Below are 288358 nucleotides of genomic sequence, written 5' to 3' on the forward strand. Positions count from 1 at the left end.
CAATGTGAAAAGCATCCTCGTCCTTATCATATTGCATGGTTTAAGAAAGGAAATGAATTAACAAGTGATAAAAGATGTTTAGTTTGATTTACCATAGGAAAACCTTACAAGGATGAAATATGGTGTGATGTTATCCCTATGGATTCTTACCATATGTTTTTGGGAAGACCATGATAGTATGATAGGAAAGTCATACATGATGGGGAGGAAAATACTTACACATTTTGGAAGGATGGGTCTAAAGTGATTCTATTGCCACTTTAGGATGAAAAGAAGAATGAAACCATGTTATCTGCAAAAGAATTTGTCAAACAAATGAAAGTAACAAGTTTGTTGTTATGCACTACTAATAAAAAGAGGAGAAGAACAAGAAAACGTGGTCCCACCTAATGCAATGAAGGTGCTGGAGGAGTTTGTTGATGTTGCTCCTAATGAACTACCTGATGGTCTCCCACCCAAAAGAGATATTCAACATCATATTGATCTTATTCCTAGAGAAACTCTACCTAATCAAGCAACCCATAGGTTGAATCCAACATAACATGCAAAGTTGAATAAACAAGTGATATAACTGATTCAAAAGGGTCTGGTCAAGGAAAGCATGAGTCTTTGTGGAGTACCCATAGTGTTGACTCCAAAGAAGGATGACACATGGAGGATGTGCATTGACAAAAAAGAAATCAATATTATTACCATTAAGTACTTGTTTCCTATTCCTCGTATATAAGACATGATGGATAAATTAGTGGGGACTAAGTACTTCAGAAAGATTGATCTCTAAAGTGGCTACCACTAGATCCATAATTGAGAGGGAGATGAATTGAAGACAAGAGATGGTTTGTACAAATGGATGGTTATGCCTTTTGGGCTTTCGAACACACCTAGCACATTTATGCAGTTGATGAATACAATGTTGTGCCCTTACATTGGTAAGTTTGTTGTAGTTTACTTTGATGATATTTTGATCTATGGTAAAAGCAAGAAAGAACACTTACAACACTTGATGGTCATCTTGAATGTCTTAAGAAAGGAGAAACTCTTTGCAAACTTGTAGAAGTGTAGATTCATGCAAACTAGATTAAACTTTATAGGCTTTGTCATTTCTCAAGCTAGTGTTCAAATGGATCTAGAGAAAGGTAAAAGCAATCCTAGAATGGTCCAATCCTTCTAGTATAACAAGGGTACAAATTTTTCATGGGTTGGCAGCTTTCTATTGAAAGTTTATCCAAAATTTTAGCAGTAACATATTGTACCAAAGGAAGAGAGTTCACATCGACAACAAATGTTGAAGAGAGTTTTAAATTCTTGAAGAAAAAGGTAACTGAAGCTCCTATATTGACACTTCCAAGTTTTGACAAAGTTTTTGAAGTAGAGTGTGATGCTTTACATGTTGGGATAGGCATAGTTCTTAGCCAAGTAGGTAAACCTATAGCCTTCTTTAACAAGAAATTGAATGAAGTAAGAAAGAATTATTCTACCTATGATCTAGAGTTTTATACAATTGTTCAAGGTTTAAATTCTCATTGTTGATCTCAAACCAATGATCATGATTAAAAGATAACAATGCTCTTTTATTTTTTCCTCATGGCTTCTTGTTATTCATACGATATCTTCTTTCGATGTGACAATGCAATCGATTGATTTTCATTATTTCATTGCCACATTGGAGGCACTATTTGGTCCCACATGATTTTGTTCTATTTATTGATCATATTGCTCTAAAATATCTCAACATAGAAAAGAAGTTGAATAGTCAACATGCCAACTGGGTATCTTTCTTACATGGATATACGTTTGTTCTAAAATATAAGTCTGGAAACAAAATTAGGTTGTTGATGCCTTGAGGAGGTGCACCACACTATGAACCACAATGGAAACTAAGGTCACTAATTTTGATGCTATTAAGACGTTGTATGAAACTAATGATGATTTCTTGGAAACTATAGAACAACTAAATTCTTCATCTTTTGGTAAGTTGGAACATGTGAAAGGTGACTATTTTATGTGGGATGGTTACCTCTTTAAGGGTAAACAATATCTATACTAGGTGGATCCATGAGGGAAACCATTATCAACCAATTTCATAGTGTTGGACTAGCTAGACACTTAGAAAGGAAAAAACAATAAACTTGGTTGAAGATAAGTATTATTGGCCCAAGATAAAGAGGGACATCAGTAAATATGTGACAAGGTGCAAAATCTATCAAGTGGCTAAAGGACATTTATAGAATACATGATTATACATGCCTTTACCAATACCCACCGAACCATGGATTGACTTGAGTATGGGTTTTGTAGTGGGTCTCTTACAAGGTAATGATTATATTTTTGTGGTTGTTGATCAATTTTTAAAAATGGTCCACTTTATTTCTTGTAAAAAGACCAATAATGCAACTAGAATAGTAGAACTATTCTTCTCAAAAGTTGTTCATTTAAATGGCCTTCCAAAGACCGTTACCTCTGATAGAGACACTAAGTTCTTCAGTCTTTTTTGGAGAACTTTTTGGAGAAAACAAGGAACAACTTTACAGTTTAGTAGTGCCTATCATCCTCAAACTAATGGACAAACATAGGTAGTCAATCGGAGTTTGGGACATTTATTATGCTAAATTGAGGGTGAGAAGCCTAAATAGTGGGACTTGGAGTTGCCCCAGGTAGAATTTACCTATAATAGTTTTGTTAATAGATCTACCAAAAAATCTCCATTTCAAATTTACTAGGGTCAAAACCTTAAAGGTGTTCTAGATCTTGTGTCGCTTCCCTTAGGAGACTGCATTAGTGATGATGGAGTTGCCTTTGTTGAACACCTTCACCAACTCCAACAAGATGTTAGACAAAAGTTACAGGATAGTAATGCGAGTTACAAGATTGCTGGAGATGCTACTCAAAGACAAAAAAATATTTTTTTTAGGTGACTTAGTGATGGTTTATTGGAGGTATGAAAAATTTCCTACAGGAATGTATCATAAATTGAAGTATAAAAAGATTGGGCCTTGAATAATCATCAAAAAGATTAATGATAATGCTTATGAGGTTAGCATACCAGCAAATCTTGACATCTGCCTTGTTTTTAATGTTTTTGATTTATACACATTCCATGGAGATGTTCCAAATGTAGATGATGTCTAGGGAGTGGATTGGCAACATCACCTTCCCAATAAGAAGAAGGAAAAGATTGCCCAAATTCTTTGACAAGCAGACTACCTCCACAAGGCATGACCAACATTATAGATATCTAATATAGTAGGATGGGTTACCTGAAATAGAGAGTACATGGTTATCTAAGTGGTTATTGATGTAGTTAGATCCAATAAAATTGCAGCAAGTCATAGGCAGCCACTTGCAGGAATTGCATTTCTTGCAAGAAGGGGAGAATGATGCATCAACTTTTGTGAGTCATAACTTTTGACTCCGATGTGGGTTTTGGCAGAAATGTTACCAACAATTGCATGAGGAGGGGCTATTTGGATTGCCGATAGAGCTTAGCTTGATTGATGACCATTTTGACATTTTTTTGGAAGCCTAAAATATCATCTTGACCTCCGAAATTGAATTTTTGTGTTCTTTTCTAGTTTTTTAGAAAGTTGTTTTTGTAATAAATCTGAAATCATATTCTTGATTTTGTAGGTTAGTTGGCAATTCATCTTGCCTTAGTAGAGAGATTTTCTTGGGAAAAATTAGGATTCCTAGGATGGTTTTGAAAATTACCAGAAATGCAAAAAAATATTTTCCTAAAAAAATTTCAAATATGGTAATTTTCAAAATTGTAATAATTAGTTATTTTTCTTTCAATGTAGGGGCATAGTAGTGTTGGAGAAGTTTAATGAAGAATCTGACATTCTTAACTTCTATGTTGTGTAATTTTCTAAGTTATTGTTTTGAAGGGTTTGGGCTACATCATTTGGTATCAGAGCGGGAAGATGGCTGGGAGAGGAAGAGGAAGAGGAAGAGGAGGTGTCACTCCAATGCAAAGATTTATGTTGGATATGAAGAGGCAGATTGAATGGTTGAATGAGTGAATAGATAATCAAGGAATACAAGTAGTATAAGGAGAGAACAAATAAAATGAAGAGGGAAATCGAAAAGGTGCTAATCAAAATAAAGATAATGAAGAAGAACACTTGGAAGAGTTGAGGTATGAAGATAGAGTGCTTCAAGCTTTAGAATGTAAAAATGAAGGGATCAAGTTCAAAGTTTCAAACTATGCTAGTAGTCTTAAGCCAAAAGAGTTGATAGACTGGCTAAATGAGATGGGGAATTTTTTTGAATGGAAGCCTATGACGGAGGAAAACAAGATGAATTTTTCATGCATAAAATTAAAAGGATATGCAATGATATGGTGGGATCACCTCTAGAAGGAAAAAAAATAGAAACTAAAAGGAAAAGTTCAAAACATGGAGTAAGATGGAGAAAAAAATTAGGGAAAAGTTCTTACCCATGGATTACACACAAACCTTGTTTCATAAGTTCTAGAATTTGAAGCAGAATTTGTTCCCTATACAAGAGTACACAAATGAGTTCTATAAGTTATCCATGAGAGTAGAGCATCAAGAAGATGATGAGCAAATGGCTGCTAGGTACATAAATGGTTTAAGATTTTATATCCAAGATGAGTTGAGCATGCATTATATTAGAAGTATGGAAGAGGCCTACCAATTGGCTCTAAAGGTTGAAGAAACATAATCAACAGTATAATCAGAGGAATAGAGGAGGAAGAAGGGAACCCTGAACACCATTTCAAGGAGGTTCTAATTAGGTCGAGGAGAATCCTCCTAAGGATTCAAAAGAAATACAAATTCTAGACAAGATCTTGCAAAATAGGAAAGAGGAAGGGGATTTCGGTGAGGACAAGGTTATGGTAGTGGAAGAGGATGGGAAAACCAACAGAGGCCCTTTACCTATTTCACATGTGGAGAAGAACATAGAGACTTTGAATGCTCAAATTATAGCATACCATAAATATGTCAAGGAAGAAAGCCTAGGGTGAACCTACTTCAACCAGAAGAGGAGGAGCAAGAAATTTCACCAGATGTGGGAAAAACCCTCATGATGAGGAGATCAATGATCATTCCAAAAAAAAAGATGAAATTCTTGCAAAGAACTCTGATGATACATGGCTCTGGACCAACATTTTCAAAATTAGATACACTTTTGGTGGAAATGTATGTCAAGTTATTATTGATGGGGGTAGTTGTGGGAATATTGTATCTAGAGAAATGGTAGAGAAATTAAATTTACAATATGAAAAGCATCCTCATCCTTATTATATTGCATGGTTTAAGAAAGGAAATGAAGTAACGGTTGATAAAAGATGTTTAGTCAGATTTACCATAGGAAAAATTTACAAGGATGAAATATGGTGTGATGTTATCCCTATGGATGCTTTCCATATGTTGTTGGGAAGACCATGGTAGTGTAATAGGAAAATCATACATGATGGGGAGAAAAATACTTACACATTTTGGAAGGATGGCTCTAAAGTGGTTCTATTGCCGCTTAAGGATGAAAAGAAGTGATGCGGACACAACCCAGACAACAGAATGGACACAATAGAAAGGGGGAATTATATTAACTGAGAAAATAAGCTAGTACAAACAGTTCAGAGAAAATAAACTTCAAAACATGCCCTATGGGCTTACAATAGCATAAATTTGGAGAATATTTCTCCTTTTAGCACCTCCTCTCAAGCTCCAATCCGAACTACCTTTTACAATGCCAAAAATCTCCTTAAATAGACCTCGAAGGGTTAAGGACTAGGAGTACATTCTAGAAAGTGCTAGTAGGCATCCACCGACAAAATAGAAGGTTCCAGAAGCCACGTTAGAAGTCGGTGCAAATCTAGAAGAATCCAGAAACGGTAGCCGAACTTCCGGGGGGCATAACTTTTGAACTGTAGCTCCGATTGACGAACCATTTACATTTTTGGAAAGATCTCGAAGTGCTCTATAGCCCTATGGACCAGCTTTGCTTGTCCCCCATTTTTGACCCTTTTCGAGGTCATTTAATGCCCCAAACCTGACTTTGAAGCATTCTTAGGAGGTCTCCAAAACTCGAAAAACTGCAATAACTTTCAAACCGTGGGGCCTTTTGACCTGATTCTTTTTCTAGAATGCTCTAAATCTCAATTACATTCATCTGGCCAAGTCACACCTTCTAGGTTACGAAAATGATGGCCAAATTGGATGCTCCTATTTTTTCGAGATTTTCAAATGCACTGATAGTTGAACTATGAGAGTTGGAACCTTTGTTTGAGCCAAATGGGTATCCAAAAATGTAAAGACATGAAACAGAAACTAAGTCTAAGTACATTGTTTTGGGTGACACAGGATTGCCCTTATACCTCTGGATGCTCCTGCATCAAGAAGAATGAAACCATGTTGTCTGTAAAAGAAGTTGTCGAAGAAATGAAAGTAAAAAGTATGTTGTTATGCACTAGTACTAACAAGAGGAGAAGAACTAGAAAACTTGGTGCCACCCGAGGTAATGAAGGTACTGGAGGAGTTTGTTGAGGTTTCTCCTAATGGCCTCCCACCCAAAAGAGATATTCAACATCTTATTGATCTTATTCCTGGAAACTAGTTTAACCTTTCTAGGCTTTGTCATTTCTCAAGCTAGTGTTCAAATGGATCCAAAAAAGGTAAAAGCAATCCTAGAATGGCTTAGTCTTTCTAGTATAATAGGAGTATGAAGTTTTCATGGGTTGAAAACTCTCTATTTAAAGTTTATCCAAAAATTTAGCAATATTGTAGCACCCATAACATATTGTACCAAAGGGAGTTCACATGGACAACAGATGCTGAAGTGAGTTTTAAATTCTTGAAGAAAAAGGTAACTGAAGCTCCTATATTGACACTTCCAAATTTTGACAAAGTTTTTGAAGTAGAGTGTGATGCTTCATATGTTGGGATAGGCATTGTTCTTAGCCAAATAGGTAAACCTATAGCCTTCTTTAGCGAGAAATTGAATGAAGTAAGAAAGACTTTGTCTACCTATGATCTGGAGTTTTATGAAATTGTTCAAGCATTAAGACATTGGAGGCACTATATGGTCCCACATGAGTTTGTGCTATTTATTGATCATATTGCTTTGAAATATCTCAACACACAAAAGAAGTTGAATAGTCAACATGCCAAGTGGGTATCTTTCTTACAGGGATATACCTTTGTTCTAAAACATAAGTCTGGAAAACAAAATTAGGTTGTTGATGCCTTGAGCAGGCACACTGCACTATTAACCACAATGGAAATAGACGTCACTAGTTTTGATGCTATTAAAGCCTTGTATGAAATTGATGATGATTTTTGGGAAATTGTAGAATAACTAAAGGCTTCATCTTTTGGTAAGTTGGATCATGTGAAAGGTGACTATTTTATGTAGGATGATTACCTATTTAAGGGTAAATACTATGTATACTAGGTGGGTTCATGCAGGAAAACATTATTAGGGAATTTCACAGTGTTGGACTAGATAGACACTTTGGAAAGGACAAAGAAATAAACTAGGTTAAAGATAAGTATTATTGGTCCAAGATAAAGAGGGACATCACTAAATATGTGGCAAGGTGTAGAATCTATCAAGTGGCTAAAGGACATTCACAAAATACAAGATTATACATGCCTTTACAAGTACCCACCGAACCATGGACTGACTTGAGTATGGATTTTGTAGTGGGTCTCCCACACACTCAATGAGGTAATGATTCTATTTTTGTGGTTGATGATTGATTTTAAAAAATGGTCCACTTTATTGCTTGTGAAAAGACCAACAATGCAACTAGAGTAGTATAACTATTCTTCTTAGAAGTTGTTTATTTATATGGCCTTCCAAAGACAATTACCTCTGATAGAGACACTAAGTTCTTGAGTCATTTTTGGAGGTCTCTCTAGAGGAAATTAGGAACAAAGTTATAGTTTAGTAGTGCCTATCATCATCAAACTGAGGTAATCTATTGGAGTTTGGGAAATCTATTACACTACATTGTGGGTGAGAAGCCTAAACAGTGGGACTTGGCGTTGCCCTAGGCAGAATTTGCCGATAATAGTTTTGTTAACAGATCCACTAGAAAATCTCCATTTCAAATTGTCTATGGTCAAAACCATCAAGGTGTTCTAGATCTTGTTTCACTTCTCATGGGAAACAAAATTAGTGATGATGGAGTTTCCTTTGTTGAACACCTTCACTAGCTCCAACAAGATGTTAGAGAAAAGTTATAGGATAGTAATGCGAGTTACAAGATTGTTGTAGATGCTACTCAAAGACAACAAATATTTGTTGCAGGTGACTTGGTGATGGTTTACTTGAGGTGTGAACAATTTCCTACAAGAATGTATCATAAATTGAATTATAAAAAGATTGGGCCTTGCAAAATCATCAAAAAGATTTATGATAATGCTTATAAGGTTAGCTTACCAACAAATCTTGACATCTTCCTTGTTTTTAATGTTTCTAATTTATACACATTCCATGGAGATGTTCCAAGTGCAGATGACGTCCAAGGAGTTGATTGGCAACATCACCTTCCCAATAAGGAGGAAAAGATTGCCCAAATTCTTTCACAATCAGACTACCTCCACATAAGGCATGACCAACATTATAAATAGGTGATATAGTAGGACGGATTACCTGAAACAGAGAGTACATGGTTATCTGAGTGGGCAGTAATGTACTTTGATCCAATAAAATTACAGCAATTCACAGACAGTCAGTTGTAGGAGTGGCAAATTTTTTAATAGTTTAGACAATTTTTATAAAATAATGGCAATTATAATTTTTTTTTAAAAAAAATTACTAATATTGATGGCGAATTATGTTTTGAAATGTAATTATGTTAAATGTATTATTTGAGAACTCAAACCGTTTGATGATCCAAAATCAATGGTTGAGGTTTAATTTCGGCCAACATTTCTTGAAGGAAGAAGAATTGTCGAGGTAGTCACCGAAATGTTGACACGTATCAAAGTAAGTTGTCTGTGGAGTACAATGTCCCTCATTAAAAAAAAAAATCACATAGAAAAATGGAAATTTGGAAAATGATGATCGTCAAAAGAGACACTCAATTAATTCCATGGCGAATAAGAGTAAATATTAAAAAGAAATATGGGCAAAGAACTCGACTACCAAACTGAAATTACATAATAATAGTGGCGAACATTCTGACCACTATATGAGTATTTTATAAAATCTGGGTGAACCGGTCAACTAGTATACGATGTTTTTTTAAGCCAATTTCTATAGCCCAATCGGGACGTATTAGCCAATTGGTGAATAATAGCCACTAAAAAAATCCTTGGAGGTGTGTTTCTTTCAAGAAGGGGAGAATGATGCATCAATTTCTGGGAGTCATAACTTTTGACTTGGATGTGGGTTTTGGCTGAAATTTTACAGGCAGTTGCAAGAGGAGGAGCTGTTTGGATTGTCAATAGAGCTCAGCTCAATTACTGGTTGTTTTGACTTTTTTTGGGAGTTTGAAATATCATCTTGGCCTCCAAAATTGGATTTATGTGTTTTTTCCAATGTTTTAGAAAGTTGTTTTTGTAAAAGATCCAAAATGATTTTCTTGATTTCATACATTAGTTGGCAATTTGTCTTGTCTTAGTTGGGGGCTTTTATTGGGAAAAATCAAGATTAATTCATAGGACGGGTTTTGAATATTATCAACAATGGAAAAATCCATTTTCCTCGAAAATTTACCAAATATGGTCATTTTCAAAATTGCAATAAGTAGTTTTTCTTTCATTGTAGGGGCAGACTAGAGTTGGAGAAGTTTAATGAAGAATCTGACATTCTGAACTTCTGGGTTTTGTAATTTTTTGAGTTATTATTTTGAAGGGTTTGGGCTACATCATTGTGTCCCTACAGGTAGGGGGTGGCCATCAGATCTTTTCTAAAATCAAAATCACCTTACTCCACATAGGGTGTATTTGTACATCCTATTTTTTTAAGGAACTTTATCCATTTGATCAATATTCCACAAAGTTAAGTTTTTCTATTCATAATTTGATTAAAATCAACTCATTTCTACATGTTGGTAGTTTAGCTTAAGGCCTCATTATAATTAATAATGATTGGTATGAAGATGGAACCAGCCTAGGGCCATCATTGTAAGCATTGTTCAAAGGTATTCCTACATAGAGGGAATTAACCGTGCTCCATAACAACCTCTTGTCCTTTGCTCAGTAATTTCTCTAGACCAATTTTTAAATAGGTCTCCTAATAATCTTGCATAGTGTTTTACTTTGAACCATTAATCTTACTAGCTCAAAATCAAAATGTGTGGAGTGACCGATACAAGATCTCAATGGTTAAAGTATCCTTACTTGAGACCATTCAATACTCTTCAATATTCTTTTACTGGCCCAAAAAAATAAAAATTAATAAATAAATGCTTACTACTGTTACACACAATAATAATATAGAGATGGCAAAGACTTACCCCATTAGTTGTGGTCTATGGATACAACATTCAGGATACATTGTATTACTTCACATCTGTGAAAGAAGACACTAACATAAACAGAACAAATACAAACTTTACCAAAAAAGTTAATTATTCGATTGTGATATGTAATCTTGGATCTCTCTTCAAAAATCTTATTTTAGTGAAACAAATTTGATCTTGGATAGTGTCGGTACAAGAACCTCCCAATATCATTAGAGATCATATTGCACCTGAAAGAACTCTAATAAAAAGGAGCAGGACATCGACCTAATTTAGCACACCTATTTAAAGCTTAAGTGTTGTTCAATTCCCCTTTCGAATTAGGTACATATAAGAAAAGGGGAAAAAAAAGTATTGTTGTACCTTGACTTTGGGAAGCAGCCTGCATGATTGTTGAATGGAATTCTAGAGCAGTAGACAGGAGGCAATCGTTGTGAAGTCCATAGGATTACATCTCTTTGAGACATTCTATCGAACACTTGGTGTGCTTCCAATCTAAAATAACATTTAGTATACATATAAACAAGAGCACTACTCAGAGAAATATCTGAATCTTACAAGTTTTAGAATCCATTCTCAAAAGATTTATTTATAAATTATAAAATTCAAAATAGAAACTCCATTCACTCGAATTGGAACATGTATAAACCTATGTAAGGAAATCCATAAGCCATTACATCTGACTTCAGACCTTTGCGATCACATTTATTTTTTGAAAACAATTCATGGAAGTTAATATGTATATGCAAAAACACAAACTTTGTATTCTAGCCTCCACAGTCAATCAACCATTTAAAAAACCAAACCTCAGCACAAATTGTGGATTCATTCTCCCTTAGAGAGTGAATCTATATCATACAATATTCAATAGCCTCCAGTATTTGTATCTGATAAGATCAAAATGGTACCCTTGTTAATTCATTAATTTTGTGTGGCTTTTGGTGAAGATATCTCAAATGGGTATGACAATTTTGATCATACAACATTCATCTATGGCTTTTAAGAGTCAATAAACAATAATATACAACTTCAATCATACAACTCTCCTCCATAGCTTTTAAGAGCCAATTAATAATAATACAATTCTACGTATCTATCACATCTTTTTGTACTAGCCAAACCATCATTTGAAGTAATATATTGTGTCATCAAGCATCTTTCCCATGTTTGCATTTGACCAACCTTCAACAATAACATCTTTCTCAACTGGTCAACCATAATAGTTAAACTATTATCAGATACATTTCCTCATTTTTTAATGTGTCAGCATTTGATGTTCCTTCATCGTTTTCAACTATCCAAGCATCATAGTCATAAAATGTATCATCAGTTATCTTTCCCCATTCTTCAATGTGTGTCATCCAATAGTCTTGATCTTGCTTCAACAATAAATTGTTTGAGATCATCTCTTCTGTTTTGCACCTACGTAGCAACAATGTTAGCAATTGAAGATACTGACTTTTTAAGTGTTTAGGAAAACTACTTTATTTCTACCATTACAAATAAGCAAGAGAACTTGAGAAGAAATGGCAAACAACAAACAATTTGTCAGTAAAATATCATGACAACATAATTAGTAGGATCAACACTGAAACAAAAGTAGAATCTGAAAGTAGTTAAAATTATGAAAGATCAATTCAAATAGGCTTATAAACTCAATTAATGTTAGTCATATTTTATGGAAGTAAAGGAGACTATCAAGAACATGCAATGTTGTCTTCACCTTTACATCAGCTTGTCATTCCCTTCAAGAATTTTTCTAGACTCGGCTTAGATTTTCTTTGAGAGAAGATGTTATCTCATCCAAATTTTCTAAAATGTTATGGCCAAGCTCAAGTTTTAGCTGGATCAATTGTTTTGTGGCCTCCTCCTCATTTGAATGTGGTACAGTGTTCATGTCCTCGAGAAAATTTTCAAAAATCCTACAACCTAACTCAAGTTGTATTTCAGTCAAATTTCTTCTAGCCTCCTCTTCAGGTGTTGTAAAAATTGATGTAGAGGGGCCCTCTGAACAAGATACAGAGCTCAAATTATCTGCCAAACAAACAAGAAGCAAAATTGAGTATGATATAAATAAACACACATAAATTGAATCCAAAAATAGTACAAAGATTTACTATGGATTGTAAAACAATTATTTATGATATACAAAAAACAAAGACCCTAATGAAACTCGAAGATCATTGTTCAAGTTTAATCGAGGTAGAGATTTTTCCTTAGAAAGTGGCTGAGGTTTGATTTACTTTCATGTAATGATAAAAAAAATCATTGAATTGAATTGACAGAGGTGTATTGTCAACTGATTCAATAAAATAGACTTAAATTACCCCATGTGGTGTAAGAAAAATGGGGTTGGATCAAGCATATCAAATGTGGAAGCCCGAGTATGCTAAGATAGGACCTAACCAAACATCTGATTATGAGTGAGTAAAATTTAGGATGGTACAATATTTGATATATTTTGGGGGAAAAATTCATTAAGCCTGATAATTATAATAACATATAAAAAGTTAAATAAATAAAGATAGGATCTTATCAGCCAGTCTTCCAAATTCCTACCACCAAAATATGCAAATTGCAACCAGTTTTCTGATTTACACTTAAAGCATAACCAAATTGGCACCAAAATACTATAGAAAGAACAACTCCTAAATACAAATAGGACTTAAACTACAATTTCAAAATTGAAAACCCAAATATGGAGAAATAAAAATTGTGTGTTCAAAAGGATAATACTATGTAAAGTTAAACCAGTGAACAAATGATAAAAAAGAAGAAGAAGGATATCATCCTTCTATTTTCTCCTTTGGTAGTTGTTGCACATATTCCACATCTTTTCTTGAAGTGCATTTTTATGCACACTTCCTATATTATAAACATCCTCCTAAGCAACAATATCATTTAAAGATGGAATAGTAATTTATATTAGCTAGCATGTAATCATGTTGAACGAGTTGGCCATTATGTTATAAATATACATATTCCATTTTCCATTGTCTATAAATAATTATTAGCCATATATAATGTAAATAATGTATCTAGTTTATTGTAAGTATGCATAGGTCATTTGTAGTTACATCATAAACATGTGTTTGCTCTATACAATAAATGATATATCTACTATGAGTAATATGTCGTTGTTGAACACTATTAATTGCTAGGAGTTGGAGGGCTGAATCAACATGTATTATAAAAATTTAATCATTATTATTTGTTAATTTAATCAGTTTAAATCTAAGTCATTAGTTCTCGGGTTCAAGGAGGATTTTGGTTCATGAGTTCAGGCAATTTTTTTTCCATTAGATTTTGCAGGTGCATCAATGAGTCTCTCTCTCTCTCTGTCTCTCGCTATATATATATATATATATATATATATATATATATATATATATATATATATATATATATATATATATATATATATATATATATATATATATATATATATATATATATGAGAAACCTTTGGGTCCTCTTGGGTTTATTGTGGGTCCTCCTGGGTTTGTCACATGTCTATCTAAGCTTGCTCAGGTTCGCTACAGGTCTGAGAAGTGTCCTTATTTTGGACTGTAGATCCACACGAGTCACCATTGTGGGTTTGGGAAGGCTCCCTATTTTGGATTGTGGGTCTAGCCATGGATCCACAGTCCAAAATAAGGACCCTGCCCATGAACCCAAGTGAACCCATAGTCCAAAATAAGGACCTGTCCTGGACCCACAATGAACCCAAGTGTGAATTTGGACCTCCATGAACTCAAACCCAGATTTGGACAGCAAGGTCCAAACCTAATAACCCATGTCTAAATGCATTTCTAAGTAACTAAAAATAGAAATACCACAAGACATGACACCATTTTTTTTGTGGAAAATCCTAAATGAAAAAAACCATAATGAGAACAATACTTAGTATTTTCTATAACTATTGACAAGCCTTAGACTAGGTGCCAAAGAACTGATTATCCCTAATTAAATAAAGGCTTTGTTGGGACTCAAAATTGCAAGTGGATTTTGAGTAACATATTAAGAAACTTTGCTAAATGAACCCTTATAAATGCTTTTTGTGTATTTGTGTTGGGTTGCCATTTTGAGCCATAGGATATGTTTCAAGTGATTATTGCCTTTTATTTAGCATGTTTATACACCTTAATTCATTGGTTGGATGTTTTGATTCATTTGGTGAGGTGTCATTTTGAGTACTTGAGAAATCTGCAATTTTGTCGAAGTGTCAAATATTGGTTGGAAGCCTAGTTTGTATTTGAATATCTTGCACTTGATTAAGTGTCATGACTCACCACTTTGGAAGTGATATGTGTGCATATCAAAGAGCTTATGTTTCATATTTCAAGTCATGTTGACATGATTTGATAGGGTTTTGAGTTTCTCAAAGTTGGTTGTTCGTTATTGTCCTATTGTTGCATTTTACCCCAAAAACTAGGAAGCCCCATTTGACTATTTATAACTTTGATCCTATTGAGGAAATTACTTATTTTTTGTATTCTAGGGGTCATAGAAATGCTATGTTCCATATTTGAGCTTATGAAAAATTCGTTTGATCAGTTCAAAAAGGTGATTTCAAATGCGATTTCAAAATTTTTGAATGCTAATCCGATGTGTAGATTAATTGGTAGCCTTGGTCGTGATGTTATAAATTTGAATCCATGCCAGATGAACTTGAACCAATCATACCCCTATATTTTACTCTAAAAATACTTTTTGAATGCTAGTTTTTAAGTTTTTACGAATCTATTTGTACACTTTCCTAGGGCCATTCCATATGTAAAAAGTTACTATTTTGACAAGTTGCCTAGTTCTACATTTCTCAGTATCCAATTTTGCATACTTGCCAATTGTACCCAGATTATTTTCATGAGCTGAAAATGCACCCTCATATTCTCCATATGAAAATATGCATGTACTCTAGTTTTCAGTTATCCAAGCGTCCTTTTGACTTGTTTTTAGAGCCAAATCTAGATATACTTTTCTATTTCTAACAAGTGTGAATGCATGAAAAATTTAAAAGAGCAATTTCAGAAATCAATATCTTTTGACCTAAATGTTGTCATGAGGCAATATTTTGTAGGCGAGATGTATCAGGAACAATGAACAGATGTATCAAGTGCTAGCTCTTGATCAAGTATTTTGGTCAGTTTTAGAGGCTGTTGACACAAAAGTGACAGTGTTTAGAAAGGTAAAAAATGATTTTCAATAAATGAAGCAATGATTGAGCTTGAATCCAATCAGTGAAATGAGCCTTGTTAGATCATTTTAAGGGATCATGTGTTTGAGTTCAATTCTTTTTTAGCCTAAGCCACTTTGGGGTATGACTAATTCCTTTAGATTTGTGAGAATTAATGAGAATTAAAGACATTTAAAATGCTTATAATATCATGTGATCATTGAATTTGTGATCAAGTAAGAATCCTCTTTCATGTCATTTTGACCAAATGGGTGTGTGATTTATATACATAGTGAACAATAAAAGAGAAGAGTGAGCATTCTAGATAGGTTCAAAGGTTCACACTTTTAAAACCCATATTTAAAACTTTTCTCCTAAGATAATGTGCTACGAACCCTTCATTATTAGAGAAAAACCCAAATCACAAGGATGTCAAGGATTGACAAAATTTTATGGCAAATTAGAAGACCCTACCTATGGTGTAGCTTGTGAATTTAAAAGATAGACATTGTATTTTCTAAGTCAAAACTATGAACGATGCCTATTTGGGAAAGATACTAGCAGATTTTGTTTAGAAGAAAGCAGTTGGTCATTTATTTTTCTTTGAAGTAAGTAGGTAACAAAGGGTGACAAGTAATGATATGCATCAATTACATATCAAAATTTATATGTAAAATTTTATTACTTGTGTCAAAATATTACATAGATATGAAATTAAAAGGAGCATTAATATACAAATGATTAAAGATTGTGAATGAACATAGTAATCAAAGAAGTCCATCATATCATCATTTACAATTAAATACAGGGACAAAGTTCCACATAATAGAATCATTCTTTAGATCGGGAGTGAAAGTAGTGTAGGACTGTATGCATTGAGACAAATGGATGTGTCGACCATCCTCCACTATATGAGGTGAAATATATAGCTTGATTGATCAAATTCCCACTTTGTTGTTCATGAAATCTATTCTAGAATGTGTCAAGTGTTAGAACTAACTGTAGAGATCATTTAATTCAAGGAGAGGATTAGGTAAGATATCTAATGAAAAAAATTCATGAGAAGTTTCTAGAAAAGGAGTTGAGCGTATATAATGAATCTATTAGACTAGACCAAAAACTCTAAGACCTATGGTGATTATGGAAAATGATAAAGGATTGGAATTACCTATTTAAGGAGGCACAAAGATGAACTATATAGAGCACAAAAGAGAATGAAAGAGAGATATGTGAAGAAGAAGAACAAAGCATAGAAGTTGTACATATTTTTAAGATTTCTAGTAAGATGGAATAAAATTGTTGAGGTTGATAAGCAAATCTAAGGAGAAGGCTTAAGTTTATTGTGAAGAGAAGGGTGATTGTTTGAAGGGTTGTCAATAAAATCAAGGATGAAGGTGACAAGGGAGGCTTATCAGGGAATGAACACATGAATTGAATAGATATCTCAAACTACAAAGTGAGTTGTAATCATACAAATCAAACCCTGTTGTTTTCTTTCTAATCATTTTAAACAATTTGTATTGAAATCCTTTTAATCAAAGGTTGACCTAACAGTCATTAAGGACTTAATAGTTTGTGTAAATCCTTTAATAGGGTGACATTCTAATGGAATGTTCTAAAGTCCTCTGACAAGGCCACTTCTAATAGGGTGATTAAATCCTATAACCAAGTCACATTTAATAGTATGCATTTTAACCTTTAATATGGTTGGCTCCTAGCAAGGCTCACTTTAGAAGAGTGAAAAAATGGTGATATGGTGCTGGTGGTTTTGTCCAAATCAGGTTTCCATGTTAAATCCTAGTGTCAAAGTTGTGTTGAATGTATTATGGTACTTTACATTTCAAATTTTTGCGTTCAACAAGTATGTTATATTAGGACAATGAACTACTAGTTAATATTGTTATTCAGATCTTAGTAGAGACCAAGTTACAATATCATAAGCAAGACAAAAAAGTGTTTGTTTGTTTGATTGTTCAATTGGTACTAATGGACCTTGAGTAGATGATTCAACACCTCCCCCCCTCTCATTTATTCTAAACATTCTAACAAGAAGTTGTTCACATAGGTGTGTATATCTTAAACAAGGTTCAAATCAAAGTAAGAACTACTATACTCCTTATGAACTATGGAATGGTAAAAATACAAATGTTAAAATATTTGGTTGTAAATATTTTATTAAAAAGAATAATGATTCCTTGGAGAGTTTCAATTCAAGATTTGATGAAGGTATCTTCTTAGGATATTCTACACATAGGAAAGCTTTAAAATGTTACATTTAAAGGGTAAATAAAATCTTAGAAGCCATAAATATTGTATTTGACGCAAGTTATTTGATGAATAAAAATAATGAAAAAGTTATTGAAGAAGATTTCCTTCAAAGCATTGAACACATTTATGATGATCAAGAATCTGATATTGCTAATTCAAAAATGCTTGACTCAAATGAACAAGAAAAACATTCAACCCCTAACATGATCAATATTAATCTAAAAAATTCTTCTAGAATCATTTCCAAGAGACATCCTAAGTCTCTAGTTATTGGAGATAAAGAGGATAGACTCTTAACTAGAAGAAAAGCCAAAAGTGATATACATGCTCATATTGCAGAACATTTCTATCTAATATTATAATTTGAACCTAAAAATGTGATTGAGTCACTTGTGGATCCTTGTTGGCTAAATGTTATACAAGATAAAATCAATCAAATTGAGAAAAAAAAACATGGGAACTTGTTCCTAGACCTAATGACAAAAAAATCATAGGAGCAAAATGGGTGTTGTGAAATAAACTAAATGAAGATGGAGAAGTTGTGAGAAATAAAGCTAGGTTTGTGTGTAAAGGTGTTTATTTTGGAAAAACATTTCCACTAGATGAAAGAATGGAGTCAATTAGAATATTTCTTGTTAGATGGATCTAAAAAAAAAAAATTCAAATAGATATCTTAAGCTAGAGGTTTATATGGAACATCCAAAAGGCGTTGAATCTTCTAAAAAAAATTTTTTTGTATATTGTCTTCAAAAGACATTATATGGCTTGAAATAAGCCCCTAGGGCTTGGTATTCCAGGTTGGATAAACATCTTATTACTAATGGCTTTACCTGTGGTGGTGTAGATTGCACATCATACACAAAAGTTGTAAATGATGATATTTAATTAGTTGAGATTAATATCAATGATATCATTTTTGGATCCACTAATGATGATTGCAAAAATAGTTTTCTAACATTATGGAATCCAAGTTTGAAATGTCCCTTTTGGGTTAGCTTACATTTTTTCTTGGCTTACAAGTATCACAACTTGAACATGGCTTATTTTTTTCACAAACAAAGTATGCTAAAAAAATGTTAAAGAAATTTGATATGGCCGATTGCAAACCAGTTAGCACCCCTATGGAAACTAGTTGCAGGTTGGTTACAAATGATGATTCTCCTATAGTTAATAAAATAAAATATAGATCCATGATTGATAGTTGGTTATATCTAATAGCTTATAGACCTAATTGTATGCAAGTTGTATGTTTATTATCTCAGTTTCAATCTACTTCAAAATACTCTCATCTTTATGTAGTTAATAGAATATTCAAGTACATTTAAGGTACACTTAATTTTGGTCTATGGTATCAACACAGTAATGATTTTACCTTGATTGGTTATACAAATGTAGATTGGGGTGGTTTTGAGTACAAAAAGAGCACTAGTAGTATTGCATTCTTCCTTGGTGACCGTTTGGTTGCCCAACATAGTAAAAAGCAAGATTGTATAACTTTATCTACTTGTGAATCTGAACATTTTGTTACCACAACATGTTGTACACAACTAATTTGGATGGATTATCAAATATTAAATTTTGGTATACAGGTATCAAAGCCTATTTCCATTATGTATGACAATATGAGTGCTATTTTGTTAAGTAGAAATCTAGTTCTGCACTTTAGAACTATGCATGTCATTGTTAAGATTCATTTTATTCAAGATAAGGTACTTTAAAATGAATTTCAATTGGTATATGTCCCTACTCAAAGACAAGTTGATATTTTCACTAAACCTATACATTGAGACTCTTTTGAGAAGTTTTGAATGAGATTGGTAGTTCCCTCAATCCTTATTGCAATATTTTTTTTCAAATGAGGAGTCTTTTGTATCTTTCTACTCCTACTTATAAACATCTATGTTTCATAAAAGGAGATTTATTGGTATCCTTGATGAAAAATGGGGAGGTTTAATATTTATGATAATTGGCTCATTTTTTATCAGTGCTCTAATATCTTTTTTCAGTGGTATTGATATTGGTAAGCTTTCTTGACAATTATTAGTTTGATGTTGATATTGACAGTTGACTTCAGAGTGTGATCCTCATGTAATATGGATGAGTATATATGTTATGTTCTTCATGACACTTCATTTGATGTGTTTTATATATCATAATCAAATTTTCTCAAATGTATGTGAATGATATCATATATACAAGTATGTATATTCAACTCTTTCTAAATATACTTATTTTTGTATATGAATTGATTTTAAAACATTCATTTACATTTTCCTATATATATTATGATGTATGGAATGAAACAAATGATTTTACCTCAAGGACAAATGAGGGAGTTTGTTAGACATGTGTTTGCCCTTGATGCAAAACTGTGAAGTGAAAAGGTGGCATTGAAATTTAGAGATTTTTTTGGATTTAAATTAATTCCATGCAGCCATTCTTGAATAAAGATTAAAGACACAATAAGATCATAAAATAGAAGGTAATTTGATCACATATGTAACATAGATCAATTACATAACTACAAAGGAAAAAAAATTAAAAATTAGCTAAATCAAATGAGTCAGTCGAGTCACCTAGTCGAGTCAGCCAAGTCACCCAATTGAGTCAGCTGAGTTAGTCGAGTTAGTTGAGTCAGCCAAGTTGACCCACTGAGCTAGGGTCACAGGTCAGTTTGACCTGACTGAAATGACTTGACTCGCTAACTTGGACAACTCACTCGACTCACGGTGAGTCTCGTTACTATGCTCTTGAGTAAGATATTTGACTTGGGTTAAACCCATGAAATGTGGTGGTTGGCTATCATTGAAGCCACATGTTAAAATTGTATGGTGGATCTCAAATAAAATTTAATTTTGTTTGGGAAAGTGTTATGCATTCGTAAAAGATGCAAAAACAATGTTTGGATTGCTTATTCAGGAAAACATTATGTAGAGTTCACTGCCATGTTTCACTGATTTTTGAAGCTCTTTCTGGGGATTATGTTTTGGATTTTTCAATATATGTTTTAGTTTATTTTGGCAGTCAAAATGATGGTCTTCTTGAGTGTATGCATTCAGATTCATATGGTAAATATAATGGTTTTTCTTCCATAAGTAATAGCTTGGAATACAATGATGATTTATTCAATATGATTTGATTATCTTATGTTTTAAGGTTCTAATATAGCTTTTATTACCTCTTCTTTATTTTCATTTGAGTTAAAAATGATAAGTAGAAAATGGTTTCAATAGTGGTGAAATCATTTATCAAGATGCAAAGAAAGGTAACAAAATGAGTATATTTAGCTACAGGTATGAGAACTCAACTTGCAAATGCATTTATTCTAAAATATTATTTATAATAGTTTTATTAGTTTGGTAAAAAAAATTTTACATAGGGTTTGACAAAATCTAGAAATGATATCAATGCATAACTTTTTCTTTCATTTCAATTTGATATTGAAATTGTTAATGAATGTGAAATTCAGTCATTGTGTCAGCATGTAAAGAAGAAAGGCATAATGTTTTGGTTGTTGCTTTCTCTATTTTGAATAGAACATCAATCTTTGTGTGGTCTTTATTTTGGGAAAAGAAATATATGGTTCAAAAGAGGAATACTTTTATCTTTTTTATGGTTATTTTGAAACAATTTTAGCATTTTGACATATGGAAAATAAATGAAAGTTTCATTTGAGAAGTTGTATAACAAATTTGGTTAAGAAATGAGTTTTCTTTTGGTTGATGTATTTTTTTCTTAAGGAAAGCCTTGTGCTCAAAAGTTAGTTGATAATTTTTCCTTTAAGACCTAAAATAGGGTAGTGCAAATCAGTTGCATGTGGTTATAGTTCAACTTTTAAACCAGAAACATGGTTTCATCTCTGACATTTTTTTGATTTACAACCATTGCATGGATTCTCTCTTGAAGACAAATGACAATTTTATTTTAACCCTGATCCTAATAGTTGCATCTAATGTAACTAATATTGTAAATGAATGTAAAATAATTTTAGTATTTCCATATATAAGGAAGTATGGTTGTGTGTTAGAGTAATAAATTAAGGAGGAGACACACAATCATGTTGTCTTATATGTGGAGCGTTCTTGACGTGTATTGAATGATACACACACATGCACGCACGCATGCACGTGCGTGCGCATGCACACACACACACACACACACACACACACACATACACACACACACACACACACACACACACACACACACACACACAAACACACACACACACACACACATACACACAGAGGTGTGTGTAGTCAAAAGCTTACAGTTGTATATTCAATTTATGAATAAACATTGAAAAGGGAAAGAAAAAGGGTTGATGCCCTAGAAGTTATAGCTTCTATTGTAATGAAGAGTTGTTGCTCAATAAAAATGATAAGTTCCAATGGAATGGTTTTTTCCTATGAGAAAACTAAAAGGTTTTGAGGATTTCCCACTTAGCACACAAATCTTGTGTCTCTCTTTTGTGAGTTGTCTAATTTTTTCTAATATCTTCCACCTTCATTTTCATGTTTAGTTTATGTAAACAATTGTTTTAATAAGCTCCTTAAATTATGTAACATAAGTTTTGTTTTTTCTATTCTTTACAAGTAAAAATTATGGGCCTCACAAATATGTTCTTTCCTCCATGAACCCTTCTTGAACCTGAAAAAAAAAATGTATAAATATAAAAATATAACTATAAATGTTACAATTTTTCTTTAAAATAATAATACGGGCCTCAAAAAGATGTTTTCACTAAATGTTGGCATTCAAAACTAGAAGAGTATTGCATTCCTTCATGTATAATCATTCATTTTCAATTATTTTTATAATATGAAAAAACATCAATTTCAAATCATGTATTGTAACATGGTTTCCTTGTTAGAGAAATGTAGTGTAAATGGTTTTTCTGATTATGTATGTAAACAGATCTATAATCACATCTGACCAAGCTAAGGTAAAGAAAATTAATTTCAAAGTTGTGATATTTCATCTTTGTATATTGTGAAATTGTCCTTAAATTGTTTTGAATGGAAATCATAATTTATAGATATTTAAATTTCCAAAGTAATGAAGAGGTATGATTTTTAAAGTGGTGAAGTGAGATGATTTTTAAAAGAATTTAAGAATATTGTATATTTTGTATTAATAAACATATCCAACTTTGTGAAAACAAAATAAAAATTGCGTAGACCTTAAGATTTATAATTGCATATACTAGGTGCAAGGTTCGTAGGAGGTCTATAATATGCCTTGGTAAGGAGGTCTATAATAAGTACATGTGTAATATCTACTTAAATTGGAAACTAAACAAATTCCTAAATTATTTTTTTATATAAAAGAAACTATATTATAATAAACTATATTTATTGACATATCTAGTTTCAGATTTCATTTCAATCATAGTAATACTAGACCTTGCATCAGGACATGGTGCAAGTGTATAGTAGAAGTGTGGTGGATTGCAAAGTAGCTTTCAGATTATGGAACTAGCTACATAATGTTTACAACTTATTTAATGTGATAAGCATATTTATAAGCTCTCCAAATTTGATAATTCAATTTTGGTTCACTCCGTGTTTTTCTTTTTCTATCTTAACCAATGTAAATTGCATCTCAAGATTTTTTCTATTTTGGTTCACTTCATATTTCTATTTTTCTATCTTAACTGATGTAAATTGCATGCATTTTATTTTATGTATCAACTGAAAAGTGATGTTGTGACCAGAAATAGATTGTTAACAATGATTCTGATGGATTCCAAAGCTACAATTTGTTGTTTAGAAATCTAAATTTTCATGGTGTTTCTAATGGGGAGTAATGTCTAATTGTTATAAAGGAACAAATACATAATCTCTAAAAAATTCATAGTAAAATCATTGAAACCACTTTAAATTGTATTAACAAACAATTAATGAAAAATTAGCCTAGTTCGATAACCTCTAGAATTGATAGAATCTTCATCTTTTTCTCTTTATTATTTTTGGAAGGTTCTACTCAAAATCCATTGATTGATTCTGGTCCATTGCCTTTATTTCTTCAATCTCATGATCACCACCTTCACCTTCACTTTGTTGCATGTTAATTGATTTGTTGCTGCTAGAAATTAAAGATAGTTTATTGTCAGAATCTATTATTATCTCTTCAAGGCTTTATTGAAACTCAATTGTTTTATTGTGCTTGGTTGTTTCTCTTTCTTCAACATTATCACCACCTTCACTTTTTTCATACATTGTGAAGGATTACATAGAAGTTCCTTGTTAATGGGAAGCAATCGTTTCATTTCAAATGCTCTAATAATTCACAATATAATTTTTTAAATATTGATATTAAGAAAAAAAATGTTGTTATAAAATGCTCTTAGGGTTTTCGGACTTTGTCTTTATTTTGGTTGGTTGTATATTCATCTTTCAACTTTGTGATAACTGAATCTAAGGGTTTGTAAGCTTTTCTTTTGGAAGTATATAGTCATGCTTATACACATTTCTTTAATCAGTATTGTTGAGAACAATTGACTAATTATGTATTGTCTTTGATGTTACACAAAATATCATATCATTGCTAGTCAATGTATGCTGAGCTCACTCAGGTATGAAGACAATTTCCTGTGTCTGTCAAGCATTCCAAAGTTTGCCTAGTTCAGAAGACAGTGTCAACCAAGTTCACTTGGTCTGTCAAAGGGAAGTTTGTAGAAGTTGAGTTTTAACCGAGCTCACTTTGTTAATGAAGAAAATGTTAGATGGAACCAGTGTTAACTGAGCTCACTTAGTTACCAAAGGGATTTTGTAAATATGCAATATTAATCGAGTTCACTTAGATAACATAGGAAAATCATTTCTAAGTTAGTGTCTACCGAGCATGGTCGGCTAATGAAGGATTTTCTTATTTTGGCATATTCAGTTCAATTGATTTAGTTGTTGGTTCTACCCGACTGAGGAGTTGAAATTAAGTATTCTAATTTGTATTCAAGTTGACTTGACAACATGAGTAAGATATAAATATAAGGTCAAGTTGAGGATTAAATGTGTGGAAAAATAAAAGATTTGATGATGCTCATAAGAAGCAAATTAGAAGGATAAGCATAATATCCTTGTTGAGTTGTAAAGATACATTCGACTAGGAAGGATCAAGTATACAAGCCAGAGTTGAGATCTATAATCAACAATTAAGTTGCATCAAAAATCAGTTCATCTCATTGTTACTCTCTAACCATTGTAGTAGTGATCTAAATTTTTTAACCGAGTTGGCTTAATAGCTATTTGTAAATCCTCTAACAAGGTAGCATTTCTATTTGAAGTGTTTAAAGACCTCTAACAAGGCCACTCCTAAGAGGGCAATTAAATCCTCTGATAGGGTCACACCTAACAGCGTATTTGGTAACCTTTAATAGGGTTGGCTCCTAAGAGGGCTCACTTTAGAATAGTGAAAACTAGTAACTAGTTGCAATTGGTGGGTTTTCCCAAATTGGGTTCCCATTTTTTGGTGTCACTTATGTTCATGCTATTTCTTTTATGTGTATGCAACTAAGTTAATCTTAAGTCGAGTCACATAAAAAAAATTCTTATGTTTTGCACTTGCCGAGTTATTATTGTTATTTTAGTTATTGCCAAGTTTCAATATTTGCTAGAGTAAACTGAGTGCATGTGTGTTTGCTGAGTTACAACCGAATACAGTTTAATCAAAGTGTTGATTTGTATTGACATCTAAGGGATCTGGGATATATTTTTTTAGTAACTGATTCATCCCTCCCCTCTCAGTTACTCCTCTTATATTTCCATCAAGTATCTACATTTTCAAGAATTAAAATTGTAACATTATTTAAAATGAATATTGCTTGGGATCCATAAAGGAACTTTTGTAAAATCCTCTTAATAAGGTCAATGTTGCAAGAACCATCTTCCAGTCATCCAACAACATGATTTTGTTCATATGCATACATGCATATGTACATACAAGAAGGGTTGTGTGATGCATCAACTTTTGGGAGTCATAACTTTTGACTTGGATGTGGGTTTTGGTTGAAATTTTACAGGCAATTGCCTGAGGAGAAGCTATTGAGATTATTGATAGAGATGATCTCAATTGGTGGCCATTTTGACTTTTTTTTGGGAGCCTAAAATATCATCTTGGCCTCCAAAATTGGATTTTTGTGTTTTTTCCAATTTTTTAGAAAGTTGTTTTTGTAATAAATCCATAATCATATTCTTGATTTCATAGATCAGTTCGCAGTTCATCTTGTCTTAGTTGGGGGATTTTCTTGAGAAAAATCAAGATTCATAGGATGGGTTTCAAAAATTACCAAAAATGGAAAAAATTATTTTTCCTAAAAAATATTCCAAATACGGTAATTTTCAAAATTGTAATAAGTAGCAAAAGAATTTGTCAAAGAAATGAAAGTAACAAGTTTTTTGCTATGCACTACTACTAAAAAGAGGAGAAGAACAAGAAAACTTGGTGCCACCCAAGGTAATGAAGGTGCTGGAGGAGTTTGTTGATGTTGCTCCTGATGAACTACCTGATGGTCTCCCACCCAAAAGAGATATTCAACATCATATTGATCTTATTCCTAGAGAAACTCTACCTAATCAAGCAACCCTTTGGTTGAATCCAACATAACATGAAAAGTTGAATAAACAAGTGATATAACTGATTCAAAAAGGTCTGGTTAGGGAAAGCATGAGTCTATGTGGAGCACCCATAGTGTTGACTCCAAAGAAGGATGACACATGGAGGATGTGCATTGACAAAAAAGAAATCAATAATATTATCATTAAGTACTTGTTTCCTATTCCTCGTATATAAGACATGATGGATAAATTAGTGGGGGCTAAGTACTTCAGCAAGATTGATCTCTAAAGTGGCTACCACCAAATCCATATTTGAGAGGGAGATGAATTAAAGACAAAATTTAAGACAAGAGATGGTTTGTACAAATGGATGATTATGCCTTTTGGGCTTTCGAACACACCTAGCACATTTATGTAGTTGATGAATACAATGTTGTGGCCTTACATTGGTAAGTTTGTTGTAGTTTACTTTGATGATATTTTGATCTATAGTAAAAGCAAAAAAGAACACTTACAACACTTGATGATCATCTTGAATGTCTTAGGAAAGGAGAAACTCTTTACAAACTTGCAGAACTGTAGATTCATGCAAACTAGATTAAACTTTATAGGCTTTGTCATTTCTCAAGCTAGTGTTCAAATGGATCCAGAAAAAGGTAAAAGTAATCCTAGAATGGCCGAATCCTTCTAGTATAACAAGGGTACAAAGTTTTCATGGGTTGGAAACTTTCTATTGAAAGTTTATCCAAAATTTTAGCAGTAACATACTATACCAAAGGAAGAGAGTTCACAAGGACAACAAATGTTGAAGAGAGTTTTAAATTCTTGAAGAAAAAGGTAACTGAAGCTCCTATATTGACACTTCCAAGTTTTGACAAGGTTTTTGAAGTAGAGTGTGATGCTTCACATGTTGGGATAGGCATAGTTCTTAGCCAAGTAGGTAAAAATTGAATGAAGTAAGAAACAATTATTCTACCTATGATCTGGAGTTTTATGCAATTGTTCAAGGCTCTTTTATTTTTTCCTCATGGCTTCTTGTTATTCATACGATATCTTCTTTCGATGTGACAATGCAATCAGTTGATTTTCATTATTTCATTGCCACATTGGAGGCACTATCTGGTCCCACATGATTTTGTGCTATTTATTAATCATATTGCTCTGAAATATCTCAACACAGAAAATAAGTTGAATAGTCAACATACCAATTGGGTATCTTTCTTACATGGATATACCTTTGTTCTAAAACATAAGTCTCGAAAAAAAATTAGGTTGTTGATGCCTTGATCAGGCGCACCCCACTATTAACCACAATGGAAACTAAGGTCACTAATTTTGATGCTATTAAGACCTTGTATGAAATTGATGATGATTTCTTGGAAATTGTAGACCAACTAAAGGCTTCATCTTTTGGTAAGTTGGAACATGTGAAAGGTGACTATTTTATGCGGGATGGTTACCTCTTTAAGGGTAAACAATATGTATACCAGGCGGATCCATGAGGGAAACCATTATCAACCAATTTCATAGTGTTGGACTAGCTGGACACTTAGAAAGGAAAAAACAATAAACTTGGTTGAAGATAATTATTATTGGCCCAAGATAAAGAGGGACATCAGTAAATATGTGGCAAGGTGCAAAATCTATCAAGTGGCTAAAGGACATTCATAGAATACATGATTATACATGCCTTTACCAGTACCCACTGAACCATGGATTGACTTGAGTATGGGTTTTGTAGTGGGTCTCTCGTAAGGTAATGATTATATTTTTGTAAAAAGACCAAAAATGCAAATAGAATAGCAGAACTATTCTTCTCAGAAGTTGTTCATTTACATGGCCTTCCAAAGACCATTACCTCTGATAGAGACACTAAGTTCTTAAGTCTTTTTTGGAGAACTTTTTGGAGAAAACTAGGAACAACTTTGCAGTTTAGTAGTGCCTATCATCCTCAAACTGATGGACAAACATAGGTAGTCAATCGAAGTTTGGGAAATCTATTACGCTAAATTTAGGGTGAGAAGCCTAAATAGTGGGACTTGGAGTTGCCCCAGGTAGAATTTACCTATAATAGTTTTGTTAATAGATCTACCAGAAAATCTCCATTTCAAATTTACTAGGGTAAAAACCCTAAAGGTGTTCTAGATCTTGGGTCACTTCCCTTAGGAGACAGAATTAGTGATGATGGAGTTTCCTTTGTTTAACACCTTCACTAACTCCAACAAGATGTCAGACAAAAGTTACAGGATAGTAATTCGAGTTACAAGATTACTGGAGATGCTACTCAAAGACAAAAAAATATTTGTTTTAGGTGACTTAGTGATGGTTTATTGGTGGTGTGAACAATTTCCTACAGGAATGTATCATAAATTGAAGTATAAAAAGATTGGGCCTTGCATAATCATCAAAAAGATTAATGATAATGCTTATGAGGTTAGCTTACCAGAAAATCTTGACATCTACCTTGTTTTTAATGTTTTTGATTTATACACATTCCATGGAGATGTTCCAAGTGTGGATGATGTCTAGGGAGTGGATTGGCAACATCACCTTCCCAATAAGAAGAAGGAAAAGATTGCCCAAATTCTTTGACAAGCAGACAACCTCCACAAGGCATGGCCAACATTATAGATACCTAATATAGTAGGATGGGTTACCTAAAATAGAGAGTGCATGGTTATATAAGTGGTTTTAATGTAGTTAGATCCAATAAAATTGCAGCAAGTCATAGGCAGCCACTTGCAGGAGTTGCATTTCTTCCAAGAAGGGGAGAATGATGCATCAACTTTTGGGAGTCATAACTTTTGACTCGGATGTGGATTTTGGCTGAAATGTTACCAACAATTGTGTGAGGAGGGTCTATTTGGATTGTTGATAGAGCTTAGCTTGATTGGTGACCATTTTGACATTTTTTTGGAAGCCTAAAACATCATCTTGACCTCTGAAATTGGATTTTTGTGTTTTTTTCTAGTTTTTTAGAAAGTTGTTTTTGTAATAAATCCGAAATCATATTCTTGATTTTTTAGGTTAGTTGGCAATTCATCTTGCCTTAGTAGAGAGATTTTCTTGGGAAAAATTAGGATTCATAGGATGGTTTTGAAAATTACCAGAAATGCAAAAAATTATTTTCCCAAAAAAATTTCAAATATGGTAATTTTCAAAATTGTAATAATTAGTTATTTTTCTTTCATTGTAGGGGCATAGTAGAGTTGGAGAATTTTAATGAAGAATCTGACATTCTTAACTTTTGTGTTGTGTAATTTTATAAGTTATTGCTTTGAAGGGTTTGGGCTACATTATTTGGTATCAGAGTAGGAAGATGGCTGGGAGAGGAAGAGGAAGAGGAAGAGGAGGTGTCACTCCAATGCAAAGATTTATGTTGGATATGCAGAGGTAGATTGAATGGTTGAATGAGTGAATGGATAATCAAGGAATACAAGTAGTATAAAGAGAGAACGAATTAGATGAAGAGGGAAATCGAAAAGGTGCTAATCAAAATGAAGAAAATGAAGAAGAACACTTGGAAGAGTTGACGTATGAAGATAGAGTTCTTCGGGCTTTAGAATTTAAAAATAAAGGGATCAAGTTCAAAGTTTCAAACTATGCTGGTAGTCTTAAGCCAAAAGAGTTGATAGACTAGCTAAATGAGATGGGGAAATTTTTTGAATGGAAGCCTATGACGGAGGAAAACAAGATGAATTTTGCATGCATAAAATTAAAAGGATATGCAATGATATGGTGGGATCACCTCTAGAAGGAAAAAAACTAGAAACTAAAAGGAAAAGACCAAAACATGGAGCAAGATGGAGAAAAAAATTAGGGAAAAGTTACCCTTGGATTACACACAAACCTTGTTTCATAAGTTCTAGAATTTGAAGCAGAATTTTTTCCCTATACAAGAGTGCACAAATGAGTTCTATAAGTTATCCATGAGAGTAGAGCATCAAGAAGATGATGAGCAGATGGCTGCTAGGTACATAAATGGTTTAAAATTTTCCATCCAAGATGAGTTGAGCATGCATTGTATTAGTAGTATGGAAGAGGCCTACCAATTGGCTCTAAAGGCTGAAGAAACATAATCAACAGTATAATTAGAGGCATAGAGGAGGAAGAAGGGAACCCTGAACACCATTTCAAGGAGGTTCTAATTAGGTCAAGGAGAATCCTCCTAAGGATTCAAAAGAAATACAAATTCTAGACAAGATCTTGCAAAACAAGGAGGAAGGGGATTTTGGCGAGGACAAGGTCATGGTAGTGGAAGAGGATGGGAAAACCAATAGAGCCCCTTTACCTATTTCACATGTGGAGAAGTACATAGAGACTTTGAATGCTCAAATTATAGCATACCATAAATATGTCAAGGAAGATAGCCTAGGGTGAACCTGCTTCAACCAGAAGAGGAGGAGCAATAAATTTCACCAAATGTGGGAAAAACCCTCATGATGAGGAGATCAATGATCATTCCAAAAAAAAAGATGAAATTCTTGCAAAGAACTTTGATGATACATGGCTCTGGACCAACATTTTCAGAATTAGATGCACTTTTAGTGGAAATGTATGTCAAGTTATTATTGATGGGGGTAGTTGTGAGAATATGGTATCTAGAGAAATGGTAGAGAAATTAAATTTACAATATGAAAAGCATCCTCATCCTTATCATATTGCATGGTTTAAGAAAGGAAATGAAGTAACGGTTGATAAAAGATGTTTAGTCAGATTTACCATAGGAAAAAATTACAAGGATGAAATATGGTGTGATGTTATCCCTATTGATGCTTTCCATATGTTGTTGGGAAGACCATGGTAGTGTAATAGGAAAATCATACATGATGGGGAGAAAAATACTTACACATTTTGGAAGGATGGCTCTAAAGTGGTTCTATTGCCGCTTAAGGATGAAAAGAAGAATGAAACCATGTTGTTTGAAAAAGAAGTTGTCAAAGAAATGAAAGTAACAAGTTTGTTGTTATGCACTAGTACTAACAAGAGGAGAAGAACAAGAAAACTTGGTGCCACCCGAGGCAATGAAGGTACTGGAGGAGTTTGTTGAGGTTTCTCCTAATGGCCTCCCACCCATAAGAGATATTCAACATCGTATTGATCTTATTCCTGGAAACTAGTTTAACCCTTCCAGGCTTTGTCATTTCTCAAGCTAGTGTTCAAATGGATCCACAAAAAGGTAAAAGCAATCCTAGAATGGCTCAATCTTTCTAGTATAACAAGAGTATGAAGTTTTCATGGGTTGGAAACTCTCTATTGAAAGTTTATCCAAAATTTTATCAATATTGTAGCACCCATAACATATTGTACCAAAGGGAGTTCACATGGACAACAAATGCTGAAGTGAGTTTTAAATTCTTGAAGAAAAAGGTAACTGAAGCTCCTATATTGACACTTCCAAATTTTGACAAAGTTTTTGAAGTAGAGTGTGATGCTTCACATGTTGCGATAGGCATTGTTCTTAGCCAAACAGGTAAACCTATAGCCTTCTTTATCAAGAAATTGAATGAAGTAAGAAAGAATTATTCTACCTATGATCTGGAGTTTTATGAAATTGTTCAAGGATTAAGACATTGGAGGCACTATATGGTCCCACATGAGTTTGTGCTATTTATTGATCATATTGCTTTGAAATATCTGAACACACAAAAGAAGTTGAATAGTCGACATGCCAAGTGGGTATCTTTCTTACAAGGATATACCTTTGTTCTAAAACATAAGTCTAAAAAATAAAATTAGGTTGTTGATGCCTTGAGCAGGAACACTGCACTATTAACCACAATGGAAATAGACGTCACTAGTTTTGATGCTATTAAAGCCTTGTATAAAATTGATGATGATTTTTGGGAAATTGTAGAATAAATAAAGGCTTCATCTTTTGGTAAGTTGGATCATGTGAAAGGTGACTATTTTATGTAGGATGGTTACCTCTTTAAGGGTAAACACTATGTATACTAGGTGGATTTATGCGGGAAAACATTATTAGGGAATTTCACAGTGTTGGACTAGATGGACACTTTGGAAAGGACAAAACAATAAACTTGGTTAAAGATAAGTATTATTGGTCCAAGATAAAGAGGGAAATCACTAAATATGTGGCAAGGTGTAGAATCTATCAGGTGGCTAAAGGACATTCACAAAATACAAGATTATACATACCTTTACTAGTACCCACTGAACCATGGACTGACTTGAGTATGGATTTTGTAGTGGGTCTCCCACACACTCAATGAGGTAACGATTCTATTTTTGTGGTTGATGATTGATTTTTAAAAATGGTCCACTTTATTTCTTGTGAAAAAACCAACAATGCAACTAGAGTAGCATAACTATTCTTCTTAGAAGTTGTTTATTTATATGGCCTTCCAAAGACAATTACCTCTGATAGAGACACTAAGTTCTTGGGTCATTTTTGGAGATCTCTCTAGAGCAAATTAGGAACAAAGTTATAGTTTAGTAGTGCCTATCATCATCAAATTGAGGTAGTCAATTGGAGTTTGGGAAATCTATTACACTACATTGTAGGTGAGAAGCCAAAACAGTGGGACTTGGCATTGGCCTAGGCAGAATTTGTCTATAATAGTTTTGTTAACAGATCCACTAGAAAATCTCCATTTCAAATTGTCTATGGTCAAAACCATCAAGGTGTTCTAGATCTTGTCTCACTTCTCATGGGAAAAAAAATTAGTGATGACAAAAAATATTTGTTGCAGGTGACTTGGTGATGGTTTACTTGAGGTGTGAATAGTTTCCTACAAGAATGTATCATAAATTGAAGTATAAAAAGATTAGGCCTTGCAAAATCATCAAAAAGATTTATGATAATGCTTATGAGGTTAGCTTACCAACAAATCTTGACATCTACCTTGTTTTTTATGTTTCTAATTTATACACATTCCATGGAGATGTTCCAAGTGCAAATGACGTCCAAGGAGTGGATTAGCAACATCACCTTCCCAATAAGAAGGAGGAAAAGATTGCCCAAATTCTTTGACAATCAGACTACCTCCACAAGGCATGACCAACATTATAGATACTTGATATAGTAGGACGGATTACCTGAAATAGAGAGTACATGGTTATTTGAGTGGGCAGTAATGTAGTTTGATCCAATAGAATTACAACAATTCACAGACAGTCACTTGTAGGAGCTGCGCAGGGATAACTTTAAGGAACACCCCCCCTCCCAAAATTTTTAAAATTGTGGCAAATCACATGTCATTTGGGTGAAAAAATTTTAATAGTGTTGGCAAATTATGCATCAATTGATGGATATTTGGTGGCAAATTTTTTAATAGTTTAGACAATTTTTATAAAATAATGGCGATTATAATTTTTAAAAAAATAAAATTATTAATATTGATGGCGAATTATGTTTTGAAATGTAATTATGTTAAATGTATTATTTGAGAACTCAGACCATCTGATGATCCAAGATCAATGGTTGAGGTTTAATTTTGGCCAACATTTCTTGAAGGAAGAAGAATTGTCGAGGTAGTTACCGGAATGTTGACACGTATCAAGGTAAGTTGTTTTTGGAGTACAATGTCACTCACTCAATTAATTTCGTGGTGAATAAGAGTAAACATTAAAGAGAAATATGGGTGAAGAACCCAACTACCAAATTGAAATTATGTAATAATAGTGGAGAATCTTCTTACCACTATATGAGTATTTTATAAAATATGGGTGAACCAGTCAACTAGTATACAATGTTTTTTTTAGCCAATTTCTATAGCCCAATCAGGACATATTAGCCAATTGGTGAATAATAGCCACTAAAAAAATCCCTGGAGGTGTGTTTCTTTCAAGAAGGGGAGAATGATGCATCAATTTCTGGGAGTCATAACTTTTGACTTGGATGTGGGTTTTGGCTGAAATTTTACAAGCAGTTGCAAGAGGAGGAGCTGTTTGAATTGTCAATAGAGCTTAGCTCAATTAGTGGTTGTTTTGACTTTTTTTGGGAGTTTGAAATATCATCTTGGCCTACAAAATTTGATTTATGTATTTTTTCTAATGTTTTAGAAAGTTGTTTTTGTAATAGATCCAAAATGATTTTCTTGATTTCTTACATTAGTTGGCAATTTGTCTTGTCTTAGTTGGGGGCTTTTATTGGAAAAAATCAAGATTACTTCATAAGATGGGTTTCAAAAATTAACAACAATGGAAAAATCCATTTTCCCCAAAAATTTGCCAAAAAATGGTCATTTTCAAAATTGCAATAAGTAGTTTTTGTTTCATTGTAGGGGTAGACTAGAGTTGGAGAAGTTTAATGAAGAATCTGACATTCTGAACTTCTGGGTTTTGTAATTTTTTGAGTTATTATTTTGAAGGGTTTGGGCTACATAATTGTGTCCCTACAGGTAGCGGGTGGGCATCAGATCTTTTCTAAAATCAAAATCACCTTACTCCACATAAGGTGTATTTGTACATCCTATTTTTTTAAGGAACTTTATCCATTTGATCATTATTCCACAAAGTTAAGTTTTTCTATTCATAATTTGATTAAAATCAACTCATTTCTACATGTTGGTAGGTTAGCTTAAGGCCTCATTATAATTAATAATGATTGGTATGAAGATAGAACCAGCCTAGGGCCACCATTGTAAGCATTGTTTAAAGGTATTCCTACATAGAGGGAATTAACCGTGCTCCATAACCAACTCTTGTCCTTTTCTCAATAATTTCTCTAGACCAATTTTTAAATAGGTCTCCTAATAAGCTTGCATAGTGTTTTACTTTGAACCATTAATCTTACTAGCTCAAAATCAAAATGTGTGGAGTGACTGATACAAGATCTCAATGGTTAAAGTATCTTTACCCGAGACGATACCATACTCTTCAATATTCTTTTACTGGCCAAAAATTAAAAATTAAAATAAAAAATGCTTACTACTATTACACACTATAATAATATAGAGATGGCAAAGACTTATCGCATTAGTTGTGGTCTATGGATACAACATTCAGGATACATAGTATTACTTCACATCTGTGAAAGAAGACACTAACATAAATAGAACAAATTAAAACTTTACTAAAAAGGTTAATTATTCGATTGTGATATGAAATGTTGGATCTCTCTTCAGAAATCTTATTGCAATGAAAGGAATTTGATCTTGGACTGTGTCAGTACAAGCACCTCCAAATATCATTAGAGATCATATTGCACTTGAAAGAACTCTAATGAAAAGGAGCAGGACATCGACCTAATTTCCCACACTTATTTAAAGCTTAAGTGTTGTTCATTTCCCCTTTTGAATTAGGTACATATAAGAAAAGGGGAAAAAAAAGTATTGTTATACCTTGACTTTGGGAAGCAGCCTGCATGATTCCATGTGACAAATGCATTCACATAGAGGCTATTGATTATTGAATGGAATTCTAGAGTAGTAGACATGAAGTAATTGCTGTGAAGTCCATAGGATTACATCTCTTTCAGACATTCTATCGAACACTTGGTGTGCTTCCAATCTAAAAAAACATTTAGTATACATATAAACAAGAGCACTACTCAGAGAAATATCTGAATCTTACAAGTTTTAGAATCCATCCTCAAAAGATTTATTTATAAATTATAAAATTTAAAATAGAAACTCCATTCACTTGAATTGGAACATGTATAAACCTATGTAAGAAAATCCATAGGCCATTACATCTGACTTCAAACCTTTGCGATCACATTTATTTTTTGAAAACAATTCATGGAAGTTAATATGTATATGCAAAAACACAAACTTTGTATTCTAGCCTCCACAGTCAATCAACCATTTTAAAAACCAAACCTCATACAATATTCAATAGCCTCCAGTATTCATATCTGATAAGATCAAAATGGTACCATTGTTAATTCATTAATTTTGTGTGGCTTTTGGTGAAGATATCTCAAATGGGTATGACAATTTTGATCATACAACATTCATCTATGGCTTTTAAGAGTCAATAAACAATAATATACAACTTTGATCATACAAATCTCCTGCATAGCTTTTAAGAGCCAATTAATAATAATACAATTCTACGTATCTGTCACACCTTTTTGAACTGGCCAAACCATCATTTGAAGTCATATATTGTGTCATCAAGCATCTTTCCCATGTTTGCATTTGACCAACCTTCAACAATAACATCTTTCTCAACTGGCCAACTATAATAGTTATACTATTATCAGATACATTTCCTCATTTTTAATGTGTGTCAGCATTAGATGTCCCTTCATCATTTTCAATTGTCCAAGCATCACAGTCATAAAATGTATCATCAGTTATCTTTCCCCTTTCTTTAATGTGTGTCATCCAATAGTCTTGATCTTGCTTCAACAATAAATTGTTTGAGATCATCTCCTGTTTTGCACTTGTGTAGCAACAATATTAGCAATTGAAGATAATGACCCTTTAAGTGTTTAGGAAAACTACTTTATTTCTACCATTACAAATAAGCAAGAGAAATTGAGAAGAAATGGCAAACAACAAACAATTTGTCATTAAAATATCATGACAACATAATTAGTATGATCAACACTGAAACAAAAGTAGAATCTGAAAGTAGTTAAAATTATGAAAGATCAATTCAAACAGGCTTATAAACTCAATTAATGTTAGTCATCTTTTATGGAAGTAAAGGAGACTATCAAGAACATGCAATGTTGTGTTCACCTTTGCATCAGCTTGTCATTCCCTTCAAGAATTTTTCTAAACCCAGCTTCGATTTTCTTTGATAGAAGATGTTATCTCATCCAGATTTTCTAAAATGTTATGACCAAGCTCAAGTTTTAGCTAGACCAATTGTTTTATGGTCTGCTCCTCATTTGAACGTGGTACAATGTTCATGTCCTCAAGAAAATTTTCTAAAATCCTACAACCTAACTCAAGTTGCATTCCAGTCAAACATCTTCTTCAGAAGTTGTAGTTGCAGGTATTGTAAGAATTGATAAAGAGGGGCCCTTTGAACTAGATATAGGGCTCAAGTTATCTGCCAAACAAACAAGAAGCAAAATTGAGTATAATATTTGAGTATGATCTCTTGATATAAATGAGCATACATAAATTGAATTTAGAAACAATTAAGAAATAGATTATAGATTGCAAATAACTACTATATGTAAATGCCAAACAATCGTGCATTTATTTTTGACAAAAGTTGTAGCGCCAATAAAATAAATAAATAAATATAGACATCAACCAATACGAGAAGAAATAGAGATTAGATAACAAAATTTTGATCATCGAGCAGAGAAAAATAGAAATTGGATAATAAATAAAGTATAATTTGTCCAAATGCAGGTAAAACAATAAAAAAAAAAGTTTTTAAAGTTCATTGATAATTATTTACAAAAGGGAATTGAACCTACCTTTAGCTACAGGTTCAGAAGAGCCTGATGAAACTTGAAGATCATTGTTCAACTTTAATCGAGTTGAATATTTTTCTTTAGAAACTGACTGAAACTCTTCCACATGCTCTAAATTTTTTAGAGCTGTTTCTTTGACCTGTTGGGGCACTTAAATTCAACTGTCGACAAAACATTCTGCTTCTCTACTTCAATTAAAGTTTCTTCTCAACTGCAATCGGTTTGCATTTCATCTAAATTAAGATTTACTTGCATTTAATGATTAAAAACTTCATTGAATTGAATTGAAAAAGATTTATTGTCAACTGGTTGAATAAAATCCCCAAGAAATTGAACTAGTAAACCTTGCAATAGATTGGGATTCTAAAGAGGAAGATAATATTCTTTAAAAAACAAAAAATGTGATTAAAAGACAAAGGCTTGGTTGAAAATTGAAAAAGACACACATGCTAATGTCTAGGTTGATCCTATTTCTAATGTTGGTCTTACAATTGCAGGTAGCAGAAGGTCATCAAGGATTTCTAAGAAAAGGATTCATATGTTGGAAATATTCAAGATATGACAAGTTACTGAGAGGGGAGGGGTGGATCAGTAACTTCTAAAATTTCAAACAATAAAACTGTATACTGATATATTCATCATTCATCCAAGTAACCTATTGTAAGCATGAAACAAAATCATTTGCAACACTTGAATGCACAGATTTGGTGACCCAGAAACCTTCCAAATAGAAAGTAAAATTGGGGTGGGGATGAAACCCACAAGCTTCATTACTGCAGTATGAAGTTGGTTGGTTAAGGCTTACAATGACCACTTCTGGTGATCTGCCCTGTTAGGAGCACAAAGGATTGCTAGATCCACCTTGTTAGAGGATTTCCAAACATACAATAAAGTATGCACTCTGTTAAGAGATTTACAAAATACTGTTAAGTCTACCTTGTTAAAGGATTTGCAAAAACTGATTCACCTGTTAGAATGAAACAGTGGATCTAATTACAACTGATTGCTGATAAGATCCGCTATGCTCTGATTCACCTTGATGTGATAGATAAAACTTTTCTGCTTCAAAACTAGACTTGCTGAATATCTTCACAATTCAGCCCACATACTTTCGCACGCATGTATTTCTTTCGCACTTTCACACATTCACACTTTCACATTTCCACTCATTACCATTGCCATAACTATTTTTTGAATGATACAATACATTGCATATATATACTATCCATATAAATAATACATGCAAGGTCGGCTAAACAATACATGCAAGGTCGGCTAAAACAACAAGTGCAAATCTCTATACAAAGTCGGCCCAAGGTAAAAACTCGGGTTCACTGAACTGACTCGGTGTCCTTCTGATACTCGGCGTCCACTGCATTACTCGGCATCGTCAGCACTCGGTAGAAGTGAAGGCATGGTTCATACTAAACACTTCGAATAGTTCTGAACTCGGTAACCACTGGAGACTCGATAGAAGAGATGTCACTCGGTGAATACTTCTATCTGAACTGTTGCTCGGTGATCAAAGGAAATACTTGATAGAACCTTGTGACTTGGTGATAGTTAGTTTCCTTGATATCCGTCTGAGCTCGGTAAAAATTAATTTCCTTGATAACCTCAGGAGCTTGGTTATCATGAAGTTCTCAGTTACATCTTAGTACATCTTTACTCGGTCAAAACTGATTCCTTTCTTTATCTTGAACACTCGGTAAACACTGATTGCTTTGTTCACCTTGATCACTCGGTAAACACTGATTGCTTTGTTCACCTTGATCACTTGGTAAACACTGACTTCTTTGTTCACCTTGATTACTCGGTAAACACTGACTTCTTTGTTCACCTTGATTACTCGATAAACATTGAGAACTAGGTAAAGCTTGGTTTCCAGTGTGAGCTCCGTAAGCATTCAGAATCCAATAAGTGTTGTAACTAATGACAAAAATGTATCATAATGCCAACAATCTCCCCCTTTGGCATTAGTGACAAAAACACTTATGAGACAAAATTTATCTGACATGCTGATGACTGATTCTAAATATACATAACTTCATTATATACAACTCCCCCATAGAATAGCTTTGTTATATACAACTCCCCCATAGAATGTACATACATTATTTACATGAGCTGTATATCTCTTCCTTTGTAAAATTTTTTGAAAACACTTATTCACCCATAGAAAACACTTATTCACCCATAGTATACATATCCAACAATAATCTCCCCCTTTTTGACAATAATGCCAAAGAATAAAGAATATATATACTTATATGGAAACACCAAAATGAGAGATGAACTCTGAATGTACCTGGAGAATAAGCTGGAGAGTCTTATCCCAATTCTCTTGCAAAATTTTGCAGGTAGAAAGAGCTATTTGAATTTCAGCCGAAAGTTCAATCACATGATCTGCAATGGAGAAGTTATTATCATGGATTAATGTCTTTGAATGTGCAATATGCTTCTGCATTGAATCCATGATGGGAAGGATCATGTTTTGGATATCTATCAATGTAGATCAGATCCTTGCCTCTTCCCTCAATAGCTCTGCCTGCTTCTCTGACAAAAATTTGATTCTGAGGTGATGAGATGAGCTTGAACTGGGGTCAAGCTTCAAGTTCTGTGCGCTTACCTTCAGATCTTCATCAATTTTATTTAGTTTTTCTCTTATTCCTTTAGTGTATTCGGTAACATCACAAAGTTTAGCAAAAAGAGATGTTACATTATTAAAAGAATTTTCCATATCTGCCAAAACTGAGGTTAATGCAACCTGATTTATTGCAATGTTCTGGGAAATGTGCCCTAATACCTTATTATCAAATTTCTTTTCTGCACGCTCAATTAGCTTTTCTTGTCCGGAGGCATCTTCATTGAATTTATTAACTGCCTCTTCTAGTTGAATCAAAATGTGTTGAGAAGTATCAACATCAACACCTATAGCCTCAGTAATTATTTTCTGGGCTTCCTCAATTATCCTATATTCCTTATCCCTTTCTGATCTTAACTGCATCTGAGTAGCCTTTTTCTCAATAAGTTGACTAGCATACCTTATTTCTTCAATGGTAGCATTATCAAAGTCAATCTTTGGAATTACTATCTCTGTGTCCAAGTCAATATCTTGAGGAATTTCCTTTCCAGTGATCATAAGTCTTAATGGTTGCTTTTGTTTGACTTCTGGGATGACTGGTTTGACCTTTGGAATAGACACAACAGTAGAGATAGAAGGACTAGCAGTAAAAACTGGGATGTTTAAGGTTTGAGTGCCAATAGAAGTATGTACAGGGTCAAAAATTTGAGTGCTGGCCAAAAATGGTGATACACTCGGTAATATAGTATCTGAGCTCATTGTGCCTGAAGTAGATGGCAACAAAATTGTAGAACAAATTTGAGTTGTCAAAATTTGAGAACTTACAGCAATGCCAACTGATGATGATGGAGTCGAGGAGGCTAACTCGGTAGATGAAAAGGGGTGCAGCTCGGTAGACGAAGAGGGATGCAGCTCGGTAGATGAAGTGGTAGTCACTTCCACTGATGATACCTGGAGCTGAGATATGGCAGGTGTAGATGGTAAAACTGGTGTAGATGAACCTGCTGAAGCTGACTCCAACCTTGATGATGTCATAGGTTTGTCTGGGGAGTGAGGAAGGGATGCAATAACTGCTGCTGCAATTTTTACCGTATCATCCTCCTTATCTTCCTCTTCAGCTTCTTCCTCTTTGTCTTCTTCCTCCTTTTCTTCCATCATTGCATGCAACTCTCCTGGTGTAACTGTGATGGATGGAGTGCTATCTGATTCATCACTGCTATTGCTGCTGTCATCATCCTTTATTTCTACTGGGTCTACACTGGGCTTATGTAGATGATAGATGTTTTTCCACATGTTTGTAGCATCATTTACAACATGCTCTATATCTTTTATCAAAACTAAACAAGTGTGGAATCTGATCATCATTTTACCTTCATAGGTTTTCAATTCAGATTTTACCTCTACTCCAGTGAGACTAGGCCGAAGATTCTTCAGGGATTGCTCATATATATCTTTTACCATCTTGGTGGCTAACTCCCATCTTGGCTGTACTCTCTCCAGTAGTTCTTTAGAGATATGAGGAGCAATCTGGTCCGGGGAGTATTTCCATTTTCCCATTTTGTTAAGTACCAGTTCCTCAATTTGCATTTTCTCTACATCAGTCCTTGTCTCAAATCTCAATGCCTTGAAATTTGCAATGCCAGCTCCTTCTTCCAATGTTTTGAGCCTTTTCTCGAATGTAGGTGCAGGTTTGACCAATACAGGTTCCTGAATACCTTTTCTCGTTCTTCGAGTGAATACTGCAGTAGGCTGCTTCTTGGGCTTGGTAATGATTACCTTGCCTTTCTTCTTTGCCGGTTGCTCTTTTTCTGATTCTTTTTCTCCTTCTTTTTCTTCTTCACTTTCTTTATCTTCACCTTTTCCCTCGGTGACCATAAGAGAACTCATTTCAGTTTTTAGTTTGGCCATTTTCCTTTTACCTTTGCTGATGGTCTGTGGAATTTTGATTTCTAGTTCAATTCTGGCCTTTGCTTCATCATAAGTACCAAAAATTCGTTGCCTTGGGTATACTGGCTCATTTATCAGTGCTTCAATGATATCCCTAGTTTCATCAATATTTACCTCATATGGAAGAGGTTTCACCCATGCAACTCAGGGTCTAACTGCCTGTATGTATACCTTGTCACAGTCAACCATGAAACAGACATCATCCTTATACTCTTCAACAATTTTTGGAGGTATTCTGAATCTGTTGTTCATCCTTTCCTTGAAATCTTCAAAATAATTGTTCATTACTTTGTCAAAATTCATACCCATATCTACTATGAATTCATTTATTTGATACAAAATTGGAGTATCTTTCCTCCATACAACTGTACCTTTGGATGGAAAGAATTTCTGTACATAGAAGAATAAACAAACTAGAAAAGAACCAAATTTACAAGGGTTTGTCTTTGCAGTCCTTATGCTTTCCATGTTTTTATTGAATTGTTTTAATAATACATCAGCTAGGTCAAACTCCATATTTTTCTTTACAATTTTATATGCCAAATCTACAGCCTCGCAAGGTACACTATTCAGCCTGCTGGAACTATACAGTTTGTATGCAATAACATAAATACCAAATTTCAATTCTATATCTAAAACATTGTTGAGTTTTAAACCTCTGCCATCTCATTCGGCTTGGGTTTTCTTCTGTAACTCATCCCGTCCTAGGGTTTTGGTGGTTTTGGCTTTGTTGAGCATTGGGAGACCCGTGATTTTGTGAATCATCTTCTTGGTTATCAAAACTGGTTGTTCCAACCACAACTGACCATTATGTACTCGGCTCAAGATATACCTCACCCATTTCACTTGGAAACTTCTTGGCAGATGCGGGATATGGGTTAAGCCTTTGGTTTCCAAATGTTTGAACTCAGGTTTTAGGGTTCCATCCATGCATAACTCGGCTAGGGTGCTATCCATATCTAGTGTCCCTATTTCTTGCACAGTACACTTGAAATGAGTACGAATATCATTGATTAGAAGTACCTTTGGAGGAATCTGTGATTGAGCTCCATGCGGGTCGAGTGATTCAGCGATGGCAGGAACAAGCTTGAACGTCGGTGCCTTCCATTTTGTTCCCTGCACAAGCATTTCAGATCCTTTCTTCGCCTTGCTGCTGCTGGTGCTTGCGAAAGCCATTGCTGCTCGGTGAGTAAGAAGATTTCGTAAGAATACTTCGCTGGAAAATTTCTTCAACTCACTTGAATTTTCTTGAAAGCCCTCTTTTGTAAATCTCGAATTCGCGATGAAAAAATGAGGTTGAAATCTGCCCTTTTGATGAAAAATTCATCATTAATGTTCAGCACGGAGGTAGCTGCGATTGACAGGCTGTCATCCACTAGCTCGGCTTAAACTTCGCAACTCAGTGACCAAAAGAAAATAGGTTAATCCGCCCTTAACTCGGTAAGAGAAGAACCAACCATGCTCAGTAAGTGCAATTTGGTGAAAGAAGCCTTATTGCACCCGACTGAGCTCGGTAAGGTCATGTACCGACCATGATCTTGATGTATCTGAAATACTGATTTGATCATATTTTCATTCTAGGACTGCTTAGGATATTGCTTGTGGATACAGTCCTGGTCTTATCCTGATGAGTCTTAATTGGAAATGGGAGAGTCACTCACCTCTTGAGTGATCATTCCATTACTTGAATTATCTGGCTCGGTAGACTTTGGAATCCATTGCTGCTTCATTTGTTTCCGAATATTGTCTACTTTGATTTTCTTCTCATCCTCGACTTTCTTTATGTTCATGCAGTTTTTAGATATATGACCAAGTTCTGTACATGTATAACATCTTACAGTGGTATCCCTTTTTCTTAGGTGATGCCTTGCACAGTTTATGCCAGTATGACCATATTCTCCACAATAATGACATCTGCACCAAGTGTTGTAGTCCCAACCAAATATTGCTTTGACAAGTTGTTCAGCTGGATTAAAAGATTTGAATTTGCATTGTGATGCCTTATGACCTTGATTTTGGCATTTGTGACATTTACCTTCAAATTTCGGTTTCTTTTTGCATTCATTGGCTTTGTGTCTATGCTGATTGCAATTGTAGCATTTTCCATTAAATTTTCCTTTTCCATTGCTCCAACATCTGTTAGATGTATGACCTAACTTACCACAGTGGCTGCAAGTAGGTTTTTGATTCTTTTGAGTACCTTGTTTGGAGGATTCACCTTCTTCCTTGTATCCAAAGCCTGCTTTACCATTTTGTTTATGAAAGTTTTCTTCATTTTGCAGATTCAATTGATCCATGTCTTTTTGAGATTTTACCATTCTCTCATTGACTTGTTTTTCAGAGATTAGATCACTTTGTAAGCTTGCATTGATTTGTCTTTCAGTAATTAAGTCATTTCTCAAAATCTCATTCTCAGATCTTAGATTCATAATTTCTTCATTTGCATTAGATAACTGAGTTACAAGATTTTCAAGCTGAGAGGATTGATTATTCCTTACCTCTAAGTCTTCAGCTGCCTTGTTCCTTTGCTCCAAGATTTCGCATAGCCTGATGGACTGGATTCCTTGTTCCCTTTTGAGCTTTCTTACTTCTTCCTGCAGAGATCCATTCTTTTCTAAGAGTTCTTTGATTGCTTTGTCAGCTTCATCTGAACTATTTGATGGTGAGAGATCTTCAATCTTTTCTTCAACATACTGATGGTCATTCATTTGCTTTGCAAGTTCTTTTCTTCTTTTCAAGGATTGTAAAAGATGCTCTTTTGCTTCATTGAGTTGAGCCATAGCCATTTTGAGATCTAGCTTTTCATTCTCAATAGTTTTGTCAAGTTTGAATATCTCCATTGTCCTTGATCTTTGCTCAAGCTGTGAAGCTTTTATCTTGAGAACCTTATAGCTCTGATACCAATTGTTGGAAATATTCAAGATATGACAAGTTACTAAGAGGGGAGGGGTGAATCAGTAACTTCTAAAATTTCAAACAATAAAACTGTATACTGATATATTCATCATTCATCCAAGTAACCTATTGTAAGCATGAAACAAAATCATTTGCAACACTTGAACACACAGATTTGGTGACCCAGAAACCTTCCAAATAGAAAGTAAAACTGGGGTGGGGATGAAACCCACAAGCTTCGTTACTGCAGTATGAAGTTGGCCGATTAAGGCTTACAATGACCACTTTTGGTGATTTGCCCTATTAGGAGCACAAAGGATTTCTAGATCCACCTTGTTAGAGGATTTCCAAACATACAATAAAGTATGCACTCTGTTAGGAGATTTACAAAAGACTGTTAAGTCTACCTTGTTAAAGGATTTGCAAAAACTGATTCACCTGTTAGAATGAAACAGTGGATCTGATTACAACTGATTGCTAATAAGATCTGCTATGCTCTGATTCACCTTGATGTGATAGATAAAACTTTTCTGCTTCAAAACTAGACCTGCTGAATATCTTCACAATTCAGCCCACATACTTTCGCACGCATGTATTTCTTTCGCACTTTCACACATTCACACTTTCACATTTCCACTCATTACCATTGCCATAACTATTTTTTGAATGATACAATATATTGCATATATATACTATCCATATAAAGAATACATGCAAGGTCGGCTAAAACAACAAGTGCAAATCTCTATACAAAGTTGGCCCAAGGTAAAAACTCGGGTTCACTGAACTGACTCGGTGTCCTTCTGATACTCGGCATCCACTGTGTTACTCGGCATCATCATGCACTTGGTAGAAGTGAAGGCACGGTTCATACTAAACACTTCGAATAGTTCTGAACTTGGTAACCACTGGAGACTCGGTAGAAGAGATGTCACTCGGTGAATACTTCTATCTGAACTGTTGCTCGGTGATCAAAGGAAATACTTGATAGAACCTTGTGACTCGGTGATAGTTAGTTTCCTTGATATCCATCTGAGCTCGGTAAAAATTAATTTCCTTGATAACCTCAGGAGCTCGGTTATCATGAAGTTCTCGATTACATCTTAGTACATCTTTACTCGGTCAAAACTGATTCCTTTCTTTATCTTGAACACTCGGTAAACACTGATTTCTTTGTTCACCTTGATCACTCGGTAAACACTGATTGCTTTGTTCACCTTGATCACTCGGTAAACACTGACTTCTTTGTTCACCTTGATTACTCGGTAAACACTGACTTCTTTTTTCACCTTGATTACTCGATAAACACTGAGAACTAGGTAAAGCTTGGTTTCTGGTGTGAGCTCGGTAAGTATTCAGAATCCAATAAGTGTTGTAACTAATGACAAAAATGTATCATAATGCCAACATCATAATCCCCCTCTTGTGCAGAAAACTCGTTCCAGTAAGAAGACTAAAATGTCAGTGCTAGTAAGTCTTGACCAGGTTATTCAGGTTGATGGCAAATAGGACAAAGACCAAGGCAGAGAGCTCATTGATAATAGCCAAAGAGTTCAAATGACCATGGGTTCATCTCCTCTAAGGATGCAAACTGTAGCTAACCCAGGAAAATTTACTGAATCACAATGGGATGCTATCACTCCTAATTGGCTTGTGGCCTCGGTGAATAGGAAAGGGAGTCTGGTTCCAATTTCCTTCCCCGTCGATGATATTGTCAGTAAATATACTACCAAGGCTTCCAAACCCAAAAGGACCAAAAGCACAACCAGGATAACTTTTGACAATGCGACTAGGAGAAGCATAGTCTAGTAGCCACCTATAACCAAAAAAGAGGAGCTGACAAGTTGGACTTGAGAAACTTTGAAATTATGCACACAGGTTTAGGGGTAATGAACTATGAGACAAAAGAGCACTTGGTAGAGACGTCTACAAAGAAAATTGTGCTACAATCAAAAAAAGATGAAATTGAGAAGAAAAAGATAAAAGCTGAAAACAATGCAATGGCTAAGTATATAAATTCATTGAAAGGACAAAGCTCAGTTTCTGGTAATCAATCAAAAATTGCCTTTGATTCCATTGCCCCTAAAAATCCGCAATTGTTAGAAGATTTAAAAAAAAGGAAAAACGATGACATCTGCAATGTCCAATTGAATTGACCTGGTAATGAGCCAAATCACTGAGCTCATGTGGAATTTGCATGGGATTGTTTCTCTAGCCAGGATTGCACTTGATGAATCTCATGTTCAATCTGGGACTTGGAAAATGGAAGTCAAGAAACTATCAACCATGGTGTCTCAGTTAGTGGAAGTAGAAGATTTTGGACTAGAAAAATTTCTTGAAGAGAACATATTGCAACATGTAGATGCAAGGCTAATTCAAGTTCTGAGAAAAAATATAGCTTGGAGGGTATCCAATTATACTTTTGTTATCTCAAGGATGTAATCATGCAAGAAATATTTTAAAACATTACTAGAGCAGATAGGTAGGGACTTTCACTCCATTGACTCAGCTTTCCCTAGCCCTCTTAAAGAAGGAGATTTTGATGTAGAGATCATGGTCAAACAACACGGGGAATGCATTAAGTCTGTAAAAGACTAATTTGATCTCACATTGTTTGACTTCTCCAAGGTGGCTAAAAGTGAAGTGATGTTAGGAATCTATACTATAAGGAAGAAAAGGTGTGTGAAATCGCTTCCTACGCTAATCTTTGAGAGGAGAATTATTGAAATTCAACTAACTATTGTAGAGATCTCAAGAAATGCATAATAACATAATCAAAATAACAAAGAACACATAACACAGTGATTATCATGGGGAAACCCTTTCGGGAGAAAAACCCCACCCTCCAAAACTTGCACAATATATTATCAAACCAAGATGATTACAATATACTTGCAATGCAAGTTCTTACAAGAGTGCATCACCCCAACTCAAACTCAGAGAGACTCCTTCTAGCACCGATCTTGCAAACTGAACTCAATTACTCAAACACCTAGCCCTCCTTTTATAGTGATTTAACAACCTGAAAACCACTTGTGATTTTACAAAACCATTGGCAAAACTACCATGCCACATGTTACTCATTTTTGACATTTACATTTCCAATATGAAAGACAACCAGGTTAAAATAGTAATCCCGTCCACAATTTTGTCTCTTAGTCTAGACCCCCATAAAAGTCACAAAATGAGTCATCAAGGCTCTAAAAATGACCTACCTATATCCTACTATGGACAAGACTCATTTTTGACAACTCATTAACCAATTTCCAATTTATAAACAAGTGGAAAACTTTCACAAACAAATTTTGGAATTTTTCAAAAGAAGATTGCAAGGTTGAGACACATGTTCTCAACATGTACTCTATGACTTCCCAATTACCTGAACTATGTACAACATGAAGCTAGACAAGGAAATCTAGAAAAATTGTTTGTAGAACATCAAGAACCCAAATACAACCGCCATGACTAAATTCATGAATGTGTTTAGAACATGGAAGCTAGCACATGGTCAAGGTGATGCTAAAGATGAGGAACCACTTGACCAATCAGTGGATGACTAGTGTTGTTCTGTTTATTTTCTTTCAAGACTTCTTAGTTTTTGGTTTTAAAAGGTTAAACTCTATGTCTATGCACCCTTTTTCATGTTGGTTTTCATAACTACCTCTAACTATCCAAGAATCGGGTTTTCAGTGAGATTCTTGGATAGCTTTCTATCTAAGAATCGGGTTTCCAAGGAGACTCTCGAATAGCTTTCTATTTAAGTTTGAAACTCAATAGTGCTAAGGGTTGGCAATTTTTGATGTTTATCATGTTGTGACCATTTTATCTGAATTTTATAGTTGTGCAAGTTTTCTAATTTTTCCAGGATTATATCTGAACAGTATTGTTCTTTTTGAATGGAAATGGTTGAATGTTCGAAGATGTATGCTTTGAATATGCTCACTATTAATTTAGTATTGAATTATTGAAATTCCTTTGATGATGGATATTTCTTTTTATGGTGAATATGTATCAAATTTGATTGTTATTCGGAATGGGATTGATAGAGAAACTATGTGTTCTCTCCTTTGTATGCATTTGTGTTTATTTAATTGTTGTTATTTAGATTATTCCCTCTATCCAAGAATAGATGGGAAGCCTTATTACTTTCTGGTTAAAAGTAATTCTTACTTGGAAAGCAGTTGCGATTGAAAATCTAATAAGGGAGCTTAACCTTACTAAAATTCATAGAGGAATTGAAGAGGTGGAAATTCCTTAACTATTAGAAAATTGTATTTGTCTTGTGAGATTTGGGCATAGAATCTTTTATTTATTTCTTTTATTTAAAGACAAATTTGTTCGCCAACAATGGTATATGTGTTCAATCTTAGGTTGATCGGTAGCCCCTAAATGTATCAGGTTGCTCATTAATTATTATTCCATGTAATATGATAAGAGGTTATTTAAAAGATGGATAAAAAGAGATTGCATTTGTGTTTCTCAACAATAAATCATGAGTGTTCTTTTCATACACAATGGAAAAAGTTTTCTTCTATATCAAGATGTAGCATACGAGTTCTTTAAATTGTGTAACATAAGTGTTTTTTTTGGCTAAAAGTTATGAGCTTCACAAAGATGGTTTTACTAAATGTTTGGCATTTGAAACAAAATGGCTTAAACATCACACACTAAGGCTTGATTTCTAGGCTAAAAGTGTTAAATAGTCAAAATTGATTTATTTTTCTAGGCTTAATTTATTCCTTAGTGTGTGATGTTTAAGGGTGGTCATTTAAAACTAAGAATATCCATTCATGAATACTCATTCATTTCCAATTATTTTTATAATATGAAAAAATATCAATTTCAAATCATGGATTGTAACATGGTCTTCTTGTTAGAGAAATGTAATGTAAATGGTTTTGTAGTGAGCGTATGTCAAAATCAGATTATGTATGTAATAATGAATGTGACATGGTCTCCTTTTTAGAGAAATGCCACTAACCAAAGTCAAGTGTAAACAGATCTATATTCAGATCTGACCAAGCTTAGATAGAGAAAATTAATTATAAAGATGTGATATTTGTATATTGGGAAATTGTTCCAATTTTTTGAATGGACCTCACATAAGTGAGATGATTTTTAAAAGAAATTAAGAATATTGCATATTTTGTATTGAAAAAACATATCCAACTTCACCAAAATAAAAATTGAGTAGACACAAAGATTTATAACTGCATGCAACAGATGCCAGCAATTGAAAGGTTCGTAGGAGCTCTATAATAAGTAGAAGTGTACTATCCATTTAGATGACTCTGCATTTATGTTTATGTTTTTTTTGTAGAGAAAAAAGGATAATCTTGGCAGCCAATAGCTTATACAGAAGTCAAAGCAGACACAACAATAGTTTATACCCAATCTATTGTTTTCTATTGTAGAATAGCTATTGCAGTTCAATTAGGGATATTTGTGAAGGAAAACAATGAGAGGCTCGTACAATGTGATCATCGATTAAACTTGGAAAACAAGGAAATTGTCCACTATATTCAGATGCATTATTTTCTTATGCACAAGCATGTCCCCTATATTGGGGAACTGCCCTGCAAGCATTAGGCAGAAATATAGTTGTAATGCAACCTTATATTTTCATAACCAAAAGATATAAAATAGGTTCACATAAAAGAACATTAGCATTTTGATATACGAAAATATAAATATTTTAAACATAGACTAAACATTATATGGATCATCAACAAATCATCATTTGCCACTAATAACATATTAACTTGCTTAAAAGTGAAGGGAAAAATGGATAAATGAGATTGTCAATAAGATCACACATGCGAATGACATATTTATTATTATATTGAGAATAGGAATGGATATTGGGAATAGGAATGGCTATAAAGTGGGAATATGTATTCCTATTTCATATTATAATTGACGAACCAAGGAAAAAATAGAAAGGAATGTTAGATCTGTAAGAAAGGGGGAATGTTAGATTTGTTACATTAATTAGGTTAGTTTCTAAATTAATTAGTTAGATATATAGTTGCTCGAAAGTTATTCCCGTAAGTAATTTTTATAAGGGAAAATAAGGTTATATAAAGTTGTTCACATATCAATGTGAAATAATTTAGTATCAATTTTGTATGCATCAGAATGTATCTATAAAATCTAAATCAATAATATCAGCATTTTATACGTTAGCTCTTTCATTTGGTATCAGAGCCAGGTACACAAGCAATGGAGAATTAACTGTGAGATGAAAATGTGTTGTGCCTAGCAATGACGACAATGTTTGTATGCAATAGTGAAGTTTTCAAATAGTACTCAAGGGCATTGCATTCATTATAGATGCAAGAGGAATAATTCTGTTTGATAGAAAGAATATATGTTTCTAACAGTCTGAGGAGTCGAAGAAGACAAATTCCCTATCAGCGCATTCAAAAAAATGGATTGAGGAATGGAATCATTGCCAAAGAACACTATTTGTTAACATCAGATTACTATGTGAAAGTGAAGGGAGAAGCATCATTAAATTTAGTTATTTTTCTCTTTCACAATAAGATCATAAGCAATCCTATCATATGTCTATCTAGTATTCTGTGAGATCGTCAATTTGGAGAGTACGCGATGTTTCTATGACAAAGATTTTTCTTGGCCTTTCATAATTTGCAAATTGCTTTGATTCATATGCTAATCAACTCGAAGAACCATTTCCTGCAGTGTTGGATAAAGAGTGTTCACTTTTCTATTGTACATTTTATTTAAGTTGCTTGATTTTCTTTCAAAGCAATCAAGAGGAAAATGAGTAAAATGTCTACTATTGCTAAGTTTGAAGGCTTTGAATTTTACACATGGAAGATTAAGATACAATTTCTTTTGATTGAAAAAAAATCTATGGGATATTGTATGTGGGTTGGTGAAAAAGCTACAAGATTTTTGCTTTAAAGAATAGAAGTAAATAGGAGGCTAGAGGCAATGGAGGTTGAAGGATTTTTATCATCTCGAGCTAGCTTCTCGCTTAGAAATGATTATTGCATGGGAATCAAATATTTGTGCCCTTGTAAAGTCAAGGCTTGATAGATTTGTGTCCCTGAAGAAAAGAGGGGGCTTGGCTATGTGATTGTCCTTCTGTGACAATAATATCTTTTTGAATTAGGAGTCAGAAACTATCTTCAGATATGTTTCCTCATTTTTTAATGTGAGTAACTAGCAAGTAAAAAAATCATAAACTGCACATCATCAGGTATCTTTCCTCTTATAACCATAAACTGACCATCATAAAGTCAAAATTAAGAGCTGACCATCAATACAAATAATATAACCAATTATAACCACAAATTCATCAAACTCCTATTTTCTAATATAAAGAACCCCTTCCAATTATCCAAAGACAAGATCAAACCAACCTTTCCAATTACAACCGTAATCCAATCGAAAAGAGTTCTAAAGTTCACTAGAATTCAGGGATACAATAAGACACTAATAACGCTACATGGATTACCTCCACTATGTATTCTTCATTACTCAGAAATATAATGTCCTACGTGGGAAGGTCATAATTGCTAATGGCTATAGAAAGACCAAAATGCACCCCATTGCACAATTAATTTGTATTTACTTATTTTATTAAATTCGAAAAACATTAGTTTAAAATTTTTAAATAATTAATCTATTATTTTATATATTTTGTTGAAATTTTCAGCATTTGTTCTTCATGATTTATATGTTTGGAAACTAGCAAAAATTTTGAAAAAAAATCAATGTTAAAAAAAAAAATTGACTTTTAATACATTCTATCTCGAGAATCACCCATCAGCCTGAAAATCAGTCATCACAACTATTTATTGGTATAAAGAGAAGAGCTTAATATGTAATTGGTGTTAGAGTAATTAGTTTTTCGCACTTATTAATTAAATCACTTTGGTTTAATTAATTAAGTTTCCTATCACTCTTGTTTTCTTAAGCTATCTTGTAGGTGCATATAATTAATATTTTATTAATTATATTGTGCAACCTAGTTTTTTTAGGATTTAGTTTCCCTTTTCGGGTTTCGTGATTCCTTTATAAGGATTCACCTCTTTGTATTTTATTCATTCACTTATTGGATTATATGAGATATTGCTCTTTGCATGTCCATAAGATGGATCTGGCTTTTTGGCCTCCATAATTTTTTCTTGCTTTTGTTCTTTGCTTCATCCATGTGACAGGGTTATGCATGCAGGTGTTCTTGGGAGATTAGTTTTTCACCTAATCTAACATGGTATCAGAGCAAGCTTACTGCTCGCTGTTCGTGGTTTGTTGTAGCATTTTAAAAGCTGCATTTTTCAAGGGTTTTAGAAGCTTTTTATGTGGATTTAGGGGGGACCTTATTTTTCTGGTCACTTTGGGCTCAAACGGACATCACCGTTGCGCTCAGAGCACCCAAAAACCCCAAAATCCATATAAAATTTCTCCATTTTGGACACCGTTGGTCTGGGAGGCAAAAAAAATTTGTCCGACAGGGCCGTATGGCCCCCTGCATGTTTTTTGAGGTGACAAAAATTTTTTAAAATTTTTTTTTTAAAATCGTCACAGTTTAAGAAAACCGTCGGTGGTCACTGCAACCGCTTGCGGTTGGTGGTAACCGCCTGTGGGAAATCGCTGGCAGTCCCGCCGACTGCAGCGGCCCCCTGGTGGCCAGCCAGTGATGTCTGTCGTGGCTCCACTGCAGTGGCTCCACCCTGGGGCGGCGTCAGACCTCCCACCACCCCAGCTGCCGGTCCGCCGACAGTGCAGGGGTGGTGAAGTTTTTTTGTTTTTTTTTAATTAAAAAATAAAAAAAAAATTCTTGCATCTGGAGGCTCTGGAGGTTTTTTCTCCGTAACTTGAGCATACAGACGTATTTTTTTGATCCAAAAAATGTGCTAGAAAGCTGGTTCTAAGGTGAAGATGATGGTATAGGTATTTTTAGTTTTTGGTGTAGTTTGGTTGCCTATTTTGGTAGTCAAAGCTAGATGTTCTATTTTGCCTTCCGGGAGCCATATCTCGCTCATTCAGACTCTTTTCTGGGCTCGCCAGATATCGTTGGAAAGATGGTTCTGTGAGTTATTTAGTTGTAGAGGTCTTTTATCTAGATTATGCTCCAGGTTCTTTCTCCTCTAAGTTTTGCACTTTCGCACTCTGGCGAATTACTTGGATTCTACAGGTCTTGGAATCTCTTCTTCTATTCTTTTGGCTCACTCTTCTTTCTGACTTCCGAGCATTGTATGCTTCTATTCTATTGCATTCTTTTTTCTGTAAATGCACTGAGATAAAGTGTCTGCTTTTGCATATCTGGGATCTTGTACACCTTGTGTTTGTTTGTACTTGCACTCAGTTATAAAGTGCCATGGGGGGTCATGATGTTTTTCCATTTTTTGCTCATCCACCTTGGTTAAGTGAATTTTTCTTCCATGACATTAGCCCATGCAGTGTGTCAGTGACACCGCCCTTTATCCTGTGCTTGTACTTCTATTGCACTATTGGTGTTCCTGATTCTTCTTCTTGCAGATGTTTTTGGCATTGTATTTCAGTGTTCTTGTCACCGCTCTCCCTGTTTAGCATTATGAGGGGGGGGGGGGGGGGGGGGGGGTTCACCTATTGGCTCTATTGCTTCCTTAGTTCAGTTGAGTGATCTACGTATTCAGTTTTTGTTCCTATGTACTAGGCGGATGCAGTGGCTAGGCACCTATGCATTTCGGTGAGATGTTTCATCTACTATATAGACACTCATTCATTCCTACTTTTGGAGGTCACCTCTTCGATTGATCAGCTCTTCAGACTTTGTCTTCTCTACCTGGTCATGCACTATTTCAGTGGGGGTTCTAGCAGTTTCTTCTGACAGTGTTTGCAGCTTCATGCTTCAGAGATGCTTCATGCTCTTTCTTGTTCCTTTCTTTGGGACATTTCCTAGATTGGAGGCTTAGTTTCCTTCATCTAGTTCTTTTTCTTGTATTTGGGTACCTAATCAGGCCTTGTTGTCGGGACCCATCTTTTCCTACTTTCTTAGTTCTGCTAGGTTAGCTTACCTCCTGAGCTTCGCTTAAGGGGGGGTGTTAGAGTAATTAGTTGTTCACACTTATTAATTAAATCACTTTGGTTTAATTAATTAAGTTTCCTATTACTCTTGTTTTCTTAAGGTATCTTGTAGGTGCATATAATTAATATTTTATTAATTATATTGTGCAACCTAGTTTTTTTAGGATTTAGTTTCCCTTTTTTAGTTTCATGATTCCTTTATAAGGATTCACCTCTTTGTATTTTATTCATTCACTTATTGGATTATATGAGATATTTCTCTTTGCATGTCCATAAGATGGCTCTGGCTTTTTGGCCTCCATAATTTTTTCTTGCTTCTATTCTTTGCTTCATCCATGTGACAGTATTATGCATGCAAGTGTTCTTGGGAGATTAGTTTTTCACCTAATCTAACAATTGGCATAGCTGAGTTGCAAAAGCATTTATTGGGGTTTATTGGGAACATCAAATGAGAATCCCATTTTATTTTTATTATTTATATTGGAGCAACACTTGTCGATTTAAATGGGGGAGGAAAGAGGGAAGGAAAGAGTTCAGTCTGTAAGTACAGAGTCTTAGAATGGTCAACAAGATTTATCACAAGCAAGAATCAAAAGAATAGAGAAAGCTACATATCTTTTAAGGAAATGGTTCAAATGATTGAGAGTGCACCTGATCCTTAATATCTTGAGCTGATAACCATTTCATGCTAAAAGATTGCAGATTTATTACGCACTTTAAGCAAAAATGAATAAATAGAAAAGCTTAAAATAGCTAATATTCAATTTGAACAGGAGGAATTTTAGGTAATGATCAAGAGTGTTGTAGACAAATTCTCCAATGCTAACTGAAATTAATGAGTACAAATTGAAATGAAAGCAGAAAAGAAAAAAAAACCTTTACCCCAAGTGAATTGGGGTATATGCTTGTATAATACCTACTACAACATGCCAAGCAATTCACAGAGAGAGTAATGAAGTGCATAGTAGATATGGTGACTACATTTCCATTTGTAATTTTCTAAATATAGCCACATGGAAATCTGGGCTTTCAACAATGAGATAAGATCCGATACAACTAAGAGCTGACCATGATATGTTTGTATTGTTTGTTATAAAATGCACATCATAAACTGCCATTGCTCTTGATTTGCTCTTGATCTTATTTTAGCATCAAATTGTTTGATATCATTTCTTTTGTTTTGCCAACATTTTAAGTGTTTCCTAGCATGAACAACTACTTCATTTCTACCATTCCAAATAAGCCAGAGAACTTAAAGATGAAATGACAAACCATAAACATCTTGTGACATAAAATATAATTAGTAGGATTAATTCAGTGTCGTGTCTACCTTAACATAACTTACATCAGAATGGTGATGCCTATATCCTCAATTCCATAGGATATAGTTGCTTCTTGAGCATTTGTTAAGGGAAGATTGACATTCCCTTCAAGTACTTATCTAAACTCAAAGATTTTTTTCAGGAGAAGATGTTATCTCATCCAAATTTTCTAAAATTTTACAACCAAGCTCAAGTTTTAGCTGGATCAACTCCTCATTTGAACTTGGTACAATGTTCAATTTTTCAAGCAATTTTTCCAAAATCCTACTACCTAACTCAAGTTGTATTTCAGTCAAATTTCTTCTGGCCTCCTCTCCAGGTGTTGTAAGAATTGATGTAGAGGTGCCCTATAAACAAGATACAAAGCTTAAGTTATTTGCCAAACAAACAAGAAGCAAAATTTAGTATGATCTGTTGATATAAATAAACACACATAAATTGAATCTAGAAACAGTACAAAGATTTACTATGGATTGCAAAAAACTATTATATGTAGACACAAAACAATTATTTACTATATACAAAAAGGAAATGCACCTAATTTTAGCTAAAGGTTCAGAAGAACCTAATGAAACTTGAAGATCATCATTCAAGTTTAATTGAGTTGGAGGTTTTTGATTAGAAAGTGGCTGAGCATGCTCCACATGCTCAGGAATTTTTAGAGCCGTTTCTTTGGATTGTTGCGGCACTCGAAATTCAAGTGCTGACAAAACACTCTACTTCTCCACTTCAATTGGTTTCTTATTAACTGCAATCAGTTTCCATTTCATCTAGATTAAGATTTACTTACATGTGATGATAAAAAAAATCATTGAATTGAATTGACAGAGGGGTATTGTCAACTGATTCAATAAAATGGACTTAAATTACCCCATGTGGTGTAAGAGGTCATCCTTTGTCAAGTCCTTCTCATGGGGTCTCCAAGTTCAATGATTCTCCTCTCTTTTAAAACCTACAGAGAAAATCATAACCAAATGTTAATTTCTAAAACCGAAATCAAAGAGAATCAAGAAATGATCTTTAAAACCCAAACCAAAGAGAATCATGAATGTCTAATCTCTAAAACCCAGATAAAAAAGATGATCGTGAATATTTAATTTCTAAAACAGAAAAAAAAAATCATGAATGTTTAATCTCTAAAACCCAAATCAAAGAGAATCAATCATGCATGTTCAATCTCTAAAACCCAAATCAAAGAAAAACATGAATGTTTAATCTCTAAAACCCAAATAAAAAAGAATGATGAAAAACTTGAAAAACATGTTTGTGAAACTTGGATTTTCACCTGCTTTTCATTTGCAGTGGGAGATTGCAGGGGTGCCCTCTGCTCCTCACTAATTGTAAATAAACTTGTGCGATGCTTGAGGAGTTGGGGTCTGTTTCGAAGCCTATTAGATAACTTCTTTAGAAAACACCGACGAGACAGGGAACTCATAAAATCTCTAGCAATTTTTGCAAGACTAGAGGTAGCCTCGTCTATTCCTTTAGAAAAAGTGAGACTTTTTTGTGTATTGAAGCTTCTCCTCTGTTCTGGTTCTACATGCCCTAAAACAAAGGTGACATTTTTATCTAAATCAAAGGTCACATGTTTTCCTGTTCTTGCCTTTTTCCTCTATTTTGGCTCTACATTTTGTACACCTTCCTCCACAGTTGCTTCAAATGTGTGCTTCTTGGAAACATAGTTGAAGGACCATTTAATTAGATACTTGGCTGGATCCACAACTTTTCTCACTATCTCACCAATCGCCATTCTCCTCTTTAAAACCTGTTGTTCTTTTTCTTTTTCTTTTTTCGATGTGATGGGATTCTACAGCAAAGGCTTCATATATAAATTTTGTGTGGATGATTGTTTCGTAGTGAGGTATGTTTCCATTTTTTGTTCATGGCAAGTTTACTTGTTATAATTTCACTTCTCTGTTGTTGCAGCATTGAAATTGTTAAATAAATTAGCGAGGTTATGCATCGTATCTGAAATAGATTTGAAGATGAATCAAAAGAAATCTTGAGTGAATCAAGCTTCTATGTTGGTATGGTAAAGCTTCTGTTGTTTCTATGTGCGTACAAGCTATTTTTGTCTATTTTAAATTTTGACAATTGTGAGTTTTATCTTCTTGCAAATTATTTTATCATAGCGGATGTTCATACGGTGTAAAACAACAAAATGTGATTTGTGAACTCAGTTCGAGAGAATGGATTAAGTTTCTAAATTTACAAATTCATATTAGAAATTAGTTTAAACATCTATTTTAATAAAAATCTCAAGCTAAAAATTATATCTCTACAAGAAAATTTGAGTTAATTTATTTTTAAATTATTAAAAGACATATTATAAATGAGAATATTATATCATATTTATTTGTAATAAAAATATTTAAGACTAGGTATAATATAAAATGTCATATGACTTTAACAAAATATCATTTGTCAATTTATATGGTCTAATTTATTTTAAAATTGTAAAATGTGGTTAAATACTGAAAATTTATAAAAATACTCATTCAATTGTAGTCTCACTAGTTCTATGGCCAACAACTACTCCATTGCAACTAAAAATCTCAAGAATAGAAGATATTATCAATTAATTCATCAAAAAAGAAAGATTTTTTATATTGTGTTATTTATTTTATTGCAATTATTTTTATTTAATCATTTTTATGTGAGTAACCCAAACTTACATCCTCTTTTTGTTTTTTTATGAATCCAATTGCGTCTCTTTCAACATTTGCAATCTGGTTGAAATTTTCAGAGTTTGCTTGAGTGTATGCCTCTATTAGGAGTTTCTTGACATTACAAAATGTTGAAGCAAAGACAAAATAAATAATAGTAAAAATAAATGGTTAATATTTTACAATCAATCAATTCAACTATACCCTAGTTAAAACCATGGGATAGCATTTGACTATTTGACTCCTAATCCCACAACTTCAATTGCTATCTACTCGAAGTTGCATATAATTTACAATTTAATTTAAATCAAAATCAAAGCAAGCCAACTCATTCCTCATGTGTCCTATTTGTTGTGAATTATTCTCATGCAAACACTATGAGATCTCTTTTGATCAGAAAACCATTATTGTTATAAGGAAGAAAATAGAAAATATAAGAGGCCTTTGTATGTCTCCCATTGACTCCTGCTTGCTAGCAAATAGTGAATGGTAAAAGATGCCAGTGTGTTGATTGGAAATTTGATTGTAAAAAGATTAAGTGATTCAAGTTCCTCCCAAGTTTTATCATTATTAAACACTATCATGTTCATAGAAGTAGTTGTTAGAAAATAGAGGCACATATTATCAAACTAAATGAGTAAACTATAAAGAGGGATCGATGTAGTATGGCTATATGACTATCATCACTTCCAAAATTTATCATAAATAATTATTCATCTCTTTGAGGTACAATTGCTAAAATCTAAGGTGGAGAATTTGGACAAAGAGCTTATAGAGAGTAGGAGGGAGGACAAGAGAATAAAAGAATATAGAGATAAAAGTGTCAACAACTTAATTGACATTTACTAGGTCATAGATTGTGTTTCATCATTGGCCATTTTGTATATATTTTTGATTGTTATAAAATCTTAAGAGGTGAATTTATCAACCATATTAAGGCAAGGATAATTTAAATGCTTTGTTGATAGTCAATTCTAATTCCTCTTCTATATCAAGCAATTTGTACCCTTAATCTGAATATTTTGAATCACTTGTGAAAATGTTAAAAAATACCTCTCCAACATATTTAATATATTTTTCTAGATCATTTGTCTTAGTCTTTGAAATTGGAAACCAATTCAAGATCATTATGCTTCATTATACTTTATAGATCCACGAAATTCATCCACTCCTTGATGCTAGAAATAGAAGGTTGAGGAATGATGTCAATGCAAAATGCATATTACTTAATGTCTTTATCTTGAGTCCTTGTCTCTCAAGTTTAAGAATTTCAATCTTACTAATGGTTATTACTTATAAGGATACTCTACCAAATAGTTGACACTAAGAGATATAAAAGAAGTGGATGCAAAATGAGGTGGATGGTTATTTATCCAATTGCTACAATTTCTACTTGTACACAGCTTTCGTAGCTTATCTTATTTTGAAGTGTTAGATTTAATCACTTATATTCTAATTAGAAACAATTTTCAAAAATTACATGGTTTATGCACTTATTCAAAATTGTGGGTAAAACAAATAATGTTTTGAAATTTATGTGAACAAAACACGCAATATTTTAGCAACATTTGTGGAAAAAAAAATATATGTTCAATAAAACCATTGATTTGTTTTGTAAGTTGTGTTTATTAAAAATCATATCAAAATACAAAACTTATCATATTTTGACAACATTTGTGTGCCAAACAAAATATGTTTAAAGACAACATATGAATCAAAACAATCATGCCCAAAACAAATAATGTTTGCAAAATACATTTGCACAAAACAAACAATGTTTTGACAATATTTGTTAGAAAATAAAAATGCATTTAATAACACCATGCACATAAAAAAAAATAATAATATTATGTGGGCCTGTTAATGGGCCTACAAGGGTTGATCCTAAAAAAAGAAGGGAAAAGTGTTGTTGGCAACCACTAGAGGAAGGATCGATAAAAATAAATTTTAACAGGGTTTCTTGAGGAAACCTTGGTATATCTAGTTGCAGATGTATAGCAAGATACCACAAGGGAAACTCCTTAGCATTTTTGGAAAAATGATTAAGGGATGGAACAAACAATGTGGCAGAATGTGAAGTTGCTAAGGAGGCCTTAGTTTTAGAAGTTGAACTAGGTATTCATCAAGTGCATCTAGAAGGAGATTCATAGATTATTATTAATGCAATCAAGAAAGGGATGATGGAATCTTGGCATCTTGATAAGCACATAAGCCAAATCAAGTACCTGTTATGAAGTTTGAGGACTTAGGGATATGCCACATTTACAGGGAGGCAAATAAGGTGGCAAATAAGTTGGCCAACTTGGGAGAGAATACTTCTTTTGGGAACCAAAATGAAATTTTTGAAGACTTCAGCCTTCTCAATTTGGATTAACAATGAAGGGTGATGAAGTGGCTTCTATGTGTGTTTAAGCCTCCCTTTTGTGGGCGTACCTCTCAATTATGAATTTGAACTCCTAGTATGATGGACACTCATGAAGAAGTAACCCCCCACCTGTAATAGAGGATTCATAATTATTAAATATCACCTCTCAAAGTGTGGGCTTCTAGATCATTTGAGGGTTTGATTTTAAGAAGGGTGGGGATTGTCTTCAGTAGGGAAATTTATAGAGAAATCAGAGAGATGTTTGAAGAACATTTTTTTGTTTGATGAGCATGGATTTATATGTGGCATCTAGGAGATGTTTGGTCTAGAATATCTAGAAACCTACTAGAGGAGAAGGTCCAATTTGGACATAGAATCTCCCATTGTGGCTCTGGCTCTAGCTCTACATCTCCACAAGGGGTTCATTTTTGAAAAGCTGTAGAAGGTTGGAGGAAGGTGATCAATTTCTTGCAAGAGATGATCAAGTTCATGGACGATGAGAGGAGAGGTTTTATGAAGATGATGTCATGGAAGAGTATGAGGTTTCTTGGGGAACCGTAAGTGCAACTGGGAGGAAGTGTCTTCACAGAGCAGGGAGCACTAACATGCTACGATCAGTGGAGGCTGACCAAACTATCCCAAACTTTACAAAGGAGGATGCAGTGAAATGGTTCAAGCACTGAGTATTTGAAGGTTTTTTTTGGGTTCTTGTTTGAATGACTTCTTATTTCCCCCATGGCATTTGAATACTAATTTATTTTTGAGTTGGGCTTTGTTGATGGGTGTTAATGCCCTTTGTATATATTGACTTTTAATGTCAATGGGGGAGGGTATTTGGGAGGACTTTTGAGACATTGACCACTTTATACTATGGCATACCTATGCAAGCACTATCTTTATTTAAATCAATACAAAAAACTTGTTACCTATTCAAAAACCTAATAATATTATGTGAGTCAAAGCATATGTCATCTTAATATTCTAAATTTTTAGAATCAGAATCACATGCAAAAATTTTCAAAAAATACCATGCAACATCTTTAATAGAATTATTTGATCATTTGCAACAATCTTTGAAATTAGTCACCAGTTCAAGCATGAAATTTAGCCAATCCTTGATGTCATCAATAGAAAATTGAAGAATGATGGTACGTATTGCTTGAATTATTTTACATACTAACGATATCAAATTCCTTTTTCCCAAGTCTTACTCTCTCAAGTTTAATAATCTCAATCTTACAAATGGTTATTACTAAGGAAGGTACTTCCACCAACTCTACCAAATAGCTGACAATAGATTTTGACAGCTCTTCTATATTAGGCAAATCATACCCTTGATCTAACTATTTTGAATTACATTAAAAAAATTCAAAAATTACCATCCACCATCTTTAATAGATTTATTTGGATAATTTGTAATAGTCTTCAAACTTGGCCACTAGTTCAAGTTCATTATGCTTTCAATTCAACTGCTCCTTAATGGCATCGGGAAAAGATTAAGGAATTACATCAATTTAGAGTTCACATTTCTTGAAGTCATTGAAAATAATAGCCATATCAAATTTCTTTTTCCTGTGTCCTACTCTCTCAAGGTTAGAAATCTCAATCTTACTAATGGTTATTACTTAGGAAGGTACTTTCACCAAATCTACTAAATAGTTAGCAATATGAGCAATAAAAACAAGGATTTGAAAGGAAGTCCATGGTCATTTATCCAATTTCTCCTCTTTATCCTTGCAAACAACTTGGTAGTTTATCCTCTTTAAAAGAGTTGGATTTAATCACTTATTCCAATTAGAAACACATTTGTAAATTATATGGTTTAAGTACTTATTGGAAAGTGTGGCCAAAACAAATAACGGTGTGAAAATATTTGTGAACAAAACAAGTAATTTTTTGATAACCTTTGTGGGGAAAAATTGTTGGCATTAAGTTATTATTGCCATTAGTGACAACACTTATCTATATTAGTGTAGCTACCAAGATCAACACTTAGTTTTCTACACTCACCAAGCATTCTAATGTTCACCAAGCTTTAAACTGTTCAAAAGTTTTCACCGAGCAGAACAGTGGCTACCGAGTGAATACAGGCAATGTGAAGACTAGTAGTTTCTACCGAGCTTCATAGTGTCTATCGAGTAGTAAGTTTGTGTCATGGAAATTCAGTGTAAATTGAGCATTGGAAGAGGTAGTGTTTACTAAGTGAAGCAAGGTAAACTCAACATGAAGTATCTACCAAGTGACACTACATCTACCGAGTCACTGGTGGTCACCGAGTTCAGAACTACATTGAGTGATCAATATGGACTGAGCCTTCACTTCTATTGAGTGCATGACAATGCCGTGTAATGTAGTGGAAATTGAGTATCAGAAGGTCACTGATTCAATTCAGTGAATCTGAGTTATTTACTATTGGGTTGACTTTGTAATGTGTTGTTCACTTGTATTTTGGCCAACCTTGTAGTTTTCTAAATAGGAAAGGTATATATGTAAGATGCATTGTAAGATATCATTGTATTGAAGTACTATGAATTTTTTTTGAGAAGTGCATGTGAAGGATTATCAACAACAGTTTAAGGAATGCAACAAGGTCAATATAGGAGCAAAAAAGTCATATCTAATACATAAGGTGATCAGCGCATAAAGGATCTTATCAGCAATCAGTTGTAACTAGATCCACTACTTCATCCTAATAGGTGAATTAGTTTCTAAATGCTTTAACAAGGTAGACTTAATAGTCTTTTTATAAATCTCTTAACTGAGTGCATACTTCATTGTATGTTTGTAAATCCTATTGGTGTAAATAAGTATTTACTTATTACACTTACTTAAGTTTTACTTAGGTTAATGCATTATTTAATTATTTTGCATTATTTTATTATTATTTTAGGTGAGACACTTAGGAGTTTGTGAACTCTCATTGAGTTATGCAACTCTAATTATGCACATGGTGTCTACAACACAGGAGTATGCATGATTCACTGAGTTGTCATGATGACAACACAGTTATCCGCACTCCTCATTTAGCACATGTTGTCTACTCCACTGATTTGCGTGCTACACCATTGTAGGCTTATCCTCACATCATCACACTTAATCCCGTACTTCATGGAGGATAACCCATATTTGGTGGACATGTGCATAGTTGTATGACATATCATGATGCTAACTTCTATGCATTCTAGAAGCTCTCCCGAGGCCTTTATATTTAGGAACTCCTAATGTACTTTGAATCAAGTTATTGAATGAATATCGTCATTCTAATCATACTCTTTCTATTTTGGTCTACTGTGTGCTTGTGTTGAGTTCTTTAGTTCTTGGGTGAATTTTGGCCTAAGCCAAATTCTTACATGGTATCAGAGCTAAGGAGGGTTCTCATCATGTAGCCATTCGAGACTATACATGCTTCAGCACCTCGACTCAAATTCAAAGGATCTCCAAAAATTGGGAGCATCTAGAGCCAGATCTGACCTCACCATTGTGCCCAGAGTGTCGATTCGATGAAGATCGACTATAAATTCACCTATATTGGGTGAAAGTTGATTGTGAGGCAAATTTTTTTTGCAAACTGGCACCCGAAGGCACCAATTTGCAATTGGATATGGTCGTTTTATTTGATTTGATTTATTATTGTTCAAATTTGCATTTAATTTTTTCTCTACAATTATCATTATTTTTAGAATTTTTTAGAATTATTTTTTTCTTAGTTCTACAGGTAGAGAAATTTTTTTGGCCGAACCGAGTAATGACATCTCGGCTCAGCTTTATTATTTTAGTGTTGGATTAATATATTTCGCAAGGATTTTTATTTAATTTTTGGCTTAAATAAGTTTGGGGCCGTACACTTGCAAATTTTTGCATTCATTCTACATACAATAGTGTGGCCCACCTAAGTCCGACGACCTCTTCACAAAACCTGGCCAAAATCCAAACACTGACAAGGCTTTTTTTGTTGTAAACTGGTGGCACTTTTCTTATAAAAAGCACTTGACATGCCTGTCCCGCGCATGTGGCATATTTCCCATAATAATTCTTAACATTGACAAAAATCATTTTGGCATCACTTTTTGGAGTTCTCGGCAATGCTGTAACAGTTTCGAAATGCGCCCAGATAGTTCCATGCGGTGCCCTCCTGTTCATTCCATGCGGACCCATACGCTCTGCGATACATGTCGCCACCTTAGTGAACACGTAGATAGTGATGTAGCCAGTCATTGCTAACATAGTAGCCCCCTGTGCATGTCAGTATCTACCACCTAAGTAGCTGAGTCAGCAATTGTACCTTGCCACGTGGATTCTGTACAATTCTATATAGTATAGAAACCTAGTCAGTTGCCACATCATTCGAGGCCCCAAAAATTTGCTGACATCATCAATCTCTTATCTCAAATTTGACGCCCATATAGATGTCATTCTAGGGCAACATAGAACTACTACGATGGTCATATGCCCGTCAAATTTAACCCCATGATTCTCTGATGCAACCCTTCACCAAATTGATTTTGGTTTTGCAGTCTGACTTCAAGAGGCCATAACTCAAACATCCGGACTCCAATTCAGGTGCAATTTTTTTTTAAATTGGGTACAATTTTCTAATTTTTTTAGTGGTGCTGTTATTTTCTAGTTTTGGTGCATGCATTTTTTAGAAATTACATTTTTTGGTGACTGTACCTAGATAATCCTGCATTTTGCAACTTCAAATGCTCTATACAGGCACATCTGCAGTCAAAAATAGGTTTTGTTTTTTTTGAAAGTCAAAAATAGGTTCTATTTTTTTTTAAAGTGCATTATTTTTTGTCTTCTTTTTAGATATGCTATCAAATTATAGTGTTGTGTGGAAAAAAGTGTTACTTTTAGCAATAGGGCCTTTCTTTTCTTTGTAATGCTTCAGAATTGCAGCACTTTTTAAAGTTTTAGATTTGTACTCCTTAAGAGGTTGTAACAAGAAAAATTAGAAGTCCATGAAGGCCAAAATTGGCAAGTGGCCCATTGTAATCGCACTACTAATAAAGTGCCCAAAGCATCTATTTTGGGGGGCTTTTCTGATTTAGTGAAAAGGGGGGGTGTTCTTGGTGTTTTATTCTCTCTTTTCTAAAATTTTCTTTCATTTTCTGCATTATGGGCAACTTTAAGTTTCCTAAATTAACTCATAACTATGCTTCGTGGCCAATCAAAATATTGTATCACTTAATGCATAATGGAGTTTCACAATATGTAGATGGTACTCTTTCTAAACCAGCAGGTGATAATGTATCAACAAGTGAAATTTCAAATTGGGTAGCCATGGATAGGAAAGCCCGAGGTGATATATGTTTGGGGGTAGATGATAAAATCATGTATCAAATCAAGAAATGTACTACATCCAAGGAAGCTTGGGATACCCTCGAAAGCCTTTATGGTAAAGTGTCTGAAGAGGATGTGTTCAAGATTGAAGATGAGTTTGTTTCCTTAGATCCTAAGTCACATGACTCAATACAGGACTTCATCATTAAGGTGAATGAATTAAGGATGAAGCTTACAGATTGTGGGAGTTCTATCAAAGATGACAGACTGATCTATCTCATCCATAATGATCTTCCATCAGAATATTCCACATTTGTATCTTCTTTTAACAACTCAAAGACTACCTTAGGGTCTACCTACAAGAAAGTCACTTTTGATGAATATCCTAAACTATTGGATGATGAATAAAAGAAGTTGAAATCAATGGGGATTCTCAAATCACCTCAGTCCAAAGCATTGGTGACCAATGAGGGTTCTCAACATTCAGCTGGACAATCTTCAAATAAAGGAAAGGGTAAGAAGAAATGGAAGAGCAAATTTAAGGATGCAGAGAAGACAACACCTCAATCGAATCAATAAGGCAAGTCCTTGAACTCCAACAAGAAAGGGGACAATAATAAGGAGAGGAAGAAGTGTGCTTATTGCAAGAAAATGGGTCATGAAGAGCATGAGTGTTATCTTAAAAAGATTGATGAATTGACCAACATCATGAAGAAACATAATGTTCCATTGCCTAATGCTTATAAGGATAAAGGATCATCTTTAGATTCAAAGGGAAAAGGGCAAGCACTCATGGCTAATTTGAACTCTTCAAAGGAATGGATATTTGACTCAGGTGCCTCATATCATATGGGTTCTTCAAAGAATGATTTTTCTTCATTGAATCACTCACAAGTACTGCACATCTTCATGGGGAATGATAGCAAAATGGAAGTTGGAGGAAAATGAAATGTGGAGATGGAAAATGGAGAGTTTCAAGAGGTTCTCTATGTTCCAAACCTAAGTTTGAATCTCCTATCAATCTACCTAATCACTCACCTTGGAGATGGAAATAGAGTTGAGTTCCTTCTAGACTCAGTAAAAATGCACAGTCTTAAAGATGATTCCTTGGTTGCGGTTGGGAAAGTGAATGATCACAAGATGTTGTACTCTTTCTCGCATTTTGTGCCCAAGTCTCCTTCAAAGGCCTTGTTATCTCAATCCTATTCAAACATGCAATTATGGCATGAGCGATATGGTCATCTTGACAACCGCTATCTTCAAAAACTTTGCACATACCACATGGTCAAAGGTCTTCCTCAAATCAACTTTTCTAAGGGTGAGTGTTCAATAGATTTAGTGGATATGCATCTAGAGGGGAAGTTACAGAGAGGGAAGTCTTCTAGAGTAACAAGTTTTCTTCAGATGGTTCACATGGTATTAGCAGGTCCTTTTGCATTTAGATAGGGTCGCTACATACTCACCTTAGTTGATGACTTTTCAAGGTTCACTTGGGTCTACTTTCTGCATAACAAGAATGAAGTTTTGGACAAGTTTCTAGCCTTCAAGGCTCACGTTGAATGGAAATCTAGAAAGGCCATCAAAGTACTCTGCATGGATAATGGAAGCATGGATGTGAACAAAAGACTTAAGGGCTTTTGCAGACATGAGGGAATTGATCTTCAGACTCCGACAACATTCAGTCTACATAAGATAGATGTTTTAGCTTTGAGGATACGAACTCTTAAGTCTATGACAAGTTGCATGATTCATGCCAAGTCTCTAGATCTATCATTAGAAGTTGAAGCAATCTCTACTACCACTCACATTCTTAATCGTTCTCCTCATCCAACCTTAGATGGAAAAACTCCTTTTGAGGCATGGTGTGGCAGAAAACCTATTGTGACACACTTTAGAGTCTTTGGTTGTCCTGTATGGGCAAAGGGATCTTCCAGGGGATGCAAGGCACAGACATCTCAGCCTTGTACTTTTATTGGTTATGAAGATTTGTGTGAAGGGATACAGACTTCTAGATCTAGAGACGCATCAGATTTTTGTGGAGAAGGATGTACATTTTGAGGAAAATTCACTAAGCTTGTCCTCTACTCCTCTTTGCACATCATACAGTGTGGATACTGATAGTGATTCCAGCGATAGTGCTTCAACAACTTTAGATACGTGGAGTTCTATCGATAGATACAGTGAGAGGTCACTTCATCAGTTCAGTCTACATGCATACATCGCCACAGTGATAGGTCCAAAATAGTAGGGTACATCTAGTCTTCTAGATATAGGTTCAGTGACAGATTTGGGGAATAGTATTCATGATTTGCCTCTTCTTCTTGATGCAGAAGTACCTTCTTCAATTGTCACGAGGGTTCTAGACTCTCTTGTTCATTATCTACATGATCGATCCTCACAGGTTGAAGTGATTGTGGATACTTATGATCAATAGTTGCAGCAGGATTCTTCATCAGTTGCAGATACAGACAATTCTTTGGGACAAGTTCTTCAGTGAGTTGAGTAAGTTTCAGAGACATCACTTATCCATGGGATTATTTCCACACATAGCGGAAGTGTCTCATTTGTACCCTTGGCATTGTTTCTTCCTAAGGGGAGGAACACCATTCTGTAGTCTTGGATCAGCTTCTTCATCAGAGTAGTCACTGTTTGACATTCTTCTTTAGGGGGGGGAGCCTATCTTGTCTGTCTTCCTCTTCTCATTATTCTCTTATGTATATACTGGATGTATATCATAATGGGGGGGTCTTGATTACTCCATGCATCCTCTTTTATCTCTCTTTTTGGGGGAGGGTTTTTCCCATGAGGTTTTCCCTCTTTCCCTACTTTATGGGAGACTACATATCATTATGTACATGGGTACCTAGCATGGCCTAGTAATCAGAACCCATCTTGCATATCATCCTAGATTTTGTAAGCTTAAGGGCATTCCCCTAAGTTGCACTTAAGAGAGGGTGTTGGTGTAAATAAGTATTTACTTATTACACTTACTTAAGTTTTACTTAGATTAATGCATTATTTAATTATTTTGCATTATTTTAATATTATTTTAGGTGAGACATTTAGGAGTTTGTGAACTCTCATTGAGTTACGCAACTCTAATTATGCACATGGTGTCTACAACACAGAAGTGTGCATCATTCACTCAGTTGTCATGATGACAACATAGTTATCTGCACTCTTCATTTAGCACATGTTGTCCACTCCATTGATTTGCGTGCTACACCATTGTAGGCTTATCCTCACACCATCGCACTAATCCTATGCTTAATGGAGGATAACTCATATCTAATGGACATGTGCTTGGTTGTATGACATATCATGATGCTAACTTCTATGCATTCTAGAAGCTCTTCTGAGGCCTTTATATCTAAGCACTCCTAGTGTACTCTGAATCAAGTTATTGAATGAATATCATCATTCTAATCATACTCTATCTATTTTGGTCTAGTGTGTGCTTGTGTTGAATTCTTTAGTTCTTGGGTGAATTCTGGCCTAAGCCAAATTCTTACAAATCTTCTAACAAGGTGGACCTAGCAGTCATTTGTGCTCCTAATAGGGTAGATCACTAGAAGTGGTCAATGTAAGCCTTAACAGGCCAACTTTGTGCTACAGTAGTGAAGCTTTGTGGGTACCATCCCCACCCCAGTTTTACTTTCTATTTGGAAGGTTTTTGGGTCACCAAAACATTGTGTTCTTTTATATGATGAATGTTTTGTCTTTTAGTACTAATGTATGTAGTAGTATAGATGGATTTGTGGTGAATTTAAAGAAAAGTTTTTAAGTTACTGATTCACCCCTCCCCTCTCAGTAACTTATCAAATCTTGAATATTTCCAACAAAAATAACATATGATGTACACAATCCAATAGTATTTTGACATTTCTAGAAAAATGAAATATGTTGAATAAAACCATGCAATTTAAAAATAATAATACTATGCAAATAAAAACATATGTAATTAGTCAATGGGCCCTTGGTCTATTGGTTAAGTTGAATGACTTAGAACACTAGAAAATTTGGACCTATTTTTTGACAAGTGTTGGTCACTATTTTGATGACCAATGGTTTAAAATTAGTGTTGCACATAATCTAGGGCTGTTGATATATCGATGGAAAACCCTGTCAAAAATGGTTGCAAACTCTATCATGGGGTGATGTTAGACCACTAGTAGGAAATGTTGAAAGTTTGACAATTACAAAATTTTTATCGAAGATAGTACTCGTTGAAATATCAAAATTTAGGAAATTGTTATCAACAAGGTTGTCATGCCCTTAATGATGGGCCTCATCAAAATATCCACAATGAGGAGATTGTTATTGACAAGTTTTTCATGACATCAATAGTAGGCATTGTTGAAATAAAAACTAGTAATCGTCAAAATTTTGACAACAACCATAGTTTTTTATTTAAAAAAATTAATGAAAAACTTTTAAAGTAGGACCTCTTTTGGTGCCTCTCTCTGAGGACATTCTTATCAAACTCCACCACAACCCTTGATTTTTTGGGCCTTTATGACAAAGCATGCTCTAGCAATTTCTTCCAGCTTGGCCCTTATTAAGACTCGTGTGACCATTCCCACAAGGAGAAGACCTTGGAAACTATTGGAGCTGCCAACACACCCCCAATACCCTTAAGGCTTCATTCCATGAAGAGAGAGATAGAGAGATCTAATGGAATTTATGAAGTGAGATACTAAGTTGGATGTTAAGGGGTTGAATCAAGATACAAAACATTTACCACATAAGCCAATTTGGGTTGATTTTCATGGTTCATGTCATTGTGTTATTTTGTTTCCTAAATGTAGCTAGATACTTGGTAGTTGATAACCAAATAGTACAATATGTTATTTTTTAATTACACTTGATAAATTATACAAAATGGAACTTTATTATTAGTAAGAAAGTATCTATTCATCCTATGATTTTTTAAAAATTCCCCACATACTACAAGCTAATTTCTTTTACAAAAGAAAACTAAGATTGCTATGAAAGAGTAAGTGTAACAAACATTCTAAGAAGCAACACATGAATCACCACACATTCTTCAATATATTGATTAAAGACATGATTATGTGCAATGATGGTACTTTCAACATTTTTATGGGGAGAGTGATCTATCCCTGTCATTTTACAAAAGCAATCCAACCATGTTGGAGACTTCAAAGTTGGAGCATCCTCATCTACAATAATGAAAATAATGCCTATGAGAGACAATAATGATAGGATACAAAAATAAGTTATAACTAAAATGCTTTTAATAGGGAAATTAAAACCACTAATGTTTTAACCATATCATAAATTTAAAAAAGGGATTGTTAGTGCCATAACAAACCTCAAGTAACAATATTGTCAAACTCGAGCACTCTAGATTAAGTTTATCAGTTATATTGCTTGGTACCCTACAACCAAATACAATGCAATCATGATCAAATTAGTGTTATAACAACAAATTTAAGAAGACTAAGATCAACATGTTACCAATATTGTTGCAATTAGTAGAGATCAGTTTTAGTAAATGAAGGCATGACACATTTCAATAAAGGAAACAAAACATTACTTTTAATAACATCAAAATGTAGAATGTAGCAATAGTCAAGAAAAGGAACTCGGTGGTAGATTGTAAATAGCAAAGAGTCATTGTTTGTAGCCACTTAAGCATCCATATGTCTTTGGTTTCTCTCCCTCCCATCTAAATTAAGATTCAACCACTTTGAATTGAGAATGTGCATGCAATAATGTTCCATATGCATGGACAATAGGTAGAGCTAGGAAAATGCAACATGTTTACATTAATGACCTTCATAAAAAATGCAAACATGCTGCATTTTTCAGCTCAACCTGATGTCCTATGCATATCAATTGAGATTGCATATTGAACTAAGACCTCCTTTTGCATTTCCTAAAAGAAAGACAAATGAAAAAAATTAATCCAAAATACATATTTATGGAACACGTGATATGTAATAATGACCCAAATTGTAAAACCATTGGCCTAAGTTTCATATATAAGCCACCATGGTCAAACTCTTCAAGGGGGTAAGGGTAGAATTTGGTGTTCTTAGGCATTGGGAAAATTTTCAAGTCATATTGCACCTATTGTACGAGGTCTGAAATGGTTTGGGTGTAATTTGTTGCAAAATGCAAAAAGTTTTCAATGTTGCTTGACAACATTGTCAACATCTAAATGCAATCTCCTTAAAAATGTAATTAGGTCTAAGAAGTAACACATGACTCACCACACATTCTTTGATATATCAATTAAACACAAGATTACATCAAATGATGTTGCTTTCAACATTTTTATGGGGAGAGTGATCGATCCTTGTCATTTTACAAAAGTGATCCAAAGTAACCATGGCCATTAGATCCATTTGAATGAAGTTTGAATAAAAAATATGTCAAAATGTTCAAGGTTACCAATATGGGCAAATAGGCCTAACAAGGGCTAATAGATGGGTTCAAGGATAGCTTTAGAGTTTAGTTGGTGTTTGAGTCTAAAGGGGTAATAAGAGGCTATTTGATGTAAGTAATAGAATATGAAATACATATTAAATTTTAAAAAATGGTGTAAGTTGTCAAATTCACAACATAAGGAATTAAGAAACAAAACCGGTCTATTATGTTTATAGGGTAGTTACAAAGGTGGAGGTTGGTTTTAGTAGATTGTATTGGTCTATAAAAGATGTCAAAGCCTGATGAAAAGTGTAATGGTTGAATGAGTTTTGAGCATCAATTAAGGGAAAGTTTCAACATATTTATATGTTTTGACTGATATAACAACGCTTTAAAAATGGTTCTTTCATGGTTGATCTATTAGTACCTAAATCATATTTTTTTGTGGATGAAAGCATGATGAATACCCCTAAATGATATTTTTTTGTAGAGAAAAATTTGTCAAGGGTTCTAGAGTCCTAGTCTATGGAATTAGGACACATTTGAAGGATGAAGTTGTGATAAGAAGAAAGAGATGGAAATCAACAAATTATTATGTGATTGATACTTAGGCATGATTGAAGATTGATGGAAAACCAATATGTGGAGTATGGTGGTTGGGAAAAGTTGTTTGTGATAGGCTCTAACCATTAATAGGTCTTGTTGTCACAAAATCTTGCACCCTTGTCCAAAGTTTTTACCTAAGGACAACATTGTGAAACATGGAAACAACCTCCAAGCTAGGGGACTTGAACTATGAGGTTGATTCTCCAAAGAAGGCCAACTTTCTTTATTATTAGGATACACCTAACTACCCTTGGAGAGGAAAAGGGAGAAGGAATACATGAAAGCAACTACCTAATATATTCTAAGGAGGTGATGCACCAAAATAGAGTGTTCAAACCAATCTCTGCCCATACATGCACACTTGAACTATTATGACATCAAAGATATATAGATTCATACTTGTTTAAACCCAATAGTCACATGCAAATCAGACAACCAAAATGAATAACACAAGGAAGAAGAGAATTCACTTATATATTATTCATAGGTCAAAAGAGATACAATCATGCAAATTGCAAATAGCCATAAAACATGAAGAGAGGAAAATCAACCTTGCAAAGTCATCAATGGCTAAAGGAGATAAGGTAGAATGTCATTAGGTCCAATGGAAAAGGATATTTATAGTGAACTTGCTGAGCAATTTCAAAGAAAATAGAGAAGAGTCGACCATAAAAAAGGATTATAGATTTTCTTTTACAGTTCAAGAATAACTAAGATATTTCTCACTACAAATTACTCCACAACCACTATCATTAAGTTATCAGAGAATAATCAAGGTGACTGAAGAAAAAGATTCGATCTAATACATTTGCAGAGACATGAAAATCATGAAAACCCTAATTGGAGCAACTCTGAAGTGATAGAAATGGTGCCAATCAATGCTATAATTCCTCAAAATGGACAATCAGGCAGTAGAAGGGATGCCTTTACATAATTTTTAGCACATAAATAACTCTAGAGTAGGTGGGATCGATTAGAAAGATTAGACTGCACAAGAAACGTTATCTTTCTCCTTCCTAGCTCAACAAATCAACAAGGTTTGCATTCAACCTAGGTCAAGCGACAAGAATAAGACATGTGGACCAACCATGTTATTTCTTTTTGCTATGTCAAGAAGTCTTCATGTGTTTGACTACTTTAGTCAACTAATGATGCCACCCTTTAAAACTTGACCACAATGGCCTACAACAATGTTAACCTTAACCATGATGTCAACTGCCTTAATTGGGCCCATTGTGTCTATGTGTTAGCCTATCTCTTTGTCACATGAGTTAAAGATCATTCAAATCTACATGGTGACAAAGTGACGACTGTGGATCTACCTCCGTCTAATAGCTCCAAAAAAATACACCAAACCTGTTAGTGCATCGACCAATAGAAACATGGTCCCACACTAGCTTTTCTAACACCTTGTCCACTTCACTTGTGACCCCTAAAAGGAAAAAGGACCCACCTACCACATGTCACATGCTCACTTTATCGCATTGTTAAAAAAACCTCACAACTCCAAAATGTGAAAAAGTGACAACCCTTAGATGGTTTTGATCTGATGGTAGAGAAGTTGAACCAACTCATGACTATGCTGACCAAGGAAATGGGCCCATGGAGATACATGGAAAAATGTCACTTTTTCACTATGACAAAAGGGACTGCATTTTTTGACAGTGACAAAGTGACAAGCCTCAATCCTTTTGCATTCAATGGTGGACAAACACAGGACCACAAAGAAATTAAATTTTGCATCACTTAGGAAAACTTAAAAAACCCCAAGGTTTTAAAAGATTTATTTTGTGTGCCCTAATTTGAATATTCAAATACATGTGACCATTATACTATTTAAATTCAAATATCTCAATTTTTTGGGAGGGTGAAAATACCAAATAGGTCTTAATAGAAACATTAAGTGATTGGATGATTAGTTAAGGAACTTGGTGTTGATTCAATAAGTTATGTGGTTTAAGAGGATATTTTTGATGTGAGAAGTTGTACCTCACTAGAATAATTAAATAATTTTTCCTTGTACATGAGACAAATGTGTTGAACCACTATGATTTTCATCATGGTGGTATCGGAGCAAGGGATTAGATCCTTGTAAGTTGGTGAAGGTTAAGAGGAAGTCTAGGAAAGGCAAAGATGAGTTTGATAAAACTAGAAATAAATATGCTTGAAGCATACAAAGCATTAAAGGGATCATTGAGTTGGAAAGAAGACAAGAGATCAAGATGAGAAGAGGAAAAATTTGGGTAAGGAATGGAGGTAGAGATACTACAGAGAAAGAGATAGATAATGAGGCTTGATGACATGGAGAGGAGGATGGTGTTGAAGTAGCAAAAGGATGAACAACTTGAAAATGAGATGGTTCAAGATGTTTAAGTAATGATGGATAATAAATAAGATGAAGAAGCTAGAACTAAAGAGATTCAAGGTGTTGAAGAAGATGTAGAAGACAAAGCTACTAGTGAGGACAACAAGGAAGAAAGTCCTATGGGGCTTGAGTATGATGAGTTAGTAATGTTTAGGATATTGATGAGTCCTTTGAGTGAGGAGAAGGGTATGGAGGCTAATGAGGTAATTTGATAGTGAATGAAGACTTAAAATGCCAAAAGGAATGGCATGAGGTAAGTGAAAATTTGGTAGAAGAAATGATCTCAACAAAAATGATGCAGTGGTGTTGGTGATGGGTCATGAGAAGATCATGGAGGCTTTTTATTCTCCAAGAATGAAGATTGGATATGTTGTTGTTACCAAGACAAAAGGGTGTCTTTGGGTGGCATACTTGGTGAGTTTACATATGTATGCAACTAGGATGATGAAAATTAAGATATATAACTAGATGAAGAGCAATGAGTAGGATGGAGTGTTCACAATGCCAAGGAAGAATCTTCCCAAGCCATGTTCCCCCTAAAATGCCTTTGCATATGTAAAATCTCACAATAGTATATTATCTTCAAGTAGTGAGATTGGCTATTTTTATAAAGTTGAGAAAAGCGTGTTAGGTGGAGTTTGGTTATGAACAAAGGAGTCAATTAGACATGTCTACATCAATATGGAAGAAATTATAGTCTCCTATCATTCCATTAAGTTTAATGAGATGAACCCTAAGATTGGATGGAAATGGCTTTTAAGTTATTTTGAGTCCTTGTGTAGAAAAGACATTATCATACTATCTTGACCATGACACTGATAGTCATAGTAATATATTGATTCATTAAAGGTCAAATCTACATGGTTGGGAGAAAAACACTATCATTGACCTTGAAATGCATTGAGGTTATTTATTTGGTTTGAAGTGTGTGTTGGGAAGGTTTGGATCCTTTCACATGTCACTATTATGCCATAGTTATAGTATGACATTCAAATCGGATTGTGATGGAAATGTCGAAGCTTCCATTGGGAGTTTGTTCATAAAGCCTTTGTAATCAAAAAATGAGTTTGATCCATCTAATCCTATTTAGAAGGTGTTATGATGATTTAGTGAAGGTTTATTTTAGTGTCAATTTGGTAAGGCATTTGGGAAGAATTGATGGGACCATATATTAATGTTTAGTTTTGATAGGTTTAGTTTGAGCTTCACTTATTTTCGAGAATCCTTTCATATTCTCTACTTAACAAGGCAAACCATGTGAAGGTGGAAGCTCATTTGGTCTCTCCCCTCCACCCCTCATAATCACTCTAAATTCCCCATTAACAACTAAGTAAACATTTCATTCATTCATTTTAGAAGTATATCATTGAATCATTATAATCATATAATATTCATTAACACAGCATACAATTAATTAATATGTATAAACATTTATCAATAATTCATGAACAAATCAATCATTATATTCACATAACATTCATTAACATGACATATAAGTCATTAATACGTATAAACATTTATCACTAATTTGTGGACATGCCAATCATTATAATTACATAACAATATTCAATAACATGACATAAAATTCAATTATAAGAAACATTCATAAAATAATCATCAACACATTCATCATGAAACAAGGTTTTTAACATTCATTTATTCTTTTCTTTTTTCTTTTTTTGAAGATAAAGGCTAACAGGCACATTGTGACTATTTTGGCATTCTCCTATTGCTCTTGTGGTTTTGATCTTATGACATGAGGCTTCCTCTTCTTTTTTCAAGGACAAGGCTGATGTGCCCCGGCAATAAGAAATAAATAAGTTTAATTCTAATTTTTTTTTTAATGTTATAAGTATTTCATTAATCTAAAGAACATAACAAGACTTTTTATTTACTTGATAGTGCCACATCATCTACTATCACATTCTATTCAGCCACAACCTAGACATGCTCAACACTAACATCACACTCTATATACTAAAAAATTATAACATAAAGGTTACAACAATTGCAATTTAAGTTGTTAAATTTTATTAATAACTACATAATCACTTTTCAATAGAAGTTGAATATGTACCTGTATCATTGTGATGCACACCAAGGCCTTTTTCATGTGTAGGATCTATGCTAGGAGTAGAAAGTTGCGGTGAAATGTCATGCACATTGTTATCATTGTTTGAAATTAACATCAAATAGATTATTTCTCATGAATTTTTCAATTTCTATTATTATTCATTAAGCCTATTTACCTATGTGTGAATCGATGCACCAAAATCTTCTAAATTTCTTTGGCCACTAGAATTTGTGTAGTGGTGGGAAACCTCTTCTTTATAGCCCTACTTGAAGCCAATTTGTTTGTCCTCTTTTGTGGGTGCTAGATTAAATTCAATTCCCTACATTTTTTGCATAGTATCATCAATATTGAATGTATTTCTTATTTCAAATTTAATATAAAATAATTGATATAAAATTTCATTTACTACTACATACAAGGTGCGAGTTAATTTTTATATATCCATCAGAGCCAAGATGGTGTTGACAAACCTTCTCTTTCCTATCTTGTGTAGCCTTTGATGTGTCTCGCAGCCTATTTATGTAAAGTTTGAAATATGTTAGATTATATAAATACAAAAATTATTAATTTTTGCATAATTAAGTTAATACTACCACATACCTATTTTTCTCGGGTGGTGGGTTAATCCCTTTATCTCTTAGTCTTATCTCTTTTGCATCTTCAATGAGTTCATTTCACTCCATCTTTGGAACTATAGGAGGGTGCTCATACTTTGGGTTGAGGTTTAGAGCCCTTCTATATTGGTCCCTCATATTCTTTTGATGTTTGCAAGTTTTTAAGAATTTGGACTATGCTCAAAATATTTTGACCAAAGAGCTCCTCCATAGTTTTTATGAGCTGATCTTTTAATTCAAAGCCTTGCTCATTCCACCTTTTAACAAAAACCAAAAGTGTTAGATAAAAAAATTAGTCCAAGCTATGTAACTTGAATATATTACAATAAATGGATGAACATAAAAATGTAGCAACCAATTATATCAAGCTATGTACATTTTATGTAATGTGGGCCCAAATATCTTCAATATTAAACCATAAAAAGTTTCATATTAAAAAAGATTGTTTCCTACTAAATCATCACATGATCATTAGTCAAAAATGAGTTATGAATAACTAAACCAAAATTACACTCTAAATAACTACAATTTTAAAGCACCCAAAAGATTAAGAAATTTTAAGGGAATCATATCTTTCTTGGCCATCAACAATGATGCCTCCAATGATCCAGTAGAAGTAACACGGGCTACTCCAGGAAAGGCTAGTAAATTATCACTATTACTAGCATCTGTTCTATCATCATGAGAAGGTGTACCTATGCCTACAAAAAGTTAATCAATGTCATTCTATGATCAAATGAACATGAAAGTATAGATCAAATCATACTTAACACATAGCAAAAAGTAGCAAAACAAAGATTTATCAACTCTAGTTGTAGTAGGTGTGGATGTTTGCATGCTCCTTATTGTTGATCCTACTATTGGAAATATAAGAGGAGTAACTAAGAGAGGAGGGGTGAATTAGTTACTAAAAAAATAAATCCAAGATCCCTTAGATGTTAGCACAAAATAAACCCTGAAAACTAATTATAACTGATGCTCAACAAACATACATAAAATGTTATAACTCAATAAATATTGAATATTAAAACTTTAGATGTTATCTTTTATTACCATTACTTTAAATTAATTGAAAATATATAAAATAAAATAGCATGAACACATTTGACACCAGGATTTAACGTGGAAACCCAATTTGGAAAAATCACCAATTGCAACTAGTTACTATTTTTCACTCTTCTGAAGTGAACCCTATTAAGAGCCAACCTTGTTAAAGGTTACAAAAAACACTATTAGGTGTAACCCTATTAGAGGATTTAATCACCCTATTAGGAGTGTCCTTTTTAGAGGTCTTTAGACAATTCAATAGAAATGTCGCCTTGTTAAAGGATTTACAAATATCTATTAAGCCAACTCTGTTAAGAGATCTAGATCACTACTATAATGGTTAGAGAGCAACAATGACATTACCTAATTTAAATTCAATTGAATTTCTAATTACAAATCTCTATTATGGCTTGTATACTTGATTCTTCTTGATCAAATATATTTTTTCAGCTCCACAAGGATATTCTGCTTATCCTTCTGATTTGCTTCTTTTGTCCATCATTAAATCTTTAAAAATACATTCACAATTTCATACATTTTAACTCACAACTTGACCTTATATTTATATCATTCACATTATCAAGTTGGCTAAAATATGACTTAGAATAACTCATATTCATCTTCTCTTCCAACTAGAACTGATAGATAAATCAATTAAGCTTAACATGCCAAAACAAGAAAATCCTTTTTTAGTCGACCCTACTTGGTAGACACTAATTTAGAAATAATTTTCTTGTGTTAACCAAGTAAACTTGGTTAACACTACATATTTAAAAAGTTCCTTTAGTAACTGAGTGAGCTCAGTTAACACTGGTTCCATCCAACTTTTCTTCTTTAACTAAGTGAGCTTGATTAACACTGCCATCTAAGCTAGGAAAACATAGGAATGCTCGATAGACATAGGAAAACTATCTTCACTTTCCAACTGAGCTCGACATGCACTAACTAATAATAATAGGACATTTGTGTATCATCAAAGACAATACATAATTAATCAATTGTATCCAACAATCTCCCTCTTTGGCATTGATGGAAACACATCATGTCATAACACAATGAAATTTTGGAACAAGAATAAAGTAAGGAAAATATCCTTAGTTTTATTCTAATTTACATCCATGAGAACTCCATTTGTCAGTGCGAACTCTTTCTGCCTTTAGTTTCTCCTTCTATCAGAAAACTTTTATTTGCAACAACTTCTTTTGATAGCAAACTTCTCCCTCTTACAAAAAACTTCCCTTTACAACTAAACTTTCTATGAGATATGAAAATAACCTTCTCTATCTTAGACAACACATTCCAAAGACAATAATCTTATTAATATCAATGTACCTAAAGTATTGATTCATTTGCAATATGCCCTTGTTAATAATGCACCAACTGATTCATTTTCAACATGCTTTGGTTGATGCATCACTAAACTTCATTTAATGAGCTTTAGATAGGGGAATGACCCCTAGCTTACCTCTTAGATACATAAATGCATCCTTAGGTAATGGCTTGGTGAATATATCTGCAATTTTATCTTTTACATTAACATATAACTATCTGACTTCTTTGTCTTGCACCAATTCTCTTAAGAAGAGATATTTTATAGCAATATGCTTTGTTTTGGTATGCATCATTGGGTTCTTTGATATATTGATTGCACTGGTGGTATCATATTATATGACTACTAGATCCTTGATTTCTATCTTCATTCGTGACATGCGTTGTTTGAACTAAACAATGTTCAAACAATTGACTATTGTTGTCACATATTCTACCTCTGATGTGGACTAAGAGATACAATTTTATTTCTTGCCTCTTTTTCCAAAGAAGAATGCTCCACCACTAGTGCTTTTTCTGTCATGAAGACTTCCTGCCCAATCAACATCAGTGAATACCTTTAAGTCCAAATTGCCTCCAAGTTTGTACCATAAGCCATAGTCTTCAGTACCTTTCAGTTATCTCATAATTCTCATGATTGCCATTGTGTGATTTTCTATAGGATTTGCTGAGAATATTGCCACCATACCAATTGCTAATGCAATATCAGGCCTTGTATGCACTACATACTGCAATTTTCCAATCATTGATATGTATTTGGTTTAATCTACCTCTTTGGAATCATCATTTTTTGAAAGCTTATGTCAAATAGACATAGGGGTACCAACTGGTCTTGAATCTTCCATTCCAAATTTATTTAGTATCTCCTTGATGTACTTAGATTGAGTAATGTAGATGGTAAAAATCTTAACACAATAGAATCCAGAAACATACCAGTACAATGTAGATACCTTTTTTATTTTTCTAAATCTACAATCCAACAAAGAATTTTATCTCTCTAAACATGGACATTTCAAATTCTTTACTCATTTCTTCTGAAAATGCTTTGCACAAGTCATCATTTCTTGTGAATAAGGTATCATCAACAAATATTTCTACCAATACAATCTTCTTATCTAGTCCTTCTTTGATATATAGACTATCATTGTCATTTATTCTTTGAAAGACAATCTATACCAAATAGTTATGAATTCTTTCATACCAAGCTTTAGGAGCTTACTTGAGACTATACAATTCCTTATGCAACTTGCAAACCATGTATCTTTTGCAAAGATTTACAAAATCTATTGGTTGTTCAATGTAGACTTCCTCATCCAGAATTCCATTCAAGAATGTAGATTTAACATCCATTTGATATACTTTAAATCCTATATGTATTGTATATGCTAGTAATGTTATAACACCTTCTAATCTTGCAAGAGGAGCAAAAGATTTACCATACTCAATACCTTCTTCTTAAGAATATCCTTTACATACCAATCTTGCCTTGCTTCTAGAAAAATTCTATCTTCATTTAGCTTATTTCTAAACACCCACTTTGTGCCAATTACTTTTTTATCCTTGGGTCTAGGAGCAAGAGTCCAATTTGTGTTCTTCATTATATGTTCTATCTCTTCATTCATTTCTTCAATCCAACTTTCATTATCCAATGTATCTTTAACTTTTCTAGGTTCAAATTTAGCAAGTAAACATGTACCTTTCAATTTGTTTCATGTCGTTATTCCATGAAATTTGTCTCCAATGATTTGATCTGGTGAATGATGCCTTTTGACATATCTTACTAACATAGGTTCTTTAGAATTGGAATGAGTTTCATTGATTTCCTCATGAACTTTAGTATCAAGCTTGAGTTCCACTGTCTATGACTCAGGTCCTTCAGAATTGATTTGAACTAGCTTAGTAGCCTCTAACTACAACTCAGGTCCTTCAGACTATGACTCGAGTTGTACTATTCACAACTCGGTAGCTATTGGAGATTTTTGGGACTCAGGAGGTGAAGCCTCATTTCTTTCAGATAGATTTGGCAAGGTATTAGGTTCATAGTAAACAAATCTTCTATAATCCTCTAGTTCTTTGTTGCTCTCTTCTTCACTCTTTTCTGCAAACTCATCAATTCTCACATGTGTACTTTCTATGATCTTATGAGTAGTCAAATTCAAACATTTGTATGCTTTACTTCTGTAGGAGTATCCTAGAAATATGTCTTCATCACCTTTGACATCAAATTCATATTTTCTAGATTCTTTTAAGATATAACATTTGCTACCAAATACTTTCAAGTAACTTAAATTAGGTTTGTAGCCATACCATAGTTCATAACAAGTTTGATTTGAATCTTTCCTTAGATGTACTTTGTTCATGGTATGAACTACAGTGTTGATAGCTTCCTTCCAATATTTGATTGCAACATTCTTTTCAAACATTAATGTTCTTTCACAATCCATGATGGATCTATTCCTTCTTTTAGCTATATCATTCTGCTGAGGTGTACTAGGGGCTAATACTTGTCTTTTAATTAATCTTTTAATGTAGAAATCATTGAATTCATTGGAGATAAATTCACCACCTTTGTTTGATCTTAAACATTTCAATCTCTTTCTAGTTTCTTTTTCTACTCTTGCCAGATACCATTTGAACTTTTGAAAAGGCTTTTGAATTTTCTTTTAGATACATTAAAATCATCATTCTAGAATAGTCATCAACAAAAAGAATGAAAAAAATTTCTCCACTATAACTCTCTATTACAATAGGTCCACATAAGTCTGTGTGCACAAGCTCTAAGAATTATTCTAACTGATAGTTCTTTCTTTTGAAACTATTCTTTCCCATCTTTCCAATTTGGCAATTTTTGCATCAACCCATATCAGGCTTCTTCAGACTAGGAATATCTCTTACTCTTCTATGTTTTCTAATCTTAACTAGATTATCAAAGTTTACATGACATAGTATTTTGTGCCATAACCAACTTTCTTCTACTTGAGTAATAAAACATGAACATTCACTGAGATCAAGATAAAATAGATTACCTTTTGTTTTTTTCCTAGATTCAACTAGATTTTGTTTTCCATCTAGTAGTTTTGCCTTTCCATTCATGAATTCTACCTTGAATCCAATGTTATTCAACTTTGCAACACTCATTAGATTATTCTTTAATCCTTTAACCCAATAAGCATTGTCACATACAAGTTCTTTAGTGAGAGAAATGCATCCTTTTCCTTTTATGTTATAGGGTTCATTGTTTCCAAATCTTACACTACCACCATCATAGTATTCCATGTGCTCAAATGTGGTTTTATCTCCAGCCATATGATGTGAATAGCCATTTTCAATAATCCATGTATCATTTTTGCTAACATGAGAGATAAGTGCCATTTTATCCCCTTCATCATCAGATTCATCTTTTACTACAATATATACCATTTCATCCTCACAGTTATCAGAATCTTTAGCCATAAAACCAGATTTCTTACCTTTGTCCTTGTAGATCTTGTAGTTCTTGAAATCCTTGTTTCCTTTTTCCTTATTGCTTTTCTTTTCATCTTTGTTTTCTCTATTTGGACACGTTGCAACAATGTGACCAACTTCTTCACAAGAAAAATAGATTAGAGGAACTTTGCCTTTGTACTTTCCTCTACCTTTGGAATACTTTCTTGCAAGTAGGGCTTCAACAACTTCAAGATCACTATCTGAGCTCTCTTTTGATTCTTCTTCTTCACTTCCTGATTGACTGGACTTTGATTTCTTACTCTTTTTCTTGAGTGAAACTTTAGCTTCAAATGTTGACTCAATAGCTTTGGAACTAGAAACATAGTTATCAAAGTTATCTAATTCAAAAGCTGTCAATCTTCCAACTAGAACATCCAAGGTTATTTTATTATTTGGATGACATCTCATCTCTTGAATGAAAGATACTCTAATTGCATAAATAGGAAGAAGAGTTCTAAGTACCTTGCTTACAAATGTTTTATTATGCTAAGAAATATTCTATACAATCACAACACAAATACCCAGCACGAGAATATGCCAAAAAAGATTCTCTATCAATAAAAAAGAACTGGGAGTGATTACAATCTTCTAAATTAAATATTAAAAAAGAATTCTTGAAATAATAACTGGCCAAAATAATAGGAAGCCAAATGGAGGCTGAAATAATAGGCTCGAAATAATAGGGCCCGAAAAAATAGGGAACAAAAAATAGGGCCCAAAAAAATGGGGGTGAAATAATTTCAATATGATTTTATTTTTTGTTAAATATAATTTTCCATGCTTGTTCATGCTTATTTTTTGTGGGGAGTGGGGGAATTTGAAACAAATTCATGGAATGTGAAAAGATGTCTCTTGGGGGATATGAGGAGCCTCTCATAAGTTATAAAACCAAGGCTCTTCATTTCATTTTCATTTTATATTTTTGCAAGAAGGAAGAGGTGGAGGTTATTGGAGGATTAGATTGGAGTTTTTGAATAGGAATAGATTGAAGTTTTGGAGTAACTTTTTTGTAGGTGAGATTTCTATTTTTTATTTACATTTTCATTTAGATTTAGATGTAGATGTAAATTGAAATTCAAAATTAGTTATAATATTCTACTTTGATTTAAATTTAAATTTTAATTAATTTCATTTAGATTTAGAATTCTATTCATAACTATTTAGGCTTGCATTTAATATTTTAGTCTTGCATGTTTGATTTAGATTTAGATTTGTATTCAAAATCTATTTGATTTATATATTTTATAATACTTTTCATTTACATATTTTAAAAGTGCATGCTTCAAATTAGTTCTATATTTGCATGATTCATATTAGTTTTAGATTTGCATATTTTAAAATAGTTTTGGTTTGCATGTTTCTAAGTATTTATATTTTCATGTTTCAAAGTATAATTTTATCATTAATCTGGATGAGAATGCCACCATATCAATACAATTTGTATTTTATTAAAGTTAATGATTTATTTAAAGCAGATGAAGCATATATTTAGTATATATTTTATCATTATTAAATTATAAAATAAAATATTTTTTTTGAAATAATAGCTGGCCAAAATAATATTAAGCCAAATGGATGCCAAAATAATAGGGCCCAAAAAGAGCGGCCAAAAAATAGGACCCGAAAAAATAAGGCCAAAAAAATAGAACCCAAGAAAATAGGGTTGAAATAACTTAATTAAAATTTTAAATATAAAACATTTTCTTTTTGTTAAATATATTTTTGCATGCACATTCATGCTTTTTTTTGTGAGGAGTGGGGGAATTTGAAACAAATTCGTGGAATGTCAAGAGACATCTATTGGAGGATATGAGGGTTCTCTCATAAATTATAAAACAAATGCTCCTAATTTCATTTTCATTTTGTGTTTTTATAGGGAGGAAGAGATGTAGATTATTGGAGCAAATTAGAGTTTTTGAAGAGGAGTAGATTAAAGTTTCATATAGTTTAGCCTTGTATGTTTGATTTAGATTTAGGATTCAAAAACTATTTGATTTAGATATTTGATAATACATTTATTTTGCAGATTTTTAATGTGCATGTTTCAATTTAGTGTTACATTTCCATGTTTTACATTAGTTTAGATTTGTATATTTCAAAATACTTTTGGTTTCCATGTTTTAGATTTGAATGTTTCATAATAGTTTTATATTTGTATGTTTCAAAATATTTATATTTTTAATGTTTCATAATTAAATTTAATCATTGATGTGGACAGCAAGGTCACCTTATCAATAAAATTTGTATTTCATTAAAGTTAATGATTAATTTAAAATAAACGAATCATATATTTAGTTTATATTTTTTCATTATTTAATTAGGTTATATATGTGTTTTATTTAAATATTTTTCATATTATATATAGATTTTTATTAATATTTATGTTTGTAATGTTTGAAAAGTGGAAGAGAATGCCACCATATTTCAAACATTACAATCTAACTATTTCATTTGAAACAGTTTTGATTTTTATTTATGTTATTTTGAACATTATTCATTTGAAAGAATTTATGTTAACTATTAATACTTTTTCATTCTGATTATTTCCATATGTTGATTTTTGTTTATAAGTTTGCAAGTTACTATTTGAGTTATCGATACCTCGAATAGAGAATCAAACATCATTGGATACTAGAGCCTGACTACTTCAATGATCTCAAATGATTTCTTCAAGATTGAGTTTGACAAATGTCTACAAATAATTAAAGAGGTGCACATAACTATAATTAAAGTTGCAGAGAAGCAATATTTCCAATTGACTATGTTGAGGAAATGGAAGAAATGCAGATGGAAGATGCATAAAAATTTCTATGTGACACATCTACAAAAGTGGATGGGTTTCCCCCAATGATGAAATAAGTATTTCACAATCAATGTTCAAATAAAGGTCACAAAAGAATCCTAATCATTGAAGAATGTGACATGTATTTACACCATCATAGATATATTTTTATATAGTTCATTCTTGTCTCCGGTTTCTAATTTTTACTATTAATTAGTTGTATTGGCAGTTTTATTTCCCCATTGTTCAATGTAACTTTCATGGAGAAGAGAACAAGACAAAATAAATTTATTGTTGTACAAAAAAATTCTTCAATGGATGTGACTACTAAATGTGTTAATTAAGAAAGAAAATCATAAGTCTAAATAGATTCCTTAATGGTAGGGAGATTTATCGATTACAATTCTTAATCATTGCAATAAATATTGCATTACCATTATTAAAAATTCAACAATATATAATGTTCTCACATCATCATGGAGAAATAATTTTCATAAAATTGACTCTTATATATTCTTTCACACTTTTAACATCATCTAAATTGTTATGTTGGGACTTAGAACTTCCCTTTCATGAATTAATTTTTCCACTATTCGAGTGATTTGTATAACATATATCCCAAATTTGACCATAGTTGTACTCTAGATATTCCAACACTATACCTGAATCTCGTACTTCCCTTAAGCCACATAAGCCAAATTGGCTTGATTTTCATGGTTCATGTCATTGTGTTATTTTTTTCCCTAAATACAGCTAGATACTTGGTAGTTGATAACCAAATAGTTCAATATGTTATTTTTTAATTACACTTGATAAATTATACAAAATGAAACTTTATTATTAGTAAGAAAGTATCTATTCATCCTATAATTTTTGAAAAATTCCCCACATACTACAAGCTAATTTCTTTTACAAAAGAAAACTAAGATTGCTATGAAAGAGTAAGTGGAACAAACATTCTAAGAAGCAACACATGAATCACCACACACTCTTCAATATATTGATTAAAGACATGATTATGTGCAATGGTGGTACTTTCAACATTTTTATGGGGAGAGTGATCCATCCCTGTCATTTTACAAAAGCAATCCAACCATGTTGGAGACTTCAAAGTTCAAGCATCCTCATCTACAATAATGAAAATAATGCCTATGAGAGACAATAATGATAGGATACAAAAATAAGTTATAACTAAAATGCTTTTAATAGGGAAATTAAAACCACTAATGTTTTAACCAAATCATAAATTTAAAAAATGGATTGTTAGTGCCATAACAAACCTCAAGTAACAATATTGTCAAACTCGAGCACTCTAGATTAAGTTTATCAGTTATATTGCTTGGTACCCTACAACCAAATACAATGCAATCATGATCAAATTAGTGTTATAAAAACAAATTTAAGAAGACTAAGATCAACATGTTACCAATATTGTTGTAATTAGTAGAGATCAATTTTAGTGAATGAAGGCATGACACATTTCAATAAAGGAAACAAAACATTACTTTTAATAACATCAAAATGTAGAATGTAGCAATAGTCAAAAAAAGGAACTCGGTGGTAGATTGTAAATAGAAAAGAGTCATTGTTTGTAGCCACTTAAGCATCCATATGTCTTTGGTTTCTCTCCCTCCCATCTAAATTAAGATTCAACCACTTTGAATTGAGAATGTGCATGCAATAATGTTCCATATGCATGGACAATAGGCAGAGTTGGGAAAATGCAACATGTTTACATTAATGACCTTCATAAAAAATACAAACATGTTGCATTTTTCAGCTCAACCTGATGTCCTATGCATATCAATTGAGATTGCATATTGAACTAAGACCTCCTTTTGCATTTCCTAAAAGAAAGACAAATGAAAAAAATTAATCCAAAAAATATATTTATGGAACACGTGATATGTAATAATGACCCAAATTGTAAAACCATTGGCCTAAGTTTCATATATAAGCCACCATGGTCAAACTCTTCAAGGGGGTGTTCTTAGGCGTTGGGAACATTTTCAAGTCATATTGCACCTATTGTATGAGGTCTGAAATGGTTTGGGTGTAATTTGTTGTAAAATGCAAAAAGTTTTCAATGTTGCTTGACAACATTGTCAACATCTAAATGCAATCTCTTTAAAAATGCAATTGGGTCTAAGAAGCAACACATGGCTCACAACACATTCTTCGATATATAGATTAAACACAAGATTACATGAAATGATGTTGCTTTCAAAATTTTTATGGGGAGAGTGATCGATCCTTGTCATTTTACAAAAGTGATCCAAAGTAACCATGGCCATTAGATCCATTTGAATGAAGTTTGAATAAAAAATATGTCAAAATGTTCAAGGTTACCAATATGGGAAAATAGGCCTAATAAGGCCTAATAGATGGGTTCAAGGATAGCTTTAGAGTTTAGTTGGTTTTTAAGTCTAAAGGGGTAATAAGAGGCTATTTGATGTAAGTAATAGAATATGAAATACATGTTAAATTTTCAAAAATGGTGTAAGTTGTCAAATTCACAACATAAGGGATTAAGAAACAAAACTGGTCTATTATGTTTATAGGGTAGTTACAAAGGTGGAGGTTGGTTTTAGTAGATTGTATTGGTCTATAAAAGATGTCAAAGCCTAATGAAAAGTGTAATGGTTGAATGAGTTTTGAGTATCAATTAAGGTAAAGTTTCAACATATTTATATGTTTTGACTGATATAACAATGCTTTAAAAATGGTTCTTTCATGGTTTATCTATTAGTACCTAAATCATATTTGTTTGTGGATGAAAGCATGATGAATGCCCCTAAATGATATTTTTTTGTAGAGAAAAATTGTTAAGGGTTCTAGAGTCCTAGTCTATGGAATTAGGACACATTTGAAGAATGAAGTTGTGATAAGAAGAAAGAGATGACAATCAGTAAATTGTTATGTGATTGATACTTAGGTGTGATTGAAGATTGATGGAAAACCAATATGTTGAGTATGGTGGTTGGGAAAATTTGTTTGTGCTAGGCTCTAACCATTAATAGGTCTTGTTGTCACAAAATCTTGCACCCTTGTCCAAAGTTTTTACCTAAGGACAATGTTGTGAAACATGGAAACAACCTCCAAGCTAGTGGACTTGAACTATGATATTGAGTCTCTAGAGAAGGTCGACTTCCTTTATTATTAGGATACACCTAACTACCCTTGGAGAGGAAAAGGGAGAAGGAATACATGAAAGAAACTACCTAATATATTCTAAGGAGGTGATGCACCAAAATAGAGTGTTCAAACAAATCTTTGCCCATACATGCACACTTGAACTATTATGACATCAAAGATATACAGATTCATACTTGTTTAAACCTGATAATCACATGCAAATCAAACAACCAAAATGAATAACACAAGGAAGAAGAGAATTCACTTATATATTATTCATAGGTCAAAAGAGATACAATCATGCAAATTGCAGATAGCCATAAAACATGAAGAGAGGTAAATCGACCTTGCAAAGTCATCAATGGCTAAAGGAGATAAGGTAGAATGTCATTAGGTCCAAAGGCAAAGGAAATTTACAGTGAACTTGCTGAGCAATATAAAAGAAAACAGAGAAGAGTCAACCATAAAAAAGGATTACAAATTTGCTTTTATAGCTCAAGCATAACTAAGATATTTCTCACTAAAAATTACTCCACAACCACTATCATTAAGTTATCATAGAATAATCAAGGTGATCTAAGAAAAAGATTTGATCCAATACATTTGCAGAGACATGAAAATCATGAAAACCCTAACTGGAGCAACCTTGAAGTGATAGAAATGGTGCCAATCAATGCAAAAATTCCTCAAAATGGATAATCAGGCAGTGGAAGGGATGCCTTTACATCATTTTTAGTACATAAATAACTCTTGAGTAGGTGGGATCGATTAGAAAGATTAGATCGCACAAGAAACCTTATCTTTCTCCTTCCTGGCTCAACAAATCAACAAGGTCCACATTCAACATAGGTCAAGTGATAGGAATAAGCCATGTGGACCAACCATGTTATTTCTTTTTGCTATGTCATGAAGTCTTCATGTGTTTGACCGCTTTAGTCAACTAATGATGCCACCCTTTAAAACTTGACCACAATGGCCTACAACAATGTTAACCTTAACCGTAATGTCAACTGCCTTAATTGGGCCCATTGTGTATATGTGTCAACCCATGTCATTGCCACATGAGTTAAAGATTATTCAAATCTACATGGTAACAAAGTGACAACTGTGGATCTACCTCTGTCTAATAGCTCCAAAAAAATACACCAAACCTATTAGTGCATCGACCAATAGAAACATGGTCCCACACTAGCTTTTCTAACACCTTGTCCACTTCACCTATGAACCCTAAAAGGAAAAAGGACCCACCTACCACATTTCACATGCTCACTTTCTCACATTGTTAAAAAACCTCACAAATACAAAATGCAAAAGAGTGACAACCCTTAGATGATTTTGATCTGACAGTAGAGAAGTTGAACCAACTCATGACTATGCTGACCAAGGAAATGGGCCCACGGAGATACATTGAAAAATGTCACTTTGTTGCTATGACAAAAGGGACTGCATTTTTTGACAGCGACAAAGTGACAACCCTCAATCCTTTTGCATTCAATGGTGGACAAACACAGGACCACAAAGAAATTAAATTTTGGATCACTTAGGAAAAATAAAAAAACCCCAAGGTTTTAAAAGATTTATTTTGTGTGCCCTAATTTGAATATTCAAATACATGTGACCATTATACTATTAAAATTCAAATATCTCCATTTGGTGGGAGGGTGAAAATACCTAATAGGTCTTAATAGAATCATTAAGTGATTGGATGATTAGTTAAGGAACTTGGTGTTGATTCAATAAGTTATGTGGTTTAAGAGGATTTTTTTATTTGAGAACTTGTACCTCACTAGAATAATTAAAGAATTTGTCCTTGTACATGAGACAAATGTGTTGAACCACTATGATTTTCATCATGGTGGTATTGGAGCAAGGGATTAGATCCTTGTAAGTTGGTGAAGGTTACGAGGAAGTCTAGGAAAGACAAATATGAGTTTGATAAAATTAGAAATAAATATGCTTGAAGCATAAAAAGCATTAAAGGGATCATTGAGTAATGGAAAGAAGACAAGAGAGCAAGATGAGAAGAGAAAAAATTTGTGTCAGGAAAGGAGGTAGAGATAATACAGAGAAAGAGATAGATAATGAGGCTTGATGACATGGAGAGGAGGATGGGGTTGAAGTAGCAAAAGGATGAACAACTTGAAAATGAGATGGTTCAAGATGTTTAAGTAATGATGCATAATAAATAAGATGAAGAAGCTAGCACTGAAGAGATTCAAGGTGTTGAAGAAGATGTAGAAGACAAAGGTGCTAGTGAGGACAACAAGGAAGACAGTCCTATGGGGCTTGAGTATGATGAGTTAGTGATGTTTAGGATAATTAGGAGTCCTTTGAGTGAGGAGAAGGGTATGGAGGCTAATGAGGTAATTTGATAGTGAATGAAGACTTAAAATGCCAAAAGGAATGACATGAGGTAAGTGACAATTTGGTGGAAGAAATGATCTCAACGAAAATGATGCAGTGGTGTTGGTAATGGGTCATGAGAAGATCATGGAGGCTTTTTATTCTCCAAGAATGACGATTGGATATGTTGTTGTTACCAAGACAAAAAGGTGTCTTTGGGTGGCATACATGGTGAGTTTACATATGTATGCAACTAGGATGATGAAAATGAAGATATATAACTAGATGAAGAGCAATGAGTAGGATGGAGTGTTCACAATGCCAAGGAAGAATATTCCCAAGACATGTTCCCCCTAAAATGCCTTTGCATATGTAAAATCTTACAATAGTATATTATCTTCAAGTAGTGAGATTGGCTATTTTTATAAAGTTGAGAAAAGTGTGTTAGGTGGAGTTTGGTTATGACCAAAGGAGTCAATTAGATGTGTCTACATCAGTATGGAAGAAATTATAGTCTCCTATCATTCCATGAAGTTTAATGAGATGAACCCTCAGATTGGATGGAAATGGCTTTTAAGTTAGTTTGAGTCCTTGTGTAGAAATGACATTATCATATTGTCTTGACCATGACACTGATAGTCATAGTAATATATTGATTCATTAAAGGTCAAATCTGTATGGTTGAGAACAAAACACTGTCATTGACCTTGAAGTGCATTGAGGTTATTTATTTGGTTTGAAGTGTGTGTTGGGAAGGTTTGGATCCTTTCACGTGTCATTATTATGCCATAGTTATAGTATGACATTCAAATCAGATTGTGATGGAAATGTCAAAGCTTCCATTGGGAGTATGTTCATAAAGCCTTTGTAATCAACAAATGAGTTTGATCCATCTAATCCTATTTAGAAGGTGTTATGATGATTTAGTGAAGGTTTATTTGAGTGTCAATTTGGTAAGGCATTCGGGAAGAATTGATGGGACCATTTATTAATGTTTAGTTTTGATAGGTTTAGTTTGAGCTTCACTTGTTTTCAAGAGTCCTTTCATATTCTCTACTTAGCAAGGCCAACCATGTGAAGGTGGAAGCTCATTTGGTCTCTCCCCTCCAACCCCCATAATCACTCTAAATTCCCCATTAAAAACTATGTAAACATTTCATTCATTCATTTTAGAAGTATATCATTGAATCATTATAATCATATAATATTCATTAACACGACATACAATTAATTAATATGTATAAACATTTATCAATAATTCGTGAAAAAATAAAACATTATATTCACATAACATTCATTAACATGATATATAATTCATTAATACATATAAACATTTATCAATAATTTGTGGACATGCCAATCATTATAATTACATAACAATATTCAATAACATGGCATAAAATTCAATTATAAGAAACATTCATAAAATAATCATCAACACATTCATCATGAAACAAGGTTTTTAACATTCATTTCTTCTTTTCTTTTTTCTTTTTTTGAAGATAAAGGCTAATAGGCACATTGTGACTATTTTGGCATTCTCCTATTGCTCTTGTGGTTTTGATCTTATGACATGAGGCTTCCTCTTCTTTTTTCAAGGACAAGGCTGATGTGCCCCTGCAATAAGAAATAAATAGGTTTAATTCTAAAAATTTGTTTTAATGTTATAATTATTTAATTAATCTAAAGAAAATAACAAGAATTTTTCTTTACTTGATAGTGCCACATCATCTACTATCACATTCTATTCAGCCACAACCTAGACATGCTCAACACTAACATCACACTCTATATACTAAAAAATTATAACATAAAGGTTACAACAATTGCAATTTAAGTTGTTAAATTTTATTAATAGCTACATAATCAATTTTCAATAGAAATTGAATATGTACCTTTATCATTGTGATGCACACCAAGGCCTTTTTCATGTGTAGGATCTATGCTAGGAGTACAAAGCTGCGGTGAAATGTCATGCACATTGTTATCATTGTCTAAAATTAACATCAAATAGATTATTTCTCATGAAGTTTTCAATTTCTGTTATTATTCATTAGGCCTATTTACCTATGTGTGAACCAATGCACCAAAATCTTCTACATTTCTTTGGCCACTAGAATTTGTGCAGTGGTGGGAAACCTCTTCTTTATAGCCTTACTTGAAGCCAATTTTTTTATCCTCTTTTGTGGGTGCTAGATTAAATTCAATGCCCTACATTTTTTGCATAGTATCGTCAATATTGAATGTATTTCTTATTTCAAATTTAATATAAAAGAATTGATATAAAATTTCATTTACTACTACTTACAAGGTGTGATTGAATTTTTATATATCCACCAGAGCCAAGATGGTGTTGACAAACCTTCTCTTTCCTAGCTTGTGTAGCCTTTGATGTGTCCTGCAGCCTGTATATGTAAACTTTGAAATATGTTAGATTATATAAATACAAAAATTATTAATTTTTGCATAATTAAGTTAATACTACCACATACCTATATTTCTCGGGTGGTGGGTTAATCCCTTTATCTCTTAGTCTGATCTCTTTTGCATCTTCAATGAGTTCATTTCACTCCATCTTTGGAACCATAGGAGGGCACTCATACTTTGGGTTGAGGTTTAGAACCCTTCTATATTGGTCCCTCATAGTCTTTTGATGTTTGCAAGTTTTTAAGAATTTGGACTATGCTCAAAATATTTTGACCAAAGAGCTCCTCCATAGTTTTTATGAGCTGATCTTTTAATTCAGAGCCTTCCTCATTCCACCTTTTAACAAAAACCAAAAGTGTTAGATAAAAAAATTAGTCCAAGCTATGTAACTTGAATATATTACAGTAAATGGATGAACAGAAAAATGTAGCAACCAATTATATCAAGCTATGTACATTTTATGTATTATGGGCCCAAATATCTTCAATATTAAACCATAAAAAGTTTCATATTAAAAAAGATTGTTTCCTACTAAATCATCACATGATCATTAGTCAAAGATGAGTTATGAATAACTAAACCAAAATTACACTCTAAATAACTACAATTTTAAAGCACCCAAAAGATTAAGAAATTTTAAGGCTATCATTTCTTTCTCGGCCATCAACAATGATGCCTCCAATGATCTAGTAGAAGTAACATGTGCTACTCTAGGAAAGGCTGGTAAATTATCACTATTACTAGCATCTATTCTATCATCATGAGAAGGTGTACCTATGCCTACACAAAGTGTTAGAATTCTTTAGAATAACTGAGAGGCAAGGGGGGGGGGGAGGGTGAATTAGTTATTCAAGGTCCAAATTTCCTAATAATACTTTTTCACTACTTTTAATGAATCTATGCGCTTTTCATCCATCCAAACTTAAATCAACCATATTAGCAAGTTATAGTAAATCAACATGTAGATATAAAACATGCAAGATCAGCACATGACACAATGATTTACGTGGAAATCCAATTTGGGAAAAACCACCAGTAACATGCTACTTGATTTTCACTCTTCTAAAGTGATGCCCTATTAAAGGTTTACAACACACTGTTAAATGTGACCTTGTTAGAGGATTTCACCAAACTATTAGGAATGGGCCTGGTTAAAGGACTTTAGAACATTCACTTGGAATGTCACCCTATTAAAGGATTTATCTCATGGCTATTAAACCAACCTAAGTCCATAGGATTCAAACTAACTGTTACAATTGCTAGAAAGTAATGATAATGACTTTTTGATCTGACACAACTTACAACATACTTTGCAGATTTCAGATCACACTTCAGTTCTATCCTTTTGCTTGGCTTTAATCACTTCAACTCTGACTGCTTGTCTTCCTCTCAAGCTTTGTCTCCTTAAGTCTTCTTACTCATCATACCAATGCATCCATATCTAAGGTCTTCTTATTGAAATAGAGTAACTATGCTCTCTTTCCTCCTTAGCATCTCCTTCAGCATTTTATGCTTTCATGCTTGACTACCTCTCTCTATCTTCTTCATGAACTTATGACTCCTTAAATAGAAATCTAATTTTCCTTTTCCACTCGATTCTCCCTCTCAAATTTTAGGGTTTCAAATAGATTAGGTAGGATACAATGTATCTACCCCATATCTTGTTCTTATTAAAAAAAAACTTTGTCTAGGCTCCAGTTGTAACTTCAAAAATGTTCTACATGGTGTTCTGTGCCACCAGCTCATCATTCTTATCTTCCATTTAATTCATAGACTTCTAGATAACAACCTTGTTGGCTTAGATATGGCGGATCTTCAATTTTCAAAATAATGCAGCAACTCGGCACTATTGGTTTACTAATACTCGGCATCTCTGTGTTACTTGGCACTATTGGTTTTCTGATGCTCGGCATCTGTTTCTTGGATAGATTGGCACCTAAATAAAACTGTATCACTTGGCACCTAAAGTTCACTCGGCACTATTGGAATATTCAAATATGGAAAGAGTACTTATGAGAGGGAGGGGGGGGGGGGTGTGAATCATAAGTATCACACTTTAGCCAATAAAACTTTTAACTACAAGTAAATTGTATGTATGCAAATACATCAAACAAATATGAAACTAAACACATGCATCAACAAATCATAACACTAGAATTTGGTAACCTAGAAACCCTCCAGAATAAGAAGGTAAAACTGGGGAGGGGATGGTACCCACAAAAATTACTGCAGCAATATTGTTCAACCACTTCTAATGGTCTGCCCTGTTAAAGGCTTGTCCTGTTAAAGGCTTTACACTGTATCAATAGTGACTTGGTTAAAGGCTTTACAAACACTTAACATGAAGTGTCACCTTGTTAAAGGATTTTAATCACCTAATTAAAGGATCTACAAAATAGCTATTAAGCTAACCTATCACCATAGGATTTTCATTCTAATACAATTGCTAGAAAGTATTAGGTATAATGAACTTGATAGATTACAATCCTTAATTGCTGAGTGCAGGCACCTTTTTTGCTTTCTCTGATCTTGATCCTTTTGTGATCTGATAACCCTCGCTTCTAAAAATAGATTTTCTTGTGCACCCTTGTATGTCCACTCTTTTTTTTTTTACAGTGAAATTTCATCTTCCTTATAAAGACTTCAAAGACTTAGGGTTAGGTATAGATCTACGATCCACATTGAATCTCAATTTCTCGCTCAATACTTGTCTTTTACTAATTGGTTGCATGCCTTTATCATTTTTTCTTATTGGCTGCATGTAGATTGCATAGGAAAGATAAAAAATTTGATCTCATGATTAAATCCTTCGAGATTTTCCTTATGTCGACTGCAAAAACTATTTGCATCATAGTTTGTGCAATTACAAACTCTTATGTTGATATTTTGAGTTACTCGACTCCTGAAGCATTGCTGATGCTCGGCACATGTTGTTTCCTGGATAGCTCAACACCTAAACAAAATTGTATCACTCGACACTTAATGTTACTCGGCACTTGTTAACACTCGGCACCTATTGACACTCGGCACTTGATATAGCTCGGCACTTCATATTACTCAGCACCTACTCTTTGTTATGCATTGTTTAGTGGAAAAATGGTTAAGTGTATTGACACTCAGTTCTCAAATTTATTCTTTAAGCTAACAATCTCCCCCTTTGACATGAGTGGCAAAAACACTTAACTAAGATCCTTAAGACTCCTTATTAGTTGATCCTGTATGTACACTCACTGAGTTTTGTCCTGTTTCTACATTTTGACTGATCAAAATTTGCTATCTCCCCCTTTTATCATACTTATCATTTCATTCCTGTACTTAACTCCCCCATACTTAATCTCTTCTTATCACTCCCCCATACTTATTCTCCCCATTTTTGACACTTATGTCAAGGGTCTTACAAGGAAATGCCATACTTGGCAAAAATGTACTATTTACTTCAAGGAGTACCTTCAGAGCTGCATCCCAATTTGCTAGTGCAACATCCAATGTCTTATGTTGGATGGCAATCTCTGCTACTAGGTGTACAAGTCCATCAGATGAAGAGAGATTGGGGTCTTTTTTGAGGACTTTCTCTACATTTATCTGCTCCTTGTGAAGTATTTCCAAATGAGGAGTTATTGATGATTGAATTTGCATCAATTTATCTTTTTTGGTTGCCTCCTCTACTGCTAAGATAGCTAACTCTTTTTGTGTGTGAAGTGATTAGGAAAAATGCTTCTCACTCTGAGATGGATTTGTGGGGAGTTGCATGCTAGAAATCTTCAGATTGTTTTCCAAGCTCAGTATTTTTTGGCTAGTGTCTTGTGTGAATGTGGAAAAATCACACAACTTTTTGTACAGGGAAAAGATGTTTCCTAGTATAGTTTTAACTTTTCAAATTTTCTTAGCCAGTTTTTCTTGTGACAGTGCTATATCACTGGATATTTTACTATTTGCCTTGCCTTGGAACTTCCTTTCTGACCATTCAAGTAATCTGGTGTTTGTTTCCTGGTCTTCACTAGTCACCTAGTCAACTATATTAGATAGTTGCTCTATAATTGGTCTTGACTCATCTGGAGACTGTAAGCAGAAAGCTTCTATGAATATGTCTTTGATTTCATTCAAGGTAAGCTTATGCTTGTGTTCTTTTCTTAGTGCTTCTTGTCTCCTTCTTCTATCCAATGCACCTTGAATTTCATTGATCTTTTCTTCAGTAAGAGTGCTAGATTCATAATATGGGATCTTTATTTCTTCATCTAGCTCAGGAACTCCATAGTGAAGTTTCCTGGCTGCCTTTGATGAGCTCAAGCCTGGTGTCCTGATTTGTAGCTGTAACCCATCTGTGCTCGGCTGCTGAAGAGTCTGAGTTGGAGTACCATATTTTGGTAATGCAACCAATGTTTGTATTTCAGTCTCCTCCTTCTTTGTCTCATCTTTTTCTTCAGCTTGAGTATCCCTTTTATGATCGCTAGGTGGGGTTGAACTTGTTGGTTGTTCAGATGTTTCTTTTATTTCCCTTGCTGCTGTACTCAGCATTTGAAGTGTATAAGTGACTACACTTAGTGGAGTCGGTGGTGGAACAAATAGAATACCAGTAGTTTGTATGGTCAAAGGTGGAACTTGTGCTTTTACCTTGACTATCTTTGTTTTAACTTCTGGATTTTGTAATTCATCAACACTGACCAATATAGGATTTGAACTTAATTTTGCTACTAGTGGTGATTGGTCAAGGATTTCTAAATCCCCTGTAGTTAATGGATTGATGTTTGGATTTGAAGTGTCTATAACATCTTTTATTTTTATAATATCTGCAGGTGTGATGGTGGCATGAGGAGGACTAGGAGGAGATACCTGTGTGTCTTGCATACTTTGATCTTGTGGCTCAGATGTGTCTTTCTCTTCCTCTTTCTCCTCTGTATGTGCCTTTTCTTCCTTTTCTTCTTTACTCTTCTTCTCCACTTGTTCCTTCTCTTTTTCTTTGGTTCCTAACACCTTCTTTTCCCTTGTCTTGGCCCTTGCCTCTGCCTTATATTCTTCATTATACACATCTTCTATTTTCTTCTAAACTATTTTCCACAATCTTGTGGATTTTGTACTACCTCTTCAATTTTATTCTGTAATATGCTGAATGCTCTATGCTTGGGAGTGAATCTATTATTATGCCTTCGTACTGCATTTTTTACTTGATCTTTAGTCAAATTAGGCAACAATCTAGCTAATGTTGAATCCCTTATCTCCTTTTCCATTTGTAAACAAAAATGCCATTTATCCTCTACAATTTTATACAATTCTTTTGGCATATATTCATCTAATTCTAGAGGTGTGTGCTTATATTCAGCTATCATAGCATACACAAATTCCTCTAATTTATTTTTCTCTTCTTTGGTGAGCTTAGTAAAATTCAAGTTCTTTAAACCTTTCAAATCATCATTCCTAATTTTTTAACATAATTTATCAATAGTAGTCTGAGGTTTGTGTCTTACCACTTGAAATTGACTGTTGTCCTCTAACTTTGTCTTCTCCTCATTTGTTTCAAGCTGGGGAATAAATTTTCTTTTCTTAGACTCAGCAGTAGTCTTCTTTGAGTCTTTCTTCTTTCCTTTTGCCTCCTCTTGGGCTTTTTGTGCTACAGCCCTTGTGGTAGGTCTCTTTGGTGCAGGAGCAGCTACTTTCTTCCCCTTGGATTGAGGAGCAAGAGGAGTTGTGGATTTTCTTTTAACTGGTGCTTCCTCAACTTCTTCTTCCTTGGCTCTTTCCTCTTTATCTTCTTCTAACCCTTGAGTCAGACCTTGAGGTTTATCTCCCTCTTCTTCAATGTCTTCTCCTTCCTCTTCTGTTGTTTCTTCTTCTTTAACGCCAAATTTTCTCTTGATTTGTCTCACCATTTTTTGTTTCTTCTTTACTGCAGAAGTAGTCTTCAAATTTGTTCTCACCCTTGATTTAACAACATCATAGGTTCCAAAAGTTTTTGCATTTTTATCAGCTTCTTTTGCAAGTAAGGCTGTTATTGCTGCAAAAGCTTGATCAATATCAAGTTCATAACCTAGTGGCCCAAGCCATCTTACTCTAGGTATAACTGCTTGTATATAGGTATAATCTATATCTACAAGAAAAAAAATGTCCTTTTCATATTTCTCAATCAATGAGATTGGAATCCTCATTCTTTGTTTCATGGACTTTTTGAAGTCCTCAAAGTAACTAGTCATTTGGGCATCAAAATTTTCACCCATCTGTTCAATGTATCCATTGATTTGTTCAACAATTGTTTTGTCTGGACTCCATCTTACCTTACCCATAGAAGGGAATTCTTTCATCAGATAGAAAAATATGCACATCAAAACTGATCCAAATTTGCACTGAGCTCCCTTGCTCTTCCTTATAGCTCCCAAATTTTCATTAATCTGTGGAAACATGAGCTCCACTAGATCATAAGTGTGATCCTTTTTTATTATCTTGTATGCAACATCAACTGCTATACAAGGTACACTGTTTAACCTGCTTGATTGATAGAATTTGTGTGAAATGATTCTCACAGAAAAATCTAGTAGGGGATCTGTAATTGTGTTGATAGTCATTCCTCTATTGTTCCATTTTGCACCTGTGTTTTTCTCTATTACTTTCCTTTTGTCACTTCACAAGGTCTTTGGCCAATCTATGGTTGGAATACCCGTAACCCTATGAACAATTTTCTTAGTGAATTTTACTGGCCCTGACTCTATCCAAAAAGCTCCATCATGTATTCTGCTCAAAACTATCTGTACCCATTCAATTTTGAAAACAATAAAAAATTCTAGGGTTTTGGTTAATCCTTTTCTTTCTATTATTCAGAACTCATCTTTCAGTCTTTTGTTCTCACATAGTTTGTCATATGCATTATAGGTTTCTAAATCTCCTATGGCTCCAATTTTTTAGCTATAACATCTGCAAAAATCTTGGACCATAACAACTTTATTCAGAATAACTGATAATGCACCTTCAGGATCATTCTTGTATGCTACTTTTGGAATGGGCTTAAATTCAGGTTGTTTAACTTCATTGCTGACCAGCTGTATCTCATGACTTTCTCTACCCTTAGTGGTTCCTGACCCAGATGCCATTGTTTTCCAAAATTGGGTTTACAATTTAAACAAGTTTATAAATTCTAGGTACCTCAGCACTTAAGTAAAATACCTCAAATCGATGAAACTTGTCCTGAATCACTGTTGAAATCTTCACAAATGGCTTCTTAGCTGATCTTGATCTTCTCTGCTCTTTTTGACTTTGCTTCTTGTTTGAATGGTGGGAAAATGATCTAAAATCAAATTTATGTACCCTTCAAAATAGAGTAATTAATGCTTAGTACATTGCCAACTATCTACTCAGCACCTGAAGGGTTTCAATCATGACTTGGCACCCATTATGTTTCACTTTGCTCGGCTCCTATGGATATTTCATAGCTTGACATCATCTATCAACTTGGTCATTGTTAGCAACTCGGCACCTGAAGACAACTTTGACATATCTTGCAAAGTTCTCAATTTTGACTTAGCATCTTTGCTTATGTTGATTTCTTCTTTGCAGTTTTTCTATGTCTTGGGACTAATTTATCATGTAACTTGGTTTATCAATCCCACACACTTATTCTTACTTAATTTGATGAAGTGTGGTCACTTGACCTATTAGGTGAAGTGATCTCTACACTTGATGTGCTGTACTCATCTTTCTTCTTCCATGTCTTATTCATTTCACTTCTGATATGTCCAACATCTATCTTTGCCTTTCCATTGCTAAACTTAGAACTTGATGCCTTTGACCTTGTTGGGAAATTCCTGCTGACATGACCAATTTTCAAGCAACTGAAACATGTAGTTTGACTCAACCATCTTTTGTAGTTCCCTCTGAAATGTGTTCTTATGTAGTTTTGTGGTATATGTCCATATTCTTGACAATAGTGACAACTATACCTGGTGTTGTAATCCCAAAATTCATGGTTTGAGGTCTTTGCTGGTTGATTTAATGTCCACATAGGCTTTGATCTACATTCAAAAGCTCTATGTCCATACTTTTTGCAATTATAACAATGTCCATCAAATCTTGATGTCTTAGTAGTTTTAGTTCTGCATTCATATGCTTGATGACCTTGCTTCTTGCATCTATGACAATGGTTTATACTTTTAGGTTTATCATGCTGATGGGCATTCTTGCTTCTACATTCATTAGATGTATATCCTTTCTTTCCACAGAAATGACATGTAGGTTTAACATCTTTACCTTTATCACTTCTTTGTTCTGCACTCTTTGATGATTCTCCAACTTCAGTGCTGTTGTATCCAAGTCCTGATGTATCATGGGTTGATCTTGGGGATTTCAGTAATTGCTCAAAATATTTGATGGCTTCACTTGACTTATTGAGATTCTCTGCCACCTCTCTTTCTCTATTCAATTCATTCTACATTTTTTCATTTTGTATCTTCAAAGTAGAGATCTCAATATCTTTCACATTGAGTTCATGATGAAGGTTCATCATTTGGGCAAGTGTATCCATCTGCATGTTTGAGATCCTTGTCAATTCAATACATTTTTCTTCAAGTCTATTTGCAAGATTTCTTTTATCATTTTCCATCATGACCTTATCATCAATTGCTCTTTTCTTTTGTTTAGTAATTTCACATATCATTATGACCTATGATTCATGTTCCATCTTGAGAGATCTTATCTCCTCTGTTTGAGCTTTGTTTTTCTCCATCAGTTCTGCTATTGCTGCATCAAACTCTTTAGTGTCTCTGTTGGAAAATATGTTGGTGGTATCAATTTCTTTGTAGTTTATCTCATTTTTGGCTATGGCTAGATCCTTCCTTTTTTTTAATGAATTTTTGAACTTGTTTCTAAATTCCTCCAAGCTATGTAGAGCAAGTTGCACATCTATCACCTGATTTTCAATGATCTTTCCAAGTTTGAAAGCTTCCATCTTTAGATCTTTTCCTCAAAGCTGTTAGGCTTTTCCTTGTGAGAACCTGGATTGAGCTCTGATACCAATTATTGGAATATTCAAATATGGAAAGAGTACTTATGAGAGGGTGGGGGTGAATCATAAGTATCACAATTTAGCCAATAAAACTTTTAACTGCAAGTAAATTGCATGCATGTAAATATATCAAACAAATATGAAAATAAACACATGCATCAACAACTCATAACACTAGAATTTGGTAACCCAGAAACCCTCCAGGAATAAGAAGGTAAAACTAGGGTGGGGATGGTACCCACAAATTTTTTTGCAGCAATATTGTTCAACCACTTCTGATGGTCTGCCCTATTAAAGGATTTTAATCACCTAATTAAAGGATCGACAAAATAGCTATTAAGCTAACCTATCACCATAGAATTTTCATTTTAATACAATTGCTAGAAATTATTAGGTATAATGAACTTGATACATTACAATCCTTAATTGCTGAATGCAGGCACCTTTTCTGCTTTCTCTGATCTTGATCCTTTTGTGATCTGATAACCCTCGCTTCTGAAAATAGATTTTCTTGTGCACCCTTGTATGTCCACTCATATTTTTTTTTACAATGAAATTTAAATCTTCCTTATAAAGACTTCAAAGACTTAGGGTTAGATATAGATCTATGATCCACATTGAATCTCAATTTCTTGCTCAATACTTGTCTTTTACTGATTGGTTGCATGCCTTTATCATTTTTCTTATTGGCTGCATTTATATTGCATAGGAAAGATAAAAAATTTGATCTCATCATTAAATCCTTCGAGATTTTCCTTATGTCGGCTGCAAAAACTATTTGCATCATAGTTTGTGCAATTACAAACTCTTATGCTGATATTCTGAGTTACTCGGCTCCTGAAGCATTGCTGATGCTCGGTACATGTTGTTTCCTGAATAGCTCGATACCTAAACAAAACTATATCACTCGGCACTTACTGTTACTCGGCACTTTTTAACACTCAGCACTTGTTAACACTCAGTACCTATTGACACTCGGCACTTGATATAGCTTGGCACTTCATATTACTCGGCACCTACTCTTTATTTGGCATTGTTTAGTGGAAAAATGGTTAAGTATATTGACACTTAGTTGTCAAATTTATTCTTTAAGCTAACGGGCACTTGATAAACTCTGTATCACTCGGCATCTGAAGTTCACTCGGCACTTGATAAATTTTGTATCACTTGGCATCTGAAGTTTACTCGGCATCTGAAGTTCACTCGACATATGAAGTTGAACTTGCTCGGCATCAACTAGGAATCTATTCGGCACCTACTAGCTTGCTCAACTCCTTCTCTCTAATGAACTTTAGTTAGGCTTTACAAATGTCTTAGCTAAAACCTTATATCGTTGATATGTTTTAGTGTGCCTATTCTATGTCTTAGAGTATGTCATCAGTACATTATTTCATCAATGGCTTGACTGATCCTTCTACTTCATTCCAACATCATAACTTCAACCTTTCTCTAGGTGTTCTAGTTACATCTTATTGATTTCCTCCTCCTTGTTAATCAACTAATTGATAGTATTTGGATCACTAAAGCAATTGTCATTCCTGCAAGTAGCAAGTTTGACATCAATGACAAAACAGTGATTGAGAACATTCTTTATCGGTTTCATATGATCATTCCAACAACTTTCCTCATGATCTTTTCAATCATTTCCAACATAAAGTTAATCAATGTTATACTATGATCAAATGAACATGAAAGTATAGATCAAATCATATTTAACACATAGCAAAAAGTAGCAAAACAAAGATTTATCAAATCTAGTTGTAGTAGGTGTGGATGTTTGCATGCTCCTTATTATTGATCCTACTATTGGAAATATAAGAGGAGTAACTGAGAGAGGAGGGGTGAATTAGTTACTACAAAAATAAATCCAAGATCCCTTAGATGTTAGCACAAAATAAACCCCGAAAACTGATTACAACTGATGCTCAACAAACATACATAAAATGTTATAACTCAGTAAATACTGAATATGCAAACTTTAGATGTTATCTTTGATTACCATTACTTTAAATTAATTGAAAATATATAAAATAAAATAGCATGAACACATTTGACACTAGGATTTAACATGGAAACCCAATTTGGGAAAATCACCAATTGCAACTAGTTACTATTTTTCACTCTTCTGAAGTGAGCCCTGTTAAGAGCCAACCTTGTTAAAGGTTACCAAAAACACTATTAGGTGTGACCGCATTATAGGATTTAATCACCCTATTATGCGTGGCCTTGTCAGAGGTCTTTAGAAAATTCAATAGAAATGCCACCTTGTTAAAGGATTTACAAATATCTATTAAGCCAACTCTGTTAAGAGATCTAGATCACTACTATAATGGTTAGAGAGCAACAATGACATGACCTAATTTAAATGCAATTGAATTTCTAATTACAAATCTCTATTCTGGCTTGTATACTTGATTCTTCCTTATCAAATATATCTTTTCAGCTCCACAAGGATATTCTACTTATCCTTCTAATTTGCTTCTTTTGTCCATCATTAAATCTTCAAAAATACATTCACAATTTCATAATTTTTAACTCACAACTTGACTTTATATTTATATCATTCACATTATCAAGTTGGCTAAAATATGACTTAGAATAACTCATATTCATCTTCTCTGCCAACTAGAACTGATAGATAAATCAATTAAGCTTAATATGCCAAAACAAGAAAATCCTTTTTTAACTGACGCTGCTTGGTAGACACTAATTTAGAAATGATTTTCTTGTGTTAACCTAGTAAACTTGGTTAACACTACATATTTAAAAAGTTCCTTTAGTAACTGAGTGAGCTCGGTTAACACTAGTTCCATCCAACTTTTCTTCTTTAACCGAGTGAGCTCGATTAACACTCATCTTTTGCAAACTTTTCTTTGATGCCTGAGTGAACTTGGTAGGCACTGCCATCTAAACTAGGCAAATATAGGAATGCTCGGTAGATACAGGAAAATTGTCTTCACTTTCCAACTGAGCTTGACATGCACTAACTGATAATAATATGACATTTGTGTAACATCAAAGGCAATACATAATTAATCAATTGTATCCAACAATCTCCCTCTTTGGCATTGATGGCAACACAACATTTCATAACATAATGAAATTTTGGAACAAGAATAAAGTAAGGAAAATATCCTTAGTTTTATTCTAATTCACATCCATGAGAACTCCATCTGTCAGTGTGAACTCTTTCTGCCTTCAGTTTCTCGTTCTATCAGAAAACTTTTATTTGCAACAACTTCTTCTGATAGCAAACTTCTCCCTCTTACAAAAAACTTCCCTTTACAACTAAAATTTCTATGAGATGTGACAATAACCTTCCTATATTTGACAACACATGCCAAAGACAATAATCCTATTAATATCAATGTACCTAAAGTATTGATTCATTTGCAATATGCCCTTGTTAATAATGCACCAACTAATTGATTTTCAACATGCTTTGGTTGATACATCACTAAACTTCATTTAATGACTTTCAGATAGGGGAATGACCCCTAGCTTACCTCTTAGATACATAAATGCATCCTTAGGTAATGGCTTGGTGAATATATCTACAATTTTCTCTTTTGTATTAACATATTCCTATCTAACTTCTTTGTCTTGCACCAATTCTCTTAAGAAGAGATATTTTATAGCAATATGCTTTGTTTTGGTATGCATCATTGGGTTCTTTGATATATTGATTGCACTGGTGGTATCATATTATATGACTACTAGATCCTTGATTTCTATCTTCATTCTTGACATGCGTTGTTTGAACCAAACAATGTTCAAACAATTGACTATTGTTGTCACATATTCTACCTCTGATGTGGACTAAGAGATACAATTTTATTTCTTGCCTATCCAAGACACTAGTCTTTTTCCAAAGAAGAATGCTCCACCACTAGTGCTTTTTCTATCATCAAGACTTCCTGCCCAATCAACATCAGTGAATACCTTTAAGTCCAAATTACCTCCAAGTTTGTACCATAAGCCATAGTCTTTAGTACCTTTTAGTTATCTCATAATTCTCTTGATTGCCATTGTGTGATTTTCTCTAGGATTTTCTGAGAATCTTGCCACCATACGAATTGCTAATGCGATATCAAGCCTTGTATGCATTACATATTGCAATTTTCCAATCATTGATTTGTATGTGATCTAATCTACCTCTTTGGAATCATCATTTTTGGAAAGCTTATGATCAATAGACATAGGGGTACCAACTAGTCTTGAATCTTCCATTCCAAATTTATTTAGTATCTCCTTGATGTACTTAGATTGAGTAATGTAGATACCTTTTTTTTTTTTTTTCTAAATCTACAATCCAACAAAGAATTTTATCTCTCCAAATATGGACATTTCAAATTCTTTACTCATTTTTTCTAAAAATGCTTTGCATAAGTCATCATTTCTTGTGAATAAGGTATCATCAAAAAATATTTCTACCAATACAATCTTCTTATCTAGTCCTTCTTTGATATATAGACTATCATTGTCATTTATTCTTTGAAAGACAATCTATACCAAATAGTTATGAAGTCTTTCATACCAAGCTTTAGGAGCTTACTTGAGACTATACAATTCCTTATGCAAGTTGTAAACCATGTCTCTTTTGCAAAGATTTACAAAATCTATTGGTTGTTCAATGTAGACTTCTTCATCAAGAATTCTATTCAAGAATGTAGATTTAACATCCATTTGATATACTTTAAATCCTCTATGTACTACATATGCTAGTAATGTTATAACACCTTCTAATCTTGCAAGAGGAGCAAAAGATTTACCATACTCAATACCTTCTTCTTAATAATATCCTTCACATACCAATCTTGCCTTATTTCTAGAAAAATTTCTATCTTCATTTAGCTTATTTCTAAACACCCACTTTGTGCCAATTACTTTTTTATCCTTGGGTCTAGGAACAAGAGTCCAATTTTTGTTCTTCATTATCTGTTCTATCTCTTCATTCATTGCTTCAATCCAACTTTCATTATCCAATGTATCTTTAACATTTCTAGGTTCAAATTCAGCAAGTAAACATGTACCTTTCAATTTGTTTCATGTCGTTATTCCATCAGATTTGTCTCCAATGATTTGATCTAGTGAATGATGCCTTTTGATATATCTTGCTAACATAGGTTCTTTAGAATTGGAATGAGTTTCATTGATTTCCTCATGAACTTTAGTATCAAGCTTGAGTTCCACTGTCTATGACTTAGGTCATTTAGACTTGATTTGAACTAGCTTAGTAGCCTCTGACTACAACACAGGTCCTTCAGACTATGACTCAAGTTGCACTATTCACAACTCGGTAGCTATTGGAGATTTTTGGGACTCAGGAGGTGAAGCCTCATTTCTTTCAGATAGATTTGGCAGGGTATTAGGTTCATAGTAAACAAAATCTTCTATAATCTTCTAGTTCTTTGTTGCTCTCTTCTTCACTCTTTTCTGTAAACTCATCAATTCTCACATGTGCACTTTCTATGATCTTATGAGTAGTCAAATTCAAACATTTATATGCTTTACTTTTGTAGGAGTATCCTAGAAATATGTCTTCATCACCTTTGACATCAAATTCATCTTTTCTAGATTCTTTTAAGATATAACATTTGCTACCAAATACTTTCAAGTAACTTACATTAGGTTTGTAGCCATACCATAGTTCATAACGAGTTTGATTTGAATCTTTTTTCAGATGTACTTTGTTCAAGGTATGAACTACAGTGCTGATAGCTTCCTTCCAATTTTTGATTGCAACATTCTTTTCTAATATTAATGTTCTTTCACAATCCATGATGGATCTATTCCTTCTTTTAGCTATATCATTCTACTGAGGTGTACCATAGGCTAATACTTGTCTTTTAATTCCTCTTTTAATGTAGAAATCATTGAATTCATTGGAGATGAATTCACCACCTTTGTCTGATCTTAAACATTCCAATCTCTTTCTAGTTTCTTTTTCTACTCTTGCCAGATACCACTTGAACTTTTGAAAAGCTTTTGAATTTTCTTTTAGATACATTACAATCATCATTCTAGAATAGTCATCAAGAAAAAGAATGAAAAAAATCTCTCCACTATAATTCTCTATTCCAATAGGTCCACATAAGTCTATGTGTACAAGCTCTAAGAACTCTTCTGACTGATAGTTCTTTCTTTTGAAATTATTCTTTCCCATCTTTTCAATTTGGAAATTTTTGCATAAACCCATATTAGGCTTCTTCAGACTAGGAATATCTCTTACTCTTCTATGTTTTCTAATCTTAACTAGATTATCAAAGTTTACATGACATAGTATTTTGTTCCATAACCAACTTTCTTCTACTTGAGTAATAAAACATGAACATTCACTGAGATCAAGATAAAATAGATTACCTTTTATTTTTTTCCCAGATTCAACCATTTTTTTTTTCCATCCAGTAGTTTGGCCTTTCCATTCATGAATTCTACTTTGAATCCAATGTTATTCAACTTTGCGACACTCGTTAGATTATTATTTAATCCTTTAACCCAATAAGCATTATCACATACAAGTTATTTAGTGAGAGAAATGCATCCTTTTCCTTTTATGTTACAGGGTTCATTGTTTCCAAATCTTACACTACCACCATCATAGTATTCCATGTGCTCAAATGTTGTTTTATCTCCAGTCATATGATGTGAATAGCCATTGTCAATAATCCATGTATCATTTTTGCTAACATGAGAGATAAGTGCCATTTTATCCCCTTCATCATCAAATTCATCTTTTACTACAATATATACCATTTCATCCTCACAGTAATCAGAATCTTTAGCCATAAAACCAAATTTTTTACCTTTGTCCTTGTAGATCTTGTAGTTCTTGAAATCCTTGTTTCCTTTGTGCTTATTGCTTTTCTTTTCATCTTTGTTTTCTCTATTTTGACACGTTGCAACAATGTGACCAAATTCTTCACAAGAAAAATAGATCAGAGGAACTTTGCCTTTGTACTTTCCTCTACCTTTGGAATAATTTCTTGCAAGTAGGGCTTCAACAACTTCAAGATCACTATCTGAGCTCTCTTTTGATTCTTATTCTTCACTTCCTGATTGACTAGACTTTGATTTCTTACTCTTTTTCTTGAGTGAAACTTTAGCTTCAAATGTAGACTCAATAGCTTTGGAACTAGAAACATAGTTATCAAAGTTATCTAATTCAAAAGCTGTCAATCTTCCAACTAGAACATCCAAGGTTATTTTATTATTTGGATGACATCTCATCTCTTGAATGAAAGATAATCTAACTGCATAAATAGGAAGAAGAGTTCTAAGTATCTAACTTACAAATGTTTTATTACGCTAAGAAGCATTCTATACAATCACAACACAAATACCCAGTACGAGAATATGCCAAAAAAGATTCTCTGTCAATAAAAAAGAACTGGGAGCGGTTACAAACTTCTAAATTAAATATTAAAAAAGAATTCCTAAAATAATAGCTGGCCAAAATAATAGGAAACCAAATGGAGGACGAAATAATAGGCTTGAAATAATAGGGCCCAAAAAAAGTAGGGCCCGAAAAAGTAGGGCCCAAAAAAATAGGGCCCGAAAAAATTGGGGTGAAATAATTTCAATATGATTTTTTTTTTGTTAAATATAATTTTGCATGCCTGTTCATGCTTATTTTTTGTGGAGAGTGGGGGAATTTGAAACAAATTCATGGAATGTGAAGAGATGTCTATTAGGGGATATGACGAGCCTCTCATAAGTTATAAAACCAAGGCTCTTCATTTCATTTTCATTTTATGTTTTTGCAAGAAGGAAGAGGTGGAGGTTATTGGAGGATTAGATTGGAGTTTTTGAATAGGAATAGATTGAAGTTTTGGAGTAACTTTTTTGTAGGTGAGATTTCTATTTTTTATTTACATTTTCATTTAGATTTAGATGTAGATGTAAATTGAAATTCAAAATTAGTTATAATATTTTACTTTGATTTAGATTTCAATTTTAATTAATTTCATTTAGATTTAGAATTCTATTCATAACTATTTAGGCTTGCATTTAATATTTTAGTCTTGCATGTTTGATTTAGATTTAGGTTTGTATTCAAAATCTATTTGATTTATATATTTTATAATACTTTTCATTTACATATTTTAAAAGTGCATGTTTCAAATTAGTTCTATATTTGCATGATTCATATTAGTTTTAGATTTGCATATTTTAAAATAGTTTTGGTTTGCATGTTTTAGATTTGAATGTTTCATAATAGTTTTACATTTGCATGTTTCTAAGTATTTATATTTTCTTGTTTCAAAGTATAATTTTATCATTAATCTAGATGAGAATGCCACCATATCAATACAATTTGTATTTTATTAAAGTTAATGATTTATTTAAAGTAGATGAATCATATATTTAGTATATATTTTATCATTATTAAATTATAAAATAAAATAATTTTTTTGAAATAATAGCTGGCCAAAATAATATTAAGCCAAATGGATGGCAAAATAATAGAGGCCGAAAAGAGGGGCCAAAAAATAGGACCCGAAAAAATAAGGCCAAAAAAATAGGGTTGAAATAACTTAATTAAAATTTCAAATATAAAACATTTTCTTTTTGTTAAATATATTTTTGCATGCACATTCATGCTTTTTTTTTGTGAGGAGCGGGGGAATTTGAAACAAATTCGTGGAATGTCAAGAGACATCTATTGGGGGATATGAGGGTTCTCTCATAAATTATAAAACAAATGCTCCTCATTTCATTTTCATTTTGTGTTTTTATAGGGAGGAAGAGATGGAGATTATTGGAGCAAATTAGAGTTTTTGAAGAGGAGTAGATTAAAGTTTCATATAGTTTAGCCTTGTATCTTTGATTTAGATTTAGGATTCAAAAACTATTTGATTTAGATATTTGATAATACATTTATTTTGCAGATTTTTAATGTGCATGTTTCAATTTAGTGTTACATTTCCATGTTTTACATTAGTTTAGATTTGCATATTTCAAAGTACTTTTGGTTTCCATGTTTTAGATTTGAATGTTTCATAATAGTTTTATATTTGTATGTTTCAAAATATTTATATTTTTAATGTTTCATAATTAAATTTAATCATTGATGTGGACAACAAGGTCACTTTATCAATAAAATTTGGATTTCATTAAAGTTAATGATTAATTTAAAATAAACGAATCATATATTTAGTTTATATTTTTTCATTATTTAATTAGATTATATATGTGTTTTATTTAAATATTTTTCATATTATATATAGATTTTTATTAATATTTATGTTTGTAATGTTTGAAAAGTGGAAGACAATGCCACCATATTTCAAACATTACAATCTAACTATTTCATTTGAAATTGTTTTGATTTTTATTTATGTTATTTTGAACATTATTCATTTGAAAGAATTTATATTAACTATTAATACTTTTTCATTCTGATTATTTCCATATGTTGATTTTTGTTTATAAGTTTGCAAGTTACTATTTGAGTTATGGATACCTCGAATAGAGAATCAAACATCTTTGGATACTAGAGCCTGACTACTTCAATGATCTCAAATGATTTCTTCGAGATTGAGTTTGACAAATGCCTACAAATAATTAAAGAGGTGCGCATAACTGTAATTAAAGTTGTAGAGAAGCAATATTTCCAATTGACTATGTTGAAGAAATGGAAGAAATGCATATGGAAGATGCATAAAAATTTATATGTGACACATCTACAAAAGTGGATGGGTTTCCCTCAATGATGAAAGAAGTATTTCACAATCATTGTTCAAATAAAGGTCACAAAAGAATCCTAATCATTGAAGAATGTGACATGTATTTACACTATCATAGATATATTTGTATATAGTTCATTCTTGTCTGTGGTTTTTGATTTTTACTTTTAATTAGTTGTATTGGCAGTTTTATTTCCCCGTTTTTCAATGTAACTTTCATGGAGAAGAGAACAAGACAACATAAATTTATTGTTGTACAATTTTTTTTTTCAATGGATGTGACTACTAAATGTGTTAATTAAGAAAGAAAATCATAAGTGTAAATAGATTCCTTAAAGGTAGGGAGATTTATAGATTACAATTCTTAATCATTGCAATAAATATTGCATTACCATTATTAAAAATTCAAAAATATATAATGTTCTCACATCATCATGGAGAAATAATTTTTATAAAATTGACTCTTATATATTCTTTCACACTTTTAACATCATCTAAATTGTTGTGTTGGGACTTAGAACTTCCCTTTCATGAATTAATTTTTCCACTATTCGAGTGATTTGTATAACATATATCCCAAATTTGACCATAGTTGTACTCTAGATATTCCAACACTATACCTGAATATCATACTTCCCTTAACTGTATCCCTTATTTTAGCATAACATTTAACCACTTATTAACCCTAACCATAACACCGAGTGTCATATAAATGAAATTGTAAACCTTGGATCCTAACTTTAACTCTTACTCTATATATGATTGTACTAATCATTTAGTAAATTATATACCTTAGCCTAACCCTATATGGACAAGTAACTAGAAATAATATTATATTTTTTTATAAGTGAGAATATGTATATACATACATGCACATGCGCGCGTGCACAGAGAGAGAGAGAGAGAGAGAGAGAGAGAGAGAGAGAGAGAGAGAGAGAGAGAGAGAGAGGAGCTCATATTATGTTTCTTATAGAGGAATTTTTTATGTAGAGAGAGAGAGAGGTGTATCTAGAGAGAAAGTAGAGAGAGAGAGAGAGAAAGAGAGAGATTAGGGGTGTATCTAGAGAGCATAAAGGGAGAGAAAGATTAGGAGTGGTATCTAGAAAGTAGGGTGAGAGAGATAAGTGGGTGTATCTAGAGATTAGAGAGATAGATTAGGGGGCATATCTAGAGACTAGAGAGAGAGAGGGTATATTTAGATAGTGGGGGGAGATATTAATGGGTGTATTTAGAGAGAGAGGGTGAGAGAGAGGGGAGAGAGAGAGGGGGGGATGGATTACATTATTAAAAAGGTCAATAACTTGTATCACAATAGCACTAATCATGGACACTATAATAGAACTAACCCAAATTAAAATTTAACCTGTCAATTATCCTAACACCATGGTAAAGTGTAATAATAGCACTAACATCAACTATAATATGATTAGTAACCCAAAAATTATCTTAACTATAATAATAACACAAACCCTAATGCTAATGCTAACTCTAACTCTGACTCTAACTAGATAAATCTAATTTTAACCCTAACCCTAACCCTAACCCTAACCCTGGCTCTAACTCTAACTTTAACTCTAAGTCTATCTCTAACTTTAATTCTCCCCGCTAACCCTAACCTTAACCATTTATAATCCTAAATCTAACACTAATTCTAACCCTATCCCTAATTCTAGCCCTAACCCTAACCCTTACTATAACTCTAATCTTAACTCTAATTCTAACTCTAACACTAATTCTAATCCTAATTTTAACCCATATTCTAACTCTAACCCTAACTATAACTATAACTCTAACTCTAATTGTAACCCTAACACTAATCCTAACTCAAAACCTAACTCAAACCCTAATCCTACCCATAATCCTAATCCTAACACTATATATAATGCTAATCCTAACCCTAGCACTATATGTAACTCTAACTCTAATCCTAACCCTAATTCTAATCATAAACCCAATCCTAATTCTAACCCTAACTTTAAAGCTAAATCTAACTCTAAATCTAACCCCAACTCCAGCCCTAACCCTAAATCTAACCCTAACCCCAACTCTATATCCAACTTTAACTCTAACTTGATCCCTAACTGTAACTCTAATTCTAACCCTAACCCTAACCCTAGCCTCAATTTTAGCTCAAATTCTAACCCTAACACTAACACTAACACTAACACTAAAACTAACACTAATTATAACCTTAACCCTAATGCTAACCCTAACTCTAATCATAACCCTTATGCTAATCATAATCCTAGCCCTAATTCTAACCCTGCCTCTAACTCTAACTCTTGTTCTAATTCTAATTCTAGCTCTAACTCTAGCTCAAATCCTACCTCTAAATCTAACCCTAACCCTAACCCTAATTCTAACCCTAACTTTATTTGTAACCCTAATTCTAGCCCTAACCCTAATTCTTATCCTTACCCTAACTCTATCTCTAACTCAATCTATAACCCTAATTATATATGTAACCCTATTTCTAACCCTAACCCTAATTCTAACTCTAACTCTAATTGTAACTCTAATTCTACCCCTAATCCTAAACCTAACCCATATAACCCTAACTCCAACCCTAATTCTAACCCTAACCCCAATTCTAGCTCTAACCCTAACCTAATTCTAACCTTAACTATAACTCTGATCCTAACTCTAACCCTAACTATAACTCTAACTCTAATTCTTACCCTAACCCTAACCCTAACCCTAACTCTAATGCTAATTCTAATCCTAATCCTAATTCTAACTCTAATTCTTACCCTAAATCTAACTCTAATTCTAACTCTAACCCTAACTCCAACTCTAACTTTATCTCTAATTCTAACCCTACCCCTAATTCTAACCTTAACTCTAACTCTGACTCTTTTTGAAACCCTAACCTCAATATTAACCCTAACCCTAATCTAACCCTGACCACAACTCTATCTCTAACTTTAAATCTAACTCTAACTTGAACCCTAACTCTAACTCTAATTCTAATGATAACCCTAACCCTAATTCTATCCCCAATTCTAACCCTAACTCTAACTCTAATTCTAACTCTAACTCTTATACTAACACTAACACTAACACTACCTCTAATTTTAACTCTAACTCTAATTGTAACCCTAAACCTAATGCCAAGCCTAACCATAGCCCTAACACTAACCCTAACCCTAACTCTAACACTAATTTTAATCCTAACCTTCATTCTAACCCTAAATATAACCCTAACTCTAACTCTAACTCTAACTCCAACCCTTATTCTAACTCTAATTCTAACTCTATCTCTAACCCTAACCCTAACTCTTATTCTAACCCTGACACTAACCCCAACTGTATTTGTAACCCTAATTCTTACCCTCACCCTAATTCTTACCCTTACACTAACCCTAACTCTAACTCTAATCCTAACTATATTTGTAACCCTAATTCTAACCCTAACCCTAATCCCAACTTTAACTCTAATTTTAAATCTAACCCTAAGCCTAACCTTAACTCTAACCCTAACCCTAATGCTAGCTCTAATTGTAAACCTAACCCTAACAAGAACCCTAACTCTAATTCAAACCCTATCCCTTACCCTAATTTTCATCCTAATGCTAACCCTAACTCTAACTCTAACCCTAACCCTAACCTTAACCCTAACCTTAACACTAACCCTAACCTTAATTCTAACCTTAACCCTAACCTTAACTCTAACTCTAATCCTAACCCTAACCTTAACACTAACCTTAACCATAAACATTAATTTGTCCTTAATTCTAACCCTTAATCTAACTCTACCATAATTGGACTCTAACCATAACCCTAACCCTAACTTTGATCCTAGCTCAAATCTTAACACTAACTATAATTCTAGAACCTTAACCCTTACTCAAGCCCTAACCCTAACCCTAACCATAACCATAAGTCTAACCCTAACCTTAACCATGAGCATAACTCTAACCCTAAACTTAACCATAAACATAACTCTATCCCTAACACTAACCCTAAATCTAGCTCTACCATAATTAGACTCTAACCCTAACCCTAACCCTAACTTTAATCCTAACTAAAACCCTAACCCTAATCCTAAATGTAACCTTAACCCTAACTCAAACCCTAACCCTACCCATACAATAACCCTAACTTGAGCCCTATAATAACCCTAACCCTAACCATAACCATAACCATAATTCTAACCCTAACCTTAACCATGAGCATAACTCTAACCCTTAACTCTAACCCTAAATCTAACTCTACCATAATTGGACTCTAACCCTAACTCTAACCCTAACTTTAATCCTAACTCAAACCCTAACCTTGACTCTAACCTTAACCCTGACTCAAACCCTAACCCTAGCCTTAATATGACACTAACCCTAGCCATAACCATAACTCTAACCCTAACCTTAACCATGACCATAACTCTAACCCTGACCTTAACCATAAACATAACTCTAATCTGAACCTTAACTGCAACTCTAACAATAACCATAACCATAAACATAACTCTAATCCGAACCTTAACCATAACTCTAACAATAACTATAGCCATAACTGTAACCCTAACCTTAACCATAACTCAAACCCTAACCCTAACTCTAGCCCTAACCCTAATGCTAACACTAACCCTTATTCTATCCCTAAGGTTAACATTAACTATAATGGTAACTTTGTCCCTAACCATATATCTATGTTTGACTATAACATTTTACATTACAATTTTCCAAAAATAAAATTACTATTTTTAAATCTAAATTAAACTCCATAAATTAAATAAAAATAAAAATAAAAATTTGAAGCATAATTTTATAGTAACTTTATAAAATTAATTAACAATTTTCTAATAACCTTATCAAAATATAAATTAAAAAAAAATGTTTTCCCTATTGTGCGGCGACTGCCACTAGCTTATATATACCTATATATATATTACGTCGAGAGTAATCGTTCTTGAGGCATGTATTTTTTTTCATAAATCCCAATTTTGATTAAAATAACCTTGAGATTAAATAAAAATAAGCACCTCGAGAATTATTACTCATATATATATATATATACATATATACATATATATACATATATACATATATGTATATATATATATACATACATATATATACATATGTATATATATACATATATACATATATACATATGTATGTATACATATGTATATATACATATGTATACATATGTATACATACATATGTATATATGTATACATATGTATACATGTATATGTATACATATGTATACATGTATATGTATATATATGTATATGTATATGTATGTATACATATGTATATATACATATGTATACATATGTATACATACATATATATGTACGTATACATATGTATATATACATATGTGTATATATATATATATATATATATATATAAGCTAGTCTTTAATGTCTCCTCTAGATTTTTTGATTGTGCTCACACTTGCTTTGATTCTTTCCACATGTTTTGCAATGCTTTCATATTCTCTCATTTTCATCTGATCAAATTGACCCCTAAGACTTTCAGCCTTAGCTCTTCTTACATTGCCATCTTCTCCATAAATGTCTTTCAATTTGGTCCACATTTCATGAGCATTTTTGCAATCTTTTACTTCATCAAATTCAACATAACTGAGAGTAGATACAATATTGATCATCATGATGTTATGTTTCTTCTTTTCAACATTATCTCCAATTGATAATGTTCCAATGGGTGTCTTGTATTCAACATCAAGATATTTACACCAAAAATTGTTGATGGTACCCAGATGTAGCCTCATAAGTCCTTGCCATGCTGCAAAATTGTCTATGTTCAACTTGGGAATCTCTCTTCTATAAGACATCTTGATCTTTAGCTTAGATCCTTCATACCTTCTCTACAAGCACCAAAATCTCTTATACCAATTTTTGGAAATATAAGAGGAGTAACTAAAAGGGGAGGGGTGAATCAGTTACTACAAAAATAAATCCCAGATCCCTTAAATGTCAGTACAAAATAAACTCTAAAAACTAATTATAGTTGATGCTCAACAAACATACATAAAATTTTGCAACTCAATAAATATTGAATATGCAAACTTTAGATGTTATATTTGATTAGCATTACTTTAATGTAGTTGCAAAAATATAAAAGAAAATAACATGAACACATTTGGCACCAAGATTTAACATGGAAACCCAATTTGGGAAAAGCCACCAATTGCAACTAGTTACTATTTTTCACTCTTCTGAAGTGAGCTTTGTTAGGAGCCAACCTTGTTAAAGGTTACAAAACACATAGTTAGGTGTGACCCTATTAGAGTATTTGATCACCCTATTAGGAGTGGCCTTATTAGAGGTCTTTAGAAAATTTAGTAGAAATGCCACCTTGTTAGAGGATTTACAAATAGTTGTTAAGCCAACTCTGTTAAGAGATTTAGGTTATTGCTACAAAGGTTAGAAAGCAATAAATGAAATGACATGATTTGAATGCAATTGAATTTCTGATTACAGATCTCTGTTCTGGCTTGTCTACTTGTTCCTTCCTGATCAAATATATCTTTTCACCTCCACAAGGACATTTTCCTTATCCTTCTAATTCTCTTCTTTTGTCCATCATTAAATCTTCAAAAATACATTCACAACTTCATACTTTTTAACTCACAACTTGACTTTATATTTATATCATTCACATTGTCAAGTTGGCCAAAATACAACTTAGAATAATTCATATTCATCTTCTTAGTCATCTAGAACTAATAGATAAATCAATTAAGCTTAATATGCCAAAAAAAAAAAAATCCTTCGTTACTTGACCCTGCTTGGTAGACACTAACTTAGAAATGATTTTTTTTGTATTAACCAAGTGAACTCAGTTAACATTGCATATTCACAAAGTTTCTTAGGTAACGAGTGAGCTCGATTAACACTGGTTCCATCCAAGTTTTCTTCATTGACCGAGTGAGCTCAGTTAAGACTCATCTTCTGCAGACTTTCCTTTGATGTTTGAGTGAACTTGATAGACACTACCATCTAAACTAGGCAAACATAAAAACACTCAGTAGACATAGAAAAATGTCTTCACTACTTGTGTGAGTTTAGCATGCACTGACTGATAATGATATGATATTTGTGTAACATCAAAGATAATACACAATTAATCAATTGTATCCAACACCTATAGTTGGAAATCTTAGAGTGTTGGCTGACCTCATTGAAGGAGGTGTATGCACATCATCAACACCCAAAAAATAATCAAATATGTGTGTGTGTTTGTGTGGGTATGTATAGATATGATGTATTGTATTTTTAAAATATATATTGCAAAAACATGACAATAGTAATATAAAACTGTCAATAACAATCATAAAGAAAATAATGTCCCTTCTGATGATTAATAATTAAAATCACATACCTATAGGAGCTACACTAGTATCCTTATCAAGTGGAACAACTCGGCAAGGTCTCAAAATTGATGTAACAAAACATACACATTTTGGTTCATGATCCATATATTAGTATAAAACATAAAGATTTATTGAACTATTGTCCTAGAAAAATATTCATCGTTTCTTACTTCTAGATAGTGTGCTCTATGACATGATTCATTTCTTGTGGCATCTTTCTCTTTTGTTAGATTTGGATCCATCACAAGCCCAAGAATTTGTAGATTGATGCTCTTAAGGCTCTTTTTACACATGCTTATAGGGTCACTGGTATATGCAATGTCGTCATTGCATAATATTGTGGCCACTATATAAGCAACTATTTCCTCTTGTGTAATATGTTCTTTTGCCTTTCCCCAAGCATCAAATTGTGACAAAAACATCAGTAAAATTACCAAAGCAAGTCCAAAACCTTAAGGAAAATAATATAATAATATGAAATTTTGTAAAATTATAATTACAAAATTTTTTATATAAAAGGTTTACCTATGCTAGAGAATGGGTGGGAGCAACATCCCTACCTCAGTCATTTGATGGATTAGTCATGTCACCCCGTGACAAAGAATATATATAAAAACATCAATATAATGAAAGGAATAGTCAACTTAGAAAAAAAATTATTAATATAATGGTATATTATATATTGGAATCTAATTGGACATAATTAGTTTAAATATTACATATATAGTACTTACAAGTCCCATGATAGTAACTTTCTTTGTACCTATGCGATTCAAATTGTAATGTATTAGCAACTCTTGCCTTGAAGTTATTGATTTTATCCCACATACAAAAATATGATTTCCCTCACCCACCTCAAAAATGCAATTAGGTCGCTTATTAGTTAACCTAGGATGCATACTATTTATAAAACCTACAATGTTCCCTATTTCTTTTGGCCTTCCATCAATGTACACATCAAGTCTTCTAATTCGATCATTTTCTTTCCATTGTAGATAATTTGTTGACAGTGAATACCTATGCATACTTTTTTTATATTGAACTATCCCATCCAATTATTGTAATTGTAACAAGATTCTACATACTCCATCAATTCAACAACTTTTTTATAACTGACCTTTATGCCATCCATGGAAAATAGGCCCAAACCATGTAATGATTATGGAGCTATGCAATATATTCTCTCATTAACACAAAAAATAGTGTTAATTGGATAGGGTATGTGTTCTTTCTCAAGATGTGTGTACCTCAAAAAAAACCTTGATGTCACCCTTTGTCTCATCATCATAAGAATATGACCCTTCTTGAGCAAGGAAAAATTGCATGTGTTTATTGAATTTTCTTCTAATCTTTTGACCTCTAGTTTGTGTCTCCTTCATATACCTACTACATGTCTTAGTATTCTCTTCTATTCTCACATTTCCCTCACTCAAGGAAGACAAATATGACAAATACTTATTTGGTGGTACCTATAGCCCATCAAATGGGAGATATAGTTTAAGGAGAGAAATATTTTTCTATAAAATGAAGCTAATATTGATGAAGTTTTCCTGAAGTTAATGTTGAAGGTAAAGAGAAAGCAAGCATGGAATAAACTTATACCTCCCTATCCATGTCACTATGTATGATCCTCATCAAAGGGGTATAGTTTCCTATATATGTAAATCATTTGTCTTAAGTTAGTTACAAATTATATGATACTTATGCTAAAAATTATATAGAACATAACATGAGCAATATGCATACATCAAAATTATTGTATACTTTTTAATTTGTTACCTCTACGAAAAACATATTATAAGTAATCAGCACCAAGAATTGAGTATCATAACAAATATTTCAACCTAATCAACAACTAATACTTTTAAATTAATCATGGAATTGATCATCTTCTTCATCCATCTCATCATCATGAACATCATCATTATTGCCATCATCATCCAAATTGTAAGAACTACCATTGTCATGATCATGATCATCACTATGACCATCATAATCATTGTCATTGTCATCATCATCATTACTATCACCACCACCATCATCATTCACACTACCATCATCATCATCATCATCATCATCATCAATTCTTGTACCATCATCATGAACATCTTTTCCATCAGCAACATCATCTTATGTAGTGCAAGGTAGGAGAATCCCCAAAGGAGATGTCCTAGTCCCTAGTGATATAACCACACAGTGGAAACACAATAGCAAGAAGCAAAAATGCAAGATTTGAAACCAAATTATAATATTTTGTTCATAGATATAATTGATTACATGCAATGTGCCTAGCTATAAGGCCTTCCGAGTTAGGGCCAAATACAAACAACAATTACTAAACAATTAGTTCTGCAAGATCTCTCAAAATCTAACCCAAATACTAATCCTAGCTAGTCCAGATATGTAACATAACAACAATATGGAAGAAACCACCTAGGAAATCTAAACTTGTGCTCACAAGCCCACTAAGCAATCTCCTTGTTTTGTAAGCTTTAGCTACTAGCTCTGTTAGAATTCTTTAGAATAACTAAGAGGGGGGGGGGGGGGGGGGGGGGGGGGTGGGGTGGTGGGGGGTGAATTAGTTATCCAAGGTACGAATGCCCTAATAATACTTTTTCACAAATAATAGTGAATCCATAAAATTTCCATCCATCCAAGCTTAAATCAATCATCCTAGCAAATTATATATATTAAATCAATATGCAGAGATAAAACATGCAAGATCAACACATGACACAATGATTTACGAAGAAACCCAATTTGGGAAAAACCACTAGTAACATGCTACTTGATTTTCACTCTTCTAAAGTGATGCCCTGTTAAAAGCCTACCTTATTAAAGGCTTACAACACACTATTACATGTGACCTTGTTAGAGGATTTCACCATACTATTAGGAATGGGTCTGATCAAAGGACTTTAGAACATTAACTTGGAATGTCACCCTATTAAAGGATTTACAACATGGCTATTAAACCAACCTAAGTCCATAGGATTTAAATTGTCTATTACAATTGCTAGAAAGTAACAATAATGGCTTTTTGATTTGATACAACTTACAACATATCTTGCAGATTTTAGATCACACTTAAGCTCAATCCTTTTCTTGGCTTTAATCACTTCAGCTCTAATAGCTTGTCATCTCAAGCTTCACCTCCTTGAGTCTTCTTACTCATCATACCAATGCAATCATATCTTTGGTCATCTGTTGAAGTAGAGTAACTGTGCTTTCTTACTCCTTAGCACCTCTTTCAGTACTTTATGCTTTCATGCTTGACCTCCTCTCTCTTTGCTTCATGACCTTGTTATTCTTTAAATAGAAATCTAGATTGTCTTTGCCGCTCGATTCTCCCTCTCCAACTTTAGGATTTCAAATGGATTAGGTAGGATACAATTTATCTACCCCATATCTTGCTCTTATCTAGAAACTTCATCTAGATTCCATTTTTATTCTCTAAAAATGTTCTACATGGTATTCTGTGCCACCAACTCATCACTCTTATCTTCTATTTAATTCATAGAATTCAAGATAACAACCTTGTCGGCTCAGATCTGATGAATCCTCAAATTTTGAAATAATGCAGCAACTTAGCACTATTGGTTTACTAATGTTTGGCATCTTTGTGTTACTCAACACTTGTATTTGCTTGGCACTTGTATTTTCTTGGCACTTGTATTTGCTCAACACTTGTATCTGCTCGGCACTTGTTTTTGCTTGGCACTTGTTTCTGCTCGGCATCTGAAGTTCACTTGACACTTACTGAAGTTGAGCTTGCTCAGCTTCAAATAGGAATCTGTTCGGCACTTACTAGCTTGCTCGACTCTCTCTCTCTCTCTAATGAACTTAGTTAGGCTTTTCAAATGACTTAGCTAAAACCTTACATCTTTGATATGTTTCAGTGTGCCCATTCTCTGTGTCTTAGAGTATGTCATCAATACACTTTTTCATCAATGGCTTAGCTGATCCATGTACTTCATTACAACATCATAACTTCAACCTTTCTCTAGGTGTTCTAGTTACATCTTATTGATTTCCTCCTCCTTGTTGATCAATCAATTGATAGTATTTGGATCACTAAAAAAATTGTCATTCCTGCAAGCAACAAGTTTGACATCAATGACAAAACAATGATTGAGAACATTCTTTACCAGTTTCATTACATTTTATTTATGATCTCTTCAGTCATTTCCAACAATCTCCCTCATGAGATTTTCAATCATTTCCAACAATCTCCCTCTTTGGCATTGATGGCAAACCAAACTGATCAATTGATCAACTTAGTTACCACTAAGATTGTATACATTGTCTGCTACTTTCTTGATTGTTGCATCCTTACTACTGATCTCATATATCTCCCTCTTTCTTATATATCTCCCTCTTGCTTTGTATTGATCAATTTTTTGCATATTTCTCCTTCTTTGACATAAATTCCAAAGATGGAGCACAATATAAGATTTGGCTATGATGTCTTCTCCCTTTGTCACCATGCATGTGACTGATTTGGAGTTTTTGCTCTTGCTGTCATCCTCAACATCATTCTTTAGATATTTCAATGATTTATTCCTATTGATGTAGGGCAGCTTCCTTGTTGTTTTATACTGCTTGAGTTAGTGACATTACCCCCAACTTGCCCCTAAGATATTCATAAGCATCCTTGGGCAATGGTTTGGTGAAGATATCTGTAGTTTGTTCCTTTGTATGAATGTACTCCAACTTCACTTGTTTGTCTTCTACCAATTCTCTGACATAGTGATACTTGATTGCAATATGCTTGGTTTTTGCATGCATTACTGGGTTTTTGGATATGTTTATAGCACTTGTATTATCACAATACAATATCACAGGTTTAGTTACCTCTTCTTTCATTCCTTTCAATAGATGTGTGAGCCACACAATGTTTGTGCAATTGACTGTTGTTGCCACATATTCTGATTCTACAGTGGACTGGGATGTGCATTTTTGTTTCTTGCTGGTCCAAGTAACTAGCCTTTTAATAAAAAAATAATGCACCACCACTTGTTCTTTATCTGTCATCAATTTTGCCTCCCCAATCTACATCTATATATGCATTGAGTTCAAACTTCTCATTCTTTTTGTAATATAGACCAAAGTTATCAGTTCCTTTGAGATACCTCATTATTCTTTTTACTACTATGAGATGATTTTCTTTGGGATTTGCAGAGAATCTAGCCACTATTCCAACTGCTAATGCTATGTCTAGTCTGCTATGTAAAACATATTGTAGTTTTCCAATCATGGATTTGTACATTGTTTGATTGACTTCAGCTGATACATCATTTTTGGATAGCTTATTTCCTATTGCCATTGGTGTGCTAATTGGTTTGGACTCCTCCATTCCAAACATTTTAAGTATCTCTTTGATGTATTTTGATTGTGTCACAAATATACCATGTTTTAGTTGATGTACTTGTAATCCAACAAAAAATTTGATCTCTCCAAACATAGACATTTCAAACTCATGTTTCATTTTGTCAGCAAAGCCTTTGCAAAGCACTTCCTTTCCTCCAAAAATTATGTCATCCACAAAAATTTCAGATACAATAATATCCTTACCTTCTTCTGATTTTATGTACATGTTGCTATTATCATCAGTTCTTTCAAATCTTATTTGCACTAGATACTTGTGAAGTCTCTCATACCATGCTCTGGGTGCTTGTTTCAGACCATAGAGTGCTTTATGTAATTTACAAACCATATCCTTGTTGTTCTCATCAACAAATCCCTCTGGTTGTTCAATATAGATTTCTTCTTCTAGTATACCATTTTAAAAAGTAGACTTTACATCCATCTAATAGACTTTAAAAATTTTATATGCAACATATGCAAGTAAAGTTCTTGCTCCTTCCATTCTAGCAATAGGAGCGAATATTTTCCCATAGTATAATCCTTCTTCTTGAGCATAACCCTTGCATACTAGTCTAGCTTTATTTCTAGTAATCTCACCATTCTCATCTAGCTTGTTTCTGAATACCCACTTGGTGCCAATCACATTCTTGTCAACTGGTCTCGGAACCAAACTCCAGGTTTTGTTCTTCTTTATTTGATCAATCTCTTCTTTCATAGCTTTATACTAGTCATCATATTGTAATGCACCATATACTGTCTTAGGTTTAGATTTGCTAATCAGACATGATTCATGTCTTAGTCTGTTCCTAGTCATTGGTCTTCCATCTTTGTCACCAATTATATGTTCAGCAGGGTGATGTCTTTTTACATATTTGGATAATCTTGGTTCTATCCTTGTTTGCATGTTTGATCTTTCAAATTCAGGTTCACTATGCACTTCGTTGTCAGGTTGTTCTTCATCTATTTCATGTGTACTGACTTCAGGATCAGATTGTGCATTTTCTTCATTTTGTAACTCGGCTTCTGAATGTAACTCAACATTCACTAGTTGTGACTCGGCTGAAATTGAAATTTGTTGTTGAGTTTCAATTTGATTGATAGCATCCTTGTCAATAGGCATTCCTTTATAAGAATACACAAAGGTTCTATATTCATTCATTCTCTTTGGTTCTTTAGCTTGGACTTCTGTATGCTCATCAAAGGTTACATTTGCACTTTCCACAATTTTGTTAGTGTTAGTATTCAAACACTTGTATGCTTTACTTCTAGTGGAGTAACCAAGGAATAAACCTTCATCACTTTTTACATCAAATTTTCCATTTCTAGTATCTTTAAGGATAAAGCATTTGCAACTAAATACTTTGAAATGTTTTACATTGGGTGAGTGACCATACCATAATTCAAAACATGTTGTATTAGTACCTTTCTTGACTTGTACTTGGTTCAGTGTATGAACAACTGCACTTATAGCTTCTCTCCAGTATTTTAGAGCAACAGTCTTTTCCATCATTAATGTTCTGGCATAGTCAATCACAGATCTATTTCTTCTCTTAGCAATTCCATTCTGTGGGGGAGTTCTAGGAGCTAACGTTTGTCTTTTGATTCCTTTGTCATTACAAAATATCTCGAATTCGTTTGATGTGAATTCACCACCTCTATCTGATCTCAAGCATTTCAAACTTTTTCCTGTTTCCTTTTCAACTCTAGCCACATACCACTTAAACATTTGAAAAGCATCAAATTTTTGCTTTAAGAACATAACAGTCATCATCCTAGAATAGTCATCAACAAACAACATTATGTATTTATCTCCTTTATAGCTTTGTATTTCCATTGGACCACATAAGTCAGTATGAACTAACTCAAGTACTTCTTTAGATGTATAGTTTTTTCTTTTGAAACTTGACTTTGTCATCTTTCCTAGCTGACATTGTTTGCACATGATATTATCATGTTTCTTCAATTTTGGTAAACCTCTGACTTTCTTCATTTTACTGATATTGACCAAATTGTCAAAGTTGACATGACATAGCCTTTTATGCCATAACCATTCATCATCAAATTTTGAAACAAATCAAGAAACATCATCCATATCAAGATAAAATAGATTACTTCTTGTTTGATCTCCTTTTCCTATCAATTTGCCATCAGTACCATAGAGTTTTGCAGTTTTGTTTCCAAATTCTACTTTGCATCCTACATTGCCTAACTGTGAGACACTCAGCAAATTGTAGTTTAATCCTTCAACATAGTATGCATTATCACATGAAATTTTTTCTATGAGCTTAATGGAGCCTTTTCTTTTTATTTGACATGGAGCATTATTACCAAATCTAACACTATTTCCATCATACTGAGTAAAGTTAATGAACTTATTTTTGTCTCCTATCATGTGATGTGAGCATCCACTATCTATGATCCACCTGTCATTTTTGTTCATACATGTTACCAATGTTGTTGGTTCTTCTTCATCAGACTGGTCCTTCATGGCTACATAAACAACTTCATCATCATTATCATCAGAATTCTCTTCAGCAATATAACACTTCTTACCTTTGTCTTTGTAACCTTTCTTATCATCTTCTCTTCTATATTTGTACTTGTTGCCTTCCTTGTAATCCTTTTTTTGTGTACACCTTGCAGCAATATGTCCTAATTCATTGCAATTGAAACAAATGATAGGCATCTTACCTTTGAATTTTCCTTTGCCTCTATGAAATCTTCTAGCTAGCAATGCTTCCAATTGTTCCACATCTTCCTCATCAGTGCTACTGTCACTAGATACATATTTCATTTTTCTTCCTTTCTTTGATTTCACCTATTCAACATCTTTCAGTGATAGCTTGGCCTTGAAAGCAGATTCAACATTCTCAGGTCTGTAGTTATCAAAGTTGGATAACTCAAATGCAATCAATCTTCCCACTATAACTTCGTTAATAGTATCTTCATCCAATTGACCACTCAAACATCTTATTGTACTTACCACTTCCTTTATTCTTGCGCTATACTGAGCAGCATTCTCACTTTCCTCCATTTTTATATCATCAAACTTTCCTCTGAGGCTTTCTCTTTTTGCTCTTTGGACATTCTAATCTCCTCCATAGATGTCTGATAGGGCTTTCCACATTTTGAATGCAGTTTCACATCCTTTGATATCATCAAATTCAGCAAAGTTGAGTGCAGAAGCAATCTACAGCATTGTGTGATTGTGTTCCTGTTTGTTTTTCAAATCTTCTAAAGTAAGAGTACCAGTTGGATCAACATGTTCAGTAACAATTGAATTTTGGGCATAATCTCCTATGGATCCAAGATGTAGCTTCATCAAACTTTTCCATGCAACAAAGTTGTCTTTGTTGAGCTTGGGGACTTCTCTCTTAGGCATTCTAATCTTTTCTGCTTCTAGTCCCTTTAAACTGAATCAGGATTTTGGCTTTGATAGCAATTGTTAGAATTCTTTAGAATAACTAAGGGGGGGGGGGGGGTGGTGGGGGTGAATAAGTTATCCAAGGTACGAATGCCCTAATAATACTTTTTCATAAATTATAGTGAATCCATAAACTTTTCATCCATCCAAGCTTAAATCAATCATCCTAGAAAATTACAGTAAATCAATAAGTAGAGATAAAACATGCAAGATCAACACATGACACAATGATTTACGTGGAAACCCAATTTGGGAAAAACCACCAGTAACATGCTACTTAATTTTCACTCTTCTAAAGTGATGCCCTGTTAAAAGCCTATCCTATTAAAGGCTTACAACACACTATTAAATGTGACCTTGTTAGAGGATGCCCTTTTATTTTCATGAAAGGAAAATCTCATGAAAATAGAAATACCTGAATCTGTGGTGGCTACAAACAACTTTGATGCTGGAAACAACAACAAATTTAGATGCATTCTACAATTTTGTATCTCTTTACAACTAAACACCACATAGTTCCTTCAACCATTGCCAAGAACCATAGATAAAATCTTTCAAAATTCTTTCCAGTAGCTATATCTTTCAATCACACCATGAATCTCAAATTGCACTAGTTCAGAGATTTGACTTCAAGTCACCACTCACTTAGTGAGAGAATACATCAACTTGCACAAAATTACAAGCCAATCCAAAATTTATAACAACTATGTGAAAATACTAATCAGCAAGATGGAATGCCAAATACTTTACAAGTTGGAGCAAACAATATAACTCTGTGATCTAACAACAACTTGGTAAAATTCCACGTGACTTTGATACTACAATTTCTTCAATTTAGTCAAACTACTACTATCAATGAACAAGGATTTTGGGTGCATGATATTTTGTAAGAAAACTGGAAAACACATCAGAGAACTTACTCCTGCAATCTTTTCCATGCACGTCTTCCACTGTATTGAATATACTTATTTTGAATTCTCAAGGTTTGTCTACCATTCAGATTCAATACAATCCTTAGTAGAGTCACCATTTTGTTGGCTCCTGATTTAATAGAGTTTGAATAACCAAGTATGCAAGGCAAGAATGTATCTATAGGAAGCTATCTCCAATAATGGAGACAATTTACCAAGAACCTGGGCCAACTATAAGGCTACATTTCTTCACTTTAGGCTCTGCAAAACCTAGGTGGGTGAACCTCTTAAGATCTGATTATGTGACCTATGCAATGAGCATAATCAGGATCTAGAATAATAGATGAAACCGCTAGATCTTCTATACTTAACCAATAAATCACAAGCATTAAATAGCTAATAGCATGACTCATGAAACTGGTAAGCTAAGTGAGGGTTAGACCTTGAATAACTTTCAAAATAAAAGAGAAAAGATGATTTAATATGTTGCTATTAGCAATACCTAGGTATGAGCAACAAAATTGAATGATCCTATAGCTTATCAATTCCTTATCCATTAGGCAAGTACATGAATTACAACCATACATCTTTCAGAAATCTTTGACATAACTCCTACATCAAGATCCCTGATCTATCTTTCACCTTGTGAATAGACATCAGCATCAAAATGAATCTCATACTTCGAAATATTTTGAGCAAAAATATGCCTGTGGTGACCATTTGAAAATTGCGCTCCCAACCATGGCTTTGCATAACATTATTTTACAAATTTGACCTTTTTTTAAAGTTTCAAACTATAGAATAATGTAAATTTTATTTAACAAGGAACCTACATGTGGTTTTGAGGAAATTTTAATAAAATTTTAAAATTTTAAATCTTTTCAAAATTTCCCACCATTCTCCTCTAGGTCAAACTTGTTACCAACCCTTTCCACATGTTGACATGTGATTGGCTGAATGCTACTTTGTCATCTGACCCCTACCACCTAGATGCCACATGGCATCATTTGACATAGTGACCATGCAAAACATGTCACTCTCTACCATGTTAGCACCTTAGGAAGCGTGCCATGTCTAAAGCCTCCACCACATGTTGATTCTTGACTCGTCCACCTCACTGCCAGCTCTCTGCCACATATCAACTTTTTGTTGGGTCACTATGTTAACCTCCTTGCAACTTTCCTTTGGTGACATAATGATAGCCATCAGATGTGCCACGCATTACAATCTGGTGCATTAGAGATACCTACTCACCACATAGTGCCATTTGTCATTATACAATTGGTCAAAATTCTACATCATTGTTGAGTCACTGCACACATTTCTCGACTGCCTCTTGTCTTCCTCTAGTTTTTTATTAGACTACCACTTGTCATTATTTGATTTTCCACATCACCCAGATGGGACCCATGACCTTCTTGCCAGATTTCAAGGTTTTTTAACAGGTCACTATGTTGCTACTAGAAAACCTTGCCATTTTTTAGTGCTGACATAGCACCTTGGCAGATTTTTCAACTTTTTCAATATCTCTCCATGTCATCTCCTTGGTTTGCATTTTCAGTCAAAATTTAGTGAACTCCTCGCCAGCTAGCCGGCCAAGTGGGCCCTTTCATATGAGCTTTTTCTTTTAAAAGGTAGTGTCTTATTTGGCACTAACAATGCATATATGTGTTTCTATTTAAACATCTCAGGAAAGTGCAACCCACTCAATGTGGGACTAAACTTTTAAACTATTTTCCCTTTGCATCACACAGCTCACAAATTTCTCCATTCCTTCCAGTGCCTTATCTATTGTCATGGAGACCCCTATTCGGTGGCTTCCATTTCTACCTCCACGCCTCCATTGATGTGGACTTCCTCCAAATGCCATATCGCTTGGCTACTGTTCTCTTGATTATGCCCTTCAAACTACATACTCATTCCATTTGAACACTTGTTCAACCTTCCCAAGTTGTCTTCCCTTCCACTTACCCTGTTTGGAGTACCATAGTTTGAATTCCCACCATTTTGGACACTGTAACCAATTCCACCCCCTCCAACAATGGGGCTATTGGTATGTCCAATGAAAATTCAATTCCACCACTCCCACTATCTTGAACTCAAAAATCCATTCTCATGCTTCCATTGCCCAAAGGAGTGGTGCCACTAATACCATTGTGCTCAGAACCCTGCTTCTCTTCATATTCCATTTCACTTTGAATCCAAAAGCCTGAAGCATTGTAACTAGATTCTTTGATTTTGACATTTCATCCTCCTTGCCACAAATTTTTTCTTACTCGCCTTGGCTTCTGGCATCTTAGTGCATGAATCTTATATGATCCAAACTATAGGAAAGATTGAGCTACATGGAAAACAATAACTCCCGATCCTTTTTTTGGGTTACCATCATAAAACATATTGTGAGTCACATTTTTGCTTGTATTTACAAGAAAAAGCATGAGTTGTTGGAATACCAAGAGCATCCATGGATTCATTGCATAGAAATTCACAAATACTGCTACAAAGAACTGCAAGGCCATCAACAAAGTGACTATAAGGAATTTTACCAGCCCCTTTCAATTGAAGTTCCCATTGCTCCCCTTAGTTATTCAAAACTTCTCCAAGTATTATGGCTCGATCATTACCAAGTTGGCCAGCCCACATTCCAAACTGATGACCCCCATAACACTATACATAAGGAACACTTCCCTTCAAATTGAAATCCTTGAAAATGTCAGAGGAAAATTTGATCTTTCAAACTCTTTGGGGTCTAGGTTAATCAATTTTGCAACTGAGTTTCACTAGACAACAAGTTGTGGATTATCAACAAGAACTGAAGGAGAAACCTTTGTATAGCAAGCATGCAAAACCTAAATGAGAAGATTGAGATTTTGCATTCTTTGTTGGACCCAAATAACAAATATTGCAAGGTCGAGGTCCAAATGCACCATATTCATCACTTGCACTTGCAAACATTGATGACTGAAATCCTTGAGCCATAGGCAATCCTATCGCACAAACTATTCCACTTGAGTTCTTCAATGGTATGTCAAAATCAAGGGGTAACTCATCCATTGTCCATGTTTCTTTCTTTAGGACCCTAAGAATGTCCTTGCAACATTTCCTCTGAATTGCAATATCCTCTTGCTCTTGTAAAAGTTCTTCAAAATTCTTTTCACTATATAGCCTCAGGATAAAGATATGTGCATTTCTCACTTTTTTTCTTGTACCATAAAGTGCATGATAGCTTTAGGTACAACATCCTTTATATTTTTTATAACAACATTTTAATATGACCTCACAAGTAATTTTTTTATAGCCATTTCAACAACCTTATCATCTATTTGTGCTTTGGTAGATCTCAATATGGCAAGTGGTTCTTTCAATTGAATTTTGGGAAACATGGGATCTATACTATGAATAGGATCATTATATGTCGTGTGCACTAAGTTCTCTCTAGTGGGAGTACGAGACTCACTAGTTCCAAAATTTGAAGAAATACCCCAACTTCCACTAGATGCATTTCCTGACTCTAGTTGGAAACAAATCTGTATCATTATTTAACCTTTAAAACTCATTTTGCCTCTTTTGACAACTTATCAATTTCATGCTAGGATGTCCTTTGACAGGCTTGAAAAATTGATCCAAACCTCTGATTAGGCCCTAAAATCAAATATAATGATTCTCTGTTCCACATACTTGCACCCTGTTGAATCTCATCTCATGAAAAATTATCAATCAAAAGATATTGACTGTCAAAGTTTCCTGCATAGAACTGTTTGGAAGAAAACATGTCAGAAAATCATAAAATTGCATTCAGATTTAGCTCTGAGAACAAGGAAAATTGATACTTGGGGAAGAAAAAATTGGGGTGTTGGTTCACTATCATGGGGAGAATATAAATCTGCGATTTGGGCTCATGAGGAATAACTAGGCACAAATGGTGAGTGGTCAAAGTGGACTACTCGAAATTTGCATACTAGAAACACTAACAGGAAAGCATTTTTTTCAAACAAAATGGACCTAGGAAAGTGTGGAGACAGATTCGTCAAGACTTTCAAATTGGCACACTTAAAGTATTTTTAGAGTACAAGAAGTGGTACAATCCATTAGATCTCACCTATCATAGATTTCAAGATATGACATCACAAAAAATCTACACTTATTGACACTAGTAAAAAGTTAGAAATTATGTTTGGAATTGTGTTTGAAAACTGATCAAACAGATTTTTCAAAGGCTCAAACTTGAAACATAATATGTCTTTGACCTCTAAAATACAATGCAAAATGAATTTTCTTATTTTGGTCAACTGGGTCAAAATTATAACAAGTCAAACAGGGCTTCCCAGAATTCAGAATAATTTGCATCAACATGACAACAATAAATGACCAACTTTGAGGGATTCAAAACCTAGTCAAATAGATTCAAAATGGCTCAAAATCTGAAACATAGTTTCTCTAGTATGGACACTAAACACTCCCTAAGTGGTGAGTCATGAAACATTAATTGATGAAAGATATTCAATTGCAAACATGGCCACCTATCGTTGTTTGACACTAGCAAAAAAGAAGATTTGACAAATGCTCAAAATGGGACTTCACGAAATAGTTCAGAATGTCAGTTTATCATCATGGAACACATAGATGCACTAAATGAAAGGTTCTAGAAGCTTTAAACACCTCTCAAGCCTCAAATGGACAGCCTGATACATAAGCATCAAAAAGTGTTTATAGGGCTTGATTTTCTCAATGGTACTCAAAATTGGGGCTTCAATTTTGAGTCCCAATAGGCTCCTAACAGAGCTCACTTTGTAAGAGTGAAAAAGTGGTGACATTTTGCAGGTGGCTTTTCCCACATTGGGTTTCTACATAAGTTATAGTTTAAAACATATGTTGAATTATTTATATATTTTACATTTTATAAAGTTTATATTAAGAAAAGTATCTTATCATTGGGATAGTAGTTTTATTTATCTATATGGTAGAGACTAAGCAAAAACATTATAAATAGCATAGTGAGCATTTTATGTTTAATTATTCAAATGGTACTTATGAATCTTGGGTAGCTGATTCACCCCCTCCCCCTCTCATTTATTCTAAAAATTTCTATAAATTGGTATCAGAGCTCATTGAGCATATAGAGAAAATTTTGAAGGTACTTAGAGACAAAGATCACAACTCACAAAAGGGATGTACGAAATCTGAAAAAATAAAACTTTTTTGCATGGTAAACCTTGACGAGGTTGCTTATATCCAGTATTAGTGATGCTGCTATAAACTTTGTGGACAATGAGTATGTGAATGTAACAAATAATCCTTTAATAACTGAACAACTAAAGCTAAAGAAAGAACAAAATCAATAAATATTAGTGATTAAGGGCCACACCACCCTTACCAACTCACAAAAAAAATCACAAGAATGTAGAGATAAAGAGATGACAAAAATGCTTCACAAAGCATGCTTTTATTATACTTTAAAATTCTTACAACATCAACGATATGACATCATAGATATGAATTTTTCCAAAATAAGTTTACAAATGCTTCAACATAAGAGAACTCCACAATAAGAGCTTCCACAAGAAGAGTCTTCACACCAAGAGCTTCACCAAGAGCTCCCATCAATAGAACTTCCACAAAGAAGAGTTTACACTTGAAGAGCTTCACTACAAGAGGTTATAGTTGAAGAGCTTGATTAAAAATGCTCATAATCCTTTCTTATATAGGCACTTACCACTAAATATGTTACAAACACAACCAATGTGGGATAAAAGGTAAATACAACTACCTTGTAGCAAATATTAAATTCACACCCAAGTATAACTAAGAACCACCATGTGGCCAATTAGAAAATTACATTTCATTTGTTGATCACAACAAATATTAAATGCATGATTTAAGGAACTCTCCACAAACTTCTAAGATGCCACCTACACACCTCGATAAATGGAAAAACAACTATTTTTCTTATTTTTCTATTTATGCTACCTATGCACCTTGAAAATAGAAATTCCTCTTTTCTCCTTTTTTTCTATTTTTTAAAATTTTAAATTATTTTTCCTCTAATTTTTGTCAGTTTCTCTCTCCTCCATTTTTTTTTGTTAAATTATTATTTTTTGATCATACCCCCTTTTTTGTGATGCAAGATACTCCTACATCAAACACCCATGGTAGGAAAATTTTTGTGGATATGAATTCACAAAATGTGGTAGATACTATCGATATTTTTTTCCCTCTTCTTCCAACACATAGTTGGAACAAGTATGTACTACCAATATATTTCCTTCTTTCTTCTTTTCCAACACTTAGCTAGAACAAATGTCTACTACTGGAAATACTCCTTTGTAACGAACTTTTTCCAAGTATAACTTTCATCCTCCTCCAATCTTGTTGAATTAAAGACACCTAAAATAAACTTAGCAACACCACACCAATCTTCCTTACTATACCACACATCACTAACAATATCCTCATATAAACCATCATCATCTTTAAAATTCATCTCAAAGACAACATCCCATGATTCATAATAATTTACCTCTTTCACATCTTCATCTTTGATTTCTTCTTCCATGTCTTCAACAAGGAAAGTAACCACTTAACTTTGAATTCCAACCAAGAAATTGTATGCATCCTCTACTATTGTAGTCTTCAAATCATCTTCATTTGCTTCTGGCTCACAAATCTTTTCATCTTCATGCTCTTCATGTTCTTTTTCATCTTCTTCAAATTTAGGTTCACAAATATATGTATCTTCATCCTCTTTCTCTTCTTTTGTACCACATTTGTGATGCTCCACTGGATCTTCTTTCTTTTCAACATCCAAAGAATTGTCAACATCTCTTTTCTGGTGATGTGCTCTTCACTTTCGTAACTCAACTTCTAATTCATTTACTTGTTTCTGCAAATCAAAGAATGCAACTCGCAATGCCTCTTGATTTCTCGCTCAAATTTTCTCAAGTCTAGGAATCCTCAGAATCCATCTAGTCACAAAAGAAATCTTCTTCATTCTCTTCTCTATGATCAAGTCTTCATAAAAAAAATTCATGCAACACAAGCACCTTGTACAAATTGCCTCATAGTTGGTGATTTGTCTACACAATCGAAAACTCCTTGACAAAATTCACCTATCCCAAGGTCCTAATGCAAACTGCCTCACATTTGGTGATCTATCCATATGCTTAGGAACTTCTTCTCTGATACCATTTGATGAAGTGCCACACTACCCTTACCATCTCACAACCAAAATCACAACAATATAGAGACAAAGAGATGACAAAAATGTGACACAAAGCATGCTTTTATTATACTTGAAAATTCTTACAACATCAACAATATGACATCATAGATATGACTTCTTCTAAAATAAGTTTACAAATTCTTCAAAATAAGAGAACTCCCAAATAAGAGCTTCACAAAGAAGAGTCTTCACACCAAGAGCTTTGACCAAGAGAACTTCTGTAAAGAAAAGCTTACACTTGAAGAGCTTTGCTACAAGAGCTTACACTTGAAGAGCTTGATTACAAGTGCTCATAAGCCTTGCTTATATAAGCACTTACCACCAAAGATGTTACAAACACAACCAATGTAGGATAAAAGGTAAATACAACTACCTTACAACAAATATTAAATTCACACCAATGCACAACTAAGAACCACCATGTGGCCAATTAGAAAATTACATTTCCTATGTGGATCACAAAAAATATTAAATGTATGATTTAAGGAACTTTCCACAAACTTCTAAGATCCCACCTACACACCTCGATAAATGGAGTGGCAACTATTTTTCTTATTTTTCTATTTATGTCACTTATGCACCTTGAAAATAGAAATTTCTCTTTTCTACTTTTTTTCTATTTTTTTATTTTAAAATTATTTTTCCTCTAATTTTTGTCACTCTCTCTCTCCTCCAATTTTTTTGTTAAATTTTTATTTTATGATCATACTTTCTTTTTTGTGATGCAAGATGCTCCTGCATCAATTAGATATTTTCTCAACCCTAATCTCTTTAGAGTTTGATAATTTAAAATGTTGTGATAGTGCAAGGAAGATGTGGGAAAATTTGAAAACCATACATGAAGGTAATGACAATGTCTTGAGAGCCAAATCAGAGATTTTGAGAGGTAAATTTCATGACATGAGAATGATGGAAGGTGAGAATATAGTGCAATACTACACAAGAGTCAAAGAAGTTGTTAATTCCATTCATTGTGCAAATAGAAAAATCAAAGAGGAAATAGTAATAAGAGAGGTATTGAGGACTCTACTCCATACATATGCCATTAGAGTTTCTACAATTCAAGAACTAAGATGCACAATAGGTAACACTTTGACCTTTGAAGGTGTAATTGTTAGACATGCTTCTTTTGAGATGTCTAACTTTGATAACTACACAATTTCTACTATTAAATCTTCCTTTAAGTCACAATTGGTTCTTAGCAAAACTAAAGGAAAGCATGTGAAGAGTGATAGTGATATTTGTGATGATGAGATTGATAAACTTGAATCCCTTATTGAAAAATGATTTAGAAAATGAAAAGGTAAAAACAAAGGTAAACTATTTATGATTTGTTTCTCATGTTATAAAGTTGATCATATTGCTAGTAGGTGTCTTGACAAAGAGGATAAGGATAAAAGGAAGGAAATAAAGTACAAAGGAAGAAGATATGACATAGACTACAAGATAAAAATAGATGAAAAAGGTAAGAAATCTTGTTATATTGTTGAAAAAGAAACTTACAATGAATCTAAAAGCAGTGATGTTGAAGTTGTCTATGATATGAAAGAAGATTCTAATGAAGATGAGAAAATTGCATTAATCTCATAAGTAAACAAAAGTAACATATGGATAATTGATAGTGCATGCTCCAATCATATGATTTGTGATAAGTACAAATTTGAGGATATTGGTCCATACAAAGGTGGATGGGCTAATTTTGGTAATGACATCCAATGTGTTGTAAAAGGTAAAGGTACTATTCAACTGACTAACAAGATAAAATGTGACAATGTTACTGGGTTGAAGGACCTTTTTTTTTTTGAGTATTTCACAGCTAAACAAATTAGGTTACAGAGTTGAATTCCATAATAGGAAGGCCAAGATACATGATGCTAATGGTAATTTGATTGGAAGTGGTCATCAGAGAAGAGGTAACTTGTTCTATCTAAATTTATCTAATGAGACATGTTTATTTTCAAAAACAAGAAGATTCTTTCCTATGGCACAAGAGGTTATGTCATCTAAATTTTGACAATTTAGTGAATATCAATATAATGAAGAAAGTAAGAGGGTTTCCCAAACTAAAGAATCCCGACAATGTTATGTGTAAAAAATGTCAATTGGGAAAAATTACCAAGTCTAGTTTCAAGAGAAAAACATATACTTCTAGTTTTATTTTGGAATTGGTTTATACTCACCTATGTGGATGCATTGATGTTAAAATCTACTTTGGAGATAGGGTATGTGCAAGATCATGGTCAATCAAACTATGCCATTAAGTGGCATTGAAAAATCAACAAATCAAGGTTATATCAACTTGTTATGAACTTTCTATAAAAAAATTGAGAGAAAAAAATATGTAAGAAATTGAATTTAGTTTCTAAACTACTAGGCATTATCTGAGAAAAATAAATTTTGATTGGTCAAAATTTTTAATTTTAATGCAATAGTACAAAAATTTCAAGACAAAAATATGAAGTAGACATATGTCTGACCACCTTAGTCAAAATAAAATGATAATATTTTTTAATAATGTTCTAGATATAAGAAGTACACTTGTGCCTGAATGTGACACATATTTTTTGGTATTTTATTTTAAATAAATAATTAATTATGAATTTTCTTCTGTAGTAATTTTAGAATTAAAACATTCTCATGTCTGACCACCTTAATTAATTCAAAACTCTACAAAATTTAATTTTCTTTTTCTTTTTCATTATAGTAGAAGAAGTATAGAATGTGATGCATCTTTTGGATTTCAAAAAATTTGTACCATTTGAAAGTAATAGTTATTTTCCAATGAATGTGTCAATTAACACTTTATACATAACTCCATTAGAAAATAAGCAATAATTACTTTTGAGCTCATAATTTGGTAGACATTATATTTATGGAAAGACGAGAACATTCTTAAGTACCCCTTTTCATTTCATCAAAATTGGGTGGAAAAAAGTCGTCAGATACATGTTTGAAGTAAAAAAACACATAAGAAAAAGCCAAAAACACATTTTGAAGATGTTTTTGGAGTTGACCATGTAAGGATTCTATCCAAAGATACATTAGGCCTTATAAAGGTATCAATTTTTTTGTTTGGTATCAGGATGGGTGGGAAAAAAGTTGGAATAGATTTTGAAATTCTTTGAGGCATTTTAGATCACCACTTTTTGGCATACCATGATTCTACACATACCTAATAAGTATTTTATTCTATTTGTTGATGATTACTCTAGGATAATTATTGTGATGTTCCTTAAAGATAAATCTGACACTTTGTAGTTATTCAAGTGGTATTTGGCCAGAGTTAAAAAATAAACATGGAAGAGTCTGAAGTGCTTGAGATATGATAGAGGTGATGAATTCATTTCAAATGAGTTCAATGCATTCTGTAATGACAAAGGAATTAGAAGATAGATGTCAGCAACAAGGACCCCTCCTTAGAATGTGATAACTTAAAGGAGAAATATATTAATAATGGACAGTGAAAGAACCTTGATGATGGAGAAAAGTGTATAGAAGAAGTATTGGAGAGAAGTTGTCTAGTATTGTTGTCTATACCTTGAATTGAGTAAAAGTCAAGAAATATACAAATTCTATAGCTTTTGAACTATGGTATGGATATGCTCCTAATGTAAAAATTGCAAGATATTTGGAAGAAAATGCTACATACTTAAAGAAAAAAGGAATGTAAAACTTGATTCAAAAAGTGATGAAGGTATATTCCTAAGATATCCAACCAAGAGTAGAGCTTATAAGTGTTTGAATTCTAACACTAGCAATGTTGTGGAAAGTGTAAATGTGAAACTTGATGAGTTTTTTGAAAGAAGTAAAATTTCATGCAATGAAGAACTTGAAGATTATAGTAAATTCATCTATATGAATGATGGTGCTTCTAATACTCTAAATGAACAAAAAAATTAAGTTTCAGTTTTCTAGCAGACATGAAATCATATTGTGTAACAAATTAACGAACAATGAATAGTGGGTGTTGAGGAATATATTGAAGATGCTAAGCCACATACAAGGAATTCCAACCATCATATAGAGAATTTCAAGAATACATAAATTGGACCAAAACCTGAACAAGAAAGAGAAAATGATACTGAGATTAGTTTACAAGATGAAGATAGAGGAATAGATAAGGAAACCACATGTACTAGAAAAGTGTGTAAGAAGACATCACAAACTAGAAAAAATTATTGGCAATGTTGAATCAAGTGTTATGATAAGGAAAAGACTCAAAGATGATACATGCCTACTTTGTGAATTTGAGCCCAAATCAATAAAAAATGCATTAGACAATAAAGATTGGATTTAGAAAATAAATGGAGAAATTGATCTGATTGAGAAAAATAATACTTTGAATTCAATACCAAGACCTAAAGACAAAAATTTTATTGGAACAAAATGGGTTTTTAGAAACAAACTCAATGAAAATGGTGAAGTAACAAGAAACAAGGCAATATTGGTGTTGGAATTCTCTACAATAACTGAGGGGGGGTGGAGGGTGAATCAGTTATCCAAGGTCCAAAAGTAAAAATAAAACTTTCTAGTGCTTAACAGACCCATATCCATAAAACCATAACCTACATGCATCCATTAGATCATACAATACCTTAACTTAGTAGGTTACTATCCTAGGTCAAAATAACTTTGTAGAAATGTCATCATAAAATACCAGAAGAACATTCACACAATTTGACTCAAGGATTTTACATGAAAACCCAATTAGGAAAAAAACACCAGTAACATGTTACCCAATTTCACTCTTCTAAAGTGATTCCCTATGAAAGGCTAAGCCTATTAAATGTTACAATGCACACTATTAAATGTGACCTAGTTAGATGATTTTAATCACCCTATTAGGAGTGAACCTTGTTAGAGGACTCTAGAACATTCCATTAGAATTTCATCTAGTATTTACAAATGATTTTTAGGTCAACCTTAATCCAAAGGATTTTATCCACACTGGTACAGTTGCTAGAAAGCAATAGTAGCACTTGATCTGATAAAACCTTACAACTCACTTGCAAATTATAGATCCCTAGGTTAGTCCTCCATTCTCTTTGGTATTCATACTCTTCAGCTCTAATAGCTTGTTCACCCTTCAAGAATTCATCCCCTTAATCCTTCTTTCTTTGTATCTCAACTGTTGTCTTTTCTATTCAGCCATTGGATGAAGCAACGCCCTAGACTCCTTGTCTTCCTTATGTTATCGCACATGACAACCTTTGCTTTTGTCCAACTATCTCTATAAATAGAAAATTTAGACCTTTTTCTTCTTAACCAAAATTGTTCATTCTAGGGTTAGGTAAGACTCAATGAATCTACCCACTTTTCCATTTTTGTTCCTCTAGAAACTTCCTCTACAATCTTCCTTGAATTCACCTCAAAATGGTTTATCTTGAATTCTATGCCACTAGCTCATCATAGTCATCTTCCACATGCTTCACATAATTCAATAAATCAAATTAGTTTGCTCAAATTTGTCAAATCTTTGATTTAACAATGTTTGATGTCACTTGGCATCTATATTGTTTTGTCACTCAGCCAACACTAGTTCACCTAGAAAACACTAAAGTTTATTGATGCTCAACATCAACTAAACTTTACTTGGCATATACCAACTATCGCTCATCTTGCACTATTTGTCATATTTTCTTAACACTTCTTGATTTTCAATTGACTTCTACATTTTCTTGCTTGCCTTGTACTAATTGGTTTGTTATTATAGACTTTAAGTAGATAAACAATAAACTAAAGTATCAATGACTTACTTGGTCTTTATGCTCCTTTTATAGACCAAATAACTCAACCTTTCTCTAGGTTATCTTATTATCTCCTCTTTTCAAATAATCTTCATCAATCAACCAAATGATAACATTTAGACCAAAAAGAAATTATCTCACCATAAAATAGAAGGCTAGACATCACAGAAATAATAATGATTGTTCCATTACAGGTTCTACACTTCAAAACAATGTCTTTTCAACAATCTCCTATTTGAATAAGGTAAACTTTTGAGTGGGAGGATGAATCCGTAGTTCAAACTTGGACCCATAAAACTTTCACCACACATCCATCACATGCATTCAATGAGTAAGCTGAAATATCATGTAAAGAATATACATATAGATCATGTAAACATGTAAGCAATCACACATATAACACTAGATATGATTACCCATAAACCCTCCAAGTAAGAAGGTAAAAATGGGGTGGGGATGACACCCATAAATCTTCACTACTATAGTTGTAAAGTGTATCCAATTAAGGTTACAATGTTTTGATCATGAGTCATGATCTACCCTATGAAAGTTATGCCCTATTAAAGGCTTACAAAGACTATTAGGTCTCACCTTGTTAGAGGATTTCAACACCCTATTAGAAGTGTGCCTTGTTAGAGCACTTAAACTTACGACTAAGTAAGCACCCTATTAGAGGATTTCATACAACATGTTAGGACTACTCTGTTAAGAGATTTTGACTAAAATCACCTATTAAAATGTCTCATCATTAACCCTACGGTTAGCACTTGTTTTCTTGATAACAGATCACCTCTAAACAATGTCTTCTTGATCCTTCTCAATCAGATATTTCTTTGTTGTATGCACTTCTCTTTCCTCTATTCTACTCTAACTCATTTTGCAATGCAATGTCACTTCATAACTTCTAATTCACCATGAAAACTCTATTTGTGCATGCAAACTTCTCTCTTCATTCCTTCATGCTCTCTCTAGAGTTTAGGGTTTCATCCTCCTAAAGAAGACTTGGTGACTTAGGGTTAGGTATGAATCTACAGCTAAGATTCATCTATTTTGCCGCTTAAACCTTTTTATTTCTAATTGGCTACATGTAATTGCATAGGGAATTCAAATAGAGATGTTTCATTATCTCCAAAATATCAAAATATAATCTTAAGTCAGCTAAAAAATAGTTTACATATTTTTTTGTGCCATTACAAACAAATATGTCCAAACTATTTCACTTGGCATCTAAAGTCTCTAATGCTTGACATGCACTAATCTTTATACTATGACTTGACATCTATAACACTTGAGATCCACTATTTACTTAGCTCCTAAATCAGTCAGCATGGTCTATCTGCTTGGCACTTGAGTGACTCAGGATGGTCTATATTTACATGTTGTGCTTGGCATGTATTACTAGTTTGGCATGAACTAAGTAAATGGATTAAGTGTGTTGACACTCACTTGTCAAAACCAATCTGAGATAAAAAAATGTGCCCCTTTGACATGAGTGTCAAAAATACTTGAATATACATTATCAACCTTAATCTCTTGAGCATAACATATCCATGACTCAGCTTATATGGAAAACTTCAAAATTTCAAAATTTTGCAATAAATTAGATACTTCAAAATTTGATAACGCCCCCTGAGTTAATATGTCTATTTTGTATTGAAAATATATGCTCCTTTCTAAGTAAATGTGGCTCAGCTAATGCACTTTGACTTCAATGTGTTGATACTCTTTCATTCTCTCCTTTAGCTAATATCTTGCCCTTTTTCTCTTTTCTCCCCAAAAAGTATTTCTCCCCCAATGATGTATCTCCCCCTTTCTTATTCTTGTCTTTTGCTTATACTCCCCCAAATATGTATTATATCTCCCTAACAATATATCTCCCCCTTTTTGACACTTGTGTCAAATAGGTTATACATTTATAGTGTGTTTGTCTAGAAAATATTTATGGACATCCATTATTATCTTGAGGGTTGCAGCCCAATTATTATATGCAACATCTAATGACTTGATTTGGATTGCAAGCTTGGAAAAAAGATGGACTAGACCATCTAACATAGAAATATTGGGGTCTTTCTTTAATAGAGTTTCAGAATAACCTAGCTCCTTGTACATGATCTCCATATGTGGGGTGAGGGATGTTTGGGTTTGGCACTAAAATTTGTGATGGAATATCTTCCATGATTAGCTTCTAAAGAGTTTGTGTAGGAGTGCCAGATGCTGGTAAGGCTACCAATGCTTGGATGACAACTTGGTCCTTCACCTTTGGTGTTAGCTCACTCTCTTAAGGCTTGCCCTAGTATATCACTATGACTTGACTAGCACCTTGTCCCTATGTTGTAGGTATAGATGAATCTATCTATCCTATTTCTTGTTGTCCTACAGTAGTGTCTTTCTCTTATCTTGTATCAACCTTGGTAGATGTATCTACTATCATTTGGACCAAAGGTTGTACATGAGTAATTATAGGGATGATAGGAGGTGGTTCTTGGGGATTCACCTTTTCCCTTGTGACATCAGTTACTACCATTTTCAATTCATCTAGGGGTCAGTGCAAGAAGCTAGGTCTCACTTTTGACCAAAAAGGGGAAGTGTTTTTCCTGTTTTTGAAATATTTTGTCAATTGATGCCAAAATTTGAGCCATTTAGAGATTAAATATAAAAAAACTTCAGAAATAAAAATTGTAGTGCTTGGAATCTTCTTTTTGAATATGTAATTTATTTGTATACCCATATGATGGATTATTTTTTTGGTATGGATCTTTAAAAACCACTTTTTCAAAATGCCTGTTTCAGGACCATACCACGCTTGTGTACGGACACCATAATTTGACACAAATGAATGAATTTTTGTGAATCATTTTAAATGGAGTTACATGACACACAAAAGATTGATGAGAATATTTTTCTTGAATTTTTTAATGAATATTTTTCTATTTATTAATTTTTAATTGGCTATAAAAGAAAATTTTAAAACCTCTAGTGTACAGACACCATAATTTGATCAAAATTTCACTTTTTTCAATTTTTTTTTTGTTAACTTCAAAAGAATTGAATGTAGATTGATGGCATATAAATTAATTTAAGAAAATATATAAAATAAAAAATTTATTAACGTTTTAGTGAATGTTGCTATTTTACATTTAGCTACCACCTTTGATTAAAAATAATAAAAAATTAGTAAATAAAAACATAACTTTATAAAATTTATATTTTTGAAATCAAAACAATGAGAGCTCTAATGGGTTTTTGTTTCGTAAAAAAATTTGATCAGGAAGACCCTCTGAAAATTATGGCAAGGCATGAATTTGTCAATTCAATGCCTTAGCCAAATCTTAAGAGGTCAAGGCATAGGCTTGGTCTCACCAAGCCTGTCCCAAACCAAAATTTGAGGTAGGAAAAAAAAATCCCGCCTCATGTTGTAAGAAACGGGCACCCGTTATTTGAATTTGAAAAAATGGGTACCCATTTTGAAAAGCTAAAAGCGGCATGTAAAATCTGCCGAAAACTTAAAAATTTGAATTTTTAAGAAACAAGTACTCATTTTTTACTTTTAAAAAATGGGTGCCCGTTTCTTAAAAATTTAAATTTAATTTTTTTTGAGAAACGGGTACCCGTTTTTTGAAAATAAAAAATGGGTACCCGATTTTTAAAAATAACGGGTGCTCATTTTTTAAATTTAGGGTCGGGCACCTGAACCAAAAATGGGTGCCCATTTTTTAAAATTGGGTACCCGTTTCTAGGAAGTTTCATTTTGCAGATTTGACTTCTGCAAAATTGCAACCCAACTTTGTGCATTCACCCCTAGACTGACCAAAACTAGATTTTCACAAAGTTTAGCATGCAATGTAGATTGATCTAATATCTTCTTCAAGTCTTCTGTAGTAAGAGGATTGATGTTCTAAGCTAATGGATTAGAGACATCCTTGATAGTTATAGTTTCAATAGTCTTAGTTGTGTCATGGGGAGGACTATTTGGCAATTATGTGTCATGCTCACTCTATTCTTCTTGCTACTCAAGCTCAGTTGTTGCCTTTTCATCTTTGTTCACTTTTGTCTCTCCTCCAACGGTGTTGTTTTTGTCATCATCTTCTTTATCATCATCATTAACCTCTAAAGGGTCAGTTTCTCCTTTCTTCACTATGGTTAACCCATAAATGAGTTTCCATATTTGTGTTGACTTCTTAACAATAGCCTCAATGTTATTTTGGAGAATGCTAAAGGCTTTGTATTTAGGTGTGAACCTAACTATATATTTCTTCATAGCCTTAGCAATTTGTATCTTAATCAACTCTGGCATTAATTGGGCTAGTGTTGTCTCCTTAATTTGTCTTTCCAAATTTAGACAATAATGCCATTTTTTCTCAACTATGTCATATAAACTCTTAGGTATAGAGTTGGAAAATTCTAGTGGTTTTGTCTTGAACTTTAACATCATATCATATAATGCCTCTTCCACTTGGTTTTTCACCACTTTACCCAATTTGTCAAAATCAACATGACTAAAACCTGATAAATCTACATTGTTCTTTAGATTTTCAGATAAATTTTCAAGATTTGAGAGAGGAATGTGACTCACCACCTTGAATTGGCTAATGTCATCTGACTTTTTTTTTCTCTTCCTCAGAATCAGGTTGTACCACATACTTCCTTCTCTATCTTTTCTACTCCTAACCTCCTTGTTCTGTTTTCTTTTTCCTTTCCTTAGCCTTTTTTGTTGTATCACGTGTACTGGCTCTAGTTGTAGGAGCAATGCGCTTTGGCTTACTTGGTTTGACAAGTTTCTTTTTCCTTTGCACTAGTTCTGCCTTTGCCTTAGTTTCGCCTTTGCCTTCCTTTTCTTTTGCTTAGTAGGAGTAGGTACTTCCTCGACTTCTTCTCCCTCAACACCTTCAATCTCCTACTCTTCCTTATCTTCTCCCATGCCCTATGTCAATGGTAGAGGTTCTTGAGCTTGAGTTTCTTCTTCCTCTTCATCATCTTCTTGTTCTTCCTCTTCTTCCTTAGCACTCTCTCCAAAATTTTCTTTCAACTTCTTTACTAGTTTTTCCTTCTTCTTAATAATTGATGCAATTTTTTGTTCCATATTAATCTTGGACTTTGCTACTTCATAGTTCCCAAAATTTTTTGTAGTTTTGTCTACTTCTTCTACTAGTAGAGCTATTATAGTTGATGAGGCTTCATCTTCATTTACCTCATACTCTAAGGGTCTCAACCATCTTACCATTGGTGTGGTAGCTTGTACAAATGTGTAATCAAAATCAACAAGAAAAAATACATCATTATAGTGTTTTTGAATTAAAGAAACTGGTATTCTTAGCCTCTCTTTCATAGACTTCTTGAAATATTCAAAGTAACTAGTCATTAAGGATTCAAAATTTTCTCCTAGCTCCTCAATGTACTCACCAATTTGTATTGCAACTGATCTGTTAGTCTTCCATCCCATAGTACCAAAAGAGGGGAATGTGTTTTGCACATAAAAGAATATACAAATCAAAATTGAACCAAATTTGCATTGTGAACTCTTAGTTTTCCTAATTGATCCAAGATTCTCCATCAGTTGTTGTAATTATAGCTCTACTAGATCATATGTATGATCTTTCTTTACAATCTTGTAAACAACATCCACAACTATGTAGGGTATGCTATTCAATTTGCTAGATTGATAGAATTTTTGTGATATTATACTTACAACAAAGTTTAATAATGGATAAATGATTTTGTCTATAGTCATACCTCTTTTATTCCAGACTGCTCCAGTGTTCTTCTCAATCACTTCCTTAGAGTCACTTCTTAGTGTAGTCTTAGGCCAATCTAGGGTTGGGTAACCAGTGACCCTATGGATTATTCTCTTAGTAATCTTGATAGGTCCACTCTCCAACCATAAGGAACCATCATGAATTTAGCTCAATACTATTTGTATCCACTCTATCTTAAATAGTTTAGAAAAATCTAGGGCTCGTGTTAAACCCTTTTTCTCAATAATTTTGTATTCTTCTTTCAAAATACCATTTTCACACAACCTTTTGTATGCACCTCTAATTTCCATGTCACCAATGCTTCCTATCTTGAAATTGTAATATTTCCTGACATCTTGTACCATTATTACATTTTGCGGGATCATAGACAATGCACCAGAAGGGTCTTGTTTATAAGAAATGTTAGGAATGGCTTTAAACACGAGCTACTTAACTTCATTACTAACTAGGTAAACATTTAAAACTTCCTTCCCTTCAACATTTTTTGAACTTGATGCCATTGTGTCAAACTAGGGTTTATAAAAATTTAAACTATGTAGGTTGGCTCTTGATAAATACCTTAGGAGATTTGATGAACTAGCATGAGATCATTGCTAAAATCTCTTGCAACTACTTTGAATGAATTTCTAGATCACCTTATGCTTTGCTTGCTCTTTCTTGAATTTGAAATGATGATAAATGAGATAAAATAGATCAAATACCTTGCATTTAATGATGAGTGTTTAAACAGCTATAAGCTTAGCATTAACCAATTTTAGGCTCATTCAGCATTCATTGACATTTCCATCACTTGACAACTACTATGAGCTTGACATCAACTAGCCAAACTTCTAGCTCGACATTTTCTAGCATTCCACTTGGCATACATAGGAAATATTTCATGCTTGGCAAAAACATGAAAAATTTAAAGATTTATCTTGAATTCTGAACAACATATTGCATCTTTATTCATGCTAATTAAGTCTTTTTAGTACTATAACCTTTTAGAACTAATGTATGATATATCCTTTAAATATTAGTCCTACATACCTATTGATTGCCTAGTTTGATGAGGTGTAATCACCTGACCCTTTGGGTGAAGTGATCCATTCTCCATTTGATGTGCCACAATCATCTTTCTTCTTCCATATCTTATTCATCTCATCTCTGATGTGTTCAACATCTGTCATGCCTTTACCTTTATCAAATTCACAATTGGGTGCTTTTGACCTAGTTGGATAATATTTATTGATATGACTACTCTTCAAACAGCTAAAACATGTGGTTTGACTCAACCATCTTTTGTAGTTACCACTGAAGTGTGCCCTAATACAATTCTAAAAAACATGTCCATATTCTTGACAATAATGACAATTATATATTGTATTATAACCCCAATTGTAAGAGTTGCCATTGTTCTTTACTTTTGTTTTCCTATTTGATGACTACATGGGTTTGGAGTTGCATTCAAAAGCTCTATGTCCATACTTCTAACAGTTATAGCAATAACCTTCAAATATTTTTGTGTTCATGATCCTGGTTCTACATTCATTTACATGATGACCTTGATTGTTGCACTTATGGTAGTGAACCATTCTCTTAGGCTTGAAATTCTTATTTACAGTCTTGCTCCTACACATATTAGTAGTATGTCCTTTCTTACCACAATTATGAAAAGAAGGTTTGGAGTTCTTACCTTTATTGTTCCTTTCTTTAGCACTTTTGGATGACTCTCCTTCTTTAGTGCTTATGTATCCCAATCTAGATGTATCATTGATATAGGGGATCTTAGTAATTTCTCAAAGTATTTGATGACTTCATTTGTTTTGTTGAAACTTTTAGCAAATTCTTTTTCTCTCTTTAGGTCACTTAGCATTTGTTCATTCTATAGCTTCAATGTAGTTATCTCAATGTCCTTGACATTCAATTCATAGTTGGCATTCATCATTTGACTTAGAGTATCCAATTGCATGTTGGAAATCTTGGTTAAACTCTTTTATCTTCTTCAATCATGGCTTTCTTCTTTTGTTTAACCTCTTTGCATACTAGTATGGCTTGTGATTCTTTCTCTAACTTGAGATTTCTAATTTCCTTAGCTTGGATTCTATTCTTTTTCATTAGATCTTCAACTGCTACATCAAATTCACTGGAGTTTCCATCTTCAAATAACTTAGTAGTTTCTATCTCTGTGTATTGTGTGTCATTCTCCACAATAGCAATTTCTTTCCTTCTCTTCAAGGAATTCTTTAGAGCTTCTCTTGCTTCATTTAGTTGATGTAGAATGAGATGTATTTCAATCTCCTAGTTCTCAATAGTCTTTTCCAATTTGTAGACTTCCATTTCAAGATCTTTCCTCAAAGTTACAAAGATTCTCTTTCAGAGAACAAAGCTCTGATACCAATTGTTGGAATTACAATAGGGAAGGTAAAGTTCTGAGTGGAGGGAGGAGGGGGTGAATTAGTAGTTCAAATTTGAACCCATAAAACTTTCACCACACATTCACCACATGCATTCAATGAGTAAGCTAAAATTTTAAATAAAGCATATACATCTAAATCATGTAAACATGTAAGCAATCAAACACATAACACCAAATATGATTACCTAGAAACCCTCCAAGTAAGAAGGTAAAATTGGGGTGATGATGACACCCACAAATCTTCACTACTATAGTTGTAAAGTGTATCTAATTAAGGTTACAATGTTTTGATCATAAGTCATGATCTACCTTGTGAGAAGTCTACCCTATTAAAGGCCTACAAGGACTGTTAGGTCTCACCTTGTTAGAGGATTTCAAACCCTATTAGAAGTGTGCCTTGTTAGAGGACTTCAACTAACAACTAAGTAAGCACCCCATTAAAGGATTTCATATAGCTTGTTAGGACTACTCTGTTGAGATATTTTGATTGAAATCACCTATTAAAATGTCTCAGAATTGATCCTGTAGTTTTCTTGATAACAGATCACCTCTAAACAATGTCTTCTTGATCCTTCTTGATCAAATATCTCTCTTTTGTATACACTTCTCTTTCATTTATTCTGCTCTAATTGATTTTGCAATGCAATCTCACTTCATAACTTCTAAGTCACCCTAGATGCTCTATTTGTGTGTGCAAACTTCGTCCTCTGCTCCTTCATGCTCTCTGTAGAGTTTAGGGTTTTTTCCTCCTAAATCTATGGCTAAGATTCATCCATTTTGCTGCTTAAACCTTCCCATTTTTTGATTGTCTATATGTAATTACATAGGGAATAAAAATAGAGATTCATCCTTATCTCCACAATATCAAAATATAATCTTAAGTCGACTAAAAAATGGTTTACATACTTGTTTGTGCCATTACAAACAAATATGTCCAAACTATTTCACTCAGCATCTTAAGTCTCTAATGCTTGGCATGCACTAATCTTTATACTGTGACTCGATATCTATAATTCTTGGTATCCACTATTTACTCAGCTCTTGAATCACTCAGCATGGTCTATCTGCTTGAGTAATTGATTTAATTATTTCAATATTTCATAAGGTTTGATCATTTTATCCTAAGCCTTATTTAATTAAAAGAAAACCTCTCTTTTAATGTAATTGAATATTTCCTATTTAATCAAAAGAACTTTCTCCATTTTAATTAAATAAAATCCCACTTGAAAAAAGGAAACAAATTAAATATAAGTAAATAAATCTTTTTTTTCTCTACACTTGAATGCACATATCTCTAAGTGGGATTCCTCTTTTTCCTCTTTCCACTTTCTACTCAAATACTCCACTTTTCTCATTGGTGAAAGTTTGTCTAACATGGATCAAACTCTATTATCCCATATTGGTTGTGAGAAGCCTCTTGCCTCCACATTTTCCTTTATAAGGAGCCCCCTCCTTCTCATTTTCATATAGAGAATGACATAGAGAAATATATAGACAGAGATAGAGAGAAATAGAGAGAAAGATATAGAGAGAGATATATAGAGAGAGATATAGAAAAAATATCTCATTGCTATAGTATTGTTATGCTATAGGTTTAGAGAGCAATTTTGGAGAAGGAGTTTGAGTTGTAGGGTTTGGACATTGGAGCTCCATTGCAACTTCTCTCTTCTTGTCTTATTCTCTCTTGCATCCATGACTTCCATCATCAAGTTTCATCCTTACATTTTCATATTATCTTAGAGTCATATTTGTTTTCATAGATTAATATTGCATTGTTATTTCCTTTCATAGATTAGATTTTCTTTCTTGCATTGCTTTGCATTTTTATCATTTAGATTAGCTTACATCTTCATTTACATTGATATTTTGATATTTGGATCTATCCTTTTATGGTGTACTTGCATGAGCAAAAACTAGGTCAAACTAAGGGCCTCCATTACAAAACCTTGCACTCCATGAATAGAGGGTTATGAGTCGCCATTTGAGACCTCATTCTTGAGAAATCTTGGATATAATGACTCATAAAAGTGTGCTCACATTTTAGGCATACATTTTTAGTACCCACTATGGGGGAACCCACCTTTACTTGCTGGTTTTAGATATTTTTGAAGCTAACCCTCTTATGCAGATTTGTTTGGAGATAGAAAACCCTAGATCTTAAAGATTTGATCATATCTCCCAAATAGCTTGGTCTTTTGGTCTGAATTGTTTTTTGCAAGTTGATGACATATTAGAGAAGCTTTGGTGAATTTTTTTTCTGAGGTATGTTCTATTTTTAATAATTTTTCTTGATTTTTCATGAAAAATAATTTTAGACACAAATTAACAATTTTTTTTACAAAAGCCTACATTTTTAGAAAGGTCTCTAAATTCTAAATAGGTTTGGTTGTTTGCATTTTGATTTTAGAGATCATATTAAGGCTCAATAATTTGATTTGCAAAAACTAGTCTATTTTGACAAAATGACTCCCTAGGGCACAAATAAAAAGATCTTTTGAAAATTCTAAAACTTTTGGAAAGCTATCTAATTTTTGATAGGGGCCTCTTTTCTTCATTTAGGGTTTTGGATCTAAATTCATATCATATAGGTCTAATGTTGTTGACTAGGTCAAAAATTAATATTAAGAAAAGGGCATTTAATAAATAGCTTGCATTTAATTTTCACATGGAATAATGCATGATGTGAGCTTTCATTTGGATTACTTGTTGGCTATTATCACTCTTAAACATTAGATTTTTAAATCTAACCCTAGCTTTGCATAAGTTGGATATATATTACATATCTTGTGTTTTCTTGTTTTGCTTGTTTTTTTCATTGCGAGCGAGCCTTCAAGCATAAACGAAAGGTATAACAAAGAAAAGACACGTTGCAAGAATTGCTTTGTATTTTTTTGGATCTCTATAACATTTGGATTTGGAAATGAAATTAACCCTCTCATGTATTTGGCTTGAGTGCTTTTACATGCTTTCATAAATTCACACTACATTTGGTGCTCTAAAATTGGATCTAGATTTACTTTCATGCATATGTGTTTCACATGGTAATTAGGCCCTATGAACACTATATGTGGAGTTCTGGAGGGATTTTGCTTCATTCACTTGCCTTACAGGTGAAGCTCTTCTTGACGATAAATCCCCTTGTAGGTAAGGAAGGATATTTGTTATTATCTCACTATTCCACTTGGGTTTGTCCTCAACACCCATTAATACTTTCTCTTTTGAGATTGTTATTGTGTTTTTTGTTGGATTTTTAAAAAATTTGGTGAGGTGATTTTGAATTAGCATGTCAAATAATCTTGTTAGCTATTTTTGGGTAAGCTGAAGAGGCTAGAGGAGTATGCTCTATTTGCTTTTGGGCATATCAGAAACTTGGAACCCTTGAATCCAAACCAAGTCCCCATGTGGTACAACTTTGTGAGTCTTCTTTGATTAGAGAGGGTTAACCATAGTGGACATTCCCTTTATTGGGTCAACCACATGGATAGAACCTCAAGTGGTAATAGTCATTTTTGACATGGTAGTAGCAACCACTATGTAAATATCCTTATGGAAGAAATCCTCATGGGTGTAGTCTTTTGTTGGGTTATTAGATATCCTCAGTATCTTCAATTGATTAAATTATCAAAATATGTCAAAACCTTGGTGTGCCAAGATTGGATTTCACCCACTCTAGATTGCAAAAGCTACAGAGTTGAACATTACTAAGAACCATAGTGCTACCAATTTTTCTTTTCTAGGACTATGTGCATGATTGGAAAATATTTTGAGAATGTACACAATGGTGGTTCTAGGGATTAGACTAATACTATGACACTATTTTGGTTCATGTGCAAGGTTTCTTTGTCCCTTGCTCATTGTTTGAAGATCATTGTTTGAAATTCTTGATTGTTGTCTTGCATGCCTGGTTCATGATTCAGAATTTATCACACTAAGTTGGATATTTGAAACAAATTAAATCTTAGTTCCTGAGTCGAGACTTTATGATCAAACTGCTTTGCTATCCTATTATTTCTAGTCTCCCTAGGTTGATCTAGTTCATATTAGTGTACTTAACTTGTTTCTAGAAGCTTGTTTACACCTTGGGTTATTGTGCTTTGATCCCTTGAATTAGTGATCTTTGATTTCATAAGTGACCTTGTTTAGAGTTAGTGAGTTAGAGAGCATCCTTGTTGAGAAAAATATACCTTTGGATTCTTTGATATTATGCTTGGAGATTCTTAGTAATCTCTTGTCCATCCACTTTCATAAAAAATCAATTTTAATTATTTTCAATTTGGGTAAATCATCCTCTTGGTCCATATGTTCTAGGGTATTCACCTAAAGTTGTGGGCACCTCTATGGTAGTGTTGGTTTATGCCTATTGCAAAATTCTATGTTATCACATCTCTTTTGGACAAGTGAGTGCTTTTACTATCCTAGTTTAGTACCAATGTTTCTTAGGGTTATCCTATCACCTAGTACCTTTTCTTTCATGCAGGTCACAACAAGATATCAAGTAGATTAAGGAAAGTGATTTGAAGTCATCTATAAACAATCACCTTTAGTTCAAACTTGTCAAAGACCTAAGTGAAAAGAACCTATGTTCATTCATTCAGTTGAGAATATTCTAGAAGCTTTGTTTGACCCTAGCAATGACCTTATTAAGTTAAGTACACCCTTAGTATCACCTCACTTGGATATGGATATGAATTTTACAATGGCTCCACAAAAGAAGAATCAAAGTGGTGAATACTATGTTGACCTTTTGAGTGGTGATCCCACTCATGAAAATAGATGAACCTCACCCTGTATTAAGGATAGATATTTGGATGCAAACCAAAGGGATGAGAAAGGTAAGAATTATACCTATCAAGAAGAGAAATCCCAATATGATAATCAAATTAGTGAGCCTTCTAGTGCTCGTGTGAATGCAACATTTACTAGTAACTAGTTTAGATAGTCAAGACCATGTATACCACTCATGACACCTTTAGGTTATGCACGTGGCAGACTCAAAGTACTTGAGCATGAGAGAAAATCCCTTCTAGAAGAACAAGCTAAGAAGGAAGAAAGGAAAGTTATGATTGAGATAGAAATGAAAGCCCGTCAAGAAGCACAAGACCTTCGCATGGCTCCACTAATTGACAATAAATTCAAAATGTGCACATTGGTAGTGGAAATAACTCTCCTCCATCCACTCCTCCTAACACTTCATGAAGTGGAAGACACTGAAGAACATCTTCACAATCTTCTAGCCCGAGAGCAAAGAGAGCTTGAAGACATGATTATTATAGGAGACCAACACCTCCTAGAGTTTCATGAAAACCTTCACAATAAGCTCATCATGGTTCACAATATGCAAGTGGTAGCTCAAACTTTGACCACAATTCTTATGATTTTATTGCTATGCAACAAGACCCACATTTTCAGCAACATATGGACCAAAATAGAGATGCATGATTTTAACATTTAATCAATAAGGGTGCTAAGGTCCCTTACAAATTTGATCTAGAAAAATAGATCCAAAATCATGATCCCTCTATGAAAGAAGAAATTGACCAATTGAAGAAACATCTAAAGCAAACATTGGCACCCAAGAGTTCTTTTTCATTTGAATTAGTTTGTCCTAATCCTTTTGATAAGAGTGTTGACATGAAATATTTTCCTATAAAAATTGATATCCCCCAATATGACAAATATGATGAAAATGGGGATTCGAATGATCATGTGTGTCAGTTCTATACTATGAGTTTTGAGTTTCATCATGAGGACTCATACCTTATGAAATTATTTCCAAGGAGTCTTAAGGGTTAAGAAATGGAATGGTTTACCAATATAACTCCTCTTATTAAGACATTCCTTAAGCTAATTCAAAGATTTTTTCAACACTTTGCATACAATCTTGCATGATTTGTCTCGCTATTGGACTCATGTCACACAAAGCAAAATCAAGGAGAATCCTTTGTTACTTTCTTACAAAGATGGAGATGACAATGCTCTCATTATTCTAGGACTATTCTCAAGAAAGAAAAGATTAAAATACTCATTAGTAACATGGTTCCTGAGATGAAGTAAAAAGTTAAGAAGATGGTTTTTGAGTCCTTTGATACCATCGTTGAAGCTTCTTTTAGAATTGAGGATGTTTTGAGAGAGAAAGGTATTTTGACAAAAAATGTAAACAACAACAACAATGGTTAGAATAACAACAACAATAACAAGGATAAAGGAAATAACACATATTGGACTAAGAACAAACAAGTGGTTAATGATGGAGTTGTGGATTCCTCTAAGCCTAAAGACCAAGTTGATCTCCATTTGGGTAGTGCCAATCAACAAAGTAATAAGCTAAGATATCAAGAAAGGCCTAAAAAAGAGAAACATAACTTTACACAATTGGGTGAGTCATATGAAGAGATATTCACGAAGCTCCTTGCTCATAATATCATGCACCCTTATGATGCCATAAAATTTCTCATACCTAAATTTAAGCCATGGTGGTGGGATGAGAAGGCCTATTGTAAACTTCACAATGGCATTGGACATGATATTGAAAGTTGTGGGAGATTTAAGCATATTGTTCAATATCTTATTGAGAATGGAAAACTTGAAATAGATGGATTAAATACCAATGATTATCAAATCAAGAAATACTTTGCAAATCCTCCTATTTTAATGCCTCCTATCCTAGGGAAACCACTTATTCTATATATTTCAATGACAGAGTCTTCCTTGGGGGTACTATTAGCTCAACTAGATGAACATGTGAAAGAAAGAGCAATATACTACACTAGTCATACTCTTGCTTCATATGAGGTTAATTACACTAGTATTGAGAAAACTTGCCTCACAATTGTGTTTGCTTCCCAAAAGTTGTAACATTATATGCTTGCGCACACTATACTCCTCATAGAAAAAATTGATCCACTTAAGTTTACTAGGTAAGGCTTCCCTCATAGGTAGACTTGCTAAATTTATGATGACCCTTGCAGAGTTTGATATAGAGTATGTTGTGCGTAGAGAAATCAAAGGGTAAGCCATAGTAGATCAATTGGTTGATTTCCCACTACAAGATGATGCACCTATTCAAGTTTATTTCCTAGATGAGAACCTCATGTATATGATTGAAAGAACATGGAAGATGTTCTTTGATTGATCCTTTATGCAAAATGGTTCCAGAGCTAGTGTGTTGTTTGTTTCTCCTCATGGGTACACGATTCCTAAATCTTACATGTTATTATTTCCATTTACAAATAATATTGTTGAGTATGAAGCTTTAACAAATGGACTTAAGATGGCTATAGAATGGAGAATTATATAGTTGCACATCTATGGGGATTCACAACTGATAATTAGCCAAGTCAATGACAATTATTTAACAAAAAATGAGAAATTGGTACCTTACAAGAAAACGGTTGATTCCTTGAGATGCTATTTCACATTTGTCTCATTTCAAAAAATCCCTAGAGTAGAAGAAAAAGTAGCTGATGCTATGGCTACACTTGCTTCACTTCTTCAATTAGAGCAACATGAATCAAGATTTGAATTCTTGGTGGAAGAGCTACATCACCCTATCTATGATTCCCAAGAAAGTCATGTTATTTGTACCCTTGTTGGATTTGAGTCATCCTGATATAGTACCATTTATTCATACTTTTAACTAATCTGAATGTAAAAACCTTATTTGAAATGCCTCTCACCATTCCCTTATCTCTGGAGATTTGTATAGGAAGGGTCTAGATGGAACACTTATTAGATGCTTAGAAAAGGAAGAATCTAATCAAGCATTAGTTGACATCCATGAGGGCATCTATGGGGGATATTCGTATGGTCTCTCCATGGCTTGAAGGTTGCTTAGGGTGGGGTACTACTAGCCCATGATGCAGTAGCTTTTGCAAAGTCATATGAAAACTATCAAAAACATGGTAACCCGATACATGCTACAGGCAGGGAACTCATTCCTTCTATCTCTCATTGTCCATTTCAGCATTGGGCCTTTGATCTTGTTGGGAAGATTCATCTTTAACTCATCATGTGGACACAAGTTTATTATCACTGCTACCGATTACTTCACTAAATGGGTAGAAGGTCTCCCTCTTTCTCTTGCCTCGAGCTAGACAGTTTCTCTATTTATTTTGAATCATATTATCTGTAGATATGGAGTTCCTTCTAAGATTATCATTGACAATGGAGGATAATTTAAAAATAAGGACCTTAAAAAACTTTGTAAGAAATTCAAGATAAAACAACATTGGTCCTCCATTTACTTCTTGCAAGGAAATGGTCAAGTAGAAGCATCAAATAATACCATTCTCAAAATCTTACATAGAACAGTTCATAAGAATGGTAGAGATTGACACTTACAGATAAATCTAGCTTTGTGGGCCTATAGAATGAGTATTTGTACTCCTACTAGGGCTACTCCTTTTGCCCTTACATATGGTGCTAAAGCAGTGTTACCTTTAGAGGTTGAGATTCCTTCACTCAGAGATTCCCTCAAAGGTCTAGTTACAGATGAAGACTACCGTGCCATGAGACTTCAAGAGTTAGAACTTCTAGATGAGAAATGCCAAGCATCATTTGACCATATAAGGGTCTATCAAAAGTGCATGCCAAAAGCATTCAAAAAAAAGGTTCACCCTAGAGAATTCCAGGTGGGAGATCTCTTCCTACATGAAAATCCTAAGAATCAATAGAATAGAGATCAAAAGGGTAAATTTTGGACCTTACATTATTATGGCAACTTCTAGGTCTGGTCCTTATTTACTGTCTATAGCAAATGGAGAGAAGCTCCTTGATCCTATCAATGTCTTGCACCTAAAGAAGTTCTATCCATGATGCCAATTTTGTTTGGGGGCATCTTTATACATATTTATTGATCCTAAAAAGATACAAAAAATGATATATTTCAAAAATCCAAAAAAATGATATACTGTTAAAATTCTAAAAATTGGAAAGTGTCCTAAAAAAATGATTATCTTAGTAATAAGCTCTTTGATGTATCTCGAAAAAAATTATATAATCAAAAAATAAATAAATATAATAATACAAGTGGTGAAAACCTAGAAAATAGTGCTACTTGAGGCCTTTGCACCCCTATTTCTTAGCATGTGTCCTCGACACCTGGCCTTTCTCCATCATGCTTTGTCCTTGTTGCCTTGGTTTGGAATTGGTCTTTGTCTAGGGGGCATAACTATGTTATCTTTGGTCTCATGGCTGCGTTAGTCTTTAGGACACCTCCCAAATGGTGTTTTTCAACACCAACACAACTATATTTTTTAATACAACCCCTACCATCGAGTGCTTTTCAACACTTATTGATTTGGCCTTACCCAATTTTTTCATGTGATCTTACCTACCTTCAAGCATTCGATCCTTATCTTCAAAACTCAATATCAGTTAACACTCTTAAATTTTTTAACACAAACACTTAATGCTTGACCTATGCAATGATCTTTTCTTTGTGTGCTAATTGCTAGTGATTTTCATTAACTGTCCTTGTCTGATAAGTCTCTCCGGGATGCATAGCTAGAGGACTTTGGGTATGGGGCATGTTTTTATTTATTTTCTACTTGTGGGTGTGGTCTTGAAACTCTAGAGTGTCTCTTATTGTCCCATTGAAACACTTAGGATATTTGAGGTATCATCCTTGACTACTTTTGTGCAACCATTCTTATGGTCATCTTGGCATCTATGCCTTGATACGAGCATGGTTTTGCTACATTAAATTGGATAAGCTAACATTAAAGTCATCTTGACCTTTATGTCTTTGATGCTTATGTTATAATCTATCCATACTCCAATTTGATATAAATCAAATTCATATCTTCATAGTTTCGCTTGTTACTAGTGATGATTGTGTGATTTTTTGATGTCTGTTAATAATGGCCTAATGATGAAAATAAGTTCTTTTATATTCTCTAATGAATGAAGAACACAAAATCCTATGTTATATTTTTTCTATTGTAAGCACACCTTTGCATTTTCATGTAGCTTGCATTATTAGAATTTATGTTAGTTTGTTTGCATTTTTAGGCTACATTATGAGTTTGAGAGGGTTTTCCCTTCATCTTTCTTGTGGACTTTTAATCAACTATGGTCATGTTTTGATATTCTTTCCTTATCTTCTTTCGTGATCTCAATCAAATTTCTATCTTAAATGGTTGATTGATTTTGGGGCATTCTATTTCTTATGGGAAATTTTCTTTTCTTCTTTCTATTTTTTTCTATATCTTCCAAATTTCTACCTTCCATTTGCTTTCACCTCACTTCTTTTCTTCTAATTCAACTTTGAGGCATAATATTTCATGCTTTTTGATCTACCTTGGTTCTATGATTCTTATATCTTTCATCTTACATCAACAACCTTATCTTTTGTTCAATTTGATCAAATTTATTAATTTTTTGTTTCTCCTCTATCTCATTTCGTTTTTGATCATGACGGGGCAATATCTATCAACTTCATCCTTGATTTAATTTTATCAATTTTATCCTCAACTTTTTTAAGTCAAAATTTATTTGAATTCTTTGTCCTAATGTGTTCCCAAATCGACCACACATCTGGGTTGTTTTGAGATTCTAAATTGATCTCACACTTCAATTTCTTTCTTTGACTACATGTGTTCCCATATCCATCACACATTAGTCAAAGATGGGAAAATGTATGCACCCAAAAATAGTCACCTAGACTATGGGCCCCCATTATTCAATTTATCAAATTTCCTGAATCAATGCATTATAATATTTTATTAAATCAATTTAAATCAATTTCTTTGATCAAATTCTAATTAATTTAATTATTTCAATATTTCTTAAGATTTGATCATTTTATCCTAAGTCTTATTTAATTAAAAGAAAACCTCTCTTTTAATTAAATAATTAATCCACTTTTAATTAATTATTCAAAAAACCCATATTTTAATTTAATTAAATATTTCCTATTTAATTAAAAGAACTTTCTCCCTTTTAATTAAATAAAATCCCACTTGAAAAAAATGGAAACAAATTAAATATAAATAAATAAATCTTTTTTTTCTCTACTCTTGAATGCACATATCTCTAAGTGGGATTCATGTTTTTCCTCTTTCCACTTTCTACTCAAATACTCCACATTTCTCATTGGTAGAATTTTGTCTCACATGGATCAAACTCTATTATCCCATATTGGTTGTGAGAAGCCTCCCACCTCCACATTTTCCTTTATAAGGAGCTCTCTCCTTCTCATTTAATATAGAGAAAGACATAGAGAAATATATTTAGAGAGATAGAGAGAAATAGAGAGAAAGATATAGAGAAAGATATCTAGAGAAAATGGTTCATTTCTATAGTATTGGTATGCTGCAAGTTTAGAGAGATATTTTGGAGGAGTTTGAGCCTTAGGGTTTGGAAATTGGAGCTCCATTGCAACTTCTCTCTTCTTGTCTTATTCTCTCTTGCCCATGGCTTCAATCATCAGGTTTCATCCTTGCATTTTTGTATTATCTTAGAGTTAGATTTGTTTTCATAGATTAATATTGCATTGTTATTTCCTTTCATAGATTAGATTTTCTTTCTTGAATTGCTTCACATTGTTATCATTTAGATTAGCTTGCATTTTCATTTGGATTCATATTTTGATCTTTGAATCTCTCATTTTATGGTGTACTTGCATGGGAACAAACTAGGTCAAACTGAGGGCCTCCATCAAAAACCCTTGCATTCCATGAATAAAGAGCTATGAGCTACCATAGAGACCTCATTCTTGAGAAATCTTGGATATATAATAACTCATAGAAGTGTTCTCACATTTTAGGCATACAAAACTTGGTTCAAGGTATACACAACTATACTTACAACTTCTCTCTAGTATTTCAAAGAAACATTCTTCTCCATCATCAATGATCTAGGATAGTCCATTAGAGATTTGTTCCTCCCTTTAGCAATCCCATTTTGTGGAGAGGTCCTAGGTGCAAAAGTTTATCTTTTGATTCCTCTATCATTATAGAATATCCCAAAGTCATTTGATCAAAAATTTTCACCTCTAATATATCTCAAAGATTTCAATCTTTTTCTAGTCTCTTTTTCAACTCTTGCCAAGTACCACTTAAACATTTGAAAAGAATCATATTTTAGTTTCAAAAACATAACTATCATCATCCTAGAATAATAATTAAAAAATAGGATAATGTACTTGTCACCTTTATTTCCTTGCACATCAATTGGTCCACATAAATTAGTATGAACTAATTCTAGAATTTCTTTAGAGGAGTGAGTCTTACTTTTAAAACTAGATTTTGTCATCTTGCCTAACTGACATTGTTTCTAAATCACATTATTGGGTTTTCTTAGTTCAAGAAAACCTTTGACTCTTTTCATGTTATTGATATTGACTAAGTTATCAAAGTTAACATGACATAACCTCTCTTTCCATAGCCAAACATCATCGAATATCTTCAACAAAACAAGTATCATCACTCATGTCAAGATAAAATAGATTACCTTTAGTCTGATCTCAATTACCAATCAGTTTCCCATGAGTGCCATAGAACTTTACTTTTTTGTTCTCACGTTCAACTTTGCAACTTGAACTATTTAGTTGTGACACACTCAACAAGTTATAGTTAAGTCCTTCTACATAATAACCATTTTCACACATTATCCTTTTTTTCAATTTGATTGATCCTTTACTTTTTATCATACAATGTGCATCATTGCCAAATCTTACACTATTACTATTGAAATAATCAAGGGTAATGAACTTACTTTTATCTCAAGTCATATGATGTCAACATACACTGTCAATAAACTATCTGTCAGTCTTGTTCACATAAGATACCAGTGCAATTGGCTCATCCTCATTAGAATCATCTTTCATAGAAACATACACAATTTCATCATCATGGTCATCAGATACATCTTTTGTTTCCTCTTCAGTAATATAATAAGATGTCTTTCCTTTTTCTTTATAATCTTTGTTGTTCTCATCTCTTTTACCTTTGTATTTTTCTCCACTTCTATTGTTCTTCTTCTTTGGACATCTAATAGAAATATGTCCAACCTCATTGTAATTAAAGCACATGATAAGTAGCTTACCTTTGTATTTCCCTTTGCCTCTATGACACATCCTCACCAGTAATGCTTCAAGTTCTTGTACATCATCCTCATCTATATCACTATCACTAGAATTTTTTTTTACTTTTTCCTTTTTCTCTTTAGGTTCCTTTAATGAAAGTTTAGCTTTAAAGAAAGATTCAAGATTTTTAGTTTTGAAATTATCAAAATTAGAGAGTTCAAAGGTAGTGAGTCTACACATCAGTCCTTGAAGGATCATATTGTAGACACCTAAAAACCTTTAGAAAATAAAGTATTTTTATTTTCTGAAAAAGTCCTGATGACATCATCATTTATTAATTAATTAATTTTTATTTCATTAAATCCCTTTATCTTAATTAAAAATATTTAATTAAGGAATCCCTCCCAAAAATGTTTAAATCTTATTTAAACATTATTTCCTTATTTATTAATTATTTAATTAATAAATTGACCAAAAAACTCAAAATAAATAAAAAATTTATTTTTTGCCCAAAACTTGGCCAATTTCCTTAAGACCACTAACCTCTTCCAAAATCTTCTAATCCTTCTTTAATTTTAATTAAAGGCTAATCCCATCATTTCCTACCCCTAATCCCAACTCAAAATATTTAATTAAGATTAAATATTAATCCTCATGTTTATTAAAAAAGTTTTAATAAATATCTCCTCAACCCAAACCCTTGAAATAAATAAAACTTTATTTATTTCCTAAAAATCTAATTTATCCTCATCCTAAGAAGTTCTAGACTCTTCTAGAAAGTCTTCATCCTCATCCTAGGAAATTCTAGACTATTCTAGAAAGTCTTTATCCTCATCCAAAGTCTAGACTCTTCTAGAAGATGTCTTTAAACCTAATCCTAATCCCCTCTTAACCTTGTCACATTCCCTAAACATGGGTCAAGAATTACTAACCCAAGCCAAAGTTAACAAATATATCCTCCTTCACCCACCCTCATTAAATGCCATCCACTTGCCTATCCCTAAGCTAATCCTAAACCATCCTAATCCATCCTCTAATCATTTGCACAAGCCTAAACAAGCTTAAAACCTTCCTAATCAAGTCCAAGTCAAAATTGCTCTCATCACCCTCAAAATATCTCAACCATAAAACTTTATGAAGTCCACTAGGTCATAAATGACTCTTACAAGCCCTTTTATTGCTCTTACAAGTCATTATGAGGGTCTTTATGAAGATTTTATCCCTTGAGCCTCCTTTGTTGACTCATCCTTCCCCTTTCCTCCATCCTCTCACCATGTGACATGTGTCACTCCTTGATTGGCTATAAGGAAGCACAATCCATGTGCTCTCTTCTCATGCAATCTGAGCCCTCCATGAGCTTTTTCCCATCCTTGCATCTTAGCCCTCAATCCCTCAAGCCTCTTGCCTATAAATTGGATCATTCCCCTTTTCAAAATAACACAATCCATGAAGTAAAGTCATAATGCCATTTTGAGAAGCCATTTTACATCAAAACCATACACTCACACCCAAATTCCAACTCCATTTGAAGCCCTTTTTGAAGCATAAGCTTGAGCATACATCCTATCTATTTAGACAAAGCTACTCAACAAGAGAGCTTCTCATTGAGAGAGCCCATTAATGGCTAATATTCTCAATTGAGAGCTCATCTTAGTCTATCTTGAAGTTTATGAATTTTGTTTAGTTTGTAGAAGCTTTATTTAAATTTGGTTTCTATTAGCATACTAACATTGCTCATATACATTTTGGCACGCCCGATGGGACCCCGCATGGGTCATCTTAATTAGCTTTTTTAGTCAATTTTTGTATGTCATTTGCAGATTTTGGCTAATTTTACTTGTTTTTGTGATTCGTAGGATTGCATAAATTGGTTTTGTAGGTTGACATGAGCATGAAGAAGACAAAGGAACTCATAATCTATCTCATAGTGTTTGTAGATTTTTCAAGCTTATAGGTGGACAAAGAACTTGAAATTCTTCTTCCTCTTCTTGTCTATATTCTTCTTATTCCATCTACTTCTTCTTCTTCTTCTTGTGGGAGATCTTGGCCATTTTTTTTTAAAGGAAGCAAAATTATACACACTTCTTTTTAGTGCTTAAAATGAACCCCCAAATCATACTTAAATCCATTGAAAAATTAAAAATTTGCAAAAAAGAAAAAATCTTTTAACAAGTGAAACTAAACCAATCTAATCATTTGCATCCTTGCAACATCAAGGTTTTAGATGCATTCATGCAAAATTAGGAACACTTCATTTTTGGGAATTTAAAAAGAACTTCAAGTTTCCATTTCAAAAGGTTCAAAATCAACACTAAGTGCACACTAAAGTTCTTTTAAAAAATCTCATGAAAACTAAGAGTCCTAAATGGTTGCCAAAAATTATCCTAAAAGCTTTGTTATTTGTTTCAAACAAATGTCTTATTGCAAAATCTTGCATGTTTCTTAGGTTTTTCATGCATCAAAACAATCTAGGAATATCATTTTTGGGCTTAAAATATGCAAACTAGAACACAAAATTTTGAATGAAAACCAAAGTCCAAAGAGTCATTTTCACTTTTGAGTCAAAATTTTTTTTGAATGATCTAAGATTAAAACAAAGCACTTCAAATTTCTTAAAACAACACACAAAATCTCAATCTTGAATGCTCAAAAGAAAACACTTCAATGTTTAACCACTTGTCTTTGAATACATGTTGCTAAAATCACTCTTGAATGCCATGGATTAAAATCAAATTTTCCTTGAATGCATGATTAAAACAACAAATCCAATCTTTAATACCAAGGATCAATTAACCATTACAATATCAAACACTTCATTTGGAGCTTCTAAAAATTGAACAAAACAAATCTGTTTTCCACATGCAATCTAGGTAAAGTTTGATTTTTGGACATTTAAGAAACCTTATTAAGTTAAAATACAAATTTGCAAAAATCAATTTGAGTAGGTCCTTGGACTCACCTCTTTTCTAATCACCCATCAAATATTAAGCATTGGTTGCAATCTCAACACCATTTATGGGGATGGGTCTACTTGGAAAAGGTGTTAAATATTCCACAATCTAACTCACTCACTTGGTCTTTGAATGTTTTCTTTAACTTTATCAAAATTCTTAAATGATCAAAACTCTAGATTAAATTAATCACAATTCAAGTTTGGGCACTAAAATTGAACAACAACTGATGTGGAGAGCCTCTAGGCGCGCGCTTGAAATTGAATCTCACACACTTTTGTTTTGGGCTTAAAACAAACTCACACTCAATCTTGAATGCCTTAAAGAAAATTAATCGATACTTGACATGGAGGGCCTTTGGGCGCGCGAGTTTGCTTTTGTTGACCCTAACTCTTCTTATTTTTTGCATTCTTCGATTGATTTACTTTTTTTGGCGCTTCAAGTTGGAATTGAATATTGTCTTTTAAACATGAGTGCTTGCAAAGTCTAGATTAGCACACATAAGAGTCAGTTGGTAAAAGAACAAGCATGTTTTTTAGCCCAAGGTCATCCAAGTCTTCTCTCCCCTTGTCGTCTTTCAAGGCCATCTTGGGTGCATAAGATTAGGATCCAAAACCTTGTTTATTTTTAGGAGGCCTGCTTGGGGATTTCATCACCCCTTGGATGACCTCAACTCCAGCGTTCTGGCGGAGTATAAGAATCGGGAGGTGAATCGAAAGACACCTCTCTTGGGATCAAGATTTTGTCACTCGGGCTAAGCCTCAAGGAACTTTATACCCTTGAGAAGTGAAAGAGGAGAAGTGGGTTACCGCTCCTCTTGACTGTGTGACATCTTTTTGGTCTCATCTACAGATTTGGGCCTCACGTACCTTAGGTATATCAAGGACTCCTTAGCTAAACCAACTGTCAGCCTTGTAGACAACCATCTAGGATATTAATGTGTTTGAGGTGACTGATCGAAACATTTGTAGAACATACACACTCCTTGGCACAAGTATCACTTTCTGAGAATCAAAAACTTCTATCTAGTTGTTTCTATCTATTGCTTGATCTTTTATTTGTTGAATGAATGTTTGCCAAACTTGGTCAATCCTAGCTTAGGGAATACTTAGCGTAGTCACTGCCTATTTCAGAAGTTGAACGAGTTGAAGTAAAACAACCAAGATCTCTCAAAGCCAAACAGATTCAGGAATTGATATCAAAGCAACCCAAACCCAAACAGAAGTTCCACAAAGTTAAACTCAAACCATCTCTAGCATACCAAGAACTTTCAGCCAAGAGAAAAGAAATAACACCAAGCCCACGAATTGCCAAACTCCACAAAGCAGAGGACAAAGCTACCGACGAAGCACTTCAAGAGGCCTAGTTAGAGCGCAACATCAAATTTAGCCAACATCTAGGAGTTAATCCTGCTTATGCCTTACAAACTAGGCATGATTTCTATGATTAGATACCCTTGTTTCTCCACATCTTCTTGGATAAGCTTCACTTTAGAGTCATCTTTGTAGAAAATCCAGCCATCTTAGGTTATCCCCTTAAGAATTATTAGCTCATCCATATCATTTAGAATCAAACCATCTAGCCAGCAATAAAAACCTCACATCCAAGCCTTCAAAATTGTTGTCACTCTTGCCAAAAGTTTGCCACTCCTAAAATCTTCCAAATCCATCAATCTCACCAAGGTTATCCCTTTGATAGAGCTTTGTCTAGGGTAATCCAGCTTTGTCACTTGTTATCCCTCATCACCTTGAGCTAAAGGTTGGGATCCACAAGTGCTCAATCTCGTGTTCTTCCTAAAGGATCATCAGTCTATCCTTAAGTTGACACAATCACCACCAAGCTTGCACATAGGAAAGCAGACCTTTCGTGCTTTGGCAACATATCTTTGAAGTTAGAATCTCCAACCCAATTCTTCTTAGGTTTTGTCATATAGCTTTGCCTTAACCTAGGAAATCATTTGCATAGAGAAGCCTTCCCCCTTTTGCATCCATCAGCATTATTGCATCTCATCCCTAGGAGCATTTTTCATGCCACCCGTCACTCGCTTAGCCAAGAAGAAAGAAACAATGGAGCCCTATCATTTGGATCGAACAGCCTCACCCCCCTTGACCACTCAGCCATCCTTTAGCCCAGAGTAAGCTATGCCATCATGTACTGACATTGAAGCTTTCATGAACCAACCAGGAAATGTAGTATTGGTAAATGCCATTATAGACAAGAACAAAGAGAAAATCATGGCTAATTTTTGAAGGGAAAATGTAGGAACCTTTGACTTTGGAAGGCCCCCTCCATTATCAGATCCATCTCACCCATTGTTTGGGCAGCTACCAGCACCCATAGGCTCTTATGATCCAAATTATCCTCAATATATGCCAAAAGAAGAGCCTCCAGCCAATCCATATGATCCAACAGACCCAAACATACCATCATCCACCCAACTTGAAATCTCCATGCTGCAAGCCAACCCAGCCACCACCACTCCATCCTTGGTTCATACCTCTCTGCTCCAAACCCCCTTTACCCAAAACAGCTCACCGTTCACCCCCTTCACTATTGTTGTTGCTGCTCCCCAACCCAACCTTCCAAATCCACCCATCTCCCAAATCAGTGCTAGCATCTTTGGCCAATCTCAGCAATATACAACAGGGATGCCACCCATGGGGCCAAGTAATCAACCTTTCATCACCCCCAGCTTGTTCACTGCAGCCCAAAGCACAATCCCATCATTTCCATTAGGTCTTGGGAGCTCAATACCATTAGCCACAAATCTACAAGCTACTACCCTCACTCCACAAAGCTATCAAATCCCACAAGCTACTACCAATTTTCTACCAAGCTCCCAAGTGACCCCAACCCCTGCCACCACTCTACCAAGCTTCCAAATCCAACCACAAAGCTATCAAACCACATCAGTTCCATTCCAAGCTTTCAATTCCCGCCACCTCCACCACCAACTAATCCATTACCTCCAATTACCAACTACTTTTCAAAGCCACTTCTAGGAGGTAATCCACCACCCTAGCCAACCACCAATTATTTGCAGATACCATCCCAAATGGGGGAACAACCCACATATATTGGTCAAACCCCACAAGCCCCCTGATCCTTTCCCCAAGCCTCACAACCATCTTATACCTTACCTCCACAAAGCAATCCATTTATCCCACAGCCAGCTTATGTTACTCAATCCCAACCTCAAATCCCATATCAATAGCAAGCCTCGCAGCACATGCAACAATATGCGCCATCTCCCCCTCAGCAATCTGTCATCCACCATCCAGCTGCCCAAACAATGTACAATCCCTATCAGCAAATCCCTCACAGCCATCCATATTCAGTGGCCCCATCTAGCACATACCTACCTCAAGGCACTCCTACATTGGGGGCACCCCAGCCATCACCTATCAATTCAGAATGGGAGTAAATGAAAATAGCTCTGAAAGCCATCCAAGAAGGAAATGATCTAAAGACATTCAAGTTTGAGAATGTGTGTCCTTACCCATTTGACAGAGCCATTACCATGACACCATTTTCCAAACACTTTGAGGTACCCAAATTTGATAAATTCAGAGGAAAAGGAGACCCTGTCACACATATCAAAGAATTTTACATGCACTACCAGGACGTAGCATACAATTATGTCTTCTTCTTGCACCTTTTTCCCAAAAGCTTGGCTGGACCAGCTCTTGAATGGTTTTATAGAATCCCCTATGGAACAATTAAAAACTTTGCTGAATTATCTAAGGCATTCGTAGCCCAATATGCCCATCTTGTTGAAACAAAGCTATCAATAGTTGACCTTGTCCACACTAAACAAAAAGGTGGAGAAAGCCTTGCTGAATACCTGCAAAGATGGCAAACCCTTACCACCCGCATATCCTGCACCTTGCCAGAGCACCATGTGGTGAAAATGTTTATTGATAATGCCCATCCTAGCTTGGCTCACCACATGACCATGAACTGTTTGCAGACCTACAAAGATATCAAAGAGAAAGGAATGATCCTTGAGCAAGGACTCATTAAAGATGGTGTGGTCAAGATTTACAAGGAAGCCAACCAAAATCAATCACATTCCAATGACAAGTCTAGGTATTGGAACAAAAACAAGCACGTTGCAATAGATGGCGTCAATGACACCAGACATGTGAATATTGTTGGTCCTTCTCACAACCAGTCCAACCCACCATATCAACCAAACAATCAACAAGCTATCAACTACCAACAACAGAATAACCAAAGCTATCAAAACAACAATCCAAGACCCAACTTCCAAGGGTCTAGCAATTAAGCTAGTGCAATCAATGTAGCTGTAGGACAAAAGCCTAGATTCCAACCTACACCTAGAAACTATACACCCCTTGGTGAGCCATTGGATGTCATTTTTGAGAAATTAGTCAAGGAAAACCTCATCAAATTTCCTCCTACCCAGCAAATTGACCCAAGCCAATCCAAAGCTGCATGGTACAAAGATAATGAGTACTGCAAATTTCATAGGGTAAAAGGTCACACTACCCTCAGATGCATGAAATTGAAATACTATGTGCAGGACCTCATTGATCGGAAGGAAATCACTGTTGGTGCCCAAACCTCTCCCAATGCAGGCTTACAAATCTATCAAAATGCTTTTCCTCCACACCACAACCAAAATCCTGGAAAAGCACCTATCCAAACCAACAACAACAACACCAACAACCGTCAGCCAAACCAACAACATGGGAAGAACAATGACCACACTTCATCCTATATAGACTATGGTAGCCTTATAGGTTGTATATCCGAGAAAGAGCCTTCCATCAATGTTATCAATATCCAAGGACCAAACAATAAGTGTGCAGTCACCACTCAAAGAGCATGATTTAACATCGTAGGCCCACCTGTTACACCAACACCATCAGCTCCATCAAAAAGCCAGTACAATATCTTGGAACACCTTGGGAACATGCCAGCCCAAATCTCCATTTTAGACCTTCTTCGCACTACTCCTATGTACAAGAACATCCTTGATAGTGCTCTCATAGAATCTCATGTCCCTTCTAATATCAATGCTACTGATTTTCATAATCTTGTTGGACACCTCTCATTCTCATGTGCCCTATCGTTCAAACCCATCGACATACCCGTGGTCGAGCCAGATCACACCCTTCCACTTTGCATAGCCATCATGGTATCCAACTTTGCTGTGAAAAGAGTAATGATAGGTAATGGATCAGCCTTGAATATTTGCACCCTAAAATTCATAAAACAAGCTGGGTATACTGAGGCAGATATCATCAGTGAGGTTATCACCATCAAAGCTTATGACAACTTGGAAAGAACCACAGAAGGAACTATTTTGCTGCCAATCAAGGTTGGGCCAGTCATCCAAGAGACACTCTGCCATGTTATTGATCTAAACCTACCATTTAACATCCTCCTTGGTCGCCCATGGATTCATGCCATGAAAGCCGTTCCATCCACTTACCATCAGTGCGTCAAATTTCCACATCAAGGCACTGAGGTAACCATCCATGCTGATCCAAAACCCTTTGCTTACTGCAATGCAGTTGAAGCTTCATATACAAACCATTGCCCTGGAATTGATATTGGCACATCCATTGCCAGCTCATCCCACACTTATAATGACCCAGAAACCATCCTCGCCTCTACCCTGTCTACCGTGAAGATCAATAACAACGGTTGTGGAGAGTATAGTCTGTCAGATGCATTTGCTGTTGGGGCACTCCCACTTGATCCACATGCCCATGGACGATCAACATATCACAAAGCTAAGGAGATTCCACCTCCTTGATACAAACAGTTTGGCCCAACAACCTTTGTATCCTCGAAAATCCCTCTTTATGAGGAGCTCACTCCAAATATCAACAAATGGTTACATAAGGATGCACCTCAAAGAAATCAAGCATGCCTTGATCACTTCAGCCAAAAGTATCCCCAAGAACATAAGCTCATCACTAACAAATGGAACTATCAAGGTGGTGGTCTAGGACCAGAAGAAAGAGGCATGTAGTGCCCCATCGATGCACACAAGTGGGAATCGAAGTCAGGTCTTGGCTTTGGCATACCCACAATTGGGGGCACCAATGAGAATGGTCATGATTTTTTGAAAATTCACCGCGACCTTGTCGAAATCGAAGAAATTCCTGAGGAAGTTGAAAAGAGAGCCTACGACGATATCCTAGACCAAATCTCCCTCGGAGACTCTATTCTCCAAGAACTATCCATCCACCTCATTGACCTACCACTTGCCCATCCACAACTCATAGATTGGGACCAACCAAACATCATACACATTGATGAGTTCACATCAGAGGAAGCACTTCTGAGATTCATGGGAGCTGAAACACCTCACAAGAAAACAAAGCCAGATTTTGCCTATATCTACAAGCTAGATCCCAAGGGGTATTTTGGAGAAAATCCCCAACCTAGTTTCGATACACCCAAAATTGGAACTAGGGTGAATCTGAGACTAGCTAAGGTAGCGAAGAGAACCCCTCAGCAAGAACATCCAGAGCCACAAGCAGAACATGAGGATTTAGCATTACCTCCTCAAGATAATTGACTAGAGGTGTCTTCTATTCTAATTGAGGATACTCAAGAAGTCAACATTGGTTCTTCAGAGATCCCCAGACTTGTTCACATTACTGCATCCCTATCACAAGACCAAGCTGACCTCCTCTTTGAGGTCTTAAGAGAGAACATTGGCCGATTTGCATGGTCATATCAGGACATGCCAGGGTTGGATCCAAAGCTTGTAGTTCACCATCTTGCAGTTGATCCAAAGATCAAGCCCGTCAGACAAAAGCTTAGAAAAATGCACCCCAAGGTGGCATTATTGGTCAAAGCTGAATTAGAAAGAATGTTAGCTGCTAAGGTTATCTTCCCTATCGACTACTCAAAATGGATCTCCAACATGGTCCCCGTCACTAAACCTTTCGGTGACATCAGAATTTGCACTGATTTTAGAGATCTAAACAAAGCATTTCCAAAAGATGATTTTCCCTTACCCAACATAGATATGATTGTAGATCTTATAGCTGGACATGAAATTTTGTCCCTCATGGCTAGATTTTTTGGGTATAATCAGATCAAGATTTCAGAAGAGGATGAGCATAAGATAGCATTCACTACCCCTTGGGGAACCTTTTGCTACAACATGATTCTTTTTGGCCTAAAGAATGCTGGGGCTACCTATCAAAGAGCTATGATAGCCATTTTTCATGATCTCATCCATAGCATTTTGGAGGATTATGTAGATGATATCTTGGTCAAGTCTCATACCTTCATGGATCATCTTGCTGACTTGGAGAAAGTCTTTGATAGGTTAGCCAAATATCATCTCATGCTGAATCCCAAGAAATGTGTCTTTGGGGTCACATCTGGCAAGCTTCTAGGCTTCATAGTTTCTAAACGAGGTATAGAGATCAACCCCAAGAAGGTCAAGGCTATCTTAGACATGCCTCCTCCCCAGACATTGCGACAGCTTTTCTCTCTTCAAGGAAAGCTCCAATCTGTTCGGCACTTCATCTCCCAGCTTGCAGATAAGTGTACACCATTTTCACATTTATTGAAGAAGGATGAGAACTTCAAGTGGGATCCTTTATGTCAGCACAGCTTCAACCATCTCAAGTAGTATCTCATCAATCCCCCTATCTTAGTTCCACCAGTTCCTGGTCGTCCCCTAATTTTGTACATATTAGCAACACCTACTGCTCTAGGGGCACTTCTAGCACAGCTTGATGACTACAACAGAGAAAGAGCCATCTACTACATCAGTAGAACCCTAGTTGGTTATGAACTCAATTACACTCCTATAGAAAAAGCTTGTTTGGCAGTTGTTTTCTCAACTCAAAAGCTTCGCCATTACATGCTAAGTCATACCATCCAACTAGTCTCCAAGATTGACCCTCTCAAGTATATGCTCTCTAGAACAACACTTACAGGCCGTTTGGCCAAATGGGTTATGCTCCTTAGTGAATTTGACATCCAGTATGTGGATAGAAAGGTAATCAAAGGGAAAGCTATAGCAGATCACCTAGCTGATGCACCTCTAATAGATGCTTATCCATTGATCACAAAATTTCTAGATGAGCATATCTATCTAATTGAAGAACAACCCCCATGGAAACTTTATTTTGATGGCTCATACACATCTCATGGATCAAGGGCAGGAATATTGTTGGTCACACCTCAAGGAGATTACATTCCAAAAGCCTTCAAGCTAAAATTCCCTAGCACCAACAATAGAGCTGAATATGAGGCCTTCATAGCAGGATTAAAGATAGCTACAGAATGGAACATTGTTGAGCTACAAATCTTTGGCAATTCTCAACTCATCATCAAGCAAGCCCTAAATGAATATCAAACCAAAGATGAAAAGCTATTACCATACAAAGAGCTAGTTGATCAGCTAACCCAACATTTTACAAAGCTTCAGTTTACACAAGTGCCTTGAATATAGAACAAAGCAGCAGATGCTATGGCTACTATAGGCTCGCTCTTGGAAATTCCCCAAGCAACTACACAGTATGAGTTTTTAGTGGAGCAGCTCCTCACACCTGCCTATGCGAATGAGGATTCAAACCATGTTTATATCTTGATTGGTCCCCAATCCCCTTGGTACCATGAGATTCATGCTTACCTTAACAATGGTATCATATCCGCTCACCTCACACGTACCCAACGCCAGAACCTCATCCAAAAATCATCCCGCTATGCTATCATAGCTAATACCCTATATCGTTGGGGTTATCACGATACTCTCTCTCGATGTTTAGACCAAAATGAGGCCACGATGGTGTTAAAGAAAGTACACTCTGGACTTTTTGGTGCCCACACGAGTGGTATTGTCCTAGCATGACAAATCCTTAGAGTAGGCTACTATTGGCCTACCATTGAAGAAGACTCCCGTGACTTTGTCAGAAAGTGTCTCCCATGTCAACAGCATGCAAATCTTATGCACGCTCTAGCACAGGATCTACAGCCTATTGCACCACCTTGGCCTTTCGCTTGTTGGGGCCTTGATCTAGTTGGAACTATCACACCCCTCTCATCTGATGGACATAAATGGATAATAACAGCTACAGACTATTTCACTAAATGGGTGGAAGCAGTCCCCCTAGTCTCAGCTATAGGAGTTCAGGTCTCCAAGTTCATCTTGTACCACATTGTTTGCCGCTTCGGCATCCCATCCACCATCTTCACCGACCACGGAGGTAACTTTGAAAATCTCAACATGGAAGAATTATGCACTTCCCTCCACATCCATCACCATTTTTCAAGCCCATATTTCCCACAAGGTAATGGCCAGGCAGAGGCAACTAACAAAACCCTCCTCAAAATCCTAAAGAAAGTTGTCAATGATTCCGGCCGTGATTGGCACCTACAAATAAATCCAGCCCTATGGGCCTATCGAACTTCCTTCCGTACATCCACAGGGACAACTCCATACTCCCTAGTCTATGGTGCCGAAGCAGTACTACCTATAGAGGTTGAACTTCCCTCCTTGCGCATATCTTTGCAAGGGCAAATATCAAATGAAGAATATAGAGTAGCTCGACTCACCCAGCTAGATCTCTTAGACAAGAAGCAACAACAAGCCTATGATCATCTCACAGTCTATCAAACTTGTCTCAAAAGAAATTTCAACAAGAAGGTGCTTCCACGACACTTTTAGCCAGGTGACATGGTCCTCAAAGAAAACATGAAAGTCCAAGTAGATCGAGAAAAGAAAGACAAGTTTGAACCTACATGGCTTGGTCCTTATGTTGTCATTGCTTCCTTTGGCTCCGGAGCTTATCAGCTATCTACACCAGAAGGAGAACTCTTGAATGATCCTACTAACATCATTCATCTCAAGAAGTTCTATGCTTGAAGATCCTTGGTATACCTAGCTTTTGAAAAATAAAAACGAAAAAAATAGTAAAGAGAAATAAGCGTCCAATGGTGAAAACTTGGCAATTCAAGCACCTTGGATAGGTACCTTGGTGAAAACTTGGTAATTTAGGTGCCTTGTGTACTAAAGGCTAATCCATTATCTATCACTATCCTATCCCTCATCCATTCACCCACCATCCCATAAGACACACTTGCTTGTTCCCTTGGTGTTCCAACCAAATATCCAAAATTTGATGAAGCTTGTAAATACCTCCTGTACAGCTTGTAAATCTTGTACCAAAGCTTGTATTATACCTTATAAATCTTGTACCATACCTTGTATATCTAAATCTTGTCCAAAGTTTGTACCATATTCCAGCCTATAAATAATCTTGTATCCTAGCTTGTATACTATCACGTGCACACATAAAACCCCATTTTCACTTAAGCTTTTTGCAAACCATTTACCTATCCACCTATCACCTATTATAGACATCCCATCCTTCACAAACATTTCCATCTCACAAAAACCAAAACTTGAACAAACTTGTACATTTGTAACATATCTTGGTCCATCAGCTTGTACATCCTCTTTAGCTTAGTACCATTGTATCTATCCAGCGTTTGTGTTAGTTCATCCTTGATCAGCATCTTGCACCCATCACACATCTTGGTTAGCTATTCCAACACATCCTTTAGCTAGATTTCCTATCACCAAAGTTTTATCTTTCTTAGTTCAGCTTGCCAGATGCATCACTCATCCAAATCCACCAGCTTCGGTGTTCTCCGATAGGTCCTTGCAGGATATAGCTTTCCTCATGTCTGATCTTGGTCTGTTAGTACCTTGTCCTACCCATCTCGTTGGCAAATGGCTCTCTTTTGGATTTTCACTTTCTTTTGATTTGGGATCTTCCCTTTTGGGTCTTGAAGTATCTTTTCCAAGCAATCTCCTTGTTCCCTCCTCAAGGTTGCCACAATCTTCCATATCATGGTATGCTACGAATGGGGCAATTAAAGCGTAAGATCTTGATCAGGTCTTTCATTTGTTTTTCTTTTCTGCTTATGGGTTCTCCAGTGTTGTTTCCACGCTGCTTCCTCTAGGATTCATGTGTGATGCTGGGGCAATCCTTGCATGTTTGTTTTGATTTACTTTTTTAGTCCTTTGGATGGTTGGTGAAAAGGCCTTGATGTTCTTGGTAACCTTGGCAATTAACCAATAGTCCTATAGCAAATCTAGTGCTCAACTACATGGTGGTACTTCTCTTTGAAGTATCCCCTCGCTCAAAAAGCTTCAATGGTTTTCCTTCATCTCCATTATCCCCCATCCATATCCAGCATCCGTCTCTCCTACCCCAGCTTATGCATCAGTATCTCTTTGAATCACTCATCACTCTTAGCTTTAGGGATCCACCAATCCAAATCAATCCACCAAGCCTCATCTTTCGAGATCCACAATCCTAGTCCTAGGGATCTCCGAAACCCATCTTCCACCAATCTGACTCTTTGAAATCCTGTTGCATCAACTTTATAATCCCCTCATCCATCTCCCTATCCTAGATTCTTTTTATAGTGCTCTGCTCCTTCATCCTCCACCTTCCCTAAAGTCTTAAGCTTGCTTCCTCTTCTGCATCTGATTCTCCTTTATCATTCTCCCATAGTGAGAGTTTGAGCTAATTCAGCCCCTTCTCTTTGCCTATCTGAGTTTCCTTGCTCATCCGAGATTCTGGTACTTTTCAAGAAGCCATCGAGCCTCACTTTCTCTCCCCACTACCTTCTTGAGGGGACATCTCATAGTCCATTCTCTCCTTTTCTGCTCTAGCCTTGGGCATCTTATTTTCTTATCTTTGATGCCATGCCACTTGCGGCATCACATCAAAGAAGGGCAAAATGTAGACACCTAAAAACCTTTAGAAAATAAAGTATTTTTATTTTCTAAAAAAGTTTTGATGACATCATCATTCATTTATTAATTATTTAATTAATTAATTAATTAATTTTTATGCCATTAAATCCCTTTATCTTAATTAAAAATATTTAATTAAGCAATCCCTCCCAAAAATGTTTAAATCTTATTTAAACATTATTTCCTTATTTATTAATTATTTAATTAATAAATCGACCAAAAAACCCAAAATAAATAAAAAATTTATTTTTTGCCCAAAACTTGGCCAATTTCCTTAAGACCACTAACCTCTTCCAAAATCTTCTAATCCTTCTTTAATTTTAATTAAAGGCTAATCCCATCATTTCCTACCCCTAATCCCAACTCAAAATATTTAATTAAGATTAAATATTAATCCTCATGTTTATTAAAAAAGTTTTAATAAATATCTCCTCAACCCAAACCCTTGAAATAAATAAAACTTTATTTATTTCCTAAAAATCTAATTTATCCTCATCCTAAGAAGTTCTAAACTCTTCTAGAAAGTCTTCATCCTCATCCTAGGAAATTCTAGACTATTCTAGAAAGTCTTTATCCTCATCCAAAGTCTAGACTCTTCTAGAAGATGTCTTTAAACCTAATCCTAATCCCCTCCTAACCTTGTCACATTCCCTAAACATGGGTTAAGAATTACTAAACCAAGCCAAAGTTAACAAATATCTCCTCTTTCACCCACCCTCATTAAATGCCATCCACTTGCCTATCCCTAAGCTAATCCTAAACCATCCTAATCCATCCTCTAATCATTTGCACAAGCCTAAACAAGCTTAAAACCTTCCTAATCAAGTCCAAGTCGAAATTTCTCTCATCACCCTCAAAATATCTCAACCATAAAACTTGATGAAGTCCACTAGGTCATAAATGACTCTTACAAGCCCTTTTATTGCTCTTACAAGTCATTATGAGGGTCTTTATGAAGATTTTATCCCTTGAGCCTCCTTTGTTGACTCATCCTTCCCCTTTCCTCCATCCTCTCACCATGTGACATGTGTCACTCCTTGATTGGCTATAAAGAAGCACAATCCATGTGCTCTCTTCTCATGCAATCTGAGCCCTCCATGAGCTTTTTCCCATCCTTGCATCTTAGCCCTCAATCCCTCAAGCCTCTTGCCTATAAATTGGATCCTTCCCCTTTGAAAAATAACACAATCCATGAAGTAAAGTCATAATGCCATTTTGAGAAGCCATTTTACTTCAAAACCATACACTCACACCCAAATTCCAACTCCATTTGAAGCCCTTTTTGAAGCATAAGCTTGAGCATACATCCTATCTATTTAGACAAAGCTACTCAACAAGAGAGCTTCTCATTGAGAGAGCCCATTAATGGCTAATATTCTCAATTGAGAGCTCATCTTAGTCTATCTTGAGGTTTATGAATTTTTTTTAGTTTGTAGAAGCTTTATTTAAATTTGGTTTCTATTAGCATACTAACATTGCTGATATACACATATTACTACATAGAACATGCCTTAGTTCTTGTATTGTAAGGACTCTAATAGCATAGATATGTAGTAATGTTCTTAGTACTTTACTAATTATAGTCTCATCTTAAATAATACCATAAGCTCCTCGGATAGTATTCACAACATCTTTGATTTTTGTGCAATATTGAACAATGGTCTCACCTTCTTGCATTCTCATATCATCAAAATTTCCTCTTAGACTTTCAGCTTTGGCCCTCAAAAAATTTGTATCTCCTCAATAAATTATTTTTATATCATCTCACATCTTCTTTGTAGTATCACATCCTTTGATGTCATTAAATTCTGACTAGCTTACAGAAGAGCCAAGCTCTAACATTGCATAATTGTGTTTTTTCTTATTTTTTAGATCATCAGTAGTTAGGGCTCAAACAAGATTGACATTCTTAGTGCTGATGGTATATTTTTCATAGTCTCCAAGACCTCCTAGATGTAGCTTCATCAAACTTTCCCATGCAAGAAATTTTTCCTTGTTCAGTTTGGGCACATCCTTTCTATACATCTTGATCTTTAACTTTTAGTAGCTTCAAACTATTCCTCACAAGCACCAATGCTCTAATACAAATTGTTGGAATTCTTTAGAATAATTAAGAAAGGAGGGGAGGGGGGTGTGGGCTGAATTAGTTATCCAAGATCCAGATGCACAAATAAAAATTTTAAGTGCTTAGTAGATCCATATCCATAAAACCATAACATGCATGCATCCATTAGACCACACAATACCTTAACTTAGTAGGTTACCATCCTAGGTCAAATAACATTGCAAAAATGTAATCACAAAATATCATAAGAAAATTCACACAATTTGACACAAGGATTTTACGTGGAAACCCAATTTTGGGAAAACCACCAATAATATGCTACCCAATTTCAATATTCTAAAGTGATGCTTTGTGAAAGGCCAACCCTATTAAAGATTATAATGCACACTGTTAAATGTGACCTGGTTAGAGGATTTCAATCATCCTATTAGGAGTGAGTCTTGTTAGAGGAATTTAGAAAATTCTATTAGAATGTCACCTGTTTAAAGGATTTAAAAATCACTATTAGGTCAACCTTAATCCAAAGGATTTTATCCACACTGGTATAGATGTTAGAAAGCAACAGTAGGACTTGATCTAATAAAAACTTACAACTCACTTATAGATTATAGATCTCTAGTTCAGTCCTCTATTCTTCTTGAAATTCATACACTTCATCTCTCATAGCTTGTTCACCCTTCAAGAATTAATTTTCTTAAGCCTTCTTTCTTTTTATGCCAACTGTAGTCTCTTCTATTCGGCCACTATACACTATAGACTCATTGTTTTCCTTAGGTTCTTGCACATGAAAACGTTTGCTTCTAGCCAACTATATCTATAAATAAAGAATTTATATATTTTTCCACTTAACCACAATTTTCCATTCAAGGGTTAGCTAAGATCCAATGAATCTACCCACTTTTCCATTTTTTATTGTGCTAGAAATTTCCTCTACAATTTTCCTTGAATTCAACTCAAAATGGTTTACCTTGAATTATATGCCACCAAATCATCATAATTATCTTTCACACACTTCACATAATTCAAGAAATCAAGTTCATCAACTCAAATTCATCAAATCTTTGATTTATCACTATTTTTTGTCACTTGGCATGTATAATGTTATGTGACTCGGCCAACACCAATTCACTTGGAAAACACTAAAGTTTATTGATGCTTGACATCAACTAAGCTTTACTCATTATATACTAACTTTCACTCATCTTGCATTGTTTGTCATCTTTTCTTGTTACTTCTTGATTTTTACTTGGCTTCTATTATTTTATGCTTGGCTTGCATCAATTACTCTATAAGGCTTGGCAAACACTTTTCTTACTTGATCTTCTTCCAATCTTTGCTTGAGTAATCTTTCATTACAAACTTTAAGTATATAAAAAATACACTATAGCATCAATGTCTTACTTTGTCTTAGTTCTCTTTTTATACACCAAATAAATCAAACTTTCTCTAGCTTCTCTTATTATCTCCTCTTTTCAAATCCTCTTCATCATTCAACCAAAGGATAGAATTTAGACCAAAAGGAAATTGTCTCACCAACAAGTAGTAGGTTTTACATCATTGACAAAATAATGATTGTTCCATTACAAGTTCTACACTTCAAGACAATCTCTTTTCAACAATTGGTATGCAAAGGAAATGCTTAGGAAGAAGGGGTTGATTATGGAGAAAAAATTTCTCCTATGGCAAGACTTGAAGGATTTAGATCTCTACTTGTATATTCAACCTACAAGAATTTCAAGCTATACCAAATGGATGTCAAATCTACATTTTTGAATGGTATACTTGAGGAAGTAGTGTATATTGAGAAACCTGAAGGATTTTTCGATGCAGACAAGAAGAATATGGTATGCAAACTAAACAAAGCTCTTTATATATTGAAACAAGCCCCAAGAGTATGGTATGAAAGATTACATAATTATTTGGTGAAGATTGGTTTTGAAAGGACAAACAATAACAATAATCTATATTTGTAGAATGGTAAGAACAATGAAGCACTACTATCTAAAATATTTGTTGATGACATTATATTTGGTGGAAGAGAAGAATTATGCAAACCATTTTCTAATGAAATGAAGAAGGAATTTGAAATGTCCATATTTGGTGAAATCAATTTTGGACTACAAGTTTGTCAAATAAAGTTTTAAATTTTCATTACTCAATCCAAATATATCAAGGAGATACTAAATACTTTTGGTATGGAAGATTCAAGGCCACTAAGCACACATATGTCTAGATGACATAAGCTATTCAAAAATGATGAATTTTCTAATGTGAACTATACACTATATGGATTCATGATTGGAAAATTACAATATGTTGTTCACAATAGACCTAATATTGTATTAGTAGTTTGGATAGTTGCTATATTTTCAAAAATTTCTAAGGAGAATCACATGATGAAAGTGAAAAGAATAATGAGATATGGAAAAGGTACAGAAGAATATGGATTGTATTGCAAGAGAAGTGATAGATTTGAACTAAAGGTATTTGTTGACTCTGACTGGATAAGAAATATTGATGACAATAAAAAGCACTAGTGGGGGTGGATTCTTTCTAGGAAAGATATTGGTGTCATGGACCTATTGGCTCCTGATTTAATAGTTTTGGAAATAACCAAGAAACCAGACCAATACATCTAAGGTTAGAAAATTCCTATAATGGATGCACTTGAATGTAGTCTTGGGCCAACTATAAGGATAAATCCTTATTCTTCTTTAGGCTCTATTAGACCTAAGCGGGTGGACCTCAGACTCTTTATATGGTACCAGTGTAAAGGCGTGCAACTGAATCTAGAAAACAAATAAAATTCCTTAATCTTCTATTTTTATGCAAGCTTTCATGGGTGAAATAGCTTATAACATAGCACATGAACCTGATAAACTAAGTGAGGGAAAACTCTTTTAACTCTTAAATACAAAAGGAAAGATATTTGATTAAGATTTGTATCTCAACATCACCCAGGTATGCAACAATAGAGAATATGTATCCTTCAAGCTGACCAGTCCCTTATCCATTGGGCATCAACTAAACCTTAACATGCAGATGGATACCTAAAGTATACTCATTTATTCAGGCATATGATCTATCTATTTGACTTGAAAACATACATCAATCTTCATAATAACTCTTGTACTTATAATGGAATCCTTCTGGTGTAACCTGTAACCCTATCAGTATAAACAAGCATTTACTTGGCTTCTTTATTCCAAAAGAAATTTCATCCTGATATACAACCTTAAGGGGTTGCAACTAAGTCCAAGCTCTTTGTTCTCAAACACAAAACATTATAGATAATAGAAGAAGGAGATGAGAATCATAATGAAACTAAGAAAGGTGAAGTTCTTGTATTAATTTTATTGAAAACAATACATCATCTACATATCAAAACTCCGAAAATACACAAAGAATGACTGTGTAATATAACAAATGCCTCAAAAAGGAGTACAATATGTTGTTCACAACAGGATAACATTGAGAAAATGGTATCACAATTATGAGAAAATCACAAGAAATTAGAACCAGACTTGTCTCACAATCCTCCTAAAATCTTCAAAGAATTGGAACCCTTATAAATCAGCAGAAAAGGAAGATATATAGGAGAGAAGATCTTTTAGTAAATGTAATCTAGAATTGACATATATCCTACTGAAAGAGCCTTCAATTTGGAGTTGCTAAAACTAAACTTCCTCATCTACCTGCAATTGAAAACTATAAATGAAGCCCAAAATATCTGATATATCCCCTTTAACAATTAGCAAAATATCCCATGGAGAAATATCAAGAAATCATCACAATCTGTACTAGGGTTCCAAAAATCTAATCTCAATATGCCACACTTTCTTTGCTATGAAAATCAACATGTGTTGTGCCAAAAAAATAACTACTCCCAACTGCATCAAAAAAACAATCAATTCATCCTTACAATTGCTGGAGAAGTCAAATCAGATGCAAATATGTCTATATCTTATTGCAATTTCATCTACAACATTAAATTTGCAATTTTCACTAAGAAGCCCCCAAAATTTTGCTTTGCTTTGTGAAATTCTCTATATTCTGATAGCCTTTTGAATTTTGGTGGTTCAATAAATGGTGAGATCATGAATTATATTTGATCATTGAAAACACATGAATGAGCTCTAAACCAAATTAATTTCCATTAGCCGCCTTTTCTCAAGTTACATCAGAATTTCAAATCTCATCCATCAATTTCACCAGATCGGATGGCTTTAATTCAAAAAAGTAATAAGCTTTATGTCCTTAGGAGTGGGGCCATGTGTCACATTACCACTTACCTGCATTTCTTAAATTTCTTGCATCTTAAAATAGCAAGTAAGTGCCAATCGTTGATCTAGACAAGATCAACGACTATACAAATTTATAGTTGACTAAGGCCCAATCAGCCATTCTAACCAATAGGAAGTCTCCATGTGAGTCTATGCCTTTTGAAAACTACCACGTAGGTGGGTCCCATATCACCTCCTGAGCAAATGACTACTTGACGTCATTCTTTCCACGTGTCAAGTTGGCGCATTCCTGCATTCATTATTGAACAAGCATCTCCATATTGCACGATTGCACCAGCCATTGATCTAGATAGATCAATGGTGACACTGATTATACCTTTAATCCTTCTAAGTTGGGAATAGTGACATCATCATGGACATGTGTCTGCATGAAACATACCCACATTACTTAAATTTCTTTCAAGTTCTCAATGTAGGCAAGTGCCCTCCGTTGATCAAAAAAAGATCAACTATGTAGGAAAAATCTACACTTTATGGTCGATTCATCTACTTTTCCCAATAAAATGACTCTTCTCAACCCTCGTGCTCTGACCCACCTGACTATTACATTTATTTATGAGGTTTATGTGCCCGTAGCACAAATATTTCCAGCTAAGCACATGTGGCATACAGTATGGCACCACTTAGTTTTCTTCTTAGCACGCTGGCAGTCAAACCAATAAACTGCTCCCATCTATACCTTTCCTTTAATGCTAGCATTTCAACTTGGGCCCACTAATGACTAGGGACACATATCATCAAGTTGCTACCATGCTATGCGTAACTTTCAAGCATTTTTCTATAGCAAGTTAGCGAGTACCATTGATCAATGCTTGATCTGATGACTAAAAATCTTGCATGACTGTAATATATAGTCAGCTTAGTCAAACCAATGAGATGCTTTCTCTATACTCCAGCTCATCTGACAAGTACCACATAAGACAAGTTGTTATTGTAGACACCTAAAAACCTTTAGAAAATAAAGTATTTTTATTTTCTGAAAAATTCCTGATGACATCATCATTTATTAATTATTTAATTAATTAATTTATTTTTATGCCATTAAATCCCTTTATCTTAATAAAAATATTTAATTAAGGAATCCCTCCCAAAAATGTTTAAATCTTATTTAAACATTATTTCCTTATTTATTAATTATTTAATTAATAAATTGACCAAAAAACCCAAAATAAATAAAAAATTTATTTTTTGCCCAAAACTTGGCCAATTTCCTTAAAACCACTAACCTCTTCCAAAATCTTCTAATCCTTCTTTAATTTTAATTAAAGGCTAATCCCATCATTTCCTACCCCTAATCCCAACTCAAAATATTTAATGAAGATTAAATATTAATCCTCATGTTTATTTAAAAAGTTTTAATAAATATCTCCTCAACCCAAACCCTTGAAATAAATAAAACTTTATTTATTTCCTAAAAATCTAATTTATCCTCATCCTAAGAAGTTCTAGACTCTTCTAGAAAGTCTTCATCCTCATCCTAGGAAGTTCTAGACTATTCTAGAAAGTCTTTATCCTAGTCCAAAGTCTAGACTCTTCTAGAAGATGTCTTTAAAACTAATCCTAATCCCCTCCTAACCTTGTCACATTCCCTAAACATGAGTTAAAACTTCCTAACCCAAACCGAAGTTAACAAATATCTCCTCCTTCACCCACCCTCATTAAATGCCATCCACTTGCCTATCCCTAAGCTAATCCTAAACCATCCTAATCCATCCTCTAATCATTTGCACAATCCTAAGCAAGCTTAAAACCTTCCTAATCAAGCCCAAGTCAAAATTCCTCTCATCTCCTTCAAAATATCCCAACCATAAAACTTTATGAAGCCCACTAGGCCATAAATGACTCTTCAAGGCCCTTTTATTGCTCTTACAAGCCATTATGAGAGTCTTTATGAAGATTTTATCCCTTGAGCCTCCTTTTTTGACTCATCCTTCCCCTTTCCTCCATCCTCTCACCCTGTGACATGTGTCACTCCCTGATTGGCTGTAAGGAAGCACAATCCATGTGCTCTCTTCTCATGCAATCTAAGCCCTCCATGAGCTTTTTCCCATCCTTGCATCTTTGCCCTCAATCCCTCAAGCCTCTTGCCTATAAATTGGATCCTTCCCCTTTGCAAAATAACACAATCCATGAAGTAAAGTCATAATGCCATTTTACATCAAAACCATACACTCACACCCAAATTCCAACTCCATTTGAAGCCAGTTTTGAAGCATAAGCTTGAGCATACATCCTATCTATTTTACAAAGCTACTCAACAAGAGAGCTTCTCATTGAGAGAGCTCCTTAATGGCTCATATTCTCAATTGAGAGCTCATCTTATTCTATCTTGAAGTTTATGAATTTTTTTTAGTTTGTAGAAGCTTTATTTAAATTTGGTTTCTATTTAGCATACTAACATTGCTCATATACATTTTGGCATTCTGAACTAATTTTGAGAAGCCATTTTAAGGTTATCCAATGAACGAGTCTCTCCAAATGGTATACTGTGAATGGGGCAATCAGAGTGTAAGGTCTTGATCATGTCTTTTTCTTGTTTTCTTTTCTGCTTGTTGGTTACCCAGTGTCATTTCCACGCTACTTCCTCTGGGATTCATGTGTGATACTGGGGCAATCCTTGTGTGTTTGTTTTGAGTCAGTTCGTCAGTCCTCTAGATAGTTGGTGAAAAGGCCTTGATGTTCTTGGTAACCTTGGCAATTAACCAATAGTCCTATAGCAAATCTAGTGCTCAACTACATGGTGGTACTTCTCTTTGAAGTATCCCCTCGCTCAAAAAGCTTCAATGGTTTTCCTTCATCTCCATTATCCCCCATCCATATCCAGCATCCGTCTCTCCTACCCTAGCTTATGCATCAGTATCTCTTTGAATCAATCATCACTCTTAGCTTTAGGGATCTGCAATCCTAGTCTTAGGGATCCACCAATCCAATCAATCCACCAAGCCTCATCTTTCGAGATCCACAATCCTAGTCCTAGGGCTCTCCGAAACCCATCTTTCGCTAAAGCTAAGAGTGATGATTGATTCAAAGAGATACTGATGCATAAGGTGGGGTAGGAGAGACGAATGCTGGATATGGATGGGGGATAATGGAGATGAAGGAAAACCATTGAAGCTTTTTGAGCGAGGGGATACTTCAAAGAGAAGTACCACCATGTAGTTGAGCACTAGATTTTCTATAGGACTGTTGGTTAATTGCCAAGGTTACCAAGAACATAAAGGCCTTTTCACCAACTATCCAAAGGACTGACGAACTGACTCAAAACAAACACGCAAGGATTGCCCTAGTATCACACGTGATTCCCAAAGGAAGTAGTGTGGAAACGACACTAGGTAACCCACAAGTAGAAAAGAAAATAAGCAAAAGACATGATCGAGACCTTACGCTCTGATTGCCCCATTCGTAGAATACCATTTGGAGGGAACTAACATTGCTCATATTTATTTTGGGTTTTTTGGTCAATTTATTAATTAAATAATTAATAAATAAGGAAATAATGTTTAAATAAGATTTAAACATTTTTGGGAGGGATTCCTGAATTAAATATTTTTAATTAAGATAAAGGAATTTAATGGCGTAAAAATAAATAAATAAATAAATTAATTAATTAATTAATAAATGATGATGTCATCAGGAATTTTTTAGAAAATAAAAATACTTTATTTTCTAAAGGTTTTTAGGTGTCTACATTTTTCCCCTCTTTGATGTGATGCCGCAAGTGGCATGGCATCAAAGATAAGAAAATAAGATGTCCAAGGCTAGAGCAAAAGATGAGAGAATGGACTGCAAGATGCCCCCTCAAGAAGGCGGTGGGGAGAGAAAGTGAGGCTCGACGACTTCTTGAAAAGTACAAGAATCCGAGATGAGCAAGAAGACTCAGATTGGCTTAAGAGAAGATTTTTAGTTAGCTCAAACTCTCACTATGGGAGAATGATAAAGGGAGAATCAGAGGCACAAGAGGAAGCAAGCTTAAGATCTCAGGGATTGTAGAGGATGAAGGAGCGGAGTGCTATAAAAAGAATCCAGGATGGGGAGATGGATGAGGGGATTAAAAAGCTGATGCAATAGGATTTCAAAGAGTCTGATTGGCAGAAGATGGGTTTCAAAGATCCCTAGGACTAGGATTGTGGATCTCGAAAGATGAGGCTTGGTGGATTGAATTGGATTGGTGGATCCCTAAGACTAGGATTGTGGATCCCTAAAGCTAAAGGTGAGGAGTGATTCAAAGAGATACTAATGCATAAGCTAGGGTAGGAGAGATGAATGTTGGATGTGGATGGGGGATAATGGAGATGAAGGAAAACCATTGAAGCTTTTTGAGTGGGGGGATACTTCAAAGAGAAGTACCACCATGTAGTTGAGCACTAGATTTGCTATAGGACTGTTGGTTAATTGCCAAGGTTATCAAGAACATCAAGGCCGTGTCACCAACCATCCAGAGGACTGACTGACTGACTCAAAACAAACACACAAGGATTGCCACTGCATCACACATGAAATCCAGAGGAAATAGTGTGGAACCAACACTGGGTAATCCACAAGCAGAAAAGAAAACAAGAAAAAGACATGATCAAGACCTTACGCTCTGATTGCCCCATTCATAGTATACCATGATATGGAAGATCATTGAAACCTTGAGGAGGGAACAAGGAGATTTCTTGGAAAAGATATTTCAAGACCCAACAGGGAAGAGTCCAAATCAAAAGAAAGCGAAAATCAAAAAGAGAACCGTTTGCCAACGAGATGGGTAGGACGAGGTACTAATGGACTAAGATCAAACATGAGGAAAGCTATATCCTACAAGGACCTATTGGAGAGCACCTAAGCTGATGGATTTGGGTGCTTGATGCATCTGGCAAGCCGAAGTAAGAAGGATAACACTTTGGTGATAGGAAATCTAGCTAAAGGATGCATTGGAATAGCTAACCAAGATGTGCGATGGGTGCAAGATGTTGATCAAGGATGAACTGACATGAACGCTAGATAGATACAATGGTACTAAGCTAAAGAGGATGTACAAGTTGAAAAACCAAGATATTTGCAAGCTGAAGCTGACCAAGATAGTTACAAGCAGGCAAAAGCTTAGGATGATAGGATAGCGGGATGGCTCAAGTTGGTGCAAGATGCAGAAGCTAAGGATGAGTTGATAGCATAAGATATGGATGTGCAAGGATACATCCAATGATGATGATAGATTTTTGACCAAGGATGGGGACAATGCTAGGGTTGGTGGTAGCTAAGCTGATAGATGGCGCTAGAGTGAATGGCTAATGAGAGGATGACATTGGATTTGCATGAGGATAGCCTAGAGCGAGATACCAATGACAATGGAGGATGGACAAGACAAGATCTCAAAGGAATATAGTGCCCCTAGTTAGAAGATGACATGTGAAAGGAGGTCTTATGATGGATGTGATAGGATTAAAGCTAGGATGGAAAAGCTAAAGGCGCTAGGGATATGGATGATAATTGGGATGATGGGGTGAGGTTGCAAAAGATAAGTAGATAGCGATAGATAAAAGCTAGAGGATGAAAGATAGGTGGATAAATTGGAAGATGGAGCTAGATGGCAAGATGTGACCAAAAGAATGAGGATGATAGGCTAAGTTGGGGATGGCTAGATTACACATGACGCTTGTTTGCCAAGTTTTCATCATGGTACTTGTCCAAGGTGCTTGAATTGCCAAGTTTTCACCAGTGGACGCTTTATTTTTCTTTTTCTTTTTTTTGACTTTTTGACTTTGGACTTAGCTGGAATGATTTTGGCTTTCTTCAGCTATTTTTGGCTCATAGATGTTGGTAGGATGGATGAAAAAGGATTGGATTGAACAAGTGGAATGGTGGGTGGGAGTTTGACAGATAATGGATGCAAAGACATAAGGCTTGTGGGTAAATGGATGAGGAAAATGGAAAGATCATCATTGGCACATACCTTGAGAGGTGATAAAGTAGTGGGAAAGATGGTTTTGAGTGAGGCTAAGGAGAAAATGGAGGAAGAGAAAGATAAGGACTAAAAGTAGAGTTGGAAGATGGAGGATGGGAAATTTAGGATAAGAAGCATATGGACTAAAAGTGGATTGGGGGGATGAAAGATGCTTATATGGGGATTTGGATGAAGGATGGATGGGTGAGGCTTTTTGAGTAGCATGAATGGATGCCAATTGAGATTTTTCTTTGAGATGCATTTCTTTTATGAGCATCTTGGGTATCCACATGATTTTTGACTTTTTTAGCTTGGGCTTTTGTGGCCTCTTGACTTTTTCTTTGATTGGGATTAAATGTTTCTTGTTTTGAACATCTATTTTAGAAGGGACATGTTGAGACTTGGATTTTTGTGGATTTTTGAATTTATGCTTTTGTATTTTGGCATCCAATATGCTTCTATTAGCCATGGGATGGGAACAAGAGCATGGAGGAGATGGAGGGATAATTGATGGAGTGATAGGGTTTAAAGGTTGGAAGGGATTCGAGGGTGAGTGCCTTTGATGATCTAGCTGATGGATTTGAGGGGATGGAAGGATAGATTGGAACATAGGATATGGATGGATATAATTGCCCAAAATGGATGGAGGGAAGGAAGGATATGGGCCCAAAATAGATGGAAATGATGAAGGTGTAGGTCCCAAAATAGATGGAGGGGATAAAGGATTCATATTAGGTATGTAAGGAGCCAAAATGGATGGAAAGGGTGTGGGATTTAGATAAGGGATATATGGACCAAAAATGGAGGGTTGGAGATAAGAAGTAGGATGAGGGCCCAAAATAGATGCAAAATAAGATGGATGGGAACTTTGGGGTAGAGATGGAAGGACTTGGGACCATGCAGGAATAGCGGGGATACCAACATCTAGAAATACATTTTCATTGCTTTTTTCAATATGATGTTCATTATTTGGAACACAAGATGTGAGTCCATTACTAGCTAAAGGAGTTGGAGCTTCAGATATGATAATTAGTTCTTTTTTGATGGATCTATCATCAAGGATTATGGGAGATGTATGATCATGAAGCAGAGGAGATGGAAGGATAGGATCTTGAGTTGGGTGGGATGAGGGAAAGGGATCTTGGGATGGAGTAAGTAAGATGGTAGGATTTAGACATGGAGGGGATGCTAAAAGTGGATTATGTAGGGGAATAAGTGGGATGGCAGGATTTGCTATTCTGTTGAAGGATATTTCAACATGCTTTTGGACAAGATCTTGATAGGAATGGATGGGAGTGGATGCATGAGGTTCATTATATGGGATTTGGATAATGCTTGGAGGAGGAGATGTGGATGGGATTTGGAGTGATTCGATGGTTGGTGGGAATTTGATGCTTGCAGAAAGTGGAAGGATTTTAAGCAATTTGATGGATGGTATGGGGATGATAGCTACGTGAGATGGGGGTGCTATTATAGATGGGGAAGCTTCATCACTAACTACTTCACATGGTTGGATTAGATGACATGGCTTATTGACTGTTGGAGGCGGCTTTTCTTGTATTTCCTCTAGGAGATTCCTTGGAGACTCGTGTGTCAAAGGTGGAGGTGGTGGTTTGATAGGAATAGCTAGTGTGATGAGGGTGGAAGATTGGAAGCTTGGTTGATTGGGTGATGGAGGAGAAGCTGGGATATCAGATGGCATGACTAGATAGTTTGGAATAACTCTTGGATTTTGGGGGATGGTTGGTGTAGAGTCTCTAAGGCTCTCAAGATACCCATCATAGTCAACAAGATTTTCATCATCATTGGAATAGGATGTAGTGGGAGAAAGGAAAATACAACCAAACACATCATGATAGGTTTGGGATTGCATGTTTTGATGATGAGTTGGAAGGGGATGGGGTCTTGCATATGGATGAACATGAAAGCTCATGGTTGGATTTGGATTAAGCAAAGATTTTGGATTGGCTGATGAAAGATTTCCTAGGGAGAGTCAAAGTTGTATGATAGACCTAAGGAGGATTGGCTGGAGATTTTTGACTTTCCTGTGGATGGACGACTTCAAGGGCATGCTGTCAAATGGTGAGAGTTTTGCTTTCCTATGTGTAGGATTTGGTGGTGGCTGTGTCAACTTGAGGATAGACTAATGATCCTATGGGCATGACACGAGATTGACCACTTGTGGATCCCAACCTTTAGCTCAAGGTGATGAGGGATACAAGTGACAAAGCTGGATTACCCTAGACAATGCTCTGTCAGAGGGATAACCTTGGTGAGATTAGTTGATTGGTAGGATTGATTGGATAGAAAATTCTAGTAGAATGACAACAACTCTCTAAAGGCTTGGGTGTGATTTTGGATTGGGTTGCTAGCTGGCTGGGGGAGATGATTTGGAGAGACTTTGGATTTGGGATTGTTCTAAAGCAAGGAACTAGATAGATTCGGTTGCAGTGGGGGAGCTTGGATGATTTTCTAATGAGGCAGTGACTACGCTAAGTATGCCTTGAGCTGGGAGATTTTTGCTTTTCTGGGATTTTGACAAAAGTTGGCAAACATTCATTCAAAAGCTATGAACAAACAAGCAGACAAAATTTTGGAGCAAGCACGTCAAACACACCAACATCTTAGGAAGCTTTCTACAAGGATGAAATTTGTTATAGCTAGGAGTCCTCAATATACGTAAGGTACATGAGGCCCAAATCCGTAGATGAAACCAAAAAGATGTCACACAGCCGAGAGGAGCGGTAACCCACTTCTCCTCTTTCACTTCTCAAGGGTATAAAGTTCCTTGAGGCTTACCCAAGTGACAAAATCTTGATTCCAAGAGAGGTGTCTTTGGATTCACCTCCTGATTTTTATACTCTGCCAGAATGCTAGAGTTGAGGTCATCCCAAGGGGTGATGAAATCCCCAAGCAGGCCTCCTAAAAAGAGTAAAACAAGACCACATACATGATCTTGGGCTTTAAAAGACACACGTTTATTCTAATTGATGATTTAGATTTTGTAAGCTATGATTGAAGACACTTGTGATTATGGCATACAATGTTCATTCCAATTTGACAACATCGTCAGCATAATGAAAGTCAAGAGATTGTCAACATAAGAAATGCAAGTGCCATTGAAAATATGTCTAGACCATGCAATGTTCATTGATTGTTAGTCATTCAAGATTGAGTGTGAGTTTTTTTTAAGCCCAAAACAAAGATGTGTGAAACTCAATTGCCAAGCGCACGCCCGGAGGCCCTCTACGTCAAAATTTGTCCAATTTTTTATGCCCAAATGAAGTGTGAGCGAGATTAATGCGAATTCAAGGAATTTTCTAACTTAGAAAAACCCCTAAAGAGCCAAGTGAGTGGAGTTTGATCTTTGTGGAGTACTTAACACCCTCTTAGGTAGACCTATCCCCATAGATGGCGCTGAGATTGCAACCAATGGTTAAATTGATGGGTGATTAAAGAGGGTGAGTCCAACTACAAACTTACTCAAAGCGTCTTTATTAGTTTTTATAACTTAGAAGATTTCAAAAATGTGAATTCTTTTTATGCCCCAAAAGATGATTATTTGATCTATGGCATTCAAGATTGGATTTTTTGTTTTAATCATGCATTCATAAAAAAAAAAACTGATTTTAATCCATGGCACTCAAGAGTGATTTTAGCAACATGCATTCAAAGACAAGTGATTAAACACTCAAGTTTTTTCCTTTGAGCATTCAAGATTGAGATTTTATGTGTTGTTTTAAGAGCTTTGAAGTGCTTTGTTTTAACCTTAGATCATTCAAGATTGTTTTGGACTCAAAAGTGAAAATGACTCTTTGGACTTTGGTTTTCATTCAAGATTTTGTGTTCTAGTTTGCATATTTTAAGCCCAAAAATGATATTCCTAGATTGTTTTGATGCATGAAAAACCTAAGAAACATTCAAGATTTTGCAACAAGACATTTGTTTGAAACAAATAACAAAGCTTTTAGGACAACTTTTGGCAACCATTTAGGACTCTTAGTTTTCATGAGATTTTTAAAAGAACTTTAAAATATTTGCAAATGAGGTTCATTTTATCCTTGATTGATGCTTTGAGTTTGATTTAGATTTTAGTGTGCACTTAGTGTTGATTTTGAACCTTTTGAAATGGAAACTTGAAGTTCTTTTTAAATTCCCAAAAATGAAGTGTTCCTAACTTTGCATGAATGCATCTAAAACCTTGATGTTGAAAGGATGCAAATGATTGGATTGGTTTAGTTTCACTTGTTAAAATATTTTTTCTTTTTTGCAAATTTCTAATTTTTTAATGGATTTAAGTATGATTTGGGGGTTCATTTTAAGCACTAAAAAGAAGTTTGTATGATTTTTATTCCTTAAAAAAAAATGGCCAAGATCTCCCACAAGAAGAAGAAGAAGAAGTAGATGGAATAAGAAGAATATAGACAAGAAGAGGAAGAAGAATTCCAAGTGCTTTGTCCACCTATAAGCTTGAAAAATCTGCAAATACTATGAGATAGACTATGAGCTCTTTTGTCTTCTTCATGCTCATGTGGACCTACAAAACCAATTTATACAATCCTACCAATCACAAAAACAAGAAAAATTAGCCAAAATTGGCAAATGACATACAAAACTTGACTAAAAAAGTTAATGAAGATGACCCATGCGGGGTCCCACCGGGCGTGCCAAAATGTATATGAGCAATGTTATTATGCTAATAGAAACCAAATTTAAATAAATCTTCTAAAAACTTAAAAAAATTCATAAACTTCAAGATAGACTAAGATGAGCTCTCAATTAAGAATCTGAGCCCTCCATGAGCTTTTTCCCATCCTTGCATCTTAGCCCTCAATCCCTCAAGCCTCTTGCCTATAAATTGGATCCTTCCCCTTTGCAAAATAACACAATCCATGAAGTAAAGTCATAATGCCATTTTAAGAAGCCATTTTACATCAAAACCATACACTCACACCCAAATTCCAACTCCATTTGAAGCCTTTTTTTAAGCATAAGCTTGAGCATACATCCTATCTATTTAGACAAAGCCACTCAACAAGAGAGCTTCTTATTGAGAGAGCCCATTAATGGCTCACATTCTTAATTGAGAGCTCATCTTAGTCTATCTTGAAGTTTATGAATTTTGTTTAGTTTGTAGAAGCTTTATTTAAATTTGGTTTCTATTAGCATACTAACATTGCTCATTAATAGTTATTACCTTCTAAGAAAGGTGGGCCCATGATGTCACACTATACCATGCGTCAAATTGGCACTTACCCACAATGTATAACATTTGTGCACTTTGTTATTGTGGGAATGCGATTGCTTTTGATTCTTGCAAGATCGACGATCAAAAAATCTTTTGTGGCACACTAAGGCTAGAATGGCAGGAAGGGCTACATGTCATCATAAAGAATGCTCGCATTGTTTAAAAGCCCTGCATCTTGTTATTGTGGGAATGTGATGCCCGTTAGGTCAACGGTTACACAAAATCTGTGTTACATAGGACCTTTTCTCAATAAAATAATCAAGCCCAATGCAAACAAAACATGAATAATAAAGGTTTAAACAATATTTAATGAAATTATGCTTGCACAAGCCCAACCTTATGTAAAATGATATACCATTAGAAACATTTTTATGAAAATATTTCGAGGGTTTTTCAAAACTAGGGTAAAATAAGATAGGGCACTAGCTTTTCTGAGAAATTCTTTGAAGACAAACCTTGAGAATTTAATAGGATTTTAATGACACAGAGACCAGGCTATGAACTAGGGCAATCTAAGGGTTTGAAAAATACAAGGAACAAAAACCTAATTTGCAAGACACAAAGACTCACATGATTTTTTACTAAATTTTTTAAAATTTCTGCATTGTGAAAAATCATACCAATAGTGGCTCTATCTAGGGATGATAGACTACTTGAGTCTATGTAAGAATTTAGAATCTTTGGGAGAGAAGACCACATACTTGGTACAGGAAAGACAACTTTTTTAGAAAGCATAGAGCAACACACAGAAACAAGAAACAAGAAACCAAACTATACAGAGAGACTATTTATAGGGATTTACAAAATTTACAAAATGTACAGGAAAACCAAGAACCCTAAAACTACTGTTCATGGAAGATAGATACTTTTAAGAAAAGTACCTCTTCAAGAATTTTCCATGAACTGGCAATTCAAGAATATCTCCAGTTGAATCCCTCAAAAAATATGAATCTTCTCCATTTTTATCACAAATATTATATGGTCCAAGCTAGATTGGGTCAAATTTACCATGCTTTCATTTATCTTCCAATCTAGCATTCCACATTAGTACCATGTCACCTATTTCAAAGTTTCTCTCAATGGCTCTTTTTTCATATAAGTGCTTCATTTGTGATTGTAACTTGACATTTCGAACAAAAGACTCTCTCCTTGCTTCTTCTAGTTGTAAAATATTATCCATTCTGAGTTGCATCTCATCAATGATGTCATCTTCATATAGTTGAACAAATTTATACATCTCCTTTAGGTTAGTTTTTGGAATTTTAGCCTATATGCCATAAACTGGATCAAATGGGTCACATCCAATGGCCTTTTTCACAGTAACCCTATAAGCCCACGGAGTTAATGGCAACTTTGAATCCCATGCCTTCTTGTTTTCCCCTAGAATTCTTTTGATAACCTTTAGTATACTCTTATTGCTTGATTTTTCCTGACCATTCCCTTGAGGATGATAGGGTGATAATGTGTACTTTTTAATGCCATATTTCTTGCAAACAAATTTATATTCCTGTAATCTAAAACACATAGCATTATCTATTACAATATTTTGTGGGCATCCAAATCTGGTCACAATATTATGTAAAATGAAATTAATCACCACCTTACTTGTTGCATTCTTAGTAGGAACTGCCTCAACCCACTTGGTGAAATAATCAGTGGCTACTAAGATCCATGAATGACCACCACTAGACTTATTTTTGATCTCATCTATAAAATCAATTTCCCATTGTTGAAAAGGTGCCTGCACTTCGACTGGCCTTAATGGAAAATTCCGAAAGAATTTTAACTTTCCACTAAACCTTTGACAAGCATCACAAACTTTTATAAACTTATGAGTATCTCTGAAAAGTGTTGGCCACCAAAACCTAGCCCAAAGAATTTTATGAGCAGTGGTTTTAGCCATATAGTGACCTCCACATACACCTTCATGCATATCTTTCAAAATTCTTTTAGATTCATTTTAATCTACACACTTCAAAAGTACCCCTTTCATATTTCTCCCCCATAATTGACCCTACACTATAACATACCTTATAGTCTACAACTTGAAGGATCCTTTCTGGTTATCTATTAGCTCTGATGGAGATTTCATGTTTTGTAAATAATAATTTATGTCTTTGTACTAATCAAAGATATCCATTTCACAAAGATTCTCCTTGCAACTATCATCAAGTTGATTAATTTGATTTGCCTCTAGATTATCCTCTATCATCAATTTAGCCAAACCTTGACCCCTAACCAGTTTGGTAATCTAAATATCAATATTAAATTCTTGTATCCTATTAATCCACCTACATCTCCTGCCAGATACCTCTTGTTGTGAAAAGATGTCCTTCACAGCAGCAGTAGGAAGAAAAGAAATGATAGTAGCTCCCATTAAGTAAGATCTAAAAGCCCTAACTCCTTTCACCAGTGCATATGCCTATTTTTCATTGATGTCATACCTAAGCTCTACTACTTGCAAAGACCTACTGAAGAATGCAATAGGTTGCTCATAACCTTCTTCATTTTTTTGTAACAGTACTGCAGCAACAATGTGAAATGAGGCAAAAGAAAATATATGCATTGGTTTTTCATAATTAGGAGCTCTGAGAATAGGGGCATCTTTAATAGCTTGCTTACTTTTTTGAAATGCAATACTAGGTTCACCATCCCACTTTATCTCAGATCCCCTCTTTAGCATTCTTGATATAGGCCTACTAATCTTTGCAAAATTTGCCACAAATCTCCTAAGAAAATTGATCTGTTCAAAGAATGATTGGATGCCTTTAACACTCTTGGGTTTCTTAATCTTATCTATTGCCTCTACCCTTTTAGGGTCAATCCTCACTCCATGCTTGCCAACTAGATGTCCTAAAAAATTTCCTTCAGTGACACCAAAGTTACATTTCCTTGAATTTAAAGATATTCCGTATTTAATGGCTCTAATGAATACGTTTTCTAAGTGCATACAATGATCATTTTCATCCTTGGAATCAGCAGTAAGGTCATGCTGATACACAATCAAAAATTTGTCAATAATATTAGTAAAAGTTACATCCATGGCCCTTTGAAAAGTAGCCCTAGCATTGGTAAGCCCAAATGGCATCCTGACATAAACATAAGCACCCCATGGAGTAGTGAAAGCAGTCTTAAATTGTTATGATTCTTGGATAACTACTTGATTATATCCTGAAAACCCATCCATCATGGACATCAATTCTGAACCAGTGATGCTTTGCAACATGGCTTCCATATTGGGTAAACCATAATTATCTTTTAATGAAGACATGTTGAGATTCCTAAAATCAACACATAACCTTATATCTCCATTTTTCTTTCTTACTAGTACTAGATTGGATACCCAATAAGACTATCTAATAGGCTTTATAATCCTAGCATCTCTTAACTTGATCAATTCTTCTTACATTTTGGAAGCTAAGGTTGGATTTATTGGCCTTTGTTTTTGTCTGAAAGGCTTAGCATCTGGTTTCAAAGGGATTTCATGTTGAAAGAGATCTTCCCTATAGGCCTTTAAATCATCATATGACCATGCAAACACATGTCTATACTTCCTTAATAGGTTTATTAGATCTTTCCTAATTTTAGAAGGCAATTTCTTACCAATATATACCTTTTTAGGTGTTTTCTAAGTTCCCAAGTTCACCTCCTCTAAATCCTTGGCATTATACCCATTAGTATCCATTTGTGACCTATCTTGGTTGTCAAAAACAGTTTCTAAAACAAATAGACCCTTTGGAATTTTGTTTGTCTTCAATTGTACAACTTCCTACCCAAAAATTGTATCTTTTCCATATACATTTTCTACATAAGCTACACAATCAATTTCTTGTCCTGACAACATATGCTCACAATTCAAAAATCTTAGAATATCCGTATCATCTTGAAACACTTGCCAGTTTTGAACATTATCAGGGACAAAAGGTCTAGTTTGAATCTCAATTTTAGACACACCAACAAATGTGATATCATCCAATTTTATTGCTATGTTTTCCAATAAATATGCCATTTTATTATTTGTTCTATCTTTCCAAATAACCCCAAATGCATCAGAACATTCAATCATGTCCCACATTGCATTTCTATACTATTTAAATATTTTATTCTTTGACACATAAGCATTTCTTACTTGGGATACCACCAATTTAGAATCTCCTACAACATGTAAACACTTTATCCCATGCTTATGAGATAATCTAAGACCTAAAAACTAAGCCTCATATTCTACTATATTGTTAGTAGAAGGGAAACTTAAAGTAAATGAGAATTTGTATGTTACCCTTGCTGGAGATATCAACAAAATGCCTGCACCAGACCCCTCTTTGCAACATGCAACATCAAAAAAAATAGTCCATAAATTACCCTTGTCTATTTTTGTGTTAACTTCCATTTCCATCTAAGACTTATGCCTAGGTTTTTCAAAGTTAGGACCTCAGCTCTGAATGCATTAATATCTGTATCCACAAAATTTGTCATATTGTCTTCTACATCTTCCTCTATCATGTATATACTTTTAGGATCCCTATTGACTTTGATCAAATTCCCCTCAATATTAAAAGTAGTAAATGAAAAATCACACTATAGACTCCCACTCATAGTAGCAATCCATTTTCTTGATAATAATATGCCATACTGAGGTGGAATGTCAACAACCAATACACTCATAGTAAGTTCTTTGTCTGGGTAGGCTATTAATCTATATGGCAAAGATTTTATAGTGCCTATGACCGACACTTCCCTTTTGTCCATAGCACAACATCTTCCTTGAGTTGTATCCACTTTTAAGCCTAATTCCTTCATTATTTCGAAAGGCATCACAGTGTTGGAAGCACCAGAATCAATCATGCAATTTTTTAATGTTATACCATTTACTAAAATGCTTAAGAAAAATGGTTCACCATTTCCCAAACATTGATTTACAAAATTATCGAAAAACATTTGAGGAATTTGAGAGACAACTCCTTCAGCTTCATTGTCCTTTACTTCTTCTTTAGTGCTTTCTTTGGGACTATTATTTCCATTACAATCCTGACTTACCTTTACATAAGTATTTCCCAACCATGCTATAAATTTATTTTGGTGTTCAAGGATTCTTAGCAATTCAAACAACGGAACCTTAACCGTAATTTGAGACAAAACAACAAGCATGTCTATGGAAGAACCAAGAGGATCATCGTTAGTCACATTCCTTTTCTCATCTTGTTTATCCAAAATGCTCAAAGCATTTTGATGATTCTTATCATGTTTTGTGATGATCTTTGATACCTTCTCATCTATTTTTCTGGGGACATTATTTGAAAACTCCATATCTTTAGGATTTCCTCCTTTCTTTTGTTCCCACCTTCTATTAGTAATTTTAACCTTCATAGTAGGAGCTTCTTTAGGTTTCATAATTTCCCCCTTCTTAGGATCAGCCCCTTTTATGAAGATACTAGCTACCTTATTACTTTCATATCTCTGAGTCATGTTTCTAGTCTGAACCTGAGCTATCATATTAATAGTAATTTGATCAATCTCTTCCCTAGAAGGTTTTCTTAGTGTTACTTTTTCCTTTGTATTTACCATATTACACACATTTTCCTCCACATCATTTTCATTAGAAGATAGTTGTTGTTGTATGACATTCTGAAACTCTCTTTGGTCATACACATCTCTATCATAATCTTCACATTCAGAATAATGTGATTCAAACATATTGCATCCTACATTAGCATTATTCTCTTCTTGCTCATGACACTTTTCTATTGCAATTTGATTTCTCGGGAATGACAATGCTACTGCACAAGATTCAGGGGAATGGGGTAACTGAAAAGCAAAACACCAAGTAGGTTCAACAAAAAATTCAAGATCATCTACCAAGTTTATAGATTTTTTTGAAAAAAGGATCAAGGGTCACATTGTTGTTGTTGTTCTTGGGAGGAGGGATACTAGGCTGACCATCCTTCCAAGTAGTGTTATAAGGGAAATTTTGCAACCTATTTTGTCTATTGAAATTTGATTGATAGAGGGCCCTATTATCAGTGGGGTTCCTATCATTCTTCATCTGAGGAAGGTTCAAACCTTTTATAGCATTTAGAATTTGACTCATTTCACTAGGCTCTTGCTTTTTTCCTCCTATGGCTTTATTTTCTTCCTTTCTATTTCCCTTATTCCCAAATAACCTAGGATCATCTATTTTGCTTTCTAATCTCCCTAAAATCCTCAAATTATTTTCTATATTAATGGCAATCCTGAAAGCATCTCTTAAGGTCCTAGGCTCTTTATCCCTAACCTGGTATGCCATTTTACCATCAAAAACATTTAGATAAGTGATCAGACATACTTGTCATCAATTCACATGGCTTGCATTAGCTTGTACATCCTTTTCTAAAATCCAGTGTTAAATTCAGTGATAGATTCATTAGGCAACCTCTTAATATTATTAAATTCACTCAAGATATAGCTCTAACTTTTCTTGTCACCATATTGCTCTTTGAAACAATACTCAATATCTTTCCAATCAACAATAGACAATTCAAGAAGTCTCTTGAACCGTTTTCTAGCATCTTCTGTTAATGACTAAACAAACAACTTCATAATGAAATCTTCAGCTTCAACCTCATAATCACTCATCATATCAAGAAAACTCCTCAAATGGTCCTCACAAGAAACAACATTATTTCCATCAAATTTAGGCAATCTTTTCCTCATTTCTTGTGGGATGGTGTTTGGAAAACCAGGGATTCCATCAAAACATATTTTCCTATAGCCTTCTAATTAAATAGGTCTTCTTTGTCAATCAATTTTGGGGTGATTAGCACTACCTTTCTTAGTATCATTCATATTATTACTAGTACTAGCATCAAAAACAAATTTATTAAGATCTACTTTCTGTAAAGATGAAGACAAGAAAGAAACAAACAAATTAGTAGTATTTTGATTTGCATCATTAGATCCATCATCATCTTTAGGCATAGCTGTCGACTACTTCTTGTTAATTTCTAGGAATTTGATCTTATTGTTCATCTCAGCTATAGCAGCCTCACTTTTTGCAATCTCCAATCTCTTGGCTAAATCATCCCTTTCATTTCTTCTCTTTTCCAATTCAATATTAGAAAGTGACATGGAATCATGGATTTGAACTGTCTTTATTGGCTCATTGATCTTAATACCAATCACCTTTTTTTTCTTTTGTCCTTAGCCCCTACAATAGGTTCCACATTTTTTACTCTATTGTTATCAACTTCTAGAGTAGTATAGTTCCTAATCTGCTATATTATAGGTCCCTCTAGATTTATTTTTTGAGTTTCCAGCAAATTTTACTCTTGCCTCTTAAGCTGTTCAACATGTCCCACAATCTCAAGCTGCCATGCACTAGTTGCTATCTCATTTTTCTTCTTTAGAGAAGCGATTTGCCTTAGTAATTCTTGCTTTTCTTCATAAGCCTTCGTGATCTTTTCTTCCATTTCCTTTTGGAATCTCCTATTTATAGCTTCTTTCTTAGCAAGCTGTGCTTTCAAAATTTCATTCTCATCAGGATCAAGGATAGTGAATTCAAACCCAAATGTTTTCTCATCATTAAAACTTTCAGGTTCTAAGTGTCTAGGTCTCACCTTTTCAGGAGAATAATCTAACATTAAAGGATTTGTGCTACGCTGGAAAAGATTGTTACTAGTCCTATCCTCAAGACTAAAAACATGTGGTTGCACAACCTTTTCCTGACATATCATTTCAGGGGTATCATAGAAATTGTCATCAGACAAAATCGGGTCAGATCTTGGACCCTTGGAGAAAGGTACCTTTACAACAGCAGAATGATGAATTTTATCTTTCCCTACTATTTGCTCTTGTGAATAGCTTCCTTTCTACATCTAATTTCCCTTCATAGCCTAGTTCTATCTTCCTCTAGGAGGGAGATCAATTTGTAACTTGATTCCTGAGTTTTTCCTCACATTTGCCCGTGTATTTTTCTTTTCCATATTTTGAAACAATAAATTCCTTGAATCTTGACACTAGTTAAAGCATTTTGAGTCGACACCCACTTTACCAAAATGGGAATAATTTCTAGATAGATCATGACCACTTCACTGATAATCTAGGCAAAGTGCAAATATCTTTCCAAAACCATGAGAAACTTCAGCATGAAATGCTTACTTCAAATTCTACCTAAGGTAAACATAGATCTTAAATGATATACTGGTTCATGACAACATAGAGTGTGTTCTCCGACAGAGTCGCCATTGTATTGGCTCCCAATTTAATAGCTTTGGAAATAACCAAGAAACCAAACCAATACATCTAAGGTTAGAAAAATCCTATAATGGATGCACTTGATTGTAGTCTTAGGCCAACTATAAGGACAAGTCCTACTTCTTCTTTAGGCTCTATTAGACCTAGGTGGCTAGACCTCAGACTCTTTATATGGTACCAATGTAAAGGCATGCAACTGAATATGGAAAACAGATAAAATCCCTTAATCTTCTATGTTTATTCAAGTATTCATGGGTGAAATAGTTGATAACAGAGTGCATGAACCTAATGAACTAAGTGAGGAAAAACTCTTTCAACTCTTAAACACAAAAGGAAAGATATTCTATTAAGATTTGTATCTCAACATCATCCAGGTATGCAACAATAGAGAATATGTATCCTTCAAGCTGACCAATCCCTTATCCATTGGGCATCAACTAAACCTTAACATGTAGATGGATATCTAAAGTATACTCATATATTTAGGCATATGATCTATCTATTTGACTTGCAAACAAACATCAATCTTCATAACAACTTTCATACTTATAAAAAAATCCTTCTAGTGTAACCTGTAACCCTATCAGTATAAACAAGCATTTACTTGGCTTCTTTGTTCCAACAAAAAATTCATCCTGATATACAACCTTAAGGGGTTCCAACTGAGTCCAAGCTCTTTGTTCTCAAACACAAAACATTACAGATAATAGAAGAAGGAGATGAGAATCATAATGAAACTAAGAAAGGTGAAGTTCTTATATTAATTTCATTGAAAACAAAACATCATCTACATATCAAAACTCAGAAAATACACAAAGAATGATTGTGTAATATAAAAAATGCCTCAAAAGGAATACAATATGTTGTTCACAATAGGATAACAATGAGAAAATGGTATCACAATTATGAGAAAATCTCAGGAAATTAGAACCAGACTGGTCTCACAATCCTCCTAAAATCTTCAAAGAATTGGAACCCTTACAAATCAGAAGAAAATGAGGATATATAGGAGACAAGATCTTTTAGGAAATGTAATCTCGAATTGACATCTATCCTACTAAAAGAGCCTTCAATCTAGAGTTGCTAAAACTAAACTTCCTCATCTACTTGCAATTGAAAATCGTAAATGAAGCCCAAAATATCTAATATATCCCCTTTAACAATTAGCAAAATATCCCATGGGAAAATATCAAGAAATCATCACAATCTGTACTAAGGTTCCAAAAATCTGATCTCAATATGGCACACTTGCTTTGCCATGAAAATCAACATGTGCTATGGCAAAAAAATAACTACTCCCAATTGCATCAAAAAAATAATCAATTCATCCTTACAATTGCTGGAGAAGTCAAATTAGATGAAAATATCTCTATATCTTATTGCAATTTCATCTACAACATTAAATTTCAATTTTCACTAAGAAGCCCGCAAAATTCTATTTTTCTTTGTGAAATTCTTTGTATTTTGATAGCCTTTCGCAATTCAGTGGTTCAATAAATGGCGAGATCATGAATTATATTCGAGCATTGAAAACACACAAACAACCTCTAAACCAAATTAACTTCCATTAGCCACTTTTTCTCAAGTTGCATCAAAATTTCAAATCTCATCCATCGATTTCACCGAATCAGATGGCTTTAATTCAAAAAAGTAATAAGCTTTATTTCCTTAGGAGTGGGGCCACGTGTCACATTACCACTTACCCACATTACTTAAATTTCTTGCATCTTAAAATAGAAGGTAAGCTCCAATCGTTGATCTAGACAAGATCAATGACTACACAAATTTATAGTTGACTAAGGCTCAGTAAGTCATTCTAACCAATAGGAAGTCTCCATGTGAGTCTATGCCTTCTAAAAACCACCACACAGGTGGGTCCCATATCACCTCCTGAGCAAATGACTACTTGACATCATTCTTTCCACATGTCAAGTTGGCGCATTCCCGCATTCCGTATTGAACAAGCATCTCCATATTGCAGGATTGTGCGAGCTATTTATCTAGACAGATCAATAGTGACACTGATTATACCTTTAATCCTTTTGAGTTGGGAATAATGGCATCACCATGGATACATATTTGCATGGTGCATACCCGCATTCCTTAAATTTCTTTCAAGTTCTCAATGTGGGCAAGTGCCCTCCATTGATCAAAACAAGATCAACGGTGTAAAAAAAATCTACACTTTATGGCCGCTTCATCTACTTTGCCCAATAAAATGATTCTTCTCAACCCTCATGCTCTGAACCACCTAACTACTACATTTATTTATGAGGTTTCTACACCCGTAGTAAAAATATTTCCAGCTAAGCACATGTGGCATATAGTATGACACAACTCAATTTTCTTCTTAGCACACTAGTAGTCAAACCAATAAAATGCTCCCATACATACCTTTCTTTTAATGCTGGTGTTTCAACCTGGGCCCACTGATGACTGGGGACACATCTCATCAATTTGCTACCTTGCTATACATAAATTTTGAGCATCTTGCTATAGTGAGTTAGTGAGTACTATTGATCCATGCTTGATCTGATGATTAAAAATCTTGCATGACTATAATATCTAGTCAGCTTAGTCAGACCAATGAGATGCTTTCTCTATACTCTAGCTCATCTGACAAGTACCACATAAGACAAGTTGTTATTACCTTCTAAGAAATTCAGTCCCATTATGTCACACTATGCCATGCATCACATTAGCCTTCCCCACAATGTATAACATTCATGCACTTTGTTATTGTGAGAATGCGATAGCCCTTGATTCTTGGAAGATTGATGATCAGAAATTCTTTTGTAGCACACTGGGGCTGGAACATCAGGAAGGGCTACATGTCATCATAACGCATGCCCACATTGTTTAAAAGCCTTACATCTTGTTATTGTGGGAATGCGATGCCCATTAATTTGATCAAGATCAATGGTCACACAAAATCTATGTTACATAGGACCTTTTCTCGATAAAATAATCGAGCTCGATGCAAACAAAACACGGCTAATAAAGGTTTAATAAATATTTAATGAAATTATTCTTGCACAAGCCCAACTTTAGGTAAAATGATATACCATTAAAAACATTTTTCTAAAAATATTTCAAGGATTTTTCAAAACTAGAGTAAAATAAGATAGGGCACTAGGGTTTCTGAGAAATTCTCTGAAGACAAACCTTAAGAATTTAATAGGATTTTAATGACACAGAGACTAGGCTATGAACTAGGGCAATCTAAGAATTTGAAAAATATGAGGAACAAAACCCTAATTTGCAAGACACAAAGACACATGATTTTTCATTAAAAATTTTAAAATTTCTGCATTGTGAAAAATCAGACCAATAGGATCAACAAGAAACATAATTATATTTCCCAATCAACAACTGAAGCCAAGTATATGGCAGCTACAATGAATTGTTAAAAAATTATGTGGATAAATAAATTACTAAAAGGTACAAAAGAAGAAATTATAGATTTAATAGCTATATATCATGTTAACACAACTACTATTTACATTTAAAAGAATCTAGTGATGCACACTAAGAGAAAGCACATTGCTATCAAGTATCACTACTTGAGGGAACTAGTTCAAGACAAATAAGTGAAGTTAGAATATGTGCATACCAAAGAACAAATTTCTGATATATTTACTAAAGCATTACCTAAAGATGCTCATGAATATCTTAGAGGTAATTTAGGGGTGATTCCCCTAAAAAAACTACTTAAGGAGATGAGGTGCATTGCATCAAATGTGCTAATCAAAATCTCTTACACATTGATGCAAAAAAACTCTACTTTATGAAATCCCTAAGGTAGATAGTTAAGTAGAACATAACATATCAGTCATAGACAGGTGACAAAAATCAGCCAGACATGCAAAATCTACATAATTTAGATGTATGAAGAGATTGAAGCTAAGCAAGTTGAGTGTCTTTGACATTCTTGTCAAAGACGGAAAACATAAAAAGAGTTAATATACAAGAAATATCAAATAAGGGAGAATATAAAAAGAGTTAATATACAAGAAATATCAAAAGAGGGAGAATATATAGAGAGAAATATTAGCCTATTTTTTCACATGTTAAAAATTCTACAAAATTGTTGTGGGAAAAAACTAGTTATCCATTTCCAATTAGTTATTGTGTGTCTCTTAATTGATTATGCCCTAGAAAAATCCCTAATTATTTTTACCTAATGTCATTTATTCCCTAGGTTTATAAAAATTGGTTGACATTGTTCACATTAAATTGTAATAGATTTCCACAATCCATGCTATTTTATGTATGCTTCTAGGTGTATTTTAACAACATCAATGTTTTGGATCATACTCCATGATCCATCATCAGGATGAGAGAGCTAAGAGAATTTTAACAGCATCAATGTTTTGGATCATACTCAATGATCCATCATCAGGATGAGAGAGCTAAGAGAACATGTTCTCTTAGCTCTCTCATCCTGATGATGGATCATTGAGTATGATCTGAAATGTTGATGCTATTAAAATAACACACAATCACACCTAGAAGCATACATGGAATTGTTCACATTTTCAAATATGCACTGGAAGATTTTAAAATAAAGCCCTAGAAAACTTTAAAAACCCTTTTATTATATAGTTTTTGCAAAAAATTTTAATATTTTTGTAAAAATATGCTTTACCCTAGCATGTGAATCTTTTTCAACCTAGGTTTTTCTTCGATTAGCCTAACCATTATTTTGTTTTAAAGTTCTTAACCCTAAGTGAGCCATTTTCAAGATCGTTGATCAAAATTAGATCGATGATCTCACTTTCTTATATTTTGAAGTTGCATGGAGTTTAGCTAAATAGAGAAATCAATGAGTTGACACTTGTCCCTATAGGCCCCTCTTTTTGGTCTCTAAGAACTATAAAATAATTCTCTCCCAAGTCATTAATCAAATGAAGATAGACAATCGTCACATTCTCACTTTTTAAAGTTGCATACAAATTAACCAAAGTGAGAATTCAAGCATTCAACAAGTGGAAATGTCATGGAAAGCTTAGGTTATGAGTTGCCAAATATTATTTTCAGTATGAGCTTCTAGGTGGTGAGTTTTAATTGGCTAAGGATATAGAACATAAGGAAAGGTATTATTTTGTCACAATCATCAAATCATTAGATGATCGACAATTATCAGATTCTTTCTTTCTAAAGTTGTCTAAAGATTAACCAAGTGAGAATGCAAGAGTTTGGCATGTGTCTTAGTGGACCAAAATTCACAAAGGAAATACAATGACAACTAGGATCTTCCAGAATCATTCATCAAATATAGATCGACAATCATCACTTTCTCACATTTTAAAGATCCTCAAACTTTATCTAAAGTGAGAAAGAAACATAATGACACTGTCCAACTTACTAAAAAGGTAACCTAGCCTTTGAAGTTTAAAATAGAACTATTTGATCATGCCAAATTGATGACCACCTTTCAAATTTTTGCCACTACCCAAAATTTTACTATTAGAATATTAATGTTGATCAATGCAAGTTTGTGTGAAAATAATTTGCATAAAACTTGTGATTGAATTCATTATTGAGTACCTAGCAAAAGAGAATTTTATTGGAGAAGAAATAGAGATCAAATTGCATTTCCTCAAGCTATATTTTGTTGGAGATGAATTTTTTTAGTGAAGTTGGCAAATTTATGGGTAAGTGATCCTCTTGATTATCTGGAAACTACACTATAAACTATGTTAAATTAGATAAGATGCCTCCACAAAGAGATTTCTTGGGGAAAATAGATTATCAGTACAGAAATGTATATGATCACTTTCTAGAACAATTTACCTTGTCCACTAATGAAACAACTAAGGGGAAAGAGCTAGTTCCAAAAAACCCTAGATTGCAGGTTAGTGAAGGCTTTTATGACAAAGAAAACTGGCTAAGAGATATTGAGACATCTACTATAGGTTTAGAGTTGTCTATAAAATGGCTCTCTAAGAGAAAACATGACACTCCTTTGAGAAATGTCTGGGAATTTGATACTGGAAAATTGATTTTTCCTCATGTTTTCTTTGATGATGATTTATTGACAATGATAGAAAAAAGGTAAAACCCAGTACTAAGGATAGTAAAAAATCAAGATGCAAACAACCTTTTTAGGGTTACACCACAGGTTCTTAGGGAAGTTTTTAGGTTAAAATTGAATCATGTACTACATTAGGAAATTGATCTAGAGGATCTACATGCCAAGTATGATGCTTAGAGGGTATACCTAAGGAGAGGGCCATTGGAAAAGCATTTTGTGAAGATAGGGCATATAGCCTTGGTTACAATAAATACCCCAAAGCCATTGCTAAGGAATTATTTCAATCCTAGGGCACAAGCATTATATTTCTCCCTCCACAAGATTTTTTGAATGGATGAGCAAGATCAGATCCAAGGGTCCATAGTTTTCATCATTTCCCAAAAACTAAAGTATGCTATGAGTTTAATTTTTTATTTTGCTACATATTTAACAGAGGAAAGACACAATGGATTAATAGGTATATAAAAATGCTAAATTTGAAAAACCATTTTGCTAGTATTCAATGCTGATGTGTAAATGTTTGTACAAAGCTTAGGCATGTCTTCTCCAAGGAAATGAAGTCAGAGTTAGAGAAGGATGGAGAGAAACTACCAGTCCAACTATGGAGTGTTGATATGACCTAAGAGGTCAATGATGCCAGCTTTGTCAGATTTGATAGGTATTTTCCTTCTAAGCTGAGGATTATATTGACTAGGAGTAATCCTAGAATACCTTAACCATTGTTGGAGTTGATCAAACCTAAGGATCATACCAAGGGATTGAAGGTGAGCCACGATTGGGAGACCTTATCCCCTATCCAGTCTCTACTATGTTTAGAGTATATGGTTTCCAAGGGAAGCCTCATGTCTTGCCATATCAAGTACCATTAAAAGTTGGAACTATAGAATTCCTCTGGCTAATAGGAGGACTTGAAGAGAAGGAGATCATGGGTAGATCCAGATGTACTATTTTTCATTTTTTTCACTGTAGTCCACAATTTTTTCATTACTAAGAGGGGATGGAACCATTTAGGGAAATTTTTCCATAGATATTAGATGCCCCAGTCCCACCCCTATTTTATTGATCCTAACAGCTTCTATGAAATGTTCAAAGATAGAACAAAGCCTAAATCTTATGAATATTTTGTTTACTTTCCTAAAGATATAATTATGAATGAATTTTCATTGCATGAACAAGAGGTTAGAAAAGAAAAGTGGAAAGTATATATAGTAGGGTTCTATAATACATTAATGTTGTAGAGCCAAAATATGACCCCTTAGCTGATGTAAAGTACTAGGGTAATAAAATAAGCATGCTTATGAATAATTTTGCTGGGTTTATGCAAACCTAAAATGAGAAGAAAGTAATTTTGGCTCAATCCTATCTAGACCAAGCTATTGAAATTGAAAAGAGATTGGCTAGTAGAGCCATCATAAGCCCAAGGCAATACACATTGTAGAAAAGGCTAGATATGTTTATCTCAGATTGGTTTTGACAATTGAGCATCAACACACTTAAATTATTTTCTATGTTGATGCTGAGTATAATATAGATGTTGAGTTAAAATATGTGTATATCAAGAAATTCAACAAGTGTTGAGTCATTCAGATGACAAGAAAATAGACAACACTAAGAAAGTTTCAAGTGTCAAGTGACTAATAGATGTCGAGAAAGTTCAAGTGCCGAGCAAGATAGAATTTAGTATGTGTCGAGCATCAGTAATCAACAAGTGCCAAGCAATAAAAAATCAACATAAGAGTATGTGGCTTCACAAACTAAGATGTAAACCATTTTTTGAGCCAACATATGGACAAATTTTGAAGCTTAGAGATAAGATCAAATCTATTTGGATTCCCTATGCAATCAACATGAAACTAATCAAAAAAATGAAAACATTTAAGCAAGAAAGTTGGATGAATCTCAATTGTAGATTCATACCTAACCCTAAGTCACAAAATATTTTTAAAGGAGATGAAGCCCCATACTTTATAGAGTGTGTGAGAAAGAATGCATGTAAGGAGAAAATGCTAGAGAAGTTTTGAAGGAAGTGAAAAGGGGTGAATTGACTTAGAAGAAGAACATCATTGCAAAATTAGTTAGCAGAATACAGAATCAAGGTTGTAGAATTTTCACATTAGATCAAAAAGGATCAGATTGGACAGAACAAGGATTTGAAATCAACAATAGCATATTGTAAGTGTATCAGATCAAACATTCTATTGTACTCTCTAACAATTGTTACAACAGAATGAAATCCTATGGATTTAGGTTGGTTTAATGACCATTGTATAAATCCTTTAATAGGGTGACATTCCAAGTGAGTGTTCTAAACTCCTTTAGCTACGCACACTTCTAACATGATGTTAAAATCATTTAGCATGGTAGGATCTAACAATCCTTGTAAACCTTTAACAAGGCAGGCCTTTCATAGGGAAAATCATGAGAATGGTCAAAATATGTAACCTTAACAGGTGAACTTTATTGTTGTAGTAGTGAAGAAGTTGTGGGTGTCATCCCCACCCTAGTTTTAGCTTCTCATTGGAGGGTTTCTAGGTAATCATATTTGGTGTCAAGTGTTTATGTGTTGATGCATTTACTTTACATGTTATTTCCATATGTTTATGCATGCAAATTTTTTAAGTTAAAAGTTGTATTGGTTAAAATTTAGTACTTCTGATTCAACCCCCTCTCTTAGAAGTATATTTCCCACTTGTAAATCCCAACAATTGGTATCGTAGCCAAGTTCTCATCAAAAGAAGCCTTACAACTTGGAGAAAATATCTTGAGATGCAAGTCTACAAATTGAGAAAGACCATTTAAAATTAGGAGATTGAGATACATCTCTTACTGCAACAACTGAATGAAGCTAGAGATTCCTTGAGGAGTTCACTAAAGAGAAGGAAAGAGATTGCCATAGCTAAGAATGACACCCAATAAAAAGAGATTGACACCTTAGAGGTATTTGCAGATGGTAACTCTTGTAAGTTTGATGTAGTAATTGTAGATCTCATGGACAAGAATAGAGCACAAGCTAAAGAGATTAGAAATCTCAAGTTGGAGTAAGAATCAAAAGCAATACTACTATGTGAAGTGACTAAACAAAAGAAGAAAGTCATAGAGTACAAGGCCATGATTGAAGAAGACAAAAAAATCTTGTCAAATAGATTGGAAGAAAAATTAGCAGAGTTGTCTAGGATCTCAAAGATGCAATTGGATACCCTAAGCCAAATGATGAATGCTCATCATGAGTTGAATGTTAAAGACATTTAAAAAGAGAGAAGGAGTTTGTTGAAAGCTTCAACAAGCCAAATGAAACCATCAAGTACTTTGAGCAACTACTAAAATCCCCTAAATCCAACAAAGACACATCAGGGTTGGGCTATACAAGCACTGAAGAAAGAGAGTCATCAAAGACTATTGAACAAAGGAATGGCAAAGGTAAGAACACTAAACCTACTTGTCATCATTGTGGAAAGAAAGGACATACAACTAATGTTTGCAGGAATAAGAATGGTAGTCAGAATGCCAAGTCAAAGAATATGACACATTGTTACAAATGCAACAAACAAGGTCATTAGGCACATGAATGCAAAACCAGAACCATGCATGCATCAAGATTTGAAGGACTCTACTACAATTATTAAAAGTTTGGACACAAAGCCTTTGAATGCAGATCCAAGTCCACATCATCATTAAAAAAGGGAAGAAGCCATGAAAATTCCTATAATTGGGACTACAAGTCAATACATAGTTTTCATTATTGTCAAGAGTATGGACACATCCCTAAGAATTGCATAAGAACACATTTTAGTAGAAGCTACAACAGATGGTTAAGCCAAACTACATGCTTTAGTTGTTTGAAGACTAGTCATATTAGCAAGCACTACCAAACAAGATCAAAGGCACCTAACTCTAAATTCAACAAAGGAAAAGGGAAGGTAGATGTTGAGCACATTAGAGGATAGATGAATAAGGCATGGAAGAAGAAAGATGGATGCAGCACATCAAATGAAGGGATCACTTCACCTAAAGGGTCAAGTGGTCATACTCATCTAACTAAGAAAGAGAAGGTATGTGGGACTAACATTTAAATGCTTTATCATACATCAGTTCCTAGAATGAGTTAGAATTGAAAAGGATAGATCAGCATGAATAAACATGCAAGGTTAAATTTTTAAAGTTTTCACATTATTGTTGAGTAAGGAAAATTGCCTTCAGATGCCGAGTAAAATCCTAGTATATGTCGAGTTTTCTACCAAAGTTAGTTAAGGCCGAGTTAGTGGATGCTAAGTGTTGGAAAATCAATGGAAGCCAAGTAAAGTATAATTGCATAAGGAGCCAAGAGGACATCTGTATATGCACTAAGCATTAAATGCTATGTAATGAAGGGTATAAGGTCAAGTTTTTGATCATTTTTCATCATTGCGAACATAAAGAAAGAGAAAGAAGAGAATAGAAGCAATTTCAAGCAAGGACAAAGAATTCAAGTAAATTCCAATAGCAATTTGGAGTGGTATCATCAATTCAAGGTATTTACTTAAGTGTCGAGCTATGCAATTACGCAATTTTTACATCTTGAAACCCTAGTTTTTGAAAATGGCATCTAGCTCTAGGAATCCCAAGGACAAGGAACTTTTTGAGGTTCAACTGGTTAGTAATGAAGTTAAACAACCAAATTTTAGACCAATTCTTGAAGTTGCATACAGGAATGACCCTACTAGTGCACTATCCATAATTTCACCTAAAGTCATAATGATGCAAGATGTCAGAAAGTGTTATAAGTGTAAAGTTGGAGCAATTAGTGATATGGAGATTCGGCAAGCCTATGATAAAATTTATGAGAATGGGGTATTAAAGGAAGAATTTTAGATTATTGAAGGGAAGGGCTTAACCCGTGCTCTAGATTTCCTTGCAATTTTCAAGACAAAGTAGATAAGAATAGTTTTGAGAAAAATTCATGATGAATGCCTATGGTTGGAAGGTGGACCTATTAAGCTATCAAAGAGAATCATAAATAGGGTAACATGATACCCAACCCTAGAATGACCAAAGACCCTAAGTAGTGACTCAAAAGAAGCTATAGAGAAGAACACTAGGACAAAGTGGGATAAAAAAGGCATGAGTATTGACACAATCAAAGATCCACTTTTAGAATTTGTTGTTGAGATTATATCTCACAAATTCTATCAGTCAAGTTGACTAAATAGTGTGCCATGCATTGCAGTGGATGTAGGCTACAAAGTTGTCAAGAAAAATCATACATATGATCTAGCAGAACTGTAACTGTAGCAAATCAATGAGAATTTGGAAGCAATAAGGGGATCCAAGAGAGCTCAGTGTAAGTTTGGATCAATTTTGATATGCATATTTTTCTATGTTCAAAATGAATTTCCCTCTTTTAGTAAGATAAGTTGGAGGACCAATAGGTCTATAGCAATACAAGTAAATGAGTACATAGAGAAGATGGGAGCTAATTTTGAAGCCCTCATGAAAAGCTATTTTGAGGACTTTAAGAATTCCATGAAGCAAAGACTAAGGATTTTAGTCTCCCTAGTGGATCAACATATAATTGACATTTGTTTCTTAGTTAACATTGATTACACTTATATCCAACTAGAAGTACCTAGAGTGAGATGGCTAAGGCCATTAGGATATGAGATTAACATTGATGAGGCATCAGCAACAATCATAGCATTGCTTGTAGAAGAGATTGACAAAGAAGAAAAATATTTTGGCACTTTTTATGTTGTAAAGTCTAAAGTGGAAATGGAGATGAAAACTACTTCAAATCTAAAGAAAAAGGATGGATTGGTCAAGAATCTTAAGGCCAAATTTGATGAAGGGTCAATAAAAGGAGGAGAAGAAGAAGATGAAGAAGAAGAACAGGGCCAAGAGCCACTTGCCTTGACACAAGGCATGGGAGAAGATGTTGAAGAGGAAGAAGGTGCTAAGGAGGAACAAGCCAAGGAGGCACCTAACAAACTAGAGCCTAAGAAAAGAAAAGCAAGCACAAAGCCATCAACAAAGTCAAAGAAATAGAAGGTTTCTTCTCCAAGCCCTACAAAGCCCACTACAAGAGCAAGCACAAGGGCTACCACTCAAAAGCCAAGGAGCAAGATAAAGAAAAGAAGAAGGCAATTGAGCAAAAAGGTCTAGAAAAGAAAAGACTAAGAAGAAAATATGTTTCTCAACCTAACTTAGATGAAGAGAGAATAGAGTCAGAAAACACAAGCCAATTTAGAGTGGTAAGTCATGCATTAAAATTTAATTTAGAAAAAAATTGTGACAATGTTAAAGATAATGCTGACTTAAATGGCTGATGCAGGAGCATCCAGAGGTATAAGGGCAATCCTATGTCACCAAAAAAAATATACTTAGACTTAGTTTCTATTTCATGTGTTTTCATTTTTGGATACCCATTTGGGTCAAATAAAGGTTCCAACTCTCACAGTTCCACTATCAGTGTTCGTGTAAATCCTGAAAAAATAGGAGTATGTAATTGAGCCATGATTTTGGTGAACTAGGAGGTGTAAATTGGCTAGATGAATGTAATTGTAATTTACAGCATTCCAAGAAAAGAATCAAGTCAAAAGGCCCCATGGTTTAAAAGTTATTGCAATTTTTCGGGTTGTGGAGACCTCCTAAGAATGCTTCAAAGTCAAGTTAGGGGAATTAAATGAGATCAAAAAGGGCCAAAAGATGGGGGATGAGTGAAGCTAGTCCATAGGGCTATAGAGCACTTTGAGAGCTTTCTAAAAATGTAAACAGTTCATCAATCGGAGCTACGGTTCAAAAGTTATGCCTCCCGAAAGTTCGGTTACCATTTCTAGATTCTTCTAGATTTGCGTCGACTTCTAATGCAGCTTCTGGAACCTTCTATTTGGTCGGTGGATGCCTACTAGAACTTTCTAGAATGTACTCCTAGTCCTTAACCCTTTGGGGTCTATTTAAGGAGATTTTTGGCATTGTAAAAGGCAGTTCGGAGTGGAGTTTGAGAGGAGGTACCGAAAGGAGAAATTATCTCCACATTTATGCTATTATAAGCCCTTAGGGAATGTTTTGAAGTTTATTCTCTTTGTACTGAATGTACTAGCTTATTTTTCAGTTAATATAATTTCCTTTTTTCTATTGCATCCATTCTATTCTTGGGTTGTGTCCCCATCAAGTGCTATCAGAGCTGGTTTTCCTGAGTGTGTAGATAGAGCGCCAACTGTGAGGCAGTTTGCACTAGGACTGTGTGGTTGTGGGTTTGATTTAAGAAGATGCCTCCATGAAGAGAGCATAGTGGAAGGGCCAGAGCTATTAATCTTGAGGAGGTTAGAGCCCTCCAAAGGTAGGTACAAGAATTGCAAGAGGAGCTCCGTAGAGGAGCAAATGTTGCTGCAGGTGACGACAGTGAGGATGACAATGAAGAAGAAGAGATGGGACTAGAAGAGGAATTTGACGGGGAAGTTCTGAATGATGCAGAGGAAAGGCTTTTTAGGGTCATTACTAAGTTTGGAAAAAGACCTACAATTGAAGTGGGTGTATTTTCAAGAAATCTAAAACCAGATGAGTTGATTGATTGGATCAATGAACTGGAAGAATACTTTGAGTATGAGGATATCAGGGACCTAGATAAGGTTAAGTTTGCAAAGGCCAAATTGAAAGGCCATGCCAAAATCTAGTGGCAAGAGGTCCAATTGGAAAGAAACAGAAGCGGAAAGGAGAAGATCACAAGGTGGGATCGCATGGTGGAGAAATTGAAGAAGCAGTTCATTCCTATGGACTACGAGCTTGATTTGTTTAAGAAGATGCATGGGTTAAAGCAAGCAGGAAGATTAGTCCAAGAATATACAGAGTAATTTTACCAACTCTTGATTAGAGCAGGGCATGTAGAAGCAAATAAGGAGAAGGTTTCTCATTATATCAGTGGGTTGCAACCTAGCATCCAGGAGGAATTAAGTCTGGTAAGAATGACTAGCGTTGAAGAGGCATACTAGTTTTCCCTACAAGTTGAAGAGAAGCTAAATAAAAGGTTTGAAGGAAGAAAAAGAGGGTGTGGTCAAGGAGGAAGGGGAAGTGGTAGATCATCTGGAGGCCGCAATGAAACCTAAAAGAAAAATGAAGATATGGGTACTAGTAGGAACCAGAGGAGTGAGGGTTTCAACTACTCCCATGATCAAGACTTTGGAAATCAGAGAGGAAGAGGTAGAGGAAATGGAAAAGGAAGAGGAGGCTTCCGTGGTACCTATTTCCATTGCAATGAAGAAGGTCATCGTGCCTTTGAATGCCCTCAATGACAAGGAAGGATAGATAGGAGAGCTGAGGGCCAAGCTAGGGTTTCTCACATGGATGAGGATGCACAATCATCACATTCAGAGGAAGCAGAAAGAGGAGAGACCTTGGTAAATGAAAGAGTCCTACTAAGTGGTGAGATTGAACCAAGACAACAAAGGAGTTTGTTCCGTACTAGATGCAAGTGTGATAATAAATGTTGTGACGTGATCATTGATGGCAGTAGCACTAATAACTTGGTATCAGAAGAGATGGTCTCTAAGCTGAAGCTCAAGAGGGAGAAACATCCCCAAACCCTATCAGATTGCTTGGGTAAAAGATGATCATAAGGTCCTGGTAAGTGAACAATGTTTAGTGAAATTCAAAATTAGGAGTTACCATGATGAAGTTCTCTATGATGTTATTTTGATGGATGTTTTCCATCTATTGTTGGGTAGACCATGGCAGTTTGATAGACATGCAGTACATGATGGGCATGCAAACACATACTCTTTGACAAAGGATGGAGTTCACCACAAATTGAAGCCCATGAAAAAGGAAGGTGAAAAGGTATGTAGCAGTGCTAGGATTTGTCTTGTTGATAGAAGGATGTTTTTAGATGGCATGAAACATCAGCATATGTGCTATGCTTTGATTAATAGGAAAGATAAAGAAGGTAGTAGTGAAATACCACTTGAAGTTTCAGATTTATTAGGGTAATTTGGAGATATTATCTCTGATAATGTTCCAGATGGATTGCCACCAGTAAGGCAATTCAGTCATCATATAGATCTGATTCCAGTAGCTAATTTTCCTGACAAGGCTACTCACAAGATGACTCCTACTGAAATAGAGGAGCTAAATAGACAGGTTCAGGAGCTGTTCAAGAAGGGCTTGATTCGAGATAGAGCCTAAGTCCATGTGCAGTACCTATAGTACTCACACCAAAGAAGGATGGAGAGTGGAGGATGTGTATAGACTCTCAAGCTATAAATAGGATAACCATCAAGTACCAATTTCCTTTTCCAAGGATGGATGATCTTATGGACTACTTGAGTGGAGCTCAGTACTTCACAAAGATAGATCTGAAGAGTGGCTATCATCAGATATGGATTCGAGAAGGAGATGAGTGGAAAACAGCCTTCAAGACCAAGGTGGGTCTTTATGAGTGGTTAGTCATGCCCTTTGGATTGACGAACGCCCCAAGCACCTTCATGCGGCTCATGAATGAGGTACTTAAGAAGTTCTTGGGAAAATTTGTTATTGTTTATTTGGATGATATTTTAATTTTCAGCAAGACTTTGGAAGAACATTTATTGCATATTTGCAATGTACTTGAAAGGCTAAGGGAAGAGAAACTGTTAATTAATCTAAAGAAGTATATCTTTGCAAAAAGGGAGTTAGTCTATTTTGGGTTTGTTATATTACTTGAAGGTCTCAAAATGGATCCAGAGAAGGTAAAAGCCATCTTGAAATGGCCTACTCCAAGGTCTGCTACTAAGGTAAGATCATTTCATGGTTTGGTTAGTTTTTATAGGAAGTTTATTAAGAATTTTAGTGGCATATGTGCACCCCTAACTAATACAATAAGAGGGGATAGAAAAGAGTTCAAATGGACTGCATCAGCTGCAAGAAGTTTTGAATTGCTGAAGAAGAAGGTGACAGAATAGCCTATGTTGGCACTTCCAAATTTCAGAAAGGTTTTCCAGGGGATTGTGATGCCAGTGGCAGCGCTATTGGGGCTGTATTAAGCCAAGAAGGTAAGCCTATTGCATATTTTAGTGAAAAATTGAATGATGCAAAGAAGAACTATTCTATTTATGATCAAGAGTTCTATGCAATAGCTCAGGCCTTAAAGAAATGGAGGCATTATTTATTGCCAAAAGAATTTTTTTTGTATACTGATCATCAGGCATTATAGTACCTAAATAGCCAAGGTAAATTGAATCAGAGGCATATGAAGTGGGTAGAGTTTATGCAGAGCTATACATTTGTGTTGAAGCATAGAAGTGGAAAATTTAATAGGGTTGTAGATGCACTAAGTAGGAGACAGTTGTTGCTTACATTAATACAGGTTGAAGTAGTTGGGTTTGATAAACTCAAGAAATTATACCCCAAGGATCCTGATTTTGCTAAAGCATGGAAAGCTTGTAAAGAACCTATTGTTGTAGATAGAACCAAGTGGTTAGACTATTTCATTCAAGATGGCATGTTGTTCAAGGGTAGTCAATTGTGCATTCCAAGGAGTTCCATGAGGGAAAATCTGATTAAGAAGAAACACAGTGGAGGGATGGTAGGACATTTTGGTCGAGATAAGACCATTGCCATTCTTAGAGAACATTATTTTTGGCCTCAAATTTCACAAGATGTGAAGAAGTTTGTACAGAGTTGTGAGGTTTTGTCAAGTTGCCAAGGGGTTAGTCACAATACTGGCCGATATCAACCATTGCCTATTCCATCAAGGCCATGGGAGGACATAAGTATGGATTTCGTTCTTGGATTGCCAAGGACACAAAGGAGTAATGACTTAGTATTCATGGTGGTTGATAGGTTCTCCAAAATGGCACATTTCATTCCATGCCACAAAACTCATGATGCTATCCATATTGTAGACTTGTTTTTCAAAGAGGTGGTAAGACTACATGGTCTTCCAAGGAGTATAGTTTCTGACATAGATACTAAATTTGTGGGGTATTTCTAGAGGACATTGTGGAAGAAGTTGAGAACAGACCTAAAATTTAGTTCCACACATCACCCGTAGACTGATAGCCAAACAGAAGTGGTAAATAGAAGTCTGGGCAATTTGCTGAGATGTTTAGTTGGGGATAAGCCCAAGGGATGGGATTTGATTCTACCACAAATAGAGTTTCCTTACAATAACTCTATAAATATGAGTACTGGAAAATCACCATTCCAAATTGTATATGGGAATATCCCAAGGACTGCACCAGAATTGAGGAAGATAGAACAAGGGGAGAGGACAAGTGTTAAAGCTGAGAAATTTGCTAAACATATCAAGCATCTACAAGAGGAGGTTCAAGCACACATTACCAAGATGAATCAAGAGTATAAAGCTAGGGCTGATCAAAGGAGAAGACATAAGGAATTCCAAGTAGGAGATTTAGTCATGGTGCACTTATGAAAAGAGAGATTTCCAGCCGGTACTTGCAACAAGCTGAAAATGAAGAAATTTGGCCCCTACAAAATTTTGAAGAAACATGACTCAAGAAATGCATATGAAGTGGAGCTGCCAGATGGTATTCACATTTCTCCCATTTTCAACATTGCAGATTTAACAGAGTATCATGATGATGGTGCAGATGAGGAGCTGGTGTTAGAGCCATGTCCAATTCCTACTTCTAAGAAGGAGGAGATAGAAGACATTCTAGATCATCGTGTGGATAGGAGTACTAGAAATAGGTAGTATGAAGAGTATTTGGTCAAATGGAATGGACGATCGATCGAGGACTCAACTTGGATTTGAGCAGCTGAGGTTTACCATTTGGGATTTCCTCTACCATTCATAAAGTGACAGGGTCACTTTTCAATCTACCCTGGGTGTCTGATGTAGGAGCATCCAAAGGTATAAGGGCAATCCTATGTCACCCAAAAAAAATACTTAGACTTAGTTTATATTTCATGTGTTTTCATTTTTGGATACCCATTTGGGTCAAATAAAGGTTCTAACTCTCATAGTTCCACTATCAGTGTTCGTGTAAATCCCAAAAAAATAGGAGCATGTAATTGAGCCATCATTTTGGTGAACTAGGAGGTGTAAATTGGCTAGATGAATGTAATTGTAATTTAGAGCATTCCATAAAAAGAATCAAGTCAAAAGGCCCCATGGTTTGAAAGTTATTGCAGTTTTTCGAGTTGTGGAGACCTCCTAAGAATGCTTCAAATTCAGGTTAGGGGCATTAAATGACCTCAAAAAGGGCCAAAAAATGGGGGATGAGAAAAGTTAGTCCATAGGGCTATAGAGCGCTTCGAGAGCTTTTTGAAAATGTAAACGGTTTGTCAATCGAAGCTACAGTTCAAAAGTTATGCCTCCCGAAAGTTCGGTTACCATTTCTGGATTCTTCTAGATTTGCATCGACTTCTAACGCAGCTTCTAGAAACTTCTATTTGGTCGGCGGATGCCTACTAGAACTTTCTTGAATGTACTCCTAGTCCTTAACCCTCCGAGGTCTATTTAAGGAGATTTTTGGCATTTAAAGGTAGTTTGGAGTGGAGTTTGAGAGGAGGTACCGAAAGGAGAAATGATCTCCACATTTATGCTATTGTAAGCCCTTAGGGCATGTTTTGAAGTTTATTCTCTCTGTACTGAATGTACTAGCTTATTTTTCAGTTAATACAATTTCCTTTCTTCTATTGCGTCCATTCTGTTCTTGGGTTGTGTCCCCATCAATGGCTTGAAGAATATTGAATTTAGTAAGTTAAGTAAGAATGAGTAGAACATGGTTGAAGAATCAATTTATACCATGATGGCTAAGTTCAAAACCACCCCACTTGAACTTGACAATTTAATGCCTAAAGAGTTATATTCTATTGTTGAAAATAAATGGCATTATTGCCTTAATATGGAAAAAGAAATAAGAGAGTCTACATTGGCTCGAGTAATGCTTGAGCTCACAAAAGGGAAAATAACTAAGGCTAATAAGAAGCATGGGAGAAAATTTGCACCCAAATATAGAGCTTTTAGCATTCTTCAGAATAAGATTCAAGATGTTGTCAAAAAGTCCACTCAAATGTGTAAATTGATTTAAGGCCTAACAACTATCAAAGAAGGAGAGGAAGATCCCTTTTAGGGAAGAAACAATGGAGAAGAGGATGACAATGATAAGGAAGGTGAAGGTGAGAGAGAAAAGGTAGATGATACAGTGGAGGAGGAAACTCAAAAAGATGACATGGCAACCACTGAAGAGCAGCAAACAGATTAGAGTGTGCAAGACACACAATTACCACCTCCAAGTCCTCCACATGACACCTCTACACCTGTAGACATAATAAAAGTAAAGGATGTTCCTAGCAATTTTGGTCAAAACATCAATCCATTGACTACAGAAGATCTTAAAAAGATCCTTGACCAATCAACACTACAAGCTCAATTATACAATAATCTAGTATTGGTCAGTGTATATGAGTTGTAGAAAGTAGTAGCTAACTTGACTAGGGATAAGATGGAAATACAAGAAACATCTTCTGTCATCCTTATAGCTACAAGTGGACAACCTAAAGAGCAAGCTTTACAAGATAATCAACTAATGTTGATTACATAGTTAAATTCACTACAACTACTAAGAAGTCAGCAAAGGACCAAACAAGATAGGTGGATACTTCTATTCCTACTACACAAGTACAAGATGCACCACCATAGATAATACTAATTGACCAAGAAAGATCAAAGGAGGAGAAGGATACCCCAAAATAAAAGGAGCAAGAAGCAATTCAAACTTTAGTTAATCTGCCAACCTTTGGGACTCCTACAAGAATGCCTCAAAAGCCAAGCATTGAAGCAATACCACTTCCAATTTCAGCACTAGGCTCAATCTTTACAAAGGTTGCAAGGGTACTTCACTTTGGAGACCCTACACTAGATGAAGAAATAGTCATTCCAAAGTATGACTATGCAACCATGAACATTGATAAGATAAATGAAGTGCAAGAGGCACAAGAAAGGAAAAAGAAGTAGGAGATACTCAGAAATGAGTATAACCAAAGGCAAGCACTAATTAAAATAAAGGACATCTTTCTAGATGCATTTAGCTTGCAAGCACTTGATGAAACAAAGCCCATTATGGAGAAACTTTCGTAAATAGTGGACTAAGTGCAAAGTGAAGACCAAGAGACAAATGTAAAACTCATGGAATGGTCAGAAAAGAAGTTTCAAGAAAAGGTGAATGAAAGAATATCTAGTGAGATAACACTTTCACAGGTAGACTTGGCTAGGAAAATTTAAAAGGTGAAGGAAGTTCTTGAGAATATCTTCTCATTGTACACAAAGTTGTGTGACCCATCAATTTTTACACAAGAAACTAGCTAGAGAATAATGAAAAGAACATGAAGATATCTAGCATGCAACTGCCAAAAGATCCAACTTAAAGTGAGAAGCACTTTAACACAAAGCTTCACACACAAAAGGAACTAGGTATATTAATAGTAGAAGAGGCTAACACTAAAGCCAAATTAGTTTAGATTCAATCTACCCTAACCCCTTACATGGAGATTTTACAAAAAGAACTATCCTATGTAGAAAATATGATAAAGAAAGATCCAAATCATTCAACATTAGATGGCTTAGTTCACCTTGCAACAGAGACAACTATACAAGTTAAATCCCTAGAAGTTGCAATACAAAATTGGGATATTGTTCTGAGAATTGTAATGGCAGTGAACAAAATCTTCTTGGTAAAATATTCAATCAATGTATAGATCCTTTGACATAAGTGTCAAAATGGGGGAGAAAAATAAAAAAGCCAGAAAGACACTTAATCTAAAAGGGGAAACATGTGAAAGGGGGAGCTAAAATGAAAGGGGGAGTGATAAAATAAACAGAGAAAAGAAAGGAGAAGAGCAAAATAGGAAATAGGGCATAATAGGATACATCAGATAAAGAGTATCAAAATTAGAATAAAGACAAGGAGAATTAGCAAAGACAAATCAATCTACTCAAAAATATTTTGGATACAAGGATATGGCACATCAACTCAGGGGGAGACACAAAATTTTGAGGTATATAGTCCATCTAAAAAATTTGAACAATTTTGAAGTTTTGTATATATGCCAAACAAAATATATATTATACTCAAGGAGATTAGTTTCATCATTTATAGTTAAGTGTTTTTGACACTCATATCAAAGGGGGAGATTGTTGATCTTAGATTGGTTTTGACAATTGACTGTCAACACTCTTAAACTATTTTCTAAGTTGATGCTGAGTATACTATAGATGTCAAGTTACAATATGTGTCGAGCAAGAAATTCAACAAGTGCTGAGTCATTCAGATGCCAAGCAAACAGAAAGTGTAGAGCAAGTTTCAAGTGCCGAGTAACTAATAGATACCAAGCAAGTTCAAGTGTTGAGCAAGACAAAATTTAGTATGTGTCGAGCATCAGTAATCAACAAGTGTCAAGCAATACAAAATCAACATAAGAGTTTGTGGCTTCATAAAATAAAATGTAAACCATTTTTTGAGCCGACATATGGAGAGATCTCGAAGCTTAGAGATAAGATCGAATCTATTTGGATTCCCTATGCAATCAACATGCAACCAATCATAAAATTGGAAAGATTTGGGTAGGAAGTTGGATGAATCTCAATCATAGATTCATACCTAACCCTAAGTTATGAAATATTTTTAAAGGAGATGAAGCCCAATACTTTATAGAGTATGTGAGAAAGAATGCATGTGAGGAGAAAATTCTAGCAAACCTTTGAAGGAAGTGAAAAGGGGTGAATTGACTAAGAAGAAGGACATCATTGTAGATCAATAAGGATTAGATTGGACAGAACAAGGATCTAAAATCAACAATATCAAATTTTAAGTGTATTAGATCAAACATTCTATTGTAAACTCTATAAATTGTTATAGCAAAATGAAATCCTATGGATTTAGGTTGGTTTAACAACCATTGTATAAAGCCTTTAAAAGGGTGACATTACAAGTGAGTGTTCTAAAGTCCTTTAGCTAGTCACACTTCTAATAGGGTGTTAAAATCCTTTAATAGGGTAGGATCTAACAATCTTTGTAAGCCTTTAATAGGGGAGGCCTTTCACAGGGCAGATCGTGAGAATAGTCAAAATATGTAACCTTAATAGGTGAACTTTATTGCTGCAGTAGTGAAGAAGTTGTGGGTGTCATCCCCACCCCAGTTTTAGCTTCTTATTGGAGGGTTTCTAGGTAATCATATCTGGTGTCAAGTGTTTATGTGTGGATGCATTTACTTTACATGTTATTTCCATATGTTTATGCATGCAATGTTTTAAAGTTAAAAGTTTTATTGGTTAAAGTTTAGTACTTCTAATTCACCCCCCACTCTCAGAAGTATATTTCCCACTTGTAAATCCCAACAGGATATGTGGTGGAAAGAAGTGTACAGCCTATGCTCCTTTACAAGAGACAACTTTTAAAAAGTCAAACTATTGTGCTTGCTGCAAAGAAGTAGAAATTAGAACAGGGCTCCTCATCCAAGGTTGAAGAATATTCCCCTTCACAGACCCCAATACATATAGATTATGAAGACTCCTTGAGGGAGAAATTGAGGTAAATAGGAGGCCAAGAGGAGGTTGTGATCACTTCAGCAAAGGTAGAAGAAGGAGCACCTATAGAGCCTCCCATGAAACTTTTAGCCCTTACTGTGGAGGACTTCATGGGAAAAGAGATTAATCCTATGGTGGAGTAGACATCAAAAAAAAATTTGGATGATGAAAGTTTTGTTAGATCTAGAGCTTTTATTCAATTTCTATGGCAGAATAATATTGAAATTTTTTAGGGAAGATGCAAAAGGATCAAAGAAGAGAAACCTAATAGATAGGACACTGACATTGAAGAAGAGATCAAAGCTAGCCTAATGGAAGAGTTTGTGCAGATAACCCCTATGGAGGGAAGGAAATTGCTGAAAGATTCAAGAATCATGATATTTCCTAAATGGGATATTGCTAATGCAATGGTCTTTGATGTAGTTAGGAAAGAAAAGGAGACCTAGTTTAGAGCCAATGATGAGGTGTTACAAGCACATAAAGGGGTCAAATATATTGATGACCAAAAATCCTTGGTCATGAGGTCCATTTAGAAGAGAGACGAGGCCATAATTCAAGAAGGCTCAAATTCTGAGCATATAGGCAGTGTCATGGTATACAGGGTTGAGGAGGTTGACAGTGCCAAGGTGGCCTTGATGAATAAAGAAATGGAAGATTTTGGGGTGGTGGTTGTTGCCAAGGATAAAAATAAATACCTAGAGAATTAAATGAAAAATTTGAAAATAGTACTAGAGGCCTATGATGAAATTGTTAGAGTAAATAATTAATTATTTATTCTATTTACTTAAGCTTACTTAGGTTAATGCATTTATTTAATATTTAAGAGTTAATAGTTGTAGTGATGAGTTGTTGACAACATGAGAGCTTGTTCCCTTCTAGCATGTTTCACTTTTTTGTGGAAGAGTGCTTAGTTGTCAACCTTATCTTCTACCTTCTTCCAACTTGTTCTACAAGCTTCCTTGAGGCCTTTATAAGCGATCTCTCTCTCATTGTAAATTCATCCATTCACATAGCAATTTCATTTTTCCTATTGTGAAATATTTTCTCTTGCTTTGTTTCCTTCAAGCTCTTGCTCCTTAGGTTTCTCTCTGACAAGCTATTTGCACTGCAAGTGATCTTGGTAACTATGGAGTTGGATTTTATCAACTCCTACATGGTATCAGAGCCTCCTTGCTACTTCTTGTTTGAAGGATTTTTTTGAAGCTGTGATTCAGAGACACAAACCCTAGTTTGTTTGTGATTTTTCCTTCAATCGGGAGGAAGAGCATTTTTTTCAGTATTTGGAGAAAAAGGAGAAAGAGGGTTTGACATAATAGATCTAATATTTTTTGGGCTTTTTTCAATATTTTTTGGTGATGGGACGGTGATGATTCATAAAAAACAACTACAGATGTGATTTTCAAACAGTGATATCTCCCTCCTACGAAATTGTTTTTTCGAACAATTTTTTTTGTGTTGGAATAGGATTTCATGATCTACACATTGGTGTAGGTGGTTTGAGATCTCTATTCTTGAATTTTTCTACAACTTGAAAATTCTAATTTTTGCCACTTTAAATGTTTGTACGGGCTCATCTAGACACAATCAAGTTCCATTTTTTGAAAGTGTATATTTTTTGTCTACTTTCTAGATCTAAAATTAGATTATGTGTTCTATGGACAGAAATATTACTTTCAAAAATAGGCCCTAAATTGGCTATTGTAATCGCACTAAGTAAAAGGAGCCCAATTTGTACATTGTGGGGAAGGGAGCATTTTCTTATGTATAATTTACTTTAGAATAAGACCCTTCTACTTCTATCTTCTTCTTTCTCTCAATGGTGGATCCATCTGTGACCCATCTCACACCACACAACTATCACACCTAGAAGGCACAACTGACACAACTTCTCATGTCAAAGGGCTTATGGTCATGGTCGGATGAGAATCAACCTGTTCTTACACTAGCTTTCGAGGTTCTTCATCATAGGAACAAAATGGATGAGGCCATGGGATTGATTGAACTAAACATTTCAGATAATCTACTATTTCACTTGGATGGTTTGACTACTCCACAAGCTTATTGGTTCAAATTTCAGACTTTGTTTGGCCAAGTGAATGAGTTTCAGGCACTTCAACTAGATGAAGAGTTGACTTCTTTGACACCTGACAGCTTTCCCACCATTGAGGACTTCTTGATGAAGTTCAAATCTTTGTGTACACTTTTGTAGGGATAAACCAAGACAGATGATGAGTGTATCTTTTTGATACTCTCAAAGTTGAGGGGACAGTATCAAATCTTCTCTTCCACTTTTTACTCCACTATGGATGCCTTGGTTGATAGACACAGGATGCCTTCATTTGAGATATTTTGTGATCAATTAACCCATGAACAGTCCAAGATCACTCAAATGGATTTACTTTCAAGTTCACAATCATAGGCATTGCTTGTCAAGGATACACAGGAGTAGAAGTTGAAGCAAATATCAAATCCCTCTTCTACAAGTTCATCATCTTCTAAGAAGAAGGAGAAAAAGAAGACCAAGACTCCTACCTGTTCCTATTGTCAAAAAGGATCTCATGATGAGGCACATTGTTTTCAGAAGAGATTTGATGTCTATGAGAAACAAATTGCAAATTTGCAAGCTCTTCTTCAGAAGAACAATGTTTCTTCTCCATCCTCTTCTACCTCACAAGGGTCTACCTTTAAATCTTCTTCCACATCTTCACCATCTACATCAAATCTTGGGAAGGGTCATGCATTACAGGCTACCATTACATCTCCTTCACAGGTTCCTTGGATACTGGATTCAGGTGCTTCTCACCATATGACATCTTCTCAAAGTGTCTTCTCTACTCTTGAAGCTTCTCCTATTCCTCATATTTGCATGGGGAATAACACTACACTACTAGTTTGTGAGAAAGGTTCAGTTCACATCCAGGATGGTATATTCAATGATGTATTGTATGTTCCATCTTTGTCTACCAACCTTCTCTTGATTTCTCATATTACATGCAATGGATCAGGGAAGACAGTTGAGTTCACTACTGATTTAGTCTTTATTCGAGATTGTATAACAAGAGATCTTATTGCTACAAGGGCCATTGATCATTCCACTCATCTCTACACCTTCTTTCACTTTGGTCCACCATCTCCATTGTTGGAGCACACTTCTTCTATTTTGCAAGAGCATCATGTGTTGCAGTTAGGATACTCAAACCTTTGTATTGTTCTTAAGATCCCTATTTTGATTACCAAACCACATCTAATTGAGGGCTTTTCTCCTCTACATGATTTTTCTTTTGCTATACCTAATCCTCTAGCTCCATTCATTGAGACTCCAGGTACACTTGTTGCAGATACTATAGTGGACATTCATGATAGTGTCATCACACCTACCTTGGGGATTCCATTTCTAGATCCTCATACTTTTTCCTTTGGGCATCAGCTAGGATTTCCAGTTTCCCCTCTCATTCAGGGGTTCCCTTATTATGTGCCTTTGTTCCTTCCGCATTGGAGTTTCATTGGTTCAATCATTTCTACAGGAGCTCCATCATTCTAGGGGGCCTTTGGTGCCATTTCTATCTCTCATGGGGGGGCTAGTTGTACTTATGGTTTTGTGTGGGTCTCTTGACTCTTTTCTAATGGAAGTTTTCCTTGGGGGGATTGGTTGAGGCCTTCCTTCCTTCACTTCATGTTTTTTTTCTCTTTGCATTGGACATGGGTACCTAACATGGCCTCATTGTCGGGACCCATTCTCCATTTTCATCTTAGTTTTGGGAGCTTAAGGCATTCCCCTAAGTTGCACTTAACGGGGGGTGTTAGAGTAAATAATTATTTATTTATTCTATTTACTTAAGCTTACTTAGGTTAATGCATTTATTTAATATTTAGTAGTGATGAGTTGTTGACAACATGGGAGTTTGTTCCCTTCTAGCATGTTCCACTTTTTTGTGGAAGAGTGCTTAGTTGTCAACCTTATCCTCTACCTCCTTCCAACTTGTTCTACAAGCTTCCTTGAGGCCTTTATAAGTTGTCTCTCTCTCATTTTAAATTTATCCATTCACATAGCAATTTCATTTTTCCTAATGTGAAATATTTTCTCTTCCTTTGTTTCCTTCAAGCTCTTGCTCCTTAGGTTTCTCTTCGGCAAGCTATTTGCACTACAAGTGATCTTGGTGACTATGGAGTTGGATTTTATCAACTCCTATAGAAATGGGTAGATAGATCTACCAATTGGAAAATAAAGTTGTACAATTTGAAAAATGATTTGGGAAAAGAAAAGTAGGCAGGCAATTAGCTAGATTAAAATTGTTTCTCCTCCTCCCCCTATGCCACCTTTCAACACTATGCCAATTTTGGAAATTCCAAGCATGCCTCAAAGCCATATTTCTACATAGCTAAAGAGCTTGAAGAAGAAAAAGCCAAAATATGGTCAATACATATGGAACTAGGAGTCCAACATGAAGATAGAATCAAGATTATCATTTTGTATCTAGTGGACAGGGTAGGTTGGCTCCTTTTCTACTTGGATTTTTCAAGATTAGTGGAAGTGTAGAATGAATTGAATAATAATGAAGCCACCTTAAGACCAATTGTGAGTAAGTGGATCAACATGGATAATGCCATTACAAGTTTATGTTGCTATGTTATTGATCACTCTAATGATCAAATATAGAAAACATTTGATCAAGCCAATGATCTCCTAGATTTTGATCATAAGAGGAATCAATTACAAAGTAGAATAAATAATTTTTTCCTAAAATATCTTGGAAAAGGTTTTAATCTCTTCCCTCATGCACTCAAAGGGATAGGAAAAAAAAAAAAAAAAAAAGAGTGGGCCAATGATTTAAAGGAATTAATGAGCATAAGGCTTAACAAAGTAGTAAAGAAAATTATATTTGGTTTGCTAGAACCACTAAGGAAATTGTACAAGTACAAATATTTTTTGATTTTTCCAAATAAGATTTTGGTGAAATAGAGAAGATTGGTAAGGATATCCTAAAGAGAGAATAAGAAATATTGAGCTTCAACTGGCCAGATGACATAATTTTTGACAAGTGGATGGTAGATTATTCCCCAAGAATGTAGATGTTGAAAATGGTAGTTGAAAGGGAGAATTTGGACAAAGAAACTACCATAGAAAAATTATAGCTAGAAAATAAAGTAGTTCAAATAGAAGAAGGAGAAAGGGAGAAACAAAATGCAATAGTGGACAAGGCCACTCAAACTAATGATCTAGAAAAAGAGAAACCAATAGTAATAACTATGTAGATAGCAGAGCCTGATACAACACTTGTAAGCCAAGTGGTCCCATAGCTCAGAGAAAAAAAGATGAAACATGATCAATCATTAGTTGCAATGGATCTACAAGAAACTGCTACAATAGAACTAGCCCCACCACAAGACAATCAACAAGAAAGCCATTATATTTCAAAAGGAAGATAATCACCATTTTTTGTCTTTTCTTGTGCATCTTTGTAATAGTGATAGTTTGTCTATTTGACTTTTTTTTTCCTAAGGACAATTGTTCTTTCCCTCTAGACCTAAAACTTTGTGCAACTAACACTATATAAGTGAGTTCCCAAGGCTAGAGGATGGTCCGAGTTTCTTTTATTACATAAGTCATTACAAATTTTAAGTCGGTCCATGCATACTGTAAATCAATTCCAAAATTGAATACAAAGTTATAGTTGTTGGTCTATTGTGTTATTTTTTATGGAGATAAACATTGAATTGTACAAACTTTAAAGAAAATATTTATACAAAAGTTGAGAGTTGATTTCATTCCAGACCATGTCTCTTTCCTTGTCTTTATTTTGTTCTCTAAAATTCAAATAGCAAATTTTATTGAGTTTCAATTGTAATTCACTATGAATTAGATTTCATTTTTCTTTTGCTAATGATCTAATGGATTAAGTAAATTCTTAGTGCAAATTGAAACAATATTATGGTTCTGGGTAAATATATGATGAGTATAAGATCTAGAAGTGAATATAGATAAATCTTTACACAAACTATTGAAATAAGATCTAGAAGTAGGTGTATTGTCTCTATGACTTTAGCCCAATGGATAAGCCACTATTCATCCTTTTAAGTTAATCTAAATGGAATGTTTTGCATAATGTCAAATACTATAATCAATAAATATTTTATATTTATGTTAACTAAAGTGTAAAAATGTTATTCTAAACTTGATTTATGGTGTTTAGGGTTTGGTAAAATAGCTGGTTATCATCTCCTAAGATCATTAGAGTAGAAGAAGTAAGGCTCAATAATTTTTTGTCATTGGAATTCATTTTATGAATCTTGATTTAAAGAGTAGATAAACTTGAATTCCTAAAGGTAAACCTACCTAAATATTGTAGAATTCAAAGTAGAGAAGACTTTGATGTCTTGTTAGTTGGCCCTTTTTGATTTGTGGATTTCCTATAATGGTTTCTAGTTAATTCCTAGGTTTTCTCACATCATAAAAGGTGATTGAAATTACTATTAAATCAAGAGCCAACAAGAACAATATAAAAAGAGAGATTTGTTACTGAAGGATAGATGTATCCAAGAGGGGGATCCTATTACTAAAGAAGGAGATATTCAATAAAGAGAATCATAATGAAACTAAAGATATTAATCACTCATGTTAGTGAAATATTTTGGAGTGTATGTTAACAAAGTCATACATTGAGATATTAAGTTGTTGATAATATTGAGATGTTGCCCTCAATGCCAAAGAGGGAGATTTTTGGAAACTAACAATTAAAAAAATTGTTATTTTTCCATTGATGTCAAACATATTGGTAAGACATATTGCTACCTAATATAAATGTCATATCTATCTAATTGATGAAGTGGATTTGAGAAATTGTCCATACCAATAGCACCTAGAGGAAAGGATGAGTTATCACAAGGAAGCTACAATGGACATTTGATTAGTTATACTTTGATAAGACAAAGTGAATGTTTACATCAAGAAATCTAAACTAAGCCAAGAAATAGAGTAAAAGGTTAAGAAATGCTGAGTGATACTAGTGTCAACTGAGCCATAGTAAGTGTCGAGAAAATCTAGTGTTGACTGAGCATCAATGTCGATCGAGTAAGATAGTTGATGTTGACCCAAAAAAATTATAGTGACCGAGTAATTTAGTGATGAATGATCAAAACTTAGTGATTTCTGAGTAAAAATGACGAGAATGAATTTGAGGAAATTGTGAATTCTAGGTGGCTCAGTTGATTTCTTGGGAGATGTAAACATTTTTTGAAGATAAGATTGATCAATTGGATTATTAAATTCAAGGTGAGGATTAGGTAAAGTCCTAATAGATGGTTTCCAAAAAAATTTCTAGAGAATGATCAAGAAGATGGATAGATACAATGAATCATGTTGAACCTAATTGTAAACCCTAAGATCTACGATGACCATGGAAAATGGTGAACCAAGAATTACCTATTGAAAGAGGTATAGAGCTAAACATAAAAGGATAGACTGAGGAGTGTATAGAGAAAGGTGGATCAGAGATGCACAAGGTTGAAAAAAGTGTGTGAGTGAATGTGAAGCTAAAGGAGATTGCTTGCATAGATGTTGCTGATATTGATAAGTGAATGTTAGCAGATGGCTTAAGTTTTGTTGAAAGAAGAAGATTTGACTACTTGAAGGGTTGCCAAGAGAATCAAGAATAGAGATGACAACGGAGAGATTATTAGTGAATCAACACATGAACTGAACAATGATTAGAACCTCCAAAGCAATTTCTTATCATACAGATCTAAACCTACAGTTTTCATTCTAATCATTATAAATAGTTTGTATTGAAATCCTTATAACAAAGGTTGACCTAATAGTCATTTGAAGGACTTAACAGTTTGTGTAAATCCTTTAACAAGGTGATATTCTAAATGGAATGATTAAAGTCCTCTAACAGGGTGATTAAATCCTCTAACTGGGTTACATTTGACACTGTGTATTGTAAACCTTTAATAGAGTTGGTTTCTAACATAGCTCACTTCAAAAGAGTGAAAAAGTGGTGAGATGTTGCTAGTTGTTTTTCCCAAATTAGGTTTCCACATAAAATTATAGTGTCAAAATTTTTTTGAATACTTTATATGTTTTACATTTGATAAAGTTTACATTCAACAAAGTATGTTATGTTTGGGACAATAATTATATTTACCAGTGCAATAGACACCAAGAAACATAAAACAATGAAACTTTTATGTTTAATTGTTCAAATGACACTTATGGACCTTGAGTAACTGATTCAACCCCCACCCACCCCTGGCCACCCTCTAAGTTATTATAAACATTTTTAACAGAAATATTATTTTGATTCTAAATAAATATTTTTAAAAATGTATCGTTTGTTTTAGGTTCTAAATTCTACAATTATCACATATTAGTACTTGTTACTTGGTAATAAAGTGTTTCAATTTTTGAACCTATTAATCCCTGGTTATGTGTGAAACACATCCCATTTCAATAATTGGAATGGTCATTTTATCTCTGAGTTTTTGTGAGTTTTTGAATCTTCATGTCTTCGGCTTGTTTCCAGCTCCGCCCAGCACTTGAAATTTTCAAAATTTGACTTCTGAACCACAAGTTATTGCAGGTTAATGGAGAGACCCAAATTACATGTTTTCAAGTTTATCATTAACCATTAACCTCTCAAATAGGTTAATGATAACTTTTAAATTGCGCATTTTGGAGTAGGTTAATTAACCTCTCCAAAAATGTGTATTTCTTAACCTCTATGAAGTAATTATTAACCTATTTAAAATTTCTCTATGAGAAATCAAACATGTCAATGGGAGTAATTGGAAATAAATGTTTTCACTTATCTTTTGTCCCCTTCTTGATGGTTTAATATCTGACAATTTTTAAGCTGAGGTTGATAGTTTTGAGGATGGAAACAATGCCATGTGAGCTATTGTTGCTAGTAAAATGCTCTCAATCAGCAGCACAGGAGGATAAAGCTGCATTGACTCATACAGAGCATCATGCATATATTTCTTATCTTTCAACTCTTTGAAGCTAAAACTAACCTCTTCTTCATCAGCACTTGTCAGTTGTGATGATCTCTTACCCAATACATGTAAGATTTTAGTGTGAATGGCATCCTCTACGGTCAGATGAGAAGAGAGAAGCTAGAAAAACCATGAGAGAGTAGCAGAAGTAGTATGTTCACTTGCTTAAACAAAAACTCACCACCTTTTCCTTCTTTAATATATATATATATATATAAATCATGTCATTGAACTTTTTAAGATATTCTAAATGAACATCTTCGTGAATTAATCCATTTGAATTATCTCAAAGAAGTGCGATGAACTTGAAAAGAAGATCATCTCTTTGACGACCTTCTACGGAGAATTGTTCCCTTCTACAACTTATCTCCTGATAAGCAAACTCATGGACTACTTCAAGGAAACCATAGAGAAGTTTTTAAATGATGTAGAAGGGATTTTGTTAGATGTTGTCATTGCAAGTGCTTTTATGGATATGTACACAAAATGTGGAAGTCCAAACATGGCATGTCAACTGTTCAACAAAATGTCTCAAAGAGATGTGATCTCATGGAATGCAATGATTACAAGATATGCACAGAGCGCTGATCTTAATCAGGCTTTAAAGATCTTCAAAGAAATGCCTTGACTGGATGTCGTATCTTGGACTACCATGATATCAAGTTATGTTTGGTATGGATTTGGTAAAGAAGCTTTAGATTTCAAATGAAGCAAAATGGGATCCAGCTCAATCAATTCAGCTATTCTAGCACAATACCCATCTGCACTAAGATGGTAGCTCTGGGACATGGTAAGGAGGTTCATCGTGACATAATTAAGGTTGGTTTTGAGTCAAATGTCTCCGTAGCATGTGCATTTTTACATATGTATACTAAATGTAGAAATTTAAAAAAAAGATTCTCAAACATTATTTGACAAAATGCATCACCGAATTATCATCTCCTAGACTTCAATGATCATTGCTTATAGTTAAGGCAAAGAAAGAATCTTCGAAAGGTTCCCCACAAATGTAAAAATAAAAATGTAGAGATAATGGAAACATTCCAGTCTAGCTCTTTGGGGACTAAAGCGGAGCTAAAGAATAAGGGAAAGATGGTGTTCACATCAAGGTTAGATCCCCCTGGTTTTGATATTGATGATTTTCCCAGGGCATTTGTAGAGCTTCTTGGAAGAGAAAACTTTGGGAGCACATACAAGGCAGTGCTTGAAACAGGTGAATCTTTGGTTGTGAAGAGGCTTAAAGATATGAATGTTTTCATATTGATGCTAATGGAATCCTGAATGTTAGTGCTGAAGACAAGACTACAGGGATTAACAATACCATCACCATTAACAGTGATAAGGGCATGCTGAGAAAAGCTGAGATTGAGAGAATGGTGGAGAAAGCAGAGAAATACAAGGAAGGAAATGAGCATGCGCAAAAGAGATCAGATGCTAGTTACATTTTGGAGAACTATGTCTACAACATGAGGAATACTATCAAGGATGAGAAGTTCAATAAGAAGATTTGTTATAGTGATAGGGACAAAATGTAGAAAAACATAAAGAGTACAATTGAATGGCTAGATCCCAATCAGCTGGTAGATGCTTGTGAGTATGAATAGAAGTTGCATGAACTGGAAAATGGAAAATGTTTGTAGTCTTGTTATCTCCCATGCTTACAAATCAATTGCATAAAAGGGATCATGAGTCAGAAGAAATTTAGGATAGATACTTCATAGCCAAACTCAAGATGGAAATGTGTTAATTCTAAACTATGAATCAATGATGGTCATCCTAAATACTTATAGGGCTTTTTGGGATAGATCAATTGTGTTTGGGTAGATAGAGTTAGTAGCTAGAAGAATTAGTGATTGTATATGTAAAAATCTTTAGGAACTCTAGCTAAAGTTTTGTTTTTACAAGTTTCCTTGTATAGGTTAATTTTATTGAGGTTAATTAACCTCTCCAAAATTACATATTTTGGAGGTGGTTATTAACCACGAAGAGGTAGTTATTAACCTCTATGTCTATATAAGGACACCTATTGGCTTTGTAAAGGGACTTTTTGGGCTTTGGAAAGAGGGAGCACTATATTTAGAATTTTGATTAGGAGTTGATATTTGGAAAGTATGTACAAATTTCATCTTTGTAATCATAAATTCCTCTTAGGTTCTTGGTGCAAGAAAATAAAGGAATGTGCAGTTTGAGTTCTCTTCTTCTAAATCTAAATTGTTAGAAATTTTGATTCTCCTTGTAGTGAGCATTTTCACGGTATGGTGTAGATGTTTATGAATCTATGGATCAGAATTGTGCTAGTAATAATTTTCAAGCATAGATCTTGATCATTGTAATAATTTTCAAGCATAGATCTTGATCATTGTTATTAGCAGTTTTAGGTTAGTAGTTTAGGAAAGCTTTGAAGTCGTGTGGTGCATTCGTCATCATGAGATTTCTCATCTTTAAGAGTTTGATTCCATCTTTTATTTGAAAAACTTCAAAATTATATCATACGAGGGAGCTGCCCCTCTAAACGCAGAGGAAGGCCACATACCAAGGGCCTCTCCAACTGTTGTGAACAATTTGCCACACACTCCATTGGGCATATTCTACTGTGAAAAATATGTTTACCAATAGGTTTTTGGCGACTCTGCTGGGGATACTGAACAAGAAAGATTGACAGTCGCTTGTAATGAAGTACAATTGTGCTTCTGCATGAGAACATTTTTCCTATTCTCCAACTGAACCTCAGCTTTCAAGACACCTAGGAGGATATCATCTTAGACTTGAAAACTCTAGCTTGGAGGTGTAGATGAAGTGCTCAACCATACCATCTGGTGAATCAAGTTCTTGAAGAAGAAGAAGAATTAGCGAAAATATTGCAAAGAGCTCCTATTGGTCACAACGTTGTAATCATTGAAAGAACAGTAGTCATTCCAAGAAGAAACAGGCAAAACCTTGGTCACATACAAAACCAAGTGAATAATAATTAACAACATGGTTGATTAAAGGTACCTTCCCTGGAATGAAGGTTGGCAAATCTATTTGAAGGCAAAAATTTAGAATCATGGTTTGGTATAGGGGAAAAGTTGAAAGTAACTATGATAGCGATAATGATGATGAATACTTTCAATTTCCTAAGAAACAAATTCTTGATGAGCCTCTACAAGTCAAATTCTTGAAGAATTTCTATGGTGGCAGGAGGCTGGATCCTAAAATGGTTCATCCCCACTTACTTCAAATTTTTCAAAGGATTGAAGAAGAGGATGGAAAAGATTATGGTTTTGTTTTTAATGATCAAAAATCCTTTTTGGAAAAAGATTTGAGTATATAAAGATAAAGAAGGCTTTACTAAAAAATGTCTTTCATCTAAATCAGTGATGAAGAATAATAAAAGTATCTCTTATGCACCTCTGCCTGAACAAAATCAGATTTTTGTTGATCCTACGCAAGCTAGCTTCTTGAAGAGTTTCTATGGTGGACGAAAACTAGATCTAGAAGAGACTCATCCATCTTTACTCCAGACATTGCAAAAGATCGAACAAGAAGATGGTAAAGATTATCAAATTTTCTCTCACAAACCCAAATCATCTTTAGAAACAAGTTCTACATGTAATTATAAGGAAGAGTTTGACCAAAAAAGTGATTCATGTCAATCAAAGATGGATAGTGTTGGTCAAAAAGGTGCCCTAATTTCCACACCTATTGCTCATCAAAATCATGCTCCCATTGATCCTAATCAAGTTGAATTTTTAAAAAGATTCTATGGCAATGCATGCCTCAATCCTAACAACGTACATCCTTCTTTACTTCACACACTGTGAGAACTTGAGAAAGAAGACCCATGCAAGAATTATTTTCTTGATAAAAGAACATCTTCTGATCAAAATGTTAGAAAGGATTCATCTAAATCTTCATGCATGAAAGAAGATGGGGATCTTATGAGTAATGAAGGAGATGTTCGAAAAATAGAATCTATAGAAGAAGAAGGGTTTGCTAATGTATCAAGGCATGAATGTGAAGATTTCCGAATCTAGGAGAAATTATTCAATCATCTCAATCGTAATGAGAAAGAAAGAGAAATATCAAAATCTTGAGAAACTAAACAACAAATGATTGAAGATGAGGAAAATGTGGATCAAGGTGAATTTCATACTACTTTTATTCCTTCTTGGTGCCTGGATGCTTCAGATGATGACTTCCTATGTGGAGAAAATCTTCCCAATCATCCTTCGATGATCATTCAAGATGATGAATCTATTGATGAAATCCACACTTTAGATGTTATGGGACAATTTGAAATCACTACCATTGATGGAGGTAAAAGTAGTCATGAACTTCGACAAATATATGCTTTCCCTGAGGAAATGGAGACCTTTACATTTGATGATATTGATGAACTTGTGATTAAATGATCGGTTGATGAAAATGTTAAAAATCAGTTTCTAGGAGAAGAAGATGAACCATGTAATCTTAATCCTTTATCATGCATGCCAACTTTCACACTTCATGAAAATTGTCCTGGAGAAGAAATGATGATTCAAGAGGAGATAGATATCATTGAACATATGGAAGATGAAAGCTATATGGATATGAAGACAAGTTCCCCTATTCCAAAAAAAGTGAAATTAAATTCCTATGGATCATTCAAAGTCCAAGGAAATCGTCTTTTTGAGTCTTTTCATCAAATAGGAAATTCTATGCTAAAGAACTGCTATGAGAAGAATAACCATGATGAAGAAAGTAATGAGTTAGCAGGGGATCTCATGGAGGAATCCAATGAAGAAAACTCTTATGATGTATTTACTCCAAGATTGTGCTCAAAATATTTTGATGGTAAATTTCTCTATGAAGGTAATGTTTACTTAAATCCTTTATTCATAGAGAAAGGAATTTCTATTGATGATTATCAAATAGGTGTTCAAGGACAAGGTCCAATGGCTATTACTCCATAGATTGCTTTGTGTCATAGATCATATGAAGGCAATCCAATACAAGGTTTGATATCTTCAAGTCTTAATCACCAGAAGGATCTTCAGAAGGAAAATTTTGGTATTAATGCAAAGGAAATCGAAGTTATGACCAACCATGTTGAAAATGATATCAGTGTAACTTCACAGTGCCTAAATATTCAAGATGATAGTTTTGAAGATAAGGAAGAAGAAATAGATCACGAGAAAATTCAATATAACACAAATGTGCATCTAAGTTGGAGTAATATTATAGAAGATTCAAACAGGATCATGGTAATGGAAAAAGAAGAGGGTTCACTAAGCACAAGAAAAGATCAGAAATGCATTGAGAAACTTGAGAATCTTATACTTCAACTCTTTGAAAATGAAGTTATCTATGACATGCAACAAGAACCAGAGTCAATTTTGAATTCAAAGATTTTTGATGAAGCATGGTTATTTGGATATGTTCTATCGTCCAAAGATGTGGGGTGTGCTATGAACTTCAGAGTTAGTATTCAAGTAGCACACTTAAATTCTAACCCATGGAAGCTTAAGAATTTCCACATGTTGGTGCACCATGGTATTTATTTTCCCCACCCTGTGAATGGATTTGCATGATTATACCCCAAGTCACTGGAGGTAGGAAAACCTACCTTGTACATAGTTTAGTTAGGAGTTTGTGGTGCTTTAGTTTTTCTTTCTGTTGTCCCATTTTTGGTGTTCATTCCCTCTTTGTAAATTGGTCCCTTAGATGACTCTATTTTATAGCCCAATGGATAAGGCACTATTTTATTCATTCTGGATTTGAGCTTCATCCTTGTCAGTCCTTTTCCCCAAATAGAGCCAATTGTTACTTGGTAATAAAGTGTTTCAATTTTTGAACCTATTAATCCCTAGTTATGTGTGAAATGCATCCCATTTAATTCATTGGAATGGTCATTTTATCTCTGAGTTTTTGTGAGTTTTTGAATCTTCATTTCTTTGGCTCGTTTCCAACTCTGCCCAACACTTGAAATTTTCAAAATCTGACTTCTAAGCCACAAGTTATTGCAGGTTAATGGAGAGACCCAAATTACATTTTTTCAAATTTATCATTAACCATTAACCTCTCAAATAGGTTAATGATAACTTTCAAATCACGCATTTTGGAATAGGTTAATTAACCTCTCCAAAAATGCGTATTTCTTAACCTCTCAAACAGGTTAATGATAACTTCCAAATTGTGCATTCTGGAGTAGGTTAATTAACCCCTCCAAAAATGTGTATTTCTTAACCTCTATGAAGTAATTATTAACCTATTTGAAATTTCTTTATGAGAAATCAGACATGTCAATGGGAGCAATTGGCAATAAATGTTTTCAGTTATCTTTTGTCCCCTTCTTGATGGTTTAATATCCAACAATTTTTAAGCTGAGGTTGATAGTTTTGAGCATGGCAACAATGGCATGTGAGCTACTATTGCTAGTAAAATGCTGTCAGTCAGCAGCATAGGAGGATAAAGCCGCATTCACTCATGTAGAGTACCATTCAGATATTTCTTATCTTTCAACTCTTTGAATCTAAAACTAACCTCTTCTTCTTCAGCACTTGTCAGTTGTGATGATCTCTTACCTAATACATGTAAGATTTTAGCGTGAATGGAATCCTCCGCGGTCAGATGAGAAAAGAGAAGCTAGAAAAACCATGAGAGAGCAACAAAAGTAGTATGTTCGCTTGCTTAAACAAAAACTCACCACCTTTTCCTTCTTTAAAATATATATGTATATATATATATATATCATGTCGCTGAACTTTTTAAGATATTCTAAATGAACATATTCATGAATTAATCCATTTGAATTATCTAAAAGAAGTGCGATGAACCTAAAAAGAAGATCATCTCTTTGAGGACCTTCTACGGAGAATTGTTCCCTTCTACAACCTATCTCCTGAGAAGCAAACTTGTGGACTACTTCAAGGAAATCGTAGAGAAGTTTTTAAATGCTACAGAAGGGATTTTTTAGATGTTGTCATTGCAAGTGCTTTTATGGATATGTACACAAAATGTAGAAGTCTAGACATGGCACGTCAACTATTCAACAACATGTCTCAAAGAGATGTGATCTCATGGAATGCAATGATTGCAGGATATGCATAGACTGGTGATCTTAATCAAGCTTTAAAGATCTTCAAAGAAATGCCTCAATCGGATGTCGTATCTTGGACTGCCATGATATCAAGTTATGCTGGGTATGGATTTGGTAAAGAAGCCTTAGATTTCAAATGAAGCAAAATGGGATCTAGCCCAATCAATTCAGCTATTCTAGCACGATACCCATTTGCACTAAGATGGTAGCTCTAGTACATGGTAAGGAGGTTCATGGTGACATAATTAAGGTTGGTTTTGAGTCAAATGTCTTCGTAGCATGTGCATTTTTACATATGTATACTAAATGTAGAAATTTAAAAAAAAGATGCTCGAACGGTATTTGACAAAATGCATCATCGAAGTATCGTCTCCTAGACTTCACTGATCATTTCTTATAGATAAGAAAAAGAAAGAAACTTCAAAAGGTTCCCCACAAATGCAAAAATAAAAATGTAGAGATAATGGAAACATTCCAGTCTAGCTCTTTGGGGATTGAAGTGGAGATAAAGAATAAGGGAAAGATGGTGTTCACATCAAGGTTAGATCCCCCTAGTTTCGATATTGATGATTTTCCTAGGGCATCTGTAGAGCTTCTTGGAAGAGAAAACTTTGGGAGCACATACAAGGCAGTGCTTGAAATGGGTGAATTTTTGGTTGTGAAGAGGCTTAAAGATATGAATGTTTTCATATTGATGCTAATGGAATCTTGAATGTTAGTGCTGAAGACAAGAGTGTAGGGATTAAGAATACCATCACCATTAACAATGATAAGGGTAGGCTGAGCAAAGCTGAGATTGAGAGAATGGTGGAGAAAGTAGAGAAATACAAGGAAGGAAATGAGCATGTGCAAAAGAGATCAGATGCTAGTTACATTTTGGAGAACTATGTCTACAACATGAGGAATACTATCAAGTATGAGAAGTTCAGTAAGAAGATTTGTTATAGTGATAGGGACAAAATACAGAAAAATATAACAAGTACAATTGAATGGCTAGATGCCAATCAGTTGGTAGATGCTTGTGAGTATGAATAGAAGTTGCATGAACTGGAAAATGGAAAATGTTTGTAGTCCTGTTATCTCCCATGCTTACAAATTAGTTGCATAAAAGGGATCACGAGTCAGAAGAAATTCATGATAGATACTTCATAGCCAAACTCAAGATGGAAATGTGTTAATTCTGAACTATGAATCAATGATAATCGTCCTAAATACTTACAGGGCTTTTCGAGATAGATCAATTGTGTTTGAGTAGATAGAGTTAGTAGCTAGAAGAATTAGTGATTGTATATGTAAACATCTTTAGGAACTCTAGCTAAAGTTTTGTTTTTGCAAGTTTCCTGGTATAGGTTAATTTTATTGAGGTTAATTAACCTCTCCAAAATTACATATTTTGGAGGTGGTTATTAACCACAAAGAGGTAGTTATTAACCTCTATGTCTATATAAGGACACCTATTGGCTTTGTAAAGGGACTTTTTGGGCTTTGGAAAGAGGGGGCACTATGCTAGAATTTTGATTAGGAGTTGATATTTGGAAAGTATGTACAAATTTTGTCTTTGTAATCAGAAATTCCTCTTAGGTTCTTGGTGCAAGAAAATAAAGGAATGTGCAATTTGAGTTCTCTTCTTCTAAATCTAAATTGTTAGAAATGTTGATTCTCTTTGTAGTGAGCATTCTCACGGTATGGTGTAGATGTTTATGAGTTTTTGGATCAGCATTGTGCTAGTAATATTTTTCAAGTGTAGATCTTGATCATTGTTATTAGCTCATATGAGGGAGCTACCCCTCTAAACGCAGAGGAAGGCCGCATACCAAGGGCCTCTCCAACTGTTGTGAACAGTTTGCCACACACTCCATTGGGCATATTCTACTGTGAAAAATATATTTACCAACAGTACTGAATTTAGTACTCTCTCAAAAGAAATGCTTGATCCCTCATTTAGATTTTTTGGCTTGCAGGGTTTGCTTGAGGTGAATTTTGGGTTGATTGATGGTTTAACTACTATTTCATGGCTATATAAAATATAATTATAGACATCCAATATTTTTTATTGTCTTTTATCTTTCATGTCTTACAGTTATTTGTATATGTTTTAAGGAATATACATTATTTTAAGAAAAATATAGTGGACTTTCAAATCCAGTGTGGTTCTATTATTCTTTTATTAATTTAAAGATATTGTTAACAATTTTATCATAGGAAGGAGCAAACTAAGCATGTAATATCTTGTATCACATAGTACCCATTCACTCTTCAAGAGTCTTTAGTGTTTGGATAATAAAGATATCAACAAAATCTTTTCCATCAAAGTTATGTATGCTTGCTCTTTTACACTCTATATGTTGTAGAAGAAAATCACAGGGACTAAGACTAAGACTAATGAGGACTATACAAAACTATTTCAATTCCTTAAAGAAGAATGGACTACCACACCACTCTCTAAGTAGCTAGGAGGAAGTTTAGATGTTGAGTTGTATGGTTTTAATTAGTTTTTTGGTTAATAGCCAAGATGGTTTTAGACTTCTTTTAATTACCCTCTATGTGTGGAGTACATACTATATTTATTTTATACTGAAAGACTAGATTTTATACATGATTTAACTATAAACATAATGCTTTTTCTACTATAGAGGCATACTTTGGGTTGTTGTTTGTGTTGAAAGTGTGCTAGTGCCATTAATACACTAGTAATTTGTCCACAGGCCAAAAACCTTTTACTATTTTTAATGTTCAAAAACATTTTCTAATTTGTTGGAATTAATTGAAATGGTACAAGAAACCCTTCTACAATATAACATTTTTGTGAATATTGTTTTTAGGGCTACAACCTATTAACTTATCCCTTACACCTTCTTTGAATGCAATTAGTCATTTATTGAAAAGAAGAATAGAAATAGTGCTTTTGGTGCTAAACTTGTTTGAAAATGTATGTTGAATCCTCTACCAGATGGTGTCACCTTTTACAAGAGAAATTTATAGATAAATTGGAACCTTCTAGAGTTCTTACTATCCTAGACCCGTGAAAGAGCACTGTCATTTAGGATTTCATGATGGCTTCTCAGGAAGTTATTAAAATTCATTCATATCATGGGGAGTAAACAATGGGGGTAGTGTCAATTTTTTGGTTGATTCATAGAATGGGTTCTACCCCTTGCCACTATTGATTCTTTAACGGATTTCTCAAACATAGTAATTCAAGCTTGGGGGACATCTTTTTCTAATTATGTCTAAGCTATACATAGATTCATGGGGCTAGTTATTTGGAAAGGCCCCTCAACTCTTCCTATATCGCACAACCAGGTTGCTTCTTTCAAACAAGTATTAGCTGAAAGAAATGTTTTTATGTGTAATCAATTAGATTGCCTCTTCTAGGTTTCTGCTAAAGATGGTTAATACTCTATTAAACAAGGATACTTAGCTTTCCAACAGAACCAATTTAATTAGACCACATAGCATGCTTTTAAATTCTGCTAGAATAGCTCAATTTTTCCAAAAGCAAAATGCTTTGCATGGCTTGCATTAAGGAACACAATTTTAACTAATGATCAACTTCATAGATTGAACATTTATGATCCCTTTAATTGTGTTCTCTATCTGCAAGTTATAGAAAAAATAGATCACCTCCCCTTAAACTTACCTCTTACACCTTATTTTAATGCAATTACTAGTTTATTACTAATAAGAATAGGGCTTTTCATGCTAAACTTGTTTGGAAAATGTATGTCAAATCCTCTGCCAAATGGTGTCACCTTTTACAAGAGAAATATTTAGATAACTTGGAACCTTCCAGGGTTCTTATTGTCCTAGACCTGCCAAAAAGCTCTATCATTTTGGATTTCATGATGGCTTCTCGAGAAGTTATTAGTTCATTCATATCATGGGAAGTGAAAAATGGGGATAGTGTCAATTTTTGGTTTCATTCATGGAATGGTTCCCCCCACTTGCTACTATTTATTCTTTAAAGGATTTCTTAAACATAGTGATTTAAGCTTGGGGGATATCATTTTCTAATTATGTCTCTGCTATACATAGATTCACAGGGCTAGTCATTTGGCAAGACCCCTCAATTCTTCCTATATCCCACAATCACTTTACTTCTTTCAAACAAATATTAGCTGAAAGGAATGTTTTTATGTCTAGTCAACTAGATTGCCTCTTTTGGGGTTTGGATAAAGATGGTAAATACTATGTTAAAAAATCATACTTAGCTCTCCAACACAACCAATTTAATTAGACCACATATCGTGCTTTTAAATTCTGCTGGAATAGGTTAGTTCTACCAAAAGAAGTATGCTTTGCATGGCTTGCATTAAGGAACAAAATTTTAACTAGTGATCGGCTACATATATTGAACATTTTTATCCCTTTAATTGTGTGGTCTGTCTGCAAGTTATAGAAACAACATATCACCTCCTCTTAAACTACCCTTTTGTCTAAGATTGTTGGCATTTTATTCTTAATAAGCTTAATTTTCATATGTCATTACCTAACTCTATGTGGGATTTATTCTAGGCATGGCCAATACTATATTTTGAATTAATCTTTTCATATCTCTGGAAGTGCATCCCTACATCTATAATATGGGTAATTTGGTGGGAAAGAAATGAGAGAATTTTTCAATATACATCATCTCCAATCCCTTAATTTCTGGAAGGATTAGAGAGAACAATTGTTGAGGTTGTTAATGTTTTAGTAAGTAAATATAAGGGTAAACATGTTTCTTCTCCTTGGGATGGCTATGTTATTCATCGGTGGAAGGCTTTACTTTTTCCTTATCTTCCTGCTCCATTGTGTCCATCCAAGATTACTCTTATCCAAACACAAACCAAGTGGATTCCTCCAAATGAGGGTAATTTTAAACTCAATTTTGATGGGACCTCTAGAGGAAATCCATGAAACTCTGGCTATGACATAGTCATTAGAGACTTTAAAAGTCATGTGATTGTAGCAAAATCATCTCCTCTCCCTCCATGTACTAATATAAATGTTGAGGCCTTGGCATTATGTTTTGGTTTGGAACTTGCAAAATCACTATCTATATCTATGTTACATGTTGAAGAGGTTTCAACCATTATTATTAATGTGTTTATTAAACATAATGCATATAATTCATCCATACAATATATATTGCATCATGTATGGTCTCTTCTTGATTCAATCTCTGAATGTTACATCATCCATACTCATAGAGAAGGCAATCTTTTAGCTGATTGTTTGGCTAATTTGGGTACTGCTAGGGATTATATTAACTCTTTAAGTTTTCCCCTCTTAACCTCATTGATTCCCCCAACTTGGTTAATATTTTATGACAAAAGAATATGTTTAGAATAGCGTGGAGCCCTTCTCATATATTATTTGATAGTAAATCATGGCTTCTCTGTGATTTCACATGTTTTTACTTTTATGGATCTCACTTATTCTTTTGAGATATTGTATGTAGTTCAGGATCTTGGGTTGCACTTGCATCATATGACTTTCTAATATCATAGTCTCAATTGGAGTTTTGGATGAAGATCAATGATGAAATTTTTTATGATAGTTCTTGACTTGGCTCTTGGTTTTGTCTCCAACACCAAACAATAAATTGTATTCATATGAGTTTTGGGCTCTTTGTAATCACAATATTCTTGATTTGGGAATCACAAGGATAAGTTTTATTAGTGTTGATAAATATTCTCTCTTGATGCAATCTTTCTTCTTCTACATCCTTTTGGTATTGGGTAATTCATGAAATTTTTCTTTTCTAGTTCTTTTCTCCACGAGCTATTTTTGAACCACTTATTATTATTAATATAAATATAATGTTTCACGAAATAGAAAAAAAAATAAGAAATATAAAGTTTGTGATAATAATGGCTCAATGTTATATCTAACAAAAATATGTTCTCCTTGCGGAACATACGGTCGTCATATTAACAAGGAATGGAAAACTTCAATTTGTAATAAGCATTCCAAGCTAGAAGGTTGAATTGAACAAGAGATTGCGTCGTATGTCCGCAATGGCCACGTCAAATCACAAAATATAGGACTGAGTTTTTGGAAGCACCGTGCTCATCTTTAATCACCTAAATTAAGGGGAAACTTCAGTAGACATGCAAATCATGCAATTGATGAATTTGAGTAGATTAAAATTAATAGTTCCTGCCATATTACATATAATATTTCAAGTATTTTCGTGTAAATTTCATATACAGTTGTTCATGCCATTCCTGTAGATGGGTAATTTTCATGTTGAAAGTGGCATGGCCATCTTTAATAGTCTGAATGACATGGAAATTCAAGCTGGAGTGATACAAATGAATATAGAACACAAAACGCATGAAAGAAAAAGAAGACTAATTCAATTTCCATTGAAAATTTCTCTCAAGTAACTCTCGAATTCACAGAATCCCTCAAGTTGTGGAAAACAATATGAATGGTGACTATTGAGTACTATGAGAAATATATTAAATTAAATTTAACACTCACAACTCTAAACCTAAAAATTTTCTCGGCACTTAAAAATTGCTCGGCACATGAAGGTGTCGAGTGCCAGTTTTGCTCGGCACTTGAAGGTGCTGAGTCACAGATTTCTCAGCACTTGATGGTGCCGAGTGACAGGAAACATCTTTCGAGTTGGCTTGGCACAAGAAGAGCTCGAAACACCAAAAAAATGCTTAGCACCAATGGATGCCGAGTGAGCTCAGCTCACAAAGGAAATGCTTGGCACTTACAACAAAGTGAAGAGGATGCCAAGTGTTCTGTTCCAAACCTAAAAATTATAACTTAGAGGAATTCAACGTAAATACTTTCACCATTAAAACCAGAAAGCCAAAGCTTTAACCTTTCAACCAAGTTTCTCAAATACAATGAATAGAAGAGGAAGAACAATAGATTCAAGTATGCCTACTTTCTTTTCTATGTCAACTAAGATTTAAACTATTACAAAATTTGGGAGCATTTGACTTCAACCAGAAAAATTCAAAAATAACCCTAAACTAGTAAAACTTCAGACAACTTTAAAACTTTAAAAAATTTAAGCCTACAACTCTAATGGCTGCATACAAATGTGCCTGGAGCAATCACTGCTTCAACAGGACAAAACCAAACAACAATAAACTCATAGAGTGAATAGGGGAAGTATGTGCAATTGCAGGCACAAACTTGTTTCCTTCTTCCTTCTCTGCTCTTCTCTGCAACTAATGATCTACTTGAACTCTGAATGAATGAATAAAACATTCCTTTTGTCACATTCCTTTTTCCCCCTCTTTTTAGAATTTGAAAACCTCACCTACCCGTATTAATTTTTCTGTCTGTTCTAGACGTCAGGAGGGTAGGTAAGCATTTGGCTTTAGGGGAAAATGTCAATTGCTGCATTAAATATTCCAACACTCCCCCTTTGTCCTGAGCCAAACAAACAAGGACTAGTGATGATCCAAATCAATTACACCAAGACACTCTCTTAGGTGTACAAAAGTTCCAATGCCTAATAGCTTGGTGAAAATATCTGCTAGCTACTGCTCTGACTTGTAGAATTCCATCTTGATATCCCCATTCTCCACCAACTCTCTGATGAAGTGATATTTGATTTCTATGTGTTTGCTTCTCCCATGGAAGACTGGATTCTTGGACAATGCAATTGATGAGATGTTGTCACAATAAATTGTGCTTCCATCCTCTTACCTTTCATTCAAATCTATCAAGATCTTCCTTAGCCAAATTTCTTGACATGTTGTTGCATTTGCTACAATTTATTCAGCCTCTGTTGTAGATTGAGCAACAATAGGTTGCTTCTTGGATGCCCATGAAATTGCACCTAATCCCATATGAAACATGTATCTGAAAGTGCTCTTCCTATCATCTAAACTTCCAGCCCAATCACTATCATTGTAACCAACCAACTTGAAATCATCATTTGCAGTATATAAAATCCCAAATCCCTTGGTACCTTTCACATACCTTAGGATCCTCATTCTTGCTTGCTAATGGGAATCCTTTGGTGTTTCCATGAATCTGAAAATTAGACTTACTGCATGCACTAGGTCTGGCCAAGTTGCAATCAAATACATTAGACTTCCAACCATACTCTTGTATAATGTTGGATCCATTCTCTTGCTAGAGTCTTCCTTGCTCAACTTTAGACCTACTGTTGTTGGTGTGGGGGTTGCCTTACTATTCTGCATTTTAAATCTCTCCAAGATCTGCCCTGCATACTTTTCTTGAGAGATGAAGATGCCATCATGCATTTGTTTTACTTCTATGCCTAGAAAGTATTTCAAGAGACCTAGGTTTGTCATTTCAAATTCACTTTTCATCACCTCTTTAAACTCACCAATTAGAGCCTTGTCATTACTAGTAAAAATCAAGTCATCTACATACAAGACACCAATCAATACATTACCATCTACTGCCTTGATGTAAAGAGTGGGCTCACCATTGCTTTTGCTAAAGCCATTGCTCATCAAATATGAGTCAATCCTATTGTACCATGCCCTTGGAGCTTGCTTAAGCCCATAAAGAGCTCTCTTCAATCTATGTACTTTGTTCTCTTCACCTGCAAATTCATAACCAGGTGGCTGCTCCACATATACTTGTTCCTTCAATTCACCATTCAAGAAGGCGAACTTCACATCCATTTGAAATACCTTCCACTTGTGCTGAGTTGCAATTGCTATAACAGCACACACGGTTTTCATTCTTGCAACAGGGGCATATGTCTCATCATAGTCTCTTCCGTACTATTGTTTGTAGTCCTTGACTACTAGCCTTGCCTTATGCCTATCAATCTTGCCTTTAGCATTGCATTTGGTCTTGTAGACCCATTTCACTCCAATCACATGCTTCTTGGGAGGCAAATTAGTTAGCTCGCATGTCTCATTCCTTTCTATAGCATCTATCTCCTCATCCATGACTTTACACCATTTCTTCTCTTTGATTGCTTCTTCAAAATATATTGGATCACTATAAGAAAATAATGCCAAATTAGCACTCTCATCATAATATTCATACCTTTCATCTTGGCATATCTCCCTAAGACTCTTGGTCTTTTTTGGTAACAGGGAGGAGCTTGTAGGATTAGAATCTTTACTGCTACTGCATTATTGACTAGCTCGATCTTCACTAGTACTCGACACTGACACTCAGTCATGCCTAGAGGAGCTTGACAATGACCGAACTTGCTTGCCTTTTCTTCTATTTTCTCCTTCTTCTTCTTGTTCATCAGTGTCTTCTTCACTCATAATTGGCACTTTACTTGAAGTTCTTGCTGACTCATCAATTGGACCATACCAAGATTGATTTTCAAAAAATTCCACATCTCTTGAAAGCAACATCTTGTTGTTCAATGGGTCATACAATCTGTATGCCTTTGATTCTGAGCTATACCCTATGAAGATACACTTCACACCTTTGTCATCCAATTTTTTCCTTTTCTCTTTAGGTACATGAGCATATGCAACACATCCAAACACACTTAGGTGTTTAACTGTCCATCTTCCTCGTGACCATGCTTCCATTGGAATTCTATCACAGACTGCCTTTGTAGGACACCTATTAATTAGGTAATTTACTGTTGCCACAACCTCTCCCCAAAATTCAAATGGGAGACCTTTCTCTTTCATCATGCTCCTTGCCATTTTAACAATGGTCCTATTCTTTCTTTCAGCCACTCCATTCTGGTGTGGTTTGTAGCTAGTTGTGAGCTCTTTCTTTATGCCATGTTTCCTGCAAAAATTTACAAAAGAATTGGAGGTATATTCCCCTCCTCTATCTGATCTAAGGACCTTGATGTAGTTTCCACATTCTCTTTCATCCTGGACTTTAAATTCTACAAATTTATCAAATGCTTTAGATTTATTCTTTAAGAAACACACCCATGTCCTACGACTGATATCATCAATGAATGTCATGAAATAAGTACTTCCCCCAATGGAAGTAACTTGCATAGGACTGACTAGGTCAGTATGCACTAATTCTAATGGATATCCAGCCCTCCTAGAATTTCTAGAATTAAAGGGAAGCCTATGTTGCTTACCCAAAATACAAGCCTCACACTTGTCACATGAATTTTCTATGCATGGAAAACCTTCTACCATTCTTTTATTTGACAATAAATTTAAACCAGCATAGCCAAGATGACCATACCTAAGGTTCCATAGCCGCAAGGGGTCTTCAATCACACTCCTTAGAGCTGATTGTATGTGAGGTGCAACATAAACTTGAGATGAGAAACATGTCTCTATCTTCAAGGGAAATATTCTGTTCTTTGTCATTTGAACTGCTGCAAGTAGGTTCTTGCTCCCATCCTTTTTATAAATGACACACATGTCATTCTCCATCAGCACCTTGTATCCATTTTGAATGAGATAACTAATGCTCATCAAATTGTGCTTCATACCAGGGGCGAAATACACATTTTGTATTTCTTTCTTCTCACCTTTCTTAGTGTGGACCATAATAGATCCTTTGCCCACAATTGGTAGGGTTCCATTGTTACCCATCTTAATTTATGATTTGAAACTCTTGTCAATGAATGAAAACAAGGTTTCATTACCACTCATGTGGTTGCTACATCCACTATTGAGGTACCAAAGCTCAGGGCTTCCCTCTTCACCAACATTACACATGATGAAGGCAGTGTCATTATTTCCACTTCCCATATTTACATCAGCCACATTTGCTTGTCCTAACTTATCATTTTGCTTCTTCCAGCATTCATTTGTATAATACCCATATTTATGATAGTAGTAGCATTATACATTACTCTTATTTGATTTGTAGTTTTTCTTACCTCCTCTTGAGGTATTTTGAGAGCTACTTGCTCCATCTACTCTTCCTAAGCTTTTTGCTGCAACATTCCTTTGTCCTCCATTACCTTGGCCTCTACCTCTGGAGTTTCTGCCTGAGCCATTTCTTCCTCTTTCCCCTTCCTCTTGAATTTTTTTGAGCTTTGAATGCTTTCTCTTGGGAAGATGAAGAAGTAGATCTATTGATCCTATGCTCATGGGTTTGAAGTGTACCCATCAACTCATCCATTGTCAAAATAGTGAGGTATTTTGCCTCTTCCATGGTCATGACCAAATTGTCATATTTATGAGGTAAACTTCTCAATATCTTGTTCACTATCCTCTGCTCTTAATAGTCTTCTCCATTTGAATTCAATTGGTTAATCACATTGGAGGTCCTCGAACTAAAGTCTGTAACTGATTCATTTTCCTTCATCTGAAGGTTCTCAAACTCCTTCCTTATATTATGTAGCTTTACAATGTGGACTTTATTAGTCCCCTTGAAGTTTATTTCAAGGATATCCCATGCTTCCTTTGCATAATTTGTTGCTGCAATCTTTGGGAATACTCTCTCTGTCATTGCTGGTTCAATCAAACTTAATGCCTTAGCAACCTTCCTCCTTGACTCTTTCAAATGAGTCTTTTGTGCATTTGTGAGGGTAGCATACTGAGTTGGATCAGTCACATCATTAAATCCATTGACCAAAAACTCTCACAAATCATTTGCAACCATTATGGTCTTCATCTTCTTTGCCCATGTATCATAATTTTGCCCATTGAAGGATGGTGGCTGCTATCATATCTTTCCTGCATCTCTTGCCATGTCAAATATCCCAAGAAAACAAATGCCCTAACTCACTATGTATGTGGGGCCTCAAAGCTCTGATACCATGTGATAAATATATTAAATTAAATTTAACACTCACAACTCTAAACCTAAAATTGTGCTTGGCACTTAAAAACTGCTCAGCACATGAAGGTGCTGAGTCACAGATTGCTCGGCACTTGATGGTGCCAAGTGACAGGCAACAGGTGCCAAGTTGGCTCGGCACAAGAAGAGCTCAACACACACACAAAAAATGCTCTGCACCAATGGATGTCGAGTGAGCTCGGCTCACAAAGAAAATGCTTGGCACTTACAAAAAAGTGAAGAGGATGCTGAGTGTTTTGTTCCAAATCTAAAAATTATAACTTAGAGGAATTCAACATGAATGCTTTCACCATTAAAACTAGAAAGCCAAAGCTTTAACCTTTCAACCGAGTTTCTCAAATACAATGAATAGAAGAGGAAGAACAATAGATTCAAGTATGCCTTCTTGCTTTTCTATTCAACTAAGATTTAAACTATTAAAAAATCTGAGAGCATTCAACTTCAACCAGAAAAGCCCTAAAATAACTCTAAACTGGTAAAACTTCAAACAACTTTAAAATTTTAAAAACTTTAAGCATGCAACTCTAATGGCTGCATACAAAGGTGCTTGGAGCAATCATTGCTTCAACAGGACAAAATCGAACAACAATAAACTCACAGAGTGAACAGGGGAAGTACGTGCAACTGCAGGCACAAACTTGTTTCCTTCTTCCTTCTCTGTTTTGCTCTACAACTACTAATCTACTTGATCTGCTTGAACTCTGAATGAATGAATAAAACATTCCTTTTGTCACATTCCATTTTCCCCCTCTTTTCAAAATTTGAAAACCTCACCTACCCGTATTAATTTTTTTTGTCTGTTCTAGACGTCAAGGGGGTAGGTGAGTGTTTGGCTCTAGGGGCAAACGTCAACTGCTACATTAAATATTCCAACAAGTACTACCTTCATGAGGAAGATATAGATATATATAGAGAGATTGTTTCAATGTTCCTATATATATATGCCAATGTCTATATGCTGTCATCAAAATGGCTTGCCAATTTACTGTTTTCAATAATTAAATTAAAAATCATTTTAAAACTGTATGTTAATTTTAAATTTAATACAAAAAATTTGTTTTGATGTTGGCATAGACATCAACTATATACATACACAAAGAGATTTCCACTAGCAGATTTTGGCAGTAATATTTGCTATTATTCTATTTTCAAATATATGCTACTCAATGCAATATGGTAACAATGTTCATGTAGGAGCTATCATAGACTTTGATTCTTTTGTGGAGAGAGTGGGCAAAACCACCATTGATTTAGCCATGGAGGACATCAATAATGATCCACAACTTCTCAATGGCACAATATTCCACCTGCATATCCGAGACAGCTAGGGGGATTCACTTTGCGGTGCATCCGCCAGTATTTCACTTTTCTTTTTCCCTTTTTACTACAATTTGTCAGGATTTTGCAATGGTTTGTAATTATGGATGGCTGAGTTTACATTTATGTTGTTAATTCTGATCATGCAGCCGTTGACCTGCTCAAAAGTGAAGCTGAAGCAATTTGCTTATCCCCATATTTTCCCCAATTTATTAGTTTTACTAAATCCTATGTATGGATGGCTGACAAAATAAACTAATGATTCTACTCATGCAGCTGTTGACCTCCTCAAGAATGAAGCAGTCGTGATAATTGGGCCACAAAAGTCTCAAGTTGCAGGATTTGTATTAGATATAGGAGATGCAGTGAATGTACCGATTGTGTCATTTTCTGCTACGAGTCCCCTGCTTTCCAACTCCAGATTTCCATACTTTGTTCGAATGGCATGGAGCGATGCATCACAAATGAAGGCCATTGTGGCCCTCGTCAGGTACTATGGCTGGAGAAAAATTGTGGTTGTTTATCCTGACGATGACTTCAATTTTGGCATTGTGAATTCACTCAACAATGCACTAAGGGACGTGGGATCTAAAATAGAATATAGATCCTCAATTTCCCCAAGTGTGACTAGGGAGGCCATAAGGGGAGAGCTCTTCAAATTGAATAATATGCAGTCCAGAGTGTTTTTTTCTCACATGGAAGTCAATCTTGGGATGAAGCTCTTTGCAGAGGCACATGACGTAGAAATGACAGGTCTCGATTATGTCTAGATAATGATAGATGGCTTTACCAATCTTTTGGATACTCTACTGAATGCTTCCACTATGGCATCCATGGAAGGCATTGTTGGAGTGAAGACCTATGTTCCCAATTCAGAAAAACTCATGAATTTCATTAAACGATTGAAAAAAAAAATTTAGAGCTGAGAACTCGGACGAGGATTACGCCCAGATAGAGCTCAACCAATATGGGCTATTGGCTTATGATAGCTTACAAATGGTAGCCTGGGCCATTACTAAATTGGCTTCTAGTAATATAAGCTTTATCTTCCCAGAGCCTTCTAGCCCTCCTTTAACATTGGGAAATGCAATGGAATTGACAAGAATCAGGTTTTTTCAGCAGGGCAAACGGCTGTTGCAACGCATATTGGAAACTAATTTTACAGGGCTATAAGTCTTAGCAATGGAGAACTCTCAGGGTCTAGTTATGAAATTGTAAATGTGGTAGGAAAAATTTATTGTGTGCTTGGTTACTAGACGTTGATGGACGAAACTCAACATCTATCCAGTGTGTTTCCCCTGCCTCCTTACAATAGCATAGAAAGTCTTAAGACAGTGATTTGGCTAGGGGGAAACACGAAAATTCTACGAGGTTGGGTGACACCCACAATCAGCAAAAGGCTTCAAATTGCGGTGCCTATAAAGTATGGATTCGAGGAGTTCTTAACGGTTAAATATGATAAAAGTTGTAATCAAAGCACTGTTAAGGGATTCTGTAAGGGTGTATTTGACATAGCTCTCAAGCGGCTAGACTATGCCATTCAATATGATCTCATTCCTTATGAGTCTCATACCTATGACGATCTTGTCTATCAAGTCTACCTCAATGTCTCTGTCTCATTCTCATGCTACAATTTTAGTTTCTAAGCATCATTTATGAGGAACTTTTAAATTTAATTTCGAATGTTATTGCTGATGAGGTTTTGTTTGGCAGAATGTTGACATGGTGGTTGGCGATACTACAATTTTAGAAAATTTAAGCAAGTTTGTGGATTGGACACTTCCATTTATAGAAAATGGCATGGCAATGGTGGTACCCCTTATTAATGGCGAGAATGGTCCATGGGCATTTCTACTCCCATTTACTCGCAGATTGTGGTGTGCAACCATTGCCTTCGTCATCTTTATAGGAGCGGTGGTGTGCATTCTCGAGCATGGAATAAATGATGTTTTTGGAGGAGATCCCATCACCCAAGTGATCACCACTCTATGGTATAAAATGATATTCTCTACTGCATTTTCTTCTCAGATAACTAGCTATATATCTATCTAAATCTTCTTCATTTGTCCCTTGTTCTAGGTTTTCATTCTCGACACTCTTTTTCTCTCACATTAAGTTATCAAATGATAGAATTGAGATGTTCTCAAAATTCAACGTACCCACAGACATATATGTTTATAAATTTTTCTTTCTACAGTATGGAGTGTCTCGGTAAGAAGATTTTTTTTTTGCAATGTTTGTAGGGGAGGTGATATTGAGAAACAAGAGTCGAATCACCATTATAATTCGGCTTTTTTGTAGTTTTGATATTGACAGTGAGCTATACAGCCAATCTTACTTCAATCTGCACAACTCTACAAATGACACCAGCGATTACAAGTCTGGAGTCTGTGAGAAACAAGGGAGTTTAGGTAGGATATCAAAGAGGGTCTTTTGTAGGTGAATATCTACAAGAGAACTTCGGAACATCAAAAAAAAAAAAAAATTCCTATTCAACATCGTAAGAATATGGGGAAGCTCTGACAAGGGGTCCGTATAATGGTGGTGTTGCTACTATATTTGATGAAATCCCCTACCTTCACCTTTTTCTATCTAAGCACTGCGGATATAAAATCGTCGGGCCTACCTACAGAACTGGTGGTCTAGGATTTGTGAGTTCCCTTCAATTCTATTTGATCTAATACCTATGTTTTTAATTTGTAAGAACCAATTCTTAGCTATGGTTCTGGTGCAGATGTTTTCGAAAGGTTATCCTTTACTCTCAAACATTTCAAGGGCCCTTTTGTCAGTCTCTGAGAGTGAAGAAATGCAGAAAATTGAAGCCACGTATTTCAGGTTGAGCATGTATAGCTTTTGGGGTCTTTTTTTAATCACCAGATCTATATCACTAATAGCTCTTACAATATTCCTCTACCATCTCCTCTATGAAAAACTTCCTTTGATATCTTATCACTTGTTGACTAAATATTCAGTGTAATGAAAGACATCAAAGTTGGAGTTACGGATCCGAACTGAAAAGACATCGTTGATTAGTCAAATAACTACATAGTAGTTTGTTTTAAGACAAAAATTTGAGACAAAAATCTTATTTTGTTTTTTACTTTGTTCCTTTTTTATTTAATTTTTAATTAATTAATTTTTATATTTACTTTCGTGTCCATATGACAAGATAAAAGAGTCATAAAATAAGCGGGAAGAAAAGTCCATTGCTTGATGAAAGTACTGATAGAAGGTTGACGTTTGATTCTTTAGCCATCCCTTAGGAATAATGATAGAAGTCTTAGGGTTTTTCTTCCTTGTACTACAAACATCTTTTACTCTCAATATTAGCCATACCCGATTTCGTCCTCAAATTGCAGAGGTTGGTGATGGTTGTATGTATGCAGATGCCATTTCTTTCAATGAAAGCCTCAATTCCATTTTCTCTTTTCTTTCCATAAACATTTTTCAATTTGGTTTGCTATGGATTCATCCAGAAAATAGCTACATGGGTTTTATTGATTCGCCTAATGCATAAAGAATTTATCAATGGATTGTAGTAGCACTTTACAGTGGCAAAAGTTTGAATTCTTAGATAGTAGGCCATCGGGAGTGGGGCTGCTTGAAGGAGATGATTTCTTTCAATTAAATCATTTTGAAGAATCATGCAATTGATGAAGTGGGCTGCAAATATGATATTTGGTGAATCAATTACCTGTGATACTAATGTTTAAGTTCTGAAAAATCTTGCAAAATTCAAAAGAGTTGTATGCAAATCAAACATCATCTTATTCATTGAGATTGGAAGAATATATACAATGATGGAATATCAACAGCCACCATAACCATGAACTCAAAATGTTTATGTGGCTAAAATAAAATAAACAACAAACTAAACTAATCTATTCAAAACTAGGTGTCTAATTACCCCAACTTGTTGGGGTCATAACTTTTCACCCATAGCTGGGAATTCAAAACCGCTTACACCCTTGGAAAGAAGAGCTAAAAATCTAGTTTAGTCCCTAAAACAGTGAGCCTATGGCTACCCAATTATTAAAAATAAATATGAAAAATACTATAAAAAAGATTAGATCTATATAATTTGGATCATGTAGGTGCCCATGTAAAATTGATTTGCATATTTAATAACTGAAACTAAATTGATTGTAGTACTTAGGTCTTAGAAATAATAGTTTTTCAACTAAATTGATTGTAGTAGTTTGATCTTAGAAATAAACACTAATCAATTATAACTCTGATTCTATTTGGATCTATAGTTGTTTAATCAGTAAAAATAAATCATAACTAATAATCATGGATAGTTGACAACTCTATTAGGAGTTTGATTTGTAATTGATCTTTGATTTCTATGTGATGTATGAAAGGTATTGTAATCAGGTTTTACAATCAATCAATAAAATCCCCTTTCTCTGTAGCAACTTTTCTTATTGTGTTTATTCGTTATTTTTGTTCTTTCAAGGCATGCATGATTTTTAACAGATATTTTAAGCATTATGATCAAGAACAAAACTTTCTTCAATCAAGTTGTGGATGTTGGAAACTCTAATGTGTGCATTTCTAGCTATTACCGCCTTCCTAAAAAATTTAATCAAATAATGCAGGATTTTCTCATAGACAATAAATTCATGGCCCTCAAAAATAGGGTCTTGCTAGCAATGCTAGTGCCAAGGGTTTAGTAATGACCATTTATGATCTGGTTATGTGCAAGGAGACACTAACAACTAAAAGATGCGACAAATGGCTTAAACATACTATGAAGCTTGTAGAATGGCACTTTTCACTAGAGAATGGAAAGTGTTTTGAGCCTTTTCTCGTTTTGTTACTCCATCTTCTTCTTGTAACTTAGGAAAAAAAATGTGTATTTATAAGTATTTTTGTGACATTCCAAATGATCTATTCAAAAATTCAATTGCTAGACGATTGGTTATTTCATTTTAGTACTAATTTGTAGCCCATTCTTCTTAAATTTAAGTTAATAATGCATTAACTTTCAAAAGTAGTTTGTTGTTCATATTCAAAACTACAACTGCAACTCGAGTTTAGGCAACGCAATTAATATTTTGTCAACTTAAAGCTCAAAATCACTTTTTGTTTAATATTTGTAAGGATTGGACTCTATTGTTTCTACAGCTAGCCATTCGAAGACTATGATCATCTTGGCTAGAACCCCACCAGGTGCAACTATCATTGCCTTACCCAAAAAAGTTAGGATGAAGAAATTTGTGAAGTAATGTTGTTTTCACTTGAATTGATAAAATTAAAAGGAATGTTATTTTCACTTGAATTGATAAAATTAAAAGAAATGTTGTGTTGGATACAATTGTTCAATTGTGTATTGTCTTTGATGTTACACAAATTTCATATTACTTATCAAATAGAGTCTACCAAGCTCAATTGGTTAGAAAAGAAAAATACAGAGTCTACCAAGTTCAAAAGGTTAGCAAAGTGAATTACAGAGTCTATCGAGCATTTCTGGAAGTTACACTATGAAGACAATTTCTACCAAGCTCACTTGGGCGCTAAAAGATTCTATGGTAGAAATCAATTTCTACCAAGCTCACAAGGTCAGTGAAGGAAAGTTAGTGTTACAGAGTTCACTTAGTCTCCAAAGGATTTTGCAGAGTTCGTAGTGTTCACCAAGCTTCACTTGGTTAACACTGGAAATCATTTCTAGAGTAGTGTTTACTAAGCAGGGTTGGCCAATGAAGGATTTCATTGTTTTGGGAAATAATTTTTAATTGTTTCATGTAATTACTGTAGTTGAATGATGTATTATTTATTGGTAATATAACTTGTAAATGAGCCAACTTGACAATTTGTAAGGTATAAATAAAAGGTCAAGTTGTGAATTCTAAAGTATCAATGGATGTATGAATGAGCGAGCATGCAAGTGAGTTGATTATGTAAAGAGGAAATGTCAGAAAATTTTGAAGAAGGATTAGATATCCTTGAGGAGCAGAAAAGGTGTATTCAATCAGTAAGGATCTAGTGAAGCAGAACAAAGATTTGTATCAACAAAGATTAGTTGCATCTCATTTAGGTCACTCATTGTTACTTTCTCACAATTGTAGCATTGAATTTTAAATCTCTTAACAGATTTGGTTTAGCAACCATTTTTGTGAATCCTCTAACAAGGTGGATAGTTCTACTAAATTGTTCTAAAGTCCTCTAAAAAGGACATTCATAGCAAGGTGATTAAATCCTCTAATAAGGTCATACCTAACAGTGTGTTTTGTAACCTTTAATAGGGTTGCCTCCTACTAGGGCTCACTTCAGAAGAGTGAAAATTAGTAGCTAGTTACTTGGTGGTTTTTCCCATATTGTGTTTCCACATTAAATTAGGTGTCTCTTGTGTTCATGTTATTTCTTTTTGCATGCATGTTAATAATTGTGAATACTTAATTATCAATAATAAGTTAATACACAGTTCATCTACCGAGTTACAACATTTTTCTATGTGGCTACTAAGTGACAATAGTAACTAGTTATTTAAGACATCTAAGGGATCTGTGGATTTTTTTTTGTGGCAATTGATTCACCCCCCATTCTTAGTTACTCCATCTATATTTCCAACAATTGGTATAAGAGAAATTGGTGCTTGCAAGAAGAATTTCAAGGATCTAAGCTAAAGATCAGGATGTCCTACAAGAGGGAAATTCCAAGGCTTAAGAGGTATAACTTTTCAACATGGCAAGGTCTCATGAGACTCCATCTAGCTTCCATTGTAGATACAAGATTGAAATATCTAGATGAAGCATATGTAACTCCTTCTGGTACATTATCTACAAATGGCATTGCTAAGAAAAAGACTCATAACACCATGATGATAAATATTGCATCTACCCTAAGCTATGAAGAATTTGATGATGTCAAGGACTACAAAATAGCCTTTGAAATGTAGAACAAGCTGAAAGAAATCTATGGAGGTGATGATAATGTGAGAAGAGCAAAAGCAAAAAATCTAAGAGGACAATTTGACCAGATGAGGATGAGAGAGGATAAAAACATTGTCAAATATGTTGAAAGAGTTAAAGTAGTTGTCAGTGCTATCAAGGCTTCTAGAGGAGATATTGAGGAGGAAACAGTTGTAAGTAAAGTTTTTAGAACATTACTTCCCATTTATGCAATTAGAGTTTCTACAATTCAAGAAAGAAGATGTGAAGCAAATCATAAGATAAATTTTGAAGCCAAAGTAGGAAGATTGATTGCATTTGAGCTAGATAACTATGATAAATATGTTCTAGCTTCCAAGAACATTGAGTTAGCATTTGAAGACAAACTTTCACTCAAGGAAAAAGGTAAGAAGATAAATGATTCTCAGTTAGAAAGTGAAGAAGAATTAGAATAGAGTTTAGAAAATGATCTTGAGGTAGTTGAAGCTCTGCTTGCAAGAAAACGTTCTAGAGGCAGAGGGAAATACAAAGGTAAGGTTCCTCTAATTTGTTTTTCATGTGAGGAAATTGGTCATATTGTTGCTAGGTGCTCAAACAAGAAAAACAAGGATAAGAAGAAAGGTCACAAGTGCATTGGCAAGAAAGATTTCAAATCATTCAAGGACAAAGGTAAGAAAACATTTTTCATGACTAAGGATTCTAATGATTCTGATGAAGAAGAAGAAGAAATTGTTTACATTGTTGTGAAAGATGAATCTGATAATGATGAGGAAATGACACTTATCTCTCATGTAAGAAAGAATGATACATGGATCATAGATAGTGGTTGCTCTCATCATATGACTGGTGATAAAACTAAGTTTGAACAATTTGAAGACTATGATAGTGGTAGTGTGAGGTTTGGTAATAATGAACCTTGTTGTATAAAATGAAGAGGAAGAATTTTACTAACCAAGGAGCTTGTATGTGATAATGCATATTGGGTAGAAGGTCTAAAACACAATCTGTTGAGTGTGGCACAACTACTCAATAATGGATTCAAAGTGGAATTCATGCATGGAAAAGCAAGACTACTAGATGACAAAGGAAAGCTAATTGTATTAGGCATACAGACAAAAGGTAACTTGTTCTAACTTGAACTTGGTGAATGTTCATGTTTTATTGCTCAAGTTGAAGAAAGTTGGTTATGGCATAGAAGGTTGTGTCATATGAACTTTAATAACTTGGTGAAAATAAGCAAATTTAGAAAAGTAAGAGGCATTCCTAGTATAAAGAAACCTAATGTTGGTCTATGCAAGAATTGTTAGATTGGTAAGATGGGAAAAATTAGTTTTAAAGGTAAGAATTATCAGTCTAAATAAGTTTTCAAAATTGTGCATATTGATTTGTGTGGACCTATTGGAATTGAAAGCTATACTAGAGAAAAGTTCTCCATTCTTTTTGTTGATGATTACTCTAGAATGATGATTGTTATGTACTTGAGAGAGAAATCAAAAGCTTTTGAAAAGTTCAAGTGGTATTTGGCTAGAGCAGAAAAGGAAATAGGCAAAAGACTGAAATGCTTGAGGTCAGACAAAAGTGGTGAATTCATCTCCCATGAGTTCAATAAATTTTGCATTGAAAGGGGAGTCAAAAGACAGGTATTAGCTCCTGGCACTCCTAAGAAAAATGGAATAGCTGAAAGGAGGAACAAATCTATCATGGACTATGCAAGAACTTTAATGATTGAAAAGAACATTGCTATCAAATGCTGGAAGGAAGCTATCAGCATTGCAGTTCATACCTTGAACCGAGTACAGTTGAAGAAGGACTCATTCAAAACCCCCTATAAGTTATGGTATGGCTATAAACGCAATGTAAGTTACCTAAAAGTATTTGGAAGTAAATGTTACATTTTGAAAGAATCTAGAAAAGGTAAATTTGATGTGAAAGGTGATGAAGGAATATTTTTGAGATATTCTTGCAAAAGCACAACATATAGATGTTTGAATTTGTCTACTCACAAAGTCATAGAAAGTGCACATGTGAAAGTTGATGAGTTTACAAAAAGGACTGAAGAAAAAAGCAAAAAGGAACCAAAAGATTATAGGAGATTTTTTTTCATTGAACCTAATATGGTGCCAGATACATCTGTCAATCTAGAATCTTTTACTCCTGAGTCTTCGGTAACTGAGTTGTAGGAAGTTCAAACTGAGTTGAAAGAAACCAAGTTACAATCAGATGCTACCAAGCCAATACCTATCAAGTCTGAAGGACCTAAGTAGTAGATAGAATAGCCAGAACCTAAAGTTGAAGTGCAAGAGGATGACAGTGCAATTCGTTCAAAAGGAAAGGAACCTATTTTAGCTAAGTATGTAAGGAGACATCATGCACTAGATCAGATCATTGGAGACAAATCTAAAGGTACTATGACAAGAAGTTAGCTAAAAGGTACTTGTTTACTTGCTGATTTTGAACCTAGAAGTGTCAAAGACGCATTAGAAAATGAAAGTTGGATTGAGGCTATGAATGGAGAGATACAACAAATTGAGAAAAACAAAACATGGACTCTTGTATCTAGGCTAAAAGATAAAAATGTGATTGGAACTAAGTGGGTACTCATAAATAAGTTGAATAAAGATGGTAAGGTGTCAAGGAACAAAGTTAGACTAGAATGCAAAGGATACTCTCAAGAAGAAGGAATAGACTATGGAGAGACTTTTTCTCCTATTGGAATATTAGAAGGTGTTAGGACCCTACTTGCATATGTTGCATACAAAGGATTTAAGGTTTATCAAATGGATGTCAAGTCAACATTTCTCAATGGTATATTGGATGAAGAATTCTACATTGAATGGCCTAAAGGTTTTGTTGATCCAAACAAGAAGGACATGGTCTGCAAATTAAAAGAAATGTTGCTTTCACTTGAATTGATGAAATTAAAAGAACTTTACTATAGGAGTTGCTGAAGCTAATTGAAAATTTCTTGATTTTACTTCAAACTTATTTCTCCTTTAGATTCTTTTACAAATGAATGATGTTGTAGGAGATATTCTTCATCACATTTTTCATAAACTAATAAAATCAAATCATTTTACTGCACTAGTTTTTTAACCCCTGAAATATTTGCAAATCATTTGTTTTTTAAGAATCATATTTGAAATTTACTTATTTTGGATCACATTTTAAAAAATTTCATGAAGAAGATAAGTGTTTAGATTACACTTATAATATATATGTTAAGAATTAAACAAAGAACTTCTCTAACTCTTTCATCTTTATGATAAATTCAATTTAATTGTTGGAAAAGAAACTGTTGATTATTTGATTTGAGACATTGATCGTGAAAATAAATTTAGATAATGTAATCAATAAATGTTATACTTAGTTAGGCTTGTATTGTAAAATGGTTCAAATTAAACTATTGATGAAATGAACCTTTTTTTCCTAGAAATTGATGAAGTGTCAATAGTAAGATCTATAATTTTAAATACACTCCACATGTTATTTAAGTCTTCCCTAAATCTAGTTGTGGTATTGTTTTTCCTTTTTAATGAATTGAAAAAGCCCTCTTCATGAGTATAGGGTTAAAGTTATTTTAATGTGCGTAAAGGTCTACTTTGGTCTAAGAAAAGGTATAGTTTTTTATAGAGGAAGGTATTCGTTTAACTACAATTTCCTTCTGTTGCAGCTAATAACTTTGATCAAAGTACAAGACTCAGTGAAGGAGGGTTTTTACAGTTTATAAGGTATGATAGTTACCAATTTGTTCAAAATAAATTACACTGACTAATAGTTAACAATCTGATTTTGTGATCTCTTGTGGCAGGGAATATTTAGTAATGGCCAAAATGTTAGTTTTGTTTAGCTTGGATAGTTATTCATCCATATGTTATTTTTTAGTGCTCAATTAATTATTTTATTAACAAATTAATTAGAGTTGGGACAAATATTTATTAATTAATTGACTCCTTTTAGAAGAAATTAGAATCCAACTTGATTAGGGTTGTTAAGTTGTTTTAATTTTGACTGTCAATTGAGAATCAATCTCGGTCATTGGTTTTCCAACAGGAGTAATATATAAGGGGATCAAGGGGGCATTTGGAGAACACAAGTTGTAGAAGAATTTGCAATGATAGAAAATAGTCTTGTAGTGTTAGCAAAAGGCACAGTAATAGTGTTGGAGATAGCAATGGAGGAATATCAACATGAGAAATTAGGAGGTTGTCAAAGCTCTACTAGTGAGAGGAAAGGAATTTTTTATCTCTTGATTTGTTGAACTATAAATATAATTTCTCATCTATAGAACTAGTTTTCCCTTAGGTAGTTGGAATTACAATAGGAAAGGTAAACTTGTAGGTGGGGTGGGGGGGAGTGAATCAATAGTTTAAACTTTGACCCATGAAAACATTGACCACACATCCATCTCATACATTCACTAAGTAAACTGAAATATCATATAAAGCATGTACATCTAAATCCTATAAACAAGTAAATATTTACACATATATGACACTAGATATGATTACCCAAAAACCCTCCAATGAGAAGGTAAAACTATGGTAGGGATGACACCCAAAAATCTTCACTACTATAGTACTAAAGTGTATCCAATGAAGGTTACAATTTTTTGATCATGAAACATGATCTACCCTATGAAAAGTTTTCCCTGTTAAAGGCTTACAAAGACTGTTAGGTCTCACCCTTATAAAAGATTTCAACACCCTATTAGAAGTGTTCCTTGTTAAAAGAATTCAACTTACAATTAAGTAAGCACCTTGTTAGAAGATTTCAATATAGAATGTTAGGACTACTCTATTAAGAGATTTAACTGATTCAACTATTAGAATGTCTCAGCATTGATCCTGTGGTTAGCACTTTGTTGCTTTATTATAGATCACCTCTAAACTGATGTATTCTTGATCATATTTCTCTTTGTTGTGTACTATTTTCTTCCTTTGTTCTCCTTTAACTGATTTTGCATTGCAATTTTAATTCACAATTCCTTAGCCACCATGAATGCTCTATTTTTGCATGCAAACTTATCTCTTCACTCCCTCCACATACCATAGAAATTTTAGGGTTTGTCCTCCTTAAGAAGATTTAGGTGACTTAGGGTTAGGTATGATTCAATGGTTGTGATTCATCCATTTTTTTGCTTAAACCTTCCCTTTATCTAATTGGATGAATGTACTTCATAGGGATTCCAACTTAAAATTCATCCTTATCTCCAAAATATCATAATTTAATCTATAAGTCAGCTCAAAAATGGTTTACATGGTAGTTTGTGTCAATACAAACAACTATGACAAAACTGTATTACTCGGCTCTTGAAGTCTCTGATGCTTGACATATACTAATTTATACACTATGACTCAACATCTAAATTAATCGACATACATTGATTACTCGAAATCTAATCACTTAGCATGCATTGTCTACTTGACACTTGAGTGACTCAGCACTCACTGTGGACTCGGCATGGTCTATCTTATACATGTGCTCGACATATACTACTTGTTCGGCATGAACTAAGTAAATGACTTAAGTGTATAGACACTCACTTGTCAAAACCAATCTAAGCAACATTTTTCTAGGGATAATTTGTCCAAAAATATTGTGTTTATTGTGATGCTAATTTATTTCTTTATTTTTATAAGTGAATTTTTTGTTATTTTATATTTTGATATTACTTGTGAGTTCATTTTTTACAGTTTAATAATTATCTAAGATAGGAGATTAATAATCAGTGACTATAATAAGAATATTCACATGGTATTAGAGCATTGTTGAGGGTAGAGAAGTTTTTCCAAAAGAAAGAAATTAAGGTTTTATAAAACTTAGGTTTATCTCTTTAGATTTATTATTGCTTTTATCCCTTGAGACGGCTTCAGCTAGTTTGAGAGATTAGGACAAATTGGATGGTTCCCCAAATTTTGGTGTTTGAAAGGCCAAACTTTCTTTATTGTTGAAAGAAAATACTATCAAGGATTTTGTTACCACTATTGTAGTTGTACATACAAATGTGACACATCTTTCAGCATACAAGAAGGATGATGGAGGGGTGAGGAGGACAATCCTTGATGGTTTCAAGGATCATATTGTTCTACATATCTCAGAGCTAGATACAATAAAGAAGATGTGGGATGCCATTCTAAATCTATACCAAAATGAAACCACCAATAGGAGGATGATACTTAGAGAGAAGTTGAAGAATACTCAGATGAACTAGAGAGAAGATGTCACAAGTTACCTCACCAGGTTTAGACTTGTCAAGGACAAGATAGAAGCTATTAGAGATAGCCCTAGAGATGAAAAGCTAGTGAGAATAGCCCTAAATGATTTTACTAAGAAATGGGGTGTCTTTATTCAAGTTTTCAATGGATCAGATACCTTACCTAGTTGGGATTGAGTATGGACTAATTTCGTTCAGGAGGAGTTTAGACTAAGTCTTGTCAATCAGGCCAGCAAGAATCAAAATAGTGAAGTGGAACAAGAGAATGTTTCCATAGTGGGAAAAGGGAAATCAAAGAAGGGGTCTAGAAAATGATCAAATTAAAAAAGTGAGAAGAAGAAGAAGAAATTTTCTAAGGTCAAGTGCTTTGGTTGTCACGAGTATGGTAACTAGGTCAGTGTTTTCCTAGAAAGAAAGAAGGCAAAGAAGCAGGTGGCAACTTCAACAAGTACAAAAGAAGTCTCCAGTAGAATGGAAGATGAGTTTTCACTCATAATTTGTATGGTTAGCTAAACCTCTCAATGTGTTTGGTATATAGATAATGGGGTGTCATTTCATATGACAAGAGTTAGAGAGTACTTCTCTAGTTATAAGTTAGAGAACACCAATATGCAAATTTCTATTGAAAACTTGTCTAGAAACTCAACCTAATTGGGAAAGGGGACTATTTAGTTTCAAAGGAAGAATGGAAAGATAATTCCACTTCATGATGTATTTCATGTGCTAGGATTAAGAATAAATTTTATTTCTATATTTGTTCTTCAAGATAGGTGGTATAATGTACTCTTTAGAGGGACACATGTGTTGGTTAAGCTTAAGGATTGGAAATTACCCATAACTATTGGAGTTAGGAATGGTCACCTTTATAGGTTACAGTTTGATACTTCTAAAGAATTCATGAAAAGTAGTAATCCTAAAGATCTTGCAGATATATGGCATAGGAGGATTGGTCATATTCATCATGGAGCACTTAAATTGCTTCGTGAGATGGTGACATGTGTTTCAAGGGTGAGCACTAAGCATGATGATGTATACAAGGGATGTGTGTTGAGGAAGTTTATGAAAGAATATTTTCCAAGGAATGACACTAGATCTAAAGGTGTTTTTGATCTAGGACATTTAGTTGTATGTGGAGTAATGTTGACAAAGTCTCTCAGAGGATATGAGTACTATGTTACTTTTATCAATGATTTCTCTAGGAAGACTTGGATATTCTTCTTGAAGACCAATGATGAGGTTTTCACTCAATTCTAAGAGTTCAAGGCTCTTGTAAAGAAATCATTATGAAGGAAGATCAAGATTCTTTAGCCAAACAATCAAGGATAGTACAAAGGAAATAATTTCTAGGAGTTTTATAAGTTACCAAGGAAGGAATCGAGAGAGAGTGGATTGTTCCTTACAATCTAAATAGGGTAAAAATGGATCTTTAACAATGCCTCTAACATTCACCAAGTGCTATTCATATACTATTTTAGAGTTGATATGGGATACATAATCGAAATGCTTGAAATTAGATATGATATATACCTCATGATGGAACATTTCTTGAAATACCTATTTTCTAATGCCTAGGCACAATTTTTGGAAATTCTACAACCTTCTCTCTTTTGGAAATGATGAGATGGAGAAAACACAGAAAACTTTAATCCTTCTGAGCATAGGTTGACCTTGACCAAGATAGTGGGGCACAATCTTACTCTAGGGCACAATTGTGCCCCAAAAATTTAACCTTAACTTGTACTACTCTGATCAACATTCTATTCACTAATCTCAGAAGGTTTTTGAAAAGGGTATCCAAATTTGTACTCCAATTCTCAAAACAACACCTGCATATATCTAAAAATAGGGTTTTGGGGTGGCTATATAGGGTTTTTCCTTAGTCAAATCCACATTTTGGTGATTTCCACCTCAAAAAATACCCAAATATAATAGAGTATATGTGTGTATTGAATGTGTAATTCCAAGATCTAATCCACTAGATTGAAACCCTAGCAAGAATATATATTAGAAAATAATGCATAGACATGAATAAGGTAAGAAAGCATACCAAGCCCCCAGGGCTAAAGTACTCCTACCAAACTCATAATCTGTAATTGTTATGCCATGACTATATCTTTGAATGCTTGAATATTGACAATGGTGGATCAAGGAAGATTGGATCTCTCTTGCTCCGAATAGATGTTCACAATGGTATATTCATAACAATGCATGATATCCACAATAGCTTGATCTTATATATTATGGCCTTGCAATCTTGCATGTTTATAGCATCATCTTATTCTCTTGTTATCTCTTGATTCTAGTTGTAAATGGATGAAAATGAGAATCTTTATATAGTGGTTTCAAGATGAGGCTTATAGAGTAATGTGAGGACCCATAATTCAAATTTCAGCTCGAATTATGGTCCAATAATAATAACCACTTAAGGAGGGAAAATAATTAAATGAATATCAAATTAAAACCCTTCTGCATTCAGATCAGAAAGCTTGACATTGATTTCAGAGCCCTTTAGGATAAAATTTGAAAAGGTTGATCAAATCCTAAAAATTATGAATGATGCCCTCGACCCTAACCTAGGTTAGGGATGACTTTGACCTTTCCCTAGGTTAGGGTCAACCTAGTCAACCTTTCCATAGGTCAAGGTCAACCTAGGGGTCCATATCCAGCTAGTGTAGAAAATAGGAGGTCCTGAGGATTCCCAGAAACCTAGAAATGATATTAGAATAGTACTAAGTGCCAAGAGTAGGCACAAAATCCTATGATGAACATGATGAGGTCTAGAAGGACCTATTATTAAGTCCTACCTAGATAATAAAGCCATAAAGGAGGGAAATTAAGGATAATCTTTGAGATCCTAACCCTAATTTCACCTAGAACAAAGGAATCAAGTGCAAAATGTGTCCTAAATGCAAGTCTATCATAATAAATGTACTAAAAGAGGGTGCTAAACATACTAAGATGGAAGTGATTCCATTTTAAGATGATACATTTAGCCCACACTTTAGCTTAGATATGACACTACTTGAATATGTAAGCTAAATTAAGAAAACATCATAGTAAATAAAAAGGATATATCCAAGTCCTCGATATAGAGATCCTGCAAAAAAACTGATAGAACCTACAATACACAAGGTTAATGAAAATACATAAATCATCTAAAGCTTACTAAATGATACTTGAGAAGTGCATAAAACCCCTTATGCCTATTGTTTCATCTTTCTATTTTTGAAGGGTGAAATAGGGTGGTAAGGATAACTCTATATATTGGATATGCAATTTTTTGAAAATATCTTTCTTAAACTAATTAGAAGGATTATTTCTCTTTCTAAACTAATTCAAGGAGTTAGGTATCGAAATCATGATTCTAGTGCCATTGACAACACTAAAAATGGAGCTACCAAACTCAAGTTATAATGAAAAGAGAGGATGTCTATCTAAATCCATAAAAAGGAGAATCTAAGTTTACCATGGCTAAACCTTAAAAAAAACACTAAATTTAACTATAAATAATGAAAAGGAAGTCATACTTACTCATTCTTACCTTTTTTAGATTTGAACAAAGGAAGCACGATGTCAAGGAGAAAAAAACTTTGAGTGGCACACATGGAACTTCTAAGTCAATGCTTAGCTAACAAACAGTGATTTCTCGAGGTGAGTTTGTTGTTTATTTTTGTACTTTACAAATATTAGATTTTTGTAGGCAAGGTTGACCTTGACCCTTAAAGGTTGACCCTAACCCAGTAATGTCAACCTTGACCCAAGAAGGTCAATATAAATTGGAAGATCTCCACCTATTCTGAGATGAGGTCATCATTGACCCAAAAGGGTTGACCCTGACCCAAAAAGGTCAACCTTGACCCTAGCCTAAGTGAGATCAACCTTGACCTAGTCAAGTTGAATTTTCATATTTGATGACGTAGAAGACTAATATGTGTATACACTAATATGTTAGCAAGAAACACTAAACTTTTTTTAAAAACAAAGCATTAACTAACATGATCAATATAACATTAATGAGAGACTAAAGAGGAACCCCTAATTAGGAATGTGAGCCAAATAAATGGACTCTCCCAATAGGAATTAGCTCTTTTCTTTGTAGATGAGTCTAAGTAAAAGATTAGTATGTATGCTGAAAGGGCTTCAATTTTGCTTCAATGGTGGGGATGGGTAATGGCAATTTGGTAGCTTTGTGAGCTCTCAATTTGGCATTATAAGGGTATGGTTAAGGGCTTTAGCTTCTCAAACTAGCATTATAACTTTAACTCAAGGATTGTGATGAAATGGCTTGGGAGGGGATCCAATTTATAGGCAAGAGGCTTGAGGGATGGAGGGCTAAGATGGAAGGAAAGGAGAAAGCTTATGGAGGGCTTAGATTGAATGAGAGGAGAGCACATGGATTGTGCTTTCTTCTAGCCAATCAGGGAGTGACACATGTCACAGGGTGAGAGGATGGAGGAAAGGACAAGGATGAGTCAACAAAGGAGGCTCAAGGGATACTATCTTCATAAAGACCCTTCATAATGGTTTGGAAGAGCAATGAATGTGTTTGTAAGAGTCTTTATGGCTTTGTAAGAGCATTGAAGGCTTAGTGGTTGGGATATTTTGGAGGGAGTTGAGATTGTTTACTTTGCTTGGCTTAGGCAAGTCTTAAGCTTGCTTAGGGAATGTGACAAGGTTAGGGGGGTGGGGGGGGGCGGGGAGAGGGATTAGAGGTGATTTAGGATTAGACTAAGCTTGTTAGAGATATGCAAGTGGATGACATTTAATGAGGGTGGGTGAGTTAGTGGTTCAGCTTGGTTAGTATTGGTGGATGGGGTGGATTGAGCTAAATGGAGGATTAGAGATAGGCTTAGGATGAGGATGAAGACCTTCTAGAAGAGTCTAGAACTTCCTAGGATGAGGATAAAAAGTTTTTTAGGAAATAAATAAAGTTTAATTTATTTCATGGGTTTGGGTTGAGGAGATATTCATTAAAAAAATTTTAATAAACATGAGGATTAATATTTAACCTTAATTAAATATTTTGAGTTGGGATTAAGGGTAGAAAATGATGGGATTAGCCTTTAATTGAAATTAAAGAAGGATTAGAAGATTTTGGAAGAGGTTAGTGATCTTAAGGAAATTGGTCAAGTTTTGGGCAAAAAATAAATTAAATATTTATTTTGGGATTTTTGGTCGATTTATTAATTAAATAATTAATAAATAAGGAAATAATGTTTAAATAAGATTTCAACATTTTTGGGAGGGATTCTTTAATTATATATTTTTAATCAAGACAAGGGGATTTAATGGCATAAAAATTAATTAATTAATTAAATAAATAATTAATTAATAAATGATGATGTCATCAGGGACTTTTTCAGAAAATAAAAATACTTTATTTTCTAAGGGATTTTAGGTGTCTATGTTTTGCCCCTCTTTGATGTGATGCCGCAAGTGGCATGACATCAAAGATAAGAAAATAAGATGCCCAAGGCTAAAGCAGAAGAGGAGAGAATGGACTGCAAGATGCCCCCTCAAGAAGGCAGTGGGGAGAGAAAGCGAGGCGTGACAGCTTCTTGAAAAAATACAAGAATCTGAGATGAGCAAGGAGACTCAGATTAGCAAAGAGAAGGGGCTGAATTAGCTCAATCTCTCACTATGGGAGAATGATAAAGGGAGGTCAGAGGCACAAGAGGAAGCAAGCTTAAGACTTCAGAGAAAGTGGAGGATGAAGGAGCAGAGCGTATAAAAAGGAATCCAGGATAGGGAGATGGATCAGGAGATTATAAAGCTTACGCAACAGGATTTCAAAGAGTCAGATTGGCAAAAGATGGGTTTCAGAGATCCCTAGGACTAGGATTGTGGATCTCGAAAGGTGAGGCTTGGTGGGTTGATTGGATTGGTGGATCCCTAAGACTAGGATTGTGGATCCCTAAAGCTAAAAGTGAAGATTGATTCAAAGAGATACTGATGCATAAGTTGGGGTAGGAGAGACAGATGCTGGATATGGATGGGGGATAATGGAGATGAAGGGAATCTATTGAAGCTTTTTTGAGCACTAGAGAAGTATCCCCCTGCTCAAAAAAGAAAAACAAACAAAAGACATGATCAAGACCTTATGCTCAGATTTCTCCATTCACAGTATACCATGATATGGAAGATCATGTCAACCTTGAGGAGGGAACAAAAGGATTGCTTGGAAAAGATACTTCAAGACTCAAAAGGGAAGATTTCAAATCAAAAGAAATAATAAATCCAAAAGAGAACTGTTTGCCAACAAGATTGGTGGGACGAGGTACTAACGGACCAAGATCAAACAGGAGGAAAGCTATATCCTATAAGGATCTATCGAAGAGCACCTAAGCTGATGGATCTGGATGACTGATGCATTTGGCAAGTTGAACTGAGAAGGAGAACACTTTGGTGATAGGAGATTTAGCTAAAGGATGCATTGGAATAGCTAACCAAGGGTTGTGCAATGTGTGCAAGATGCTGATCAAGGAGGAATTGACACGAAAGTTGGAAAGATACAATGGTACTAAGCTAAAGAGGATATACAAGCTGACAGACCAAGATATGTTACAAATGTACAAGGTTGTTCATGTTTTGGTTTTTTTGAGATGGAAATGTTCATGAAGGGTGGGATGTCTGTAATAGTTGATAGGCGAATAGGTAGATGGTTTGCGAAAAGCTTAAGGAAAATTTGATTCTTTGTGTGCATGTGATAGGATACAAGCTAAGATACAAGATTATTTACAAGCTGGAATATGGTACAAGCTTTGGACAAGATTTGGATATACAAGCTATGATACAAGGGATGATACAAGATTTACAAGCTGGGGTACAAGATTTACAAGCTGAGGTACAAGATTTACAAGCTGTACAAGAGGTATTTACAAGCTTCATCAAATTTTGGATATTTGGTTGGAACACCAAGGCAACAAGCAGGTGTGTTATGGGATGGTGGGTGAATGGATGAGGGATAGGATAGTGATAGATAATGGATTATTCTTAGTACACAAGGCACCTAAATTACTAGGTTTTCACCAAGGTACCTATCCAAGGCACTTGAATTGCCAAGTTTTCACCATTGGACACTTATTTCTCTTTACTATTTTTTTGTATTTTTCAAAAGCTGGGTATACCAAAGATCTTCAAGCATAGAACTTCTTGAGATGAATGATGTTAGTAGGATCATTCAAGAGTTCTCCTTTTGGTGTAGATAGCTAATAGGCTCTGGAGCCAAAGGAGGCAGTGACAACATAAGGACCAAGCTAGGTAGGTTCAAACTTGCCTTTCTTTTCGTGATCGGCTTGGACTTTCATATTTTCTTTGAGGACCATGTCGCCTGGCTGAAAGTGTCATGGGAGCACCTTCTTGTTGAAATTCCTTTTGAGAAAAGTTTGATAGACTATGAGATGATCATAGGCTTGTTGTCACTTCTCGTCTAAGAGATCTAGCTAGGTGAGCTGAGCTACTCTGTATTCTTCATCTGATATTTGTCCTTGCAAAGATATGTGCAAGGAGGGAAGTTCAACCTCTATGGGTAGTACTGCTTCGGCACCATAGACTAAGGAGTATCGAGTTGTGCTTTTGGATGTACGGAAGGAAGTTCGATAGGCCCATAGGGCTGGATTTATTTGTAGGTGCCAATCACGACCAGAATCATTGACAACTTTCTTTAGAATTTTGAGGAGGGTTTTGTTAGTTTCCTCTACCTAGCCGTTACCTTATGGGAAATATGGGCTAGAAAAGTGGTGATGGATGCAGAGGGAAGTGCATAATTCTTCCATGTTGAGATTTTCAAAGTTACCTCCATAGTCAGTGAAGATGATGGATGGGATACCAAAGTGGCAAACAATGTGGTACATGATGAACTTGGAGACCTGAACTCCTGTAGCTGAGACTAGGGGGACTGCTTCCACCCATTTAGTGAAATAGTCTGTAGCTATTATTATCCATTTATGTCCATAAAATGAGAGAGGTGTTATAGTTCCAACTATATCAAGGCCCCAACAAGCGAAAGGCCAAGGTGGTGCAATAGGCTATAGATCCTGAACTAGAGCGTGCACAAGATTTGTGTGCTGCTGACATGGGAGACACTCTCTGACAAAGTCATAGGGGTCTTCTTCAATGGTAGGCCAATAGTAGCCTTCTATAAGGATTTTTTGCATGAGGACAATACCACTCATATGGGCACCACAAATTCCAGAGTGTACTTCTTTTAACTCCATCGTGGCCTCATTTTTATCTAAACATCGAGAGAGAGTATTGTGATAACCCCAACGATATAGGGTATTGGCTATGATAACATAGCGGGATGATTTTTGGATGAGGTTCTAGCATTGGGTATGTGTGAGGTGAGGGGATATGATACCATCGTTAAGGTAAGCGTAAATCTCATGGTACCAAGGGGATTGGGGACCAACCAAGATACAAACACGATTTGAGTCATCATTTGCATAGGCAGGTGTGAGGAGCTGCTCGACTAAAAACACATACTATGTAGCTACTTGGGGAATTTCCAAGAGCGAGCCGATAGTAGCCATAGCATCTACTGCTTTGTTCTGCATTCGAGGCACTTGTGTAAACTGAAGCTTTGTAAAATGCTGGGTTAGCTAATCAACTAGCTCTTCGTAGGGTAATAACTTTTCATCTTTGGTTTGATATTCATTGAGGACTTGCTTGATGATGAGTTGAGAATTGCCAAAGATTTGTAACTCAGTAATGTTCCATTCTGCAGCTATCTTTAATCTTGCTATGAGAGCCTCATATTCAGCTATATTGTAATCTCCTTGAGGTGTGACCAACAATATTCCTGCGCCTGATCCATGAGATGTGTATGAGCCATCAAAGTAAAGTTTCCATGGGGGTTGTTCTTCAATTAGACAGATATGCTCATCTGGAAACTCTGTGATCAAAGGATATGCATCTATTAGAGGTGCATCAGCTAGGTGATCTGCTATAGCTTACCTTTTGATTTCCTTTCTATCCGCATATTGGATGTCAAATTCGCTAAGGAGCATAACCCATTTGGCCAAATGACCTGTAAGTGTTTTTCTGGAGAGCATATACTTGAGAGGGTTGATCTTGGAGACTAGTTGGATGGTATGACTTAGCATGTAGTTGCAAAGCTTTTGAGTTGAGAAAACAACTACAAAACAAGCTTTTTCCATAGGAGTATAATTGATTTCATAACCAACTAGGGTTCTACTAATGTATTAGATGGCTATTTCTCTGTTGTAGTCATTGAGCTATGCTAGAAGTTCCCCTAGAGCAGTAGGCATTGCTGAGATGTACAAGATCAAGGGACGACCAGGAACTGGTGGAACCAAGATAGGGGGATTGCTAAGAAACTTCTTGAGATGATCAAAGTTGCGATGACATAAAGGATCCCACTTGAAGTTCTCATCCTTCTTTAGTAAATGTGCAAATGGTGTACACTTATCTGCAAGCTGGGAGATGAAGCACTGAATGGATTGAAGCTTTCCCTGAAGAGAGTGAAGTTATCACAGTGTCTGGGGAGGAGGCATGTCTAAGATAGCCTTGACCTTCTTGGGGTCGATCTCTATACCTCATTTAGAAACTATAAAGCCTAGAAGCTTACCAGATGTGACCCCAAAGACACACTTCTTGGGATTCAGCATGAGATGATATTTGGCTAACCTATCAAAGACTTTCTCTAGGTCAGCAAGATGATCCATGAAGGTGTGAGATTTAACCAAGATATCATCCACATAATCCTCCAAAATGCTATGGATGAGATCATGGAAAATGGCTATCATAGCTCTTTGATAGGTAGCCCCAACATTCTTTAGGCCAAAATGCATCATGTTGTAACACAAGGTTCCCCAAGGGGTAGTGAATGTTGTCTTATGCTGATCCTCTTCTACAATCTTAATTTGATTGTACCCAAAAAATCCATCCATGAGGGACAAAATTTCATGTCCAGCTGTAAGATCTACAATCATATCTATGTTGGGCAAGGGAAAATCATCTTTTGGACAAGCTTTGTTAAGATCTTTGAAATCAGTGCAGATTCTGAAGTCACCGAAAGGTTTAGTCACGATGACCATGTTGGAGATCCACTCTAAGTAGTCGATAGGTCGGATAACCTTAGCAGCTAACATTCTTTCTAATTCAGCTTTGACCAGTAATGCCACCTTGGGGTGCATTTTTCTAAGCTTTTGTCTGACGGGCTTGATCTTTGGATCAACTACAAGATGATGAACTACAAGCTTTGGATCAAGTCCTAGCATGTCTTGATATGACCATGCAAATTGGCCAATGTTCTGTCTTAAGACCTCGAAGAGGAGGTTGGCTTGGTCTTGTGATAGGGATGCAACAATGTGAACAAGTCTAGGGATCTCTAAAGAACTGATGTTGACTTCTCTAGTATCCTCAATTAGAATATAAGACACCTTTGGTCGATTATCTTGAGGAGGTAATGCTAAATCCTCATGTTCTGCTTGTGAATTTGGATTTTCTTGTTGAGGGGTTCTCTTTGCTGCCTTAGCTAGTCTCGGATTCACTTTAGTTCCAATTTTGAGTGTATCGAAACTAGGTTGGGGATTTTCTCCAAAATACCCCTTGGGATCTAGCTTATAGATATAGGCAAAATTTGGCTTTGTTTTCTTGTGAGGTGTTTTAGCTTCCATGAATCTCAGAAGTGCTTCCTTTGATGTGAACTCATCAATGTGTATGACACTTGGTTGGTCCCAATCTATGAGTTGTCGATGGGTGAGTGGTAGGTCAATGAAATGGATGGATAGTTCTTAGAGAATAGAGTCTCTAAGGAAGATTTGGTCTAGGATATCGTCATAGGCTCTCTTTTTAACTTCCTTAGGAATTTCTTCCATTTTCACAAGGTTGCGGTGAATGTTCGAAAAAGCGTGACCATTCATATTGGTGCCACCAATTGTGGGTATGCCAAAGCCAAGACCTCACTTCGATTCCCACTTGTGTGCATTGATGGGGCACTACATGCCTCTTTCTTCTGGTCCTAGACCACCACCTTGATAGTTCCATTTGTTAGTGATGAGCTTATGTTCTTGGGGATACTTCTGGCTAAAGTGATCAAGGCATGCTTGATTTCTTTGAGGTGCATCCTTATGTAACCAATTGTTGATATCTGGAGTGAGCTCCTCATGAAGAGGGATTTTCAAGGATACAAAGGTTGTTGGAGCAAACTGTTTGTATCGAGGAGGTGGAATCTCCTTAGCTTTGTGATATGTCAGTCATCCATAGGCATGTGGGTCAAGTGGGGTGCCCCGACAACAAGTGCATCTAATAGACTATACTCTCCACAACCTTTGTTATTGATCTTCACGATAGATAGGGTGGAGGCGAGGATGGTTTCTAGGTCATTACAAGTGTGAGATGAGCTGGTGATGGCTGTGCCGATATCAATTCCAGGGCAATGGCTTGCATATGAATCTTCAACCGCATTGCAATAAGCAAAGGGTTCTGGATCGGCATGGATGGTTACCTCAGTGCCCTAATGCAAAAATTTGATGCACTGATGGTAAGTGGATGGAACAACTTTCATGGCATGAATCCATGGGCAACCGAGGAGGATGTTGAATGGTAGGTTTAGATCAATAACATGGCAAAGTGTTTCTTGGATGACTGGCCCAACCTTGATTGGCAGAAAAATAGTTCCTTCTGTGGTTCTTTCCAAATTGTCATAAGCTTTGATGGTGATAACCTCACTAATGATATCTGCCTCAGTATACCCAGCTTATTTTATGAATTTTACGGTGCAAATATTCAAGGCTGATCCATTATCTATCATTACTCTTTTTACGGCAAAATTGGATACCATGATGGCTATGCGAAGTGGAAGGGTGTGATCTGGCTCGACCATGAGTATGTCGGTGGGTTTGAAAGATAGGGCACATGAGGAGGATAGGTGTCCAATGAGATTATGAAAATTAGTATTGTTGATATTTGAAGGGACATGAGATTCTATGAGAGCACTATCAAAGATGTTTTTGTACATAGGACTAGTACAGAGAAGGTCTAAAATGGAGATTTGGGCTGCCATGTTCCTGAGGTGTTCCAAGATATTGTACTGGCTTTTTGATAGAGCTGATGGTGCTGGTGAAACGGGTGGGCCTACGATGTTAAATTGTGTTGTTCGAGTGGTGACTACATACTCATTGTTTGGGCCTTGGATATTGATAACATTGACAGAAGGTTCTTTTTTAGATATACAACTGATGAGGCTACTATAGTCTATGTAGGATGAAGTGTGGTCATTGTTCTTCCCATGGTGTTGGTTTGGTTGGCGATTGTTGGTGTTGTTGTTGTTGGTTTGGATAGGTGCTTTTCTAGGATTTTGGTTGTTGTGAGGAGGAAAAGCATTTTGATAGATCTTTAAGCCTGCATTGGGAGAGGTTTGGGCACCAACAGTGATTTCTTTCCGATCAATGAGGTTCTGCACATAATCTTTCAGTTTCATGCATCTGAGGGTGGTGTGACCTTTTACCCTATGAAATTTGTAGTACTCATTTTCTTTGTACCATGCAGCTTTGGATTGGCTTGGGTCAACTTGCTAGGTAGGAGGAAATTTGATGAGGTTTTCCTTAGTCAATTTCTCAAAAATGACATCCAAAGGTTCACCAAGGGGTGTGTAATTTCTAGGTGCAGGTTTGAATCTAGGCTTTTGCCCTATAGCTACATTGATGGCATTAGCTTGATTTCTAGACCCTTAAAAGTTGGGTCTTGGATTGTGGCTTTGATAGCTTTGGTGATTTTGTTGTTGGTAGTTGATAGCTTGTTGATTGTTTGATTGATATGGTGGGTTGGAATGGTTTTGAGAAGGACCAACAATATTCACATGTCTAGTGTCAGTGACGCCATCTGTTGCAACGTGCTTATTTTTGTTCCAATACCTAGACTTGTCATTTGAATGTGTTTGATTTTGGTTGGCTTCTTTGTAAATCTTGACCACACCATCTTTAATGAGTCCTTGCTCAAGGATCATTCCTTTCTCTTTGATGTCTTTATAGGTCTGCAAATAGTTCATGGTCATGTGGTGAACCAAGCTAGGATGGGAATTATCAATAAACATTTTCACCAAATGGCACTCTGGCAAGGTGCAAGATATGTGGGTGGTAAGGATTTTCCATCTTTGTAGATATTTGGGAAGGCTTTCTCCACCCTTTTGCTTAGTGTGGACAAGATCAACTACTAATAGCTCTATTTCAACAAGATGGGCATATTTGGTTACAAATGCCTTAGATAATTCAGCAAAATTTGTAATTGTGCCATAGGGGATTCTATAAAACCATTCAAGAGCTGGTCTGGCCAAGCTTTTGGGAAAGAGACACAAGAGAAAGATGTCATCATATGACACTTCTTGGAAATGCACGTAAAATTCTTTGATATGTGTGACAGGGTCTCATTTTCCTCTAAATTTGTCAAACTTGGGTGTCTCAAAGTGTTTGGAAAATGATGTCATGGTAATGGCTCTGTCAAATGGGTAAGGACACACATTCTCAAATTTGAAGGTTTTTGGATCATTTCCCTCCTGGATGTTCTTCAAAGCTATCTTCATGGCTTCCCATTCTAAATTAATGGGTGATGGTTGGGGTGCCCCCAATGTAGGAGTTCCCTAAGGTAGGTATGTGCTAGATGGGGCAATGAAATATGGATGGCTTTGAGGTATGGGCTGGTAGGGATTGTACATGGCTTGGGCAACTGAATGGTGGATGATGGGTTGCTGAGGTGGAGGGGGCACATATTGTTGCATGTGTTGTGAGGCTTTCTACTAATATTGGATTTTTGGTTGGGATTGAGGAACATAAGCTAGCTATCGAATAAATGGATTGCTTTGTGGAGGTAAGGTATAAGATGGGTGTGAAGCTTGGGGAAAGGATCAGGGAGCTTGTGGAACTTGTCTTTGGATTTGAGGAGTTTGACCAATATATCTGAGTTATGCCCTCATCTAGGAAGGTGTCTGCATGGCAAAAGAGGCCAAGTAATTGGTGGTTGGTGGTGGTGGATTTTCTCCTAGAATTGGCATATAAAAATAGTTGGTAATAGGAGGTAATGGATTAGTTGGTGGTGGAGGTGGTGGGAATTCAAAGCTTGGGAATGGAACTAATGGGCTTTGATAGCTTGGTGGCTAGATTTGAAAGCTTGGTAGAGTGGTGGCAGGTGCTTGGGTCACTTGAGAGCATGGCAGAACATTGGTAGTAGCTTGTGGGGTTTGATAGCTTTATGGAGTGAGGGTAGTAGCTTGTGGATTTGTGGCTGATGGCACTGAGCTCCAAGGACCTAGTGGAAATGATGGAATTGTATTCTGAGCTGAAGTAAACAAGTTGGGGGTGATGAAAGGTTGATTACTTGGACCCATGGGTGGCATCTCGGTTGTATATTGTTGAGGTTGGCCAAAGATGCTAGCACTGATTTGGGAGATGGGTGGATTTGGAAGGCTGGGTTGGGGAGCAGCAGCAGCAATAGTGAAGGGAGTGAATGATGAGGTGTTTTGGGCAAGGGGGGTTTGGGATGGAGTGGTATGGACCAACGGTGGAGTGGTGGTGGCTGGATTGGCTTGTGGAAGGGAGATTTCAACTTGAGTGGAGGCTGGTATGTTTGGGTCTATTGGATCATATGGGGTGGGTTGAGGCTCTTCTTTTGGCACATATTGAGGATAATTCAAATTATAAGAGCCTATGGGTGGTGGGAGTTGTCTAAACAATGGGTGAGATGGCTCTGATAGGGGAGGAGGTCTTCCACAGTTGAAGGCTCCTATGTTGTCCCTTCGAAAATTAGCCATGATTATTTCTTTATTTTTGTCTATAATGGCATTCACCAATACTACCTTTCCTGGTTAGTTCATGAAAGCTTCAATGTCAGTAGGTGATGGTATAGTGTTCTTTGGGCTGAAGGATGGTTGACTACTCAAGGGGAGCGATGTTGTTTGATCCAAATGATAGGGTTCCATTGTTTCCTTCTTCTTTGCTAAGCGAGTGATAGGTGGCATGAAAATGTAGAATATTTCCTAGGGATGAGATACAACAATGTTGATGGATGCAAAAGGGGAAGGCTTTTCTATGCAAATGATTTCCTAGGTTGAGGCAAAGCTATATGAAAAAACATAAGGAGGATTGGGTTGGGGATTCTAACTTCAAAGATATGTTGCCAAAGCATGAAAGGTTTGCTTTCCTATGTGCAAGCTTGGTGGTGACTGTGTCAACTTAAGGATAGACTGATGATCTTTTAGGAAGAACACAAGATTGACCACTTGTGGATCCCAACCTTTTGCTCAAGCTGATGAGGGCTAACAAGTGACAAAGCTAGATTACCCTAGACAAAGCTCTGTCAAAGGGATAACCTTGGTGAGATTGGTGGATTTGGAAGATGTTAGGAATGGATAACTTTTGGCAAGGTGACAACAATTTTGAAGGCTTGGATGTGAAATATTTTTTTTGATTGCTAGCTAGATGGTTTAGAAGTAAATGAGATGAATGAGCTAAAATGCTTAAGGGGAGGACTAAAGATGGTTGGCTTTCCTACAAAGATGACTCTAAAGTGGAGCTTACACAAGAAGATGTGGAAAAACAAGGGGGTCTAATCATAGAAATCATGCCTAGTTGGTAAGGCATAAGAAGGGTTAACTCTTGGATGTTGGTTAAGTTAGATAGTGTGATCTAACTAGACATCTTGAAGGGCTTCGTCGGCAGCTTTGTCCTCTACTTTATGGAGTTTGGAAATTTGAGGGCTTGGTGTTATTTCCTTTCTCTTGGCTGAAAGTTCTTGGTATGCCTGAGATGGCTTGAGTTTGGCTTTGTGAAACTTCTATTTGGGTTTGGGTTGTTCTGACATGAATTCCTAAATCTGCTTGGCTTTGAGAGATCTCAGTTGTTTTGCTTCGACTTGTTCAACTCTTGAAATAGGTAGTGACTATGCTAAGTATGCCCTAAGCTAGGATTGACCAAGTTTGGCAAACATTCATTCAAAAAATAAAAAATCAAGCAATAGATAGGAACAACCAGATAGAAGTTTTTGATTCTCAGAATGTGATACTTGTACCAAGGAGTGTGTATGTTTTACAAATGTTTCGATTAGTCACTTCAAACACATTACCCTAGATGGTTGTCTGTGAGGCTGACAGTTGGTTTAGCTAAGGAGTCCTTGATATACCCAAGGTATGTGAGGCCCAAATCCGTAGATGAAACCAAAAAGATGTGACACACTCGAGAGGAGTGGTAACCCACTTCTCCTCTTTCACTTCTCAAGGGTATAAAGTTCCTTAAGGCTTAGCCTGAGTGACAAAATCTTGATTCCAAGAGAGGTGTCTTTAGATTCACCTCCCGATCTTTATAATCCACCAAAACGCTGGAGTTGAGGTCATCCAAGGGGTGATGAAATCTCCAAGCAGGCCTCCTAAAACTTAAAAAAGATTTTGGATCCTAAGCTTATGCACCCAAGATAGCCTCGAAAGATGACAAGGGGAGAGAAGACTTAGATGATCTTGGGCTAAAAAAACACGTTTGTTCTTTTACCAACTGACTCTTATGTGTGCTGATCTAGACTTTGCAAGCACTCATGGTTAAGATGCAAATGTTCAATTCCAACTTTGAAATGTGCCAACTTAGAAAAATTGATCGAAGAATGCAAACAAGAGGAAGAGTTAGGGTCAACAAAAAATTAAACCCACACGCCTGGAGGTCCTCCACATCAAGTATCAATTAATTTCCTTTAAGGCATTCAAGAGTTTGTGTGATTTTGTTTTAAGCTAAAAAAGAAAGATGTGTGAAACTAGATTGTCAACCACGTGCCCGGAGGCCCTCCACGTCAAGAGTTATTTAATTTTTATGCCCAAATGAAGTGTTAGTGAGACTAATGTGTATTTAGAGAGTTTTCTAACTTAGAAAAACTAATAAAAACCCAAGTGGAGTTTGATTTTTGTGGAGCACTTAACACCCTCTTAGATGGACCCATCCCCCTAGATAGCACTAAGATTGCAACCAATGGTTAAAATGATGGGTGATTAAAGAGGGTGAGTCTAACTACATACTTACTCCAAGCATTTTTATTAGTCTTTATAACTTAGAAGATTATAAAAATGTGGATTTAGGTTCTTTTTATGCCCAAAAATTGAAGTGTGAAATATTGCAATGGTGAATTGATCCTTTGCATTCAAGATTTAGTTTTTTTGTTTTAAGCATGCATTCCAAAAAAGATTGATTTTAATCCATGGCATTCAAGATTATGTTTGAGCAACATTCATTCAAAGGAAAAATGTTTAAACATTCAAGTTCATTTTAGCAACATGCATTTAGAGACAAGTGTTTAAACATTCAAGTTCATTTTCCAAGAGCATTAAACCATGTAAGGAGAACCTACAAGAAACATGGTTAGTGGTTTCAGATATGCTCCAACCTGCAATAGTTACAAAATTCAATTTGATTAGTAACCCAAAAATCTCAAAAATTTGAAGCTTAACTATGGGGAAAATAAAATCAACTTTTTTTGTTCTTTTTCCTAGGCGTAAAAATGTTTAGAAAAACCTCTACTCTATGGAACCACCAAAAGTTAAAATTCGATTTTTTTTTTTTTTAAAGTGCAGGAATAGAGATGCTAAAACAAAAATACAACAAAAATAGGTGGAGACGACACTTCATCAAGTGGAGATGCCAAACTGTAGAGACGTTGAACGACAGAGATGCTGAATTGTGGAGATGCTAATCTGCAGAGACGACAGAGAAAGAGGCAAAGATGACAGTTCAGTTTGACAGTGCAAAAAATAGGAAACAAGTGAAGACACTAAACTATGGAGATGACAGTTTAGTTTGGCAGTGGCGA

The sequence above is a fragment of the Cupressus sempervirens genome, chromosome 10, assembly GCF_028749045.1.
Source record: "Cupressus sempervirens isolate cs-2001-9-10 chromosome 10, ASM2874904v1, whole genome shotgun sequence".
Taxonomy (NCBI): Eukaryota; Viridiplantae; Streptophyta; class Pinopsida; order Cupressales; family Cupressaceae; genus Cupressus; species Cupressus sempervirens.